We start from the raw sequence: 246,601 nt of genomic DNA, 5'->3' as shown, positions 1-246,601 counted from the left end.
CATCTTCATCCGCTGTTCTGATGTCCAGAAGCTCCTTTCGGTCATAGGAAACGATGGCGGAAACATTATGTACAAAAGAAAGTTACGATCAGAGCAAAAAAAACAAGACAAATAGCAGAATTGGTCAGGAGCCGTCAAATGGCCGCTATACATTCCAGCAATATTCGTATCTTTTAATTTTCAAATTTTTGTCCAAATGCAACAGTGAGATCTTCAAGCTCATTACGAAACACATTGAATATTCATATATGATATCAATGAGTTCTTTCTGAAAAGGTAATATGAGATTAGATGTTGAGCTGGATTGAAAACATGTTCAAAGAGTGGAAGAGAAAGAGACTACTTACTACCCTAAAGATCAGTTCACCAATAAAAACACGTGAGTGCCATTCATGTCCAGTGACTCTACTCTTATGATAACTAGACCTTTTCAGCATCCACAGTGACATTGTTTCCAGTGACACCAGGCACTGCCCTTCCAGTCTCCAAAGTGCCCTTTTCGCTGGTAGAATCATTTCCCCGCCAAAGTATTATTATTTTTAGAAATGTTTGGTCGTTATTGTTCTGAACCCACTGCCCGTAAGTCGTCGTTAAATTCTCATCTATACTTCAGAACCAAAAAGTTGTGCATCTTGATTGTTGACCAATGACCAGTCGTCAGCATTGGCGCGCAAAGGCGGGCGCGCATATCCAGATTAGTGACCAGAAATAACTTGTTTAATTTCCTTCAGTTTCACCTGGTAAAAACAGAGTAGGCCTATGTTTATCATCCATATACAATACAGGATAGCATTCTACTACTGAGTCCTCTTTGACAGAACAATAGGCAACCTGGCAATTTTAATTGATAATTGTCATAATTTCAGATAGGCTTAGTTTGGGTGCCTACTGGCTATATTTCTAAAAAGATAAGCCGCTGTAACATCGCACTGCCTTCAATATTATGGAATGAAGATTATTACGATATTTGTGAGAAAGAACAGGGCTACCCGGCTGGCAACGAGCATCTATGCAGGCAAGGTTCCCTCCCAAATGATGGTGAGGTGTAAACAGAACATCCTTCCATCCGATCCTGCAACCTCCGCTACAAGTAGGCCAAACCAACTTGATCATACTGAGCAAGATCTCAGAATAGTATAACCATCCAAATCAAATCAAATGTTATTGGTCACATACACAAATTTAGCAGATGTTATTGCGGGTGTAGCGAAATGCTTGTGTTCCTAGCTCCAACAGTGCAGTAGTATCTAAAAATTCACAACAATAAACAAATCTAAAAGTAAATGAATGGAATTAAGAAATATATAAATATTAGACCTCACATACACACACATACTGTGTGGCAGAGAGCCAGCCACTTGGTTCCCACTATATGGCCAAGCTGCAAAGCCCAGACCACACACACACACACTAACACCCAATGTGGGAAGTGGAAAACAATGGTTGTTGTGTGGTGGACAAACACATAGCGGCAGCCAAGTAATTATAACCAACAGAGACAGAGTATTTAGAGATACTATATAATACGTGTAAAGAGAGTCAGTCAGTCCAGGAAAGGCTGCTGCTTAGATTCCAGTGGAAGGAGGCGGGGCCTGTTGGATGAGTGAAAGCCCACCTCCCTCCCAGAGTTAAATTAAACCTGGTGGAGAGACATCAATATTTTACATGTAGGGTAGAGGTGCGCAGTGCAGTGGGGGCAGTAAGGGGAGAGGAGTGTGTGTGTGTGTGTGTGTGTGTGTGTGTGAGCAGCAGTGCACAGTCAACAAGATCGCACGGTTTGACTTCGGTATTCAACGTTTTCCCGTGGGGATTTTTTTTTCCGACGGTTCATGTAATTGAGAAGACATAAAGGTGCCATAATGTATTTTTTCGCAAACATCCTTAAAAGTATTTAACAGTAATCCAAGAAGTTATCATCTAGTTTTTCAAAAGTATCTGTAATCTGATGACAATATTTCTGCTGGTAACGTAACTGATTACAGTTACAGTTTTTTTGTAATCAGATTACAGTCAAGGATTAGTCTTGTATCACAGCTGCAGGAGATGTTGTAAGAGCTACAACACACAAAATGCCAGCTGTCGGCCAAATATTGAACACTGCAAAACACAGCAAGCTTTTACTGTATATACTGCAACAAAACACTTGCAGGCTGTTTTATACAGGACATTTACTACGCACATTAAGTGGCTAAAACAACTGCAAGCTATTTTATAGACACAGCACATTTACTGAGCAACTTCAGTTCATATGTTGGCCACAAAATAAGTGCAAGCTATCAACAAATGTGGTAGAACAAAACCTCTGAGCCTTACATGCAGAAACCCATCCCTTAGGGCCATACACCAGGCCTAACTGTATGTATCATCCATTATTTACACCATGTAAACTAGGACAAACAGGGTACACTCAGTCTTCCTTTTCTAGTTCATCAACTCAGTCTCACTCATACTGCATCTCTGATTAACAAATTGCATGTAGCTAGCCTGAGCCGAGCTGCTAGGGGCAACATGGCTAAGGTCATTCTCCTTTTCTAGCTTGTAAACTCCATAGTTCAACAGTCTCCCTCATACTGAATTATGTATCTGATAAACAAATTAGCTACTCAGAGCCGACTTGAGAGGGGGCAAGACTTTGCTGGGGTTGCAGAGTACGGTACGATAGTGATCCTCAGTGGAGAGTAGCAGATTCATTATTTAATTTCTCTCTCCTCACAATAAGAAGGACTGAAGAGGCTCAGGGGAAATGAAAGGGATCCTGCTCCAGAGACAGAGGAGACAGAGGTTACAGGGTCATCCTATTTCCCTATTCTCATAACTGTCCACTACTGTAGCTGTCTGGCTGTCTGTTTCTGACACCGCCCAACTCTTTGACCTCTGAACACGGGTTCCCTCTCGTCAGCCAACGCATGCACACACACACACGCACATCACTGCCGCACTGCATGACTTCATGTTATGAGGAGATTGGGAGGGAGGGAAGGAGGTAGGGTGGAGCAGCCCACACGCATGTAGACTAACTGATCATAGATCAGGGAGAGAGAGAGAGAGAGAGAGAGAGAAGGTGGATTTCAGGAATACCAGCTCAGCTTTATTTAACGCCACCTGCTCCACCTGCCACGCCCCTGCTCCCCTATGACCACACCAAAATGGGTCATCCCGATGAGGGAAACTAGGGTTAGGGTTAGGTTGTAGCTTCTGGAAGACATGATACATCGCGTACTTCATGTAAGTTGTACCTAACTAGGGTAGGGATATTGTTATGCCATTCTAGGGTTAGGGTTAGCTTCATGTCCACACCCGGCTCAACCCTAACCCTAGAATGGTATTACAATGTCCCTACACTAGCTAGGTACAACTTACATGACGTATCAAGTCTTCCAGAAGCTGTAGTACCTGTATTGAGCAGGCCAGCCATGTAGGCAGCCATGTTTTAAAGGGACGTCAGAGTACTGTTGAGCAGTGGAGCATCAGAGTCTCGGTCTCTCTGCTCAGCTTTGTTCCTTTCTCTCTACTCTAGTTTGTCTTTTTTTGTTGTTGCTCTCTCTCCTTTCTCTCCAGCTCGGCTCTGCTCTGCTTTGATAGGATTCCCTTGCCGCCCTCCCTACCCTCCCTTCCCCTCCTCCCTACCCTCCCTTCCCCTCCTCCCTACCCTCCCCCCTCTCCTCCCTCCCCCTACTCCTCCATCTGCTCATCCCCTCCACTGTCCCACGGCGTCCATCCGGGTTAGGCACAAGGGCTTGCGATGCTCTGCATCAACAATCCTACATATGCCTGGAGAGGGGTCCCACACCCAGCAGATGTTGGATCAGATAGGGCTCAGATGGGTCCATCCAAAAACCACACAGATAGCCATAGACTACAGGACAAGAAAGAACCCCAAGGCCCCCGTCATAATCACTGACCAACCAATAACCCTGAGAGATTCTTTCAAATTCCTCTGTACTTACATCAGCGACTCGTTGAAATGGGACATCAACTCCAACCACATCATCAAGAAGGCCCAGCAGACACCGTACTTTTTAAGGCAACTGAAAAGTAGAGTACAGGGTTAAAATGCCACCAACACTGGTTGCGTGGCAATAAAGTGTATTGTATCTTGTAACATAGATGAGTGTCAGTGTCCTTAACTCACTTCTACAATAATAAAACATGTCTGTTGACATCTGACCGCAATATACAAGTGTTTATGACAAGCACAGGCGTACCACACAATCCCGCAGCCCCCGCATATATCTTGCATGGTTTTGTTTTACCTACCAATTGATGGGCCATATGAACATGTAATGAAAATGTAATGAACAATTCATTGCCTCTGACACATACAGTAAATTTGCTTGCACTGCAGAAAGAAGAGCGACTGAAGCTACAGGAAAAGACTGTGAAGCTACATGAAAAGACTGTGAAGCTACAGGAAAAGACTGTGAAGCTACAGGAAAATACTGTGAAACTAAAGGAAAAGACTGAAGCTACAGGAAAAGACTGTGAAGCTACAAGAAAAGACTGTGAAGCTACAGGAAAATACTAGCTACAGGAAAAGACTGTGAACCTACAGGAAAAGACTGTGAAGCTAAAGGAAAAGACTGAAGCTACAGGAAAAGACTGTGAAGCTACAGGAAAAGACTGTGAAGCTACAGGAAAAGACCAAACATACAGTACATATATCCAGTACATCTCAATGTCTGTCATCAGTCTCCAGAGGTGGGAGGGCAAGGAAGTATGTGACTATAAGCGGATGCAGGGTTGGTTGGTGTGAAAAGTTAATGGCCCCCAGGCCTGTGCTCAGGGGGAAACATGAAACCTGGGCCTGGTTGTCAGGGCTGCGGCACACACGCACACACACACAGACTCTCCCCCACCCCCCTCACAAACACAGACTCCCCCCACAGGCTCCCTCCCCAGGCCAGGTTAGGGCAGTGTGTGTAGCCCAGGAGGCTGTGGCCCCAGCTTGATCCTGCCTCCCTGATGAGGCTGCATCCCAGTTGGAGGTGGACCAGCCAGCGGGGCCACAGCAGGGGCCGTCACGTCAATGGACGTCAGGTCAGCACCGTCACACACAGCGTGCTAATCCCCCGATGACAGAGGCAGCGACCGCCGGGGCCAGGTCCCTCACCGCAGGTCCAGGGGCCATGAACTCTGGGGCCTGGGGGATCTACTGTCACACATATGCACACGTACACACACACACACACACACACACACCACACACACTAACAAAGTGGTTCCCAACTGAGGGGTAGGCAGGGGATCGCCCCCCAAAAAAGGAACTCAGGCCTGCTTTCAACTTACTCTTGAAAGTTGTAATAGTAGAATGCAGTTTTCCTCTTGTCATGTCAGTCATGCCAGACCTTAGAGAGCTATTTATAACTTGTCAGAAATGTCCAGATCAACTAGCCCATGTCAGCTAATGTTTTTTAGCTAGTTTTTTTAGCCCATAGATTTTGTTGTAATGTTTAAGTCACTCAAATATCACATGAAATGTATAGAATTGCAAGAAAATGAGCTTTAAAATTGCAAAATGTTCTCTGCACCCCATGACAAAATGTGTAGAATTGCAAGAAATAAGTCTTAAACCTGCAAAATGTTATCTTCGCAAACAAGAGGAGTGTGAACAGTTTGTTATGAACAGTGCTTGTGCCCATAGAAATAGACGTGTATATTCCCTAATGCTGGAAGGGGGGTCTGAGTGAAAAAGTTTGGGAACCCCTGCACTAACATACACACAGGTGCACACGTATGCACACACACGCATATGCATACATACAAGCACACACGCACACAGTATGCCTGCAGTGTTTACCTTCCGCTGCTCATAAGATGCAGTAATCTAAACAAGGGGCAACACATGTCCCCTACTAGCACACGCAAACACTGCTCTGTGGTCAATAGGGAACAATATCTATTATCACCTAAAAGAAGAGGCTGCCAACTCAGGTGGACATTTTCTAAACGAGATAACTGTAATTTACTGGTAATTAAATTGGCCTAATAATTAACCTGCTTTTCATGTTAACGTTCATTCTGAGAAAAGTATAGTTGTCCATCCGGGAGTGATGTTGCTAGGCAACCACTTTGTCAAATATCTTAGAAAGCAGCACTTAAGGGAGGTGAGAGAGAGAAAGAGAGAGAGAGAGAGAGGGAGGGAGAGAGAAATAAATAATATATATATAGAGAGAGAGCGAGAGCGAGAGCGAGAGCGCGAGAGAGAGAATAGAGGTCTCTCATGGATACTCCTGGTTTTGCGGCTAGCTGCTCTGAGAAGCCCAGATAGAAAATGTATATTAATACCTGGCTCAGCTCTATTCTTAGTTCACCTCTGGCTTCACACAGAGATTATATTAGAGCCTGGCTTTTGTTCTCCCAAAACCCACAAACTGTCCATCTGTAGTTAGCTAGCTCATCTCTCCACCATTTCACAGGCCAAAAATCATAAAACACATTTGCTCTGTAGAAGTCTATCCTTTGATTGCTAAGTGTGTATATTTCAGTCTACATGCAAGTCTAAATACTTGTTTGTTTATATTTCATATTGGTTTTATCCATATCACTAACTAGGATAGGGACATTGTAATACCAGTATTGATGGCAGTAGTGAAACTTTGAGGCATCCGTCCAATACTGCTACACTGCAGTGACCCCAGGCAGAGATTAAGCACATTGTACACATGCACGTGCGCACACTCACGCATGTGCCTATTCTCCTGCATGCGCAGGCACGCATGCACACACTATTTTGGCCATTGAGACATTTACTCAAAGGCTGTATGGGGTTCCCAGGAGAGAACATATTGATCAGAAATTCCCTTTCAACACAGTGATGGGATCTGAGCAGTAGGCTATCAGTGACACACAGTAATAGAACCGCTATGGCTGAGCTGGTGCTATGGCTGAGCTCTCTCACACACACACACACACACAGTCTGCTCCTCATGAAGATAAACTGTACAAGGCCATTTCCCTGTTGAACAATTTTGTGAAGACAGTTAATATTACAAGTCCAAGACGACGTCCCTTTGATTGTCACTCAATTACAGTACATAGGGAGCTTTAGAACCAAAGAAAAGAGAGAGGGAGAAGAGGGGGGGAAGAGAGGGGGTGCAGCCTCTGACTGTGGGAATATTTCAGCAGCTTGAAGATTGATTCCATAATTGTGTCAGGACATTGATCATGTTTTATTTAGTGAAGCCTGCAGGCAATGCTCTCTGTGATGGTGAGCACACACACAGACAGCAAATCAATTACTTTGATGACTTTCACAAGGACATCACTTGTTTCGACAGACAGGATCTCAATGTCTTTAATACAGCTTGACACAGAACATCACCATAAAACAGAAAGTAGCTTCTTGTACGCTAGATAAAAGCCCTTGATGTAAGACAGCCTACTGTCAGTGTCAAGGGCAGGTTTAGCTTTTGTGTGATCAAATCTAGTTTATTTTCAGCAGCCAGGATGTGTTGTTGCTGTGATCTGATCATTAGTGTGTTTTTGAGGGGGTAGTAGAAACAGAAAGAGGCTGCCATGGAGTGATCACGAGACAGCGGCCAAGTCCCCCGAGCTGCCCACTCTTTATCCCAGGGTGCCCCTGGCACTTCCAACACAGCACCAACACATGCCAAAACATACTAGGCCCCTCCAGCCCCTCTCTCCATGCAGACCTGGCTCTCTGAGATCACCAACAAGCAAACAGAGGAGGACCAATGTAGAGGAGGGGTGGTGGTGAGTTTCTCCATATATACGATGGGAATTCCCAAGATGGTACACATACAGAACACACCATCTCAATACAAGGCCCTGGTACACACACACCCACAGAAGATCCAGGAATTTATGTATAGCTCTGACATTCCACAAACATCACGATGAGAGGATATTCAGAGCCATATATAGAGTTATACAGTACATTATGACTGTGGATATACCATGGCCCTGTGTGTGACATATTTCAATGTGATTTCATCAGTCTTTCATGACAGATTTCTCCATTCAGGGTAATTGGAACAGACTTCTCTCTTTCTAAGTATCTGTAATGAATGTATTCCAGAGGGTTTGTATGTAGAGCAGCCTATCACTGTGCACCGCTAACCCAGTTCACTACAGTATAGCCATGGAGCAATGTGATTGGACTAGGGTTTTGTTTTGTGTGCCACTGCCACAGTGTGGAACGCTGTGATTGGCTGGCAAACTCACGAGACTGAGCTGTGGTGCACCAGTAAACAGTCCAGGACTACAGGAAATCACTGTGATTGGTTGAGATGTAATGCAGCAGAACGTGGAAGGGCTGTGATTGGTAGGTAAGCAGTTCAGATAGAGAGGTAGTTGGCATGTGCCCAGGTCAGGGACAGATGATGGAGGGAATGATGTGTTTGTGTGTTAGTACGCGTGTGTGCATGCGTACAGTGGGGAAAAAAAGTATTTAGTCAGCCACCAATTGTGCAAGTTCTCCCACTTAAAAAGATGAGAGAGGCCTGTAATTTTCATCATAGGTACACGTCAACTATGACAGACAAATTGAGGAAAAATAATCCAGAAAATCACATTGTAGGATTTTTTATGAATTTATTTGCAAATTATGGTGGAAAATAAGTATTTGGTCACCTACAAACAAGCAAGATTTCTGGCTCTCACAGACCTGTAACGTCTTCTTTAAGAGGCTCCTCTGTCCTCCACTCGTTACCTGTATTAATGGCACCTGTTTGAACTTGTTATCAGTATAAAAGACACCTGTCCACAACCTCAAACAGTCACACTCCAAACTCCACTATGGCCAAGACCAAAGAGCTGTCAAAGGGCACCAGAAACAACATTGTAGACCTGCACCAGGCTGGGAAGACTGAATCTGCAATAGGTAAGCAGCTTGGTTTGAAGAAATCAACTGTGGGAGCAATTATTAGGAAATGGAAGACATACAAGACCACTGATAATCTCCCTCGATCTGGGGCTCCACACAAGATCTCACCCCGTGGGGTCAAAATGATCACAAGAACGGTGAGCAAAAATCCCAGAACCACACGGGGGGACCTAGTGAATGACCTGCAGAGAGCTGGGACCAAAGTAACAAAGCCTACCATCAGTAACACACTACGCCGCCAGGGACTCAAATCCTGCAGTGCAAGACGTGTCCCCCTGCTTAAGCCAGTACATGTCCAGGCCCGTCTGAAGTTTGCTAGAGTGCATTTGGATGATCCAGAAGAGGATTGGGAGAATGTCATATGGTCAGATGATATATGGTCAAAATATAACTTTTTGGTAAAAACTCAACTCGTCGTGTTTGGAGGACAAAGAATGCTGAGTTGCATCCAAAGAACACCATACCTACTGTGAAGCATGGGGGTGGAAACATCATGCTTTGGGGTTGTTTTTCTGCAAAGGGACCAGGACGACTGATCCGTGTAAAGGGAAGAATGAATGGGGCTATGTATCGTGAGATTTTGAGTGAAAACCTCCTTCCAACAGCAAGGGCATTGAAGATGAAACGTGGCTGGGTCTTTCAGCATGACAATGATCCCAAACACACCGCCCGGGCAACGAAGGAGTGGCTTCGTAAGAAGCATTTCAAGGTCCTGGAGTGGCCTAGCCAGTCTCCAGATCTCAACCCCATAGAACATCTTTGGAGGGAGTTGAAAGTCCGTGTTGCCCAGCGACAGCCCCAAAACATCACTGCTCTAGAGGAGATCTGCATGGAGGAATGGGCCAAAATACCAGCAACAGTGTGTGAAAACCTTGTGAAGACTTACAGAAAACGTTTGACCTGTGTCATTGCCAACAAAGGGTATATAACAAAGTATTGAGAAACTTTTGTTATTGACCAAATACTTATTTTCCACCATAATTTGCAAATAAATTAAATAAAAATCCTACAATGTGATTTTCTGGATTTTTTCCCCCTCATTTTGTCTGTCATAGTTGACGTGTACCTATGATGAAAATTACAGGCCTCTCTCATCTTGTTAAGTGGGAGAACTTGCACAATTGGTGGCTGACTAAATACTTTTTTCCCCCACTGTATATGTGTGTGTGCGTGCGTATGTTGCGCATGCGTCCGTGTGTGTAATTGGCTGTGCGGCTGGAGGAGACCGCCATGCCGCATTAGCGCTGGTCCAGCAGGGAGGCAAGGAGTGAAGGAGGCAGGCAGGGAGGGAGGGGGAGAGTGGCAGCTGACAGAAACGGATGAGCTAGCAGAAGTGATGTGGACTGGACTGCAGGGTGGGAAGAGTAGGGGTGTGTGTGTGTTGCGGGGGTGGGGGTCAAGGGGTTGGAGGAGGGTAAGGTCGACGTGTCACTCACCATCCCTAGCAGCAGTGACCTGTGGGGATAGGAGGAGGTGAGCATTAGGGGTGGGGACTGCAGCAGAGCCTCTCATTCAGTCAGTCTCTCTCTCTTTCCTAACCTCTCCCCCCTCCCAGTCACTCTCTTTCTTTTTAACTCTCTCTCTCCTTCCCTGTGTGTTTCTAGGTTGTCCCGTGTAGCTCAGTTGGTAGAGCATGGCGCTTGCAACGCATAAGGTCACTGCACACTACGTCACTACTCTTATTTCCTACTTTCCTTCCTTAGAGAGAAATGAACAGATGAAAAAACAGGAGTGTCCAGCTCAACCACAGCTGCCTGTGTGTCTTCCTTATACCAGCCAGACTACAGCTGATGAGGGAACTATGAGAGACAGAGAAAGAGATCAAGAGAAAGAGAGAGAGCTAGCCAGCTCTGAACTGAACTGCATTCCAACCCTGGTATGTAGAAGAGGGAGATAGAGGAGGAAAAGGTTGAGGACAATAGGAGGAGGGGTGGAGTGGAGGGAGGACTGAGCATTGCTGTGACAGACAGGGACATGGGTGTTTCTTCTCACCTAGCGAGACCAGCCAGTGAGGCGAGGAGACAGACTCGGTGGTGCTAAACTGGGATGCTACTATATGACCTGTCTGTATGGTTGAGGTTCCTGTTGTCTTGAGCCAGAACACTGATTATATTTCAGAGTGTGAGTTGAGATGTCAGGTGACTGGTTTTGAAGTCCTACGTGACTCAGGGCAGATGGTGTATTGCACTTCTCTGTGCGTGTCGCCATCTCAGATTTAGAGCAAACAGCCTGGCGTTGGGGTCTCCCAGGGGCCTTGGCACTGTAATAACGCTGCTGTCCTCACCATCACCGCAGCACTCTCTCTCTCTCTCTTTCAATGTTTTTAATAATTTGCTCAATCACTTCTATAAATGTTCAATTACAGAACACAGCCCCGTCATTCCCCTGAGCAGAGTCGAGCATGGCGGAGAACTCTCATTTTGTTTAAGGCAGGTCTGTTGTGCATTAAATTATCCCCTTCCCTCCCTCCCTCTCCTCCTTTCTCCTTCATTCCTCCCTCCTTTCTCCTGTAATTTATTTTCCTCCTCTGTTGGTGTTTTCTGGATCTGTTTCCACACCTCACTCCTTTATATTTGTTTGAGTTTTGAACTCCTGGAATGCCAATATGTGTTTTTATTTTAAAGAACTTAGAACAAGGTGCACACACACACACACACACACACACAGGCACACACAGAGACACACACAAACCAGCAACAAGGCAGGGAGACCCTGAACTCTTCCAATATTCATGAATTGCGATGAAGCTTCTCTTCCTGAGATGAAAAAGTAGAGAAAAGATGAGGGGAAACTAAAGAAGAGAGAGGGAAGACAAGAAACTCACCCTGCCGTTATCTTCTAACACTATCCCCATTCTGGACTGACTGACTGTTCTTTTCCAGACATTTCTCTTGTCTTTCTAGTAGAGAACAGATTACAGAATGGCTGCCACTATATCCCCCCCACACATAGCCCTAGTCTTCTTACTCCAGCAACACATCACAACACTGAAGCCCTGGAAATGTCTTGCATCACTAGATGTTACTGTATCAATAGAAACAAGTGGTGTAGTGCTTTCTGATGTATTTCAAATGGCAAGGTATTCTGATGATAGAGTGAATTGTGTCGATAGAGTGAATTGTGTCTATTGTCTGATACATACCTGTGTGTCTGACACATACCTAATCACATTACAGTGTATGTGACATTACATGACATTACTGTATTTATTCCAAATCACTTTTTATTGACATCACTATACAGTTTATCCAGTTGTTTCATACAGGGTTGTGTGCTATAGGCCCACAGACAGACGGGCTCTGTCTCAATGCTGCCGTTGGTTGGACCATATTAAACCAGAGGCCTGGGGCATACTGGCCATTCACAAAGGGACATGCCATGCAGGCTCCTATTGTGGTTGCTAGGTAGATCCTGCATTCAGAGAGGTTCTACAGCAGGCTAAAACAATTTTTATAAACTGGGTGGTTCGTGCCCTGAATGCTGATTGGCTGAAAGACGTGGTATATGAGACCGTATACCACGGGTATGACAAAACTTTTATTTTTACTGTTCTAATTACATTTGTAACCAGTTTATAATAGCAATAAGGTACCTCGGGGGTTTGTGGTATATGGCCAATATACTGCGGCTAAGGGCTGTATCCAGGCACTCCGTGTTGCGTCATGCGTAAGAACAGCCCTTAGCCGTGGTATATTGCCCATATACCACACCCCCTCAAGCCTCATTGCTTAAATATATTACCCTATATCTGAACTGAAACAGTAAAATCCTCTCCACTTTATATTTCAAGTACAACCTACTCAAAGATAATAATTAACATGTATATTGCATCTCAGTAACATAATTCACTGTAAACTATAATTTAAATGTAAAATAATACACATCTCATAATTATCAGTCAGAAATAATAATAACAATAATAATAATCTGCACTTGTAATCAAAGATGTGAAAAACAAAAAAACTATATTAATCTTCTTTGTTTTGGACAGAAAGAAAACAGAAATATACAAAACATTAAGTGTTTTAGAATCACCGTTTTTGGCATTCACGTTAGTGAGCTTTTGACCTAACTAACTGATTTAAGGTTACAGTAACTGAAATAACAACTACATCTGATTAAGTTTAGCGAGGAGGAGCTCATTTCAAACATACAGTAGCATCACCCGTTTTTACACTGTTACATTTTGGGATGCAGAGTAAGAGAAAGAGACAAGTGTGTGTGTGTAACTCCTTCCTCACTAACATGTAAACTATAGTTTCACCATAAAATATACATCTTTCAAGTGATAGTGTGTAATTTCTTTAACAGTTTTTCTTCATGAACAAATAACCACTAGCAAATGTACAAACTCACATACAAACAAGTACATATATACACACACATGTGCACAGACACATTGGAGTTGAAAGCTAGGACAAGGTGGGGGGGTCTGGTGATGGCTCCACGGTGGCCAGCCATTGTCCACTGCTCAGCACAACATTGTCTATGTCATCTGGAATGCAAACCTCTGCAACTCTGTCTGTCTGAAAACCCCTCTGCTCTGTCCCTCTCCTCTCCCATCAATCAACAGCCAGAGAAAAGAGAGGGACCAGTGAGTAACCCACCTGTACGGCCAACTCTCCCTCTCTCTCTCTACCCTGACGTCCTTTCAGCATAGTTCTGTTCTCGCAACGCAACACACGGTGGACAAAGTTGCCAGTAACTGCCTGGCAGTGGCTGAAAATGCTTGGGTTACTATAGATGACTTCATTGTTATGATCATGGGGAAAAATAGTACTGCAGCCTCGAGCATAGATCTTATTTCCACCCTGTAGATTTGATAAAGGCAGGAGCGCAGGAGTCACAGTCAGAAACAGCAAGGGATTGTGGCATACGATACGGTGGTCACAGCAGAGACTAGGGGGCGGGGACAGCACAGTGGTGTTGGCATGGCAACAACAGTTATTGTACATTATTGGACTAGATAGAGAGTTCTGTTCTGTCAGTTTGGTTTTTGTCCATTGGTCAGTCCCTCGCTCCCTCCAGCTCATCTAGCTAGGCATATGACTTGGTTCAAGAGAAGAGGGGTGGTTGTCTGATCATATTGGGGTGAAAGAGGTGGGTGCAAGGCATCACAGGGTTGTTGTTGGCGCTGGTTCTGACAGCAAAGAGGCCTGAAGCAGGGGGTGGTAGGAAGAAGGAAAGTTTTTGGCACCCTCACACTGGGGGGGGATAGAGCGGCTTGGTCAGTCGGTGTGGGTGAGGAGTGTATATATATTTATATTTGTGTGTGGCTGATGGATATATGTACAGCATGTGTGGGACTTTGTGTATATACAGTATGTGTGTGTTCTAAAGTCCACACCAGCATACTACTCAGAAAGACGCAATGTATTGGGCATGCATTCTAAGTGGTATGCTAGCAGGGACACTGGAATGTAGCATGTGTGTTTGTTTGTGGGGCATATATCCCAGGTAAGTCAGTGTCTGGCTGGTGTATATACAGTGTGTGTGTGTGTCCGTCTCCCTCCCAGGTCAGAGTTGTCGTGGTATGATGGTGAACGGCAGTATGGGGCTGGAGGCCTCTAGCTCCAGGGCGGTGAGGAAACACTCTGTAGCGGCAATAGTGTTGCCCTGAGCCTGCAGCACCTCCCCCAGACTGTTCCACACGTCGTGGGCCGTGGAGTTCACCTGCACCGCGTCCCGAAGGATCTTCTCTGCCAGGCTGTACCGCTGCAGCTGGTGCAGGATCAGACCCTAGCAGAGAGAGAGAGAAAGAGAGAGTGAGGAAAAGAGAGAGAGAGAGAGAGAGAGAGAGAGAGAGAGAGAGAGAGGGGGAAGAGAGAGAGATGAAGAGAGAGAGTGAAAGCAAAGTCAGAGGAAGATATTTTGAATCGTAGACAGAGAGAGAAGGTGAGGGAGGGGTTGAGAGAGCTTTTCTCAACCCTTCGAGAAAGCCAACAGTATGAATCAGTGTAGGAAGAGGGACAGACAGACATACAGTACATACATACAGACAGACGGATGGAAAGAGAGAAGTGATGGAGTGATCTCAGCTATTACAGAGTGTAGCACTGAGAGAGAGGAGAGAGGAGTCAGTCCAAACCCTTCTGTTTATCACTGACCAGCTGACTCAGTCCTAGTGTTACACACACACACACACTGATAACTGTACACTTCACACACATCACACACTCCATTTGGTCACGTCCTGCACCCATGTTATCTCATCATTTCAATTCACTTCTCAAAGCGGACATCCTTTAAAAACCAGACTGAGTAACTGTTAAATCAACACCATAGGTCAGCCGTTGTTGTGTCATTGCTACAGTAGATAAATAATACTTCACAGGACAACCTTGATTATTTTCCCCCAAGGCTCCATGGAGAGAAATGTGTTTAAACAGATACAGAGACGTACAGATACAGAGACAAAGAGACAGACAGAGACAGAGACAGAGACAGAGACAGAGACAGAGACAGAGAGAGAGAGAGAGAGAGAGAGAGAGAGAGAGAGAGAGAGAGAGAGAGAGAGAGAGAGAGAGAGAGAGAGAGAGAGAGAGAGAGAGAGAGAAAAGATGACATGTAAAGTGTGAAGCGCTCCATATTTATCCTAAACCACATAAATAACAACACTGGACACTATGGAACACAAAGCTTTTACTATCTCATCCTGGAATATACAAGAACTGAGGTAATCTGCCTTTGGCCTAAAGAGCAGGAACACAGACTTCACCAAAGAAATCAGAAATTAAGGCATTGTCATCCTGCAAGAAACATGGTAACCTAGAGGGCACTGGTTGTCCTTTAGGTTCCAGAGAGCTGGTAGTCCCATCCACCAAACCACCAGGTGTTACACAGGGAAGAGACTCAGGGGGTATGCTAATTTGGTGTAACCCACTCCATTAAATTAATCAAAACAGGAACATTTTACATTTGGCTAGAAAATGATATTTTTATTTTATTTATTTATTTCACCTTTATTTAACCAGGTAAGCCAGTTGAGAACAAGTTCTCATTTACAACTGCGACCTGGCCAAGATAAAGCATAGCAGTGCGATAAAAACAACAACACAGAGTTACATATGGAATAAACAAAATGTACAGTCAATAAATAACAATAGAAAATCTATATACAGTGTGTGCAAATGTAGTAAGTTATGGAGGTAAGGCAATAAATAGGCCATAGTGCAAAATAATTACAATTGAGTATTAACACTGGAATGATAGATGTGCAGAAGATGATGTGCAAATAGAGATACTGGGGTGCAAATGAGCAAAATAAATAACAATATGGGGATGAGGTAGTTGGGTGGGCTAATTTCAGATGGGCTGATGTACAGGTGCAGTGATCGGTAAGCTGCTCTGACAACTGATGCTTAAAGTTAGTGAGGGAGATAAGAGTCTCCAGCTTCAGAGATTTTTGCAGTTCGTTCCAGTCATTTGATCTCAACAGAGAAAAATGTCCTCCTGTGTGCTACCTATATCCCCCCACTAGAACCCCCGTCCATTAATGAAGACAGCTTCTCCATCCTAGAGGTAGAGGTCAATCATTTCCAGGCCCAGGGAAACGTACTAGTCTGTGGTAACCTAAATGCCAGAACTGGACAAGAACCTGACATTCTCAGCACACAGGGGGCAAACATCCACCTGGAGGTGACAGCATTCTCTCCCAAATATGACCCCCTAGACACAACTACGACAAAACAACCAACAAAAATGTGTCACAACTCTTGCAGCTCTGTCGCACACTGGGTCTGTACATAGTCAATGGTAGGCTTCGAGGGGACTCCTACGGTAGGTATACCTACAGCTCATCCCTTGGCAGTAGTACTGTAAATTACTTTATCACAGACCTCAACCCATAGTCTCTCAGAGCGTTCACATTCAGCCCAGTGACACCCCTATCAGATCACAGCCTACTTGAACAGAGCAATACTCAATCATGAGGCATCAAAGCCGAACAAACTGCATACTATTAAGAAACGCCATAGATGTCAGGAAAGTAGTGTAGAGACCTACCAAAAAACTATTGGGCAACAACAAATCCAATACCTTTTAGACAACTTCTTGGACAAAACGTTTCACTGCAATAGTGAAGGTATAAACTTGGCAGTAGAAAGCCTAAACTGTATATTTGATCTTTCATCTTCCCTATCAAATCTAAAAATGTCAAGCAAACAACCTAAGAAAATTAACAACAATGACAAATGCTTTGATGAAGAATGCAAAACCCTAAGAAAGAAATTGAGAAACCTATCCAACCAAAAACACAGGGACCCAGAAGACCTGAGCCTATGCATTCACTATGGTGAAACACTAAAACACTAAGAAAAAAGAAGGAACAGCACATCAGAAATCAGCTCAATGTAATTTAAGAATCCATAGAATCTAACCACATCTGGGAAAATTGGAACACACTAAACAAACAACACAAACATTTAGATGTATGGATAAACCACTTCTCAAATCTTTTCAGCTCTATAACAAAGAACAAACAGCAAAAAAATATACATGATCAACTACAAATCTTAGAATCAGCTATTAAAGATTACCAGAACCCACTGGATTCTCCAATTACATTGAAAGAACTACAGGACAAAATACAAACCCTCCAACCCCAAAAGGCATGTGGTGTTGATGGTATCCTAAATGAAATGATAAATCACACCACCAATTCCAATTGGCTATACTTAAACTCTTTAACATCATCCTCAGCTCTGGCATATTCCCCAATATTTGGAACCAAGGACTGATCACTCCAATTCACAAAAAGTGGAGACAAATTTTACCCCAATAATTACAGTGGAATCTGCGTCAACAGCAATCCCTGCACACCCTTATTGATAAACAAACAAAACAAAACAAAAGCAAAGTCTTTTGACTCAATTTGGCATGAGGGTCTGCTACACAAATTGATGGAAAGCGGTGTCGGGGGGGAAAAACATCACATTATAAAATCAATGTACACAAACAACAAGTGTGCAGTTAAAATTGGCAATAAACACACAGATGTCTTTCCTCAGGGCTGTGGGGTGAGACAGGGATGCAGCTTGGGCCCCACCCTCTTCAACATACAGTACTAGTCAAAAGTTTTGACACACCTACTCATTCCAGGGTTTTTCTTTATTTTTACTATTTTCTACATTGTAGAATAATAGTGAAGACATCAAAAATATGAAATAACACATATGGAATCATGTAGTAACCAAAAAAGTGTTAAACAAATCAAAATATATTTTATATTTGAGATTCTTCAAAGTAGCCACCCTTTGCCTTTGACAGCTTTGCACACTCTTGGCATTCTCTCAACCAGCTTCATGAGGTAGTCACCTGGAATGCACTACAATTAACAGGTGTGCCTTGTTAAAAGTTAATTTGTGGAATTTCTTTCCTTCTTAATGCATTTGAGCCAATCAGTTATGTTGTGACAAGGTAGGGGTTGTATACAGAAGATATCCCTATTTGGTAAAAGACCAAGTCCATATTATGGAAAGAACAGCTCAAATAAGCAAAGCGAAACGACAGTCCATCATTACTTTAAGACATGAAGGTCAGTCAATACGGAACATTTCAAGAACTTTGAAAGTTTCTTCAAGTGCAGTCGCAAAAACCATCAAGCACTATGATAAAACTGGCTCTCATGTAGACCACCACAGTGGATAAGTTCATTAGAGTTAACTGCACTTCAGATTGCAGCCCAAATAAATGCTTCACGAGTTCAAGTAAAAGACACATCTCAACATCAACTGTTCAGAGGAGACTGCGTGAATCAAGCCTTCATGGTCGAATTGCTGCAAAGAAACCACTACTAAAGGACACTAATAAGAAGAAGAGACTTGCTTGGGCCAAGAAACACGAGCAATGGACATTCGACCGGTGGAAATCTGTCCTTTGGTCTGATGAGTCCAAATTTGAGATTTTTGGTTCCAACCGCCGTGTCTTTGTGAGACGCAGAGTAGGTGAACGGATGATCTCCGCATGGCTGGTTCCCACCGTGAAGCATGGAGGAGGAGGTGTGATGGTGCTTTGCTGGTGACACTGTCAGTGATGTATTTAGAATTCAAGGCACACTTAACCAGCATGGCTACCACAGCATTCTGCAGCGATACGCCATCCCATCTGGTTTGCGATTAGTGGGACTATCATTTGTTTTTCAACAGGACAATGACCAAAAACAGGCTGTGTAAGGGTTTTTTGATCAAGAAGGAAAGTGATGGAGTGCTGCATCAGATGACCTGGTCTCCACAATCACCCGACCTCAACCCAATTGAGATGGTTTGGGGTGAGTTGGACCGCAGAGTGAAGGAAAAGCATCCAACAAGTGCTCAGCATATGTGGGAACTCCTTCAAGACTGTTGGAAAAGCATTCCTCGTGAAGCTGGTTGAGAGAATGCCAAGAGTGTGCAAAGCTGCCATCAAGGCAAAGGGTGGCTACTTTGAAGAATCTAACATCTAAAATATATTTTGATTTGTTCAACACTTTTTTGGTTACTACATAATTCCATGTGTTATTTCATTGTTTTGATGTCTTCACTATTATTCTACAATGTAGAAAATAGTAAAAATAAAGAAAAACCCTTGAATGAGTAGGTGTGTCCAAACTTTTGACTGGTACTGTATATATATCAATGAATTGGCGAGGGCACTAAAACAGTCTGCAGCACCCGACCTCCCCCTACTGACTCAGAAATAAAATGTCTACTCATTGCAGATGATCTGGTGCTTCTGTCCCCAACCAAGGAGGGCCTACAGCAGCACCTAGATCTTCTGCACAGATCCTGTCACACTTGAGCCCTGACAGTGAATCTCAGTAGACAAAAATAATGGTGTTCCAAAAAAGGTCCAGTAGCTAGGACAACAAGTACAAATTCTATCTAGACACCGTTGCCCTAGAGCACACAAAGAGCTTTACCTACCCCGGCCTAAACATCAACACCACAGGTAACTTCCACAAGCATGTGAAGACACAAGGCCTTCTACACCATCAAAACAAACATAAAAATCGACAACCCAGAATTCACAAAAAACATACTTTGTGTACAACGCAAAATTCCAAACAATGCATGCAGAGCAGAATTAGGACTATACCCGCTAGTTACAATTCTACAACCACCTAAAAAGGAAGCAATGCCCACACATTCCCCAACAAAGCCCTCACCTACAGAGAGATGAACCTCAGACAGCTGGTCCTGGGGCTCTGTTCAAAAACACAAACAGACCCCACAGAGCCCCAGGACAGCAACACAATTAGACCCAACCAAAGTATGAGAAAACAAAAAGATACCGATTTGACACGATAGAAAGAATCAACCAAAAAACAGGAAATTGTTTTCCTAAACAGATAGTACACAGTGGAAGAACACATATGTATCTTCCCCTACTATTCATACTACAACTACACTGAACAAAAATATAAACGCAACATGAAACAATTTCTAAGATTTAACTGAGGTCCAGTTCATATAAGGAAATCAGTCAATTTAAATAAATTCATTAGGACCTAATCTACAGATTTCACATGACTGGGAATACAGATATGCATCTGTTGGTCACAGATACCTTAAAAAAAAGGTAGGGTTGTGGATCAGAAAACCAGTCAGTATCTGGTGAGACCACTATTTGCCTCATGCAGCGTGACACATCTCCTTCGCATAAAGTTGATCAGGCTGTTGATTGTGGCCTGTGGAATGTTGTCATACTCCTCTTCCATGGCTCTGCAATGTTGCTGGAACTTGCCGGGAACTGGAACACGCTGTCGTACACGTCGATCCAGAGCATCCCAAACATGCTCAATGGGTGACATGTCTGTTGAGTATGCAGGCCATGGAAGAACTGGGACATTTTCAGAATCCAGGAATTGTGTACAGATCCTTGCGACATGGGGCCGTGCATTATCTTGCTGGAACATGAGGTGATGACGGAGGATGAATGGCACAACAATGGGCCTTAGGATCTCGTCACGGTATCTCTGTGCATTCAAATTGCCATAGATCAAATGCAATTGTGTTCGTTGTCCGTAGCTTATGCATGCCCATCCCATAACCCCACCCACCATGGGGCACTCTGTTCACAACGTTGACATTAGCAAACCGCTCGCCCACACAACGCCATACAATAAAATAAAAGGCCACTTTTAACATGTGCAGTTTTGTCACAACACAATGCCACAGATGTCTCAAGTTGAGGGAGCGTGTCTGACATCTGCCCGGTACAGTTGAAACCGGGATTCATCCGTGAAGAGCAGACTTCGCCAATGGCACGCTCCCTCAAAACTTGAGACATCTGTGGCATTGTGTTGTGACAAAACTGCACATTTTAATCAGCTTCTTGATATGCCACACCTGCCAGGTGGATGGATTATCTTGGCAAAGGAGAAATGCTCACTAACAGGGACATAAACACATTTGTGCCAATTTATTTAGATAAATACGCTTTTTGTGCGTATGTAAAATGAAACATGGGACCAACACTTTACATGTTGTGTTTATATTTTTGTTCAATGTATTTGCACATTGCTAAAACACTGTACATAGCTGATAATATAACACTTGAAATGTCTATCTATTTGAAACCTTTTTGAATAAAATATTTACTGTTAAATTCATATAGTTTTTTGTTGATGTTGTTTTGTGTCTTCTCACTTTTGTTTATTGTTTAGTTCACTTGCTTTGGCAATGTAAACAAGTTTCCCATTCCAATAAAGCCCCTTTGAATTGAATTGGGAGAGAGAGACCAACAGATACAGAGACAAACAGAGAGAGAGAGAGAGAGAGAGAGAGAGAGTGAGAGAGAGCCCAGTCAGCACAGTTAAGAGGCCAGGGAGGGCCCTCTTCTGTCTGGGGTAAAGGCCCCACCCAGTGCCTCTGCACCCCTCCACAGTGCTCCGATTGATTGACAGAAAGAGGGGTGTGTGTGTGCCCCCCCTGCTCCCCCGTCCCTGAGCTGACAGGCTGATGATGAGATGTGACAAGCCTGCTTATTGCTGGGACAAACAAGACAGACGCCAAAATAAAATAAAAAATCCTAAGCTCAGATACAGCAGAACTGACACAGAGTGATGGTGTGGCTGTGGCACCGGCTACTGTGAGCTGCTACGATGCTTAATTACCCAAAAGTGTGTGTGTGTGTGTGTGTGTGTGTAAAGGAAAGCAGGACTGGCCTTTCACTGCAGCCAGAGACAGACACAGACAGACTGGCAGGGTTACTTTGAGGTGTTGTATAAAGGTTAGACCTACACTCTGATTCATACTGTTGGCTTTCTCTAAGGGTTGAGAAACGGTTAACAATGTATTTATGGAGGAGGAGCCATAGACAAACTGCTCCACGGGAGAAACAGATCAGCATTAGAAAACACTGATTACACTGCTTAGCCATGCAGTCAGTGTGCATACTCATACAAGTATCAGCTTTCACTCAAAGATTGCTTGATCCTAGAGCTGGCCGCCCGGCCAAACTGAGCAATCGGGGGAGAAGGGCCCAAACATTGCATGTTCAAACCCCACATGTGCATATTGTGAACATATATGGTTGTGTTTGTATGATTAAATGCTGCTCAAATGTCCCATGAATGAAATTAAAATGGTGTCTATATCACCTTGTAGTGGGCCTACAACGCCGTCCTCAAATGAATTAACATTAAGTCTGGAGAGCAACATAATGGGGATGTATTCCAATCTGCTTTAAGGAACAACACATTTTCATGCTGAGAATGTTGTGGTAATACTAGGTAAAACTTAAATAGAACATTTTCTAAATGTTATGAGGATATCCAAGAAAAGCTAAAATGAATATTGCGGGAACGTCTATGGAATATTATGTTAAACCTAAAACAAATATGTTTTGATTGTCATAAAAACTGACTGATTTGGAAATTGTGGAACATTATGCACCATTAAGGGAATGTCATGTGCAAAATAACTTAAACATTGTATGAATGTCATTACAAATGAGAATATAGTTGTGTTTGGGGACTGTTCCCACAACCTAATTCAATGTTCTGGGAACATTTAAAGAACTCAGTAAGTGCACACTGATACAAACATTATCTGAATGTCAGCACAACTGGACAATTTTAGTGTTTTGAGAACTTCTCTCTTGTCATATCCCCAAAATGTTCCCACAAACTAAAGAAACATTCTGGGAGCTTTTAAAGAACAGACAAAATGTTTTCTGGGAACGTTCTTGTAACATCAGGTGAATGTTTTTTGCACCCTAAAACATTGTAGAATCATCCGCACAACTGGACAGTTTGTATTTTTGGAACATATCTTTTGTGATGTCCCCACAATGTTCTCACCAGACTGTTCCCATAACCTAATGAAACATTCTGGGAGCTTTTAAAGAACAGACTAAATGTGTTCTGTGAACGTTCTTGCAAGATCAGGTGAATGTTTTATACAAACGTATAATCATCAGCACGCCTAGACAGTTTTTGTGTTATGAGAACATTTGCAGCGACCTAACAAATGTTCTGGAAACTTCCACAGAACCAATTTTGGTATGCTGTGAAAACATTAGGGTCTTTTTCTATAAACTAGGTTACCAGTGAAGATGTCCTACACTGGACAACCTGTTACAGCTGTTGGTAAGTCATTGATAATAATTGGCAATTTTTTTTCATGTCATTACTTTAAGATATAAGGGGGGAACATATTTATATTCAATAAAATTCATGAGTTGTTTAAAGGGATACTTTGGGATTTTGGCAATGAGGCCCTTTATCTACTTCACCAGAGTCAGATGAACTCGTGGATACAATCTTTATGTCTCTGTGTCCAGTATGAAGGAAGTTAGAGATATTTGCGCTAACTAGCATTTGTGCCATGGCTGGAAGTGGTTTCTGCTAGCATGCTAGCTGATACCCATATCCTTCCAGTCATTGTGCTAACGCTAGTTAGCATTGGCTCACAAAACTACAGTGAGGGAAAAAAGTATTTGATCCCCTGCTGATTTTGTATGTTTGCCCACTGACAAAGAAATGATCAGTCTATAATTTTAATGGTAGGTTTATTTGAACAGTGAGAGACAGAATAACAACAAAAAAATCCAGAAAAACGCATGTCAAAAATTTTATAAATTGATTTGCATTTTAATGAGGGAAATAAGTATTTGACCCCCTCTCAATCAGAAAGATTTCTGGCTCCCAGGTGTCTTTTATACAAGTAACGAGCTGAGATTAGGAGCACACTCTTAAAGGGAGTGCTCCTAATCTCAGTTTGTTACCTGTATAAAAGACCTGTCCACAGAAGCAATCAATCAATCAGATTCCAAACTCTCCACCATGGCCAAGACCAAAGAGCTCTCCAAGGATGTCAGGGACAAGATTGTAGACCTACACAAGGCTGGAATGGGCTACAAGACCATCGCCAAGCAGCTTGGTGAGAAGGTGACAACAGTTGGTGCGAATATTCGCAAATGGAAGAAACACAAAATAACTGTCAATCTCCCTCGGCCTGGGGCTCCATGCAAGATCTCACCTCGTGGAGTTGCAATGATCATGAGAATGGTGAGGAATCAGCCCAGAACTACACAGGAGGATCTTGTCAATGATCTCAAGGCAGCTGGGACAATAGTCACCAAGAAAACAATTGGTAACACACTACGCCGTGAAGGACTGAAATCCTGCAGCGCCCGCAAGGTCCCCCTGCTCAAGAAAGCACATATACAGGGCCATCTGAAGTTTGCCAATGAACATCTGAATGATTCAGAGGAGAACTGGGTGAAAGTGTTGTGGTCAGATGAGACCAAAATGGAGCTCTTTGGCATCAACTCAACTCGCCGTGTTTGGAGGAGGAGGAATGCTGCCTATGACCCCAAGAACACCATCCCCACCGTCAAACATGGAGGTGGAAACATTATGCTTTGGGGGTGTTTTTCTGCTAAGGGGACAGGACAACTTCACCGCATCAAAGGGACGATGGACGGGGCCATGTACCGTCAAATCTTGTGTGAGAACCTCCTTCCCTCAGCCAGGGCATTGAAAATGGGTCGTGGATGGGTATTCCAGCATGACAATGACCCAAAACACACGGCCAAGGCAACAAAGGAGTGGCTCAAGAAGAAGCACATTAAGGTCCTAGAGTGGCCTAGCCAGTCTCCAGACCTTAATCCCATAGAAAATCTGTGGAGGGAGCTGAAGGTTCGAGTTGCCAAATGTCAGCTTCGAAACCTTAATGACTTGGAGAAGATCTGCAAAGAGGAGTGGAACAAAATCCCTCCTGAGATGTATGCAAACCTGGTGGCCAACTACCAAAAATGGTATCTAGGAGTTCATCTGACTCTGGGGAAGTAGATAAATGGCATCATTGCCAAAATCCCTAAGTATCCTTTTAACCCTTTCTTATGGTTGGTGTCTTGATGGATTTGTGTGACATAAAACATAACTTTTCTGTCCTTGAATTTATGTCAGGGAAAGTTGTCGTTATATCATATATTATGCATTAATCAGTTAAATTAGACATTGTACGAATCCTCTGCTGGATCTAGCTGTTAGACAGTGTTTTGTATAGAGATCTCAGAAATGCAGTGTAACAACGTAACATTTTGGTCTCCTTATGTTACGGGGTGAAAACAGTTTTTATGGGCACACAAATCCACCAAAAATTTATGCGATTGCAAAATCGAATGCTTGTAACCGAAAGAGTCACATTACCTTGATACTTAAAACCTAAATCGATAGTGTCATTAACGTGGTTCTTCAATAATTATGCATAATACTTGTTGGATGCGCATTTGGTGTTGAGCTGTTTAATTACCCCATGATATTTTCACACATCATCATCTGATCCAGGAAGCTGAAGGAATTTTCTGAATGATAGGTCAAGTGACGAACAGCTGTTGTGATAGCGCATGCGATGGTGTTTCATTCGTTACGCTGGAGAAGACAGTGTTGTGCCTGGAACCACGTTGGATCTAATATCCCTAGCGAATTGATGTTGATCATCTGTTGTTGTCTGCTTGATTTACAGCAGGGTCTCGTTAGATTTAACAGAGAAAGCATCAAGGTAATGAGTTAATGTTTTCATATGTTTTTGTGCCTTGGATTGGACACCGAGTCTACTGTGCGCAATTGTGTAGGATAGACTATTGCGCAACACCCAACGATATTCCTATAAATTATTCTGTATATAATGACAACAAATTACATAGCCTAGTGGGCATATTCACAATATGATCTGGTAACATGTCAAATACTTTTTGGTTTCCATGTTACACCTGCAATTTTAAACAATACAAGGGGGCTTGAAGAAGCCTACTTGAGTTTAAATTTGGAGCTCAGAAATTCAAGTACTGGACTAGGCCTACCTTGAAAACCAGACATTTCCTCAATTTGGTGCTTGAAAAGTTATTGTAATTATTGTAGCCAATTTATACGTTTCCCTGCTCCCTTATAATTATCTGGGATTTCATTTTTGGTCGCTTTCTCATTATAAAAACAGTGATGGTGAGATTGCTTTATTATGTGTGCCTGCTTCGGCCATATAGGCTACAGAAAAATCGTCATGCATACATCCAATTGATTTAGTCAGGTAAGTCCACATGTTTCCAAATGTTATCATCCTAATGTTAGACAAAACCCTAAATAGAAATGAATGGGAATCTTAGCTAATGTTCTGGGAATGTTCCCGGTTTGCTGGGTTAACACAAAAACTGACACAACAAATGAGAGGAGAGGTAAGAAGACGATGCTCAGGCTAATTCTGTTTCACAGCAGAATGTGGTGGGTTCTTCTGGGTTTCTTCCGTCTAAAAGTCAAAGCTGTATCAGTAGAATTCTCTCTCTCTCCTTCCTGCTCTCTCTCTCTGTCCCCTTCTCTCTCTCCCGTCTACTCTCCATCTCTCCCCCCTCTCTCTCCATCCCTTTGTCCATCCATCCCTCTCTCTCCCCATCCCTCTCTCTCCCAGACAGTCAGAGTGGTAGAGTGATGCATGCATGGCCCTCCACTAACTGGCCTATCAGGGCAGAGGGATGGAAGGGTGGAGAAAGAGAGGGGAGCGAGAGAGATGGAGGCCTATAAATCGTGCTGTACAGTGTGCCAGACCCATTACTACTTCCCTTTATCAGCTCTGACAAACAGGCTGACTGACAAACGACACTCTGCATCCCAGACACACGCCAGACCAATCACACCACCCAGCAGCCATCAAACACTACAGCCATCCATCACACCTTTCACAAATTAGTATAGTAACCATCATACCACGCACCAGTCACAACACAATCTAGTATAGTCAGGGACTATTCCACTATTCAGCTCAGTAGAGGCACAAGCACACACACCACACACACACACACACACACACACACACTCTTCTTAACATTCTCTGCTGCTGGAGGACTAATCCTGTTCCTGTCTCAGGCTATAGGAGGTTGGGGGGAGCACTGAGGGAGGAGCAACACCTCATCCTGGAGCAACAAGGACACACACACACACACACACACACACATGCAGACTACGTGCACACTGCACACACACATTGAAAATTCCCCTGCTTGCAGTGCTAACACAGCAGAATGTGATGGGTTCCTCTGTGTTTATTCCATTAGTCAGTTTACCATGCTGTATTCCCCACCAACCAATCACAAGCTCCCACTTACAATTTCCATAATTGAGTTTCTACTATGAGCTCATCAGATAAGCAGATAGAGAGAGAGAGAGAGAGAGAGAGACTCTCTCATGCAGACTTGTCATCCCCAAAGTGTCTCCTTTGTAATAGAAACTATAAAGCAGCAGTAGCAGTGTGTTAATGCAGCAGATAATGGGGCAAGGACTTCTTTCTTTATGCTCTCTCTCACTTCTCTTTCCAGGTCCATGGAGGTTTCCACTGTTACAATAAGCTTCCCCTCTCTGTCTGCACCACTTCACTATATGACCTGAGACTCCCTCTATAGGGCCTATGGGACTGGGAGGCAGTCATCTATTCCAAGTCCAAGTTGAGTCCAAAGGCCCTAGAATTCGAGTCCAAGTCCAAGTCTGAGTCCTTTATACTCGAGTCCCAAGTCCAGTCATGAGTCCCTTGGTAGTGCTAAAAGCTGCGGTTCAGCAATCTTTCAAGCTATATTTCGTAAGGTATAAAGCTAATTAAGGCTAAACTGCTAATAAAGTAGCTATCTAACATTTGCTGTTGTAGCTAACATGTTGAATTATGCAAGGGAGGAAGACTTTCCAAGTCCAAGTCCAAGTGACTGCTGGTCGAGTCATGAGTCAGGAATCGGAATGGTCTTGACGTGGGTTGGGCTGATGGATAGAGAGAGAGATAGAAGAGAAGATGAGAGGGGAACAGAACAGAAGAGAAGAGAGACTCACCAGTCTCTGCATGGTCTTGACGTGGGTGGGGCTGATAGAGAGGGCCTCCTCATACCAGCGTTTGGCCTCGTCCACATTGCCCCGCAGCTCAGCCACCTGTCCCCGCGTGAACAGCACATTGTGGGACATGGGGAACAGGTTGGCAGCCTCCTGTGTACAGGCCGTAGCCTCCGCAGGCTTGCCCATGCCAATGTACACCTCCGCTAGAAAGAGAAAGAGAGCGAGAGACAGAATAGAGAGAGGAGAGAGTAGAGAGTAGAGAGAGAGAGAGAGGAGAGAGAGAGTAGAGAGAGGAGAGAGAGAGCGAAAGAGAAAGAGAGAGTAGAGAGAGGAGAGAGAGAGAGCAAAAGAGAGAGAGAAAGAGAGAGAGAGAGAAAGAAAGAGAGGAGATAAGGACAGGAGGATGACACACTAACACACAGGTACAGGCGGTGCTCTCCTTGTTCCTGCCAATGTACACCTCCACTAGTGAGAGAAAGAGAGAGACAGGGGAGAGGAGGACCTTAAAGTGACACAGACATACAAACAATAAACTAGGACATACACTGACTGACTGACAGTAGACATACGGACACACAGAGACAGTTTCACACAATCAGATAGACACACACACACACTTCCTGTGGTAATGGGAGATGCAGCAGACCAAAGGGGTGATTGCTGTCTTCTTACTTAATGATTTTATTTGATCTGCAGGGAGAGGAAATGAGAGCATCTAGCAGGTGGCAGCCAGACTGATAAACACACACACACACACACCTTATTGCTTTGTCCTTACCTTTCTTAAATAAAGCCCATAGATAATATACAGAGATTTGAGTGACTGTCTTAGTTTTCCAAAGCAATAAAAACTATCCAAAGATCATATCATTTGTTTCATCATCTTCCCTTCGGGTGAAATAGCTAATGATATGAGAAAACATTAACTTAAAGTCATACAATGTTTGTGTGGTGCGCGAGTTTCATTGTGTGAAACTGTCTCTGTGTCTCAGTTCTCCGTGTGTGTGTCTCCAGGCAGGCTGTGCTCTGAGCAGCCAGCTGTGCTGTCCTCATTTGTTGGTCCCAGAGAAAGAAAGGATGTTAAATCTAGGACATCTCCCTATTCTCTGACATTTTGGACAGTTTTCATGGAGCGCCAAAGCTCTGCACGGCCTCCAGCAGTGTGTGTGTGTCAGGTGTGAGTGTGCAGCGGTAGGACGGAGTCAGGCGCAGGACACAGAACTGAGTAACAGACAAACTTTACTCTGAAAGAAACAAATACTAATTCCACGCAGGGAAATAAACCAGCTCACAGCAGTATAAACACCAAACAAAGAACAATCACGCACAAAACCATGAGGGAACCAGAGGGTTAAATAGGGAAATAATCATAACGTGATGGGAACCAGTGTACAATCAAGACAAAACAATTGGAAAAAGAAACGTAGATCGGTGGCAGCTAGAAGACCGGTGACGACGAGCGCCGATAGCCGCCCGCACAAGGAGAGGCACCAACTTCGGCGGAAGTCGTGACAGTGTGTGTGTGTGTGTGTGTGTGTGTTAGGATATTGTTTGGGGTTGGTTCACTAAGCCTCAGTAGCACTACTAGTCAGGCAGGTAGTAGCAGCTGGCTGAGGGAGGGGACCATGCTCTGCTCTAGCCTCTACTCCTGCCATTTCAAGGTCCTGCACTGAGAGCTGGAGTGGATTTTTCTCCCTCTCCCTGCATCCCCCTGCTTCTCTCTCTCTCTTCTTATCTCTACCTGCGAGTATCTATGCAAGGCCGGTGATAAGGATATTGACCCAATAAAGCAGTGTAGATTCCTTCCCACCTATCGCCCTGCCTGGGTTATGGTAATGTCCCACAGTCAGATCACCTCCCAGGAACATATTATTGATTCCATTAAGCTGCTGTCTGCTAGTAGTCCACCACCCTCCACAACCCCACCTCCCCTGAATCAATGGATTACAACTCCCACACACCCTGCCAATCACTAACAACACACACACACACATGCATGAACACAAGTGCACACACACACACACACACACACACACACTACCATAGCTGTGTTATAGTATGAAAAAAGTGTATGCACTCACTAACTGTAAGTCGCTCTGGATAAGAGCGTCTGCTAAATGACTAAAATGTAAATGTAATAGTGGTGTAGTGTACTACTATAGCTGTGTGTTAGTGGTGTAGTGTACTACCATAGCTGTGTGTTAGTGGTGTAGTGTACTACCATAGCTGTGTGTTAGTGGTGTAGTGTACTACCATAGCTGTGTGTTAGTGGTGTAGTGTACTACCATAGCTGTGTGTTAGTGATGTAGAGTCCTACCATACCTGCGTGGAGCCAGATCTGGGCCAGAGTCATCCAAGGATGTAGGGGTCCTTGTTTGGGGGCGCTGCTCTGCATGGAGGAGGCCACCTCTGACAGGGCCTGTTCCACCCGCGATGCCGCCATGGACGTGGCATGGACCGAGCCTGCACACACACACATACGCACGCACGCAGACAGACAGACAGACAGACAGACAGACAGACAGACAGACAGACAGAGACAGAGAGAGGAGAGAGAGAGAGAGAGAGAAGGACATGGGAGGAGAGGGGGTCAGCACAGCAGCACCTCCTCTTGGTAAAGGATGCAACTGCAGGCTAACTTTTCTCCACTCATTCTGCATCCATCGTTCAGGACATAAGCTGCACAAAACTTCACACACAGATGGCTTCATGCCTTGACAAAATGCTTCATATTATACAGGCTATACTTAGTCAGCTTTACTAAGTCAGTACCTATTAACTGTCTATTATCCTTGCAAATCACTGATTCACATATCCATGTATAGATGTACAATAACCTGGCTGTAGCTGTACAAACTAGGCTAACTGCTTTACATTTGAGATTGGAGTTGGTTGGTTGGAGATACTATTTGGAGTGGAAACTACTTTCCCCCACTCTAAAGAGCAAGAGGGCTTTCATTATAGGCCTCAAAGAGGTTTAGATTTAAGGCCAAATGCATCCTATCTTCAAATCCTGTCAAGAAGATCTAGTGAAAGTGCCAGGGCAAAGAAAAGGCCTGTGATGAATTTAGGGGGGGGGAGAGAAAATATCCCTGGCTATAGAGAGATGTTTTTGATAAAGTCTTGCGAGTTGAGAGTAGAGATTTGACTTGCGTTTAAACTGAAATGTGCTAAGAGGATTTAGTGGAATGGGAACAGGGAACAGCCTCTGGGTTCTCTATCTGCATGGCAGGATTTTTGGTGAGGCACACAAGGCCACTTCATACACACGCACGCGCTCGCACGCACGGACACGTCCCATTAAAACATAACAGGCCTGCAGCAGAGGCAGGCAGGGGCGTGCACACACACACGCGCTCACACAAACTTTCTGCGCACGTGATTCTATTAAGCTATAGACCCTTTAACAACCAGTAACATCCATAAAACACCTATAGTGTCCATATCAACCCATTAACAACCTACACTCTTCTCCTCAACACACTTCACTCACCTTTACTAACTGACTGGCTGCCCATAAAACAAAACACTGATCCTGAAATCCCCTTTACGCTACACTATAGACTGGTGTTATACTCTATACTAGCTCTACACAGCACCTCAACACACTAGCCAGCGATGCTGAACATCATCTCAACACTGTAAAGGCTCCTCTTATTACCTCCACAAACTAGTGATGAACACATAATCTGAACCATAAATATATAATCTGATCTAGAGGTTATAACTCTATTTTTATGAACACAGTAGCTCCTCTAAGCACTCTCTCTCCTACCTCTACACATCCTCATCCTTCAATCTCTCTCTCTGAACACCCACACCACTGCACACAGGATTACAGGCAGCCATTTACATCAAACAGCTTCTCTCTTCTCTCTCCTCATATCAGAAATAGAACACTTTGCTTTCTCTCTGGCTCCCTGGTTATTGACACAGTGTGCATCTAAAACCCCCGTCTGCTTCCTATTCTCTATATAGTGCACTACTTTTGACCAGGGCCCATATAGTGCAATTCTTTTGACCAAAGCCCTATGGGCCCTGTCAAAAGTAGTGCACTATAAAGTGACTAGAGTGCCATTTGGGACACAGCCCCTGAGATCGATCCTCTTCCCTCACTCACAGCAGCAGTAACCCTACTGAGTCCCAGCCTCAGCTCCAGCTCCCACATCTAGCATAGCTACAGACCGGAGACACCTGCTCTGTTCAAAAGTATTGACCCATATACAGAATAGGGTGCCATTTAGGGTGCCATTTGGGATGCAGCCAGCATCAACCATGGCACTGTACGGCCATAGACCATGCCAGCCATATTGAGCGTAATGCCGTGGCCTAAAGGGCTTTTCCTGTTCTAGCCATTCTATTTCTATGACCACACCAATATCATATCGCTGAAGAAGGTTTATCGCAGAAGGAAGGAACACCCGATTGAGTGGAGGGATTGATTGTCTTAAAAGGTCCCTGAATAGATAGAGAACGAGCACCAGGAGCTGTACCATCAAGACAGACGGCTGTATCACCAAGCAGGCTGTAGATACTGTTGCTATCCAGTTAAATCGATAAATGGCACACACTGCAGGTGAATGAGTCAAATTAAGCCTGGATTAAACCGGTTTACTCTTTACCTGGATGAGTGAAAATGAAAACACTCTCTCACGCACACACAGCGGCCTAAAAGGTTAGCTAAAAGTGCCTTCATGCAGGGTACAAAGCGCAAGGCACTGATGGAGAGTGATGTGGAGGGTGGGGCTTCAATTCACAGCAGCACAGAAATAATCTTCACGTTCTTAAAGAAACAGTATTCATTTCACCGGAGCTTGAGAGCACAGAGCGGCAGCAGGAATGGGGAAGGTGCATAAAGATGGCGGCCTCCATGCACTTACCACAAATGCTTTGTTGACCATGTTTGCTGTATAGTACATTGCTCTGTTACTCTTTTTTGTATCGTCATTAGCACATGATCCCAATTTAACCTCCAAGACGCAGGCAATTTGAAAAACGGAAAAAGTAGATAGTGCTGATTTATTGGCGTATTGAACCATGTCTTGTGCCGTAGTTTAAAAACTCAATGGATAGTGGTAAAACAATGACGTCATATCTGAATTCAGACATCTTTATGCACATTCGCCATTACTAGAGGCAGTGCTCTGTTTTCCTACTCATCCACTCTTTTTGTTTTGTTTAGTGAAGTCCAAGTGAATGTCAAAGAACACCGTGCTGGCCGCATGAAAAGAAAGTAGCCAGTGTGTGTTTGCTAACAGAGAAGCTCAAAGGAAACCTGTTAATAATCTGTGAAAGCCGAGATGCCCAAGAGCGAAACTGACTGGTCTCCACAACACAACAGCCAGGCGTCAGTAGTCATGGACAACATAGTATTTTTGACTGACAGGCTCCATCCGACAGCCCCATAACTAAGGCAAATAAAACACAAATAAAATTAGAAATGAAAAAACAACAAACAGCTGGTCCATCTGGGACGGGTCTGGCTAATGAGCTCTGTATTGTATGGTCAGGTGGAGGGAGCGTCTACGATAAGGCTGCGTGTCTGGTGAATAGAATAGAGCATCCAGCCGGGGGAAACGATACTGCCTCTTTAATTATGGAGCTGCCTACTCCATAGCTGGCCCAACGAGTCAGGGAGCTCATTGTTTAGCTGTAGCACAAAGGGCCTGATGACAAAAATAAATAAAACAAAAAACAAAACAGAACAAAGGGTGAGCTAGCGAGTAGCGACAGGACAGCCTCTGGTACAGTCCACACATGGTGGGTGACTGACTGACTTTAGGAGCACAGACAGACAGAGAGACAGGCAGGTGGTTGGTGGTGGTGGTGGCAGATGGATACATTCTGACTGTGGAGGAGAGATCAGGCCAAGGCCAGATGGAGTCCAGCGTCTCAGTGGGCAAAGTGAGGGGGCGCGGAGGGAGAAAAGCACTACTTACAAACTGAAAACATGGAGTAAAAACCATGATACTGATGAAAGTTAGCATCTGGAGGGCTGCCTTTAAAATAACAAACCAAGAGCAAACAAACAAAGGAGGATTACTGAAAATAGAAAATAAATTAAAGAGAGGTAATTAAAGAGATACAGCCAGGAGAAAACTTAAAAATCACTTTCACTCAACAACAAAACTGTTGCAGACTTTGGAGTCAAACATTTTAAACGTCATTTTTAACTTCAGCGAACACATCTATTCATGCTATTTACGATATTGTTACTAACTGCTAATGAAATGAGGAAAATAGATCCACATAAATTCACTATCATTGTGCCAATCCAATCCATCCTAAACTGTGCTTCACCCCTGCAGGTTTTTGTGGTTGCCATATTGCCATCCTTGACAAAGGTTGAGGCTGCAAGCTTTTCCTTCCCCTAATCATTAATAATAATAATATTTCTTATTTAAAGATCAAGTACATTATTGTGGCAAACACAAAAACCTAGGGCCTCTACTGCATCTGAAAATACACAGTGGTTATTTGAAGTGCCCCAATCTAACCCTTTATCTAGCAGTAAACCATAATGGTACAACAGAAGGCGGAGGGGGGATAGATTGTGGAACACCAAAGGACAAATGAACAGAGTGATTACTAGAAAGAGAAAGCCAGGGGACAGAGAGGTAGATAAAGGAGAGAATAGCTAGTACTGTGACGTGTGTGTGGAGGGTGATCATTCTTGAGCAAGCGTGGGTGGAAATTCCTTTGTATACTGTACTACCTCAGTCAACCCCAAACAACCTCCATACCAACTGAACTGACATCTTATTTGTCTGACGTTGTCGTTTCATTCTTTTGTCCTCAGTAACAGATAAGATTATAGACATGAACCCGTCTGTTTTAAGACCCAGTCGTTCAGATAGATACAGTTGAAGTCGGAAGTTTATATACACTTAGGTTGGAGTCATTAAAACTCGTTTTTTTTCATCCACTCCACAAATTTCTTGTTAACAAACTATAGTTTTGGCAAGTCGGTTAGGACATCTACTTTGTGCATGACACAAGTCATTTTTCCAACAATTGTTTACAGACAGATTATTTCACTTATAATTCACTGTATCACAATTCCAGTGGGTCAGAAGTTTACATACACTAAGTTGACTGTGCCTTTAAACAGCATGGAAAAAATGACGTCATGGCTTTAGAATCTTCTGATAGGCTAATTGACATCATTCGAGTCAATTGGAGGTGTACCTGTGGATGTATTTCAAGGCCTACCTTCAAACTCAGTGCCTCTTTGCTTGACATCATAGGAAAATCAAAAGAAATCAGCCAAGACCTCAGAAAAAAAATTGTAGACCTCCACAAGTCTGGTTCATCCTTGGGAGCAATTTCCAAACGCCTGAAGGTACCACATTCATCTGTACAAACAATAGTTACGCAAGTATAAACACCATGGAACCACGCAGCCGTCATACCGCTCAGGAAGGAGACGCGTTCTGTCTCCTAGAGATTAACGTACTTTGGTGCGAAAAGTGCAAATTAATCCCAGAACAACAGCAAAGGACCTTGTGAAGAAGCTGGAGGAAACAGGTACAAAAGTATCTATATCCACAGTAAAACGAGTCCTATATCCTATATCGAAATCCGCTCAGCAAGGAAGAAGCCACTGCTCCAAAACCGCCATAAAAAAGCCAGACTACTGTTTGCAACTGCACATGGGGACAAATATCATACTTTTTGGAGAAATGTCCTCTGTTCTGATGTAACAAAAATAGAACTGTTTGGCCATAATGACCATCGTTATGTTTGGAGGAAAAAGGGGGTAGCTTGCAAGCCGAAGAACACCATCCCAACCGTGAAGCACGGGGGTGGCAGCATCATGCTGTGGGGGTGCTTTGCTGCAGGAGGGACTGGTGCACTTCACAAAATAGATGGCATCATGAGGAAGGAAAATGATGTGGATATATTGAAGCAACATCTCAAGACATCAGTCAGGAAGTTAAAGCTTGGTCACAAATGGGTCTTCCAAATGGACAATGACCCCAAGCATACTTCCAAAGTTGTGGCAAAATGGCTTAAGGACAACAAAGTCAAGGTATTGGAGTGGCCATCACAAAGCGCTGACCTCAATCCTATAGAACATTTGTGGGCAGAACTGAAAAAGCATATGTGAGCAAGGAGGCCTTCAAACCTGACTCAGTTACACCAGCTCTGTCAGGAGGAATGGGCCAAAATTCACCCAACTTATTGTGGGAAGCTTGTGGAAGGCTACCCGAAACGTTTGACCCAAGTTAAACAATTTAAAGGCAATGCTACCAAATACTAATTGAGTGTATGTAAACTTCTGACCCACTGGGAATGTGATGAAAGAAAAAAAGCTGAAATGATTCACTCTCTCTAATATTATTCTGACATTTCACATTCTTAAAATAAAGTGGTGATCCTAACTGACATAAGACAGGGAATGTTTACTAGGATTAAATGTCAGGAATTGTGAAAAACTGAGTTCAAATGTATTTGGCTAAGGTGTATGTAAACTTCCAACTTCAACTGTAGATACGATGCCGTTCGTATGCCTCTCTTTCCTTCTCATATCATCAGTGGCTGCTGACTCATTCAGTCTAAACCGGACGGGACGGCCACTCAGGCAGATTAGGGACTTAACGTCACCCTCTCAATGTCTCCGTGGGCCGACCTGATTCATACAGTTAGGCCGACCTGACTCATACTGTTACGCCGACCTGAATCATACAGTTAGGCCGACCTGATTCATACAGTTAGGCCGACCTGACTCATACTGTTACGCCGACCTGAATCATACAGTTAGGCCGACCTGATTCATACAGTTAGGCCGACCTGATTCATACAGTTAGGCCAACCTGATTCATACTGTTACGCCGACCTGATTCATACTGTTAGGCCAACCTGAATCAGACTGTTAGGCCGACCTGAATCATACTGTGCTGCCTGGATATTGTTTTCACCTTGTCCTTTCCAGCATGGTTTTCAGCACTGTTAAGGAACTATACACTGAGTGTACAACACAATAGGCACACCTGCTCTTTCCATGACATAGACTGACCAGGTGAATCCAGGTGAAAGCTATGATCCCTTATTGATGTCACTTGTTAAATCCACTTCAATCAGTGTAGATGAGGGGGAGGAGACAGGTTAAAGGAGGATTTTTAAGCCTTGAAACAATTGAGACATGGATTGTGTATGTGTGCCATTCAGAGGGTGGGCAAGACAAAATATTTAAGTGCCTTTGAATGGGGTATGGTATTTGGTGCCAGGCGCACCGGTTTGAGTGTATCAAGAGCTGCAACGCTGCTGGGTTTTTCACGCTCAACAGTTTCCCGTATGTATCAAGAATGGTCCACCACCAAAAGGACACCCACCCAACTTGACACAACTGTGGGAAGCATTGGAGTCAACATGGGCCAGCATCCCTGTGGAACGCTTTCAACACCTTGTAGAGTCCATGCACTGACAAATTAAGGCTGTTCTGAGGGCAAAAGGGGGTGCAACTCAATATTAGGAAGATGTTCCTAATGTTTTGTACACTCAGCGTATATACAACACACACCACAAAAATGCACACTCAGCAAGCATCGCTGTGATTGGGCAGTGAGTCACGCACACCACACCATGCCATTGGCCGCACGCGGTGGTGGGCGGTGCAGAGGAGCATTACTATTGTTGGACTGTCATTGAAGGATGTGGTGACAGAAAGCATGATGGCCCCCCACCCGGCGAGGAGTGGAGGAGGGTGGAGGGAGGGGCCGGTGTGAAAGAGAGCGAAAGAAGGGGAGGCGGGCTCGGACCCCGAGAGAGAGGAGGAGCCAGAGCCAGAGACTAGAAACAACAGAAAAGTATGCGATGACACAGATATATAGAAAACACAGAACTGCAGTCGTTTCCTTAGCAACGTCTGACTGAAAGAAGAGAAAAATGGCTGACTTAGAGAAACCTTTCAGTTGATCAGTGAGCTAATATAATACTGTATGGGGTAACACAGATATAAAAGCCTTTATTGTGGTAGTAAAGAAAAACTGTTGGACATTGAACACTGCAGTAAAAAAACCTTCAAAGTCTAAAACCAAGGCTCACACTTTGACAGGATGCAACTACAAGGTCTTAACACCTATGACAGGGACGGAAGAGGAAATACAAGATGTGATGGTGTAATGTCTGGACAGACTGCTTACTCAGCATGAAAGTGATGTTTTCTAGCTGCACTGACAGAGACCTACTGTACACCTAATCCTTATGTATGTACAGTATGTATGTACAGTGAGGGAAAAAAGTATTTGATCCCCTGCTGATTTTGTACGTTTGCCCACTGACAAAGAAATGATCAGTCTATAATTTTGATGGTAGGTTTATTTGAACAATGAGAGACAGAATAACAACAAAAAAATCCAGAAAAACACATGTCAAAAATGTTATAAATTGATTTGCATTTTAATGAGGGAAATACGTATTTGACCCTCTCTCAATCAGAAAGATTTCTGGCTCCCAGGTGTCTTTTATACAGGTAACGAGTTTAGATTAGGAGCACACTCTTAAAGGGAGTGCTCCTAATCTCAGTTTGTTACCTGTATAAACGACACCTGTCCACAGAAGCAATCAATCAATCAGATTCCAAACTCTCCACCATGGCCAAGACCAAAGAGCTCTCCAAGGATGTCAGGGACAAGATTGTAGATCTACACAAGGCTGGAATGGGCTACAAGACCATCGCCAAGCAGCTTGGTGAGAAGGTGACAACAGTTGGTGCGATTATTCGCAAATGGAAGAAACACAAAATAACTGTCAATCTCCCTCGGCCTGGGGCTCCATGCAAGATCTCACCTCGTGGAGTTGCAATGATCATGAGAACGGTGAGGAATCAGCCCAAAACTACACGGGAGGATCTTGTCAATGATCTCAAGGCAGCTGGGACCATAGTCACCAAGAAAACAATTGGTAACACACTACGCTGTGAAGGACTGAAATCCTGCAGCGCACGCAAGGTCCCCCTGCTCAAGAAAGCACATATACATGCCCGTCTGAAGTTTGCCAATGAACATCTGAATGATTCAGAGGAGAACTGGGTGAAGGTTTTGTGGTCAGATGAGACCAAAATGGTGCTCTTTGGCATCAACTCAACTCGCCGTGTTTGGAGGAGGAGGAATGCTGCCTATGACCCCAAGAACACCATCCCCACCGTCAAACATGGAGGTGGAGGTGCTTTGGGGGTGTTTTTCTGCTAAGGGGACAGGACAACTTCACCGCATCAAAGGGACGATGGACGGGCCATGTACCGTCAAATCTTGGGTGAGAACCTCCTTCTCTCAGCCAGGGCATTGAAAATGGGTCGTGGATGGGTATTCCAGCATGACAATGACCCAAAACACACGGCCAAGGCAACAAATGAGTGGCTCAAGAAGAAGCACATTAAGGTCCTGGAGTGGCCTAGCCAGTCTCCAGACCTTAATCCCATAGAAAATCTGTGGAGGGAGCTGAAGGTTCGAGTTGCCAAACGTCAGGCTCGAAACCTTAATGACTTGGAGAAGATCTGCAAAGAGGAGTGGGACAAAATCTCTCCTGAGATGTGTGCAAACCTGGTGGCCAAATACAAAAAACGTCTGACCTCTGTGATTGCCAACAAGGGTTTTGCCACCAAGTACTAAGTCATGTTTTGCAGAGGGGTCAAATACTTAATTCCCTCATTAAAATGCAAATCAATTTATAACATTTTTGACATGCGTTTTTCTGGATTTTTTTGTTGTTATTCTGTCTCTCACTGTTCAAATAAACCTACCATTAAAATTATAGACTGATCATTTCTTTGTCAGTGGGAAAACGTACAAAATCAGCAGGGGATCAAATACTTTTTTCCCTCACTGTATGTACAGTACCAGTCAAAAGTTTAGACACACCTATTCATTCCAGTGTTTTTATTTTTTTAAAAAATTCTACATTGTAGAATAATAATGAATTCATCAAAACTATGAAATAAAACATATGGAATCATGTAGTAACCAAAAAAGTGTTAAACAAATCAAAATATATTTTAGATTTTAGATTATTCAAAGTAGCCACCCTTTGCCTTGATGACAGCTTTGCACACTCTTGGCATTCTCTCAACCAGCTTCACCTGGAATGCTTTTCCAACAGTCTTAAAGGAGTTCCCACATCTGCTGAGCACTTGTTGGCTGCTTTTCCTTCACTCTGCGGTCCAACTCATCCCAAACCATCTCAATTTGGTTGAGGTCGGGGGATTGTGGAGGCCAGGTCATCTGATGCTGCACTCCATCACTCTCCTTCTTGCTCAAATCGCCCTTACACAACCTGGAGGTGTGTTGGGTCATTGTCCTGTTGAAAAACAAATGACAGTCCCACTAAGCGCAAACCAGATGGGATGGCGTATCGCTGCAGAATGCTGTGGTAGCCATGCCGGTTAAGTGTGCCTTGAATTCTAAATAAATCAAAGACAGTGTCATCAGCAAAGCACCCCCACACCATCATACCTCCTCCTCCATGCTTCACGGTGGGAACCACACACGCGGAGATCATCCGTTCACCTACTCTGCGTCTTAAAGAGACACGGTGGTTGGAACCAAAAATCTCAAATTTGGACTCATCAGACCAAAGGACAGATTTCCACTGATCTAATGTCCATTGCTCATGTTTCTTGGCCCAAGCATGTCTCTTCTTCTTATTGGTGTCCTTTAGTCGTGGTTTCTTTGCAGCAATTCGACCATGAAGGCCTGATTCACACAGTCTCCTCTGAACAGTTGATGTTGAGGTGTGTCTGTTACTTGAACTCTGTGAAGCATTTATTTGGGCTGCAATCTGCGGTGCAGTTAACTCTAATGAAATTATCCTCTGCAGCAGAGGTAACTCTGGGTCTTCCTTTCCTGTGGCGGTCCTCACGAGAGCCAGTTTCATCATAGCGCTTGATGGTTTTTGCGACTGCGCTTGAATAAACTTTCAAAGTTCTTGAAATGTTCTGGATTGACTCACCTTCAAGTAATGATGGACTGTCATTTCTCTTTGCTTATTTGAGGTGTTCTTGCCATAATATGGACTTGGTCTTTTACCAAATAGGGCTATCTTCTGTATACCACCCCTACCTTGTCACAACACAACTGATTGGCTCAAACGCATTAAGAAGGAAAGAAAATCCACAAATTAACTTTTAACAAGGCACACCTGTTAATTGTAGTGCATTCCAGGTGACTACCTCATGAAGCTGGTTGAGAGAATGCCAAGAGTGTGCAAAGCTGTCATCAAAGCAAAGGGTGGCTACTTTGAAGAATCTCAAACATAAAATACATTTAGATTTGTTTAACACTTTTTTTGGTTACTACATGATTCCATATGTGTTATTTCATAGCTTTGATGTCTTCACTATTATTCTACAACGTAGAAAATAGTAAAAATAAAGAAAAACCCTGGAATGAGTAGATGTGTCCAAACTTTTGACTGGTACTGTATGTATACTGAACAAAAATATAAACGCAACATGTAAAGTGTTTCATGAGCTGAAATAAAAGATCCCCGAAATGTTCCATACGCACAAAAAGCGTATTCCTCTAAAATGTTGTGCATAAATTTGTTAACATCCCTATTAGTGAGCATTTATCCTTTGTCAAGATAATCCATCCACTTGACAGGTGTGGCATATCAAGAAGCTGATTAAACAGCATGATCATTACACAGGTGCACCTTGTGTTGGGGACAATAAAAGGCAACTCTAAAATGTGCAGTTTTGTCACACAACACAATGCCACAGATGTCTCAAGTTTTTAGGGAGTGTGCAATTGGCATGATGACTGCAGGAATGTCCACCAGAGCTGTTGCCAGAGAATGTAATGTTAATTTCTCTACCATAAGCATCCTCAAACGTCGTTTTAGAGAATTTGGCAGTACATCCAACCGGCCTCACAACCGCAGACCACGTGTAACCACGCCAGCCCAGGACCTCCACATCCGGCTTCTTCACCTGCGGAATCATCTGAGACCAGCCACCCAAATAGCAGATGAAACTGAGGAGTATTTCTGTTTGTAATAAAGCCCTATTGTGGGTAAAAACTCATTCTGAGTGGGTGGGCCTATGCCCTCCCAGGCCAACCCATGGCTTCGCCCCTGCCCAGTCATGTGAAATCCATATATTAGGGCCTAATTTAATTTATTTCAATTGGCTGATTTCCTTCTATGATCTGTAACTCAGTAAAACCGTTGAAATTGTTGCATGTTGCATTTATATTTTTGTTCAGTATATGTACAGTGCCTTCGGGAGGTATTCGGACCCCTTGACTTTTTCCACATTTTGTTACGTTACAGCCTTATTCTAAAATGGATTAAATAAAAACAATTCCTCAGCAATCTAAACACAATACCCCATAATGACAAAGCGAAAACAGGTTTTTGGAAATGTTTGCGTTAAAAATTAAAAACAGAAATACCTTATTTACATAAGTATTCAGACCCTTTTCTATGACACTCGAAATTGAGCTCAGGTGCATCCTGTTTCCATTGATCATCCTTGAAATGTTTCTACAACTTGATTGGAGTCCACCTGTGGTAAATTCAATTGATTGGACATGATTTGGAAAGAAACACACCTGTCTATATAAGGTGACAGTGCATGTCAGAGCAGAAACCAAGCCATGAGGTCAAAGGAATCATCCGTAGAGCTTCGAGACAGGATTGTGTTGAGGCACAGATCTGGGGAAGGGTAGCAAAGTGCGGAGAGATCTTTGATGAAAACCTGCTCCAGAGCGCTCAGGACCTCAGACTGGGGCGAAGGTTCACCTTCCAACAGAACAACGACCCTAAGCACAAAGCCAAAACACAGGAGTTGCTTCGGGACAAGTCTCTGAATGTCCTTGAGTGGCCCAGATAGAGGCCGGACTTGAACCCGATCTAACATCTCTGGAGAGACCTGAAAATAGCTGTGCAGCAACGCTCCCCATCCAACCTGACAGAGCTTGAGAGGATCTGCAGAGAAGAATGGGAGAAACACCCCAAATACAGGTGTTCCAAGCTTGTAGTATCATACCCAAGAAGACTCGATGCTGTAATCGCTGCCAAATGTGCTTCAACAAAGTACTGAGTAAAGGGTGTGAATACTTATGTAAATGTGATATTTCCGTTTTTTATTTGTAATAAAATAGCAAAAATTCTAAAAACCTGTTAGGGTTTTATGATGGGGGTTTTGTGTTTAGATTGATGAGAGGGAAAAAAACAATTTAATCAATTTTAGAATAAGCCTATAACCTAACAACATTTTGAAAAAGTCAAGGGGTCTGAATACTTTCCGAAGGCAATGTATGTATGTATGTATGCCTAGAATGTCATTCCTTGGCTGAATCTCCAACCAATGACTTCGACAGCTTTGATCGCTGAGTGGCAGAGTGGTTGGTTAGAGATTCAGCCCTTAACAACAACGACTAGTTTCCTCATTACTTCAGTATGGCCATAAACCCTGTTGCCATGGCGCCAGAGAGAGAGACAGGTATGATACTGTGTTGAGAGAGATATAGGTGTAGCTGTAGTTACTGTAGTCATGTTGAGACAGGACAGGACACACTGTGACTATAGGGGCTTGGACATGGTACTGAGGCTTTATCATTCAAACTATATGTATGTCCCTGGAATATATTGTAATACATTTTCATTACCTGCAGACATCTTCAGTGCTCCTGCTTCTCTTTTTCTGGGATAGACACCATGTTAAATGTCCTGGGGTAAGATAGTGTTTTGCTTTAAGACTCACCTACATGTCTATTATTGTAAGGTACTGGTACAAAGCTATGGTTGGGAGGTACTGGTAGTGAGGTGACACCTACCTGTCTCTGGGTCACTGAAGTCAGGCAGCGTCATGGCATTTAGCGTCCTTCTGTCTGCTATGGCTCTGTCCAACAGGCTGCTGCCTCGACCCGAATCACTGGACACACAGACAGAAAATATGTTAAACACCAACTAGCTAGCTAAGCTTCCGAAAACCCCTCTCAGCCCATCTATTCTCTTAGAATGACAGCTGCTCAGACTAAGAGCTGTGTTCTTGTGTGTCTTAGGTAGATTCACGCTTACTGCATGGTATGGGTGATGAAACCGAGAGCAACGCTCCAAGTTTAGGAGGGGGGTTAGACACACCACCACGCAACACATACAGTGCATTCGGGAAGAAATCAGACCTTGACTTTTTCCACATTTTGTTATGTTACAGCCATTCTAAAATGGATTAAAATGTTTTTTGTTTTTTTCTGAATCTACACACAATACCCCATAATGACAACACAAAAACAGGTTTTTAGAAGATTTTGCAAATGTATTAAAAAGAAAAAACAGAAATATCACATTTACATAAGTATTCAGACCCATTACTCAGTACTTTGTTGAAGCGCCTTTGGGTATGACGCTACAAGCTTGGCACACCTGTATTTGGGGAGTTTCTCCCATTCTTCTCTGCAGATCCTCTCAAGCGGTGTCAGGTTGGATGGGGAGCGTTGCTGCACATCTATTTTTAGACCTCTCCAGAGATGTTATATCGGTTTCAAATCCGGGCTCTGGCTGGGCCACTCAAGGACATTCAGAGACTTGTCCCAAAGCCACTCCTGAGTTGTCTTGGCTGTGTGCTTAGGGTCGTTGTCCTGTTGGAAGGTGAACCTTCGCCCCAGTCTGAGGTCCTGAGCACTCTGGAGCAGGTTTTCATCAAAGATCTCTCTGTACTTTGCTCCGTTCATCTTTTCCTCGATCCTGACTAGTCTCCCAGTCCCTACTGCTAAAAAACATCCCCACAGTTTGGTGGTTTGATGCTGCTACCACCATGCTTCAATGTAGGGATGGTGCCAGGTTTCCTCCAGACGTGGCGCTTGGCATTCAGGCCAAAGAGTTCAATCTTGGTTTCATCAGACCAGAGAATATTTTTGAGAGTCCTTTAGGTGGCTTTTGGCAAACTCCAAGCAGGCTGCAATGTGCCTTTTACTGAGGAGTGGCTTCCGTCTGACCACTCTACTATAAAGGCCTGATTGGTGGAGTGCTGCAGAGATGGTTGTCCTTCTGGAAAATTCTCCCATCTCAACAGAGGAACTCTAGAGCTCTGTCAGAGTGACCATCGGGTTCTTGGTCACCTCCCTGACCAAGGTACTTCTCCCCCGATTGCTCAGTTTGGCCGGGCGGCCAGCTCTAGGAAGAGTCCTGGTGGTTCCAAACTTCTTCCATTTAAGAATGATGGAGGCCACTATGTTCTTGGGGATCTTCAATGCTGCAGAATTTTGTCGTACCCTTCCCCAGATCTGTGCCTCGACACAATCCTGTCTCGGAGCTCTACGGACAATTCCTTCGACCTCGTGGCTTGGTTTTTGCTCTAACATGCACTGTCAACTGTGGGACCTTATATAGACAGGTGTGTTCCTTTCCAAATCATGTCCAATCAATTTCGAGTGTCATCGAAAAGGGTCTGAATACTTATGTAAATAAGGTATTTCTGTTTTTTTAAATGTTATAAATTTGCAAACATTTCTATAAACCTGTTTTCACTTTGTCATTATGGGGTATTGTGTGTAGATTGATGAGGATTTTTATTTATTTAATACATTTTAGAATAAGGCTGTAAAGTAACAACATGTGGAAAAAGAGAAGGGGTCTGTATACTTTACGAATGCACTGTAGCAGGCAGCAAACTGGGTCTGCCTCTGGTACGAACACTTTAATGCAAAATCTACTTGATAAAACAGAGGAACGATGATGGACTGGACAGTCATGGAGTTGGAGAGATCCCCTAGTCAAATGTCACAGTGACAGTTCAACATTATGATGCATTGGTCTGGTGCACTGTGTGGACTACTGGTCCCTGTCAGGACCTACTGCGTCTTTCTCCTCAATCAGTCATATCCAGGAAATCAGAGCCATGAGAGAAACAAGAGTACAGAGTCCAGTTCTTTTCTGTTGTTTGTTCTGGACGGTATATTTTAACTGCATTGACGGGAAAGTGCTACGCACGCTTAGGCAGTAAAACTCAAAACGCGAGACAGACAAACTGCCATAAAACAGAGCTCCTGACTAACTTTAACACGGCAATGTGTCATCTACCGGTATATTTCCCCTCCTGTAGGTTTTGTCTGAAGTAAATGCTATCTCACCTTCTATAATGAGCTGCTCCTGCACCCTGTATAAATTGCAGACAGACTATGCAGTACAGGAATAAGAAGGCTACAGTAGCCTCGGCTCCGGTCTAGTCTCATGCTGTGTGTGTGTGTGTGTGTGTGTGTGTGTGTGTGTGTGTGTTGGTGCTGTGGCTGCAGCAGTGGACTAGGAGGAGAGGAGTCTGGTTACTTGTAATTGGTCTCAGTGGAATAATTCTCCAGTTTAACGAGAGGCTGATATGATGTGAGGGACTGATCTGTCCACACTGACTCTCTCTCTGCTGCATGGCTGCCATTAACTGCAGATGGGCTGCGTTCCAAATGGCACTCTATCCATTTTGTAGTTCACTACCTATGACAGGAGCCCATAGAGGTGTGTAGTGCATTACATAGGGAATAGGGTGCCATTTGGGATGCACAGAGGGAGCCACTGGAGGAACTAGGTTTATGTCTAGATGGGATTCAGCAACAGTAAGGAAGTGAGTCGAGTTATGTAATACATCATTTAGCTCAATCAATCAATCAAGGCAAGTGTTTTTATAAAGCCCTTTTTACAGCAACAGTAATCACAAAGTCCTCTGATCTCAGGCCTGTGATTCTTTATGTACAGTATAGCTTCAGTGGATTCTTTAAAGCATGTTAAAAAGCCATGGATATAATCAGGGAAGCAGTTCTGCTCTCTCTCATCATAGTTAATACCAGCCTTTTGCAGGAGATGTGGCTAAAGTTGGAGCTTAATTTTCACACAGGAAATGGAGATAATGCACATTTGGCCCCAGACTCAGATCAATCTCCCTCACTCCTTCTTCTCTTACATTCCAAAAGACTACATTTTGAGTGTGTGAGGCATAATGATCCTGTTCCTGAAGGTGGTTTGTAATACTGCAGCTTGCAATGGTAGTGTCCAACATTTATTTACTGCCATCTTCTTACACAGTTCAGTTGTATTTAGCGGACAGAGCATGTTGCCAGTGTAATGGGTACTACTCTACTGTACCTGGGGTTGGTGAGGTTGTAACAGGACTTCCAGATCTGTAGCATGTGTTTGCAGGTGAGCAGAGCCTCCTCAGGTCCTTGACACAACGTCTCTAGCTTCACCTTGGTGAATAACAGACTGCAGGCAAACACAGGGGAAACGCACAGTTTAAAACACAGAAGACACAACACATTAACACAGAAGACAACAGTGTGAGGTTGCAGAGAGAGGAAAGCATCTTCAATGAGGAGCACTAGAATTCTATCTCTAGGATGCCTGGAAGGGGGGGTAATGAAAGATTAATGCCAATTTGAGCAGAGAGAGAGAGAGCAGAGAGAGAGAAAGAGAAAAAGAGAGAGAGAGAAGAGCGAATAGGAGAATACAGTTTTCATTTATAGAACCCCCTCATCCACCCTTCTGCTCTCCTCCCTCCCAGCCTATTGCGTTCCTCCCAGCGCAGTGTAGTGAAATAAATGACAATCTATACTGAACAAAAATAAACATGCAACCATTTCAACAATTTTACTGAGTTGCAGTTCAATTGAAATAAATTCATTAGGCCCTAATCTATGGATTTCACATGACTGGGCAGGGGCGCAACCAGGGTGGGCCTGGGAGGGCATAGGCCCACCCACTTGGGAGCCAGGCCTAGCAAATCAGAATGATTTTTTTCCCCCACAAAAGGGCTTTATTTCAGACAGAAATACTCCTCAGTACCCCCCTCTCAGCACTTGATATGCCACACCTGTCAGGTGGATGGATTACTTTGGCAAAGAAGAAATGGTTTCTAACAGGGATGTAAACAAATGTGTGGTCCTCTGTAGCTCAGCTGGTAGACCACGGCGCTTGTAACGCCAAGGTAGTGGGTTCGATCCCCGGGACCACCCATACACAAAAATGTATGCACGCATGACTGTAAGTCGCTTTGGATAAAAGCGTCTGCTAAATGGCATATTATTATTATTATTAAATGTATGCACAACATTTGAGAGAAATATGATTTTTGTGCGTATGGAAAATTGCTGGGATCTTTTATTTCAGCTCATGAAACATAGGACCAACACTTTACATGTTGCGTTTATATTTTAGTTCAGTATAAGTAGTTCCCATTCAAACATCACATTACCGTCACCCTTTCATCACTTTCTCATCCCAACATACAGTACCAGCTACTGAACAGGACTCCTATGTCTGTGTGTGTGCACACACACACACACACACACACACCACTCTCCCCCAGGGAAAGATGATCAAGCTCATGAAAAAAAAAAGTTAAAATCGTGTTATTTTTCAAGTTGTGTAAGTGGCTGAGGCAGAGAGAGAGGCACAGCAGCCAGCACCGTGGTGCCCTGAGGGTACAGCAGGCTAAATCTATTAGAAATGGAGAGATTCAAACACTGGAAACAAACAGAGCAGGGAAAAGGGAGAAAAAAAGGATCTCCGGATTACACAGAGACAGGGGTGTTAGAGGGGAAGTGTTTGTATACAAATTAACCATCAGACACCGGAGAGGAGGAGAGGAGATGGGGAGGGGATGGAGAAGAGGAGAGGAGATGGGGGAGGAGGAGGAGAGGAAAAGAGGAGATGGGAAGGAGGAGAGGAGATGGGGAGGAGGAGAGGAGATGGGGAGGAGGAGGAGAGGAGATGGGGGAGGAGTAGAGGAGATGGGGAGGAGGAGATGGGGAGGAGGAGAGGAGGTGGAGGAGATGGAGAGGAGGAGGAGAGGAGAAGAGGAGATGGGAGGAGGAAAGGAGATGGGGAGGAAGAGATGAGAGAAGGAGAGGAGGAGGAGAGGAGAAGAGGAGATGGGAAGGAGGAGAGGAGATGGGGAGGAGGAGAGGAGATGTGGAGAGGAGATGGGGAGGAGGAGGAGATGGAGAGGAGGAGAGGAGATGGGGAGGAGGAGAGGAGATGGGGAGGAGATGGAGATGAGGAGGAGAGGAGAAGAGGAGATGGGAGAGGAGATGGTCCTCTGTAACTCAATTGGTAGAGCATGGCGCTTGTAACGCCAGTGTAATGGGTTCGATCCCCGGGACCACCCATACGTAAACATGTATGTGCACATGACTGTAAGTCGCTTTGGATAAAAGCGTCTGCTAAATGGCATATTATTATTATAGATGGGGAGGAGGAGAGGAGATGGGGGAGGAGGAGAGGAGATGGAGAGGAGATGGAGAGAAGAAGAGGAGGAGGAGAGGAGAAGAGGAGATGGGAAAGATGGGGAGGAGGAGAGGAGATGTAGAGGAGATGGAGAGGAGGAGAGGAGGAGAGGAGATGGAGTGGAGGAGAGGAGATGGAGTGGAGGAGAGGAGATGGAGTGGAGGAGGATGAGAGGAGGAGAGGAGATGGAGAGGAGATGGGGAGGAGGAGAGGAGATGGAAGGGAGGGAGGAGAGGAGAAGAGGAGATGGGGGAGGAGAGGAGATGGGGGAGGAGGAGAGGAGATGGAGAGAAGAAAAGGAGGAGGAGAGGAGAAGAGGAGGAGGAGAGGAGAAGAGGAGCTGGGGAGGAGGAGAGGAGATGGGGAGGAGTAGAGGAGATGGAGTGGAGGAGAGGAGGTGGAGGAGGAGGAGAGGAGATGGGGGAGGGAGAGAGAGAGGAGATGAGAGGAGATGGAAGAGAGGAGGAGAGGAGGTGGAAGGGAGGAGAGGAGAAGAGGAGATGGGAAGGAGGAGAGGAGATGCAGAGGAGGAGAGGAGATGGAGGAGGGGAGGAGATGGAGTGGAGGAGGAGAGGAGAAGAGGAGATGGGAAGTAGGAGAGGAGATGGGGGAGGAGGACAGGAGAAGTAGAGAAGATTGAGAGGAGATGGAGAGAAGGAGAGGAGTGGGGAGGAGAAGAGGAGATGGGGAGGAGGAGAGGAGATGGGGAGGAGGAGAGGAGAGGAGAGGAGAGGAGGAGAGGAGATGGAGTGGAGGAGAGGAGGTGGAGGAGGGGAGGGGAGGAGATGGAGAGGAGGAGGAGATGGGAGAGGAGATGGGGAGGAGGAGAGGAGATGGGGGAGGAGGAGAGGAGATGGAGAAGAGATGGAGAGAAGGAGAGGAGGAGGAGAGGAGAAGAGGAGATGGGGAGGAGGAGAGGAGATGGGGAAGAGGAGAGGAGATGGGGAGGAGGAGAGGAGATGGGGAGGAGGAGAGGAGATGGGGAGGAGGAGAGGAGAAGGAGTGGAGGAGAGGTGGAGGAGAGGAGATGGAAAGGAGATGGGGGAGGAGGAGAAGAGGATATGGAGAGGAGGAGATGGGGAGGAGGAGAGGAGATGGAGAGGAGGAGATGGGGAGGAGGAGAGGAGATGCAGAGGAGAAGAGGAGATGGGAAGTAGGAGAGGAGATGGGGGAGGAGGACAGGAGAAGTAGAGAAGATTGAGAGGAGATGGAGAGAAGGAGAGGAGTGGGGAGGAGAAGAGGAGATGGGGAGGAGGAGAGGAGATGGGGAGGAGGAGAGGAGATGGAGTGGAGGAGAGGTGGAGGAGAGGAGATGGAAAGGAGATGGGGGAGGAGGAGAAGAGGATATGGAGAGGAGGAGATGGGGAGGAGGAGAGGAGATGGAGAGGAGGAGATGGGGAGGAGGAGAGGAGATGGAGAGGAGATGTGGGAGGAGGAGAGGGAGAGGAGGAGGAGAGGAGAAGAGGAGATGATAGGAGGAGAGAAGATGGGGAGAGGAGATGGAGAGGAGGAGAGGAGATGGGGGGAGGAGAAGAGGAGATGGGGAGGAGGAGGAGAGGAGATGGAGAGGAGAAGAGGAGATGTGGAGGAGGAGAGGAGATGGGGAAGAGGAGAGGAGATGGGGAGGAGGAGAGGAGATGGGGAGGAGGAGGAGAGGAGATGGGGAGGAGGAGAGGAGGAGGAGAGGAGATGGAGTGGAGGAGAGGAGATGGAAAGGAGATGGGGGAGGAGGAGAGGAGGAGGAGAAGAGGATATGGAGAGGAGGAGATGGGGAGGAGGAGAGGAGATGGAGAGGAGATGTGGGAGGAGGAGAGGGAGAGGAGGAGAGGGGGAGGAGAGGAGAAGAGGAGATGATAGGAGGAGAGAAGATGGGGAGAGGAGATGGAGAGAGGAGATGGAGAGGAGGAGAGGAGATGGGGGGAGGAGAAGAGGAGATGGGGAGGAGGAGGAGAGGAGATGGAGAGGAGAAGAGGAGATGGAGAGGAGAAGAGGAGATGTGGAGGAGAGGAGATGGGGCGGAGGAGAGGAGATGGAGAGGAGATGGAGAGGAGTCAGAGGAGTCTGAGAGGAGATGGAGAGGAGGAGAGGAGATGGAGAGGAGAAGAGGAGATGGGGAGGAGGAGAGGAGATGGGGAGGAGGAGAGGAGGAGAGGAGATGGGGAGGAGGAGGAGAGGAGATGGAGAGGAGGAGAGGAGGAGAGGAGATGGGGAGGAGCACTGTGATTTCTATCTGTAACAAAAATACTTGAAAAAAACAATGAATTAGAAATTGCTTTCCCTCTCTGCCGCCAAAATAACCAAGTGGATCTTTGTGTGTGTGTGGTGTGTGTGTATGTGTGTGTGGATGGCTGGCCGGCCGGCATTGAGCAGAGTGGCACACTGACTGATACTTTGGTTAATGTGTTTGTCTACATGCCAACGCCAATGTTGTAGAATGCCTCTGTGATGGCATGCCTGAGAAGTATAAGATAAAACAACACCTCGGCACAACACGGACTGTGAAGAGACACACACACACATTGTAACATTGTTTTGTTGTAATACTGTAAATGTTATATTGTACATTTGTAATGGTGGAGCAGTGTACATTTGTATAGTGCACAGTGTCTTATGTGATGTATTGGACCTCTAAGCCAGTTCCACTGTATTTTGTCATTGTTACCCTCTAATCAGGGACTGATTTAGACCTGTGACACCAGGTGTGCGCAATTAATTATCAGGTAGAACAGAAAACCAGCAGGCTCCGGACCTCATAGGGTAAGAGTTGAATACCCCCGATGTAGACTATTGTTTTCTTGTGATTGTTTTGCTCCTGTTCGGACCCCAGGAAGAGTAGCGGCTGCCTTGGCAACAGCTAATGGGGATCCTAATAAATACAAAATAAAGAGGGTATAAGAGTGAGTCTGTTGTGGAGAAAGGCCAGACTCCAGACTCACATGAAGTTCTCGGGGTACTCGCTGAGGGCCATCTCGATGATGTTGAGAGCGTCGTGGTAGTGTTTCTGAGCCGACAGCAGCAGGGCCAGCAGGTGGAGTGAGTGCACGTCGTCTCCCTGCAGCTGCAGAGCCTGACGCACGTACCCCAGCGCCTCCGGGATCTACAGCACACAGACGACACGGGTCAGATCACCACCAGTCATCCACAGCTAGGGGTGCTGCTATCTGGCCATGCTGGAGGGGACAGAAGTATGGAGGAACCCTAACCTTAACCCCTATTACATTTGAACTCATTATATGGATACAATGTTACGGTAGAAAGCCCTTTCAGACCACAAAAGTAAATTGAATCACTAATCCCTAACCTTTACCCTTGACATTAATTAAAGGCAAATAGCTCATGTACTTGCTCAGTTTTCACTTCATCAGTTTTAATGTATTTTTTCCCCCCATGCATGCCCATCTTGTGCCAACCAATCACAGATATAACAGGGTTATTATATCTATGCTAATGTCTCTCCCAGCTCAGCCAATCACATCTCTGATGGAGTAGATACATGGTCAGACATAAATTACTTGTTAACACCTGCTTAAATCTACCCAGAAAATGACTAATATCAGGTCCTTTTCATTGGTCTACCGCTGCCGGAAATCAATGGTATACACTACATGGCCAAAAGCGTTCAAATTAGTGGATTCGACTATTTCAGCCACACCCATTGCTGACAGGTGTATAAAATCGAGCACACAGCCATGCAATCTCCATAGACAAACATTGGCAGTAGAATGACCCGTACTGAAGAGCTCAGTGACTTTCAACGTGGCACTGTCATAGGAAGCCACCTTTCCAACAAGTCAGTTAGTCAAATATTTGCCCTGCAAGAGCTGCCCCGGTCAACTGTAAGTGCTGTTATTGTGAAGTGGAAATGTCTAGGAGCAACAACGGCTCAGCTGCGAAGTGGTAGGCCACACAAGATCACAGAACGGGACCGCTGAGTGCTGAAGCGCATAGTGCGTAAAAATTATCTGTCCTCGGTTGCAACACTCACTACCGAGTTCCAAACTGCCTCTGGAAGCAACGTCAGCACAATAACTGTTCGTCGGGAGCTTCATGAAATGGGTTTCCATGGCCGGGCAGCCACACACAAGCCTAAGATCACCATGCGCAATGCCAAGCGTCGGCTGGACTGGTGTAAAGCTCGCCACCATTGGACTCTGGAGCAGTGGAAACGCGTTCTTTGGAGTGATGAATCACACTTCACCATCTGGCAGTCCGACGGACGAACCTGGGTTAGAGGATGCCAGGAGAACGCTACCTGCCCAAATGCATAGTACCATCTGTACAGTTTGGTGGAGGAGGAATAATGGTCTGGGGCTGTTTTTCATGGTTCGGGCTAGGCCCCTTAGTTCCAATGAAGGGATATTTTAACGCTACAGCACACAATGACATTCTAGACGATTCTGTGCTTCCAACTTTGTGGCAACAGTTTGGGGAAGGCCCTTTCCTGTTTCAGCATGACAATGCCCCCGTGCACAAAGCGAGGTCCATACAGAGGTGGTTTGTCGAGATAGGTGTGGAAGAACTTGACTTGCCTCCACAGAGCCCTGACCTCAACCCCATCGAACACCTTTGGGATGAATTGGAACGCCGACTGCGAGCCAGGCCTAATCGACCTCACTAATGCTCTTGTGGCTGAATGGAAGCAAGACCCCGCAGCAATGTTCCAACATCTAGTGGAAAGCCTTCCCAGAAGAATGGAGGCTGTTATAGCAGCAAAGGGGGGACCAACTCCATATTAATGCCCCTGAATTTGGAATGAGATGTTTGAAGAGCTGGTGTCCACATACCTTTGGCCATGTAGTGAATGTTAGCGGTGTGTGTTTGTGTGTGTGGTTGTGTGTGTGTGTATCAATACTGGTCAGCAGATTAATCTACTCGGAGACTGTATTTGGTATTAGAGTCACCTGGGAGTTTTATATTACAATGGTTGTTACTGAATATAATTTATAATTCACAATCCCTCTCTCTCCTCTCCTATCCCTCTCCTCCTCAACCTTCCCTTCTCTTTTCTACCACCTCTCCTTCTCCTCTATGCTCCTCACCTCCCCCTCCACTCCTTCTCCTTTCTCCTCCTCCTCCCTACCCTCATCCCTCCCCTCTACTTCTCCACTCCCCTTCCTCTCCCCTCCAGACCTCGCGTCACAAATCCACCCTTGACATTCAATTTCCTTCTCATTGTTTGAAAAACATTTTCTTTCCCCGATGCGTCTCGTCACATTATTTCCCGGCTCCCCGTGTCTCAAATCAACACTTTATGTGTGAGGGTGCTGTGGGTGGTGCAGGGGTTTACTGTTTATTTTTTGGTCATATTTCTTATTTCCCCTGCAAGATTTAGGCTAAGTGATTTATTTTAGTGGTGACATAGCCTTCATTGTTGGGGGAGTTAGTCGCGGAGTGGGGATGGCGTCTCAGGTGGAAAAGCGTCCCTGTCTCTCCGTCATGGTTTCAGGTGTATGCCTGAGCCGAATGTGACGGTGGAGAATGTTCTCCTCGCTGTGTGAGAACAGGTTGGCTATGAAAATCTTTCAACTGCTTCGCAAATGAATAAAGCGGTGGTTGTGTTTCTCAAAGAGGAGCGCCTTATCAACCGGCTGGTTGAGACAGGTGTTACTCGAAATGCTCCCTGGCTATGAGTGTTACTATATCCAATGTGCCACCGTCCATTCCCGATGGTGACCTGATGCTAGAGCTCGCACGCTACTGGAAATTTGCTAGCCCAATGAGAGCAGCCCCGGCCTCCACCCCAGGTCCAGACTCAACCCCAAACATCGGAATTGCAAGATTCCATCATCAATACTGTTGATGTTAATGTTGATGATGTTAATGTTAATGTAGCGGAGGTTGCTGTGGCGGGGAGCTCAGGGGCGGGCTTGATAGTGACTGAGCTCCCGGCAGTGGTTACCGAGGGTAGTGGCAACGCTGACACCGAGGGTAGTGGCAACGCTGACTCCGAGGCTGATACGTCTGTCTCACAGGCAACGCTGTGCTTTGGGCGTGAAAAAATACTATCTGTTCACACAGACATTTCACAGCCAGGAGCCACGGTTTCACTACCCACTCATCCAGACCAGACTGCTGACCTCTGCCAGCTTGCGGGCCAGGCTTGTGAGAGCGGGGTTCACTATGTAGGGTGACCTGCAAGAAGAAGCTGGGTGGAAATCTGCCAGTGACATGGCAGAGGCTTCCTCCATAAATTCAACCAGGCTGCTGCAGCAGGTGGTGGAGGGGGTCCGTGCTGCACTACCGGGCTTGTTCAGAGAGCTGCTGGGGCGTAGGCAGAGACTGGACTGTCTAACCACAAACGACACTGTCCTACCTCATTTCAACATTGCTGCCGCTGCAGGGGAACACCAGGAGGGGGAGGGAATGATCCTATCTTTCAAGACTCCGGAGCTGGGGGCCTGTTGCACAGCCAGCAAAAAGGCTCTGTACACGGTGGCTGTGAAGGTGGCTCAGAGGGGTGTTGGGACCGGCCTCTTCTCTGAGAGGATGTTGGCGCTCCCTGTATAAGCCCCCCATAGAGAAGCGTATTGCTGATCTACAGTGGAGGATTATTCATGGGGCTACCGCTATGAACAGATACGTGTCGTATCTTGATCCATTGGTGGGGAGGGGGTGTCTGTTCTGTGAGGAGGAGGATACAGTACAGCATCTGTTTTTTCTTGTTCCAGTCTGGTAAGGTTACTTTCTGTCCTGGGTCGGTGGTGTACATGCCTAGGGTTGGAGCTGACTCTGGATCAATACGTTGGAGGGCCTAAGTATAGCGTAGCCAACAGGCGATGGGGACTGCCTAGTAAACTACCTGTTGGGGCAGGCAAAAATGCCAATGTGGAAGACCAGGAAACATGAGATGCAGGGGGCGGGGTGTACGGACCCCAGAGCTGTGCTGCTGGGGCTGGTGCGGGCTCGGTTAACACCGGAGCATGTATATGGGGGGCTGGTGAACCGTCTGGGGGATTTTGTAGGGGTGTGGGGCATCAGGGGGTTTTATGTACAGTGGACGAAGAGGGGGGCTTGTTTTTAACTTTCTAGGTAGTTTAAAATGAAATAAAGTTTCTGCTTTTAATGATGTAATTATTGAGCCAATAAAGGTATATTCTTTATAAAATAAAGATCTCTCTCCCTCTCCCTCTCAGCATCCTGACTGGCTGCATCACCACTTGGTATGGCAACTGCTTGGCATCCGACCGCATGGCGCTATAGAGGGTAGTGCGTACGGCCCAGTACATCACTGGGGCCGAGCTCCCTACCATCCAGGACCTCTATACCAGGTGGTGTCAGAGGAAGGCCCTAAAAATTGTCAAAGACTCCAGCCACCCAAGTCATATACTATTCTCTCTGCTACCACATGGCAAGCGGTACCGATGCACCAAGTCTGGAACCAACAGGACCCTGAACAGCTTCTACTCCCAAGCCATAAGACTGCTAAATACTTTTTGAAATAGTTAACCAAATAGCTACCTGGTCTATCAGCATTGACCCTTTTTACACACTCTTTTGACTCATCACATACGCTGCTGCTACTGTTTATTATCTATCCTGTTGCCTAGTCACTTTATCCCTATCTAAATTATATGTATATATCTACCTCAATTACCTCGTACCCCTTCACATCGACTCATTTACATTACATTTTACATTTTAGTCATTTAGCAGACGCTCTTATCCAGAGCGACTTACAGGAGCAATTAGGGTTAAGCGACCTTTCGGTTACTGGCACAACGCTCTTACCCACTAAGCTACCTGCCACCCACGGTACTGGTACCCCTTGTATATAGCCAAGTTATCATTGCTTATTGTGTATTTATTCCTGTTTATGGCTGTTGTGTTTCTGGGATGGGAGGATGGAGGCGAGATTATAGTGAAAGAACAAAGAGAGGAGAAAGAGACCGGGAGGGGGAATATAGGAAGGAGAGTCTGGAGTTGAGAAGGAGACCGGGAGGGGGAATATAGGGAGGAGAGTCTGGAGTTGAGAAGGAGACCGGGAGGGGGAATATAGGGAGGAGAGTCTGGAGTTGAGAAGGAGATGGAGAAGTAAAATAAGGTGAGAGGAGAGGAGAGGAAGAGATGGCAGAGAGAGGGGAGCGGGAGGGATAGAAAGAGAGAGTTTGCGGTGACCTTAGAGTGACCCGTGTGAAAGATGAGCACTGCTACCTCCTAGGGGGTTGGAGCACTGACCACACACACACACACACACACACACACACACACACACACACACACACACACACACACACACACACACCTCTATCTACGGAGAGTATCAGTGCTGCTAGACCAGCTGTGCGTGTGTGTGTCCAGACCTTACCTGCCGTGACACAGCCAGCTGCAGGGCCAGGTAGAAGGCAGCCATGTGATCTGTGGGGGACAAGCTCTGGGCCCTGAAACAGAGAGACGAGGAGAAGTGAGTGGGGAGGTAAAGTGTCCTTCAAATACTATTGATCCACTATTGGTGTTCTGGTTTTTTTCACTTGCATGACTGCTACCGAGAATGCTGCTTGTAGTATCATATCATAAAGCAGGGAAATGAATGCACTCACTATGATTTTTTGAACCACTATCCTACAGAGTGTCAGGTCCTATTACACTGGGACCACCAGGGGACTAACCTAGAGTGAGTGAAGTATCCATCCATCCTACTGAACAAGCCTCGCCCAGCCTTGTCCTGTCCTGTCCTGCTTCAAACCACTTGAGAGACACAGAGGGAGGTTGGCTTACATGGTTCTTCCCAGAGGCTTAAATGGGCTCTTTTACACCACTGCATAGTTAATGTGTCAATAGAGTGGTGTGAGAGTGAGGATGACTCTACCTCCATTAGGGGAGCCAGGAACAGGCAGAGATGCCCCAGAGAGACAGCAGAGACAGGGACAGAGAAAGGGAAGGGGAGACCTAGGGTGGGGGAGGAGGAGGGGGAGGGGACAAGGAGAGTGGTGTGACACGGAAGATGACTCTGCCTCCATTAGGGGAACCAGGGACAGGTGGGCCCCAGGGACGCCAAATTCTTACAAAACTGACTCACCTCTGGAACGCACCCAGGGCCTTCCTCTGATACTCCTCCTGCATCCCCCGTAGGGAAGCTGTAGGGTTAGAGAGAGCGAGAGAGAGACAGGAGGGGGATTGAGCGGTGTGGGAGATGGAGAGGAGATATGAGAGATGAAAGATAAAATGAGAAAAGAAAGAATGGCCAGATGAAGGGAAAGAAAGTAGGTAAAAGAATAGGAGAGAAGAGAGAAGGAAGCATATGCGAGAGCCACAGGTAAATTGAGAGAGCATTTAAGAGCGAGTGAAATGGAGTGTAGAAAAGATGGGAGCAGTGGAAGGAGATTGAGAGAGGGAGAGAATGAGAAATGAGAGGAGTGATTCTGTTCAGGAGGGAGGGAGGGAAGGATGCATACATTATGCTGCATTATGTCATAAATATTCAGCTTGTCTCCACCATATGTTCCAGAGGAGATAAGCAAAATGTGGTAGTGAGAGGAGAGCAATGTACAGTGGGACTGTCATACATCAGAGTTAGTCAGTTTCTGTTAGTGTGTCTGGGTGTGAATGATAACTGTGGGGAGAGAGAGAGGGTAGAATCTAGAGCCAGGAGCTTTCCTGGTCATGTCACATAAAAAGTCCTTGAAAATCCTTCCTCTCCTTACCTCACTCTGATCTAAAAGAACTGAGCAGGTGAAAGCTTTCCTACTGAGATTCCACTATTGTTTTTACCTGTCCAGTCAGGGCAAATGAAAGGGAGGAGACGAGGAGAGGACATGTTTTTAAGCAATTGAGACAGAGCCCTGGCCCAAGGTGCAATACTGTACGAGGTCAGTGGCAGAAAGTGGGAGCTGTCCCTCACCGTCTGTGGCCTTGAGGCTGTACACCAGGCCAATGGCTAGGTAACCTTTAGCTCGGAACTCTGAAGCCTTCTCCCCCATGTCCACCACCATCTTAGCAAATCGCTCTCCTTCCTCCAGCTAGACAGTGAGAGAGAGAGAAAGAAAGAGAGAGAGATAAGTAGAATCTTATAAATGTACAGAAAACTAATCATAAAGGACAAATAATATACTGATTTATATCAGAGATCTCTGAGGGACAATGGCAGGGCGTGTTGCCATTTCTCACCCAATGGAGTGCTCCAATGCACAGCTTGACAGCTAGTAAGGGGATGGTGGGGTCATCCGGCTTCAGACGGATACACTCCTTCAGTACCTTCACCGCCCTGGCTGACTGCGCACACACACACACACACACACAACACAACACACAACACACACACACACACTAGGTGAAGCACAAAGTATCACTGCAGTGTACATTGATAAAATAAGCATGATGTCACAATAATGATCAGTGATGCGCGGGTTGACTCATAACCCGCAGTAACCGTCGTTATATCCGCGGGGCTGGCGGGTTTAGGGTCATGAAATATTGTGTGGATGAATGGCGGGTGGGTGTCTGGCGGGTTAAAGAAAGATAAAACAATAACTTAAAAATCCATAAATGTATAATTCTTGTGCAATTTATATCAACAGTGAGGGAAAAAAGTATTTGATCCCCTGCTGATTTTGTACGTTTGCCCACTGACAAAGACATGATCAGTCTATAATTTTAATGGTAGGTTTATTTGAACAGTGAGAAAGAATAACAACAAAAAAATTCAGAAAAACGCATGTCAAAAATGATAGAAATTGATTTGCATTTTAATGAGGGAAATAAGTATTTGACCCCTCTGCAAAACATGACTTAGTACTTGGTGGCAAAACCCTTGTTGGCAATCACAGCGGTCAGATGTTTCTTGTAGTTACATTTACATTTTACATTTACGTCATTTAGCAGACGCTCTTATCCAGAGCGACTTACAAATTGGTGCATTCACCTTATAGCCAGTGGGATAACCACTTTACAATATGTATATATATATATATATATATATATATATATATATATATATATATATATTTTTATTTTTTTTATTTTTTGGGGGGTGTGGGGTAAGGGGGGGTAGAAGGATTACTTTATCCTATCCCAGGTATTCCTTAAAGAGGTGGGGTTTCAAGTGTCTCCGGAAGGTGGTGAGTGACTCCACTGTCCTGGCGTCGTGAGGGAGCTTGTTCCACCATTGGGGTGCCAGAGCAGCGAACAGTTTTGATTGGGCTGAGAGGGAACTGGGGGGGCCAGCAGGCCAGAGGTGGATGAACGCAATGCCCTCGTTTGGGTGTAGGGACTGATCAGAGCCTGAAGGTACGGAGGTGCCGTTCCCCTCACAGCTCCGTAGGCAAGCACCATGGTCTTGTAGCAGATGCGAGCTTCAACTGGAAGCCAGTGGAGTGTGCGGAGGAGCGGGGTGACGTGAGAGAACTTGGGAAGGTTGAACACCAGACGGGCTGCGGCATTCTGGATGAGTTGTAGGGGTTTAATGGCACAGGCAGGGAGCCCAGCCAACAGCGAGTTGCAGTAATCCAGACGTGAGATGACAAGTGCCTGGATTAGGACCTGTGCCGCTTCCTGTGTAAGGCAGGGTCGTACTCTCCGAATGTTGTAGAGCATGAACCTACAGGATCGGGTCACCGCCTTGATGTTAGCGGAGAACGACAGGGTGTTGTCCAGGGTCACGCCAAGGCTCTTCGCACTCTGGGAGTTGGCCACCAGGTTTGCACACATCTCAGGAGGGATTTTGTCCCACTCCTCTGCAGATCTTCTCCAAGGCATTAAGGTTTCGAGCCTGACGTTTGGCAACTCGAACCTTCAGCTCCCTCCACAGATTTTCTATGGGATTAAGGTCTGGAGACTGGCTAGGCCACTCCAGGACCTTAATGTGCTTCTTCTTGAGCCACTCCTTTGTTGCCTTGGCCGTGTGTTTTGGGTCATTGTCATGCTGGAATACCCATCCACGACCCATTTTCAATGCTCTGGCTGAGGGAAGGAGGTTCTCACCCAAGATTTGACGGTACATGGCCCCGTCCATCGTCCCTTTGATGCGGTGAAGTTGTCCTGTCCCCTTAGCAGAAAAACACCCCCAAAGCATAATGTTTCCACCTCCATGTTTGTTTCCACCTCCATGTTTGACGGTGGGGATGGTGTTCTTGGGGTCATAGGCAGCATTCCTCCTCCTCCAAACACGGCGAGTTGAGTTGATGCCAAAGAGCTCCATTTTGGTCTCATCTGACCACAAAACCTTCACCCAGTTCTCCTCTGAATCATTCAGATGTTCATTGGCAAACTTCAGACGGGCCTGTATATGTGCTTTCTTGAGCAGGGGGACCTTGCGGGCGCTGCAGGATTCCAGTCCTTCACGGCGTAGTGTGTTACCAATTGTTTTCTTGGTGACTATGGTCCCAGCTGCCTTGAGATCATTGACAAGATCCTCCCGTGTAGTTCTGGGCTGATTCCTCACCATTCTCATGATCATTGCAACTCCACGAGGTGAGATCTTGCATGGAGCCCCAGGCCAACGGAGATTGACAGTTATTTTGTGTTTCTTCCATTTGCGAATAATCACACCAACTGTTGTCACCTTCTCACCAAGCTGCTTGGCGATGGTCTTGTAGCCCATTCTTGTCCCTGACATCCCTGGAGAGCTCTTTGGTCTTGGCCATGGTGGAGAGTTTGGAATCTGATTGATTGATTGCTTCTGTGGACAGGTGTCTTTTATACAGGTAACAAGCTGAGATTAGGAGCACTCCCTTTAAGAGTGTGCTCCTAATCTCAGCTCGTTACCTGTATAAAAGACACCTGGGAGCCAGAAATCTTTCTGATTGAGAGGGGGTCAAATACTTATTTCCCTCATTAAAATGCAAATCAATTTATAACATTTTTGACATTTGTTTTTCTGGATTTTTTTGTTGTTATTCTATCTCTCACTGTTCAAATAAACCTACCATTAAAATTATAGACTGATCATTTCTTTGTCAGTGGGCAAACGTACAAAATCAGCAGGGGATCAAATACTTTTTTCCCCCTCACTGTATAGGCTACATTGAGGTTTTCCTTTCATTATTTTAGGCTATCTGGCATTAGTGCATAAGCCTAAACTTTAGGACCTAACTGTACTCGTGCCAAATAGCCTACATGCCAATCACCAACTGCTTTTGGGAACGGGCAGAAAAAGTTACGTCGATCCACAGAGGCAAAAAGGACAATGTCAGAGTTTAATTCAATAAGAGAGAGGTTGTGAAATGGAGAGTTGAAACTAAAGAGAAGGGAGGACCAGAAAAGTAATGTTTGATAAAGATTTGGTGAAGAGGCAAATGAGGATGATAGCAGTGTGTGATGATTGTGAGGTGCTATACAAATTCGACAGTCACAATACAGAGACTTTAAATAGGCTTATGGCACTTCAAGGAAACTGTAGCCTACTGTTCAGATGGGTTAAATGGAAACTGTAATCTGGACACTGTAGCTCTATAACGTCTCACATAGCCTTAATATGAACTCCTACAGAATTAAAAATGTCTTGCAGTAAAATGATACACCAAATGTAGGCACAATTTTGACTCGGGAACAGGAGTGGAGAAATCTTGAGCATCTTGAGAGTATATGAATGCACAGTTAGATACCATCTGTAGAGGTGCTATCTTTATCAGCATCTTAAAAGCTGATAGCATTTCCAAATAAAATATGCATCCAAGCCAAACTGAAATCTTATCAGAAACATGTTGGGTCGTTTTCACAGCTTTCTATTTCCTTACAACCAGTCAGACTGATGTAATTTGGACATTTTACACAGAACATCTTTACCGTTTTTTTGTTGTAGAGTTATTGCTTTTTCTCCCTGGTCCCTAAATGTCTTTGCTCCGCAAAATAATCAAAGATGACAGAGAAAACTTTACCGATGTCAACTAGATTACTGGATTCATTCAATCGATCTATTACATAATTCTGGTGAGCCAGGGTTTATTTAGTCTTCTATGGCAACATATAATGTGTAAAATGAGTGCACTGTGTAAGGTATAGGGATTTGTATCATTTGGGTCGGGAGAGGTTGTGTTTTCTCTAGCAGGAGGTAAGCTTGGCTTCTTATATGGTGTTGAGTAAAGCTTAAACCATGTATTTAGATCGTAGGTAGGTAGTTGTAGTTAGGTATTGTAGGTAGTTTATTTAGGTAGTTATTTAGGCAGTTATTGTAGGTTTCCGTAGGTAATTATTGTAGGTAAGTATTGTTTACGGCGGAGCCCGGCGAAGCACGAGGCTAGCTAGCTAGCGGGTAGCTACTGGTAACGTTTAGCAACGGTGGAGAGTTGTTTCCAATGTTATTTCACGCTTAAGAGTACCTGTAATTAAGCCAGCTAGCTACCTACCATTCAGCCGTTTTTCTAACCTCATTATCTGAGCCATCAACGTTAGGTAGTTAGTAGCTACTGTACTTAACTACACCTACTGATTGCAGAAGACAAATGTTAGCTGGCGTCGGGTAAGTTTGGCGTTATACATAGCTTGGGCTTTGTCGAGTAAGGCTTAATTATGTATTTAGATTGTAGTTAGGTATTGTAGATAGGCCCGCAGCACGAAGCTAGCTAGCTAGCCGTTTTTCAAACAAAGTCAACACAGTAGCCATTGCTAGCTAGCCAACACGACCAGCTAACTGTACTGCAGTAGCTAAATACAATATATTTGTGCTAGCTAGCCAACGTTTAATTTTTGCTGCGTTATGAAATGAACTAGACACGGACACGAATTATCTGTTTAGTGTGTTAACACACTATTGGTAGTTTGTTGTAACCAAGTATTGGTGCTAAACTGTGTGTTATTGGATGCTAGCATGCTAGTTAGCTATGGTGTCATAGTTAGGCATCGTGGGCTGTTGTGGGTAGTTATTGTAGGTTAGCATTGTTTTCGCGGTGCCGGGTGTAGCACGAAGCTAGCTAGCTAGCCGCTTTTCGAACAGAGTCAACACAGTAGCCATTGTGTGCTGTACTGTGGCAGCTAAATACAATGTATTTGTGCTAGCTAGCCAACGTTTAATTATTGCTGCGTTATGAAAGGAACTAGACACGGACACGAATTATCTGTTTAGTGTGTTAACACACTATTGGTGGTTTGTTGTGACCAAGTGTTGGTGCTAAACTGTGTGTTATTGGATGCTAGCATGCTAGTTAGCTATGGTGTCATAGTTAGCTAGCTGAATAAAGTGGGTTGAGTCTATTCCTTGAAACATTGAACCGCTGTGGTTCACAACAATTCTGATTTCTAAAGGTGGAAGTTGGGAGAGTTTTTGTTCGGGTGGTTCAGTGAAACAATTATAGTTTCTGAGGTGGAAGTTTTGGTGAGGGAGGCCCTGCTCTCTCCTCTCCCAGATGTTTAGTTCATTTCATTCCGATCTCCTCTGCATTATTGTAGCCATTTGCTACAGCCTGTCAACTATGCCTCTGCCTATCCCTGTTCTCTCCTCTCTGCACAGGCTACACAAACGCCTCACACCGCGTGGCTAATGCCTCTCTAACCTGGTGGTCCCTGCACGCACCCCACACCTGGAGTTCCAGGTCTCAGGCAGCCTCTGGAACTGCCGTTCTGCTGCCAACAAAGCTGATTTCATCCCAGCCTATGCTAACCTCCAGTCCCTCGACTTCCTGGCGCTGACGGAAACATGGATTACCACTGAAAACACTGCTACTCCTACTGCTCTCTCCTCGTCTGACCATGTGTTCTCGCATACCCCGAGAGCATCTGGTCAGAGGGGTGGTGGCACAGGAATCCTCATCTCTCCCAAGTGGACATTCTCAATTTTTCCCCTAACCCATCTGTCTATCTCCTCATTTGAATTCCATGCTGTCACAGTCACTAGCCCATTTAAGCTTAATATCCTTGTCATCTATCGCCCTCCAGGTTCCCTTGGAGAGTTCATCAATGAGCTTGACGCCTTGATAAGTTCCTTTCCTGAGGATGGCTCACCCCTCACAGTTTTGGGGGATTTCAACCTCCCTACGTCCACATTTGACTCATTTCTCTCTGCCTCCTTCTTTCCACTCCTCTCCTCTTTTGACCTCACCCTCTCACCGTCCCCCCTACTCACAAGGCAGGCAATACGCTTGACCTCATCTTTACTAGATGCTGCTCTTCTACTAATCTCACTGTAACTCCCCTCCATGTCTCCGACCACTACTTTGTTTCCCTTTTCTCTCTCGCTCTCCTCCAACACTACTCACTCTGCCCCTACACAGATGGTAATGCGCCGCCGCAACCTTCGCTCTCTCTCTCCCACTACTCTCTCTTCTTCCATCCTATCATCTCTTCCCTCTGCTCAATCCTTCTCCCTCCAATCTCCTGATTCTGCCTCCTCAACCCTCCTCTCCTCCCTTTCTGCATCCTTTGACTCTCTGTGTCCCCTATCCTCCCGGCCGGCTCGGTCCTCCCCTCCAGCTCCGTGGCTTGATGACTCATTGCGAGCTCACAGAACAGAGCTCCGGGCAGAGGAGCGGAAATGGAAGAAAACTAAACTCCCTGCCGACCTGGCATCTTTTCACTCCCTCCTCTCTACATTTTCCTCATCTGTTTCTGCTGCTAAGGCCACTTTCTACCACTCTAAATTCCAAGCATCTGCCTCTAACCCTAGGAAGCTCTTTGCCACTTTTTCCTCCCTGCTGAATCCTCCCCCCTCCTCTCTCTCTGTGGATGACTTCGTCAACCACTTTGAAAAGAAGGTTGACGACATCCGATCCTCGTTTGTTAAGTCTAATGACACTGCTGGTCCCTACTCACACTGCCCTACCCTATGCTTTGACTTCTTTCTCCCCTCTCTCTCCAGATAAAATCCTGCGACTTGTGACTGCAGGCCGCCCAACAACCTGCCCGCTTGACCCCATCCCCTCCTCTCTTCTCCAGACCATCTCCGGTGACCTTCTCCTCTACCTCACCTTGCTGATCAACTCATCCTTGACCGCTGGCCATGTCCCTTCCGTCTTCAAGAGAGCGAGAGTTGCACCCCTTCTCAAAAAACCAACACTCGATCCCACTGATGTCAACAACTACAGACCAGTATCCCTTCTTTCTTTTCTTTCCAAAACTATTGAGCGTGCCGTCTTTAGCCAACTCTCTTGCTATCTCTCTCAGAATGACCTTCTTGATCCAAACCAGTCAGGTTTCAGGACTGGTCATTCAACTGAGACTGCTCTTCTCTGTGTCACGGAGGCTCTCCGCACTGCTAAAGCTAACTCTCTCTCCTCTGCTCTTGTCCTTCTAGACCTGTCTGCTGCCTTTGATACTGTGAACCATCAGATCCTCCTCTCCACCCTCTCCGAGCTGGGCATCTCCCGGCACGGCTCACTCCTGGATTGCGTCCTACCTGACCGGTCGCTCCTACCAAGTGGCGTGGCGAGAAGCTGTCTCCGCACCACGTGCTCTCACCACTGGTGTCCCCCAGGGCTCAGTTCTAGGCCCTCTCCTATTCTCCCTATACACCAAGTCACTTGGCTCTGTCATATCCTCACATGGCCTCTCCTATCATTGCTACGCTGACGATACACAACTAATCTTCTCCTTTCCCCCTTCTGATAACCAGGTGGCGAATCGCATCTCTGCATGTCTGGCAGACATATCAGTATGGATGACGGATCACCACCTCAAGCTGAACCCTGGCAAGACGGAGCTGCTCTTCCTCCCGGGGAAGGACTGCCCGTTCCATGATCTCGCCATCACGGTTGACAACTCCGTTGTGTCCTCCTCCCAGAGTGCGAAGAGCCTTGGCGTGACCCTGGACAACACCCTGTCGTTCTCCGCTAACATCAAGGCGGTGACCCGATCCTGCAGGTTCATGCTCTACAACATTCGGAGAGTACGACCCTGCCTTACACAGGAAGCGGCACAGGTCCTAATCCAGGCACTTGTCATCTCCCGTCTGGATTACTGCAACTCGCTGTTGGCTGGCCTCCCTTCCTGTGCCATTAAACCCCTACAACTCATCCAGAATGCCGCAGCCCGTCTGGTGTTCAACCTTCCCAAGTTCTCTCACGTCACCCCCCTCCTCCGCACACTCCACTGGCTTCCAGTTGAAGCTCGCATCCGTTACAAGACCATGGTGCTTGCCTATGGAGCAGTGAGGGGAACGGCACCTCCGTACCTTCGGGCTCTGATCAGTCCCTACACCCAAAGCGAGGGCATTGCGTTCATCCACCTCTGGCCTGCTGGCTCCCCTTCCTCTGCGGAAACATAGTTCCCGCTCAGCCCAGTCAAAACTGTTCGCTGCTCTGGCACCCCAATGGTGGAACAAGCTCCCTCACGACGCCAGGACAGCGGAGTCACTCACCACCTTCCCGGGAGACATTTGAAACCCCACCTCTTTAAGGAATACCTGGGATAGGATAAAGTAATCCTTCTACCCCCCAAAAAAAAAAAAAAAAAAAAAGTGTAAAGTGGTTTTCCCACTGGCTATAGGGTGAATGCACCAATTTGTAAGTCGCTCTGGATAAGAGCGTCTGCTAAATGACGTAAATGTGCCCTTGAGCAAGGCACTTAACCCTAATTGCTCCTGTAAGTCGCTCTGGATAAGAGTGTCTGCTAAATGACTAAAATGTAAATGTAAATATAATGACAGAAGAGAAGCTGCATGTAGCTAATTATAGACAAGTTGACTAACAAATAGCCTACTAAAATGTCTGAAATTATAAGCAGAAATATACTGTATCTAAATCAGGTCAAAAATAATCCTGCACCCCGTCAAAAAATAGTTCAGCTGTCTCTGACTGTAGCCTACAGCGCATTTTCTATATTAGCAGGTTAGGGTCGAGTGCGTGCCTCAGATTTTCGCTTTATCACATATAGTCGGGCGGTTGCAGATGGGACATTAGCAATTGCGGGCGGGTACGGGTGAACAAATGGCTGACCCGCGCACCACTAGTAGTGATGTCAAGGTGTCAGACTTACCTTCCCAGCAGCCATCAGTGACAGGGCTAGCTGGTACCAGAGATGGAACTCCTCAAAGGCAAACTTCATGGCCCTCTCTAGACACTGCAGATGCAAGACAAACGTCAGAGGTCAATATGATTCACTTGACATCACATTTAGATGTACATTTAAATAGGGGAATACCTAATTTAAAAACCACAATTTCCTGTTTGGTAAAATAAACGGATGCTTTATTTAAATCACAATGGAAGAGCTGAGAGTTCTTAGTTGTGAGCAGAGCAGACAGCAGAGCAAGACACCAGAATATGCTAAGAAGGAGCAATGCAATCCTTCCTTCCTCAACACGTTGAAAACTCCATCATCTCGAAGAACAAGGCCAAGTGACAGACGGGGAGCCATATTTAGATCAACCCTCAGGAGCCAGCAGATCCAAATCAGTGGCTCACAGCTCCAGCCGAGAACCAATTCCAACGCTCCGCCACTTCCTGCCAACACCTCCCAAGTGAAGTCCTTTCGTCTAATAGGTTGGTCCATAAACTAATAGCTGCAAGAATCCATTGAAATAAAGAGCCTTTCTTTCATGGACATGCTTCTCTATTCACATTGTGGAGATAACAGAGTGTGTGTGTTGTGTGTGCGCGTGTCTGCAGGAGGCTGTAACTGCAGGAGGCGGTGGCTGCAGGAGGCAGTGGCTGCAGGAGGCGGTGGCTGCAGGAAGCGGTGGCTGCAGGAGGCAGTGGCTGAAGGAGGCTGTGGCTGCAGGAGCTGTGGCAGGTTGTGGCAGCAGGAGACTGTGGCTGCATGAGCTGTGGCAGGTTGTGGCAGCAGGAGGCTGTGGCTGCATGAGCTGTGGCAGGTTGTGGCAGCAGGAGGCTGTGGCTGCAGTAGGCTGTGGCTGCAGGAGGCTGTGGCAGGCTGTGGCTGAAGGAGCTGTGGCAGGTTGTGGCAGCAGGAGGCTGTGGCTGCATGGGGCTGTGGCTGCAGTAGGTTGTGGCTGCAGGAGGCTGTGGCGGTAGTAAGCTATTGCTGCAGAAGGCCATGTCTGCAGGAGTGGAGCAGGGAACTTAACTGAGAGGGTTTCCAGGCAGTCGGTGGGGTATTAGGACTAATCACAGACACAGAGTTTACTGGGGACATTTTCATTGAACAATCAAAGGCAGATTAAAAGTAGTGTAATAATACACACACAAAACTCACACACACACACACACAGACACACAACACACAGACACACCGAGGATAGCCTGAGGCAAAAAGAAGACACGCAAGGGAGGAGGAGGGCCTGTATCATGCGCCAAGTGTGTTTCAGTACGGGCAGATGACTGTATGTAAGAGCAGCATTCTTTAGCATTCAATAGTGCATTCGGGAAAAGGATTCAGACCCCTTGACTTTTTCCACATTTTGTTATGTTACAGCCTTATCCTAAAATTGATTAAATAAAAATGTTTCCTCATCAATCTACACAATACCCCATAATGACAAAGCGAAAACAGGTTTTTAGAAATTTGTGCAAATGTATTAAAATTAAATAAACAGAAATACCTTATTTACATAAGTATTCAGACCCTTTGCTATGGCACTCGAAATTGAGCTCAGGTGCATCCTGTTTCCATTGATCATCCTTGAGATGTTTCTACAACTTCATTGGAGTCCACCTGTGGTAAATTCAATTGATTGGACATGATTTGGAAAGGCACACACCTGTCTATATAAGGTCCCACAGTTGACAGTGCATGTCAGAGCCAAAACCAAGCCATGAGGTCGAAGGAATTGTCTATAGAGCTCCGAGACAGGATTGTGTTGAGGCACAGATCTGGGGAAAGGTACCACAACATTTCTGCAGCATTGAAGGTGCCCAAGAACACAGTGGCTTTCATCATTCTTAAATGGAAGCTGGCCGCCCGCCAAACTGAGCAATCGGGGGAGAAGGGCCTTGGTCAGGGAGGTGACTAAGAACCCGATGGTCACTCTGACAGAGCTCCAGAGTTGCTCTGTGGAGATGGGAGAACCTTCCAGAAGGACAACCATCTCTGCAGCACTCCAACAATCAGGCCTTTATGGTAGAGTGGTCAGACGGAAGACACTCCTCAGTAAAAGGCACATGACAGCCCACTTGGAGTTTGCCAAAAGGCACCTAAAGGACTCTCATACCATGAAAAACATGATTCTCTGGTCTGATGAAACCAAGATTGAACTCTTTGGCCTGGATGCCAAGCTTCACATCTGGAGGAAACCTGGCACCATCCCTACGGTGAAGCATGGTGGTGGCAGCATCATGCTGTGGGGATGTTTTTCAGCGGCAGGGACTGGGAGACTAGTCAGGATTGAGGGAAAGATGAACGAAGCAAAGTACAGAGAGATCCTTGATGAAAACCTGCTCCAGAGCGCTCAGGACCTCAGACTGAGGCAAAGGTTCACCTTCAAACAGGACAATGACCCTAAGCACACAGCCAAGACAGCGCAGGAGTGGCTTTGGGATAAGTCTCAATGTCCTCGAGTGGCCCAGCCAGAGCCCGGATTTGAACCCGATCGAGCATCTCTGGAGAGACCTGAATATAGCTGTGCAGCGACGCTCCCCATCCTACCTGACAGAACTTGAGAGGATCTGCAGAGACGAATGGGAGAAACTCCCCAAATGCAGGTGTGCCAAGCTTGTAGCGTCATACCCAAGACGACTCAAGGCTGTAATCGCTGCCAAAGGTGCTTCAACAAAGTACTGAGTAAAGGGTCTGAATACTTATGTAAATGTGATATTTCCGTTTTTAATAAATTAGCGAAATGTTCTAAAAACCTATTTTTGCTTTGTCATTATGGGGTATTGTGTGTAGATTGAAGAGGAAAAAATCAATTTAATCCATTTTAGAATGAGGCTGTAACGTAACAAAATGTGGAAAAAGTCAAGGGGTCTGAATACTTTCTGAATGCACTGTATATCTTAAATCAGCACCACACTACCATTCCACTACTATTCCACTACCTCTCCCACTTTTCATCTCATGTACATCCCCATGTGCATCCTCATGTTCACCTTCCTCAGTGTCTTTCAATATAAAACATATACAGACAAAAGACAACAGACAGACGCACACAAACATCAACGACATCACACCTGCCCACATGTTCCCACCTCATCTATTTCCAGTGCTTGCAAGACTCTATGCCATATGGCCTCAAATTGCGCTATTCTGTTTTTCTCTGTCGCCCACACCTTTTCAATATTGAAATAATAATGCATTTGATTCTTCTACTGTCTTAACGATGGAGATTCATTGGATTTCCAGTTTTTTCAAAATTATTGACGAGAAAATATGGCCCAACCCATTGGGTATCTCACGCACCTTCATATGACATGTCTTGAAATATGCAGATAGATGGATAAAAAGTACATTTACATTGTAACATTTCTGACAGCCAACTTTCTAACTCCGCCCATAACTTTTTGACTATATAGCACTCCCAGAAGGCATGGATTACAGTCATTGCTTATTTTACACTTAAGACATGACTCTGCCGTTGTGCTGTAGAATTTGTGAATTTTTTCTCGTGTAATAAATTCTATACATTAGTTTATACTGGATTAAGCGTACATTTTTGTTAACTGTAATTTCGTTAGTTATGTTCCAACACTCTCTCCATATTGTGCCAATATCAGTTATTTTTAAGTCTTGGTTCCAATTGTTTATATTATTTTCTAAGAGGTTGTCAGTTGGATAGGCTCTCTCCAAGGTTTTGTATATCTTACCTAACATATAAATATCATTTTCTGACTCAAATAGGATTCCCTCAATATTGCTCTAATGTCCAAAATATTTCAGATGGACATTTCGTGATATAAAACTTTTAAGTGAGACAGACAACACAATGCCAAATGTTGATAATTCAAGACCATAGTTTACAGAGCCCTGGCACACAAGACTCCCCCAGGCTGCTTGTTGTATTCACAAGCCCAAACCATTAGCTTTTTCTGCTATCAAAACCAGGATCAACACATTTCTCTCTCTCAAGGAGAAAGACAAGGTATTTTTTTAAGTATTTTGGACTAGTGTTTCTGATGACTGCAGTAACAGTAGCAGTGTCTTGGAGTCTCTGCAGTGACTGAGACTTTGTGCTTTATCTCTTGTTCAGTAAGAGAGAGTGAGCAGTGCTGGGGGATGGAGGGATGAACTTAAGATCTCCAGATCAATGAGATCAGATCCATTCAGCCATCGACCGGACTGCAGGAAGGCTCCCGGCTACTGGCTACAGAGACGGAGAGTGGCAGCTTCGGTTACCGGGGCAACTATAGGCCATGATTGGTCTCCGTGGGCCTTCTCGGGTGTTCCCACGGTTACTGATTGGGCGGTTAGGGGATAGGTGTGTGTAGGTGTGGGCTAAGGTTCTGTGTGTGTGTGTGTACATCCAGTATGTGTACCTTCTTACCTCAGAGAGCATCTCATACTGTCCCCGTCGCCCCAGGGCGATGCTCAGCAAGTCGTAGACCACAGAGGCACTCTGCAGGCTGATGATGCGGTCGCTGTTATGCTCTGGGATCCTGCTCAGCACCGCATCTCTGTTGGCCTGCAGGGAGAACACACACTCATCATCGTCATATCACGCACACGCGCACACAAACACAGACGGAGAAGAGTAGAAAGAGGAGCTTGTGTGTGTGTGTGTGTGTGTGTGTGTGTGTGTGTGTGTGTGTGTGAGTGAGTGAGTGAGTGAGTGAGTGAGTGAGTGAGTGAGTGAGTGAGTGAGTGAGTGAGTGAGTGAGTGAGTGAGTGAGTGAGTGAGTGAGTGTGTGTGTGTGTGTGTGTGGTTAGTTCAGTGGGAGAGTGTTAGCTGAGTAGGTGTGGGAACATTGCAGTGTGTGTGTGGTGAGTGGAAAGAGGAGTGTTGTGTTTGACTGGGCAGAAAACAGGATGATTGGGGGCCCTGATTTTTTTTAAACATTAAAAAGGAAAAAACAAACATAATGGAAATCTAACACCCTTTTAACTAGAAAGAGAAAAAACTAGGACAATCATTACTGGAAGTTCAGAGTCAGAGCTACTAAACATGGACTTCAATGCCTTGCTTTGGAGTGTGAAACTCTACTGGATGAAACAGTTGGTGTGGCTGAGAGAAAAAATCTATTAACTCGTCAACATTAGAACCATGGGAGTTCAGTTGCCGTTATTGTTGAAAAGGTGCACAACCTGAAAGATGAATCTACCTGCCAGTGAAGAATAGAGTGATATTCTTACCATAGATTCACTAATCAGCAACAGGAGCAGAGCCTCCTCTGTGTTCTCCTGTGGACAAAACAGACTGAGGAGAGGGAGAGGGGCAAAGAGAGGGAAAGGGAGAGCGAGAGAGACAAAGATATTGAGGGGGGAGAGAGAGAAAGAGAGATAGAGAGAGATAGAGGTAGAGAGATAGAGAGAGAGAGAAGGGGGCAAGAGGGAAAGAGAGGGCAATAGAGAGAGAGGGAGAGATAGTTACAGTATCAAACGAGTGTAGAGACAGGGCCTGCAAACCACCACAGTCAGCTCAGCTTGATTAAACAGCCAGCGTAGTGGAGTCCCATTGGGGTTCTCATGTGTAGGTAAGCTGCCTAGGAGTGTCAGACTGTGCCAATGTAGATACACACACACACCTCAGGTCTGTACACAGGCAGATACTAGTATTGAGAAAGAGAGAGAGAGAGAGAGAGAGAGAGAGAGAGAGAGAGATATGAGAGAGAGAGAGAGAGAGATAGGAGAGGAAAGAGAGAGAGAGACAGGGAGGAGAGGAAAGAGAGAGAAGATAGAGGAGAGAAGAGAGAGAGAGAAGATAGAGGAGAGAAGAGAGAGAGAGAGAGAGAGAGAGAGAGAGAGAGACTGTACTTCTCTCCGGAGTAGACGCGTGGCCTACGGCTGAGGGCGTAGTCCTTGGTGTAGGGGGCTCCCTGGCGTAGTAGGGGGTCGTCCAGGGGGGACTGGCTAGGAGGGTCCTCCAGAGAAGACCAGTAGCTCTGCTCACACATCCCCCTCAGCAGGATCTCTGCTAGCTGTCTGGCTATGGTCTACAAAGGGACACAGAACACACAAACACTGTGTTACAGTGCAGGTGTGCACGTGCGGGCAAGCACACACTCACACACACGCAGGCAGGCAGGCACGAATACACGCATACACACACACTAGAACCCACCATTCGTAGGTTCTGTGTGGTCCTGGTCTCTACAGCTCGGAGGATCTCCCGGAAGCGGCCCACTCCCCGGGTCAGGTTACTGTGGCAACAACAAATATTATTTTGTCATCATCTGTCTCTAAAGTATGGTGTAAAGTACTGGACATCTGAGGCCACATATTATATATAGTGGAGGATAGTGGATACATATTATATATAGTGGAGGATAGTGGACATATTATATATAGTGGAGGATAGTGGACACGTATTATATATAGTGGAGGATAGTGGATACGTATTATATATAGTGGTGGATACATATTATATATAGTGGTGGATACATATTATATATAGTGGTGGATACATATTATATATAGTGGTGGATACATATTATATATAGTGATGGATAGTGGATACGTATTATATATAGTGGTGGATAGTGGATACATATATATATATATAGAGGTGGATAGTGGATAAATATTATATATAGTGGTGGATACGTATTATATATAGTGGTGGATAGTGGATACATATTATATATAGTGGTGGATACATATTATATATAGTGGTGGATACATATTATATATAGTGGTGGATACATATTATATATAGTGGTGGATAGTGTACATATTATATATAGTGGTGGATACATATTATATATAGTGATGGATAGTGGATACGTATTATATATAGTGGTGGATAGTGGATACATATATATAGAGGTGGATAGTGGATAAATATTATATATAGTGGTGGATACGTATTATATATAGTGGTGGATAGTGGATACATATTATATATAGTGGTGGATAGTGGATACATATTGTATATAGTGGTGGATAGTGGATAAATATTATATATAGTGGTGGATAGTGGATACATATATATAGAGGTGGATAGTGGATAAATATTATATATAGTGGTGGATAGTGGATAAATATTATATATAGTGGTGGATAGTGGATACATATTATATATAGTGGTGGATAGTGGATACATATTATATATAGTAGTGGATAGTAGATACGCATTATATATAGTGGTGAATAGTGGATAAAAATTATATATAGTGGTGGATAGTGGATAAATATTATATATAGTGGTGGATAGTGGATAAATATTATATATAGTGGTGGATAGTGGATAAATATTATATATAGTGGAGGATAGTGGACATATTATATATAGTGGAGGATAGTGGATACGTATTATATATAGTGGAGGATAGTGGATACGTATTATATATAGCGGAGGATAGTGGATACATATTATATATAGTGGTGGATAGTGGATAAATATTATATATAGCGGAGGATAGTGGATACATATTATATATAGTGGTGGATAGTGGACACATATTATATATAGTGGAGGATAGTGGATACGTATTATATATAGTGGTGGATACATATTATATATAGTGGTGGATAGTGGACACATTATATATAGTGGTGGATAGTGGATACATATTATATATAGTGGAGGATACATATTATATATAGTGGTGGATAGTGGACACATTATATATAGTGGAGGATAGTGGATACGTATTATATATAGCGGAGGATAGTGGACATATTATACACTGCTCAAAAAAATAAAGGGAACACTAAAATAACACATCCTATGTCACGCCCTGGCTCTGGGGACTATTAAATGTTGAGCCAGGGTGTGGATTTTCCTTGTTTAGTTTTCTATGTTTTTTGTTCTAGTTCGTGTATTTCTATGTTGGCCAGGGTGGTTCCCAATCAGAGACAGCTGTAGCTCGTTGTCTCTGATTGGGGACCATACTTATGCAGCCTGTTGGCACATGTTTATTGTGGGATCTTGTTCCGGAAGGTTTGTGTATTTAACCTAGGACTTCACGTATCGTTTATTGTTTTGGTTCGTTGTGTGTACACTAATAAAAGTATGTACGCCCATCACGCTGCGCCTTGGTCCGCTTCATCATGTGTCAACGATCGTGACATCCTAGATCTGAATGAATGAAATAATCTTATTAAATACTTTTTTCTTTACATAGTTGAATGTGCTGACAACAAAATCACACAAAAATTATCAATGGAAATCAAATTTATCAACCCATGGAGGTCTGGATTTGGAGTCACCCTCAAAATTAAAGTGGATAACCACACTACAGGCTGATCCAACTTTGATGTAATGTCCTTAAAACAAGTCAAAATGAGGCTCAGTAGTGTGTGTGGCCTCCACGTGCCTGTATGACCTCCCTACAACGCCTGGGCATGCTCCTGATGAGGTGGCGGATGGTCTCCTGAGGGATCTCCTCCCAGACCTGGACTAAAGCATCCGCCAACTCCTGGACAGTCTGTGGTGCAACGTGGCGTTGGTGGATGGAGCGAGACATGTCCCAGATGTGCTCAATTGGATTCAGGTCTGGGGAATGGGCGGTCCATAGCATCAATGCCTTCCTCTTGCAGGAACTGCTGACACACTCCAGCCACATGAGGTCTAGCATCGTCTTGCATTAGGAGGAACCCAGGGCCAACCGCACCAGCATATGGTCTCACAAGGGGTCTGAGGATCTCATCTCGGTACCTAATGGCAGTCAGGCTACTCTGCGAGCACATGGAGGGCTGTCCGCCCCCCAAAGAAAATGCCACCCCACACCATGACTGACCCACCGCCAAACCGGTCATGCTGGAGGATGTTGCAGGCAGCAGAACGTTCTCCACGGCGTCTCCAGACTCTGTCACGTCTGTCACATGTGCTCAGTGTGAACCTGCTTTCATCTGTGAAGAGCACAGGGCGCCAGTGGCGAATTTGCCAATCTTGGTGTTCTCTGGCAAATGCCAAACGTCCTGCACGGTGTTGGGCTGTAAGCACAACCCCCACCTGTGGACATCGGGCCCTCATACCACCCTCATGGATTCTGTTTCTGACCGTTTGAGCAGACACATGCACATTTGTGGCCTGCTGGAGGTCATTTTGCAGGGCTCTGGCAGTGCTCCTCCTGCTCCTCCTTGCACAAAGGCGGAGGTAGCAGTCCTGCTGCTGGGTTGTTGCCCTCCTACGGCCTCCTCCACATCTCCTGATGTACTGGCCTGTCTCCTGATAGCGCCTCCATGCTCTGGACACTACGCTGACAGACACAGCAAACCTTCTCGCCACAGCTCGCATTGATGTGCCATCCTGGATGAACTGCACTACCTGAGCCACTTGTGTGGGTTGTATACTCCATCTCATGCTACCACTAGAGTGAAAGCACCGCCAGCATTAAAAAATGACCAAAACATCAGCCAGGAAGCATAGGAACTGAGAAGTGGTCTGTGGTCACCACCTGCAAAACCAGTCCTTTATTGGGGGTGTCTTGCTAATTGCCTATAATTTCCACCTGTTGTCTATTCCATTTGCACAACAGCATGTGAAATGTATTGTCAATCAGTGTTGCTTCCTAAGTGGACAGTTTGATTTCACAGAAGTGTGATTGACTTGGAGTTACATTGTGTTGTTTAAGTGTTCCCTTTATTTTTTTGAGCAGAGTATATAGTGGTGGATAGTGGATACATATTATATATAGTGGAGGATAGTGGATACATATTATATATAGTGGTGGATAGTGGATACATATTATATATAGTGGAGGATAGTGGATACATATTATATATAGTGGTGGATAGTGGATACATATTATATATAGTGGTGGATAGTGGATACATATTATATATAGTGGAGGATAGTGGACACATTATATATAGTGGTGGATACATATTATATATAGTGGTGGATAGTGGACATATTATATATAGTGGTGGATACACATTATATATAGTGGTGGATAGTGGACATATTATATATAGTGGTGGATAGTGGATACATATTATATATAGTGGTGGATAGTGGATAAATATTATATATAGCGGAGGATAGTGGATACATATTATATATAGTGGAGGATAGTGGATAAATATTATATATAGTGGTGGATAGTGGATAAATATTATATATAGTGGTGGATAGTGGATACATATTATATATAGTGGTGGATAGTGGATACATATTATATATAGTGGTGGATAGTGGACACATTATATATAGTGGTGGATAGTGGACATATTATATATAGTGGTGGATATTTATATTATATACAGTGCATTCGGAAAGTATTCAGACCCCTTGACTTTTTCCACTTTGTTACGTTACAATTCTAAAATGAATTAAATTGTTTTTTCCCGCCTCATCAATCTACACACAATACCCCATAATGACAAAGCAAAAACAGGTTTTTAGAAATTTCTGCACATAATTTTTTTTTTTACATTTACATAAGTATTCAGATCCTTTACTTAGTACATTGTTGAAGCACCTTTGGCAACGATTACAGCCTTGAGTCTTCTTGGGTATGACGCTACAAGCTTGGCACACCTGCATTTAGGGAGTTTCTCCCATTCCCGTTGTGGACTACAGGAAAAAAAAGAGGACTGAGCACGCCCCCATTCTCATCGACGGGGCTATAGCGGAACAGGTTGAGAGCTTCAAGTTCCTTGGTGTCCACATCACCAACAAACTATCATGGTCCAAACACACCAAGACAGTCGTGAAGAGGGCACGAAGGCTTATTCCCCCTCAGGAGACTGAAAATATTTGGCATGTGTCCTCAGATCCTCAAAAGGTTCTACAGCTGCACCATCGAGAGCATCCTGACTGGTTGCATCACCGCCTGGTATGGCAACTGCTCGGCCTCCGACCACAATGCACTACAGAGGGTAGTGCGTAGGGCCAGGACATCACTGGGGCCAAGCTTCCTGCCATCCAGGACCTCTATACCAGGTGGTGTCAGATGAAGGCCCTAAAAATTGTCAAAGACTCCAGCCACCCTAGTCATAGACTGTTCTCTCTGCTACCACACGGAAAGTAGTACCGGAGTGCCAAGTCTAGGTCCAAAAGGCTTCTTAACAGCTTCTACCCCCAAGCCATAAGACTCCCAGACTATTTGCACTGCCCCTCCACCCCACCCCATCCCCCTCTTTTACGCTGCTGCTACTGTTTATTATTTATGCATAGTCACTTTAACTCTACCCACATGTACATATTACCTCGACTAGCCGGTGCCCCCGCACATTGACTCTGTACCGGTACCCCCTGTATATAGCCTCCCTACTGTTCTTTTATTTTACTGTTGCTCTTTAGTTATTTGCTTATATTTTTAACTTATCTATTTTTTACTCAATACTTAATTTTTTTATTCTTTTTTTATTTTTTATTTTAAAAACTGCATTGTTGGTTAAGGGCTTGTAAGTAAGCATTTCACTGTAATGTTTACACCTGTTGTATTCGGCGCATGTGGCAAATAAAATTTTATTTTATTTGATTCTTCTCTGCAGATCCTCTCAAGCTGTTAGGTTGGATGGGGAGTGTCGCTGCACAGCTATTTTTAGGTCTCTCCAGAGATGTTCGATCGGGTTCAAGTCCGGGCTCTGGCTGGGCCACTCAAGGACATTCAGAGACTTGTCCCGAAGCCACAACTGCGTTGTCTTGGCTGTGTGCTTAGGGTCGTTGTCCTGTTGGAAGGTGAACCTTCACCCAAGTCTGAGGACATGAGCGCTCTGGAGCAGGTTTTCATCAAGGATCTCTCTGTACTTTGCTCCGTTCATCTTTGCCTCGATCCTGACTAGTCTCCCAGTCCCTGCCGCTGAAAAACATCCCCACAGCATGATGCTGCTACCACCATGCTTCACCGTAGGGATGGTGCCAGGTTTCCTCCAGATGTGACGCTTGGCATTCAGGCCAAAGAGTTCAATCTTGGTTTCATCAGACCAGAGAATCTTGTTTCTCATGGTCTGAGAGTCCTTTAGGTGTCTTTTGGCCAACTCCAAGCGGGCTGTCATGTGCCTTTTACTGAGGAGTGGCTTCCGTCTGGCCACTCTACCATAAAGGCCTGATTTGTGTTGTGCTGCAGAGATGGTTGTCCTTTTAGAAGGTTCTCCCATCTCCACAGAGCCCCTCTGAAGCTCTGTCAGAGTGACCATCGGGTTCTTGGTCACCAACCTCACCTTAGTGACTGCCATGTCACATCTCTGTAGACCTAACTGACAGCTTGACCTCCGCTCACACAACAACGCGCTAAGCTAGCTTTGGTTTTTGTCGATCCTCTCTCTGTGTCCGTCTGTGTGTGTCTGTCTGTGTGTGTATAACGTTGTGGTGCATATGTGTTTGCAAAGGAGGGTTTCATCAAAGGCTTAATACGCATTTGCTGTTAGGCCTCATTCTCATAAATCAGCTCAAACCGATACAGCACTGACAGTAAGGACATAGGCAGGAAGGAATCTCTGTGTGTGTGTGTGTGTGTGTGTGTGTGTGTATGTGTGTGTGTTGGCAGGGCTACAGTAAATGCAAGACTGCAGCAGGCAGCATTCTAAGACTTGATTTGCTAATGAGAAGTGACCTGGTTTTGCAGATGCCTAACAGCGAGAGGAAGCACAGACCATGTATTCGTCCCAAATGGCAACATATTCCCTATGTAGTGCACTACTTTTGACCAGGGCCCATAGGCCTTTGGTCTAAAGTAGTGCACTATAAAGGGAATAGGGTACTATTTGGGACAAATCCTTTGCATCCATCCAGTTAGTTAGTGTGTACGCTAGACAGACTCTTATCCAACCAACCAAGCCTTTTCCTCTGTAGGAAACCAGTCACTCACTGACCAAGGCCAAGATGCAGACTAACATCAGAGTTAAAAAAAATCTGTTCTATTTAACAAGCCACTTCAATAAAGGCATTATATTAAAGCCATATTATGAAGAATTGCCTTGGTCCTGCTTGTTTTTGTTTTGTAAGATCCATTTCATGCTCAGTACCAAAGGCCTCCTCCTAATACACTGCAACCATGATTGACCACTTTACAAAGGGGGAAAATAATTATAATAAAAAATGCTGGCAGATTTGTTTAGATCTCGACGTTCAACTTTAAATATCTATGAGCAGGGAGAGCAGCACGAGATTCACAGGCAGGCATACTGCTGCATTATTCATGAGTTTAGCAGACACCCTTAGCGATAGATAATTACCGCTACTCACAGCTTACACATTAGCCATGTATGCAGCTGGCTATTTACTGAAGACGTTTCCTTTTTAACGTTGGCATTCTCGAGGATAGAAAAAACACCTTCCCACTGGAAATGCTGTGGGAACTGTGTGTGATTTGTATATAGTGTGTGTTTGTATTAATGTATCTGCACCACTATACCAGTGTGTTTGTGTCCTACTATGTGTTATTAGTGAGAGTGAGTGAGTGAGAGAAAGAGAGAGAGAGGTGTGGAGGGAGGGAGGGAGGATAGGTGTAGGTAAAGATATACAGGTTGACATTAAAGAGACACTGTGTTGCATCATCTATTAACTCCTTTCTTCAGCAGCAGCCTCTTCTCTTCATCTCCTCACTGGTTTTTAAGTGCTTTCATCCATTTTCCACATGAAAAATCCACCTTGCCCTTTAACAGTGGGTCTGTCCCAAATGGCACCCTATTCAATATAGTGCACTACTTTAGACCAGAGCCCTATGGGCCCTTGTCAAAAGTAGTGCACTATATAGGAAATAGGGTGTCATTTGGGACACAGCCCGTGTTTCCCAGGCAGACTGTGGTATGGATGGGTCCCCCCAGGAGAACCAGACAGCACAAAGGGGGTGCTTGAGGAGGATTTATTAGATCAAGCCACTTTCTCATCGACCAAGACACCATAAGTTCAGTATAACCTCCATGAGAGATGAATAATGCATTTATGGGCATTGGGCAATGGCAAAAGGAGCGTTGAGTTTTTTTTCTTAAGCGTGTCACATAGATGTGTACTGTGATAGGTAGAGCAGCCATGTGTCTGTTAACATTACTGTGAGCCCTAATCCTGTCAGTGGTGTGCAACCCAAATTGTGTGGTTGTGAGATGAGCTCTAAGCATGCTGGGATAGTCATAATGTCAGTATGGGGCGGGGTTAAGAGAGGGAGGAGGCTATGATCCATCTTCAGGTCTGATTGAAACACAGCCAGCACACACACACTGGCACACGCACACACACAAAATCACATGCACACTCCGACAGAGCTTTACAACCACACCCCTACCAGGAGCTTACAGAGCATTACTTCCATATCAACACCTATAACTAGCTACTCACACACGCTACTGCTCTAACCTACAGGGGAGCTAGCCGGCAGGTAACAAACTATGGCTAACTAGATCAAAGCACAGCAGCTATGGACATTAGAAGCCATTGGGCCTGCTGAGTCCAATCACTTTTCCACTGGCAGGCTTGAGGCTTGTAGACCAGCCAACCTTGAAGTAGAGTACCACTGACAGCACACGTGTGACATCCACACTGCTCAAATCATAGGAAAATGCACATTTTTTAGCCTAATAATGATGTTGGCAGAAGACTGCCTCAGTAGGAATGGTAGGAATGGTAACTATTGACTGTTAATGTTATGAGTACTTGGTAATTGGCTGTTCTTCAGTAGCTAACTAGAAATACATTTAAATGTACAACTGATTATTATCACATCATTAGCAGCCTACTGTTAACATACAGCTAAGTGAAGAGGACATATCAAGAACTGATTAATGAACATACTAATCTTTAACAGTCTAACATAACTTTCTGTGAAGGAAGGCATTAGCGGAACAGCTCTCTCTGCCATGTCTGTTTCCATCCACGCAGCGACGCACACTGAACTACCGCAACACCGCACGTTTCCTTGCTCATCAATGCGCTCACGCCTACTACCGTTGCGGAGATCAAAGCATGTGCGGGCAATAAAGTGTTCTCGCTTAGTTGACTAAACGCTGTAGCTAACTACCTTTGTCGTAATCATAGTGGTTATGTGCTTTATTAACACATACAATTATGGAAAATGTATTTGGCAAACATTTCATTCTCCATTTTCCCTTTTTCCTCACACATCAGTGGTATCAATGGACAAAGTAGAGAGCTGCCATCCTGCTGGAGGGCAGAGATCTAGAGATATTTCCTCCTCACTCTAGTACTCTGATTGGCTCAGCTTGAACTTCAGACGGTTGAGTCAAAAACCACAATGTGCCAACTACAAGCCTATTTTTGTGTATTTTATGGTCGTTTTTTGTACCAGCGTACTTTGACCTCAAATTGTGTAGATGGTACGCAAAATGCATGCAGGTTGGCAGGTCTGGGCTTGGCATCTTAGCTTTGAGCTGCAAGTCAACCTGAGTCTCTATGGTAATACAAGGGCATTGTTCTCTCTGGGGGGGATTGTAAGCCAAACACAGTGCTATTCTAGGGCAGAGAGGAGTGGAGGAATACCTACTATGTGTTCTGAGACAAACGGACCCTTGGATTGGAAGAAATAGTGACAGTGGAGAGAGGGAAGAGTGACAGTGGAGAGAGGGAAGAGTGACAGTGGAGAGGGAGAAGAGTGACAGTGGAGAGGGAGAAGAGTGACAGTGGAGAGGGAGAAGAGTGACAGTGGAGAGGGAGAAGAGTGACAGTGGAGAGAGGGAAGAGTGACAGTGGAGAGAGGGAAGAGTGACAGTCAAATCAAATCACATTTTATTGGCCACATGCGCCGAATACAACAGGTGCAGACATTACAGTGAAATGCTTACTTACAGCCCTTAACCAACAGTGCATTTCTTTTTAATAAAAAAGTTGAATCAAACAAAAAAGTGTTGAGAAAAAAAGAGCAGAAGTCAAATAAAATAACAGTAGGGAGGCTATATATACAGGGGGGTACCGGTGCAGAGTCAATGTGCGGGGGCACCGGCTAGTTGGAGTAGTTGAAGAACTGTTAGAATTATGTACTAAAGAACAGCTGTTGAAGGTTGCTGAACACTACAAGGTTGAAATTAGTGATAAACGCCTAAAAAATTCTAATAGGTTAATATTGAAGGCCAATTTGATGGAGAGGGTATTCTGAGGTTACCACTGGGGGCAGCTTCTGCTGGGGACATCAACGTTTCTCCCGATATGTTACAAATGACCGCCTCCATCGAGTTATCATAGTGAAGTTTGAACAGCAGAAGGAACTGCTTTGTTACAGGCTGGAGAGCATGAACAAGTTAAAATGGATACATGAACAAGCGAAAATGGAGCATGATCGTGGTGGAAAAATATGAAAGGCGAATTGGAATTTAAACAGGATATGCGGAGCGCAAGCAAATCAAGCTGCAACAAGAGCGACTAGAGTTGGTTAGGGGAAGGAAAGCTCTCAGGGGAGAGTTTGCCTTGGGAAGGGGATCCAGAGTTACCTAGGGCGACCCTCTTTTGGTCGTAATCCACGACACATTTGATATTGTTGGGAATTTACGGTTGTTGCCTCAGTTTAATGAAAAGGACCCGGAGGACATTCTTTTCGTGTTTGAGCTAACATCGCTTTCAGGAGTTGGCCTGATTCTGATCGCACTTTGATGTTGCAGTGTGCTGACTGGTAAAGCGCGAGAAGCATGATTCAGCTCTTAGTGTAGCAGACAGTGTGATAGAGAAGGTAAACGTGTGTTACAGAGTTATGAATTGGTCCCTGAGGCTTTCACCGCCAACGCATTTAGGAACTTTAAAAAGGGATGACCAGCAGACCTATGTTGAGTTTGCGCGAGACATTATCTTACAGTTCAATCAGCTGGTGTTCCCCTTCAGTTATGACTTTCCTGAAGGGCTGTGTGATCTGGATTATGTTAGAACAATTTAAGGACACAATCCCCGGATCGTATAGGATTTACACAATAACGAACGAAACAAATAAAGACTGTCGCTGAAGCTGCGGTTTTTGCAGATGAATATGCGTTGACTTACACAATTTACTTACAGAACCCCCGTATTCGGAGTGAGTGTGGTTGTTAGAGATTTGGGCCCTCGCCGAGAGATACTTCGGTTCCCGGGCAGAGTTTCATTCAACTGGGGTTGAGCCTGGATACCCGCGGTAAAACTGACTTTGGTCAAGAGTGTCAATACTGTCGAGAATTAGGTTGGAAAAATGAATGTCCGATTCCTAGTTAGGGGTAAACAGTACGGTGCTTATGGTGAATCGAGGCCTATAGCGTTAGGCAGCGCTGTTCCTCATCAGTTCACTCTGACGCACTGTCCATGCCCAGAGCTATGTGAAGGGCCATCTTGATCCTAGTATTGACCTTGTTGTTACGGAGGGTTTAGGTGTTATGGTAGGAAGTGCAAGAACCTAGCCTGTAAAGATCCTAAGAGATACAGGTGCCTCTGAATCATTTGTGCTGGAATCTGTGTTACCCTTCTCTGCGGAGACTGATTCGGGAATAGTGTTCTAATTAGGGGAATAGGTTTGGAACACTTGTCGTCTCATTGCATAAACTGATGTTGTGATTGTGGACTGCGTGAAAGGTGAGGATTGCTGAGGGGTTTCTCTTCGCCGTTATTGAGGGTGTTGGACGTGATCCCTTGGAAATAACTTTGCTGGGGAGCGTGTGTGGCCTATTTGACGCATCTTTAGCGGTTTTCTACTAAGCCTTCAATTGTAGGGATTCCTGATGAGAGTGCGCAGAATTTCCCAGAGGTGTTTTCAAGTGAGCTGACGCTTTATGATCCCTGATGATTGGTCACGGGAACTGGCTAACGAGAATACCATTAAAAGAAGTCTGTTACTGCTTTCCTGATATCATCCGTAGATCCCGCCTCCGATTTAATCGAGGCGCAACGGGCTGGGACCCTACATTAGAAGAGCGTGCCGGGACCAAATTGTGCTGTAGAACAGTTGGGGAGATGTCGCACACAGGGCTATTTTCTCTTTCAAGAGGAGGTCCCGATGAGGAAGTGGATGTCTCATGGTAGTTGTTTTCTGGGAGGCGACATTAGTCAGGCAGTGGTACCAGCTAGGCTTCGAGTTGGTGCAAGTGACAACTTCTCACAACGATAACGCGGGGCATATGGGTGTGAGAAAAACCCTACAATCGACACACACATTACTTACTTTTTTGGCCAAGATTAAAGAGGGATGTTTCTGATTTCATCAAAACTGTCACACTGCTCACTGAACTGGTAAACCTAATCAGCTATTGAGCCGGTACCACTGTTCCCTATGGTCCTGTACTCAGTAAACCTTTGAGTATTTTATTACTGACTGTGTTGGTCCCTCTGCCTGCGCTTCTAGAAAGGGTAGTAACTATTTGTTGACTGTGATGTGTCAGACCACCAGGCGTTTGCCCTCCACCCTCTCCGAAGGTCTATCACGACATATAAGGCTGCGCTAAAAGCTTTGACTCAGTTTCTCTCACTGTTTGGAATCCCTAAGGTCATTCAAAGTGATCAAGGATCCAATTTCACCTCTAACTCTTTTGGACAGGTTCTCCAACAACTCCATATTAAAACACATACTTGTAGCGCTTATCATGCCCAAAGTCAAGGAGCACTGGAACGCTTCCACTCGAACACTTAAGTCTTTTTAGAGAGCTTATTGTACTGGGAGATGGATAAGGATTGCGCGGAGGAGGGTGCCTTGGTTACTGTGGGCTGCTAGGAGGTTTCACAGAGACACGGTGGTTTTGAGCCCAAACGACCTCAGTGTTTGGACACATCGGGTGCGTGCTTTTTATCTGTTCTCCAGGATGACTGGGAAGTCTCCGAGCCTCCCTCAGTCCCTGTTATCACATGTGGGGTGATTTTCGAGACGCTTGTATGCCGCTTGGTGAAAAGCTAAAGAGGAGCCACCATCTTCACAGGACAGGATGAAGTGAGTATATTGATCGCCGAGCCGACTTCTCATCACTTTAGGTCCAGTGATCAGGTTCTGGCTCTGCTGCTAATTGCTTGGTTCTCCTTTTCAAGCCAAGTTTCAAGGTATATACAGCGAGGCGCCAGCACACCGAGCAAAATTATCTAGTTGCCACTCCAGAACGGGAGGAAAGCACACTCAACTGGTGCCATGAAATTTGTTAAAACCCTATTATGCACGCTCCTCTGAGACTGAAGCCAGGGGGAGCTCTACAGAGGACGCTAAGGCTGTTCTTTTGGCTGATATTGTTTATTCCTGAGTTCTGGTCATGCTAGGTCTGTGCAGGAGCAGGAGGGATGTTTCTGGTCCCGACGTATTGCATACTGCAGGGTAGATTGAAAAATTCAGAGACACTGGAGATTGTAGATAGCCTTCTTTACTCATCTACCTGTTGGATGAGCGGAAAGAGAGGGCTGGTTTGATTCGAGATTTCCAGGGTTGTTTTCGGATGACACCACACGCACAAAACTTTTAATAGGAACATGATATTGACATTGGAGATGTCTGACCCCATTCGGTCAATCGTGTTCTATGAGTTTCTTCAGAGAAACTGCGCTATCTGGATGCTGGATGGCTAGTGTACATGCTGGAGAGTAAAATAGCAGATCCTTCTTTCTCCAGATGGGCTTCTCCCTAGTTCGGGTTGTAAATCTGGATGGAACAAATAGATTTTGTAATCGACCACCGTATGAGGTAAACGATGACACTGGGCCGGATTCATTTCTCTTTCGGATGGAGGGATTGCCAAGCCGGCAAGCAGCTACGCCAGGAGCAAATTTGACCTTGTTAAAGGGAAGGTATTGGCAGGTGCCACTGGGATGAGTAGGGCACGTGAAATCTCTGCCTTTATTACACCTTTGGTCTGTACTGGACTGGGTTATGAGTTTCGGGACTGCGAATGCGCCTGCCAATCTTTCAGCTTATTTATGAACAGGGTTGTTCTGGTCTGGCCGCTGCGGCTGTTTATCTGGACGAAGGTAGTGATATATGCAGATGCTTGGGAGGGAGCATCTGTCCCGTATTCAGGCCTTCCAGAGCTCGACATCTGCTGCGGGTCGCTCTACGATGAATTTGGCTGAATGTGAGTTTGCTCAGTGCGACTAGTTGTGTACCTTGAAAAGGTGGTTAGAGGCAGGGGTGACGTGGCGCCTGTTCATGAATACTGATGTGACCGACCATTGTTTGATTTTTTGTCATGTTCTTATCTTTCCCTGTTTGTCCCCCCTAGTCTTGTGTAATTTTCTTTTCCTCTTAAAGGCTGCTTCCAGTGTAAAGGTTGTTGAGGTCTGAGAGAGGAGGATGATGGGTAGGGGGCAAGTGGAGGGTTGAACACGTACAATTTGTCGGTTTGGGACGCAGGGGCTGGTACGCTGGTCCGGGGTCCTTGTTGGTCCCGGTCTTATGGGGTGGGAGGTGCTTTACTCCCACTCTGTCTGCCGTATTCTCTTGTTCTTGTTTCCTTGAAGGATGTGCAGTGGGGCGGAGGTTGGGAGTGGTCAGGGCTACATGGGAAACACTGGGCCGGTGGTGTCCCAGGATAAATGGACCTCTCTCCATATCTCACTAGGGAGACTCTCTCCAGGGGGCAGTTACTTTGATCTGGGTTGTGGATATTTTGAGCCTTTTGGGTTGTTTTTGCTTTGGCACTTTTTCAACACTTTTCCATATTGACATTTATGCATGCAAACACTCACGCACACTACTGATTACTGATTACACAGACACCATTGTTATTTGATTTAGTTTTTACTTTAATTAATAAATATATACTTTGAGTACTCCTTGTCCCCACGTGTCTCCTCTTTTTGTTGGCTGAACTTGATGCCGGTCGGAAGTAGTTGAAGTAATATGTACATGTGGGTAGAGTTAAAGTGACTATGCATAAATAATAAACAGAGTAGCAGCAGCGTAAAAGAGGGGGAGGGGAATGGAGGTGGGAGGGCAGTGCAAATAGTCCGGGTAGCCATGATTAGCTGTTCAGGAGTCTTATGGCTTGGGGGTAGAAGCTGTTGAGAAGTCTTTTGGACCTAGACTTGGCACTCCGGTACCGCTTGCCGTGCAGTAGCAGAGAGAACAGTCTATGACTAGGGTGGCTGGAGTCTTTGACAATTTTGAGGGCCTTCCTCTGACAGTGGAGAGAGGAAAGAGTGACAGTGGAGAGAGGGAAGAGTGACAGTGGAGAGGGTGAAGAGTGACAGTGGAGAGGGGGAAGAGTGACAGTGGAGAGAGGGAAGAGTGACAGTGGAGAGGGGGAAGAGTGACAGTGGAGAGAGGGTAGGGTGACAGGGAGTAGCAACACACACAGTGGGTTAGGGATGAATTCATTACCAGCCTGGATGTCAGTGTAGGATTATTCCACACACACGCTCTCACTCTCTCTCACCCGTTTTTGAAGTGGATGACATGTGCCCTCTGAAGTCCAGTCTCCAGGAAGTATCCCAGCTCCTGCTCCTGGGCCCCTGAACCTGGCTTTGGACTGCGGTTCTGCATCCCCGCACTGAGGGCCTGAAACACACAAACAGAGGCTGGAGCATTGGAGCCACCTCTTGCAACACACAGCAGTCAACATACTGGTCTAGTGTTCACATTCTGCATCAACAATAGACTAGTACACTGTATAGGCCTACACATATGCAAATCAGCCAAACGTTTTAATTCAGAAACCACAATATTGTACTTCCAAAACCAGAGCGATAATCAGAGAGATAAGAAAACACAACCAAGATAACATCAGATAATAATAGAACTAGATGAAAGAGATAAGAGGAGAGAGGACGGGAAAGATTGAAGAACCATGGCTGCTACCCTCTTCTCCGCATCCCCCTCTCCTCTCCCTCCTCTCCCTCCTAACCCTCTCCTCCCCTCCTCTCCCTCTCCTCCCCCTCTCCTCACCCTCCTAACCCTCTCCATCAGTCCGACCAGAAGGTCCCCATTGTGTTCCCACTCTCCTCTCTCCGTCTGTCAAAAATATGAGATCATTTCATCCAGCAGCAGGTAGTCAGTGTCATCACAAGTACCTTATGCTGCCTGCCTGGCACATGATACACTGAGAGAGATAGATACCTGGATGTAGTGCTGTTGCCCCATTAATCTCATGGGTATTGTATCAGTGTCTCTCTGTATGCTGTATGGAATCAGTTGCCGGGTCAGTTACAGTGGGGCAGCTCTCTCATGCCCCACTCTGACCCCTATCAACACTATCATCTCCAGACGTGGTGTTCTGGATGTGTGGGTGGGCTGGTAATGTAGGTTGGGAAGGGAAAGGTGTGTGCGTGTGTTGGAAGTGGGGAGGGAGCTATTTGGGGAAGTGCCGCTCCAATGTGAATCAGTTGCACTAGATTAGACTAACAGCTGATACAGAAGAAAGAAAATGCAGGGGGGAAAGCCTGTGGCTATTTGGGGGAGTGAATCGATGGCACTAGATTAGTTTCAATATTGAATTCAAATAGCACATAAAGTTATGACATTTTGGAGCAACAACACAGCTCTATCCGGAGGCTTGGTAACTAAGATGACACCATGAGCCCAAAATGGGCCAAATGAGTCAAGCCTGCATCACTGCTCTTCAACTAAGGACACAGACTAAAAACCACTTAAGGAAGGACACTTCAGGATAGATCCACAAAATAGCAGGTCTGAACACCATTCACTATCTCTACACTGTGAACACCATAACTCAGAGTAGTCACACCAAAGGCCTCAGAGCCAGAATAGCATCAGACAGGCTCCACACTGGGGATGGGAGAGTATTCTTGAGTGAGTCCCCACATGCTAGCATACATATGCATTCAGACTGACTAGGTAGCAGGGCTGCTGAAATGAAACAAATATAAAAAAGGTCACTACACTGTTCTGCAACCCCACTGAGAGGGGCCAGGAAAGACTCCGTGATGGAGAGAGCAGAAAAAGAGAGAGGGGAAGGAAGAAAGAAAGAATGAAAGAAAGAGCGAGCGAGAGAGTGTGAGAGAGAGAGAGAGAGAGAGAGAGAGAGAGAGAGAGAGAGAGAGAGAGAGAGAGAGAGAGAGAGAGATGGAAAGAAGAGAGAGAGAGAGAGAGATGGAAAGAACCGAGAGAGAGAGAGAGATGGAAAGAACCGAGAGAGAGAGAAACAGAGAGCAGACAGAAAGAGAGAGAAAATAAAATGCAAGGGAAAAACCTGTTGTCAGAACAAATCAGAGTGGAGAAAAAAGTTGCTGATTGAAACAGCAGCCAAGGTCAGAAACAGGAACATCAAACCCTGGGCCAGTCTGTCAGTGCTGCATTGATCTGCTGATGGACCTGGCCCCCTTCCACCACTACGGTACTAATAGTACAGACACCAGCATTACAGATGGGGTATAGGCCTACTGCACTGTCTAATACACTAGCACACAGGCAGGACCAACTCCCAAACATTAGCTGATGTGTGGTGAGCATTCTGGCACACAATGGTTGCCTCTTTGAGCACTGGAAAAGCCCTTTATAAATCTAATCAATGAATTAATTAGTTAGTTAATTACAGGCAAATCCAATCCACTTATTGGGGAAACCAAGGAAGGATAGCGATTCATTAAAAGGGCAGGTTGCATGATATATTTCCACAAATCTAACAATGTAGATTGATGATATTCCATCTGAACGGTCTTTATGCAGAAGTTTCTAGAAAATGTTGGTAACACTTCATTTTAAGGGGTCCTTATTACAGTGTATTTACGTAATTACACTGTAACAAGTATTGTAATGAATTGTTATAATTCATAGTTACACTGTAATAACAACATGTAACTGGTGGTAACTGCAGTCTGTAATTACAGGGGTGTAACAACGGATACTTGTTACCATGCTTGTTACAAATGTTAAAAAGTTTCTGATAGCATCCCAACGCACCATATTTCAGCCTTTACAAACCACGTGATACAGCTGAAGTCCACAGGGGCCAGTATGGAAAATGTATGCACTAACTGTAAGTCGCTCTGGATAAGAGCGTCTGCTAAATGACTAAAATGTAAATGTAAAATGTAAGTCGGAAGTTTACATACACTTAGGTTGGAGTCATTAAAACTTGTTTTTCAACCACTCCACAAATGTATTGTTAACAAACTATAGTTTTGGCAAGTCGGTTAGGACATCTACTTTGTGCATGACACAAGTAATTTTACCAACAATTGTTTACAGACAGATTATTTCACTTATAATTCACTGTATCACAATTCCAGTGGGTCAGAAGTTTACATACACTAAGTTGACTGTGCCTTCAAACAGCTTGGAAAATTCCAGAAAATGATGTCATGACTTTAGAAGCTTCTGATAGGCTAATTGACATCATTTGAGTCAATTGGAGGTGTACCTGTGGATATATTTCAAGGCCTACCTTCAAACTCAGTGCCGCTTGACATCATGGAAAAATCAAAAGAAATCAGTCAAGACCTCAGAAAAAGAATTGTAGACCTCCACAAGTCTGGTTCATCCTTGGGAGCAATCAATTTCCAAACGCCTGAAGGTACCACGTTCATCTGTACAAACAATAGTTACGCAAGTATAAACACCATGGGACCACGCAGCCGTCATACCGCTCAGGAAGGAGACTCCTAGAGATGAACGTACTTCAATCAATCCCAGAACAACATCAAAGGACCTTGTGAAGATGCTGGAGGAAACAGATACAAAAGTATCTTTATCCACAGTAAAAACGAGTCCTATATCGACATAACCTGAAAGGCCGCTCAGCAAGGAAGAAGCCACTGCTCCAAAACCACCATAAAAAAGCCAGACTACGTTTGCAACTGCACATGGGGACAAAGATTGTACTTTTTGGAGAAATGTCCTCTGGTCTGATGAAACAAAAATAGAACCGTTTGGCCATAATGACCATCGTTATGTTTGGAGGAAAAAGGGGAACGCTTGCAAGCCGAAGAACACCATCCCAACCGTGAAGCACGGGGGTGGTAGCATCATGCTGTGGGGGTGCTTCGCTGCAGGAGGGACTGGTGCACTTCACAAAGTAGATGGCATCATGAGGAAGGAAGATTATGTGGATATATTGAAGCAACATCTCAAGACATCATTCAGGAAGTTAAAGCTTGGTCGCAAATGGGTCTTCCAAATGATCAATGACCCCAAGCATACTTCCAAAGTTGTGGCAAAATGGCTTAAGGACAACAAGGTCAAGGTATTGGAGTGGCCATCACAGCCCTGACCTCAATCCTATAGAAAATGTGTGGGCAGAACTGAAAAAGCGTGTGCGAGCAAGGAGGCCTACAAACCTGACTCAGTTACACCAGCTCTGTCAGGAGGAATGGGCCAAAATTCACCCATTCACTTGTGGAAGGCTACCCGAAACGTTTGACCCAAGTTAAACAATTTAAAGACAATGCTACCAAATACTAATTGAGTGTATGTAAACTTCTGACCCACTGGGAATGTGATGAAAGAAATAAAAGCTGAAATAAATCATTCTCTCTACTATTATTCTGACATTTCACATTCTTAAAATAAAGTGGTGATCCTAACTGACCTAAGACAGGGACTTTTTACTAGGATTAAATGTCAGGAATTGTGAAAAACTGAGTTTAAATGTATTTGGCTAAGGTGTATGTAAACTTCCGACTTCAACTGTATGTATAATCTCTAGGAACTCTACTTACCAGATGAAAAGTGAAATGTGACCCTCGCTATCAAATAAACGTCTGAATCCAACTGTTGTCTGAACAGCACCATATTCCTGTGGAGTTAGACAGCGGGCTGCCATTAGACCACGCACTTCACGCAAGACGTCCAACCACAAAATCTACCACTGTCTACACAGCAGGAATATGGTGCGGTTCGGACAAAAGTTGGACTCAGACTGTTATTTGATAGCGAGGTCACATTTCACTTTACATCTGGTAAATAGAGTTCCTAGAGATTATCCATATGCCTTTGTTGACAGGAAACCTTTTTTGGGTGAAGCCGGCTATTTGTTGTAGGGTTATTTTCTGTCGCTCGCCACCAGAACGATAAACAACTCAGGGAGTCCAACCAATACACAGACTTCCGATATTGTGTCCCAAAGCTAAGTCAGAGACAGCGTTGTCGATTTCCATTGTTACTTGTAACGTTAAAAAGGGAAGAAAAAGACAATCGCCATTTTTCTATAGGCTACTCACCATACTATAGGCTACAGATGAGTCACCCCTAGAATAGTTATTTTTATGTTATTGCGTAGGTACAATATCTTTGTTTAATCTAATTAATACAATTATTAATCTATCAATACTTATTATTTTCACTTGGTAATGAGTAACAAGTAACTATATAGAAATTGCTCATAGGTAACTGTAAAGTTACACCTCACTTTAAATAGCTAAATCCTGGGTAAGAACTAGCGCCAACCTTATGCAGATATTTATGCAGATATTATTACAGCTATGTACTCTGTAGTGTACTAATGTGTTTATCCTCTCACTTGGATGGAGATTTCTGAAACTGATGATTAGATTGTCAGAATGGGTAAAGTACTTTCTAGGTACACAATAATTACAAGTAAGTACACCTCAAGATACACTTCATTTTAACAAGCTAAATCCTGTGTAACACCTAGTAAATTACATTGTACTTACGCAGATATTACATGTACTCTGTGGTGTACTAATGTGTTTATCCTCCCACTTGGATGGCAAGGAGGTTCAGGTTGTCATAATGGGTAACGTATACATTAATTACAAGTTATTTTTTTATTATAATCTGGGATGACACCCATATGGTAGACCCCAGTCAGTGAGGTTGACGTACACTATATATACAAAAGTATGTGGACACCCCTTCATATTAGTGGATTCGGCTATTTCAGCCACACCCGTTGCTGACCGGTGTATAAAATCGAGGACACAGCAATGCAATTTCCATAGACATACATTGGCAATAGAATGACCTTACTGAAGAGCTCAGTTACTTTCAGCGTGGCACCGTCATAGGATGCCACCTTTCCAACAAGTCAGTTTTTCTGCCCTGCTAGCGCTGCCCAGGTAAATTGTAAGTGCTGTTATTGTGAAGTGGAAACGTCTAGGAGTGGGACCACTGAGTCTGCAACACTCACTACCGAGTTCCAAACTACCTCTGGAAGCAACGTCAGCACAATAACTGTTTGTCGGGAGCTTCTTGAAATGGGTTTCCATGGCCGAGCAGCCGCACACAAGCCTAAGATCACCATGCACAATGCCAAGCGTCGGCTGGAGTGGTGTAAAGCTCGCCGCCATTGGATTCTGGAGCAGTGGAAACGCGTTCTCTAGAGTGATGAATCACGCTTCACCATCTGGCAGTCCGACGTATGAATCTGGGTTTGGCGGATGCCAGGAGAATGCTACCTGTCCCAATGCATAGTGCCAACTGTAAAGTTTGGTGGAGGAGGAATAATGGTCTGGGGCTGTTAATCATGGTTCAGGCGAGGCCCCTTAGTTCCAGTGAAGGAAATCTTAACGCTACAGCATACAATGACATTCTAGACGATTCTGCCCCTGTGCACAAAGCGAGGTCCATACAGAAATGGTTTGTCGAGATCGGTGTGGAAGAACTTGACTGGCCTGCACAGAGCCCTGACCTCAACCCCATGGAACACCTTTGGGATGAATTGGAACGCCGACTGCGAGCCAGGCCTAATCTCCCAATATTACTGCCCGACCTCACTAATGCTCTTGTGGCTGAATGGAAGCAAATCCCTGCAGCAATCTTACAACATCTAGTGGAAAGCCTTCCCAGAAGCAGGTGTCCACATACTCTGTTATTTTAAACTCAACCAAGTTAGCCCAGATGGTACCCTTTTTGTGCTAGCAACAACATTGAATGGAGATTTTGAAGAGTGCACATTCACGGGTAGGTAATTAGAGTCTATTGATCCTCCAACCTTAGTAATCTCGGACACCCAGCACATCTGTCCACAAGAGATTACAACCTTGTGACAGTTATTACTGAATCGGATGCAGTAGAGAAGAAACTAAATACTAAATTGGTGAATTTAGTGGAAACCTGGCTATTTCTAACAAGCATGGTAACAAGCATTTGTTGTTACACTTCTGTAATTACAGACAAAAATTAGCACCAGTTACATGTTGTTATAACTGATAGTTACAGTGTAACTTGAATTATATATATAAAAAACTAAAATACCAATAATACATTGAGACTCAGGTCAAGAAAGGAACGGCCTAGTCGTGGCGGCAGCGCACTACAACCACTATTAACCGGCATGCATTTTTGGCCAAAACGCGAGAAGATAGGAAGAAAGTCGGACCGCTTCGTGAGGATGCGGCGGGCAGACTGGGTCAGGGGAACCCCTGGAGCTTCAGTCATATGCGTGGTTCCCAAGCGAAGCTGAGGCTAAAAAATGGTTCTGCGCCCACAGTCAATGTAGGCTCCAAGTCCACTGACACCACCGGTGTTACTATAGCACAACGACGGGCGGCTTCAGTGATGGAGGTGAATCGGGTAAGTAGGTACTAAAGTGCCCAAAGAGTTTTGTCATGTCATGTTGCTAGTAGATGATAAAACCAAAGATAGCCAGCTAGCGCCTTCAGAAAATATTCATACCCCTTGACTTATTCCACATGTGCTTTTGTTTCAGCCTGAATTCAAAATTGATTAAATTCATTTTTTTCTCACCCATCTACACATACACACATAAGTATTCACACCCCTGAGTCAACAAGTTAGAATCACCTTTAGCAGCGATCACAGCTGTGAGTCTTTCTGGGTAAGTCTCTAAGAATTTTGCAGAACTGGATTGTACAATATTTGCCCATTTATTCTTTTCAAAAATATTCAAACTCTGTCAAATTGGTTGTTGATCATTGCTAGACAACCATCTTCAAGTCTTGCCATAGATTTTCAAGCAGATTTAAGTCAAAACTGTAACTCTGCCACACAGGAACATTCACCGTCTTCTTGGTAACAACTCCAGTGTAGATTTGACCTTGTGTTTTAGGTTATTTTCCTGCTGAAAGGTGAATTCATCTCCTAGTGTCTGGTGTTAAGCAGACTGAACCAGGTTTTCCTCTAGGATTTTGCCTGTTGCTTAGCTCCATTCTGTTTATTTTTTACCCTGAAAAACTCCCCAGGCCTAAACGATTTCAAGCATACCCATAACATGATGCAGCCACCACCATGCTTGAAAATATGGAGAGTGGTACTCAGTAATGTGTTGCATTGGATTTGCCCCAAACATACTGTAAAACTTAGTATTCAGGACAAAAAGTGAATTGCTTTGCCACATTTTTTGCAGTACTACTTTAGTGCCTTGTTGCTTTTCACTCTGTCAATTAGGTTAGTATTGTGGTGTAACTACAATGTTGTTGATCCATCCTCAGTTTTGTCCTATCACAGCCATTAAACTCTGTAACTGTTTTGAAGTCACCATTGGCCTCATGGTGAAATCCCTGAGCGGTTTCCTTTCTCTCCGGCAACTGAGTTAGGAAGGACGCCTGTATCTTTGTAGTGATTTGGTTTATTGATACACCATCCAAAGTGTAATTAATAACTTCACCATGCTCAAAGGGATATTCAATGTCTGTTTTTGTTATTTTTATCCATCTACCAATTGGTGTACTTTGTGAGGTATTGGAAATAATCCCTGGTCTTTGTGGTTGAATCTGTGTTTGAAATTACCTACTTGACTGAGGGACCTTACAGATAATTGTATGTGTGGGGTTGACAGAGGGGTTGATATTGAATGGATGGAGAAATATATTTTTCTCTCAAAGTCTAAAATTCATAAATCATGTTAAACACTATTATTGCGCACAGAGTCCATGTTACTTACTTTGTGACTTGTTAAGCAAATTCTTACTCCTGAACTTATTTAGGCTTGCCATAACAAAGGGGTTGAATACTGATTGACTCAAGCCATTTCAGCTTTGAATATATTTGACATTATGGGATATTGTGTGTAGACCAGTGACAAAAAATCTCAATTTAATCTATTTTAAATTCAGGCTGTAACACAACAACATTTTGAAAAAGTCAAGGGGTGTGAATCCTTTCTGAAGGCACTGTAAGTGCACCTGGCCATGCAAAACAAAATGGCCCACTCACACAGATCTAGCATGGTGTTTGGGGATAGAATAAGCATGTTTTGCTGTAATAAACAGTAAAATACACATCAGATGAATGTCATTGTTTATTTCAAGGTATGTCTTTATTTTTGCTGAACTGCCTGATCGATTTAACTTGCAGGATATCATGGTAGTCAATGTTTGTATTAGCCATTATACCTGGATTTACTGCTGCTAGTAGTAGCACGCAGGTTAGCATGTGGCTAGCTATAGCTACCATCGGCCAACAACAGAGTTTTAGCCAGTTTGGTTATAGACTTTCAATGTCTACTATGATGGTAAAGGTTTATCTTGATTTTGTGTAACAGTACGAGAAATGCTGATGTGCTGAACTGCTAATAAGTGCTGCTAGTGGTTAGCTAAAAGAGGCTATGCTAAAAGCCTGTGAGCTGTAGAAGTGATTATAAAAACGTAGCTGATACAGAATAAAGAAATCATAGGATATGGTCAGATGATAAGTTGGCTATATTCAGAGTGCCAAAATATTTTTTTCTAAAACTTGGTATGATGTGGGACTTTACCGTCTTATGTGGACAGTGCCTTCACTCATGCTCGTGTAGTGCACCTCTTTACGTCACATTTCCGAACGTCGCTTTTCCGACATGACTATTTTATTCTGATAAAATATAAATTTCTCCCAAAATACAAATGTAAAGTGATATGTCATGTTGGGACTTTAGTTGGAATGATGAAACAAATCTGAATGTTTAACAGCAACCTCATTCTGCAATCTTCCCTTTAAAATGTCAAACAGCAACTATCCGAGAACAAAAGTTAAGTTACTGGTGAATGGCCCTTAGTCTTGGCTATTTGGTATTGTAACTTAAAAGTAGACTCAGCGAGATGACGTAGATGCACAAAGTAAACAGCAGTAGTGGGTCAATTTCCGCAACAACTAAGAGTGTTGAAGCTCAAGACTAAACTTCTCCACTGTTTTGGTCCCGTTGCTATCACGTTGCAGTCTTGCATCCCGTTCATCTTAATATCTGCGGTGCTGCTCATGGCAATGTCATCTCGCCAAGTCTACCTTTAACTGAGGGTTCATTATTTTGTTAGTATTAGCCTAGATCACCTGAAAATGATTTGGTTTGGTCACAGTGATTAAAGCATCCCCATCTTCTCCCTCCCATCATCATATTCAGTAGTAAAGCCAATGTCAGCTGATTGCTAGGTTACCTTCTCTACTTCCTGTAGGTAGAGCAGGGCAATGTCTCCAGACTTCTCATAGCAGGTAATCACTTCCTGGTCTCTGTCCACGTTACGATTGGACAGGGACGGAGATGCAGCCGGGACTTTCTCTAGACACAGACCTGGAGAGAGGAAATAAAGAAAGAGGGGAGGATCTTTAAAAACAGAGTTCATTAGGCAGTATACTGTACACACCGTGGCCTTGCCTCTGGTCCGGATAAGACTACACAATGCAGCCCACCAGGGGTTAAGGTTCATGCTCAAGCTTTAGTGTGTGTGTTTGTGTTTTTGTGTGTGTGCGTGCGTGCGTGGATGCACGTGCATAGTGTACAATCATCTCTCCTTTCTAGCTACTTGAAGCCCGTCCTCAGAAGCCATGGAAAAGGTGACACATCCCAGGTCCCTGCTACAGTATGAATCAGTGGGTGATCAAAGCTCCCAGAGAGCCAGCAGAGAGCCCCTGGATATTTTATCACACTCTCTGAGAGGACAAGACACTAATCTGACAGATGTCTGGAGGAGCAACCAGGAACTCAGGGTTAGGTGGCAGTGGAAGTGTCTCGTTGCCCTGTCCTATCTGGGCTGACTGGCTGGGGCCTCTAGGAGCAGTGGAAGTGACTCGTTGCTCTGCTCTGTCTGGCCTGCCTTGTTGGGGCCTCCAAGAGCCAGTGTCTGGGGTCTGTGTCAAGGACAGCCACCAGCCTCACCTCACGTCAGCCAAGGACTGAAGGAGATACCTTATTTTACAGCCTTCCTTTCTTCTATAGATGAGATTAGGACAACAATCATCTTCTACTTCTGGCTGCTGTTTCACAAATGAAGGCTCTCACTCTTTTCCCTCATGTAGGGCCCTGAGTTTCCCTGATTTTGTAACCTGGCAAGGAAAAACTCTGGGCCTTTGATGTAGTCTGTGCCCCTAGTTATAGGCAGTGTTTTTCCATGTAAACTCACGTGGGAAGGAATAACTCGGGGCCCTAAAATGATTCTATGAGAAAAGTATCCCTGTCTGACCTTTGGGTAGACTGTATCTTGTTTTGTGTGGGCCGTGTCTCTGTCAATCACCAGACCATTCTGTTTGTAATAAGACAGTACGGAGGAAAGCACAACACTTCCATCGTGGCTACACACACCTCGTTGTTATGAAACCGAATCTGCCGTTTCCAAAGCCGCCTTTTCAAACAACGCATTAATAATAGATAATAGCCTTAATAACAAATTAATTATAAATAGCTCTAGTCTCTGGAATTACACAAGACTACTCCAACTGTGTGACGCTCAAATAGAACCAGTCACTAAAGGGTCCAAACAATACAAGCCAAATGGTTCATCCATCAACTCCCCATGATTAATTTACACACCCTGAAACCTCCAGTACCATAGAGGTGCAGATGTGTTCTTTTTATAGGACATGACTGGAACATGAATACTGCTGCGAGAGGGAAAGAGAGAGTGGGATGGAGGTAGAGAGAGAGGGGAGGAGAGAGAGAGGTATACATAGATAAAGAAACAGAAAGCCAGAGAAGAGACAAACAGATGGAGAGATTAACATACAGACGGACGGACGCCCACCATGGATGGATGGAGGATGGAGAGATATGGGGAGAGAGAGAGAGAGATCTGCAAAGATGGATGTATGCAGCCAGGCTTGTCTTTGCCTTATAAACATTTCCTGTGGTGGAGGTGCATGTGGGTTAATGACTGGTGCCCGGGGGATTCTCTTGTCATTGTATGGCTCTGCTCTCTCTGCTGCCGTGCCACATTACTTATTCATACCACTGTGGCACTTTCACAGCCTAATGGGCTCCTGTGTCACTCTAAACAGGCCGGCCTGACCTCCTCCTCCCCTCCACTCCTCTCGATTAGGACGCTCATTAAAATTAAAACAGCAGTAATGTCTTACCATTCCCCCCATCGGACAAACAAGATGGCTGGTCCAGACAAAATCACACAAAATGACGAATGAACTCAGGTTATGCTATCTATCAACACTGCCTTGCAAAGCCAATTAAGGGCTATATAAGAAATTATGCTGTTTAACATAAAAGAGAGCTTCATCTGAAGAGACTTCCTTCCATTCTAGATGTTTCCGGCTATAAAGTCAGCTTTTCTACATTCAGGTCAAGCCCTAATGTTTCAATGCTTCACTCCATATACAAAGTATGAGTGCAGGAAATACGGCCCGGAGAGATGTGTGTGTGTGCCTATGTGGGGTGGGGTTGCCTACGCAATGCAGTCGCTCCACAGTGATGTATGCTGTACGGGCGACTGCTCGGCTTGCATCATCGGTCGGTCTGTGTAAACCCTAGGATAGGCTGCTGTATGTATAGAGGGGGGCAGATGTGTGTGTATACTAGGCTGCTGTATTGAGGGGCTCCATACTACGGTAGAGCTTCTTCTATCCCAACTCACAGCCAATGTAATGCTGCTGGTCTGTCAGAACTCTGATCAAAGCTCTGCAGTACTGTCTGACACATTCACTCTGCTCTGCATTGAGAAACTGAGAGAGTGAGAGTGTGTGTTGTGTGTTGTGTGTGTGAGAGGACTTCTCTCTGCATGTTCAAACACAGCATAGTGAACAGTGAACCTCTACTGCTTCCACATGGCCAAACAACACATTGCAGGGGATACTAGCTCAAGCTGAGAGGACTGGTCCTGCTGTGTAATTTTCCTATTTTCAGAGACAATGTATTTTTCCTCCATGTCATGTCCATTTTAAAATACACACTAGATTTAGATACAGCAACTGACTCTATTATAGGACATTTAAATGCCACTACTTATCTATCAAAACCATCTCCATTTTACAGCAGGTCAATCCAACGTCCCCCTGTATTAGTGCAGAATTCTGAGGGAAAGGCCTGAGCAAGCATCCACAGACAGGAGCTGCATAATGAGTTGGTCACATTGTGTTCTCATCAGCTAAGCTAAGCATCCCCCTGGCAAGCATACAGTGACAGAGTTCAGGGGTGCAACGGCAGGGCAGGCACCAGGTCCTGACTCAGACGGACCAGACCAGCAGAGTTAGGTAATACCCCAGGCTCAGCCTCAGCACTTTCTCAATGAATGACTGAGGCAGGGGGAGAACAGAGGGATTCAGCACCACAGATTAGGCTCAACGTCCTTTAGAATAGAATGATGACACAGCCTATCGAGCTAGTCATCAAATTACTAGAATGGAACGTGTAGAGTACTGAAGCAGAGTTAAGTTTGAAGCTGAGATTTGGTAGTAGAATAGAAAGTAGGGTTATGCAGTGTTTCCCCTACCATAGATCTGTTCCCGTGGACAATTTTGTTGTATAGATTTTGAATTGGGAAATACTGGCAGGGTTTTCCTGCACAAGACCTTTTTGGGTAGGCCACCCAAAGGTTTCTTCACGGCCACTGCCACCACCTAAGCCCCTTTTTGAGCCAGGAAAAACCTGGACTTGTGTAATGTGAGGGAATTATACAATTGGCACCCAAGCCTCTTACCTTTGGTAGCGTATGCTTCGGCAATCATGGAGAGACGGTAGACGGGGGCTCCCACCAGCGCCAGCTCGTCCAGGGTCACTTTGCCATACTGGTTGAAGGCCTCACTGTAGTCTTCCTCCACGTAGGACAGCTTGGCCATCAACATACTAGCCTCTTGCATGTAGTCCGGCTAGGCACGAAAGGAAAGAGAAGAGACCGATAGTGTGTAGCCACATGTTTTCTCCTAAACACAAAAATATGTGTAGCTAAATGTTCATGTTTCAGAGAAAAAGGGTGCATAGAAGCAGCACGAGGGAGTGAGGCAGTGATAGGAGGTTATACAATTTAAAGGGGATTCTTTCAGTTTGGGAAAGCTGTGAGTGTAAAGCTAGATCCTGATTAAACCAGTGTTACCCTTTTGCAGTATTATAATACTGTTATAAGACTGGACTATACTGTTATAACACTGTTACAAGACTAAACTAGACTGGACATATGACGGATACTAATGGCTATAGGTGAGGTCTACTGTGTTATATCATTACCATCTACCTTGAGGTTCCCTCGGTCCAGGGCAGCGGTCAGGTGCTTGCGGACCTCCACAAGCCGGGGTCTTGGGCCCCTGGGGCTGGCCCCCTGCTTGATGGGGTTCTCCTTGAGGTACTGCTGGAGCTTGGCCTCCCCCAGCAGCAGCTCCCCCAGGTCATCTGAAACACAAACACAGTTTAGTCTATACCTCCAGCAGTGGAGGCTCCTCAGAGGAGGAAGGGGAGGACCATCCTCCTCAGTGTATTTCATAAAAATAAAAATAGTGAAACATTAAAAGTTATACTTTTTAGATAAAACTATACTAAATATATTCACATCACCAAATCATGTATTAAAACACACTGTTTTGCAATGAAGGTCGCCTCAACAGCACTCTGTAGGGTAGTGCCATGGTGTAGAACAGGGTTCTTCAATTCCGGTCCTGGAGGGCCCAAACACCTCTGTTTTTCATCCTCTCCTTCTAATCAGGGGCTAATTCAGACCTGGGACACCAGGTGAGTGCAATTAACTACCAGGTAGAAATAAAAAACAGAAGTGTTTCGGCCCTCCAGGACCGGAATTGAAGAACCCTGGTGTAGAAGGAGGACAGCTAGTTTCTGACCTCCTCTGGCTACATTGACTTCAATACAAAACCTTGGAGGCTCATGGTTCTCACCCCCTTCCATAGACTTACACAGTAATTATGACAGCTTCCAGAGGACGTCCTCCAACCTATCAGAGCTCTTGCAGCATGAACTGACATGTTGTCCACCCAATCAAAGGATCAGAGAATTGATCTAGCACTGAAAGCATAAGCTACAGCTAGCTAGCACTGCAGTGCATAAAATGTGGTGAGTAGTTGACTCAAAGAGAGAGCAAGACAATAGTTGAAGAGTTTTTAACATGAAGGAGAAGCAAGAGAGAGAGAGAGCTAGCAATATTTTGTTGTATTTTTTTTCCACTTTCACTTAGCTAACGAATGCAGCTAGCTAGTTTAGCTTACTCAAACACCCGCTCAAAAAGAGAGGGATGCTATGTTAGCTAGCTGGCTATGGCTATCCAACACTGGAACTATTCCAAGTCAAGGTAAGCTTTTGATTTGATTAATTTATCGCCACCGGGGCCCGCCGGTGTAACTGCTAAACTGCTTACTGTAGCAGGTTTACTAATGTGTTAGTTCTAGTAGCTATGTTGACTATGATGTTAGCTAGCTAATATAGTGACAACGATGTAGGCTGTGTGTAGCGGTTAGCAGTTATGATATGAAGGTTTGGCTTGCCTGGTCACTGACAGCTGATTTGTTGTGCACTGAAGTCCACAAGCGAAGGAAAAAGGTGAGAGGAGGAGAGCGAGTAGATGCGAGAAGGAATTATACAACAAGCAAAATGATCATGCTGTTTGTATGTGGCTGCTATGAAAGTGAACTGTGTTTGTGTGTGATCAGGGGTGTATTCATTCCGCCGATTCTGTTGAAAAATGTATCTTAAAAGGAAGCAAACGGAAATGAAACAGGGATAAACAAACCTGAATTTGTCCAATAGAAACTCTTGTTTGCAACTGTTGGACTATTGATTACACTCTTGGTCAGCTAGGTGCAGGCAAGAGTGTACAAGGCAGTATTGAATGTGTCACTGTCTGTGCACCTACGTTGTAAACTTTCATTCATAGGCTAGGTTGTAGCAACCTCATGATGGGTATATGGAAAATGTGAGTATCATGTAGTAGCCTAAACTGGGCTGGGTGAATGGAATAAGAATGACATCCAATATGCTGTAATAGAAATAAGGCACTCATAAAAAATAATTGTCCTCCCTCATCCTAAACGTCACTGACCGCCACTGACCTCCAGTATGGTTCATGAATCATGACATGTAACATAGCCTACCCTCCCAGTTCAACAGGGTCGTATTCACTCGGCAACAAACAGAAGGAAACGGTCTGAAAAAGGGAAAGACTACCTGACCTTATCCAATAAAAATAAAACTTGTTTTAGTTTATAAGCACTAATGAATACGACCCAGGCTACAGGCCACTGATTATTTTCCAAATAGGCTCACTACTTTAGTCATATGTGTGATGACAGCACACATCATGTTCCAATAATATATCAGAGGTAAACACAGATCAGCAAACCCTGGCACTAACATGCAGATTCCTTTACGTTCTGTACAATACTCCAGCATCAACAATACTCCAGCATCAGTATTCAGCAACAAATGTACAGTCAAAGTTGATAGGGATAAAAGTGAATGAAGGGAGACCCAAAACTGCTGGCTGGAAATGGGTAGGCCAAACTCTGTCTCCTTGATGCAAAAAGCCAGTCACCACAAATTGAGAAGCCTGGTGTGGTGCAATATGTTTGTAGGGTGTGAAGCAGATTATAGGCCTAAGTCTGTACTACAGACAAAAATACTGGTCAACCAAGATTAGTAGTAATAGTGTTATTCAACACCTCAACGTCTTGCTTTGTTGGATTTTAAAGCGACTTGTAGGCTAATCCAGTTTGTTAACCGTTTGTTAACTGCCCCTATGCTCTGGTCTGACTGACATAAGAAGGCATGTCAGTTTACGTCAACAAAACATGCTTGCATGCCAAAATATGACATTTATGCCGCGTTCAGCACAACTGGGAACTCGGAAAAATACGATGTCAAATCATGACGTCAGTGATCGAGCTCTAGAAAGAGGCGGGAGAGTTCCGAGTTCCCAGTTGTTTTGAACGCGGCATTAAAGGTTAAGTTAAATTACATCAATATTCCAGCAAGGCGACTTCCTGTTACAGACATCACCAGAACTGAAATCTGTTGAGAAAACAATTTCCCCTCTCCTTGAGGCATGCTATTGCGCACAGATTTCAATTTTGTTTATGTTGATTTCAGTAAGCAGGAAGTCGCTCCACTGTGTATGATGAGGTCATTGATATGCAGGACTATTTCTATGAAGTCTACCTATGCAAGTGGTATGATAGCTAGCGAGCTCAGTAAAATAGTTTAGAAATATTTCCTGAGTGAGAACTTTCAACAAGTATGCACAGTGGGAATACTCTCTGCCCAAGTTAGTCAGCTACGGCTAGACTGGGCCCTAAATGACAGAAAAGTGAGTGCGTGCGTGCGTACGATCAAAGGAGTTTTGGGTTTTCGCTAAATATAAACTATACCGGTGTGTTCAAGATCATTATGTCGTTCTTACAGACGCATGACCTCTAGAAATAGCTGGCTAGCTGGAAGCGACTCGCAATGGACATTTCATTCCCGCTGACGTGGTTAGGAAAGCCCGTGGATTCTGTCTCCTGTCCAGGCCCCAAATCGTTAAATGAACGGCAGAGCAAATCTTACCATTTGATATTAGTTTGGCAGAGAGCTGCCGTACAAGCTCTGGTATCTTGTCCCATTGCCCTTCCGAACGGCATCGTTCTATCTCTGTCTCGAGTCGTGACCCAGACTTTCTCGCTGTCATTTTCAGTTCAGACTCTTTAGCAGACTAAAACACAACAGCCACGAAGCGTCAGCTGCGGCACGGGTTGGAAAAGTTCATCCGAAGGGAAACAGCGATACCCACCGGTAGCTGTCACTCTCACATCTGTTAATGTGAAACTATTAATTAATGTTTTTATTCAGGTTTTATTGCCATTTCCAAAAATGCATGCAAGGACATAATCACAGCGATGTAGTTTCACCATGTTTACTTTTTGTTTAGTCAACTTTTTTTTATTTATTTTTTTATGAACAAACAGGCAGTCATGATGAAATCGAAATACTTAATACCACATTCATATTGATACTTTCTCCCAAAGGGCTTTAGTACAAGAACAGACTACTACTCCTTGCTGCAACCTTGCATACAACATCCAAGTCATTTGTTCTGCTTTTGACAACAAAACAGTTCATATTATTTTCACACCAACATTCACATTAGTACATTTCAATACACATTTCAAATATTGATCTTAGTCTTGGCAGTAGAGTTTGGGCAAGTCAAAAAGCTTTTTAATAACAAAAAAGCTTTCAGTAACAAGAAAACACTTTGCTGTTTAGGTAGGAGAAACTGGCTGTGGCAAATTATGGTATTGCAGCAACTTTTATACATGAAACAAGACCGGAATCTCCAAACTGCTCTGTGATTTAGGGGCATATCTTTAGCCCAAGTAAAACAGCTTAAGATATATTTTTTACTGTTGTAGAAATGCGGACATAGATGCTGACCTCAACAAGAACACATGACATGAGATTATGGAAAAGTGTAGAAAAAGTAATGTGCATTTCACTGGATCTTGTCAGAAAATTGCTTGGCCTCTAAATAATCCAGACAAAGTTTAAACATATATTTTCCCCTTTTTTATATAAAACATGCAGGCCCATTTTATTCTGTACATTAAGACAGTGGTTCTGCTCTAGCAAACCCACAGCATCTCAAAGTGAGGTAAGAGTAGGGTTGCAAAGTTCTGGTAACTTTCCCAAAATTCACTGGTTTTCCAGAAATCTAGGGCGGAGGATTGCGGATTTCCTGCTTATTCTCTTCTGATTCTGGGACACTTTCAACCGGGTTTTCTGGAAAACCTGGGAATTCTGGGAACGTTACTACAATTTAAAAACCCTATGTAGGAATGTCATTAAGACAGACAGCAAGAAACAAATGAATACTGCATTGGAAGATGTAAGACATAAGTGTTAAAGTTATACAGACAGTCATCACCGGTACCATACCACTAACATAAAGAATTGATCATAAATTACAAAAAGTACAACTGGCAGAGACGGGTATGGCAAGAGATAATGGATACTTGGCAATGTTACATGAGAGGCTGATATACACTGATGTCCCATGTAACTTTCTATAGATCTTACAGTGTTATTCCATTATACTGTACATTTTCTCATCCGAATGCTTTGAGCTACTGTTAAGGCAAACCTGTAGAAAAAGAGAATATGGAAACTAATTTTCTCCATATCCGTCTTTGTCTTGCCCAATAAAGATGCCATTGGAACATGGTCATATTCACACCTACAGTCACACACGATACTATTTAGAGGACCCACACCCATCTCATCAAAATAACAAAAAAAATGTATTTCATAAAAACTGTATTTTAAGTATAGATAACATTCCATTCAGAATTCATTAGAAAACATAAAACTGGCAGAAGATGGCACCATGGGGATCTTTTAATAACTCCTCAGCTTTGGAGAGGGAGTGGTGCAAGTTGACCTGAGAATTAGGAGTGTTTGATAGTGTATTTGGCTTTCTGGAGCTGAGAGATGTACAGCTTGGATTTGCTGCCGTCAAGTCGTTTGAACCAAACCTCATCGTGGTTGATTGTGGTAATTATGGCTCTTTGGACAGAGGGGGGCAAGACAAGAAGATTAAACATTGAAATTATTAAATGGTTAGATAAAGGACATTATATTTTTGGAAGCAAAGTATTTTTATTTTCCAAGGATGCCAGTATTTTCACCTTGTGGGAACTTCATCTTTCTTGTCGATGCATATCGTCTGTCCACGGCAGTACCATTCTCCGTCATAATACAACTTTCCCTCTTCTGATCGAGCGTTATGCTGATACTTTTCATTTTTATTGGTGGAGACTGGAATTTAATGTTTGATGGAAACAAAAAAAGATTTAGTCACAAAGGTACACACTTCAAATTGGTATAGTAACTTCTTATAACATATCATTTCAACTTACTAACATTAAATAGTGTTTATTTATGTATGGTGTTCATTCATAGTTTGGTTCAGAAAACCAAAAAGGGACGAGGGACAGGATCTCAGACAGTAACAGAATAGAGTGATGAAACATTACAGCACAATTCTTTACTTCAAAATTGATGTTGAGTCTTACCATCAGTCTTACCTCTGTGAGGTCCCAAAGTAGCAACAGCCTTTAATATATTAAAATTGTTAGAATATGATCATAATCATCATATAAATCCAAAACATACTAATATAATAATAATAAATGACATTTAGCAGACGCTTTTATCCTAAGCGACTTAGTCACACTTGCATACGTTTTTATTTATGTATGGGTGGTCCCGGGAATCGAACACACTATCCTGGCATTACAAGCGCCAGGCTCTACCAACTGAGCTACAGAGGACCATACTATGCATATACGAGGCAAGGTACCTTTCTGATTGCTGTCCAGTCCTCCAGTATATCCAAGTCTTGTAACATGTAGACAATATATGGTCGTACGAATGTTAAGGAAATACTGGTATGTAAAGGCAGTGTGTGTGTGTGTGTGTGTGTGTGTATGTGTATGTGTGTGGGGGGGGCAAGTACACACATAACACAGACCAAGATTGTAAAAATAAAAATAAACTTCTGTTGAGACTCAGATGATGAAAGAGGATATCTGACACAACAACTGGCTTCTTATTTTTGTCTGGACTAAATGGATCTTTCCTCTTGTTCTTCCTTGACTGCAGCTCATCATTCCAGAGCTCTGTGAGAAAAGAAGGGTCAATGAGGAGAGGAAATATTAAGACATGGCATTATCGGACAGTTTCCTGGACACAGACTAAGCCTAGTCCTGGACTAAAAGGCATGCTCCATTAAATAGCTTTTAAGTCCAGGACTAGGCTTGCAACTGTCTGGTGAACTAGCCATATGAGAGCTGGGTTATGCATGCTTAATGACTTGATGATACCTGAGGTTATATCTATACTGTGCCTGTCCTCCTCCAGTCGCCTGATCTTTTCCACAAGTTCACTCTGCACTGTATCAAACAATAGCAGCTTCTCACTCTGCGACAAACAAAGACAAATCAATGGTTTCAAATTATCATAAATTAAGACAGTATACAAATAAATTAATTCGACATCAGAGGTTTGAAGATGGACATGGGTAGAGCTATGAAATGTGGACTTCCCAACATCAATGTGGACTTCCCAACATCAATGCTCACCTCCCAGTGCTGGAAAGCTGCTTGGATTTCACAGTCATACTTGTTTTTTACAGACTCTATACAGAGCTCCCGGTAGATCCCTGAGAAGGAAAACAATTTGACAGTGAGACATGCCAGCATACTGTTCATTCAATCAGATTTACTTTGTCAACTTCTGGATGACAATTAGGAAACATTAATTTATTAATCAGGTGTTCAATGCCACAGCAATTTGTGAAATCAGTTTAAAGCTATATAAATAATGTAATCCAAAGATTAGCTTGCAACAGACTTACCAGCAACCTTTGTTCTGATCTGCATGTTCTCCTGCAGATTTGCCAGGGGGTCCAGGTACTCTGAAGCCTTGCCTGCAATCACCTCCTTGAGTTTGGCATCCACCTGACTCAACCTCTCCTTGTACAACCTGAACAAAAACAGCACCTTAGCTACATTCATCTGTTTGACACACTGATGGAATTGAGACATATTTATAAGGTAAATCCAATCAGTAAATGCAATCAGTGACTTACTGGTCTTTCAGGTCTCCAAATTGTTTCTCCAGATTTGTCATTTCATCAAGGCACTCCACCCTTCTCCTTTCACAGTCCTCATCATCCATCTCTACAATGCATGCATGATGTCCAAAAAAATCAATGAAACACATTAGATGCTTTTATGTAACATGTGTAGCAAATCACTTGTAGCTTACAAACAAACTGGGTTGGTAAAACAATTCTTACCCGAGCTGTCCCCATCCTCTGACACGGACGAGCTCTCAGTGTCATCCTCATCTGAACTGCTCCCGTCTTGTTCGGGATAGTCGACTTCCATCTCCTCATGATTACTTTCTTTCTTTTCTCGAGAATGTACCGGCATGTTGTCTTCCTTGCCTGGCTTTTAATCAGAATGGTTGTATCACAATGCCAAATATATGAACTAGTCATAATAATGTTGACTAAAGTTAGCTAGTTCAAAGCTTGAACTTACCTTCAACTACTAACGTTAACAGAGTAATTTTATTTTGTACTTCCAACAAAAGAGATTGGTATCTACATTAGCAATAGCTACCAAAATCGTTGTAAAGCTAACGTTAGTTAGTTAGCGAATAAAACAACAACAAAAAAACACCGGAAATTAAGATAGCTCGCTTGCTAGCTAGCTAGCAAGTGAAGCTAGCTTTCGAAAACTACACAGGACAGGAGTTTATCGGATGACATTAATATATCGGTAAGATTAGTATATATTTTTTTTTAGCAATAGTACAATAAAGAAACAGAAAGATAAATAATAAATAATCTCGTTTTATGTCCGATTAAATAAGCGGTAAGCACTGATGGAAAGCTAGCTAACGTTAGCTAGCTAGCCAGCAAGCGTCCAAGCTAAAAACAAACGATAAATCGCAGCGGTTCACTGGCGCGTAATTGACGTAGATTTTGATGCTAGGGAATTGTAGTTGTTTTACAACAATTTCACCATGTTGTAATCGTACAAAAGGGGAAAAGTCAAACTACATTCCCCAGGGTTTGACAAAGCAGCACACCATCTCGTTAGACCATACAAATCAAATCAAGAAAAGTTGAGAATGAGAACGTTGTCTCGAATTTTCAATTAATATCCTGCTAATTAACGCATGCGTAAACCTTATGTAAGTCAGTATGTAGTTACAGTAGTACTGTAACTGTCTCGAATGTTCAATTAATATGCTGGTAATTAAAGCATGCGTGAAACCTTATGTAAGTCAATATGTAGTTACTCTGTAACTAGATATTTCAGTAAATACTGTCAGTATTTCACACATCTAGATCTCAACTGAAATCACAGAACAGGGGAAAGCAATGTGGTGCCTGGCTTTAGGTAATGTGCTGTTACATGTCCAGTTCCAATCAAATCAGTGCATTTGGAGGAAGGGAGACAGGCACAGTCGCGGGAAGTAGGGGTGCTGAAGCACCCCTGGAAATTCAGAATAAAACAAACATATTATTTAAAAAAATAATGATGATTTATTTTCTCCCACAAAAGTAGCCTTACCGTTACCCTAACCCTTACCTGCACTGGGCCTTTACTAGTCCTGTATTAGCAGACTGATATAGCCGTCTGTAGCGGTGCAACCAATTGCTTTTCTTTATTGGCATGGAAACTTGTTTACATTGCTTAAGCAAGTGAAATAAACAATAAACATAACAATAATGACAAAAACCAAAAAAGCAAATTAAACAAAACAAAGACAAAAACAATCAGAGTGTAAACATTACACACGCACAACGACAGTCACGGAACACAGTATGATAAATGTAGACTAATGCACTTTCACTTTTCCATATAATGTGAAGCTTTTGCTTTTTTATTACATGGTGCACCCACAAGTAGTGGTCTTTGAAATTAAAATTCCAGATTGCTTTCTTGCTTGGGATACACTATGCCATTCATTAGGATCTGACTGTCATCTAACATGTTTAAATGAATCAAACCAGACACTACATTAAAATATGATTTATGTATTTATTCTACCGGAGTGCAGCGTTGAATTGCTCTGATTTCCATTAACTTGTTTTTCATATCTCAAGCTCCGCCATGTTTTGAGATTTTGGGGAGAGGTGTGTTGGTTGGGCTGCTGGGTTGGTAGCAACATTTTACATAAGCTCTTTTCTGCAAAATGCACACCTCTCACCGACTTTTATCTATTTGTATACATGTTATCGTCCTTGAAGGCTGTTAGGTCGCAGTACATCATCAAATGATAACGGACCCACAGCTCTCTTGTAGTTAGCAATCTTTTGAAGATTAACAGGGGCTTGCTCCCTCCTACAGATTTGTTTTTCTCCTGCTTTCGGAATGTTCTCCAAAAAGCCTCATGGGGACGTCAAAAAATCAACACCGAAAGTGTTGGATCCCAAAAAAGATGTACTGACACGCCTAAAACACCTGCGGATCGTTATAGGTAAGTCGAAATTAGACATTTTGTCGGCTATCTTGCTGGGCTAGCTATAGCTTGATGCTACAGCTAAACCAAAGCTATCCTAGCTGAAGTGAGCTCGCGACTATTATCTGTTTTTGATGCGGAGTAGCTAGCTAACGTGCCTAATTGTTGCTACTCTCCATCATTGGACGGATTGGAAGCATACAGTTGTTGCTAGGCATTATAAAATGTTGTGTGTAATTGTAATGCTTAAAATGAATTTGATGTGCTGGTTACATACTGATTGTAATCACATTGGCTCAAGCTGGTCCATATCTATTTTATTCTAAAGAATTCGAGATGTCAACCATGTTTTGATTTGATCAGTGTTATCCGGGGTCTTTGGGACGTCCTTAACCCCTACCCTTACCTAACCTTAACCATTTTACATTTCAACTTCAATGGGGTAGGGACATCCCAAGGATGCTGTATAGCGCGGATCGTTTTGATATACAGTCCCGTTTGTCATTATATGTCTTCATTAATTTGTCTCTGTCTTGCCCCTTGCCTTCTGCACAATTTGTGGACTAAAGATGCGACATATACTAGAACCAGATTTGAGATGTCAGGCAATTAGCTAATTGAGGGAGTTCATCAAGAACTACCTGCAAGACAGACTATGTCTGGAGGATGGGCTTGGGTCTGTGAGCAGCACTGGGTGAACCCTGTGAAAAAATAGCAGACATAAACCGTGGCTTCCTTTGGTATTTGTCAGGAAAGTCAGTCCTAGAGAGAGCAGAGTCCTACTGTTTCACCAAAGGGTCCTGAGTTTAAAGCCAAAAGCCCCCTTGTTGCATGGTCTGTTCCAAGGCTTTTAAAAATATGATATTGAGAGGAAATGGACTAGATGTTTAAATTGTGTTGTATTTGTAGAAGCTATGGACAAAGATGAAAACTTCATGGCATTGTGACTTGTGAGTGAAACATTGCTGCTCCATCTCATGAACCTATTTCCCCTATTGTGTTCAATGCACATACCAGGTTTCCAGTTTCCAATGTCCCCCAGTACAGCAACTGGAGTAGGAACACAGACTGTCATCATGCCATTGTGCGGATGTGCCAGTAGCTGATGGCGCATTCAATACAACTGGAAACAAAACAAACAACGCAAATCATGACATCAGTGGTCTTCAGGTTGGAAAGTCGGAGCTCTAGAAGGATGCCTGAGTTTCCGACTTGGAATTCTGAATTGGATGACTGTTCAAAACCAATTTTTCCCAGTCGGACCTCATTTTTTAGAGTTCCCAGCTGTCTTGAACGCACTGTATGAAGTCGGAGATTTCCGAGTTCCCAGTTGTTTTCGATGCGGCATGAGGTTGGAGAGGTGTGTGTGCTACTGAGAAACAGCATAGCCACATACTGTGTAATAATAATGTAATGTGTTTAAATGAGATGTGTTAGGCCTAGCGTTTCGTTAAGAAAAAATAATCTAGGCTAATTCATGTAAAACTATAGGCTAATAATATCATAACTTTAGTATAGCAAAAAATAGGCTAATTTTGACAGTGTAAAAACATTATTTTAGGGCTGTGCCTTAGCTAACTGTAGAAGCTACTTTTATTTCAAAAGTGCTGCATACACAGTGTATACCTAGAGTGGATTCAGTTTGCCAAGGAGAAGGGAGTAGGTTAGGAACTGTACTCTGTGTAAATTGGATGTGTGTGCCATGGCCAGCTCTCTCTCCATGGGGAATTTCAGGCCCAGATAACAATCACACAATCATGTTGGGGATATAGGCTTGGCCTAGTAGAGAGAAGTGTGGCTGTGGTGCGGCACTGCCTGACCATAATGGCAGCTGAGCAACGGAGGACAAGCTTCAGGCATGACGCCACACAGGATGTGTAGCCTAAGCTCAGTCAGTGTTTCCCATAGCTTAATCAACATCCAGGGCTTCTTTAAACATAATCTTCGATAGAAAAAATCAAATAAAAAAAGGACCTTGAATATATTGTTGTTTGACATGACAACAAATGAATAAGCCATGGATGAATTATTGACAGGGTAAGAACCAAAGTGTTGGTCAGTGTTTCCAGGTGAAACATTACATGTTGTTTTACCTTATGTAGCTATCTAGCGAGCTTACGTATTCATGCGCGCATGGAACTAGATCATGCTGCAGGCAGCATAAAGAAGACGAATACCTCCCGAGTGGCGCAGTGGTCTAAGGCACTGCATCTCAGTGCTAGCTGTGCCACTAGAGATCCTGGTTCGAGTCCAGGCTCTGTCGCAGACGGCCGCGACCGGGAGACCCATGGGGCGGCGCACAATTGGCCCAGCGTCGTCCAGGTTAGGGGAGGGTTTGGCCCATCGCGCACTAGCGACTCCTGTGGTGGGCCGGGTGCAGTGCACGCTGACACGGTCGCCAGGTTTACGGCGTTGCCTCCGACACATTGGTGCGGCTGGCTTCCCCGGTTAAACGGGCATTGTGTCAAGAAGCAGTGCGGCTCGGTTGGGTTGAATTTCGGAGGACGCGCGGCTCTCGACCTTCGCCTCTCCTGTGTCCGTACGGGAGTTGCAGTGGTGGGACAATACATGTTTAGAACTGATAATTGATCGCATGGTGAATGAATGAAATTAATTGATTATTGAATATTATGATGGACACATCTTTGTAGAACTAAAACATACACACAGCCTTTGCTTAATGGACAAAAAAAAAAAGAACCGTTTGGGTCCTGCAGTTCGCGAACGATATTGTGCTTATCACCCTCACGGCAGTCAAGCGATGCATTCCGCCAAGAGTAGTTCACAATTAATCTAGTCCGGTTGTGGCCACAACTAGAGGTTCAATTACGTATATAAGGTTTTAAAAAGTGAAAAAAATTGATACACTTTTTATGTTCCCTTGAGTTTTACCTATGCACTTTCAGGGTTTGTCACAAAAAATAGTTGTTAAAAATTTGTTTTTTTATGCGATTGTTAAATTGACCTCCTAAAAAAATGTCATTCGGTGCGACCATAAAATAATACAAAAATAAAAAAGGTTTTTGGACCATTATTTCAAGCAAAGAAGGGTAAAATATGAATATATGCATGGTCTCAAATATACAACATTAAAGAAGTTATAAGTTACAGTATAATAAATATCTTTTTTTTCCCTCACTTTTCACTGGACAAACCATTTTGAATGACTGTCAACTACAACTTCTGTTAAATAAATGAAAACCATACAACATTTTATAGAAATGCATTTTTCTCTTATAGATTGAGCTTCTCTCTGCATTTTTGAGACAATAACATAATTGAATTGTTTTTTTAACATTAAAAACACTGGTTGTACCAAATGATCATTGCTGGTCATTTGTTATGGTGTAATTTTTTTGGCAGATCTCTCTCTCTGTTTCCCTCTTAATCAAACACACACACATTAAGAGTAAACATGGTTTCTTATTCAACAACAATGAAGCCTTTAATGCTTAATAAAATACAACAAATGTGCCTGAAATGATTATCACACAAAAACATTTCATCATGAACTTCTAAAAACAGGATTACAATTATGCATGGTGATGTGTTTTTTTTAACAACGTTAAAATAATTCAACATTCAAACGTAAAAATATAAAATGCATAAAAAAACAGTGTTTTTCTACATTACATGACAATTTTAAGAAAAAGTAAGATGTTTCTGTGCAATGTCTTTTAAAAACATTAAAATCTCCACATTGCGTGCACAATAAAGTTGCTCTAATTCTAATATTAAAACATCAACAGATGTGATTAAGTTTGTGCAGAACATTGCAAGATTAAAATTGAGAATTAAAAGTTTAATTGTGCAAACAATCCATGAGATTCAAACATTAAAGACAAATAAATTATCAGTTTGTAGCTTAAGTTGTAACACAAACTCATTTGAAGTTGACAATAATCAAACTTGCATCTTAAAACAGTTTTATTTATTTTTTATTTTGGGGGGGTAGATCAGCTTAATATTGCAGATAGATTGTAACTTCCATCTGCATCACTTCCAATCCCCCATGTTTATATATATATATATATATACACACATATATACACACACATACAGTGGGGAGAACAAGTATTTGATACACTGCCGATTTTGCAAGTTTTCCTACTTACAAAGCATGTAGAGGTCTGTAATTTTTATCATAGGTACACTTCAACTGTGAGAGACGGAATCTAAAACAAAAATCCAGAAAATCTCATTGTATGATTTTTAAGTAATTCATTTGCATTTTATTGCATGACATAAGTATTTGATCACCTACCAACCAGTAAGAATTCCGGCTCTCACAGACCTGTTAGTTTTTCTTTAAAAAGCCCTCCTGTTCTCCACTCATTACCTGTATTAACTGCACCTGTTTGAACTCGTTACCTGTATAAAAGACACCTGTCCACACACTCAATCAAACAGACTCCAACCTCTCCACAATGGCCAAGACCAGAGAGCTGTGTAAGGACATCAGGGATAAAATTGTATACCTGCACAAGGCTGGGATGGGCTACAGGACAATAGGCAAGCAGCTTGGTGAGAAGGCAGCAACTGTTGGCGCAATTATTAGAACATGGAAGAAGTTCAAGATGACGGTCAATCACCCTCGGTTTGGGGCTCCATGCAAGATCTCACCTCGTGGGGCATCAATGATCATGAGGAAGGTGAGGGATCAGCCCAGAACTACACGGCAGGACCTGGTCAATGACCTGAAGAGAGCTGGGACCACAGTCTCAAAGAAAACCATTAGTAACACACTACGCCGTCATGGATTAAAATCCTGCAGCGCACGCAAGGTCCCCCTGCTCAAGCCAGCGCATGTCCAGGCCCGTCTGAAGTTTGCCAATGACCATCTGGATGATCCAGAGGAGGAATGGGAGAAGATCATGTGGTCTGATGAGACAAAAATAGAGCTTTTTGGTCTAAACTCCACTCGCCGTGTTTGGAGGAAGAAGAAGGATGAGTACAACCCCAAGAACACCATCCCAACCATGAAGCATGGAGGTGGAAACATCATTCTTTGGGGATGCTTTTCTGCAAAGGGGACAGGACGACTGCACCGTATTGAGGGGAGGATGGATGGGGCCATGTATCGCGAGATCTTGGCCAACAACCTCCTTCCCTCAGTAAGAGCATTGAAGATGGGTCGTGGCTGGGTCTTCCAGCATGACAACGACCCGAAACACACAGCCAGGGCAACTAAGGAGTGGCTCCGTAAGAAGCATCTCAAGGTCCTGGAGTGGCCTAGCCAGTCTCCAGACCTGAACCCAATAGAAAATCTTTGGAGGGAGCTGAAAGTCCGTATTGCCCAGCGACAGCCCCGAAACCTGAAGGATCTGGAGAAGGTCTGTATGGAGGAGTGGGCCAAAATCCCTGCTGCAGTGTGTGCAAACCTGGTCAAGACCTACAGGAAACGTATGATCTCTGTAGTCTCTCACAGTTGAAGTGTACCTATGATAAAAATTACAGACCTCTACATGCTTTGTAAGTAGAAAAACCTGCAAAATCGGCAGTGTATCAAATACTTGTTCTCCCCACTGTACATACATACATACACATACATATCCTTTAAAAATATATATATATTACTTTCAACCCCTCCACCCTTTCCCCACTTGGAGTAAACTAGTGAACAACAACGCCTAGGCCTCTACTTCCAGCCCATACCCACGATCTACATTTTATGGACACAGTCAATTTTACAGTAATTACATTTTGTTTGTTCTTTCTCCTGAACTTCTTCTACTCTCAACCTCTCCGATCATTTTCATGATGTCCATCCGGTTTGCTTCTATATGCCATATCTTTCTAACTGTGCTCCTTCACAAAAGCTCCCAACCTACAACCCATACACTTATTATGGACACAGCGTGCCTAAATTATTAGTTATCTTGTTATTGTTTGTTGTTAGTTGTTATTAGTCCCATCCTTCAATTCCATTCAACACCTCCCATCTATCTTTTAACACCATCCATATAGGATTTCTATTTGCCATATATATTTCAACTGTACTGTGATGTCTCACAAAAGTTCTGAACCTTTCTATTCTCATTGTTTCTACAGATTGTGAATTGAAAATAAACATTTTTGCTAATAGTATTATTATTTTATTGATCGATTGACTATGACTTTTCAGATCACCCAGTAGTGCTATCTGCAGGGTTAGTTCCAGGTAAATATTGCAATCCTTTAGCCATTCCTGGACCTGTGTCCAAAAACAAGCTACAAATGGACAGTACCACCAGCAAAATCTGCAGAGCTGGGAAGATTGTATCCCCCATATAAATAACATTATATTGGTAGCAATAATTTGATATAATAATTTAAATTGAAAGATTCTAAGTTTTGAATCCGGTGTCGTTTTGCGTATCAGTTCATAAACACTATGCCATGGGATCGGTACGTAAAAAATGTCTTCCCAACTATTTTGCAATCTATATGGGACGGCTGTCAATCCTTTGGTCCTTAAATGAAACTGATATACCTTTTATTTATCACAGTTTTCCTTAACCAATTATGTTATTTAATGCAAGGCCGACAGACAAGTTCCTTACTTTCTCCTCCTTCCACTTTCCTCTTCCATTTTTGCGGTAAGGCTGCAATTATTTGGTTGTAATTTTGGGTAGAGCAGACATTTCCATATGTTTTTGTTAGCTGCATGTGCGACATAACTCCACCAGTCCTACCGATGATATCATTTACAAAGATTATACCTTTTTTAACATTTTGTCAAAAAAAAAGTTTTTTTGTCAATTAGTATATTTTAGTTTAACCACAATATTTGTTGCATTATTTGTTCTGTCGTTTCTGGAGGATTAAATTGAAATTGCAACCAACTTTCTATGGCTTGTTTTAGAAATGATATCTGGGAGATGATTTCCTTTTCAAATAACTGAAAATGAGCGGTTGTAATCTGAATAAAGGGAAAAAGGCCATTCTTGAACATTGGGTGAGACAATCTTACTAATTTGCTAGAGAACCAGTTCGGATTTAAGTATAACTTTTGTATGACTGAAGCTTTTAGTGATAGGTCTAATGCTTTAATATTTAATAATTTCTGTCCTCCGAATTCATATTCATTATATAAATAGGCCCGTTTAATTTTGTCTGGCTTGCCGTTCCAAATAAAATTGAATATTTTTTTCTCATATAATTAAAAAAACTGTTCACTAGGTGTAGGCAAGACCATAAGCAAATAGGTAAACTGGGATAATACTAAAGAGTTAATCAGGGTGATTTTTCCACAAATTGACAGGCACCCACCTTTCCATGGTAGCAAGATCTTATCTATTTTTGCTAATTTTCTATTATAATTTATTGAAGTGAGATCATTTATTTCCTTTGGGATATGTATTCCGAGTATATCCACATCACCATCAGACCATTTTATTGGCAATGTAAAAGTTGTATTTTCTATTGATCCAATACGTAATATAGTACATTTGTCATAATTTGGTTGTAATCCAGAGAGGTTAGAAAATGTATCTAGATCCTCTATGAGGCTGTGGAGTGATTCTAGTTGTGGATTTAAAAGAAAACATGAATCATCAGCGTACAATGACACCTTTGTTTTTAAGCCCTGGATTTCTAATCCCCTGATATTATTGTTGGATCTGATTTTAATGGCTAACATCTCGATGGCCACAATAAATAGATATGCCGATAGTGGACAACCTTGTTTCAAGAGAAATAGCCATTATTTACTATTTTACACCTAGGGTTTCTATACATGATTTTGACCCATTTTATAAGAGATTCACCAAAATTGAAATGCTCCAGGCATTTTTTATATAAACCCCAGTCGTACTTTATCAAATGCCTTTTCGAAGTCTGCTATGAATAGCAGGCCTGGTTTCTCCGATTTTCCATAATGTTCTATTGTTTCCAATACTTGCCTTATACACTGCTCAAAAAATAAAGGGAACACTTAAACAACACAATGTAACTCCAAGTCAATCACACTTCTGTGAAATCAAACTGTCCACTTAGGAAGCAACACTGATTGACAATAAATTTCACATGCTGTTGTGCAAATGGAATAGACAACAGGTGGAAATTATAGGCAATTAGCAAGACACCCCCAATAAAGGACTGGTTTTGCAGGTGGTGACCACAGACCACTTCTCAGTTCCTATGCTTCCTGGCTGATGTTTTGGGCATTTTTGAATGCTGGCGGTGCTTTCACTCTAGTGGTAGCATGAGACGGAGTCTACAACCCACACAAGTGGCTCAGGTAGTGCAGCTCATCCAGGATGGCACATCAATGCGAGCTGTGGCGAGAAGGTTTGCTGTGTCTGTCAGCGTAGTGTCCAGAGCATGGAGGCGCTACCAGGAGACAGGCCAGTACATCAGGAGACGTGGAGGAGGCCGTAGGAGGGCAACAACCCAGCAGCAGGACTGCTACCTCCACCTTTGTGCAAGGAGGAGCAGGAGGAGCACTGCCAGAGCCCTGCAAAATGACCTCCAGCAGGCCACAAATGTGCATGTGTCTGCTCAAACGGTCAGAAACAGACTCCATGAGGGTGGTATGAGGGGCCCGACGTCCACAGGTGGGGGTTGTGCTTACAGCCCAACACCGTGCAGGACGTTTGGCATTTGCCAGAGAACACCAAGATTGGCAAATTCGCCACTGGCGCCCTGTGCTCTTCACAAATGAAAGCAGGTTCACACTGAGCACATGTGACAGACGTGACAGAGTCTGGAGACGCCGTGGAGAACGTTCTGCTGCCTGCAACATCCTCCAGCATGACTGGTTTGGCGGTGGGTCAGTCATGGTGTGGGGTGGCATTTCTTTGGGGGACCGCACAGCCCTCCATGTGCTCGCCAGAGGTAGCCTGACTGCCATTAGGTACCGAGATGAGATCCTCAGACCCCTTGTGAGACTATATGCTGGTGCGGTTGGCCCTGGGTTCCTCCTAATGCAAGACAATGCTAGAACTCATGTGGCTGGAGTGTGTCAGCAGTTCCTGCAAGAGGAAGGCATTGATGCTATGGACTGGCCCGCCCGTTCCCCAGACCTGAATCCAATTGAGCACATCTGGGACATCATGTCTCGCTCCATCCACCAACGCCACGTTGCACCACAGACTGTCCGAGTTGGCGGATGCTTTAGTCCAGGTCTGGGAGGAGATCCCTCAAGAGACCATCCGCCACCTCATCAGGAGCATGCCCAGGCGTTATAGGGAGGTCATACAGGCACGTGGAGGCCACACACACTACTGAGCCTCATTTTGACTTGTTTTAAGGACATTACATCAAAGTTGGATCAGCCTGTAGTGTGGTTTTCCACTTTAATTTTTTAGGGTGACTCCAAATCCAGACCTCCATGTGTTGATAAATTTGATTTCCATTGATCATTTTTGTGTGATTTTGTTGTCAGCACATTCAACTATGTAAAGAAAAAAGTATTTAATAAGATTATTTCATTCATTCAGATCTAGGATGTGTTATTTTAGTGTTCCCTTTATTTTTTTAAGCAGTGTATTTTCTCCAATGTATCTTCCTTGTAAAAATCCTGTCTTATTAGAATGAATAATATCTGACAATACCTTTTTAATTCTATGCGCTATACATTTTGCTAGAATTTTTGCATCACAACACTGAAGTGTAAGGGGCCTCCAATTTTTTTAAATGGACTGGATCTTTATATTTTCCACTTGTATCCTGTTTCAGTAATAATGACATCAGACCTTCTTCTTGAGTGTCAGATAATCTACCATGTCCATAGGAGTGGTTAAAACATGCTAATAGCGGTCCTCTTAGTATATCAAAAAAGGTTTGGTATACTTCGACTGGTATGCCATCCAACCCTGGAGTTTTCCCAGACTTAGTCTTTAATTGCATCCAGAAGTTCCTCCTCTGTAATTTCACCTTCACATGAGTCTTTCTGTTTGGCTGTTAATTTTACATTATCAATAGAAAAAAATTCTCTACAATTAGCTTCAGTTAGAGGAGATGGAGGCGACTGAAATGAAAACATATGCTTAAAGTACCTTGTTTCCTCCTTCAAAATATCATTTGGTGAATCATGGGTTACTCCGTCAATAGTAACCAATTTCATTAAACTCTTTTTGGTAGCATTCCAATGTTGAAGCTTTAAAAATAATTTGGTGCATTTTTCCCCATATTCCATCCAGTTTGCTTTATTTTTATAATATATTACACTTGATCTTTCTTTAATAAGTTTCTCCATTTCTTTTTGTTTTTCCTCTAATTTATTCTGAGCCTCTATGTTACAGTTTTTATTGCCATCTATCTGTTCTGTTAGACTTTCTATTTCCTTTGTTAGTATAAACTCTTTTGACCTAAATAGCTTTTGTTTTCGAGATGAGTACTGAAATTCATGGCCTCTAAAGGCACCTTTAAAGGTGTCCCATACAATAAGGGGATTTGCTGTACCTATGTTATGTCGGAAAAAGTCAGTTATAAATTCCTTTGTCCTAGTTAAAAATAAATTATCATCTAATAGGCTTTGATTAAATTTCAATATCCTCGCCCACGTGGAAATTCAGGAAGAGTAATGTATATGCCAATTATATGATGGTCCGACCGCATTCTGTCCCCTATCAACACTTTTTAAACTTTTGGTGCCAACGAGAATGAGATAAGAAAGAAGTCAAGACGACTAGCTTGATTGAGTCTCCGCCATGTATATCTCACTAGATCAGGGTATTTAAGCCTCCATATATCTACTACCGTATTTTCCGCACTATAAGGCGCACCGGAGTATAAGCCGCAGCAGCTAAATTGAATGATATTGAATGATGTGTACATATATAAGCCGCACTGGACTATAAGCCGCAGGTGTTTTAATGTTTAATTACCATATGTAAGGGTTCGTGCACAGAGGGGATTGTCGGGAAAGAGATGGCTGCTTGAGGAAGCTCCCATTTATTAACATTTCAACAAACAAGTTGCATATTTGCATAACGTATTCAAGTGTTACCATTTAGTGCAATAGTAGCTACAGAACATTTACTGTGCTGTGTAAACTGTACTGTATCACATAGCGTTTCAGACACACAAACTTTTCAACTTTCAAACTTAACGGTGCGCTCCCAGCGCTATACACGGCAGTGATCTACAGCAGTGGTTTTCAACCAGTGGTCCTTGAGGGAGTGCTAGGGGTTCCCCAGCAAAATTAGTTAATAGCGTCACAATCATTTAACCACTTAACTTTGGTTATTTTTGAAAAACCTTGAAAAAGTGTGCACATCTTTGAATATTTATCTACATTATAGCCTACAGTAGTACCATAACAAAAAACAAAGCTTACGGCGCTTGACGAGGCAATATCAATGGCTAAATTAAATGTGTTTTTTTGAAAGTGCAAAATAAAGTGCCTGTAACACGACAGTAAGCGCGTAAGCCTAAAGTTGCAGCAACACGGCTGCTTAAAATATACGGTAATCAGCCTACCAGAAAAGTCATTAATCCTCGTCTTCATCTTTTAGGCAAAGGTGCAGTACACGGCTGTAACCAGAAAAGTCAAGTCATTAATCCTCATCTCCGTCTTCTTCCTGCGTACTAAAACCACCAAAGTCCTCATCTTCAGTGTCGGAAACGAACAGGCTCAGGGTGGCTTCGTCAGCCACTCTCCTCTCTCCTTCGTTGTCGCTCTCAAAACCAACGAACTCCTCTTCGTCACTGTCGGAATCGAACAGCCTCTGAAGGGCCTCAGCTGTGGCGGCGTCCTCCTCTTCATCACGCAGCAGTCCAGCCTTTCGGAACCCGTTAATGATCGTGGATGTTTTGACAGCCAGATTGACTGCCTTTAACTTAAAAGCTGCATCATATGCATTTCTACGTTTGTTTTCCATAATGAGGGTTTGTGCATGAAAACTTCCTTTGCACAAACTGTCTCGCTCTCGTAATGTCTGTCTGTCTGTCTTGCTCTCGTTCTGTCTCTCGTTCTGTCTCTCGTACCACTCTCGGTTCCACTTTTACTTTTGCGCGCTACCTGTCTCACTCTTTTCCGGCCTCCAGCTTTTCCTGCTGGAGCCCGCCGCTTAAAGGTGGGGGGCGCGGACCGGTCATAGAGCCCATAGACTTAAAGTTGGTGGACTGTAACCTGTAAAATCCATAGATTTAGGAGGTCTTCTAGTGGCCGTTAGCTGTAAAAATCCATAGATTAGCCGCATCGTTATATAAGCCGCAGGGTCCAAAAATTGGAAAAAAGGCGCGGCTTATAGTCCGAAAATTACGGTAGTTCTAATGTATCCATGACATTCACGATTTCCTTAAGAGCATGTGGGTGATTGTTTGTGGTGTGATTTCCTTTACGGTCCATTGAGCTATTTAAAACAGTATTATAATCCCCCACCATAATAATATTGTCTTGAATTGCTTGCAGGGTTAATTTATTATATATATTGTCAAAGAAGTGTGGATCATCATTATTTGGTCCGTAAATGTTAATGAGACATATCTGTTTATTGTCCAATAACATATTTAAAATAATCTATCTACCTTGCGTATCTATTTGGACAATTTGCACATTCGGATCGAAATTACTATTAATTAATATCATCACCCCTTTTGAATTTCTTTGCCCATGGGAGAAGTATATTTCACCCCCCCCATTCCTTTTTCCACGCAACTTCATCTACAATTGTTGAATGAGTTTCCTGTAAACAATAGATATTATATTCCTTCTCTTTGAGCCATGTAAATATTGTTCTTCTTTTGTTATCAGCTAAGCCATTACAATTATAACTGGCTATACTTATTTCACCATACACCATAATGAGATACAAGTTTCAAGTCTTTATCATTATATATGTTTGTAAATTTACCATAAAAAAAAAAAACGGATTTAGTGTCCATATAGCTGTACCATGATATTTGCATTGCTACTAAGTATCCCTTCAATTGTTCTCCACTAATTCCCCCGCTAAAGCCCCTCCCCATTCCAAGTTGAGCCGTCATCCCAGTGATCGGCATCCCACCCACATCCCTCCGGATCCCTAGGGCCACGAGAGGCCAGGACCCATCCATCTAAAACAGCACACAGTGCCACGCACAAAACAGAAGCAGATTAACCGCCAAAAGCATTTCCAATGCTGTCACCTCTATATATAACTATTTAAAAATATATATCTATTCAAATATCTTGCATATCTTATTTTCCATCATGATCAATTAATATGCGTAATAATGTCGGCAGTTCTTACGTAGGATTTTAACATATATCCCGGATTGCCATTGTATTACATTTAATTTATTGACAAGCAATTATTATCCTAGCAAATAATTACCGTGGTCCAAACAACTTTGTAAATCTTAAAACAGTGTTTGTTGTTGCACTAGTGTTGTTGCACTAGTGTGACAAGAAAGCAGCCCAGTCTGTGTCGGACAGCCCGGTATGCTCTTGAGCTGAAGGGCTCGGGCTCACTGATCATTGACTTCACATCTCCTTCATAGTAGAACGTAATGTCTGGCTCAGAGGGCCAGACAAAAACATTCCTCACTCCATGCTGCTGCATACAAGTGATCTGCACTTTCTCCCCAATCACCTTCAGCACCTGGCCTACAAAGGGGCAATCTTCGTAGCTGACAATGACAAAACTGCCTAGACTTTCAGCAAGTGTTGACTTGGTCACAGCTGCAGCTTCATCTTGCTGTTCCTCAGTGATGGTGTTCTCCTGATGGTGTTCTTCATTGAAGTTCACTTCCACAGTACTGCTTGGTCTGCTGCAGAAGCAAGACACTTCATGGTGTTTTATTTTCCCTTCTACTGTGGAGGTGACCTGGTGCAATTTCATGGTTCCTTTGACTCCAGCAAGGTTGGTTGGCACAGCTTCATCGTGCTTAGTGACATATGTAATCCAAAAGAACTTGATGCTCGATCCACTCTTCTCGAGTAGTTCGAAGAGCTACTTGGGAGTCTGCACATTCTGCCCCCATTGAATGTGTTTGTCTGCACAACGTTTCACAGCCCCACCCACGCCATCTGGTGCCCCCTTCCCGTGGGCCTTTTCAGAGAGGTTCCAGGTGATTTATTTGAATCCGTAGATATATGGCAGAGTGCTGAGTAGGTAGATGTTCTTCTTGTTTCTGTATTGGGTGACGGGACCATCGGTCATCATGTGGAGTGTCATGATTTGTGCATTGTTGTTCTTGACATCTCTTAGGACAGGCTCCAGGTGAGCCCATACTGCTCTCTCATCATGTCTAAGGGAGTCAGATATGGTGGCGTAGGACTGGCTTCCCTCTGATGTGTACACAACACTTGTATGGATCGTAGCCTGCTGTCTACTCCCCCAAGTGGAACGCCTGGATTTCTGTGGTCAATTTGCAACTGAGTCAGCAGTAATCTGTGTCCTGACGATAAAGGCATCTTCAAATTGACTCTCAATTAATATAGATAGATAGATAGGATAGTAGTTATTTACATAAACTTATTTTTAGTATTAGCTGCTTGATGTGCTATACTATAAAAAAAGCAAAAACTGACATAAAACACCCTTAACCTACAAAAACGTGTGTTTTTACTTAAAAGGAGATATTATGTATTTGTGTGTACAAAAAATATATATAGATAACCTAATATAAAGACAAACATATTGACATCATTCAGTACAACCGTTTAGTTATATGGTGTAACAGGAATTTCTGGTGACTCCAAATGATCATTTTGGTTACACCGTATTACTTTTCTCACATAAACATGTTTGAAAGACAACTGCTTATGCACCCATGTGAACACTTGACTTTGACATCAAGTATGTATCTTCAGTATCGAAATAAAATAGAAGCTTTTCAGATAATTCAACATTTTAATTGGTTTTTGGGGTAAAACCTGACAGGGAGTGGAAATGTAAACATATCAAAGATTTACGAGAGACTTGCTAACCTTTATTCTTAACCAATGGGTATCTCACAGGCATCTTAATTATGTCACATCCTGTCACATGAGTACCATCATGTGATTTGATCCAAAATGGTGACTTTATGTCGGTCGCACCGAATGATAATCATGAAGGCAATTTTTCTGGACAAAAGTATTTAAGGTATTTAAAACCTTTCTGCCTAAACTGTCTTACCCATACAGACATATAGTGCAATAGACCCTTGATAAATCATGCCAGAATAAGCGTTTGACCGTTTTGTTATGATTTGAGATATTTTATTAACATTTATATAGATTGCTTTTGTCTTCGGACAGTATGACTTTTTTGAACTTTAGAGCACCGAAAGTGACTTATTTTTCACATTTAAGCATTAACTATTTTAGGACTCAATAAAAGAGAAAGGGCATAGTTACATAACATAAAATGTGTATAAATTGGTTGTTGATTTTGGAAAATATTTCATTTGGACACCAAAATATGCACGTCACGTCATTGATCCTAGACCTAGTTTCATATGTGTCAAGAAATAATCTTATTTGTATGCCTAGCAATCAACACATGTACATTGTTTAAAGCACACTTTTACAAGTCTGTCAAATGACAGTTACAATATGCCCCTTATGGCAAAGATCTGTATATACAGTGGTATAAAGTACTTAAGTAAAAATATTTTGAAGTACTACTTAAGTCATTTTTTGGGGTATCTGTACTTTACTATTTATATTTTTGACAACTTTTACTTCACTACATTCCTTAAGAAAATATTGTACTTTTTACTCCATACATTTTCACTGACACCCAAAAGTACTCATTACAGTTTGAATGCTTAGCAGGACAGGAAAATGGTCAAATTCACACACTTATCAAGAGAACTTCCCTTGTCATCCATACTACCTCTGATCTGGCGGACTCACTAAACACAAACGCTTAATTTGTAAATGATGTCTGAGTGTTGGAGATAGCCCCTGGCTATCCGTAAATAAAAAAATAAAAATGGTGCCGTCTGGCTAGCTTAATATAAGGAATTAGAAATTATTTATACTTTTACTTTTGATACTTAAATATATTTCAAACCAAATACTTTTAGACTTTTACTCAAATAGTATTTTACTGTCCTAGAACCCCCCAGCAACAACAGTTAGCATTAACTAGCTAGATAAGGTTAGCAGGATAGCAAGCTAGCTAGATACACTGACAGCTGTCAGTGCCCTATTTGTTGTTGTTCATCAGCTCCACATGGAAATTCCCACACCCAGTTCGTGAACATGTATAAGTAGCCTTTGTCATTCTTCGGAGGTGGAACCTAAACGTGCATTTCCTCTCTAGGACAGGAAATTACATTGAAATAGTGGCGGCAACATTAAATGGCCCATGGGACCAGTGCCATCACCATGTCAAAAGAACAAACTCAGACAGACAATGTGTATGGTTGGACCCAGTCAGTGTTCCTAATCACAGTAGTGGGATCATGTGCTGTAGACAAGACTTGGCAGAATTCAGTGTTGTTGACTACAGTCTTCATGTAAACATGACCAAAGAGAGAAGGGCCAGCCTCTCCACACACTAAGAGTGCTTCCCAAATGTCACCCTATTCTCTATGTAGTGCACTACTTTTGGCCAAAGATTTGGGTTAAAAAGTAGGGCCAGTTTCACAGTATGTTTTCCATAGCAAAAATGAAAACACAAATCAAATCAAATTGTATTGGTCACATACACATATTTAGCAGATGTTATTGCGGGTGTAGCGAAATGCTTGTGTTCCTAGCACCAACAGTGCAGTAGTATCTAACAATTCACAACAATACACACAAATCTAAAAGTAAAAGAATGGAATTAAGAAATATATAAATATTAGATTGAGCAATGTCGGGGTGGCATTGACTAAAATACAGTAGAATAGAATACAATATATACAAATGAGATGAGTAAAGCAGTATGTAAACATGATTAAAGTGACTAGTGTTCCATTATTAAAGTGGCCAGTGATTCCAAGTCTATGTATATAGGGCAGCAGCCTCTAAGGTGCAGGGTTGCGTAAACGGGTGGAAGCAGGCTAGTGATGGCTATTTAACAGTCTGATGGCCTTGAGATAGAAGCTGTTTTTCAGTCTCTCGGTCCCAGCTTTGATGCACTTGTACTGACCTCGTCTTCTGGATGATAGCGGTCTCAGGATATGTGGTTTCCAGTATGCATAAAGTCCAGTGTAGTTATTTGAGGGCCGTCGTGGTATCGACTTGAGGGGGAATATACTACACGGCTGTGACTATAACCGAAGATAATTCTCTTGGTAGGTAATACGGTCGGCATTTGATTGTGAGGTATTCTAGGTCGGATGAACAAAAGGACTTGAGTTTCTGTATGTTATCACAATCACACCATGAGAAGTTAATCATGAAACATTCACTCCCGCCTTTCTTCTTCTCTGAGAGTTCTTTATTCCTATCTGTGCGATGTACTGAGAACCCAGCTGGCTGTATGGACAGGGACAGTATATCCTGTGAGAGCCATGTTTCCGTGAAACAGAGTATGTTACAATCCCTGATGTCTCTCTTGAAGGAGATCCTCGCCCTGAGCTCGTCTACTTTATTATCCAGAGACTGATCATTAGCGAGTAATATACTCAGAAGCGGTGGATGGTGTGCATGCCTCCTGAGTCGGACTAGAAGTCCACTCCAAATACCTCTTCTCCGCCGGCTGTGTTTTGGAGCAGCCTTTGGAATAAGTTAAATTGCCCTGGGTGGTACGAACAAATGATCCAATTTGGGAAAGTCGTATTCGTGGTCATAATGCTGGTGAGTTACCGCCACTCAGATATTGAAAAGTTATTTCCGGCTGTTTGTAATAACACAAAACAAATTCTGGGCTAATAGTGTAAGAAATAACACACAAAAAAAACAAAATACTGCAATGTTGCTTAGGAGCTAGAAGCAGAGCTGCCATATCTGTCGGCGCCATCTAGGGCTGACCCCATTTAGTCGACTGGTCGATAGGCTGTTGGTCGACCGAGATTTATTTTAGTCGAGCAGTTGCAAATAGATACAAAAAATGTCATGGCATATGAGACGGCTGTCTGATTCGCGCCTGTCTCAGTGGATTAAACCATTGAGGAGGCCGCGGGGATGCCACAGTCCAAGAAGGGTAGTGTGGCTAAGATGCACATCTCTCTCCAGAATGCGCTCTCTCCCTCCATTTTACGGTATTTCTGTTAATGCATTCAATATATTATTATTACAGTCGTGTACCGTTCTCATTGTCGGAGTGGACACATTGTTTGCAGAGCTCACAACCTATGCTACATTTGTGAGAAATAAGTTTAGGTTTATTTCCTTCCATTTACGAGTTTTGACAATTTATTCATTGTCTTTTGTTTGGAGCGCATCGTTCAATGTTGAGTAAGGACGTGCTACCTGACCTGTGTGCAAATGTAGGCCTATAAATGAGCCCATTTGGGGATGTCTGGTAGTATTTCTGATTGTCTTAATTCACCACAACTAATGAGCTGTGGGGCTTCTAATAAAACAAATAAAAATAAATATATATATATATATATATATATAATATTCACCTCAAACAGAAAGTAAACAAATTCTGTTTATAGAACCCATTGAGAATGACAATAGTTACTCATTGTATTTGACAATTAATTCCAGCTCTCTTCCTTTCGATAACCACTCGGTATGAAAGGGAAAAATTTAATGCTCTAATCCAGTGGAAATGTCATAAAATACCTGATTACTTCTTATCCCTTGCTCAAATAGCCTACAGCTGTATTTTATACAATGTTGCAAGTTTGCTAGCTGGAGCTTCGAGCCAGATACAGTTAATAGTTGATACAATGTTTAAGGTTGGTTGCAGACAGACATGCGTAGCCAATGTGATTTATAGGATATTTCATTTTATCAGGATATTTTCTACCTGCAGGCTGCAATGTTTTTATTTGCTGTCTTTATGTATGATATTTTTATGTAGTTGGCAATGGCAATAGAAGTTACTTTTAGATTTGTATAATTTTATTTTAGATGTAATTTATATTAACCACATGACAATGATTTTGAGTTACAAAGACTATTATAAATTAAATTAAACTGTTCCACAAAAATGTGCATATGCAAATCATAACTGATACGCAGATCGGTAGAAATGGTAAGATAAATTGGCACTCCAAATGGAAAAGGTTGCCGACGCCTGGTGTTGCCTATTACCGGCAACTTCAGGAGTGTAACGGCAGGATCTGCGAAGGCCAGCAGCAGCGGGAGGAGGAGAGTTGGGAACAGGTATCTTTCTTCTAGTTAGGCTATCTTGATCTCTGGCTCCCTCTTGAGTCATTTGTGTGTCTTAATTATTTAATCAAACAGCGTGCTTAAAGTGTCAGACAAGCTCAGTACATATAGTTGATTTTATTAAAACACAGGGTGTGTCTATATATGGAAAAATACACATTTTAAAATGTTGGTTTTCGCCAGGCATAATGGGACCCTTGTCGTCCAAAAAGGTATACTTTTGACTCATCTGTCCATAGAACATTATTCCAAGAGTCTTGATGATCATCCAGGTGCTTCCAGGTGCTTTTTGGCAAACTTGACTAAACTTTTTGGACGAGATGGGTCTCATTTTATGTCTGGCGAAAACCAAACACTGCATTCCACAGTAAGAACCTTATACCAATGGTCCAGCATGGTGGTGGTAGTGTGATGGTTTTGGGATGCTTTGCTGCCTCAGGACCTGGACGACTTGCCTTAATAGAAGGAACCATGAATTCTGCTCTGTATCAGAGAATTCTACAGGAGAACGTCAGGCCATCTGTCTGTGAGCTGAAGCCGAAGCGCAGCTGGGTCATGAAACAAGACAATGATCCAAAACACACAATCAAGTCTACATGAAAATGGTTAATAAGCAAAACATTTGAAGTTTTGAAATGGCCTAGTCAAAGTCCAGACCTAATCCCCATTGAGATGTTGTGGCAGGACTTGAAACAAGCAGGTCATGCTTTAAACCCACAAATGTCGCTGAGTTAAAGCAGTTATGCATGCAAGAGTGGGCCAAAATTCCTCCACAGCGATGTGAGAGACTGATCAACAAGTACAGGAAGCATTTGGTTGCAGTCATTGCAGTTGAAGGTGGCACAACCAGTTATTGAGTGTAAGGGGGCAATTACTTTTTCACACAGGGGAATTGGGTGTTGCATAACTTTGTTAATTACATAAATAAAATAAGTATCAATTTGTTTTGTTATTTGTAAACTCAGGTTCCCTTGATCTAATATTAGGTTTTGGTTGAAGATCTGATAACATTCAGTATCAAAAATATGCAAAAATAGAGAAAATCAGAAAGGGGGCAAATACTTTTTCACAGCTCTGTATATAGGGAATAGGGTGCCATTTCAGACGCATGCTACCTCTTTCTGATAAAGAGACTCTTCTCTTCCGAGTGTTCTATTTTGGAACTGGAATACTGCTGCTTGGCTTGCTGCTATCTCAGCAGAGCAAGTCAACAAGAACATGCCCCCATTCCCCAAGCTAGGCTGGCCCTCAACTGGGCAAACTGAGGAAGCTGGATTATGAAAGAGGTTTTCTGTTTTAGGATTCTTTGGATCTGTGTGTACAGTTTGGTAGATAGGAATATTACCTGTCGACAAGTGAAGTTCTTCAGCCAAGCCATGTCAAAATTTGTTAGGATTAGTTAGGACCTTTGGCCCAATTTCTTTTTTCTTCATATTGGTTTGGTTGGATATGTCACGTGCTGAGCTGAGAGGTGTTGCAGTGATGGAGATGGACTGTCATAGAGAGGACAGTGTTGTTAAGGAGAGGTGTTTGAGCTTTGTGTAATGGTACTGGGCAATTCCACAGTAACAGAATGATGCTGAGACTCAGGTTGTTCACTTTAAAATGCAAGTCAAACAAAAAACAAAAAACTATGATTGCACTTGAAGAACAGTGCAGATGCAAAGTTTGGGAACAGAATGACGCACAAACAGCACAAACCGTTGTTCTGTTACCAAACCTTGCATCTACACTGTTCTTCAAATAAATGTGTTTTTGTAAAAGTTTCTGTGGAAATTGTTCAATGTTGTCCTTGTGCATGGAGTAGTAGGGTTTGTTTAACTTTGCAGTCATTGTTTTTTGTTTGGCATACATTTTAAAGTGAAAAATCAGAGTCTCAGAATTGTGTTTCTTGGCTGCAGTTCACTGAGTCTCTTTCATCAGTTATTTGAGATATGCTCCGTAGCACCGAGAGGTCAGAGAAGTATGTGTGTCTGTGTGTGGCACCTGTGTGTCTGTGTGTGTTCTTGTGTGTCTGTGTGTGGCACCTGTGTGTCTGTGTGTGGCACCTGTGTGTCTGTGTGTGGCACCTGTGTGTCTGTGTGTGGCACCTATGTGTGTGTGTGTGTGGCACCTGTGAGAGAGAGTTTTCTTAAATGGTTCCTCCTGAGTTGCTGCTTTAGGCCAAGTATTTTTTTTGTGATTCAGACGAGAAAAAAAATAACTTTTGGAAGTATCTTACTTTGCTGAATCACACAACCTCTCTTCCTGTCTCTCCCATGACTTCTCCATCTCTCCTCTCTAGCTCTGTTCAGGATTACAGGGGTAGCCTAAATGATGTCACAGGGGATTTAAAAGCCTCTTCCCTGAGATTCTCCAGGCTTCAGGGAGATTGGACAAGACAGGAGGACATGCATGCTTCCATGTGCCTCTCTTTTCCTGTTCTGTTTTCCCTCTGGCTGGCTTATCAACACTATCCTGGCGGTGTCCTTCACAAGACCCTCCCTGGCTGATTAGTGTGTAAATGAAGTTAGTAAGGCTCTGGGCAGCAGACCCTCAAGGCTAATTCAACTATTTTTTCCAGCAGCGGTAGCAAAGTTAGCGTAATATTTTTTATGTTGTTGCTGTTTTAATCCCCTAGAGTTGATATCAGTGCCCCTGTGGAAATCTAATTAGCATAATGATAAAAAAGTCCCCATATAAATCAGTTTAAAGGCTGCTACAACCTCCACTCCGTGCGAGCTTACCAAGCAAAAGGGGCCGAGGCACTCTTTTTGACTCTAGATAGTGACAACATTTGAACTTCCGATCCGGTATTATGCCTGTTTACAAATACTAGCTAGCTAGCTACATGCCAGCCTAGTCTGGTGTTATGTGCTTTACAACACTACTTTTTAGCCACAGAAGCAGAAGCAAACATGTCTCTTTTTGAATTGCAATTGCTACAAAATGGGCAGCAATCTCCAGAGATTTTGGGGATCGTTTGAAATATCAGTTTTGTGCAGGAGCTGTCGACAGAAAACATTATTGGATCCGAGCTCCGGCAAACTCGGGCAGCTAGTACTACAACTACAAGGGCTTTTTCTCAAATGGTCCTGACGGCAGTCTGCGATGCAAGGTACCACTTCACTGTGATCGACGTGGGCGCATATGGTCAGGAGGGAGATGCGGTAATCTTCTCAACGAAGCAAGTTCGGCTCCCAACTCATTGCAGGCCAGCTGCCGCTACCAAGGCCAGAGTGCTTGCTGGGGACCCAAACACCGAGCCCATATGTCTTCATGGGATACGAGGCATTCCCTCTGAGGGTAAACCTGACACGACCATATCCAGGTAAGATACGCTAAATACATGTGACTATATACATATGATATGAAAATTATACCAATATAGACATTGTAATGATATGCATAAAAGTGAACAGGCATCTTAGTAAGAGAATAGGGTCCAAAGCAGTAAACATTTCATAACCTTCATGTTCCTGTTCAATACTAATGGAAATGCTTATTTTATTCAAAAGTTCTTCTGGCCTTCGATGACACTAAGAAGATCTACAACTACCGCCACTCAAGAGCCATAAGAATTTCAGAGAACTGCTTTGGGATCCTTGCTGCAAGATGGAGGATCCTAGGAAGAGCCCTTGAGCTTGCCCCAGAGACCATTGTGAAGGCCTGCATGGCCCTCCACAATTAGCTTTGCACCACAGACACTAGTCATTGACAACACAGTCATCAACACGGTACATCCACCCCACGTTTGTTGACCACTCCACAACCACTGAGGACCTGCGTCCAGGAGAGTGGAGACTTGCAGGACCCAAGAAACATGTAAACGTTGGAGTGTGCTTTGGAAAACATGTACGCATGTACGTTCTCTTCTTCTGGTCGATGTCTGTTTATGACATGTGGGCCTACACGCTTGGTTTTGCTGTTTGGATTTAGCTGTCTTTCTTATTCACGCTTTACAAATCACAATAAAGACTAACATAATGACAGTCACTTCATCCTTGTTTTAATTTTTCATATTTGTTTGGAGGCTAGACCCTCAAGACATTTACCTAACCTTGTGTCATGTGTAGTGGCCTTTCATCAAATACTTTCCTTTTATGGTACATGGGTGAGAATGGCTGTCCAGCTGTAGACAATAAGGACAGACCCTCGAGACATTAACCTCATCTACATAACAGGGTTGTGCATGGTGATGTGTTGTGGCCTTTCAATGGAGACCTTCCTGCCATGGTACATGGGTTAGTGTCCAGCTGTAGACAATAAAGACCCCCAAGACATTAACATCATCTACATAGCTCATGTGCAAAGCAGTACACGTTTACTGAGTGACTGATTGAAAACAGTAATATTTTCTGCCACAAGTACAAATAACCAGGCTAATACATTTGCGTACCTTTTTAGATGTTTATTTACTATCACGAGGAAAATAGTGATATGTAAAACAATGTAATACACAGGTGAAAGTGTGATGAAAGGGGAAATAAGAGAAAAGACACAAAGTAAATGCCAGTAACATGTGAATGAGGAAATAAGTCAATATATAAAAAACACAGTGAATAACAAAAGAAAAGCACACAACACCAGTTTCTGGGGTGAGACTCTGTCTCCCTCGAGAGTGGACAGAGCGGACACAGTACTGATCCATGGTCCAGTGAAAGTACATCATCATGTCCCTGAGAAATGGGAGACATTGATCAGCAGGAATAGACACCATCCATTGTACCGTGACGTCATAGACGGCCTTTGCTTCCGTTTCTGTAACTCTGTTTCTTTAAGTCATCAATCTGCTGCATAATGTCACTGTCCAAAGGATCCTCAGCTGTCTTCCTCTTCCGGCCATTGGACCTGGGTCGGGGAGATGGGGCGCAGGTTGATGGAGTTGCAGGGCAGAGGGCAACGGTGCGCCTGGTCGGTACATTGGGTTTTGGTGAGAAGGGGCGTTGGGGAAAGGGGCACGGGAGGTGATGAACCAGGCCGGGGAGATGATGAATCAAGGGGCTATGAACCACCTGTAGATGGGCCCTCAGGGCTCTGCTCTGTCTCTGAGCTGTCCAAAACACCACTCTCGAAATAAAAGCAGAAAAAAGGAAGCTTGCAAAAAACTCACTCAATACTGCCCCTCAGTCTTCGCAAGGAATGACATGTCGGGTCTCAATTTACAGGTCGAATGACTGGGCGGATTACACTTTTGTGACGAAAAACGACATTGCAACACTGCGCTACGCTCTGTCGGCCCTGTTTGCGTATTGTCTGTAGACCAATTAAGCTAGTGATATCGGTTTTTAGCATGGGCTGCATATCAATCCACCGCATCCGCCGATGTCGGCCTTCCACAGGTGGCAGAGCTACAGCTGTGTTTGTCAGACCAGGAGACATCCCGAAAACCGGTCTTCTCGTGAAAACGTCTGTAGTGTCCGAACCGTTCGGCAAACAATTATGACCCCTCTATGGAAAGGTGAGATTCTCACGAACACGTACATGTCGGTTTTGCTCTAGGACGCCCACAAGCCTCACAAGACTCGTCTGAAGGTAGCCCGGTACCAGTTAAAAAAAAAAAGGTGGAAGTAGTTTAGTGGCAAAAAAAGGGGTTAAATATGGTCAAAAAGTATATAAATAATTTCCTGATCTTTCTTATATCTCTCAGATATCGGACAGACACTTCAAAACAAACTTCCTTTTGATGTATTTTTTGACTGTTTTTCCTTGTATGAATCTGTTATTCAATGCGTTTCTATGTGCTAATAGCAATAAGACCAAATTCAATGTTTCATCCCAAAAAAAATTATATATATTTTTTTTTATACTTAAAGGTGTCCTAAAATTCAAAATAAAATGTCTACATGATCCTTGGTATGACCATCATAAAACAATTTCCTGCAATTTGACACATTTTACCATGGGGAGGAGAGAGAATTTTACAGTTTTAAAGATTTGACTGTGTTACAGTTCATATAAGGAAATCCGTCAATTGAAATACATTCATTAGGCCCTAATCTATGGATTTCACATGACTGGGAATACAGATATGCATCTATTGGTCACAGATACCTTAAAAAAATAAAAAGTAGGGGCGTGGATCAGAAAACCACTCAGTATCTGGTGTGACAAACATTTGCCTCATGCAGCGCAACACATCTCCTTCGCATAGAGTTGATCAGGCTGTTGATTGTGGCCTGTGGAATGTTGTCACACTCCTCTTCAATGGCTGTACAAAGTTTGCATTGCTGTGTGATTAACAGTACATCTTTCTCCTCTCCCCTATTTCTCTCTCCCTCTCCTCCTCTCTCTTTCTCTCCTCTCTCTTTCTCTCCTCTATCTCTCTCTTTCTCTTTCTTTCTCTCTCTTTCTTTCGCTCTCTCTTTCTTTCTTTCTTTCTTTCGCTCTTTCCTTCTTTCTTTCGCTCTCTTTCTTTCTTTCTTTCTTTCTTTCGCTCTTTCTTTCTTTCGCTCTTTCTTTCTTTCTTTCGCTCTTTCTTTCTTTCTTTCTCTCTTTCTCTCTCTCATTCTGTCTCTCTCGCTCTGCAGAAAATGCAGAGTCGGGGGACCTGAAGCATTTCTTTGACCAGTACTACTCTCACATCTACTATGTGTTCTTTGAGAACTTAGTCATCATTGAAGTCAGTCTCAAACAAAAAGGTGAGAATACAAGTTCGAGAATAGTCTGGTTTGTTGGCCTGAATGTTATATTCACATTATTATTACTGGATGTTTTACAGTCGCTAGTCATGGTGTCACAGGTATTGTTTCGGACACTTCCTCACATTCACTTCTCTTTTGCAGGTCACAAATCACAAAGGGAAGAACTTGACTCCATTCTTTTCATATTCGAGGTAAGACAGTTACTTCTGCAATATTGAGGGGTTGTTTTAAATGAGTGTCACAATTATTTTGAGAGGGATGGATTCTGACTTGATTGGTCAACAATATACAGAATGCATAGAAAGCAGGTTAATGTGTAGGCTACTGTAAATCAGAAATTAGAGTGCTTCTTTCTAAGTGTTTTCTAAAGTTGGCTTGATAACTCCTCAATCCCCATGTGTGAAATATCCCCCAGACCTTGAGTGTTGGGTCATGGAAAGTCCACACGCACACACACACACACACACACACACATACAGGCGTGTGCCTGGTGACCACCCACAGGATATTATTAGAATGGACTGGAGGCCAAGCTCAGTGAGGCCTGAAGGCCATAGCAAGATGTTCCATTTAGATTTCAAGATTCAAAATGATCACACACACACACACACACACACACCTGTAGGCATTGTCTTGTCTTGTGTGATATTTATAGACCCAGTGAGCTGAGAGGCAGATTTTTGGTCTAAACAAAATGGGTGTCTGTTTACCAAACAGCTAGTGGCCTTTTTATCAGTGTGAATGAGTAATGTGGCACTACATCTTCATAGTCTCCTTACAGGGAGGGCCTAGTCTTCCTGCTGCAGTTGATCTCACATCTAAGGCCAGTGATATTTAAAAAGTTTCCCTGAGAGAACTGCCTTTCCTCTCCATGAGAGTGTCAGACTAGGTGACTGGGATTAAGTAGTTGCAGGTGTTGAAATGTGTGAGATTAGCCAAACTAGTCTCCCTAGTCTCCCTTTCAAAGATTTCCCTGGAAAGGTGTCTTCACCTCACCTCTCCCAGGTTGCCTCATGGTCTTCTTCATATTGAGTCAGAGATGTCTACCGCTTGGCTGAATTACCTCATCCACAACAGAGAGGCGAGGCAACTAACGTTCTTTGGACAATTGCCATTATATTCTCCAATGAAGATGGATTAATTTGTTTCAAACGCGGTAGTAAAACTGACACTAGCCTTCATACCATTCCTGACTGTTGTATTCTATGTTCTGTTAACAGAAAATTCTGCAACTCCTACCAGAGCGAATACAAGGACGATGGCAGTTCCACAGCATAGGTACATTTGTACTAGGCCCTTGTACATGTTGTGCTGCCATTGATTGAGTGTGGACGTCTTTATTGGATGAGCCTGCACGTGTTTTGGGAAAGTGGGTTTTTTGCTCTAGATCAGGGATGAGAAAAACTTTAATGGGGGTGAACTCATCATGAGGGGCTGCAGTGGCTCGCGGGTCTGTGTACCCACATACATATCCACACATGCAGTCAGAGCCGACCCTAGCGTTTTGGGGGCCCTAAGTGAAATGTTGTGGCCCACACACTCCTCCCTTACCAATGTCTGTATTAGTACTGACTGTAGCTACATGATTTGTAACATGCATTTGGAGTGAGAGTGAATGAGAGTAGTACCCTGCACTGCACTGCCCTCTCCTCACCCCTCCACTAGGTGGTCTCTCCTTTTCCACTGCACTGAGACCACTGTGCAGTTGGATTCAAAGGCCACCCAGAGAAAGCCAGAGAATGCCAAGGACCTGGGGATGAGGGTCTACCAGGTCTGACCGAGAACTCTGACATGTGCTGTAGTATTGGGGGCGGGGCTGTTCTGGGGCTGGGTGGATATGGTAAGGGCTGGGGTAGTGGCTGGCTGGTTGTTGATATTCCGTGTAATGTGTTTTGTTGTCTCCTCACAGGCCTCATTCTGAAGAAGCTGTTGCACACTGGGAACTCTTTAAAGGTACATCAGAGTGGTCCTTCATTCGTCAGTAGCATCTCCAGTAGCCAACCTGCCTCTCTACATGTAGTACTTCTGTTTTTGCTGTTATCTTCCTCTTTCGCAATGGTGTTGACTGCTATGGGTATTTGGTAATAGTATGCTCCTAGAAATAGAAAGGCTAGATTATATTTCTATTAGTATGTTCCTGACTGTGTCTCTCAACCCCTGTAGATCCGAAGGGAGGGTGTGCGTCTGTTCCTGCTATGGATGCAGGCCTTGCAGGGCAACGCACTGAGAGAGCAGCTATGGATCTTTGCCTGCCTGATCCCTGGCTTCCCATCTCCCCAGTCAGAGCTGGGCCCTCGAACCCTGGCCAACCTGGTCAACCCCCCTCACAGCCTCCAGGAGAGTTAGTATCTCTACACCTATCACCTTGCTAGTGACTGTAGTTATTAGGAAATATCTTGAGGTTGACTGTTATGCAGCGTAAACATATCTCAGATTCAAACTCATATGGCCAATGTCAAACCTAATTATCATTCAAGCCCATGGGGCTGATGTTCCCATGGGGCTGATGTTCCCATGGGGCTGATGTTCCCATGGGGCTGATGTTCCCATGGGGCTGATTCTTGTGCTTTTCATTCTTTTTATCTCCTCGTTTATTTATTTAGCTTCTTCTTCCATTCCTTCAGCTCAAGTGACTCCAGAAGAGATCAGTCCCCTGGTCCCTCCTCAGTCAGGGGATAAAGCCCAGGAAGACCTCACAGGATACTTTCTGGAGGCTCTTCTGAAATACATGGTAAACCAGGTACTCTTCCCTTAATTACTAACACTGTAAACATGCATGGGATGCAATATTACCTACTACCTACCAGCGAGCCTTTTGAGATGGGCATCTGTCTGTCTGCATGCTGAGATTGGCAAATGCAAATGACCGTAATCCCCTGAAAAGTTGCTTACATCATGTTAAATCACCCAAAATGGACACAAGCAGTACTTCAGTTCAAAATGTAACGGGATCAACAACATAGCTCATATGTTTAGCTCATACACATTATTAACGCTGAGTTGCATCTGCATGCTTTTGCTGCAGTGTACTGTATGCTCACACACACACACACACACACACACACACACACACACACTGAGTTAACGGCTGCGCTGCTCTCTCCCTCCCTGTCTCTGGTCCTGTCTCTGGTCCTGTTTCTGTAATGCTCTTTGTTAACATTGGTCTCTTGTTGTTGTCTTTCCCCCTGCAGGCCAAAAGTCTGGAGTGGAAGTGTAAAGACAACCACGAGAAGGGCTTTGCATTCCTGTTTGGAAACTTCAAGAAGTATTACCTGCCACACATATTCCCCAACTTCTCCAAGGAGACCAGTTTGTACCATCCCATACTGGGTGAGGAGACTAATTTGAATCAGTATGAGCTAAAGAAACAGATAGTTATTTGTTTAGATACATTGTAAAGCTGATTCTTAGCTTTGCATTTTACTATAGTGGTGCAGTGTGCATAGAAGTACATTGATACCCTTTGATACTACTGAGCCGAGCTGAGCTGGCCTGGTTATACATCAACCATATACTTGAACCACGCTGGAAAGGAAACATCAAAGCCAGCACAGTACGGGTTGGGTCAACACAATGGTGTGAAAAGGGGAATAGCGATACATCTGCATTCTCTATTCAACCTCTCTCCGTCTGTCCCCCCTCCAGAGGTTCCTTCGATGAGACCAAAGCCTTACTACAGTGTGGTGAAGAGAGACCCCGAGACCAACGACGCAGTGTACTGTACCAAGGAGAGCCTCCTCAACGCCCGCGTTATCTTCATCCGCTGGCTGGTGTCCTTCTGGCTGGAGCCACGCTCCAACACTGGAACACACATCCCCGGGGTGGACGGAGAGAGGGAGATTGTTCCAAAGAACATCCAGGTAATCACCGTATACACACCTGAAGGGAAAGTTTGCCAGGGTTAGCACAACGTATATATTATATCTAGGAATCATATAGAGAGCGTGCCAAAAAACATCCAGGTTGGCCATGCAGGCAGAGTTATGCAGGGTTAGCATAACTATATCTTTACATTAAACACTGCCTCTGGGACAGCTTTTGAGTTGTGATACAGTTGAAGTCGGAAGTTTATATACACCGTAGCCAAATACATTTAATCTCAGTTTTTCACAATTCCTGACATTTAATCCTAGTAAAAATTCCCTGTTTTAGGTCAGTTAGGATCACCACTTTATTTTAAGAATGTGAAATGTCAGAATAATAGTAGAGAGTGATTTATTTCAGCTTTTATTTCTTTCATCACATTCCCAGTGGGTCAGAAGTTTACATACACTCAATTAGTATTTGGTAGCATTGCCTTTAAATTGTTTAACTTGGGTCAAACGTTTCGGGTAGCCTTCCACAAGCTTCCCACAATAAGTTGGGTGAATTTTGGCCCATTCCTCCTGACAGAGCTGGTGTAACTGAGTCAGGTTTGTAGGCCTCCTTGCTCGCACACGCTTTTTCAGTTCTCCCCACAAATGTTCTATAGGATTGAGGTCAGGGCTTTGTGATGGCCACTCCCAACACCTTGACTTTGTTGTCCTTAGGCCATTTTGCCACAACTTTGGAAGTACGCAAGGGGTCATTGTTCATTTGGAAGACCCATTTGCGACCAAGCTTTAACTTCCTGACTGATGTCTTGAGATGTTGCTTCAATATATCCACATAATTGTCCTTCCTCATGATGCCATCTATTTTGTGAAGTGCACCAGTCCCTCCTGCAGCAAAGCACCCCCACAGCATGATGCTGCCACCCCCGTGCTTCACGGTTGTGATGGTGTTCTTTGGCTTGCAAGCACCCCCTTTTTCCTCCAAACACAACGATGGTCATTATGGCCAAACAGTTCTATTTTTGTTTCATCAGACCAGAGGACATTTCTCCAAAAAGTAAGATCTTTGTCCCCATGTGCAGTTGCAAACCGTAGTCTGGCTTTTTTATGGCGGTTTTGGAGCAGTGGCTTCTTCCTTGCTGAGCGGCCTTTCAGGTTATGTCGATATAGGACTCGTTTTACTGTGGATATAGATACTTTTGTATCTGTTTCCTCCAGCATCTTCATAAGGTCCTTTGCTGTTGTTCTGGGATTGATTTGCACTTTTCGCACCAAAGTACGTTCATTTCTAGGAGATAGAACGCGTCTCCTTCCTCAGCGGTATGACGGCTGCGTGGTTCCATGGTGTTTATACTTGCGTACTATTATTTGTACAGATTAATGTGGTACCTTCAGGCGTTTGGAAATTGCTCCCAAGGATGAACCAGACTTGTGGAGGTCTACAATTTTTTTTCTGAGGTCTTGGCTGATTTCTTTTGATTTTCCCATGATGTCAAGCAAAGAGGCACTGAGTTTGAAGGTAGGCCTTGAAATACATCCACAGGTACACCTAAAATGATGTCAATTAGCCTATCAGAAGCTTCTAAGCCATGACATCATTTTCTGGAATTTTCCAAGCTGTTTAAAGGCACAGTCAACTTCTGACCCACTAGAATTGTGATACAGTGAAATAATATGTCTTGTGACGTCACGAGAGGCTACACAGCTTTCAGCGGGATTGCTCAAGTAGTGCAAGGAGACAAGGTTCAAACAAAACAAGGATTTTATTATAGGTCTTGGGAAATTAACGAAAATATAACAAAATTCTGTTCTCTTGTGGCTCTTTAAGGGTTAACAGTTCAGGGATGTCTCTTCCACATCCAAAATCATAATTCTCACTCGCTCAGATAACTTTTCCCCAGCCTTACTGTAGTCCACGTTGCAGCTAGTGGCCAACCCAGCAAAAAGTCCTTCCAAATGTCTCTCACGTATTTCCACAGGTGCATATATCCAAAGGTGAGTATTTCCCAAAGGTAAGTATCTCCAAATCCTTATATTCCCTCATGGAAGTGGACGTGCAGCACTCTTGTCCTCCAGAGAGCCCAGGTTGGAGACTGTGTCTCTTCCCTTCCCCAACCTTCAGCTCATCAGCTCCTCATTTGTTTCAGCTGCGTGGGAAGATTGGCCATGAGGGGTGGAGTTCCCGACCATACCAGCAGATGGAGCCATAGCTGTCTGGGTTTGCAGCCACCTCAGGGGATGTAACGTCCCTCCAGGACACAGCCTCTCGTGACATCACACATCCCCCTCCTCGGGACCGACGTCCTCGTCGGGGTAAAGGCAGCGAAGAAGGCATCACGCCGGGAGAGGGCGTCCGCATTGCCGTGGTGCTTGCCAGACTGCTCTCTCTTCAACTCCTCCAACTCTAGGACCAGGGACTCAGCCTCCTGTTGTCTCTCCTTGAGTTTCTTACTGAACGCATCAGCCTTGGTTTTAGCAGAGTTTAGCTTCTGTTGAGCAGCTTTCAGTTCCTTCTCTCTCTCTGCCTCCGCCTTCTTCATCTTGTTCTCCAACACCTTGTACTTCTTCTCTGCCTTCTTCTGGACCTCCTTACTACTGCGCAGGGTCTCCTCTACACTCCTCGATGGTCCCGCAGCCTCTCCAGCTCCTCCTGTTGCTTAGGAAGGAGCTCTGTTGGAGTTTAGCCTGGAGGATATCTAACTCTTCTGTCTTCATGTCTAACTGTTGCTTTAACAAACGATACCTCTCAGCGGTCCCCTTCAGACCAGACAGTTCTTTGTCCAGATTCTGTAGCTCCGTCTCTGTGTCGGTCTGGGCACCTGCCATCCCTATCAGAGCCCGGGCGGGAGTGAGTAATTCGGAGGATTGCACCGGAGCCTTCCCAGGATGAGTCTTGCCTCTCCGTTTCCGAGGTACTCGGGTTATCCTCTCCTGAGACTCTCTCCAGAGTGGGTAAAAGGCTGGGCAGTCTCGTCCAATTAGGACAGGGACGGGAGGGGAATCAACCACCCCCCGCCGTCGTGTGTATGGTTCCCCGTGTGCTGGTCATTGTAAGTTCAGTAATGGGTATTCTCTGGTGTCCCCATGGACACAGGAAACTGGGAGGACTTTCCCCGGGGTCAGACACGTTGGGCCCACCAAATCCTTACGCACCAGGGTGGCCCGGCTACCAGAATCCAGTAAGGCCTCCACATCATGGTGATTCACAGTTACCGGGCAGGTGGGGGGTCGATCTGGGCCGCCATCTACGACTCCCAAGAGCGAGGGCAAAACGGTGTGTGGGTGCTGAGCTGGAGGACTCCGCAGTGGGCATAGGTTCATCGGCTGGTTTCCCACACTGCCAGGAGATATGTCCCATCTCCCCACACCGGTAACACTGTCGAAGTTTCCCCTCCTGGTGTACTCTTCTTGGACCCGCCTGGTTTCTGGCTCCCCCTGGAGCCGGGATAAGTCCTGACGTGGGCTGGGTTCGAGACCTTGGGGGTCCTTTGGACGGGTTCTTCCCATTTGTGGTGGGGCCGCACTCCTGGGGTCTTTTCGAAGCATTCAGCATCTCCGCGGTGGCCTGGTACTTTTCCACAGCTTCCACGGTCAGATCAGCCGTGGTCAAGGCCTGTTGACTGATGAACCGCTTTTGCCTCATAAGGCAGGGCGCGTAGGTAACGATCCACCACAACGGCCTCCACCACCGCCGCTGCTGTATTCCTCTGCGGATCCAGCCATTTCCTTGCGATTCGGACAAGTTCATGCATCTGCGCCCGAGGAGGTTGGTCTGGTTGGAAGGTCCAGCTGTGAAAGCGCTGGGCCATACCAAACTTTGTGAGTCCATATCTGCTGAGGATCTCAGACTTCAGGGCATCATAGTCAGTAACCTGGTCAGGGCCCAGGTCCCGGACAGCATTCAGCGATTCCCCGGTTAGAAAGGGGGGCTAACAGACCAACCCACTGTTGCTTGGGCCAGGCTTCCCTAGTGGCCGTGGCCTCAAATGCATGCAGGTATGCCTCAATGTCATCGGTAGCTCTCATCTTAGATATAAAGTCACTTGCCTTTATTGGGCGGGTATTTTGGACCACCCTCTGTCTCTGCAACTGCAATTCCTCTGCCTTCAGAAGGTTGGCTTTCTTTTGCTCCTCCAAGAGAGCCACGTTTGCTTGCATCTGGGCTTGCTGGCCAGCAACAAGGGCTTTCAATATGTCCTCCATTTCCAGTCGGCGGGGAGCCTACGGCCAACTTGGAAAACTGGGTGATCAAACCTTCGGTATCCTCCTCTGACATGCACTATTAACGGCTTGAGCGTGCCCGTATTCTCCACCATCTGTGACGTCACGAGAGGCTACACAGCTTTCAGCGGGATTGCTCAAGTAGTGCAAGGAGACAAGGTTCAAACAAAACAAGGATTTTATTATAGGTCTTGGGAAATTAACGAAAATATAACAAAATTCTGTTCTCTTGTGGCTCTTTAAGGGTTAACAGTTCAGGGATGTCTCTTCCACATCCAAAATCATAATTCTCACTCGCTCAGATAACTTTTCCCCAGCCTTACTGTAGTCCACGTTGCAGCTAGTGGCCAACCCAGCAAAAAGTCCTTCCAAATGTCTCTCACGTATTTCCACAGGTGCATATATCCAAAGGTGAGTATTTCCCAAAGGTAAGTATCTCCAAATCCTTATATTCCTCATGGAAGTGGACGTGCAGCACTCTTGTCCTCCAGAGAGCCCAGGTTGGAGACTGTGTCTCTTCCCTTCCCCAACCTTCAGCTCATCAGCTCCTCATTTGTTTCAGCTGCGTGGGAAGATTGGCCATAGAGGGGTGGAGTTCCCGACCATACCAGCAGATGGAGCCATAGCTGTCTGGGTTTGCAGCCACCTCAGGGGGATGTAACGTCCCTCCAGGACACAGCCTCTCGTGACATCACAGTCTGTAAACAATTGTTTGAAAAATTACTTGTCATGCACAAGGTAGATGTCCTAACCGACTTGCCAAAACTAGTTGGTTAACAAGAAATGTTGTGGAGTGATTGAAAAACAAGTTTTAATGGCTCCAACCTAAGTGTATGTAAACTTCAGACTTCTCTGTGGGATATACTAGTGAACCTCCAACTCATGCATTGTGTTACATACATTTCCAGGCCTTATGGAAGCTATAATGGTGGTTGTGTTTCTCTGGTTGTGTTCCAGAGGGCAGCAGCAGGGCTGGCAGCGCGGGGACATGGCCTGGGGGAGGACCTGGGCCCCAGTGCAGACAGCCTGGACAGAGGGATGGGGTGTGAGCAGGAGCAGTCCCACTCCAACACCTCCACCCTGACGGAGAGGGAGCCCAGCTCCTCCAGCCTGTGTAGTATGGACGAGGAGCACCTCACTGACATGGAGGTGGTGAGACGAGTCCTCTGTTCCTCCAGGACCAACGTCAACTTCATCACCGAGATCTTCCGACAGGTACAGCACACTTACTCACACGCACAGTACATTGTGTATTGCTGGTTTCCCTTTTGGATCAATAAAGTTCTATTACTACTATGTTCTAAATACCCCTGTAAAAGTCTGGTATTGTGTGGCTGTATGCTCCACAGAGAGCAAAGAAGATAGCATTGATGTATTGTCCTCTCTTCTCAGGCCTTCCTGTTGCCGATGTGTGAGGCTGCAGCCATGAGGAAGGTGGTGCGGGTGTACCAGGAATGGTTCGCCCAGGAGGACAAGCCTGTGTTTATGAGGGTGCCGGAGGAAGAGAGGTTCTTTCCCATGGCTGGAGGGGTCAACCTAGAGCCTGTACCCCAGCAGGACACTGAGAAGGAGGAGGAGGTGAGAGCTGGGGCTCTGGGTGGGGGAGGATAGAAGCTCCAGGGTCCACTAAGGAAAACATTTAGCAATGGAAACGAAAATGACTCCAGGTATTCACTCCTTGTTTCAGTCTGTTTTCTTACGTTTGGTATCTAATGAACACAACCCTCAACAAAGATAAGTAAGTACACATGATGGAGCCTGTCTTCATGGTCTCTCAGTCTAACACTTGTTGTGTATGTCTTTCTGTGTCCTCAGGGGGTGAATAAAGTGTCTGAGAAAGAGCTGCTGGAGTACAGTGTGCATGCCGGTGTTCAGCCCACTCTACAGGTATTTTCTATTGGCCAACACATACACACACACACACACACATTATGCTAAATAGGCAACCACATAAATTCTGGAATGATCACTAACTTCCATCCGATACTGTCTAGTTCTTCACCACTGCCATCTCCCCCTCTCTCTTCCACCCCAGGTGTTTGTCACCAACTCGGCCAATGTTTTTCTGCTGGAGCCGGCCAACGAGCTCAAGATGTTGCTGGAGGAACATGTTGACATGTGCAAGAGAGTCCTCAACATCTACCGCAGCCTGGTCATGCATGAAACCATGGACCAGAAGACATGGTACAGCACCACAATACTACTTGCTAACACTGAGCAGCGTATTTGTTCTAATGGGGAAGCATAGCATACATTTATGGCCAGACCCAATTTGCCCCCTACCACTCCCATTACCCCTAACCCTTCAATGTTCGCAGATCTGAAGGGTCTGGTTAGGTCTACATGACCAAAAGTATGTGAACACCTGCTCGTTGAACATCTCATTCCAAAATCATGGGCGTTAATATGGAGTTGGTCCCGCTTTGCTGCTATAACAGCCTCCACTCCTCTGGGAAGGTTTTCCACTAGATGTTGGAACATTGCTGCGGGGACTTGCTTCCATTCAGCCACAAGAGCATTCATGAGGTCGGTTACTGATGTTGGGCGATTAGGCCTGGCTCGCAGTCGGTGTTCCAATTTATCCCAAAGGTGTTCGATGGGGTTGAGGTCAGGGCTCTGTGCAGGCCAGTCAATTTCTTCCACACCGATCTCGACAAACCATTTCTGTATGGACCTCACTTTGTGCACGGGGGCATTGTCATGCTGAAACAGGAAAGGGCCTTCCCCAAACTGTTGCCACAAAGTTGGAAGCACAGAATTGTCTAGAATATCATTGTATGCTGTAGCGCTAAGATTTCCCTTCACTGGAACTAAGGAGCCTAGCCCGAACCATGAAAAACAGCCCTAGACCATTATTCCTCCTCCACCAAACTTTACAGTTGGCACTATGCTTTCGGGCAGGTAGCGTTCTCCTGGCATCCGCCAAACCCAGATTTGTCCGTCGGACTGCCAGATGGTGAAGTGTGATTAATTACTCCAGAGAACGCGTTTCCACCTCTCCAGAGTCCAATGGCGGCGAGCTTTACACCACTCCAGCCGATGCTTGGCATTGCGCATAGTGATCTTAGGCTTGTGTGTGGCTTCTCGGCCATGGAAACCCATTTCATAAAGCTCCGACAAACAGTTATTGTGGTAAAGTTGCTTCCAGAGGCAGTTTGGAACTCGGTACTGAGTGTTGCAACCGAGGACAGGCTATTTTTACGCGCTTCAGCACTCGGCGGTCCCATTCTGTGAGCTTGTGTGGCCTACCACTTCGCGGCTGAGCCGTTGTTGCTCCTAGACGTTTCCAGTTCACAATAACAGCACTTACAGTTGACCGGGGCAGCTCTAGCAGGGCAGAAATTCGACAAACTGACTTGTTGGAAAGGTGGCATCCTATGATGGTGCCACAATGAAAGTCAATGAGCTCTTCAGTAAGGCCATTCTACTGCCAAAGTGTGTCTATGGAGATTGCATGGCTGTGTGCGCGATTTTATACACCTGTCAGCAACGGGTGTGGCTGAAAGAGCCGAATCCACTAATTTGATGGTGTCCACATACTTGTGTATTTATTGTGTATAAGCAGTGTAGTGGGGGAGCTTACACTTTTGCTTTACACCTGCAGAAAGGCCTCCTCAGCAGGGTTGGAATAAACCGTAAACATCCAATTTTCAGGGATACAGTATCTTCAAACTAGCTTCCTTTTCCCCTGAAAACTGGATTCAGGGACACCGCTCAGGCGTTTCTTTTACGCCTGCTATGTTAGGTTAGGGCAGTCCTTCTCAAATAGTGGGGCGCGCCCCCCTGGTGGGGCTCGGAGCGATACGTGTGACCCCGGGGAACATGCTTTTTTTTGCTGCAGGGAGTAGGTTTTTTTTGCACCGAACAAGAGCACAGAGCAGGAGATATGAAGTGCAGATAAGAAACCCTTAAGAGACACCATGGAAACATATTTAACAGGGATGATAAGAAAGGCGTCACAGACATTACACCCCAATCACGCTGATAAGCCGCTTGAGTTTTTTCAGCGAAAACGTGCCGAATATTGCCAACAATCGTCCCGCTTTGTGAATGCTACTTCAGTAAACCAGCGAGCACTGTTAGCATCATATAAGGTGGCGTACCAAATTGCTCAGTGCAAAAAACCCCACTCCATAGCAGAGGAGCTGATACTGCCTGCAGCATTAGACATGGTCTCTGTCATGCTGGATGACGCAAGTGCTGCAAAAATAAAAACTATCCCTCTGTCCAATGACACTGTCGCCAGACGTATAAATGACATTGCTAACGATCTTAAAGAACAGCTGGTAGATAAACTCAAAGACAAATGTTTTGCCTTACAGTTCGATGAAGCAACTGACAGCAACAAAGACTGTTTGTTTATCGCTTATGTACGTTTTGACATGACAAACTCCCTGTGTGAGGATCTACTTTTTTGTAAATATGTCAGAGACAGAGCCATAGCTGAAGAGCTATTCAAAATGCTGGACTGCTTCCTGACTGAGAATGGGCTAAAGTGGGAGAACTGCATTGGTGTTTGCAGTGATGGTGCACAGACCATGGCAGGGATGAGAAAAGGACTTCGGGCACTCATCAAGAAGGCCTCACCTAATGCTGAGTGGACACACTGTGTTATACACAGAGAAGCACTGGCATCAAGGCACCTTTCCTCTGAATTAAGTGAGGTTATGACTGACATTGTAGGTGTAGTCAATTTTATAAAGACCAGACCACTAAAAACAAGAGTCTTCTCTGCTATCTGTGAGGAGATGGGAGCTGAACATCAAGCTGTGCTGTTTCACAGTGAAGCAAGGTGGCTGTCACAAGGAAAAGTCTTGTCCACAGTTTTTGAGCTCAGAGAGCAGATAAGAATGTTTTCGGAGCAGGAGCACAAGTATGACCTCGCAGAAAAATTTAGTGATGAGAACTTCCTGGCAAAACTGGCCTACCTGAGTGACATATTTGGAAAGCTAAATGAACTAAATCTACAGCTTCAAGGGAAAGATAAACACCTCCCTCAGGTCACAGACAAGATCAGCTCTTTCACTCGAAAGCTTGCAATGTGAGGCAGGCGACTTGATGAAGGAAATACTGATTCATTCGAGAACCTGCATGAATTTGTTGACACTACTGACTATGATGCCACCTCAGTGATTCCATATATTAAGGAGCATATTTCATCACTGATGGGATTCTTTAAACAGTACTTCCCTGAAAACAGTTCCCAATATGACTGGGTGAGAGATCCTTTCAATGCACCAGCTCCAACTGGTTTCAGCTCTGCAGAGGAGGACCAGTTCATTGATATGACGTCTGACTCCACATTGAGACTGAGGTTCACATCACATACACTGAGTGAATTCTGGCTGAGTGTAGAGAGGGAGTATCCACTCTTAGGGCAGAGGGCCATGGGCATTCTTCTTCCTTTTGCAACATCTTATCTTTGTGAGACTGGCTTCTCTGCTGTTGCTGCACTGAAGACCAAGTACAGGTCCCAGCTAAACATTGAGCAGGAGCTGAGAGTTGCAGTATCATGCTTCAAACCCTGCTTTGAAAAGCTGTGCACTGCAAAATGTGCTCATTGTAGCCATTAATCCTGACTTCCTCATTTTGATAAAAAAAAATCAGCACAAATTGTTTTATTCATTTTTGTTTTATAGGTCAAAGTGTTTCATATATTGTGCTCCTGAGTTAATGTTGCTGATCAATTTGAATTTATTATTATTTATTGATTATATTTAATTAATTTTTCAGTATCAAATGGTCAAAAAATGTTTACAGTTTAAATAAGGTTGTTGTAAGTTGATCTATATTTATTTCTTTTTTCTTTTTTTGTTTTCTTTAATGTTAATAAGGATACAATGTTATGCAGAGGTGTACTTATAACAATTTTATAGACAAATTATACTATTTACAGTCGCGGCGGAGAGTTGGGGGGCGCGAAATGTTTACTTCTTCCTAGGGGGGGCGTAACAGAAAATAATTGAGAAGCACTGGGTTAGGGCCAAGGTGGAGGGGTAGGGACTTTCCACTCTTTGTGGAACATGAGGTATCCCTATGTGACCACTACTCTTCTAGTGTCTGTCTGTGCGTCTGCAGGGAGCAGATCTTGTTGGTGCTGCTGAGGGTGACCGAGTGTGTGATGAAGAGACCTCCCTCCATCATGCCCCACGGCAAGAAGATCATGACCCTCTCTGGGAGGCTGGCCGGGGCCGTCTTTCAGGTACCCAGCGTAGCACTCACAACATACAGTGGTTGTGTCCCAAATGGCACCCTGTTCCCTATATGGTGCACTACTTTGGATCAGGGCCCATGTGTCAAAGTACTGTGCTATATAGGGAAAGGATGCCATTTGGGACATATACTGTGACTAACCACAAGGGCTCTTTCTTAATAGTATTTTCTTGATTCCTCATGTCCTCTCCTTGAATCCTCTCCTCGCTTCCCACTGACATTTTGAAAATAAGTTTGGGAGAGTACAGAAGAGGACACAAGGAATCGAGCAAAGACTTTTGAGAGAGCCATGGTAACCTTCCTCCGCATGAGACCGAACAAAGGGAAGTTTCTACTTGTCATGCTACTCTATCTGTCTCTGACTCTCCTCCTCCTCTGGTAGACCTTGATAGTGGCGTGGATCAAAGGGAACCTGAACGTGTACATCTCCAGGGAGCTGTGGGACGACCTGCTGGCCGTGCTGTCCTCGCTCACCTGCTGGGAGGAGTTGGTCACAGAGTGGTCCCTTACCATGGAAACGCTCACCAAGGTTCTGGCCCGCAACCTGTACAGGTAACGACAGGAGAGAATGTGCTAAACACACATACTGTGGAAGGCACAAGCCCAAGCATTTTGTTAAGACATGTTGTAAAGAAAATACAGTAAAACTTCAATTAATAGCCCGGGCAGTTATTTGATAAAATCACTAAACACAATAGGTGCTTATTAGAGACCGGCTTCTATTTGAGCCAGGAGTCCATTTCTTTAATGCACACAGCTTTGGTTCATTTTCATAGTTAATTGTTTAATTCCAGCATTCACTTCCAGCATTTTAATCAATTTCTTCATTTCCTGCACTAGTGTTATCTGTTATGCACTGTCACGTTTATTTTGTCTTAGTATGCCTCTATTATATAAAATAACTTACAGAAAATAATCCTTGACAGAATAATTATTCAACTCTTTGACTGCATGTTCGGCAGTTCTTACTTTCACCAATAGAGGGCGATCAGACGATTTCTGGGGGTCTATACTTTTGAAGTTGTTGATTGTTTTTGTGCTTGCCAGTTAGCTAGCAGTTCTCAGCTGTTAGCAGCCAATGGCTAGCAGTTTCTTACTGGCGATAAAAACGGATGATTGCCATCATTTTTTCAAGTCATTGCTGAATTATTTAATGTTTATTTATTTAATTAACAAATCAAACATTAAACCTCGTAAACAATTAATGGTAGTTCACGATAGCCTTGTAAACAATTCATTTAGACCAAGCGTTTATTTGAAACAGGCATTTATTTGCTAAAATGTTTTATTTTCTTCCATAACCTGTACAGTCTGGACCTCAACGAGCTGCCCCTGGACAAGCTGAGCGAACAGAAACAGAAGAAACACAAGGGAAAAGGTACAACTCTCACTGATTTACTCAATCTGATGGACACACACTGCTTCCTCTCTCCATCACTCTCTCCCAGTGGTGTACTGGAGGGTATACGCAGGTATACGCCGTATACCCACTTATATTTCCGTGGGCATTGCGTATACTCACTTCTTAATACCCACTGATTGGTAACAAAGTAGTGTAGTGGAGGAATACGCCAATTCAGTTAATAAGGCTGATGGAACAGATCAGAATGTTTAGCTTATAATTTTGATAAACTATTATTTCTCCACATTTAGGCGCAGCAATGTACCGACGGCGGTAGGCCTTTGCGTGAATGTTCCAAAATGAAATTGGCGGGAAACCGCTGTTCTAAAATGTGCACCTCACATACGAGCGGTTTCATGGACAGAGATGGAAATATCTGTTAGAAATTTAGAAAGGGGGGATTTAAATATGCAAAAACCATCATGGATTGCTAATATGACTACGATAATGCATTTGGCTGCTAGACAATGAAAGAAAGTTGACAGAAAGTCAATAGAACAGGAGAAAGCATATGACTAAGTCTATATACGTTTCTATGGTGGGATTTTGGCTATAGGCTACTTTCAAGTAAGGTAAGAATATGAAGTAAAACAGCCAGGTTTCAAACAATGCAGTACCCATTTATTTTGGGAACTGCAATTTGTGTGCTACAGAAACAATGCTAACCAAACAACAGTGCTAGGTGCCTGCACACTTCCACCATCACTCTCTCCATCACTCACTCCATCACCCATCACTATCTCCATCACTCTCTCCAGCGCTCTCTCCGCCTGTCTCTGCCTGTCTAGGCCTGTCTCTCTCGTTCCCTCTCCCTCCCTCCCTTTCTATTTTTTAACACCACAGAGACGTTCCAACCTGTACCCTATCTTTGCCTCTCTGTGTTGGTCGCTAGGGGGCGCTCACGAGGGCCAGAAGATGGCTGTGGACCATTCGTTCTCTAAGGGCTGGAGCAGGGACCAGCCTGGGAGCGGTCAGGCAGCAGCCATGAGGCAGCGCAGTGCCACCACCGCTGGCTCCCCAGGCATGGAGAAGGCCAGGAACATCATACGCCAGAAGACTGTGGGTTAGTGTCACAGCCATCATATTTATCAGAGGAAACTACATGTCTACATATTGTCTTAACCTCTTTAAGATATATTTTCATGGATTATTTAAAATGCTGTATGTAATGGTTTCAGTAGATCTATGTACGTGGCACATTTGACTAAGGTTTTGGTGTAATGGTCAATGCTGCTATAATGCTGCTATACTGCTATTAACTGTCATCAAATGTATCTAGGCAAGTTATTCTTATTTTAGCCATTTATACATAATAATTGAAATGGGAAATCAGTACCGTGTTGGAGTCCTCCAGTGAAGACTGTTTCAACTGAGCTTGTGGGTTGTGTAGGTACATGGAGGGCTCTGTGACCTGGCTCCTGAGGTACAGACAGACAGCAGCTTTGCCTTTTCCTAGTCCTCCTCTCTCTGAAGGTCACTGCTCTCTGCCTTGCGCTCACTGTCCTCAATTTCTCCTCTCACTTTCTCACCTTCCTCCTCTCTCTCCCCTTTTTACCTTCCTCATCTTTCTAAACTCCTTATTTTCTATCCATTTCCTCTCTGTCTCTATTCCATGACCCCTACCCTTCTTTATTTTCTCTTCCCTCTCTCCTCTTCTTTCCCCCTTCCTTCTTTTACCTCCCCTTCCTCCTTTCTCTCCTTCTTCTTCTCCTCCCTTCTCTCTCCTCTCTGTGTGGCGTCCGTCCGTCCCTCAGCCCTGCGTAGCTGCTCTACGGGTGACAGCCTCCTGTCCCAAGCCTTTATCCGCAGCGCTAAAAGTGCCCCTGTCCTGATCCATCCTCTCCACCCTCTCCTGTCTGACTCTGTCCTCACTTCCCTAGCTGACGAGCTGGCAGGTAGAGCCCACTACTCTATGCCTGTACCTGTGCCTCCATCTCTAGCTGTCCCTGTGTATCTACCTGTATCCCCCCTCCACCCACTTCACTTCTTCACTCACTATCTGTATGTTCTTGTCTGTCTTTGCATATTGTTTGTGTGCTTGCCTTTGCTTGTGACTCCACACAGCCTGCTTGTCTTGGTGTGTTTTTGAGCTCTTGTTTGCTTCTTTCATAAAATCAATATTTCTCTCAGGCCTAGACTCTGGGGGTGTGTTGTTGTTGTTGTTGTTGTTTCTGAATCACTATTTAATATCCTTCTCAGATCCAAACAGTTTTCCCTGCATGTGGTTTGGTGTGCATCTCTAGACCCTATCAATTTATGATTTTGATGGCTTCTGCTAAAAAATGACAGTTATTGTCAACCCATTTTTTGGATGAATTCTCATTTGTTCTTATTGATGTATTTTAATTTGTCTGTTTCCTCTGCTGCAGCTGTTTTGGCTTTAATGATATGGAAATGATTGGATGCAACTTAAATATGATTCTATTAACCATGAAAAGGAATGCAGTTTTTGCCATGTTTTGTCTGCCATGTTATTGCATGGACTTGGTTGGTGCTCTTGGGTACAGCGATATTGTGTTAGAGTGATATTGTGTTAGAGTAAACCATTAATACAAACTTGCCTATTGGGCCGACTAAATTCAACCACCTGCTCATTTAATCCTTTACACAGATGTACAGTGGATTCACAAAGTATTCAGACCCCTTCCCCTTTTCAACATTTTGTTACGTTACAGCCTTATTCTAAAATGGATTAAATAGATTTTTTCCTTATCAATCTACACACAATACCCCATAATGACGAAGCAGGAATATTTGCAAATTTATTAAAAATAAAAAACAGAAATTCCTTATTTACATAAGCATTCAGACCCTTTGCTAGGAGACTCGAAATTTAGCTCAGGTGCATCCTGTTTCCATTGATCATCCTTGATGTTTCTCCAACTTGATTGGAGTCCGCCTGTGGTAAATTCAACTGATTGGACATGATTTGGAAAGGCGCACACCTGTCTATATAAGGTCCCACAGTTGACAGTGCATGTCAGAGCCAAAACCAAGCCATGAGGTCGAAGGAATTGTCCGTAGAGCTCTGAGACAGAATTGTGTGGAGGCACAGATCTGTGGAAGGGTACCAAAACATTTCTGCAGCATTGAAGGTCCCCAAGAACACAGTGGCCTCCATCATTCTTAAATGGAAGAAGTTTGGAACCACCAAGACTCTTCCTAGAGCTGGCCGCCTGGCCAAACTGAGCAATCGGGGTAGAAGGGCCTTGGTCTGGGAGGTGACCAAGAACCCGATGGTCACACTGACAGAGCTTCAGAGTTCCTCTGTGGAGATGGCCTTCCAGAAGGACAACCATCTCTGCAGCACTCCACCAATCAGGCCTTTATGGTAGAGTGGCCAGACGGAAGCCACTCCTCAGTAAAAGGCACATGACAGCCCGCTTGGAGTTTGCCGAAAGGCACCTAAAGGACTCTCAGACCATGAGAAAGAAGATTTTCTGGTCTGATGAAACCAAGATTGAACTCTTTGGCCTGAATGCCAAGTGTCACGTCTGGACAACGACCCTAAGCACACAGCCAAGACAACGCAGGAGTGGCTTCGGGACAAGTGTCTGAATGTTCTTTAGTGGCCCAGCCAGAGCCAGGACTTGAACCCGATCGAACATCTCTGGAGAGACCTGAAAATAGTTGTGCAGCGATGCTCCCCATCCAACCTGACAGAGCTTGAGAGGATCTACAGAGAAGAATGGGAGAAACTCCCCAAATACAGGTGTGCCAAGCTTGTAGCGTCATACCCAAGAAGACTCAAGGCTGTGATATTTCAGTTTTTTATTTTTAATAAATGTCACATTTCAAAAAAACCTGTTTTCGCTTTATGGGGTAGATTTATGAGGGAAAAAAACAATTTAATCAATTTTAGAATAAGGCTGTAACGAAACAAAATGTGGAAAAAGTCGAGGGGTCTGAATACTTTCCAAATGCACTGTATAAGCAGTTATAGACATGCAATGCCCACAGAAGATGGTTATGAACGCAAGTCTGCCAACTATATGTGATCATATTGCTGGACCACGGTGTGGTGAATGTTACTGATCCATTTCCTTCGCTGTGTTTTCCTGTACGTAGAGTTGGTAGGACCCCTCTCAAGTGAGCTGTGCCCTGTGTGTCCCCTCTCTGTCCAGATACGGAGGACCCCCCCATCGCCATGGCCTCTCGGGCCCCCAGGATCCGCCACTGCTCCCAGAGTGAGAATAACCCAGCCTCGGACGTGTTCTCAGCATCCAGTGACCTGGAACCCCAGGGGCCCCCGCTCCCCCGCAGCAGCAGCGCTTCCGACATCATGGAGCCCTTCATCGCTGAGAGGGTCAAAGGTGCACTTCCTGTCCCCGACAGTCCCCCCTCTCACCCCACCACCACCGCTGTCTTTGCCCACCGCCACCACGCCTACCACCCCCCTTGCTCCTCCCGGAGCCACTCCTTGCACCCCCCCACAGCCCCAGGTAGCAGGGTGGCCTCTCTGGAGGTGGGGGATAGCATCTATGACCACCTGTGGCAGATGATAGGCCCCCGCCCCCCTGCCCCTGACTGGACGTGTGGTGGAGCCCCCTTCTCCTCCACCCTCACCCAGTCCTCTGAGAGAGAGGATGAGGGGGAGATGGAGGGGGAGGAGGACCTACTTAGCTCTCTCAGGGAGTACCTGATGCACATAACCCTGGAGGAGGGAGGTGGAGGGGGGGAGAGGGGTGGCCCTAGTGAGGCTGTGGAGGGTAGCGCTGTGGCGGTACAGTCAGGGTCACAGCAGGTCAGGAGACAGGTCCAGGTAAGGCAGCAGAGCAGCTTAAACTTAGCAGAAGAGGACAGTACAGAGGCAGAGCAGCAGCCTGCTGAGAGGAGCATCTATGAGTATTTGGAACAGAGTGATGACTGGGAGCTGACCAGCAGGGGGAGCTCTAGCCTAGACCAGCAGGTAACTACTCAGGGCACAGAGAATAGGGAAGAGCCCCAGTTGGTCAGGCAAGATGCCACAGAGTGTGAGTATAATAACGAGACAGGAGGTTCAGGCCAACAGGCCCCTCAGCCCCAGCAGCAGTCCCACTCCCTCAACCTCCACCACTCCCTCAAGCCCAGGCTGGTCCGGGGTAGGCCCAAAAAGCGCCATGGGGACGGGGGAGGGGTGCACGTCAGCTTCCGGCCCTCCACAGAGTCTGTCCAGTTCCACAACCCTCTAGACTCCAAGGAGGCCCACTGGAGGACCAGGTTGCGCCGCCTCAGCCACTTCAGTAGCCACTCTGTAGGAGGGGTGGGGTCTGGAGGGGCTGGGGCAGGGGTGGGGGAATCAAAGGGCAAAGTGAGGTCAGGAGGGGAGGGGGCGTGCAGAAGCAGGGAGCAGCCGGAGCGGGAGGCCAGTGGAGTGGGGGGTCATGTGACAGGGCCAGGGCGTGTCCGTCTGGGGCGCTCCTCCCTTCGGCTCCGCGGGACCCGTTCCAGGTCCCAGGATGTGGAGTCAGGGATCAGTCCTTCTCGGCAGCAGCAGGGGGCTCTGTTGGGCGGTGTGTATAAATCTGTGGTCCATGCTCTCTCCAAGCCCAAGGCCCACGCCTCCGGCTCCGCGTCCCCACAGCAGCACAGCAAAGCCCCCGGCGGGGCCACAGAGGCGCCCCTGAGGGACCTGTACACTCATGTATTGGGCTATTTTGGAAAGAAAGCACCAGGTGAGAGACTTGAGGAGCGTCGCTGTGCTCCAAGGCACTTCCACAACATGGAAAACAAAACTACAAAATAAAAATAAAACACAAATCACCACCGTTCTATCTCCTCCATCTTTTTCAGTTTTTTAATTAACTGTTTGATTTTTTGCTGAATGCGGATTGAAATGAAGCTTTTTTTTTTGTCTTTCCTGTTTTAAAGTAGCAGACACGATCCCAAAAAAGAACCAAAGCCCGGCCGAAGGCCCCCCCTCCCCTCCTCCTGGGACGGCTCTCCCCTCCTCCTCCTCCTCGTCCTACAGCTTCTTGGACTAAATCTCTGCTGCCCCTCCTCTTTATTCCCTGAATGCTGCATGTGGCCTCACACCTCCCCCTCAGCCTTCTCTTTCAGAGCAACACAACACCATACAGGACCACACATTCACTGCACACACTGAGGCCAAATCTACAGGCAGAACAAGCTATCTAACTCATTTACATTTGATAAATTCACACAGAATACATACAGTGTAGCATTATAATGTCCTCTGAAGTCCATTGCTTCCATATATACATGAAACTGGGAAATGTGTCTGTGTCCTCAAGTCTTCGCTGATGCTCTAACAACAACACGTCAATATACCTCCAAACAGTTGGGGGCAGTATAAACGTTCTGATGGAGAATAGGATTTCAGCACCACGCATTGAGCTGGACCCTCTTGAGTCACCTCAATGACAACGCTACCACAAAGTCCAATGTCTCTTTTCTTTTTTCTTCCACTAAATTTCACTGTAGTAGCTAGATAGTATTTTAACATTGACTGTTGACACAGCTTGCCATAATTTTGTGTTAGCAGAACATGTAGTAGTGGCTTCTTAGGGCAGTAGAAACACACGTTTTTAATGGCAGCTCACTAGTTTAGAACTAAAACACAGTTGAAAGTTCAGACTAACCAGAGAAATGTTAAGCCACGTGGGCGGGATGGGGACATACTCTATGCCCTCTGCTTCTCTCTGACAATCCAGCCCAACATATAAGTGAATATAATAGCTGTTTATTCATGTATCATGGCCTTCATATGTATGCTGCCTCATCTTTCAGTGTCCCTCGTCTACCCAGTTAACACACTCACCGACTGGCCGCTCCCTCACCTAACCACAGTGCAGTTTACATAGCTAGACTAATCTCTGTTCTGTGGTGTGCTGTACTCATGGCCTGGACAAAACAAGGTTCTCTCTCTCTCTCGCTCTCTCTCTCGGTCTCTCTCTCTCTCTCTGTCTCTGTCTCTCGGTCTCTCTCTCTCTCTCTGTCTCTGTCTCGGACTGCATGCATGTGAGTAACTCCTGCATCGCTTTACTGGTTGGACTCAGTTGTGTTGGTTGGATTTTCTTTAAGGTTGTTCCGTTGAGCATTGTGCAGCAGTTACCTTCATTCTTAATCTCTATATAACAGCACATACAACACCACAGTTACCTTACTTTATTGACTGATACTGTTACACAGGCATACATTTATGAACTTAACATTCTCCACAGCCTACAGGAATGACATGCATTCAAGATTTTAGTCCAATGGTCTTGTATTGTGTTGAGGAGATCTGTATGATAGGAATGTGAAGAGGCTTGTAGTTGTGTGTGTCAGTGCTGTGTGTGTCAGTATCTACTGACAGTGGGGTGAAGTGTATGTATTTTGCTCTCTGCCTGAACACAGCCAACAAAGAGGACCCTTGTCAGACGATGCGGGCTGTGTCCAGTGATAACGGCAACCAAAACTTTGGAGACATGATGGACGAATTTATCCAAGAGCGTCTGCGAGCGAGAGGCTCCTCTGTAAGTCACCCTTCTATTTTCTTTCTTTCTTTTTCATTTCTCACACACACACACACAATTTATGAGCTGAGTGAATAAGTGAATGTTCTCAGCTCATGCTCCCTAAATGTTTAGTCCAAACATCAGAGTACGAACTTCTCCTTTATACCTCTCACTCTCTCTCCCCTCTCTACCGCTCTCTGCAGGGCATGACCAGGCGTGGCAGTAGCCCCGGTAGTGTGGAGATCCCCAAAGACCTGCCGGAGCTCCTGAACCGTCAGAACGCCACACGGCCCGTGGACGACCCCGGCGTGCCCTCCGAGTGGACCTCCCCCGCCAGCGCCAGCAGCAGCGACGTCATCAGCTCCGACAGCCAATCAGACTCCTTCAACGCCTTCCAGTACGCCAACTGCAAGTTTGAAAGTAAGTGACGTCACCACAGCTGACGTCACATCTTGTTAAATCAGTGACTCGTGTTTGAAATGTTTTTGAGGATAACACAAGTTATAAATCATGATTATATCAGTTAGCTCACGCTTGCGTTGCCTGCATAAAAAAACCTGGTGCTGTTAACTAAGTAACATAGTAGTGGAGTGGATTGTAGATTGCGCTTGACATGCTGGAGGAGTACTCATCGTTCTGACCACTGGGTGGCGCTATGCTGTGTTAGATTTCAGCTCTGGTCTGGATGTTTGTGGTGCGGGGTCGTTAGACCAGGATAACGCTAGCCTTGGAGGAGTGCCCCAGACTGCAGAGGAACAGGAGCTGTCCAGCCTCACCACCCTGCACATAGACTCAGAGACCAGCAGTCTGAGCCAGCATGGCCTGTCTGCAGACACCATCACCATCACAGGTCAGAGCTGCAGAGTCACAAATCAGAACACATCGGCTTTCAATGTCCACATCACTCATCCTTTTATACATCTTAGTGACTTTCCCACTTACATTTAAAGAACTTTGATCATCTGGAAAAGCGCATAGAAATCCATGATAAAATATGGATTAAATCCAATCAATTATTATTATTCAATGTCTACCTAATTCATTACATGAATATCTGTGTTCCTCCCTCCAGGTTCAGAGAGTGCGTCCCCGATGCATTCCCTGGCTGGTTCCCGCTCCCAGACCCCGTCTCCAGCCACCCTGACCGCTGAACATGTCGGGCTGCAGCACAAGGACCTGCAGCTGGATGAGAAACTACATCACTCTGTACTACACACTCCTGATGACCTGGGTAATACACACGCACAGATGTGAGCGCGCACACACACACTGCTCTCCATAGTAACTCGCTTATCTAGTCACTACCCAAACTTAAACGGCCCCTCACCTATCACACAACACAAACACACTACACACTGAGCCTTGCAGACACACTAACAGTGTACTCAAACGTGTCGGTCTTCTTCTCCCTCTCTCAGAAACTAGTGAGTTTCCTACAGAGGACTGCAGTGTGATAGCCGGTGGCTCCCTGACCGGTTGGCACGCTGATGTTGCCACGGTGATGTGGCGGAGGATGCTAGGCATTCTCGGAGATGTGAACACCATTAAGGACCCAGAGATCCACGCGCAGGTCTTTGACTACCTCTGTGAGCTGTGGCAGAACCTGGCCAAGGTGAGGAACCATACGGGAATCAATCAGACTGTGTACTCAATACAAGAATGGAAGTTACTGGATCAATGTATGTAAGACACCCACTCACGACATTCACTCACACTTTCTGTCTTTCTCGCACTCTCTCTCGCTCTCTCATCTTTCTTTCTCTCTCCTATTTCTTTCTCTCTCTTTCTCTCTCTCTCCCTTCTTTCTCCCTCTCTCATCAGATCAGAGATAATCTGGGCATCTCTCTGGACAACCAGTCATCTCCTCCTCCCCCTGTCCTCATCCCTCCCCTCCGGATCCTCACTCCCTGGCTCTTCAAAGTAAGTATTACCCCTTACTGTTCCATTACATTAGTCCTGGAAAAGACAGGTACTTTGAGGGTAACATATATACAGATACAGGCAAGCATTCTTTTTAACATTACACTGAAGTGAATAACATAACACTTCTACTCCTGTATCTGTGACTGTGCCACTGACTGCTTGTCCCCTGTACAGGCGACCATGCTGGCAGAGAGGTACAAACAGGGGAAGCTACACGCCTACAAGCTCATCTGTAAGATCATGAAGAGGAGGCAGGATGTATCGCCCAACTCAGACTTCCTCACACACTTCTACAACATCATGCACTGTGGCCTCATGCACATCGACCAGGTGTGTGTGTGTGTGTTTGCGTGCGCATGTGTGCATCTGAGAGAGCGAGACGGAGAGGAAGACTGAGAGAGTGTGTTGGCTGCAGGTATCACTACCCTCTGTTAAATACTGTTCCCTATATGTGTTCCTCAGGACATAGTGAACACCATCATTAAGCACTGTTCTCCTCGGTTCTTCTCCATCGGGCTGCCTGGAGCCACCATGCTTATCCTGGATTTCATCATCGCAGCAAGCAGAGTCACGGCCTGCTCCTCCCTCAATGTGAGAACAACACCACCGCAATTCACCTTCTCTCTGATTATGATAGTAATGCACTGGAATAGCTGTCTGTTAGGACTGACTGACTTATTGGCTGGCTGGCTGACTGACTGACTTAAGTTTCTTCTCTTAAGTGCAGATTCACTTTACATTTTGATGTGTTTTAAATCTCCCCTCATTTTGAATCAGAACACTTGCTTCACCATACTGTACACACACTTCTGGATACACCACACAACACCTACCCCCAGTACAGTTCAATGATCTGGATGCACCCCCCCCATATGTCTCTCTATCAGGCCCCACGGGTGGAGGCTCAGATCCTGCTGGGTTCTCTGGTGTGTTTCCCTAACCTATATGAGGAGCTGCCCGCCCTACACCCCACCACCGCTGACGTGGTCATGACCAAGTTCAGAGACGTTAAGGTAACTGTCCTCATGTGGGGTGGTTGGTTAACTCTATATTTTCAACCTGCTTTACTCTTGCTTCAGCCTATAGGAACCGGTCCCCGGTTGATTATTGAAAATGGATTGATTATTCCTATTGCATCATGATTGTTTTATTCTTTTTTAAAGACGTGGTAGTTTGTATGATTTTATTGAACAGATGGTCAGAGAGAGGGGTATATTGGAAAGATAGGAGGGGGACACAGTGTGTCAAATGGCAGTGGGCTTTGAGATTATTACCCACATGACACCGGTATTAAGGTACTGGAGGTGGCGGCACCAACCACTAGACCACTAGTAACCATTAGACCACCCAAGCCACCTATTGTTACACCTATGTTGTATCAAACCCACATTAAATCCAATGACCTTTTTATTTCTTCCGCCTGTGGTACTGAGGGAGCAGCAGCCACCTCTCTAGTGGGTGATTAGCTATGTCACAGGCGCCCATTCACAGGACCTTGTTGTTATTGTGCCGCATGTTGTTGTTGATTTCTGGTTAAAGACCTCATTTCATGCATGAGAGTGTTTCATATTTGGACAGAGAATTTCACACGATGGCATCTGATAGCCTGGGTCTGGCTGTGAATGACAAAGCGCTGGTTAATTCAGCCAGTAGGGAGTCTGTTTTGTGTGTGTGTGTGTGTGTGCGCGTGCGTGCATGTGTGATTTAGCAGGAGATCTGTTGTTCAATGGATAATGAAACAGGCTGATGGGTGCATTAATCTCTCAATCAGTTAATTATTGATTGATTGATCCTTTATTGATAGACCCTGTCATTCGTTTCAGGAACACATCATCAAACACATCCTGAGTTCAGCCATAGATGAGCCTTCAGCCCCAGCCAGGTATGAAGACCAACCAACCACCCCCACCAACCAACCAACCACCCCCACCAACCAACCAACCAACCCCCCCACCAACCAACCAACTTTTTATTTTTTTATTTTTTTTTTATTTCACCTTTATTTAACCAGGTAAACCAGTTGAGAACAAGTTCTCATTTACAACTGCGACCTGGCCAAGATAAAGCATAGCAGTGCGATAAAAACAACAACACAGAGTTACATATGGGGTAAAACAAAACAAAAATCAAAAAATACAACAGAAATACAATTAATATACAGTGTGCAAATTTAGCAAGTTATGGAGGTAAGGCAATAAAATAGGCTATAGTGCAAAATAATTACAATTTAGTATTAACACTGGAATGATGTGCAAGAGATGATGTGCAAATAGAGATACTGGGGTACAGATGAGCAAAATAAATAACAATATAGGGATGAGGTAGTTGGGCGGGCTAATTTCAGATGGGCTGTGTACAGGTGCAGTGATCGGTAAGGTGCTCTGACAACTGATGCCTAAAGTTAGTGAGGGAGATAAGCGTCTCCAGCTTCAGAGATTTTTGCAGTTTGTTCCAGTCATTGGCAGCAGAGAACTGGAAGGAATTGCGGCCAAAGGAGGTGTTGGCTTTGGGGATGACCAGTGAGATATACCCGCTGGAGCGCAGACTACGGGTGGGTGTTGCTATGGTGACCAATGAGCTAAGATAAGGCGGGATTTGCCTAGCAGTGATTTATAGATGGCCTGGAGCCAGTGGGTTTGGCGACGAATATGTAGTGAGGACCAGCCAACAAGAGCGTACAGGTCACAGTGGTGGGTATTATATGGGGCTTTGGAGACAAAACGGATGGCACTGTGATAGACAACATCCAATTTGCTGAGTAGAGTGTTGGAGGCTATTTTGTAAATGACATCGCCGAAGTCAAGGATCGGTAGGATAGTCAGTTTTACAAGGGCATGTTTGGCAGCATGAGTGAAGGAGGCTTTGTTGCGAAATAGGAAACCGATTCTAGATTTAACTTTGGATTGGAGATTCTTAATGTGAGTCTGGAAGGAGAGTTTACAGTCTAACCAGACACCTAGATATTTGTAGTTGTCCACGTACTCTAGGTCAGACCCGTCTAGAGTAGTGATTCTAGTCGGGTGGGCGGGTGCAAGCAGCGTTCGGTTGAAGAGCATGCATTTTGTTTTACTAGTGTTTAAGAGCAGTTGGAGGCTACTGAAGGAGTGTTGTATGGAATTGAAGCTCGTTTGGAGGTTTGTTAACACAGTGTCCAATGAAGGGCCAGATGTATACAAAATGGTGTCGTCTGCGTAGAGGTGGATCTGAGAGTCACCAGCAGCAAGAGCGACGTCATTGATATACACAGAGAAAAGAGTTGGCCCAAGAATTGAACCCTGTGGCACCCCCATAGAGACTGCCATAGGTCCAGACAACAGGCCCTCCGATTTGACACATTGAACTCTATCTGAGAAGTAGTTGGTGAACCAGGCGAGGCAGTCATTAGAGAAACCAAGGCTATTTAGTCTGCCAATAAGAATGCGGTGGTTGACAGAGTCGAAAGCCTTGGCCAGGTCAATGAAAACGGCTGCACAGTACTGTCTATTATCGATCGCGGTTATAATATCATTTAGGACCTTGAGCGTGGCTGAAGTGCACCCATGACCAGCTCGAAACCGGATTGCATAGCAGAGAAGGTACGGTGGGATTCGAAATGGTTGGTGATCTGTTTGTTGACTTGGCTTTCAAAAACTTTTGAAAGGCAGGGCAGGATGGATATGGGTCTGTAACAGTTTGGATCTAGAGTGTCACCCCCTTTGAAGAGGGGGATGACCGCGGCAGCTTTCCAATCTCTGGGGATCTCAGACGTTACGAAAGAGAGGTTGAACAGGCTAGTAATAGGGGGTTGCGACAATTTCGGCGGCTAGTTTTAGAAAGAAAGGGTCCAGATTGTCTAGTCCAGATGATTTGTAGGGGTCCAGATTTTGCAGCTCTTTTAGAACATCAGCTGTCTGGATTTGTGTGAAGGAGAAGCGGGGGGCATGGGCAAGTTGCAGCGGAGGGTGCAGAGCTGGTGGCCGGGGTAGTGGTAGCCAGGTGGAAAGCATGGCCAGCCGTAGCAAAATGCTTGTTGAAATTCTCGATTATTGTAGATTTATCGGTGGTGATAGTGTTTCCTAGCCTCAGTGCAGTGGGCAGCTGGGAGGAAGTGCTCTTATTTTCCATGGACTTTACAGTGTCCCAAAACTTTTTGGAGTTAGTGCTACAGGATGCAAATTTCTGTTTGAAAAAGTTAGCCTTTGCTTTCCTAACTGCTTGTGTATATTGGTTCCTAACTTCCCTGAAAAGTTGCATATCACGGGGGCTATTTGATGCTAATGCAGTACGCCACAGGATGTTTTTGTGCTGGTCAAGGGCAGTCAAGTCTGAGGAGAACCAGGGGCTGTATCTGTTCTTAGTTCTGTATTTTTGAATGGGGCATGTCTATTTAAGATTGAGAGGAAATTACTTTTAAAGAACAACCAGGCATCCTCTACTGACGGAATGAGATCTATATCCATCCAGGATACCTGGGCCAGGTCAATTAGGAAGGCCTGCTCGCTGAAGTGTTTTTGGGAGCGTTTGACAGTGATGAGGGGTGGTCGTTTGACCGCGGACCCGTTACGGACGCAGGCAATAAGGCAGTGATCGCTGAGATCCTGGTTGAAGACAGCGGAGGTGTATTTAGAGGGTAAGTTAGTCAGGATGATATCTATGAGGGTACCCATGTTTACGGATTTAGGGTTGTACCTGGTAGGTTCGTTGATAATTTGCGTGAGGTTGAGGGCATCTAGCTTGGATTGTAGGATGGCTGGGGTATTAAGCATATCCCAATTTAGGTCACCAAGCAGTACGAACTCTGAGGATAGATGGGGGGCAATCAGTTCACATATGGTGTCCAGGGCACAGCTGGGGGCTGAGGGGGGTCTGTAGCAAGCGGCAACAGTGAGAGATTTATTTCTGGAAACTACCCCAACCAACCAACTACCCCCACCAACCAACCAACCAACCAACCAACCAACTACCCCCACCAACCAACCAACCAACCAACTACCCAACCAACTACCACCACCAACCAACCAACCAACTACCCCACCAACCAACCACCCCCACCAACCAACCAACCAACTACCCCCACCAACCAACCAACCAACTACCCCCACCAACCAACCAACCAACTACCCCACCAACCAACCAACCAACTACCCCCACCAACCAACCAACTACCCCCACCAACCAACCAACTACCCCCACCAACCAACCAACCAACTGCCCCCACCAACCAACCAACCAACTGCCCCCACCAACCAACAAACCCACCAACCAACCAACCAATTACCCCCACCAACCAACCAACCAATTACCCCCACCAACCAACCAACCAACTGCCCCCACCAACCAACCCACCAACCAACTGCCCCCACCAACCAACTGCCCCCACCAACCAACCAACCAACCACCTCCACCAACCAACCAACTGCCCCCGCCAACCAACCAACTGCCCCCACCAACCAACCAACCAACCAACCAACTGCCCCCACCAACCAATCAACCAACCAACCAACTGCCCCCACCAACCAACCAACCAACTGCCCCCACCAACCAACTGCCCCCACCAACCAACCAACCAACTGCCCCCACCAACCAACCAAGCAACCAACTACCCCCACCAACCACCCATCCCCACCAACCAACCACAACCACGAAATGGTAACCTATTCCCTACATAGTGCACTACTTCTGACCAGAGCCCTATATAGAGATAAGGGTACCATTAAGGACACAGTCTTTGCCTGTCCCTGACCTGTGGAAGACAAGCAGCAGATTATTGTAATAATAATGAGGCGAGGGAATGGAGAGGAGGGTGTCACTGGATGGGCTGTGGTGACTAATAGAAACTGGCCTTGGTTATACTTTAGTCTACCCTGTGTATTGTCCCTGTTAGTCTCATTCAAGGTCACGCTGACATTGATATTGCCAGTTGATTATGCATTTATGTACGTGTATTTATGTGTTTATTAGTTACCAACTTTAACATGTGACTCAAAATATTAAAGCTATTTATAATGGGCTAATGTGTGTCATTTGGAAAATGAACGGGAGTTGTGTTATGTTGTGTTTGGCCCCGTCAGGTGTGTGGCCCTGTGCAGTCTAGGTATCTGGCTGTGTGAGGAGTTGGTCCACGGCACCCAGCACCCTCAGATCAAAGAAGCCCTCAATGTCATCTGTGTCACGCTAAAGGTAACTAACTATAAATGATATAATAATATGCCACTTACTTCTGCTAAATGGATATATATTATTAGCAACGCTCATGCCCCGCCCACATGAGGATCTCATTTTCAGCCATCTATTTCCTGTGTTTGAGGGGTGCAAAATCCACTTAAAGCTCACTGGATTGATTGCTTTCATTTTGCTCATGCGACTCTTTCATCCTCTTCATTGTGCCTGTTGTTTTTTCCCCGTTAACATTACAACCACAACATTTTTTGTAAATAACCTGTCAAACACACTCCGGTAATGGCTGAATTGGGCTCAATGGAATACATTGTCTTTCTGTTGCACCTATAAGAACGCTAAAGCTTAGTCTGGGATTTAACACATCGCCTTGACACGCCTTGACAGAAGAAAGATAACTTTATTTTGATGGGTGTTCATTTTTTGGGGAATTGAAAAAAGTAATAGTTTAATACAGTTGAAATGATTACAAATGAAAGCAACTTCCGAAAATGAACACTCAGATTAATAGTGATATTATGTCTGATCTTGCAAACAATGTATAGATAAGTGCACATATCATTTTCTTTATTTTAAAACAATTATTTTACAAAATACTTGATAACATTAGAAAATGTATATATGACTGCATTCTAAGAAAAAAAAAAGTGACATTTTACTATAAATTCAATACCTGAATTCCCTCCAAGGTCCTTGAACTCCACTCCACTTTATTTGTCCATGCCAGTAAAGTTATTTTTGTGCTAAAATTTAGTAAATATCTGATGGATTTTAAAAATTCTAAAAGTTTTGGGTACCTTCATCCAATGGTTACATCTATTATAATTGTTTTGAAAACAATTTTTTACAATATGTTTTACCCCCTTTTTCTCCCAATTTCAAATACGATCTTGTCTCATCGCTGCAACTCCCCAACAGGCTCGGGAGAGGCGTAGGTCGAGTCATGCGTCCTCCGAAACATGACCCGCCAAACCGCACTCCTTAACACCCGCCCGCTTAACCCGGAAGCCAGCGGCACCAATGTGTCGGAGGAAACACTGTTCAACTGACGACTGAAGTCAGCCTGCAGGTGCCCGGCCCGCCACAAGGAGACGCAAGAGCGCGATGAGCCAAGTAAAGCCCCCCCTCCGGCCAAACCCTCCCTTAACCCGGACGACGCTAGGCCAATTGTGCGCCGACCTATGGGACTCCCGGTCACGGCCGGTTGTGACACAGCCTGGGATCGAACCCGGGTCTGTAGTGACGCCTCAAGCACTGCGATGCAGTGCCTTAGACCGCTGTGCCACTCGGGAGGCCCTTTTAAAACCTTTTAACAATTTTGATGACCATTGCTAATATTATTATTATTGTTATTATAAATGTTTTTATCCAAAGTGTCTGTGAGAGTGAGTGTATACATTTCTAGTATGTGTATGTGATCCTTACGGGAATTGAACCCACAACCCTGGTGTTATTGACACTATTGGAGTAATCTGCCATGCACAGTGATTAGAATGTTGAAATGTGTTGCCTTGCCTTCGTCCCTTGCCATGTGAAGTGTACTATAGCAGTCCCTGGTTAGCAGTAGCACAGCAGCAGTCTCTCCCTGTGGCCTGCCCTTGTCTACGGTAGGGTCAGTCTGCCTGGAGTGGGAGAAAGATGTTCTGCACTGAGTAGCCAGAAGAAGCTTACAGACAGTACTGACTGGTTTGGTCTGGCTCAACACACACACACAACTCCAACCCAGCTAAATCTGGCCTGACTGTCAACATGTTTGGCTTCTCTGTGCGCGCCACTCTGCTCAGACAGAAGGCGAAGGCTAATCCCATGAAGAATACATGCTTCACCCACCTCAAGGAATTGTTATATTTCTGTCGTCTGAAATGAGGACACTCGCCAACTGCCCCCCCTTCTCTACCTCCTCCTCCTCTCCATATTGGTATCCAATCAAATGGGTTGGCTGGTGATCCGGACCATTGTTTTGTGTGGGCCTTGGCCCTGGCTTGCTGCTCTGGAGAAGCACTCTGCACTCTTCCTGAGCCAGGGTCACGAGGAGGGAGGGAGGGAGGAGGTGGTGGTGGGTCGTCTCCCTGAGCCCCTTTTCTCAGTTGCGTGCGTGTTTGTCTTTTTGTTTTTCAGTTTCCAAATAAAACTGTTGCGCTGGTGGCCTCCGACATTCTGCACTTGCTCATAAACTATGTTGATGACCTTCAGAAATTCCCCCCAGACACTCCAAAGAAAATAGTTGAGGTAAATTGGCATGTCCATTTTTTTATGTAATAAAGTATGTGAACTAGTCTTGGAGCTTTTGAAGAGTATCCTTTTTGAATGACAAAAAAATCAAATGTATCTTTTTGCTTTCAGTAACTTTTTAACTCTTGTTTCAGATCCTCATAGCGACCATCACTCACCTGCTTCCCACTACAGAATCCTCCCCTCATGAACTGGACAAGAGGGTATGTCACCTCTCCTCACACACAACTCTCCTAGTCACATGGAGAGCTAGTAATAATACAAGATCACAACTGTTGGTTTTCTATTTACAGTATACTGGCCTGAAATGGTTTTTACAGAAGCTCAATTAAGACATTTTCCCTCATCATAACACAGTATTTTGTTCTCTGATTTATTGATGAAATCAAACTGTGTTTTTGCTTCCCTGGCCCTAGTTGGTGGTGTCTCTGCTGTTGTGCCTGCTGGACTGGGTGATGGCTCTGCCTCCTAAGACTCTGCTGCAGCCTGTCCAAACCCTCAGCCCTGACAAGGAGAAGCCAGACAAGTCTGTCCTCAGCTGTATCTACAAGGTATGCCCAGTCCCAAATAGAACCCTTGCCCATACTTTCTAATGAGCTTTATTTATTGATTTACTTCAAGGCAATATTTGATGCCGACATATCCGTCTTTACTTTTGTTAGCATTGACCACAGCATACAGTGCCTTGCAAAAGTATTTATCCCCCTTGGTGTTTTTCCTAATTTGTTGCATTACAACCTGTAATTTAAATGGATTTCAATTTGGATTTCATGTAATGGACATACACAAAATGGATGGGTTATCCGAAACTTTGAACATCCCAAGGAGCACCATTAAATCTATTATTTAAAAATGCCAAACCTGCCAAGAGAGGGCCGCCCACCAAAACTCACAGACCAGGCAAGGAGGGCATTAATCAGAGAGGCAACAAAGAGACCAAAGATGTACATTTTACATTTTAGTAATTTAGCAGACGCTCTTATCCAGAGCGACTTACAGTTAGTGAGTGCATACATTTTTCAGATAACCCTGAAGGAGCTGCAAAGCTCCAGAGCGGAGATTGGAGAATCTGTCCATAGGACCACTTTAAGCCGTACACTCCACAGAGCTGGGCTTTACGGAAGAGTTGCCAGAAAAAAGCCATTGCTTAAAGAAAAAAATAAGCAAACAAGTTTGGTGTTCGCCAAAAGGCATGTGGGAGACTCCCCAAACATATGGAAGAAGGTACTCTGGTCAGATGAGACAAAAATTTAGCTTTTTGGCCATCAAGGAAAACGCTATGTCTGGCGCAAACCCAACACCTCTCATCACCCCGAGAACACCATCCCCACATGGTGGTGGCAGCATCATGCTGTGGGGATGTTTTTCGTCGGCAGGGACTGGGAAACTGGTCAGAATTGAAGGAATGATGGATGGCGCTAAATACAGGGAAATTCTTGAGGGAAACCTGTTTCAGTCTTCCAGAGATTTGAGACTGGGACGGAGGATCACCTTCCAGCAGGACAATGACCCTAAGCATACTGCTAACGCAACACTTGAGTGGTTTAAGGGGAAACATTTAAATGTCTTGGAATGGCCTAGTCAAAGCCCAGACCTCAATCCAATTGAGAAAAGTGTGGTATGACTTAAAGATTGCTGTACACCAGCGGAACCCATCCAACTTGAAGGGGGGTGAATTGTTATGCACGCTCAAGTTGTCTGTTTTTTGTCTTATTTCTTGTTTGTTTCACAATAAAAAAGATGTTGCATCTTCATAGTGGTAGGCATGTTGTGTAAATCAAATGATATTTAAAAAAATCTATGTTAATTCCAGGTTGTAAGGCAACAAAATAGGACAAATGCCAAGGGGGGTGAATACTTTTGCAAGCCACTGTGCAGTGGAGTGTCAAACCTGAACCATGGAGTAGCACTTCTTTGTGTTTAGTGTTCTTTCATTTCCTAATGGAGCTATTAGGGGAGGGTTTCTGTGGCTGGGTGTCTGTCTGCCTCTCTCGTAAGTCATTATTTGTGGAATAGTTCAGGACTGCTGCGTTACAGCTTTAATACAGACTTGGGGGCCTCCTTCCTAATGCATGCTACAGCTGGCACCGAGCACACCCAGACTCACTCCTCAGTAGTCAGCACTCAATCACACCATCCTCTTTTCTCATTACCACCCACTCTCTCTCTCTCTCTCTCTCTCTCTCTCTCTCTCTCTCTGTGTCTCTGTCTCCATGGAAACACACTGCGACGGGATCAGCAGATAATTTAATTACTTATTTCCGATAAGGATTCCTCCTCTCAAGTTTCTTTCCCTCTTTTTCTCTCTCTCTCATTCTTTCTCTCTCGCTTTCTCTGTGAAATAGTGCAGTAGTGTTCATTGATTACTCCTCTCTCTCCCTCTTCTCCCCCCAGGTGCTGCATGGCTGTGTGTATGGGGCCCAGAACTTCAACAGCCCTAGGTATTTCCCTATGAACCTGTCAGACCTGACCAGTCCAGACTACGACCCCTTCTTGCTACTGGAGATTCTGAAGGAACCAGAGCCCCTCCACTCCCCTGACTCAGAACGCTCCTCCAAACTACAGCCTGTCACTGAGGGTAAGAACACAACACCTTCTTCTCCTCCTCCTCCTCTGTGTTAATCTCTACCTCTCCCATACTCTGATTCCTTCTCCTAAGGACCGGATGTGATGTGAATGCAGCTAGGCTCCTATGTGTCCTGTGTTAGATTCAGAGCAGCAGGGGACACCTGCAGCTTTTTCCTGCAAGAGACAATGACTAATCATTGGAGCACTTTGTGAGGCATGCTTCCTTCCTTAGCAACTAACATCCCTTTTCCCTCCGGTCCTCGATCTATCCATTTATTAGTTAATTTCATTCCTTTCCTTTTCTTTTGGGGTGTCGGAGGAAAGATAGATGGATGGAGGGAGAGATGTTACCTTTTTATTTAACCTTTATTTACATAGGTTCGTCTCATTGAGATAAAAATCGCTTTTGCAAGAAAGATCTGTGCCTTAAAGGCCCCCCTAGATTTTATTGGAGAGAGAGATGAACCTGTCCTCCTGTCCTGTCGATAGCCACATTATTTTTCCCTGTAATGTCTCACACAGGGTTTATGTAGCTCTGTGTGGCTGTGATTATGCTTATTGGAAAGTGATGGTTGGTAGCACACTGAGTGTGATGGCATTGGCTTGTTCTATGCATGGTGCCACCCAGAAATGTAAAGAGATTCTACATTGGAACCATTGAGGTATCTAGCGTTGTTACTGGTATCTAGCGTTGTTACTGGTATGTAGCGTTGTTACTGGTATCTAGCGTTGTTACTGGTATCTAGCGTTGTAACTGGTGTTTAGTGGTGTAACTGGTGTCTAGCGTTGCAACTGGTGTCTAGCGTTGCAACTGGTGTCTAGTGTTGCAACTGGTGTCTAGTGTTGCAACTGGTGTCTAGCGTTGCAACTGGTGTCTAGCGTTGTTACTGGTTTAACTGGTATCTAGCGTTGTAACTGGTATCTAGCATTTTACTACACAGACCCTGCTTTCTTCATCATACATTTAAATGATTTTTGATTGGCTAGATTCCATCATCCCTCTACACTCTGTTGGAGATGAACTCTAACACTAGGAATACCTTGTCCCACTGGGTTGAGCTGATACCTACATGTTATCAGCTGACTGGCTGGCTTTTTCTATATTTTCTCCTGTTTATTGAGACTGGTCTTGAGAAATGCTGCAACGTCAACATTAAACAGTTTCCATTATATTTACATTTACGTCATTTAGCAGACGCTCTTATCCAGAGCGACTTACAAATAGGTGCATTCACCTTATAGCCAATGGGATAACCACTTTACAATGTTTTTCTTTTTTTTTGGGGGGGGTTGGGTAGAAGGATTACTTTATCCTATCCCAGGTATTCCTTAAAGAGGTGGGGTTTCAAATGTCTCCGGAAGGTGGTGAGTGACTCCGCTGTCCTGGCGTCGTGAGGGAGCTTGTTCCACCATTGGGGTGCCAGAGCAGCGAACAGTTTTGACTGGGCTGAGCGGGAACTATGCTTCCGCAGAGGTAGGGGAGCCAGCAGGCCAGAGGTGGATGAACGCAGTGCCCTCGTTTGGGTGTAGGGACTGATCAGAGCCTGAAGGTACGGAGGTGCTCTTCATCTCTTTGTTATCTCCTTATTCTTTCTATCTTCCTCTTCCCCTGCAGTGCGGCGCCGTATCCAGCACGGTCTGATCTCCATCGCGGCCAGGACAGTCATCACCCACCTGGTCAACCACCTTGGCCACTACCCCATGTCTGGAGGCCCTGCCACCCTGACCAGCCAGGTGTGTGAGAACATGGACAACCCCTACAGCGAGAGCCCTGACCTGGCCCCAGAGCTCTTCGACGGGCCCAACCTACAGTTCTTTGTCCTGAACGGCACCACCCTCCTATCCTGTCTACAGATCCGGGCTGAGGACGGTGTGCCTGGAGGAGGAATGTCTGCAGGCCTCACCACCACCAGTGCCTGTGTGAGGGTTATCGTCCGAGACATCTCCGGCAAACACTCGTGGGATTCGGCTGTGCTGTACGGGCCACCTCACTGTGGTGCTCCCAATCAGCCCCTGCACCTCTACAGTAACAGACCAACGGAGAGAATGACAGAGAGAAGGACTACAGAGGGGGAGAAGGAGAAGAACTGGGTTGGAGACCCTGTAGAGAAGGAAGAAGAGGAGAGGGAAGAGGGGGCAGCACTGGAGGAAGAGGAGGTGGTGGTGGTGGTGGTGGTGCTGGGAGAGGAGGAGGTGCTTGGAGAGGAGGAGGAGGGGGAGGCTGTGGAGGAGGAAGGAGAGGAAGAAGAGGAGGAAGAGGAAGGTGTGTTGGCGCTCATGGCCCCGCAAGCTAAGCGTGTGTGTCGCGAGGCGGTCCCGTACTGGGACTCCCTGCGAGAAGAAGAAGATGTTCTAGATGAGATGCTGCAGTACCTGGGTTACTCCAGCCCCGAGTGCCTTCAGCGGGCCGGAGCCCCCCTTAACATCCACGCCCCACCGCCTGTCTGCGTGTCAGAGAAGCAGGAGAACGACGTGATCAACGCCATCCTGAAGCAGTGTGCAGAGGAGAGGGACTTTGCGGTGCACAGGGGGAATGGGCTGAACATGAGGGCCGTGGAGCAGGGGGAGCCGGGGCCTCAGAGGCCCCAGTCAGCCTTCTACTACTGCAGGCTGCTACTCAACATCCTGGGCTTGAACTCCTGGGAGAAGAGGTGAGAGAGACACGCCACACCACAAACCAGGGTCCTGTTCAGTGGGGCACAAAACAGGAGAAAACATTTTGAAACTGGGAAGTACAGTGCCTTCAGAAAGTATACATACCCCTTGACTTATTCCATATGTTGTTGTGTTACAGCCTGAATTCAAAATTGATTAAATAGATTGTTTTTCACCCATCTAAACACAATGCCTCATAATGACAAAGTGAAAACATGTTTTTAGAAATGTTAGGACATTTTACACCACTGAGTCAATACATGTTAGAATCAACTTTGGCAGTGATTACAGCTGTGAGTCTTTCTTGGTAAGTCTAAGAGCTTTCCACACCTGGATTGTGCAACATTTGCCCATTTATTGTTTTCAGAATTCTTCAAGGTCTGTCAAGTTGGTTGTCAATCATTGCCATAGATTTTCAAGCCGATTTAATTCAAAACTGTAACTGGGCCGCTCAGGAACATTCAATGTCGTCTTGGTAAGAAACTCCAGTGTATATTTGGCCTTGTGTTTTAGGTTATTGTCCTGCTGAAAGGTGATTTTGTCTCCCAGTGTCTGTTGGAAAGCAGACTGAACCAGGGTTTCCTCCAGGATTTTGCCCGTGCTTAGCTCTATTATGTTTATTTTTATCCAAAAAAAAACTCCTTAGTCCTTGCCGATGACGAGCAGATCCATAACATGATGCAGCCACCACCGTGCTTGAAAATATGAAGAGTGGTGCTCAGTGATGTGTTGTATTGGATTTGCCACAAACATAACACTTTGTATTCAGGACATACATTTAATTTATTTTTTGCAGTTTTACTTTAGTGCCAGGATGCATGTTTTGGAATATTTTTCTTCTGTACAGGCTTCCTTCTTTTCACTCTGTCATTTAGGTTAGTGTTGTGGAGTAACTACAATGTTGTTGATCCATCCTCAGTTTTCTCCTATCACAGCCATTAAACTCTGTAACTGTTTTAAAGTCACCATTGCCTCATGGTGAAATCCCTGAGCGGTTTCCTTCCTCTCCGGCATCTAAGTTAGGAAGGACGCCTGTATACAGTGCATTCGGAAAGGATTCAGACCCCTTCCCTTTTTCCAAATGTTGTTACATTACAGCCTTATTCTAAAATGGATTACATCTTCTCGTCAATCTACACACAATACCCCATAATGACAAAGCGAAAACAGGTTTTTAGAAATTTATGCAAATGTATTAAAAATAAAAAACAGATTAAAAAAAGTATTCAGACCCTTTGCTATGAGACTTGAAATTGAGCTCAGGTGCGTCCTGTTTCCATTGATCATCCTTGAGATGTTTCTACAACTTGATTGGAGTCCACCTGTGGTAAATTCAATTGATTGGACATGATTTGGAAAGGAACACACCTGTCTATATAAGGTCCCACAGTTGACAGTGCATGTCAGAGCAAAAACCATGCCATGGGGTCAAAGGAATTGTCTGTGGAGCTCCGAGACAGGATTGTGTGGAGGCACAGATCTGGGGAAGGGTACCAAAACATTTCTGCAGCATTGAAGGTCCCTAAGAACACAGTGATCTCCATCATTCTTAAATGGAAGAAGTTTGGAACCATCAAGACTCTTCCTATGGCTGGCCGCCCGGCCAAACTGAGCAATCGGGGGAGAAGGGCCTTGGTCAGGGAGGTGACCAAGAACCCGATGGTCACTCTGACAGAGCTCCAGAGTTCCTCTGTGGAGATGGGAGAACCTTCCATAAGGACAACCATCTCTGCAGCACTCTTTATGGTAGAAAGGCCAGACAGAAGCCACTCCTCAGTAAAAGGCACATGACAGCCCGCTTGGAGTTTGCCAAAAGGCACCTAAAGGACTCTCAGACCATGAGAAACAAGATTCTCTGTTCTGATGAAACCAAGATTGAACTCTGTGGCCTGAATGCCAAGCGTCACGTCTGGAGGAAACCTGGCACCATCCCTACGGTGAAGCATGGTGGAGGCAGCGTCATACTGTCGGGATGTTTTTCAGCGGCAGGGACTGGGAGACTAGTCAGGATCGAGGGAAAGATGAATGGAGCAAAGTACAGAGAGATCCTTGATGAAAACCTGCTCCAGAGCGCTCAGGACCTCAGACTGGGGCGAAGGTTCACCTTCCAGCAGGACAACGACCCTAAGCACACAGCCAAGACAACGCAGGAGTGGCTTCAGGACAAGTCTCTGAATGTCCTTGAGTGGCCCAGCCAGAGCCCGGACTTGAACCCGATCGAACATCTCTGGATAGACCTGAAAATAGCTGTACAGCGACGCTCCCCATCCAACCTGACAGAGCTTGAGAGGATCTGCAGAGAAGAATGGGAGAAACTCCCCAAATACAGGCGTGCCAAGCTTGTAGCGTCATACCCAAGAAGACTCGAGGCTGTAATCGCTGCCAAAGGTGCTTGAACAAAGTACTGAGTAAAGGGTCTGAGTACTTATGTAAATGTGATATTTCAGAAAACATTTCTAAAAACCAGTTTTTGCTTTTTCATTATGGGGTATTATCTCATATTGTGTGTAGATTGATGAGGGGGAAAAAAACGATTTAATCAATTTTAGTATAAGGCTGTAACTTAGAAAATGTGGAAAAAGTCAAGGGGTCTGAATACTTTCCGAATGGACTGTAACTTTGTAGTCACTGGGTGTATTAATACACCATTCAAAGTGTAATTAATAACTTTAATATGCTAAACGTGATATTCAATGTCTGCTTTTTAAAAATGTTATCTATCTGCAAATAGGTAGCCCTTTTTGCGAGGCATTGGAAAACCTCCCTGGTCTTTGTGGTTGAATCTGTGTTTGAAATTCACTGCTCGACTGAGGGACCTAACAGATAATTGTGTGTGTGTGATATCATGTTAAACACTATTATTGCACACAGAGTGAGTAAAAACATAATTCCACTTTGACATTATGGGGTATTGTGTATCTGCCAGTGACACAAATCTCAATTTAATCAATTTTAAATTCAGGCTGTAACACAACAAAATGTGGAAAAAGTAGAGGGGTTTGAATACTTTCTGAAGGCAACGTATTAACCAAACTTGTTCAATATGAAAAGCCCATTTTCAGTTTGGAAACGCTTTGTTACGGTGTGCCCTACTGAACATGACCAAAATCATAGTCTACGGTTTTTATGGAAAAATAGCTAATTCTGCAGGTAGCCTATTGTTCACAGAACTGGCACATTTGAAGAGATCCAGTAGACTCTTGTAGAAAATGGGTATGTGATGATTTAACTTCAGCTTGTTCTTGGTGCTGTGCTATATTCAAATGGTGGGGGGGATGCACCATGTGTCACTGCTACCGCCAGCCTTGTTTGTCTCTCAGCCCGTCAGTGAGATTTAGTATAATCAGCTTAGAGTAGCTAGTCCGTCCGCATCTCTTTCTCTCTCTATTTCTTTCTTTCTCTCTCACTCACTCACTCACTCATTCACTCACTCACTCACTCACTCACTCATATGGTCATCTCATCCACCTCATTATCACCACACTTCACTTATATTACTTTGCGTAAATCCATTTCCTGAAGCAGCTATTTCTGGTGGCTTTTTTCATTGATGTCTTTGAAGTATTATCTAATTGTATTACTAGAGATGGAGGCTGGAACTTTAATGATGAGAATTAATTGGGCTAAATGGAAACTGCGTATCACATCCTACAGCTATTGTATACAGTACTCATATGCCTATGAACCAGAGTAATACTGTTAGCACTGAGGTGTTGTGCCCTAGTAGGAAGTCCACTGTGTGCAGCTCACCCAGCACTACTAAAAATAGCCCGAGTATGTCTACCTCTGCTTAGCTTCCCAGTAAAGCAAGAAAAAGAATCAAGCATCCCAGAAAAGTGTTAAAAATAGCCCATGTTAACATATGTAGCTTAAGAAACAAGGTTCATTAAATCAATAAATTGCTAGTAACAGATGACATTCATATTGTGACAATCTCTGAAACTCACTTAGATAATACCTTTGATGATACTGTGGTAGCAATATGAGGTTATAACATTTACAGAAAAGACAGAAATGCCAATTGGGGCGGTGTTGTGGTCTACATTCAGAACCACATTCCTGTAAAGCTTAGAGAGGATCTCATGTTAAATACTGTTGAAGTAATATGGCTACAGGTTCACCTGCCTCACCTAAAGCCCATTCTGGTGGGAAGCTGCTATAGACCACCAAGTGCTAACAGTCACTATCTGGATAACATGTGAAATGCTTGATAATACACTGCTCAAAAAAATAAAGGGAACACTTAAACAACACAATGTAACTCCAAGTCAATCACACTTCTGTGAAATCAATCTGTCCACTTAGGAAGCAACACTGATTGACAATAAATGTCACATGCTGTTGTGCAAATGAAATAGACAACAGGTGGAAATTATAGGCAATTAGCAAGACACCCCCAATAAAGGACTGGCTTTGCAGGTGGTGACCACAGACCACTTCTCAGTTCCTATGCTTCCTGGCTGATGTTTTGGTCACTTTTGAATGCTGGCGGTGCTTTCACTCTAGTGGTAGCATGAGACGGAGTCTACAACCCACACAAGTGGCTCAGGTAGTGCAGCTCATCCAGGATGGCACATCAATGCGAGCTGTGGCAAGAAGGTTTGCTGTGTCTGTCAGCGTAGTGTCCAGAGCATGGAGGCGCTACCAGGAGACAGGCCAGTACATCAGGAGACGTGGAGGAGGCCGTAGGAGGGCAACAACCCAGCAGCAGGACTGCTACCTCCGCCTTTGTGCAAGGAGGAGCAGGAGGAGCACTGTCAGAGCCCTGCAAAATGACCTTCAGCAGGCCACAAATGTGCATGTGTCTGCTCAAATGGTCAGAAACAGACTCCATGAGGGTGGTATGAGTGCCCGACGTCCACAGGTGGGGGTTGTGCTTACAGCCCAACACCGTGCAGGACGTTTGGCATTTGCCAGAGAACAACAAGATTGGCAAATTCGCCACTGGTGCCCTGTGCTCTTCACAGATGAAAGCAGGTTCACACTGAGCACATGTGACAGACGTGACAGAGTCTGGAGACGCCGTGGAGAACGTTCTGCTGCCTGCAACATCCTCCAGCATGACCGGTTTGGCGGTGGGTCAGTCATGGTGTGGGGTGGCATTTCTTTGGGGGGCCGCACAGCCCTCCATGTGCTTGCCAGAGGTAGCCTGACTGCCATTAGGTACCGAGATGAGATCCTCAGACCCCTTGTGAGACTATATGCTGGTGCGGTTGGCCCTGGGTTCCTCCTAATGCAAGACAATGCTAGACCTCATGTGGCTGGAGTGTGTCAGCAGTTCCTGCAAGATGAAGGCATTGATGCTATGGACTGGCCCGCCCGTTCCCCAGACCTGAATCCAATTGAGCACATCTGGGACATCATGTCTCGCTCCATCCACCAACGCCACGTTGCACCACAGACTGTCCAGGAGTTGGCGGATGCTTTAGTCCAGGTCTGGGAGGAGATCCCTCAGGAGATCATCCGCCACCTCATCAGGAGCATGCCCAGGCGTTATAGGGAGGTCATACAGGCACGTGGAGGCCACACACACTACTGAGCCTCATTTTGACTTGTTTTAAGGACATTACATCAAAGTTGGATCAGCCTGTAGTGTGGTTTTCCACTTTAATTTTGAGGGTGACTCCAAATCCAGACCTCCATGGGTTGATAAATTTGATTTCCATTGATAATTTTTGTGTGATTTTGTTGTCAGCACATTCAACTATGTAAAGAAAAAAGTATTTAATAAGATTATTTCATTCATTCAGATCTAGGATGTGTTATTTTAGTGTTCCCTTAATTTTTTTGAGCAGTGTATATGTGATATCAATAGCGAGGTATACTTTCTGGGTGATTTAAATATTGACTGGCTTTCTTCAGGCTGCCCACTCAAGAGAAAGCTTCAAACTGTAACTGGTGCCTGTAACCTGGTTCAGGTTATCAATCAACCTACCAGGGTAGTCACAAACAGTACAGAAATTAAATCATCAAGATGTATTGATCATATCTTTACTAATGCTGCAGAAATTTGTTTGAAAGCAGTATCCAAATCCATTGGATGTAGTGATCACAATATAGTAGCCATATCTAGGAAAACCAAAGTTCCAAAGGCTGGGCCTAATATTGTGTATAAGAGGTCATACAATACATTTTGTAGTGATTCCTATGTTGTTGATGTGAATAATATTTGTTGGTCTGTGGTGTGTAATGACGAGCAACCAGACGCTGCACTTGACACATTTATGAAATTGCTTATCCCAGTTACTAATAAGCATGCACCCATTAAGAAAATGACTGTAAAAACTGTTAAATCCCTGTGGATATTTGTGAGAGGTATTGACATGTTGAATGCACTGAGCTGTCTGTTCGAACTACTGGCACACAGCTCGGACACCTATGCATACCCCAGAAGATATGCCACCAGAGGTCTCTTCACAGTCCCCAAGTCAAGAACAGACTATGGGAGGCGCACAGTACTACATAGAGCCATGACTACATGGAACTCTATTCCACATCAAGTAACTCAAGCAGTAAAATTAGATTTAAAAAACAGATACAAATACACCTTATGGAACAGCGGGGACTGTGAAGCAACACAAACATAGACACTTGCATGCAAACACATGATAACATACGCACTATACACACATGTACACATGGATTTTGTGTTATAGATATGTGGTAGTTGAGTAGAGGCCTGAGGGCACACACTTAATATGTTGTGAAATCTGCTATGAATGTATTGTAATGTTTTTAAAATGTATAACTGCCTTAAACGTCGCTTTAGAGAATTTGGCAGTACGTCCAACCGGCCTCACAACCTCAGACCACGTGTATGGCGTTGTGTGGGCGAGTGGTTTGCTGATGTCAACGTTGTGAACAGAGTGCCTCATGGTGGTGGTGGGTTATGGTATGGGCAGGCATAAGCTACGACATCGAACACAATTGCATTTTATCGATGGCAATTTGAATGCACAGAGATACCGTGACGAGCTCCTGAGGCCCATTGTGTTGCCATTCATCTGCCGCCATCACCTCATGTTTCAGCATGATAATGCACTTTCCCGTGTCGCAAGGATCTGTACACAATTCCTGTAAGCTGAAAATGTCCCTGTTCTTCCATTGCCTGCATATTCTCCAGACATGTCACCCATTGAGCATGTTTGGGATGCTCTGGATCGACGTGTACGACAGCGTGTTCCAGTTCCCGCCAATATCCAGCAACTTCAGCTCACCCCTACCTTTTAAAAAAGTTATCTGTATTCCCAGTCATGTGAAATCCATAGACTAGGGTCTAATGAATTAATTTCAATTGACAGATTTTCTTATATGAACTGTAACTCAGTAAAATATTTGAAATTGTTGCATGTTGCATTGTATATTTTTGTTCAGTATATTCGCCTACTCACATCATGCAAAGAAAGAATAAAAGGACACAAACACAAACACAGAGAGACTTTTCAAAGCCCTGCCGCTGTAGCGTTGGTACAGTTGACATTTTCAGTCCCTCCAGGATTCCGAATTCTGTGATCGCAGGGCTTGCAAATTTGACCAGTCACCGCAACATTTCCACATAAAACTGTCAAATCATCGCAATATTATCGCATAAAACTGACCCATCACAGCAGTACAAAATGAGGGCTTGCCATTTCAACCAATCACTGCACATTATACCGCATAATATGGTTAAATCAAGCCATAGGTCAAGAAATGTCTTGCCTCATCAGCGCATTTTTGCGACAAATTGGACAGAATCATCGCATATTGCCATGCAAAATGTCAGAATTGCCACAGCAAAATCAAGCATTTTTTGTGGACAAATGTATATATAAAAAAGAAAATCAAAAAAGAATCCCAGTGAAACCCTGGAGGGACTGCATTTTACATTTTAGTCATTTAGCAGATGCTCTTATCCAGAGCGACTAACCATTAGTGCTTTCATCTTAAGATAGCTAGGTGACACAACCACATATCACAGTCGTAGTAAGTACATTTTCCTCCATTACTGAGGGAGCAGAAAGGAGTCAGGAGGATAGCCTTTAATGAGCCATTGTCCTGCTTCGCTCTTTCTTTTTCTCTTTATTTCTCTTTCTCTCGTTCTCTCTTGCTCGCTCTCCTTCTTCTGACATTCATACCGCATGTATTATTTGTCAGAGACTAAGGCATTGCAATTCGCTCGGTGTCCGTGGGCGAGCGTGTGTGCACTGAGTAATATTGGCCTTTAATGCTGTTCCCGCTTGCTGCCTTTTGAAATGGCTCTTTCAATGGAGAAAATTAAGACCGTTACATTGTAACAAGCTAATAAAGAGGGCCATACTCAAATGGTGAGAGGGAGGAGGAAAAACACCATGAAACACATTTTTTTTTTTAAAGTAGTCGTGGCTTTTACATGAGTCGTCGTCGTCCCCTCTGTTCGAACTTGACGAGGCCTAAGCGGCTAATGTTCAAACTCCAGATTGGGGAAAATAAGGCAACGTTTTAAAGGTTCAGATCTTTCATGTCGTTACACCGGGGCGGTAACTAACATATAAGCTTATTTATTTCTCAGGATATTATGATTGCATCTCTATCTGTCCATCGCTTGCTATAAAGTTGCAGTGTATTCGTGTTTTTAGCTAAATCCTGTGAGTGATGATTTTGTATTTATTTCCCAGAGTTCCTGCCACCACTGCATGCCATCTTGTTTGGCTGTGGTTTGACTCGATTGGTCTAATGTTCCAGGAAATGCTGTGACAAAAACAAAGAGGTGGCCAATTAGGCATGTGGGCCTGCTAATGATGGAGAGGTAGTCTGCGGCAGGCGGAGGGAGAAGTCTGCGGGCTACTTAGTGAATATCTGTGCAGTATAGACCTAATCACCTGATCACTGCCAGGGAGTGAGGACAGGCCTGGGTAATGTTGTTGTTGTTGTGAATATAATACAATTTATACTTTATTGTCCATTCTCAGTGTCTTGTTGCAGTCAAGCTTCCGAATACTTTAGAATATTTTCCAAGACATCACTGTGTTGTAAATAGAATCTGTAGGCTATGTAGAATCTATGTCACAATTCTTTATGCCAGTGGCTTATACACTTGTTGTTGTTTTCTGTTATAGGAGCAACTTCCATCTCCTGAAGAAGAACGAGAAGCTGCTTAGAGAGCTGAAGAACCTCGACTCCAGGCAGTGGTATGTTAGTGGTTCTTATTCCTCAGACTGTTTTACTTATAGAACAACAAAAATGTGTCCTTATATTTCTCATCTTGTTCCTTATCTTTTCTCTCATTCCCCATCTTTTCCTCTAGTCGAGAGACACACAAAATAGCTGTGTTTTACGTGGCGGAAGGGCAGGAGGACAAGCACTCTATCCTGTGTAACACCAGGGGGAGTCAGGCTTACGAGGACTTTGTCTCTGGGCTGGGCTGGGAGGTAAGACGGACTCCTCTCTCTCCAATACAACTTTCAGCATCTCTGTACACTGAGTGTACAAAACATTAGGAACACCTTCCTAATATTAAGTTGCACCCCCCTTTTGCCCTCAGAACAGTCTCAATTCGTCGGGTCATGGACTCTACAAGGTGTCGAAAGCATTCCACAGGGATGCTGGCCCATATTGACTCCAATGCTTCCCACAGTTGTGTCAAGTTGGCTGGATGTCCTTTGGGTGGTGGACCATTCTTGATACACACAGGAAACTGTTGAGTGTGAAAAACCCAGCAGCATTGCAGGTCTTGACACAAACCGGTGCGCCCGTCACCTACTACCATACCCCGTTCAAAGGCACTTAAATCTTTTGTCTTGCCCATTCACCCTCATTTCTCAATTGTCTCAAGGCTTAAAAATCCTTCTTTAATCTGTCTCCTCCCCTTCATCTACACTGATTTGAAGTGGATTTAACAGGTGACATCAATAAGGGATCATAGCTTTCACCTGGATTCACCTGGTCAGTCTATGTCATGGAAAGAGCAGGTGTTCTTAATGTTTTGTATACTCAGTGTATATACACAACACATACTCTTACTGATAAGCCTTATGTGGTTACCTGGTTTATTTAGTCAAGTATTCATTAGTGAGTTATTGTTGAGTTATATTAGTATTGAGTTATAAACTCAGCAAAAAATGAAACGTCCTCTCACTGTCAACTGCGTTTATTTTCAGCAAACTTAACATGTGTAAATATTTGTATGAACATAACAAGATTCAACAACTGAGACATAAATTGAACAAGTTCCACAACATGTGACTAACAGAAATTGAATAATGTGTCCCTGAACAAAGGGGGGGGGGGTAACAGTAACAGTCAGTATCTGGTGTGGCTACCAGCTGCATTAAGTACTGCAGTGCATCTCCTCCTCATGGACTGCACCAGATTTGCCAGTTCTTGCTGTGAGATGTTACCCCACTCTTCCACCAATGCACCTGCAAGTTCCCGGACATTTCTGGGGGGAATGGCCCTAGCTGTCACCCTCCGATCTAACAGGTCCCAGACGTGCTGAATGGGATTGAGATCCGGGCTCTTCGCTGGCCATGGCAGAACACTGACATTCCTGTCTTGCAGGAAATCACTCACAGAACAAGCAGTATGGCTGGTGGCATTGTCATGCTGGAGGTCATGTCAGGATGAGCCTGCAGGAAGGGTACCGCATGTAACGCACAGCGTTGAGATTGCCTGCAATGACAACAAGCTCAGTCCGATGATGCTGTGACACACCACCCCAGACCATGACGGACCCTCCACCTCCAAATCGATCCCGCTCCAGAGTACAGGCCTTGGTGTAACGCTCATTCCTTCAGCGATAAACGCGAATCCGACCATCACCCCTGGTGAGACAAAACTGTGACTCGTCAGTGAGGAGCACTTTTTGCCAGTCCTGTCTGGTCCAGCGATGGTGGGTTTGTGCCCATAGGCGGCGTTGTTGCCGGTGAGGTCTGGTGAGGACCTGCCTTACAACAGGCCTACAAGCCCTCAGTCCAGCCTCTCTCAGCCTATTGAGGACAGTCTGAGCACTGATGGCGGGATTGTGCATTCCTGGTGTAACTCGGGCAGTTGTTGTTGCCATCCTGTACCTGTCCTGCAGGTGTGATGTTCGGATGTACCGATCCTGTGCAGGTGTTGTTACACGTGGTCTGCCACTGCGAGGACGATCAGCTGTCCGTCCTGTCTCCCTGTAGCGCTGTCTTAGGCGTCTCACAGTACGGACATTGCAATTTATTGCCCTGGCAGTCCTCATGCCTCCTTGCAGCATGCCTAAGGCACGTTCACGCAGATGAGCAGGGACCCTGGGCATCTTTCTTTTGGTGTTTTTCAGTCAGTAGAAAGGCCTACGTTTTCATAACTGTTACCTTAATTGCCTTCCGTCTGTAAGCTGTTAGTGTCTTAACGACCGTTCCACAGGTGCATGTTCATTAATTGTTTATGGTTCATTGAACAAGCATGGGAAACAGTGTTTAAACCCTTTACAATGAAGATCTGTGAAGTTATTTTGATTTTTACGAATTATCTTTGAAAGACAGGGTCCTTAAAAAGGGAGTTTATTTTTTCTGTGCCTGATTTAGAACACTGAAAACACTTTGTTGGCCCACTCCTTGAATTGGTGTATCTTATGTAAGTTTGATGATCCATTTTCCTATATTCCAGGTGAACTTGACCAGTCACTGTGGCTTCATGGGAGGTCTTCAGAGGAACAAGAGCACTGGTCTGACCACGCCTTACTTCGCCACCTCCACCGTCGAGGTCATGTACCACGTCTCCACACGGATGCCCCCCGACTCAGACGACTCACTCACCAAAAAGGTATGTTGTGGTGTTCTAGGAACGGCAGTTGGTGTCTGTGTGAAAAAAGTAATGTCTTGACTGCAACCCTGTTATGCTCTTTTATTGAGATACACACACCATGTATGTCTGTGTCCCTCTCACTCCCTTTCATCCAGTCAGCAGGGGGTAGGTTATTCTGTGTTGCCTTTTTAGATGACCACTGCTCCCCTGGAGAGAGAGACCCAATGTCTGCTCTCTCTCTCTCACACATACACACCACTCTGTAGTGATTCTCTGTACCCCTCAACTCATACAATGCGGAACAAAAATACACTCTGACCTTTCTGTTCAGTCCACTACTAAACCATTATGTCCAGCTCTCTCAGGTGGGTCACATTTCTACCTGCAGAGAGCTGTTTTTGTGTGGACTTGAGCCCCACAGAGAAACATGCCATGTTTTGCTAATGTAGACGAGAGGAGCTTCCATCTCCCTCCAGCTACAGGGGCAATGGGTTGCTACAGGAGACGAGAGGAGCTTCCATCTCCCCCCAGCTACAGGGGCAATGGGTTGCTACAGAAGATGAGAGGAGCTTCCATCTCCCCCCAGCTACAGGGGCAATGGGTTGCTACAGAAGACGAGAGGAGCTTCCATCTCCCCCCAGCTACAGGGACAATGGGTTGCTACAGAAGACGAGAGGAGCTTCCATCTCCCCCCAGCTACAGGGGCAATGGGTTGCTACAGAAGACGAGAGGAGCTTCCATCTCCCCCCAGCTACAGGGGCAATGGGTTGCTACAGAAGATGAGAGGAGCTTCCATCTCCCCCCAGCTACAGGGGCAATGGGTTGCTACAGAAGATGAGAGGAGCTTCCATCTCCCCCCAGCTACAGGGGCAATGGGTTGCTACAGAAGACGAGAGGAGCTTCCATCTCCCTCCATCTACAGGGGCAATGTGGGAGAAAATATATTCTCACCTTGAATGGTTCCCTTTATCCCTCTCTCTCATGAAGCCCTTTCTCCTTCTATCTCTTCTTTATTTATCTCACCTCATTCTGCCCCCTCTCTCTTTCCCTTTGGAACATGTTAGCATCTCTCTCTCTTTCCCTTTGGAACATGTTAGCATCTCTCTCTCTTTCCCTTTGGAACATGCTAGCATCTCTCTCTTTCCCCCTACCTCTCTCTGTCACTCTTAACCTAAAATAGACATCACCTCTCTCCCTTGTTTTTCTCCTCTTCTACAAATGTCCATCTGTCTTGGTATTATTTTTAAGCAGGCAGAAATGTAATAAGAGAACAGAGGGCATTAGCTGTAATGAGTTTGGCTGTGAGGCCGGGGTGGCCCGTGATACAGGGGGCCTGTAGCCATAGATCGCCACGGTGATGCAGGATGAACAATGAAGTATCATTAGAGCTGTCCCCTCACTTCCCCTGGCATACATCTTCAACAGGGGCGATACACACATACACAGCCATGACCAGATGCTAAGGTGCTGCTAATACTAATAACATACTCATTAATGAATGCAGACAGACAGGAGGGGAATATTGAGGTGGCCGGTTGTGTGATGGCCAATAATACACACACAGCTTCTTAGTCGGCCGATAGCTGCAGTAGTCATTTCGTTGTAACATTAGAGTAGTAGAGGACGGGATTGTGATATGTGGTTGTCTCACCCAGGATATCGATGGTCCCACCTAGCTATCCTAAGATGAATGCACCAACTGTAAGTCGCTTGGGTGAGAGGGCTAGAGAGAGGAGGTGTCTTTCTACCCCTAAGCCATAAGACTGCTGAACAATTAATCAAATGACCACCTGGACTATTTACATTGACCCCCCCCATTTGTTTTTACACGGCTAATACTTACCTTGACTAACCTGGACCCCCACACATTGAGCCTTTTATATAGCCTCGGTATTGTTATTTTATTGTGTTACATTTTTATTATTTTTTACTTTCGTTTATTTGGTAAATATTTTCTTAACTCTTTCTTGAACTGCATTGTTGGTTAAGGGCTTGTAAGTAAGCATTTCACGGTAAGGTCTACACCTGTTGTATTCGGCGCATGTGACAAATTAAGTTTGATTTGATTTTATCGCAGTCTGATTTGAGGGGTTTAATAACAAGAGCTGAAACGCCACTGATAGCTTGCTTGTGGTTACTCACTCACTCACACTGCTGATAATGTGAACTAACATGCATCCAATCCATCAGATGACCTCTAAGATATGACTGTAAGATAAATAATAATTCTAACCACTGTATTTCACATAACCGCCTCCCATCTCATGTCTGAAATCTCTCATTCATCCCTCCAGACCCCCGAAATGCCTTTCTGTCTTCATGTTCTGCATCTGCGCTCACCGCTCATAATTCATTGCTACAATTTAGTTGTGTATGTATGGCAGCAAAGCCATGTTTGTGCGTGCGGGTGTTGGTGGCCTCCCCAAATCGCACCCTATTCCCTATATAGTGCACTACCTTTGACCAGAGCTCAGTAGTGCACTATATAGGGAATAGGGTGCCATTTGGGACGCATCACCCTGTCTGTCGTAGTGAGAGGCCTGGAGCGTTGCTCCCGCTCCCCCTTCACTCAGCGGTCCGCGCTGCACATGGCCATAATGTAGCCAAATTAGATCTGGCTGTGGCTGTCCCCCTGGTTAAAGTTCTACCATGACTCCTCAGCAACTGATTGGATTTGGAGAGGCTGGAGGAGCTCTATCCATCAGAGCGATCTGCAGATAGACACTAAACCATGTTAACCAGACACTAAAGCGTGTCAGCTCAGCCAGCGAGAGCAGCCAGCAGGCACACGGACACACACTCACACACACACACACACACACACATACACACACAAGGAAGCACGTGCACACACAGAGTCACTCTCACACACACATACACACCCTGCATATTTATTTGTTTGTTGTTTTCCCCATCTCCCCTCAGCCCACCTAGTAACGGACAGTGACAGGCGCACTGAAGGTTGAAGGCTGTGAATACGTCCACACCCTCTGGGTCTTATGGGCCAAGGATTTATGAATGAGGGCTGCTGATGTGAAATGTTAAAGGAAAGATGGCTCAAGCAGCAGCTAGCAGCTATCTGCTCGGCAATGGATGAGGATTCGAATTTGTGATTGGCTGCGAGGAAAGAATGAGAGTTTCCTATTGGTTGAGAGCGGAGGATGAGAACGAGGTGCTATACAGGCAAGGGTCATGTTCATTAGGGCACACAACAGGAAAAGTAAATCCAGTCCAGGTAGTCCCTCCTGTTTCAGTACGTTTTTTTTTCAGTTTTGTACCGAATGAACACAACCCAGGCCAGGACAGTGTGATGTGGCCTCTGTGGGACTGCCTGTGACAGCCTGGCTCTCTGTGGCCCTCGGAGTGATTGAGTGAAGATGGAGAGAACAATAGAAAGATGGAGTGAGTTTGAGAAGATGGAGTTTGCTGTGGAAGATAGATTGATGGGTGCTGTGGTCTGAGGCAGCGTGTGGCGGTGGCGGCTCCTCTCGCATGTCACTCTTCAAGGTTAATGACACTGTGCTGAATGGCCCTGGATGGAGGAGTCCTAGACAGCCAACTCGCGCTACATGCCCCACACAGGACACTGTGACAGTGTTAGATAGCCCTGGATGAATGGATGAGCCCTGGACAGTGTATTCACATTGAGTCTCAGAGAAGTAGTGCTGATATAGGATCAGTTTTGCTTTTTAGATCACAATGACAAAGATTATATGGACGGGAGGATCCTAGATCAGCACTCCTTCTCGGATACTTTTTAAAAAAATACAGGCCCTGAGAGAATGAGAATCCGCCCAAGACAGCCTGAGTTTTGACAGTGAATTTGCATCAGGGACACCAATCTCAAGGCTCTCACTTAAAGTAACTGTCCAGTGAAAATCTCACTTTTAAAAGTTTATATTCTGTTACTCATATCCAAATAAAGTTGTTGACTCGTCCTATAATCATACACTATATATACAAAAGTATGTGGACACCCCTTCAAATGAGTGGATTCAGCTATTTCAGCCACACCCGTTGCTGACAGGTGTATAAAATCGAGCACACAGCCATGCAATCTCCATAGACAAACATTGGCAGTAGAATGGCCTTACTGAAGAGCTCAGTGACTTTCAACGTGGCACTGTCATAGGATGCCACCTTTCCAAGAAGTCAGTTCGTCAAATTTCTGACCTGCTAGAGCTGCCCCGGTCAACTGTAAGTGCTGTTATTTTGAAGTGGAAACGTCTAGGAGCAATAACTGCTCAGCCACGAAGTGGCCCCATGCACAAAGCGAGGTCCATACAGAAATGGTTTGTCGAGATCGGTGTGGAATAACTTGACTGGCCTGCACAGAGCCCTGACCTCAACCCCATCGAACACCTTTGGGATGAATTGGAATGCCGACTGCGAGCCAGGCCTAATCGCTCAATATCAGTGCCCGACCTCACTAATGCTCTTGTGGCTGAATGGAAGCAAGTCCCCGCAGCAATGTTCCAACACATAGTGGAAAGCCTTCCCAGAAGAGTGGAGGCTGTTATAGCAGCAAAGGGGGGACCAACTCCATATTAATGCCCATGATTTTGGAATGTGTTCGACGAGCAGCTGTCCACATACTTTTGGTCATGTAGTGTATTTGTGGCCAAAGCATAAATTGGAGAAAAAACTAGTCAAAAACTTGTATCTCAAATAGACCGTTTCAGAAATGTTTGCTATTTCCTCATAGAACATGCATCTCCCTGAAGTGTAGGGGGTGATGAGCTGGCCAATCACTGGTCTACTTGCATACTTTCAATGACCACGCCCACACAATTCTGTTGTTTGCGTATGCCAACACCATTCCAACACAGAAAAGCTGCTTTTTAACATACTTCGTTTTCCGTTCCAAATGTTTTACATTATTACACTCATATTGTTAGTAATTATAGGTCATATTTCATAGAAATCTGGAAACACTGGGCAGTTACTTTAATGTGTGACTATGTTCAATCATCCTCTGCCATGTGAATTAATTACATTAACTAGAATTTTTAAACACAATAAAAAAAGTCAACATTTACTACTGGACAGGTACACTCACCCTCTTGCTCTCTTGCTCTTTCCTCTTCTCCCCTCCCACCTCCTCTCCTCCCGCACCTCTGTCCCTCTAGCTAAGGCATCTTGGGAATGACGAGGTGCACATCGTGTGGTCGGAGCACTCGCGGGACTACAGGAGAGGCATCATCCCTACGGAGTTCGGAGACGTCCTCATCATCATCTACCCCATGAAGAACCACATGTACAGCATCCAGATCCTCAAGAAGCCAGAGGTGGGTTCACCCATCGGTTTTAATCATACGTTGACATTAAGGTATCCTAGATTCCATTTCCTGCCGTTGTGCCCTTGAGCAAGGCACAAACTGCACCAGGGGCACCGCACCGTGGCTGACCCTGGCTTCCAACCCCTCGGGATATTTTTGTGAGTTTATTAAAAGCTAAAAATACAAATTTCTGTGTTTTTTGAAAAATTACAATTGACAATATCACAGCTATACCTGCTGCAGTGTTATATTTTTATATATAAACAAAATCAAAACAAATGTCTCGCGGCACTCCTGCTTCCTGCTCAGTTATGTCCGGACTAATCGGATCAACAGGATTCTTAGAATTCAATTGTGGTATGGATATGGCTAGAAGATGGGTCTGTCCCTTCAGAGTCTGGGGAAATGTTGAAAGATGGTCAGATAAGGACAGAAAAGAGGTCTGGCTTTTATGAAAGTCAATTATGGCACTGAAACGATAGTGTTTTTGTTATTTTATAAAATTAACAAACATTGCATTGAACATTGCGTTCACTGGGATCTGATAGACGAAAACCACTTGTCACTGTTATACTTGTATAAAGTTTCTTATTGTTCTGGCTTTATTTAATCAATAGTAACTTACAGAGTTGTTTTCTCTCTCTATCCTCCTCCTCTCTCCTTCTAGGTCCCGTTTTTCGGGCCCCTGTTCGATGGAGCCATAGTGGATGAGAAGATCCTTCCCACCATGGTCCGGGCCACGGCCCTCAATGCCAGCAGGGCTCTTAAATCCCTCATCCCCCTCTACCAGAACTTGTATCCTTCTCCATCTCCCTGCCATGGCCTGGCAGTACTCTATAAACCACAGCCCTGCCCAGCACCCTGCCTGTAGGGGGGAAGATAAAACCACAACACACTTGGTAACTGTGATCTGTTATGCCTCTCCTCACTTATGGCCATGGCTGTCACGTTAACGTGTTGTTGGGCTTGTTATTTTGCACTAGCAAGGGAGATCAGTAGAAGTGTATGAAAGAGTGAGTGTGTGTATCACCCTGCTGTGGAGACAGGCGAAGGCATGTAGGATGAATCAGGCTTTAGCTCCTGTCGTGTTGACTTGCTCCTGTCCTCCTGACTGTTTTGAGGAGTGCGATAGATTGCCACACAGACCAACTCCTCACTGCACTGCAGGCTCACAAGGCGTAATGGTAGAACAGCGTCCCTCTCGCTCGATAATTATCGATGTCTCATCCCCTCCCGCACTCATTTTCTCAACATGTAGAGCATCACATTCTGCTCGGTGCAAAGTGGTGACAGCATTTTTCTCCAGCAGACCGCAGGAGTCTCACGGTGATCATTGCCAATCGTCTCCTAACAGTGATTCAGAGCGATTTGCTTCAGTAGCGATTAATCTCTCGCCTCACTTGGGTGACTCACACCATCGCCAATAGCATGGCTTTTGAACTCTGTCTAGCACTAATGTTAATCATTTTGAATAGTAAAATCATTAAGTATCTTTATTTTTGCCAAATTGTTTCAGTATTGTCCAATACATTTACATTTACATTTTAGTCATTTAGCAGACGCTCTTATCCAGAGCGACTTACATATATATATATATATATATATTTTTTATACTGGCCCCCTGTGGGAATCGAACCCACAACCCTGGCGTTGCAAACGCCATGCTCTATCAACTGAGCTACATCCCTGCCGGCCATTCCCTCCCCTACCCTGGACGACGCTGGGCCAATTGTGCGCCGCCCATGAGTCTCCCGGTCGCGGCCGGCTGCGACAGAGCCTGGATTCGAACCAGGATCTCTAGTGACACAGTTAGCACTGCGATGCAGTGCCTTAGACCACTGCGCCACTCAGGAGACACAATGATAATAATGCAGTTTGTAACGATGTTACAAAGTTACAAAGTTACAAAGTGAACATAATGTTAATATGAATGTTAATGCTTCAGTATTTTATGCCTGAAGTCAGTAGAAAACCATCCATCAGTTTCTATGCTATGTAGAAATCAAATCAAATCTGTACAAAAGCACCACTTTTCCCTCCAGTCCAGTTTGCTTCTAGCTAATGATTTGTAATTTCACCTATACTTTTCTCTCCATTTCAGTCATTATTATTTTATATCTTCCTGGAAAGTGAGACTCTGGTGACCACTCAAGCTCACATGCTCCAAATCCCCACCTCTAAATACTCTATCTACCCTCTAAATACTCTATCTACCCTCTAAATACTCTATCTACCCTCTAAATACTCTATCTACCCTCTAAATACTCTATCTACCCTCTAAATACTCTATCTACCCTCTAAATACTATATCTACCCTCTAAATACTCTATCTACCCTCTAACCCCTGTTTTCAAAAATATATATAATACTGCTTGAAAAAAAAGCAAAAAATAGGGGGGTGAAAACCGATTCTCATCTGCCATGTCCAATCTCATGTGTATGTGTGTGCGCGGAGCAGAGCGGGGTTCGATACTGGACTGAGCTATTGATTGGCGTGAGTTGCACCGGTCGATGGGCCTGACAGCCAGAATTACAGTAATCTGTCATTATCGACGGATGTCTTTCCAGACTCCATCTCTCTCTATCTGCCTCTCCGTCTCCATCCCCCTCTCCTTTTGTTTCTTTCTTTTCTTTTACTTCAGAGATAGAGAAGTCTTGTCTAGTCTTCCAGCTGGCAGCTAATTGAAGCCTCTTTAAGGAATGATTCATAGCAAGGTTTTAAGCCAGTGTGTGCATGCATGGGTCCATGCATGTTAAAGGAGAAGTTCACTAATTTACAACTTGATGTTAGATGGTTCCTCACCCTGAATATAGTCTATGGGCCAGGAGAAACTGTAATCCATGGTTCAGTTTTCTTTAAACAGCCATTACAAACTTCAGTTAACTTTAGCCACTGCTAGCTAAAAATCAATGGATGTGATGGGGGCATGTGAGCATGTTATTTATTTTTTTATGATGTCAAAATCACCTGTGAGTGGACTTATTCCAGGTAGTTCTTGCCTAGAGAGAACTGTGAAATCAGGTCAAACTGCTGGAGTCAGTCAACAGTTACAGCAGCAAACTGGAGCGTGTGGAGAGGGAGTGATGTAGGTTAGTTCCCTCACAATCGCCCTGGAGCGCAGCAGGGCCGAACCCCGGAGCAGCTAAGTGATCCTGATCACAAAGTAGAAGAACACTAGGGTCTTTCTCTCCTCCAGAGTCTGCCTGCCTGCCCTCCTGCCTTCTCGCCTGTGTGCCTGCCTGCCTGCCTGCCTAACTACCTGCCTGCCTGCCTGCCTGCCTGCCTGCCTGCCTGCCTGCCTGCCTACCTACCTAACTACCTGCCTGCCTGCCTGCCTGCCACCACCCCTGTACCTCTATCTCTCTGTCCAACCTGTCTCTCTCTCTTTGTCCACCCTGTACCTCTCTCTCTCAATTCAATTTCAATTCAATTTAAGGGCTTTACTGGCATGGGAAACATATGTTAACATTGCCAAAGCAAGTGAAGTAGATAGTAAACAAAAGTGAAATAAACAATATAAATTAACAGTAAACATTACACTCAGAAGTTATAATAAAGACATTTCAAATGTCATATTATGTATATATACAGTGTTGTAAGAATGTGCAAATAGTTAAAGTACAAATGGGAAAATAAATAAACATAAATATGGGTTGTTTACAATGGTGTTTGTTCTTCACTGGTTGCCCTTTTCTTGTGGCAACAGGTCACAAATCTTGCTGCTGTGATGGCACACTGGTATTTCACCCAGTAGACAAGGAAGTTTATCAAAATTGGGTTTGTTTTTGAATTATTTGTGGATCTGTGTAATCTGAGGGAAATATGTGTCTCTAATATGGTCATACATTTGGCAGGATGTTAGGAAGTGTAGCTCAGTTTCCACCTCATTTTGTGGGCAGTGTGCACATAGCCTGTCTTCTCTTGAGAGCCAGGTCTGCCTATGGTGGCCTTTCTCAATAGCAAGGGTATGCTCATTGAGTCTGTACATAGTCAAAGCTTTCCATAAGTTTGGGTCAGTCACCTTGGTCAGGTATTCTGCCACTGTGTACTCTCTGTTTAGGGCCAAATAGCATTCTAGTTTGCTCTGTTTTTTTGTGTCAAGTAATTCTCTTTTTGTTTTCTCATGATTTGGTTGGGTCTAATTGTGTTGTTGTCCTGGGGCTCTGTGGGGTCTGTTTGTGTTTGTGAACAGAGCCCCAGGACCAGCTTGCTTAGGGGACTCTTCTCCAAGTTCATCTCTCTGTAGGTGATGGCTTTGTTATGGAAGGTTTGGGAATCGCTTCCTTTTAAGTGGTTATAGAATTTAACGTCTCTTTTCTGAATTTGGATAATTAGCGGGTATCGGCCTAATTCTGCTCTGCATGCATTATTTGGTGTTTATCGTTATACGCTGAGGATATTTTTGCAGAATTCTGCATGCAGTCTCAATTTGGTGTTTGTCCCATTTTGTGAATTCTTGGTTGGTGAGCGGACCCCAGACCTCACAACCATAAAGGGCAATGGGTTCTATAACTGATTCAAGTATTTTTAGCCAGATCCTAATTGGTATGTTGAATTGTATGTTCCTTTTGATGGCATAGAAGGCCCTTCTTGCCTTGTCTCAGATCGTTCACAGCTTTGTCGGAAGTTACCTGTGGCACTGATGTTTAGGCCGAGGTATGTATAGTTTTTTGTGTGCTCTAGGGCAACGGTGTCTAGATGGATTTTGTATTTGTGGTCCTGGCAACTGGACCTTTTTTGGAACACCATTATTTTTGTCTTACTGAGATTTACTGTCAAGGCTCAGGTCGGACAGAATCTGTTCAGGAGATCTAGGTGCTGCTGTAGGCCCTCCTTGATTGGTGACAGAAGCACCAGATCATCAGCAAACAGTAGACATTTGACTTCAGATTCTAGTAGGGTGAGGCCGGTTGCTGCAGACTGTTCTAGTGCCCTCGCCAATTCGTTAATATATTTGTTGGTAGAGGGTGGGGCTTAAACTGAATCCCTGTCTCACCCCACTGCCCTGTGGAAAGAAATGTATGTGTTTTTTTGCCAATTTTAAGTGCACACTTGTTGTTTGTGTACATGGATTTTATCATGTCGTATGTTTTCCCCCCAACACATCTTTCCATCAATTTGTATAGCAGACCCTCATGCCAAATTGAGTCAAAAGCTTTTTTTGAAATCAACAAAGAATGAGAAGACTTTGCCTTTGTTTTGGTTTGTTTGTTTGTTTGTCAATTAGGCTGTGCAGGGTGAATATGTGGTCTGTCGTATGGTAATTTGGTAAAAAGCCAATTTGACATTTGCTCAGTATATTGTTTTCACTGAGGAAATGAACTAGTCTGATGTTAATGAGAATGCAGAGGATTTTCCCAAGATTGCTGTTGACGCATATCCCACGGTAGTTATTGGGGTCAAATTTGTCTCCACTTTTGTGGATTGGGTGATCAGTCCTTGTTTCCAAATATTAGGGAAGATGCCAGAGCTAAGGATGATGTTAAAGAGTTTAAGTATAGCCAATTGGAATTTGTGGTCTGTATATTTTATAATTTCATTGAGGATACCATCAACACCACAGGCCTTTTTGGGTTGGAGGGTTTGTATTTTGTCCTGTAGTTCATTCAATGTAATTGGAGAATCCAGTGGGTTCTGGTAGTCTTTAATAGTTGATTCTAAGATTTGCATTTGATTATGTATATTTTTTTGCTGTTTGTTCTTTGTAATACGGCCAAAAAGATTGGAGAAGTGGTTTACCCATACATCTCCATTTTGGATAGATAGCTCTTCATGTTATTGTTTGTTTAGTGTGTTCCAATTTTCCCAGAAGTTCAGTGCATTCAGAAAGTATTGAGACCCCTTGACTTTTTCCACATTTTGTTACGTTACAGCCTTATTCTAAAATTGATGAAATAAATGTTTTTCCTCATCAATCTACACACAATACCCCATAATACCCCATTTGCAAATATATTACAAATAAAAAACAGAAATGCCTTATTTACATAAGTGTTCAGACCCTTTGCTATCAGACTCGAAATTGAGCTCAGGTGCATCCTGTTTCCATTGATCATCGTTGAGATGTTTCTGCAACTTGATTGGAGTCCACCTGTGGTAAATTCAATTGATTGGACATGATTTGGAAAGGCACACACCTGTCTATATAAGGTCCCACAGTTGACAGTGTATGTCAGAGCAAAAACCAAGCTATCAGGTCAAAGGAATTGTCCATGGAGCTCCGAGACAGGATTGTGTCAAGTCACAGATTTGGGGAAGGGTACCAAAAAATGTCTGCAGCATTCAAGGTCCCCAAGAACACAGTGGCCTCCATCATTCTTAAATGGAAGAAGTTTGGAACAACTTAGTCTCTTCCTAGAGCTGGCCACCCAGCCAAACTGAGCAATCGGGGGAGAAGGGCCTTGGTCAGGGAGGTGACCAAGAACCCGATGGTCACTCTGATAGAGCTCCAGAGTTCCTCTGTGGAGATGGGAGAATGTTCCAGAAGGACAACTATCTCTGCAGCACTCCACCAATCAGCCCTTTATGGTAGAGTGGCCAAACGGAAACCATTACTCAGTAAAAGGCACATGACAGCCCGCTTGGAGTTTGACAAAACGCACCTAAAGGACTCTTAGACCATGAGAAAGAAGATTCTCTGGTCTGATGAAACCAAGATTGAACTCTTTGGCCTGAATGCCAAGTGTCACATCTGGAGGAAACATGGCACCATCCCTACGGTGAAACATGGTGGTGGCAGCATCATGCTGTGGGGATGTTTTTTAGCGGCAGGGACTGGGAGACTAGTCAGGATTGAGGGAAAGATGAACGGAGCAAAGTACAGAGAGATCCTTGATGAAAACCTGGTCCAGAGCGCTCAGGACCTCAGACTGGGGCGAAGGTTCACCTTCCAACAGGACAACGACCCTAAGCACACAGGCAAGACACCGAAGGAGTGGCTTCGGGACAAGTCTCTGAATGTCCTTGAGTGGCCAGGCCAGAGCCCGGACTTGAACCCGATCGAACATCTCTGGAGAGACCTGAAAATAGCTGTGCAGCGACGCTCCCCATCCAACCTGACAGAGCTTGAGAGGATCTGCAGAGAAGAATGGGAGAAACTCCCCAAATACAGGTCTGCCAAGCTTGTAGCGTCATACCCAAGAAAACTTGAGGCTATAATCGCTGCCAAAGGTGCTTCAACAAAGTACTGAGTTAAGGGTCTGAGTACTTATGTAAATGTGATTGTTTTTTATTTTTAATAAATGTGCAATGATTTTGAAAAACCTGTTTTTGCTTTTTCAGTATGTAGATTGATGAGCGTAAAAAAACGATTTAATCAATTTTAGAATAAGGCTGTAACGTAAGAAAATGTTGAAAAAGTCAAGGGGTCTGAATCCGCTCCGAATGCACTGTAGTTAGATTGTATGGATTCTTCAATTACATTGAGCTGATTTATGAATTGCTGTTCCTTCTGTATTGCTGTATTTCTGTATTGTTTTAGTGATTCACCATAGTGAATGCGTAGGCTCAGGTTTTCTGGGTCTCTATGTTTTTGGTTGGATAGGTTTCTAAATGTCTTTCTTAGGTTTTTGCGTTCTTCATCAAACCATTTGTCATTGTTGTATATTTTCTTAGGTTGTCTGCCTGACATTTTTAGACTTGATAAGGAAGCTGAGAGGTCCAATATACTGTTTAGGTTTTCTACTGCCAAGTTTACACGTTCACTGTTACAGTGAAATGTTTTGTCCAGGAAGTTGTCTAAAAGGGATTGAATTGGTTGTTGCCTAATTGTTTTTTGGTTGGTTTCCACACTACTTTCCTTCCCTCTAGCATGTCTTAATATTATTCAGTTCCTTTGGCTTTGATGAGTATTGCCCTGTTCAAGTAGACTGATTTTGCTTTGATCTGATAGGGGTGTCAGTGGGCTGACTGTGAACTCTCTGAGAGACTGGGTTGAGGTCAGTGATAAAGTAGTCTACAGTACTACTGCCAAGAGATGAGCTATAGGTGTACCTACTGTAGGAGTCCCCTCGAAGCCTACCATTGACTATGTACATACCCAGCATGTGACAGAGCTGCAGGAGTTGTGACCCGTTTTTGTTGGTTATGTTGTCGTAGTTGTGTCTAGGGGGGCATATGGGGGAGGGAATGCTGTCACCTCCAGGGAGGTGTTTGTCACACTGTGTGCTGAGGTTGTCAGGTTCTTGTCCAGTTCTGGCATTTAGGTCGCCACAGACTAGTACATGTCCCTGGGCCTGGAAATTATTGATCTCCCCCTCTAAGATGGAGATGCTGTCTTCATTAAAGTATGGGGATTCTAGTGGAGGGATATAGGTAGCACCCAGGAGGACATTTTTCTCTGTAGAGATCATTTCCTTTTGAATTTCTAGCCAAATGTAAAATGTTACTGTTTTGATTAATTTAATGGAGTGAGTTAGGTCTGCAGGTCTGGGAGAGTGTCTCGCTGGTCTGGGCGGGGTGTCTGTTGATCTGTTGCTCCTGTTTGAGGTGTTGGGGCTGCGGTTGAGGGCGATGTCCTTTAGGGTCCTGGCAAAGGTGGGCACTGCTGCCTTGTATAGGTCGACCTGGTCGTAAAGTCCAGGGTGGAGTGGTGGGCCAGGTAAACATTTGGTTTTGAGGCACAGTCACGGGAAATACTTGCGTTTACCCGCTGTATGGTAGCAGGGTTGAAGTCTTTTCGTGGTGGCAGGGTGGCGATAACCACTTGTGCGTTGGGGAAAGTAGAAGAAGATTTTTTAATCACTTGAGTGCTGTGGCCACCCTTATCTGCTGTGCTCTCAGGTCGTTTGTGCCTGTGTGTATTATTATGTGGCTGGGTGACCCTAGTTGGTCCTCAGACAGAAGGTCTAGGGCGCGCTGTGTGTTTGGACACGAGTTTAGACACTGTGTTTGGGAAAACGTTTATTTTCCTGTATATATTTCCCATTTGAGTCCATAAGGAGTACAATCTATGGCTTGTGTGTGTCCTTAGTGGGTGTGGGGGGGTTGTCAGGAGGGCTGTCAGGGGGGCTGCCAGGGGGGGTGCTAGGAGGGCGTGGGGTCCCTTGGGCTTGGGGTTCTCCATGTATCTGTCCTGCTGTGATGTCGAGGCTATGGTCAGGTTCTGGTGTGGACTGTTCTGCTGTGGTGTCGAGACTTTGGTCAGGATCTGAGGTGGGCTGTTCTGCTGGCTTCTCTGCGGGGGTTGCCAGCTCTCTAATGGGTTGCTCTCTGTCACACGTCATCTTTCTCACCTTCACCTCCAGCACTCTCAAATCAAATCAAATCAAATCAAATTTTATTGGTCACATGCGCCGAATACAACAGGTGCAGACATTACAGTGAAATGCTTACTTACAGCCCTTAACCAACAGTGCATTTATTTTAAACAAAAAAAGTAAGAATAAAACAACAACAAAAAAGTGTTGAGAAAAAAAGAGCAGAAGTAAAATAAAGTGACAGTAGGGAGGCTATATATACAGTAAAATAAAGTGACAGTAGGGAGGCTATATATACAGGGGGTACCGTTGCAGTAGTCAATGTGCGGGGGCACCGGCTAGTTGAGGTAGTTGAGGTAATATGTACATGTGGGTAGAGTTAAAGTGACTATGCATAAATACTTAACAGAGTAGCAGCAGCGTAAAAGATGGGGTGGGGGGCAGTGCAAATATTCCGGGTAGCCATGATTAGCTGTTCAGGAGTCTTATGGCTTGGGGGTAGAAGCTGTTGAGAAGTCTTTTGGACCTAGACTTGGCACTCCGGTACCGCTTGCCGTGCGGTAGCAGAGAGAACAGTCTATGACTAGGGTGGCTGGAGTCTTTGACAATTTTGAGGGCCTTCCTCTGACACCGCCTGGTATAGAGGTCCTGGATGGCAGGGAGCTTTGCCCCAGTGATGTACTGGGCCGTACGCACTACCCTCTGTAGTGCCTTGCGGTCAGAGGCCAAGCAGTTGCCATACCAGGCGGTGATGCAACCAGTCAGGATGCTCTCGATGGTGCAGCTGTAGAATTTTTTGAGGATCTGAGGACCCATGCCAAATCTTTTTAGTCTCCTGAGGGGGAATAGGCTTTGTCGTGCCCTCTTCACGACTGTCTTGGTGTGTTTGGACCATGATAGTTCGTTGGTGATGTGGACACCAAGGAACTTGAAGCTCTCAACCTGTTCCACTACAGCCCTGTCGATGAGAATGGGGGCGTGCTCAGTCCTCTTTTTTTTCCTGTAGTCCACAATCATCTCCTTTGTCTTGGTCACGTTGAGGGAGAGGTTGTTGTCCTGGCACCACACGGCCAGATCTCTGACCTCCTCCCTATAGGCTGTCTCATCGTTGTCGGTGATCAGGCCTACCACTGTTGTGTCGTCGGCAAACTTAATGATGGTAGCTCTAGTGCTCTCATCTTCTCCTGCCGCTGGGCCTCCTTCTTCGGCTCCTGCTCTTTCTCCTGTTGAAGTTGTCTCACCACATTCCAGAGTGCAGACATGTCTCTATCCCCCTCCAGCTCTCCGGGTCTGGTTGAGGGGATGTTGTTGTGTTGGACTGTTGTCTTGGTCTGTGCTGACTGGAGTGTAATAACCTGCTGTTCCAGCTCCACCTGCCTTACCTCCAGCTGGGTGAATTTATCCTTCATTTCAGTGAGGGAGTAGTGCTCTGTGCTGGGAGGTTGACTTTCCGCTCTGGGTTGCTTGTCTGTGGGGTTGTTTAAGGAAGAGGTCTGGTCTGACTCGCTCAAGGTGGGGGAGTCTTCCTCAAGAGAGTGCTTCTCCTGCTGCGCTCCCTCTTTGATTCATTGGAAGTCCAACTGAAACTGTTTGGGGTTTCCAGACTTGTACAGGTTGACATTAGCTGACTCAAAGTCCTCGTTGTCTAGTATCCTGAGTTTCCACCCATTTCTAACCCCCCTCCCTTGACAGAGGGGTAGTGTGTTAATGTAGCACTGCGACATGCCAGGGGATGATCTGTATGGAAGATTAAGTTGCTTACATTCCCATATTTGTAGCAGTCAGCAAAAAATGTCTCTGGCTTGTCCATGAGGAGCTACTTTTTGTACTCTTTCAGTGCCTTCTCATTTTTTACGTCCAAGGGGTACTGTATTGTGATAACCTCTGCACAGAGGGAAGCCATTGAGCAGGGGTCCTCAAAGGACTCTGCATTTGGGTGGGGGAGGCTGTGAAACTCTCCTGCCATTGTTGGGCTCAAGGGCTTTGACACCTCTCACTTCACACCTCAGTGCTAATTGAAGTTGCAGCTGGATCTGTTCTGTCCTAGCAAGCTTGGTAGCCTTAACTTAGCATTCAGCCCTTATAAAGTAAATTACATTTTTACATTTTAGTCATTTAGCAGACACTCTTATCCAGAGCGACTTACAGTTAGTGAGTGCATACATTTTCATACTGGCCCCCCGTGGGAAACGAACCCACAACCCTGGCATTGCAAGTGCCATGCTCTACCAACTGAGCTACAGGGGATAATCTATTTTATGTTTCTTCTTGGCTTTAAAAGTAGCTTCAGGCTAAACATTACTCACTCAGTTCCAGGTTGGGTGGTATTTTCAGGTTTCTGTTGTACGTCTTTTGCTGCTCGTTGGTTTGCCAGAGCATTTGCTGTATAGTCCTTGGGAATAAGAATCTAATTTGATCCAAAATCAGGTTGTAGGTTTGGAGTTTTGATTTGGAGTGAAGGTTATGTTGTGGAGAGTAGTATCCTGTATATGTCCTTATGAAAAAATCAAAGTTTATCCAACTCTAAATCTATCTTTTTATAAAAACATTCTGAAAAATTCAGGAGCTCATCTGCTCATGACCTCTCTCTCTCTCTCTCTCTCTCTCTCTCTCTCTCTCTATCTCTCTCACTCTCTCTCTCTGTCCACCATCCACCCTGTACCTCTCTCTCCCTCTCTGTCCACCATCCAGCCTGTACCTCTCTCTCATTCTCTCTCTCTCTGTCCACCATCCACCCTGTACCTCTCTCTCCCTCTCTGTCCACCATCCAGCCTGTACCTCTCTCTCATTCTCTCTCTCTCTGTCCACCATCCACCCTGTACTTCTCTCCTCTTCTCCCCTCCTCCTGCACGTGCCCGTCGACCCCTCTCTCTTCTCCACACTAAATTCCTCCTCTTGGCCCCGGGGCTCGTCCATCTGCCTCCTCCACTCACTGATCCCTCATTTTCCATGACTGTGAAATCAGTGCTTGGAAGGGAGAAAAGAGCCCCCCTTTTCTGCTGCTGGTCTTAATGTCTGGTGGACTCAAATGGCAGAAAGCTGCTACAGAACCTGACATCAGGCAGTGCTACGAATCATGGCAGATTATGGAGCAGTGCTACGAATCATGGCAGATTATGGAGCAATTTACATTTACATTTTAGTCATTTAGCAGACACTCTTATCCAGAGCGACTTACAGTTAGTGAGTGCATACATTATTATAAAAAAAATAATAATAATCATACTGGCCCCCCGTGGGAAACGAACCCACAACCCTGGCGTTGCAAACGCCATGCTCTACTAACTGAGCTACACCCCTGCCGGCCATTCCCTCCCCTACCCTGGACGACGCTGGGCCAATTGTGCGCCGCCCCATGGGTCTGTGCTATGAAGCAATGCTATGAATCATGGCAGATTATGGAGCAGTGCTACGAATCATGGCAGATTATGGAGCAGTGCTACGAATCATGGCAGATTATGGAGCTGCTGGGCAAACACAGCCAGAGAGGAAGAAAGAGGGCGAGAGAGCCTCAGGGTAACACACAGGCAGCACAGACCAGGCCTCTATCCTATCCCAGATATCAGGCTTTAGTTGCTACAGCGCTAAGAGTAATCAAAGGGACGTATAAACATCCATTTAAATACAGTGCATTCAGAAAGTTTTTCCACATTTTGTTACGTTACAGCCTTATTCTAAAATTGATTAAATAAATAAAAATTCATCAATCTAAAAACAATACCCCATAATGACAAAGTGAAACAGGTTTTTAGAAATGTTTGCAAATATATTAAAAATAAAAAACAGAAATACCTTATTTACATAAGTATTCAGACCCTTTGCTATGAGACTCGAAATTGAGCTCAGGTGCATCCTGTTTCCATTGATCATCCTTGAGATGTTTCTACAACTTGATTGGAGTCCACCTGTGGTAAATTCAATTGATTGGACATGATTTGGAAAGGCACACAGCTGTCTATATAAGGTCCCACAGTTGGAAGACGTGTGGAACCACCAAGATTCTTCCTAGAGCTTGACGCCCGACCAAACTGAGCAATTGGGTGAGAAGGGCCTTGGTCAGGGAGGTGACCAAGAACCCGATGGTCACTCTGACAGAGCTCCAGAGTTCCTCTATGGAGATAGGACAACCATCTCTGCAGCACTCCACAAATCAGGCCTTTATGGTAGAGTGGCCAGACGGAAGCCACTCCTCAGTAAAAGGCACATGACAGCCTGCTTGGAGTTTGCCAAAAGGCACCTAAAGGACTCTCAGACCATGAGAAACAAGATTCTCTGTTCTGATGAAACCAAGATTAAACTCTTTGGCCTGAATGCCAAGTGTCAATTCTGGAGGAAACCAGGTGCCGCTCATCACCTGGCCAATACCATCCCTATGGTGAAGCATGGTGGTGGCAGCATCATGCTGTGGGGATGTTTTTCAGCGGCAGAGACTGGGGGACTAGTCAGGATCGAGGGAGATTAATGGGACAAAGTACAGAGAGATCCTTGATGAAAACCTGCTCCAGGGCGCTCAGGATCTCAGACTGGGGTTAAGGTTCACCTTCCAAAATGACAATGACCCTAAGCACACAACTAAGACAACGGAGGAGTGGCTTCAGGACAAGTCTCTGAATGTCCTTGAGTGGCCCAGCCAGAGCCCGGACTTGAACCCGATCTAACATCTCTGGAGAGACAAAAATAGCTGTGCAGCGGCGCTCTCCATCCAACCCGACAGAGCTTAAGAGGATCTGCAGAGAAGAATGGGAGAATCCCCCCAAATACAGATGTGCGAAGCTTGTAGCGTCATACCCAAGAAGACTCGAGGCTGTAATCGTTGCCAAAGGTGCTTCAACAAAGTACTGAGTAAAGGGTCTGAATACTTATGTGAATGTGATATTTCCGGGTTTTTGTTTATCTACAGTGGGGAGAACACGTATTTGATACACTGCCGATTTTTCAGGTTTTCCTACTTACAAAGCATGTAGAGGTCTGTAATTTTTATCATAGGTACACTTCAACTGTGAGAGACGGAATCTAAAACAAAAATCCAGAAAATCACATTGTAAGATTTTTAAGTAATTAATTTGCATTTTATTGCATGACATAAGTATTTGATACATCAGAAAAGCAGAACTTAATATTTGGTACAGAAACCTTTGTTTGCAATTACAGAGATCATACGTTTCCTGTAGGTCTTGACCACGTTTTCACACACTGCAGCAGGGATTTTGGCCCACTCCTCCATACAGACCTTCTCCAGATCCTTCAGGTTTCGGGGCTGTCGCTGGGCAATACAGACTTTCAGCTCCCTCCAAAGATTTTCTATTGGGTTCAGGTCTGGAGACTGGCTAGGCCACTCCAGGACCTTGAGATGCTTCTTACGGAGCCACTCCTTAGTTGCCCTGGCTGTGTGTTTCGGGTCGTTGTCATGCTGGAAGACCCAGCCACGACCCATCTTCAATGCTCTTACTGAGGGAAGGAGGTTGTTGGCCAAGATCTCGCGATACATGGCCCCATCCATCCTCCCCTCAATACGGTACAGTCGTCCTGTCCCCTTTGCAGAAAAGCATACCCAAAGAATGATGTTTCCACCTCCATGCTTCACGTTGGGATGGTGTTCTTGGGGTTGTACTCATCCTTCTTCTTCCTCCAAACACGGCGAGTGGAGTTTAGACCAAAAAGCTCTATTTTTGTCTCACCAGACCACATGACCTCCCATTCCTCCTCTGGATCATCCAGATGGTCATTGGCAAACTTCAGACGGGCCTGGACATGCGCTGGCTTGAGCAGGGGGACCTTGCGTGCGCTGCAGGATTTTAATCCATGACGGCGTAGTGTGTTACTAATGGTTTTCTTTGAGACTGTGGTCCCAGCTCTCTTCAGGTCATTGACCAGGTCCTGCCGTGTAGTTCTGGGCTGATCCCTCACCTTCCTCATGATCATTGATGCCCCACGAGGTGAGATCTTGCATGGAGCCCCAGACCGAGGGTGATTGACCGTCATCTTGAACTTCTTCCATTTTCTAATAATTGCGCCAACAGTTGTTGCCTTCTCACCAAGCTGCTTGCTTATTGTCCTGTAGCCCATCCCAGCCTTGTGCAGGTCTACAATTGTATCCCTGATGTCCTTACACAGCTCTCTGGTCTTGGCCATTGTGGCGAGGTTGGAGTCTGTTTGATTGAGTGTGTGGACAGGTGTCTTTTATACAGGTAACGAGTTCAAACAGGTGCAGTTAATACAGGTAATGAGTGGAGAACAGGAGGGCTTCTTAAAGAAAAACTAACAAGTCTGTGAGAGCCGGAATTCTTACTGGTTGGTAGGTGATCAAATAGTTATGTCATGCAATAAAATGCAAATTAATTACTTAAAAATCATACAATGTGATTTTATGGATTTTTGTTTTAGATTCCTTCTCTCACAGTTGAAGTGTACCTATGATAAAAAATTACAGACCTCTACATGCTTTGTAAGTAGGAAAACCTGCAAAATCGGCAGTGTATCAAATACTTGTTCTCCCCACTGTATATACATTTGCTAAAATTTCTAAAAACCAGTTTTTGCTTTGTCATTATGGGATATTGTGTATTTGTATTTATTAGGCATCCCCATTAGCTGCTGCCTTCTCTTGCTGGGGTCCAAACACAGATTGATGAGGGGAAAAAAACAATTTAATCAATTTTAGAATAAGGCTGTAACGTAAGAACATTTGGAAAAAGTGAAGGGGTCTGATTACTTTCTGAATGCACTGTAGCTACTTCCCAAAGCCTGTGTGTGTGCGTCAGGGTTTCCATTAGCCTTCAATTGCCGGCTTTTGGCAGAATAAAAAATAAATAATGAAAATCCGATAAAACTGTTGCCGGCCAAAATGAACAGGAGAAAATAAATCCCATTGCAAAATAATGCCTTTTATTCATTAATGGAAATCCCAGTCAATGTAAATACATTTGACCGTCAAGCTACTATTTTTATTTCTCAACTGGTAATTGAATCGCTCCTCCCATTCTCACCATTCAACTGCAGGCAACAGGCTATCAGCGCGTCACCCACCACTTTACAATGTGAGCTGGAGGCAGTGTGCATTTTGAAAACATACTTGATTGTTTGAAACCTGAATCTTTTATTTCATATTATGAGGCATGTCTTACCTCATAGGCGGTGCGTGAGTTTCAAGTTTGGGGAAGCTTACAATTTATTCTACCATTTCTACCGTTCTGCGTGCCGTTTATGATTTTCATATGCGCATTTTCAATAATGTTTTCGTTTCTCAAAATCATTGTCACCTGGTTAATCATAAAAATCTGAATTAAAATGATAAACATCTAAAAGTTAAAAGTCAACTAATGTGAAATCACCAGCCTCTGCCATATGGACACATTGATACACCGTGATCCAATGGCGGCTAAAGAAATGAGTTCATGAAATTCATAGCCAATATGCCAATGCAGCAGTAGGCCTATAACTTCCATTGCTCTTTCACAACGAGGGGGTTGGTGATTATCGAAGGGGAGATTGTTGGAAAGATCTTTCAAATAGCTTACTGTGAGGAACTATAGTTTTAATATATTATCATTCCCAATGGATGTTAAACACTTTTCTACATTTCCTTACAGGACAGAGAAACCAAACACATGCTCATTGCTCACATGGAGCACTCCAAACAAAAGACATAGAAAAAATGTACAAATCTCGTAAATGATAGTTATGAAATAAACCAAACTTATTTCCACTCAGAGATTGAGAATGGTAAATGCCTGCTCTTTCCATGACAGACTGACCAGGTGAAAGCTATGATCCCTTAGTGATGTCACTTGTTAAATCCACTTCAATCAGTGTAGATGAAGGTTAAATAAGTATTTTTAAGCCTTGAGACAATTGAGACATGGATTGTGTATGTGTGCCATTCATATGGTGAATGGACAAGACAAAAGATTTAAGTGCCTTTGAATGGAGTGTGGTAGTAGGTGCCAGGCGCACCGGTTTGTCAAGTACTGGAACAGTTTCATTTGGGTTTTTCACGCTCAACAGTTTCCCGTTTGTATTAAGAATGGTCCACCACCCAAAATACATCCAGCCAACATGACACAACTATGGGAAGCATTGGAGTCAACGTGGGCCAGCATCCTTGTGGAATGCTTTTGAAACCATTCCCTGACGAATTGAGGCTGTTCTGAGGGCACTAGGGGTGCAACTCAATATTAGGAAGGTGTTCCTACTGTTTTCTACACACAGTGGACATGCATTAACCAAAGTAAATGTAACCAAATGACTGGGATTAACAGTACATTTACTACTGGTGACATATTTAATGGGGAATTTATACAAAATAAAATAAAAAGGGCAAATAATTCACACAATGAAACAATGAGCTGAGCCATTCTAGAGTGACTCGCCTTTATCTTCACCACACACCCCTCCCCTTCTTCTTGTCTGTACATTTTAAATTCTACTCAAGACACATTATCTTCACACATATTTTAGATGCTTTTTACTGACAGCCGCAACTCCATAATCAGCTAGGCCTATTGCCACGCACGCTGCCCAAATTGCGGGATTCCCAAATATGCTTAGGCCTACGAACTTGTGATTTGAAACAATACGTAGCTTAAAAAAAAAAAAAAAGTAATTATCCTTGATTCCTCTGTGGCTAAATCATGCTTTCTGGTGAAGTATTTTGATTTGATTTAATGTATTTCTGTACAGACAGGAGTAATTATATAGTTTTGGCAAATGTATTTCAATTTACTTCCCTATTGGACCCACCTCTATGCCATTTCTCTCCTGTTCTATTGGTTTTCAAATCAACTTTCTTTCATTGTCCGGAAGCCAAAAGCACAATCCTAGTCATATTAGTAACCCGTCCTAGTTGTTGCATCTTTAGATTTCCCCTCTTTCTAAGTTTCTAGCAGAGATCTTCATCTGTCACATATGGAACCACTATCAGGTGCACTGTTTGGAATGGTGTTTTCCCGCGAATTGCATTTTGGCAAATGTTTGAAAAATGATGTTTTATTGGCTGCCTCCATAATATAAATGCAATTTCTGTCATTCTGAGCACCGTGGGTGGACGCCCTAATGGGTTATGCACCCAATGCAAATGGGTCCAGTAAATTTCTCAAATGGCCGGTAAATTAAAATCTTCCCGGTCACGTTGTCCGGCGCCACATTTTCGTAACGGAAACCCTGGTGTGTGTGTGCGCGTGCATTCACACCAACCAGCCAGTTTGGGGATCTGTTCTGCGGCAGTCACACACACACACACGCACACCCTCCAGATCCTCAGCCCTCTTTCCCAGTGCCTCCCAGTGAATTTGGGGGCTGTGTGATGAAATGTTTTTAGTGTAGTGAAGGTCGCGGCTGGGGGCAAGATGTTTGCTAGATCAGCACAGGACAGGTTAGCCATATGCCTGAGCGGTGCGGCTAACGGCGTGACCACACTGTTTAGTTAGTGTTAGAATGTTTGGGGGTAATTAGAGCTAGGTTTACCTCTCTGGCCTTGGGGCCAGGGGCTCGACCATCCACCCCCTCTACAGCTGTTGGACCATGTGGTCCATCCGAGCTGAGGCCCCCTGATAACATTCAGCAACCTCCGGTCACACTCGCCCCCCTCACACACACACACACTTCTCCCTCTATTTTGCCCATCTGATCTGTCTGGCTTGGGGCAGGGGATGAGAGACTGTGTGTGTGTGTGTGTGTGTCTCGGGGTGGGCTCTCAAGCTGTTTGGAAGGCTGGAAGGCAGAGTAAAATGTAACCGTGAGCCACGGCCACCTTCTATCTGTCAGTGGCCGATTGTGGAGCCGGAGACAAAATGTTGGTTGAGGAGGATGAAGGGGAGAGAGAGAGGAGAGTCGCTAAGCGATTTCACCGTTGGCCCTGCCAGTCCAGTGGTGAGCCAGTAAGAGACTGGCAGTAGGGGAAGCCTCTCTCTCTCTCACACACACACACACTCTGGCTTCTAATTGGCAGCGATAACTGCCCTGCTGCTGGGGTCAGCTTATGGTGGAGTGTGATAGCGGGGGGAGGGAGGCAGGGAGGGAGGCAGGGGGAGGGAGAGAGTGGAGGGAGGGAGGCAGGGGGAGGGAGAGAGTGGAGGGAGGGAGGCAGGTGGAGGGAGAGAGTGGAGGGAGGGAGGCAGGTGGAGGGAGAGAGTGGAGGGAGGGAGGGAGGCAGGTGGAGGGAGGCAGGTGGAGGGAGGCAGGTGGAGGGAGGGAGGGAGGCAGGGGAGAGAGTGGAGGGAGGGAGGGAGGGAGGGAGGCAGGGGAGAGAGTGGAAGTGATTCCCAAACCTTCCATAACAAAGCCATCACCTACAGAGAGATGAACTTGGAGAAGAGTCCCCTAAGTAAGCTTGTCCTGGGCCTCTGTTCACAAACACAACACAATTAGACCCAACCAAATCATGAGAAAACAAAAAGAGAATTACTTGACACATTGGAAAGAACAAACAAAAAAACAGAGCAAACTAGAATGCTATTTGGCCCTAAACAGAGAGTACACAGTGGCAGAATACCTGACCACTGTGACTGACCCAAACTTAAGGAAAGCTTTGACTATGTACAGACTCAGTGAGCATAGCCTTGCTATTGAGAAAGGCCGCCGTAGGCAGACCTGGCTCTCAAGAGAAGACAGGCTATGTGCACACTGCCCACAAAATGAGGTGGAAACTGAGCTGCACTTCCTAACCTCCTGCCAAATGTATGACCATATTAGAGACACATACAGTGGGGAAAAAAAGTATTTAGTCAGCCACCAATTGTGCAAGTTCTCCCACTTAAAAAGATGAGAGAGGCCTGTAATTTTCATCATAGGTACACGTCAACTATGACAGACAAATTGAGAAAAAAAAATCCAGAAAATCCCATTGTAGGATTTTTAATGAATTTATTTGCAAATTATGGTGGAAAATAAGTATTTGGTCACCTACAAACAAGCAAGATTTCTGGCTCTCACAGACCTGTAACTTCTTCTTTAAGAGGCTCCTCTGTCCTCCACTCGGTACCTGTATTAATGGCACCTGTTTGAACTTGTTATCAGTATAAAAGACACCTGTCCACAACCTCAAACAGTCACACTCCAAACTCCACTATGGCCAAGACCAAAGAGCTGTCAAAGGACACCAGAAACAAAATTGTAGACCTGCACCAGGCTGGGAAGACTGAATCTGCAATAGGTAAGCAGCTTGGTTTGAAGAAATCAACTGTGGGAGCAATTATTAGGAAATGGAAGACATACAAGACCACTGATAATCTCCCTCGATCTGGGGCTCCACGCAAGATCTCACCCCGTGGGTCAAAATGATCACAAGAACGGTGAGCAAAAATCCCAGAACCACACGGGGGACCTAGTGAATGACCTGCAGAGAGCTGGGACCAAAGTAACAAAGCCTACCATCAGTAACACACTACGCCACCAGGGACTCAAATCCTGCAGTGCCAGACGTGTCCCCCTGCTTAAGCCAGTACATGTCCAGGCCCGTCTGAAGTGCATTTGGATGATCCAGAAGAGGATTGGGAGAATGTCATATGGTCAGATGAAACGAAAATATAACTTTTTGGTAAAAACTCAACTCGTTATGTTTGGAGGACAAAGAATGCTGAGTTGCATCCAAAGAACACCATACCTACTGTGAAGCATGGGGTTGGAAACATCATGCTTTGGGGCTGTTTTTCTGCAAAGGGACCAGGACGACTGATCCGTGTAAAGGAAAGAATGAATGGGGCCATGTATCGTGAGATTTTGAGTGAAACCCTCCTTCCATCAGCAAGGGCATTGAAGATGAAACGTGGCTGGGTCTTTCAGCATGACAATGATCCCAAACACACCGCCCGGGCAACGAAGGAGTGGCTTCGTAAGAAGCATTTCAAGGTCCTGGAGTGGCCTAGCCAGTCTCCAGATCTCAACCCCATAGAAAATCTTTGGAGGGAGTTGAAAGTCTGTGTTGCCCAGCGACAGCCCCAAAACATCACTGCTCTAGAGGAGATCTGCATGGAGGAATGGGCCAAAATACCAGCAACAGTGTGTGAAAACCTTGTGAAGACTTACAGAAAACGTTTGACCTGTGTCATTGCCAACAAAGGGTATATAACAAAAGTATTGAGAAACTTTTGTTATTGACCAAATACTTATTTTCCACCATCATATGCAAATAAATTCATAAAAAATCCTACAATGTGATTTTCTGGATTTTTTTTTCTCATTTTGTCTGTCATAGTTGACGTGTACCTATGATGAAAATTACAGGCCTCTCTCATCTTTTTAAGTGGGAGAACTTGCACAATTGGTGGCTGACTAAATACTTTTTTTCCCCACTGTATTTCCCTCAGATTACAGCGATCCACAAAGAATTCGAAAACAAACCCAATTTTGATAAACTCCCTTATCTACTAGGTGAAAAACCACAGTGTGCCATCACAGCTGCAAGATTTGTGACCTGTTGCCACAAGAAAAGGGCAACCAGTGAAGAACAAACACCATTGTAAATACAACCCATATTTATGTTTATTTATTTTCCCATTTGTACTTTAACTATTTGCACATTGTTACAACACGGTATATATACATAATATGACATCATATCACTATCATATCACTTTTGTTTACTATCTACTTCACTTACTTTGGCAATGTTAACACACGTTTCCCATGCCAATAAAGCCCTTAAATTGAAATTGAAATTGAATTGAGTGGAGGGAGGCAGGTGGAGGGAGGGAGGGAGGGAGGGAGGCAGGGAGGGAGGCAGGTGGAGGGAGGGAGGGAGGGAGGCAGGTGGAGGGAGGGAGGGAGGGAGGCAGGGGGAGGGAGAGAGAGAGAGAGTGTTGGGTCAGTGCCTTCCTCCCTCTGCTTTGACTCTGCCTTTTCCAAAGGTAACTGAGCTGATTAAAGGTTTGGGCATGGGCTCCTTTTGTCCCTCCACTCTCCCCCTCACACACACACACACACACACACACACACACACACACACACATAGCCAGGCGCAGCCAAACGCCTAACAGGCAGCATAGCCACACACTGCCAGCTCCCACAATGGGCCCCATTGTGTTCCAGTACCGCTGCAGTCTGCTGAGCTCTGTGTGTGTGTGTGTGTGTGTGTGTGTGTGTGTGTGTGTGTGTGTGTGACAGAGAGGGGGGGTGCTTAGCTAATTGTTTCCTGTCAAAGTAGGGGGGGGTAAAGAAAGAAAAGGGGAGGCGGGGTCACAACTAATCTCTTTCTCCCACTCTTCTTCTCTCTGTTTGTTGACTGGCTCTGACCCTAGCTGCTCTGTCCTCCTGACCACTGTGATGCTGATGATGACTCAGATGTATTTCTTTAGCACAGACAACATAATCTGTACACTAATTCAGATATATCTCTACTGCCGTGCTCTCTCGTAAAGCAGTCAATTTAATTTAGTTAAAAAATCTTAGATCTAGTTATCAATCTAATTGTGTTCTAACGTAAAATGAAATCAAGACGCATTGACGAGCACATTCTTTTCATATGCATAATTATTTTCCTAATGCCATATGTATGCCTATTTATACAGCTGATAACAGTTAGTGTTTATGTAACGTCTTCACTTGTTGATTCATCTCCAAAGTAATTATTGTGAAGTTTTCCAACTATGTTGTTGTATTGCCCCCTCTGTGCCTCAGCGTCAGAGCTGATTGGGTCAGCTATAGGCTCTGAGATGAGCTGTGTGTGTGTCCAGCGGGTTGGTTGCATGCTGTATGCTCAGTGATGAGCTGTCTGACTAGGAGGCTGCAGACTGAATCAATGTAAACTACCTGTGACCCGTCCAGGCCAACGACCACCAGCCGCCTGGATAAACACACTAGAACCACATCCGAACAGAACCAGTCCTCACCCAGTACCTGTTGTTGTTATAGAGCTGACTGTCCTACATCATTATAAAGACCCATTTTTTAAAGATCTCCCTCTTAGTTCCTTTCAGTGTTACACAATGCTATACGTTAGGAGAGATGCAATGGATACAATCATTGCCCGAAAATATATAATTCAAGCGGTTAATGTGATGGTGTTAACACCTCACTGTTGCATCCTTCTTTATAATGTGTTTTTAAACCAATGGAGAACTGCACTACAATAAGGAAATGTGTGGATGTATGGTTAAAATGAATGTATGCTCTGAATACATGTGAATACATGTATTGGCTATATAAACAGATTATTTATAACAGATTCTCCTACATACAGAGCACAGTTCAGAGAAAACTATTGACATACAGTGGGGAGAACAAGTATTTGATACACTGCCGATTTTGCAGGTTTTCCTACTTACAAAGCATGTAGAGGTCTGTAATTTTTATCATAAGTACACTTCAACTGTGAGAGACGGAATCTAAAACAAAAATCCAGAGAATCACATTGTATGATTTTTAAGTAATTAATTTGCATTTTATTGCATGACATAAGTATTTGATCACCTACCAACCAGTAAGAATTCCGGCTCTCACAGACCTGTTAGTTTTTCTTTAAGAAGCCCTCCTGTTCTCCACTCATTACCTGTATAAAAGACACCTGTCCACACACTCAATCAAACAGACTCCAACCTCTCCACAATGGCCAAGACCAGAGAGCTGTGTAAGGACATCAGGGATAAAATTGTAGACCTGCACAAGGCTGGGATGGGCTACAGGACAATAGGCAAGCAGCTTGGTGAGAAGGAAACAACTGTTGGCGCAATTATTAGAAAATGGAAGAAGTTCAAGATGACGGTCAATCACCCTCGGTCTGGGGCTCCATGCAAGATCTCACCTCGTGGGGCATCAATGATCATGAGGAAGGTGAGGGATCAGCCCAGAACTACATGGCCGGACCTGGTCAATGACCTGAAGAGAGCTGGGACCACAGTCTCAAAGAACAGCATTAGTAACACACTACGCCGTCATGGATTAAAATCCTGCAGCGCACGCAAGGTCCCCCTGCTCAAGCCAGCGCATATCCAGGCCCGTCTGAAGTTTGCCAATGACCATCTGGATGATCCAGAGGAGGAATGGGAGAAGGTCATGTGGTCTGATGTGACAAAAATAGAGCTTTTTGGTCTAAACTCCACTCGCCGTGTTTGGAGGAAGAAGAAGGATGAGTACAACCCCAAGAACACCATCCCAACCGTGAAGCATGGAGGTGGAAACATCATTCTTTGGGGATGCTTTTCTGCAAAGGGGACAGGACGACTGCACCTTATTGAGGGGAGGATGGATGGGGCCATGTATCGCGAGATCTTGGCCAACAACCTCCTTCCCTCAGTAAGAGCATTGAAGATAGGTCGTGGCTGGGTCTTCCAGCATAACAACGACCCGAAACACACAGCCAGGGCAACTAAGGAGTGGCTCCGTAAGAAGCATCTCAAGGTTCTGGAGTGGCCTAGCCAGTCTTCAGACCTGAACCCAATAGAAAATCTTTGGAGGGAGCTGAAAGTCTGTATTGCCCAGCGACAGCCCCGAAACCTGAAGGATCTGGAGAAGGTCTGTATGGAGGAGTGGGCCAAAATCCCTGCTGCAGTGTGTGCAAACCTGGTCAAGACCTACAGGAAACGTATGATCTCTGTAATTGCAAACAAAGGTTTCTGTACCAAATATTAAGTTCTGCTTTTCTGATGTATCAAATACTTATGTCATGCAATAAAATGCAAATTAATTACTTAAAAATCATACAATGTGATTTTCTGGATTTTTGTTTTAGATTCTGTCTCTCACAGTTGAAGTGTACCTATGATAAAAATTACAGACCTCTACATGCTTTGTAAGTAGGAAAACCTGCAAAATCGGCAGTGTATCAAATACTTGTTCTCCCCACTGTACATGGATGCATGTAAACTGCCCTCCTCTAATTCATGAATCATTATTCCCATGTACATGTATGCGTTTCCTCCTGCCCGTGATAACATTAGCACTCCGTCCGCTTCGCCTTTAAACATTAAATAAAGGTTGAATTTGCATCAGCAGGCAGTGTGAGCAGTGGGCACCATCTCACCATCCCCTGGGTGGGGGTGGAAGAGAGAGAGAGAGAGAGAGGCATAATAGGTGAGAGATAAATCAGGACTTTAGGTCCGGGAGCCATATTTCACAGGCAGGCCAGGCCTCCAATTGGGTTTGGTAGGAGATTAATAGGAGTGGATCTGACTCCAGAGGGCCCCAGATCTGTGACTGTGTGGCCCCAGGCGGAGGAGCATTAGCTGGGCTATCTCTCCTCCCATCTGGGTGCTAGGGATGGAGGGAGCGAGGGGGACATTGACTGTAATGACAAGGAGGGCTATGGCAGTCAGCCGCAGCTCCCTCCGTCCTCCTCACAGTAATAAAATCACTGTTAGAGCCTCGATATCACAGCCATCAGGTGGGGGAATAAACCGATTACCCTGCACTTCAGGGCACACATAGATTTCTGTAATCATAGTCTGTAAAACTCGTCAAATTCAATTATTTATGTGATGTTTTTTCTCCCTCTCTTTCTTTCTCTCTCTGTTCTGTTCTCTCTCCCATTGCCCTGTGGTGCAGAATAAAGCAGGTAGCTGTACAAATGCTGCCAGTCAGAATCACTGATATTGGGTCCATTTCTGCTGCCCCATATTTTCATCAAAATTCTATTTGATAATTCTTGTGCTGTGAGATGAGCTATGTGGAGCCCTGGTATTCTTGTAGTCACTGGTCCGATGACTGATGTTAGTCATGCGTCTGATCTGGGGTTATTTCAAAGGACAGGAGAAATGTAGTGTCAAAACCCCTGACCTTCACCTAAAGGCCCACTCTGTGAGGTACAGCTGTTTATGATCATTTTAAATTAACAATATACCCATTGATTCTTGAAGAATATCAGTTATAAATGCCTCGGGTGCTTCAGTGGATCGGCCTAATTGTCAGGAGATGTTGAATGTAATGTGTATTCTCCCGTTCTAACTGGGTTGATGATCGTGTCCATATTGGCTCTCTGTTTGGTAGTGGGGCCTGACTGGCAGATTGCAGAGCTGTGTTGAGGCAGTGTAGAGGGACAGTTACTGAGACGTGTCCCCGCTCTGCTTTCGTCTCACATTTACATTTACGTCATTTAGCAGACGCTCTTATCCAGAGCGACTTACAAATAGGTGCATTCACATTAGAACAGTCGGCTCTCCCGGGCTCTCCACATTCTTACTGGGTTTTCTTTTTGAAGATGCCAGCAATGCAACACCCCACAGAGGACTGTTGGGTTAGAATAATAGAAATCGATGTGAAGTGGGAAGGGGAATGAGCAAGTGTACAATAAACAAAACTAGTCTCAGCGGGGGGAGGGGGATGTGTGTGACATCCTGTAGGTGTCAGTTTGGTCCCCTAGCTAGGTGTACACCTCTCCCCTCTCATTTACAGTTGTAATTACCAGGAGGCCATACTGTTTTCAATAGTGCCGTGTTTAAAAAAGGAAATGCTATTTGACTCACTGGGCACAAAAGCCTGATATGTGCTCTCTGTACAGTACATTCATATTGTCTGCTTTATCTCACAGTCATTTCTTCCTCCTTTCCTGTTGTCATCCTTGTCCTCATACATGTCATTGTGTGTGAACTCTGAAGTGGACAGGTCGATGTTGGGCCTGTGTTCTCTCTGTGAGCTCTGCTCAGTGGAGAGATGCACTTGGTCCTGAATCTCCTCCAAATGGAGAGGAGAGCAACGTCTTGTTTAGAGCAACACAGCGCTCGCTCCCTCGTCCTCTGGAGAGGCCTGGCAGCTCTCTCCTTCTCCTGGCACACTCACTCCTTCAGCACAGGGAGGGAGGGAGGGCACAGGGAAAAGAAAAGAGAAAAGGCATGATCAATTTGGAGGCAATCAGCAGCAGTATGTTCTGTGTGCTGAATTAACACGACGCCAGGGAACTGTTCCTGTAGCCCACCATGGTCCCCTACACACCCACACACACACACAGACAGACAGACAGACACCATCCAATACACACACACACAGACAGACACCATCCAACACACACACACACACACACAGCCTCCACCACACACACAAACACACACCCTCCACCACCCATAATGTGCTAACAAGCTCACTTCTGGTGTCTCTTCACTGGCAATTTGTCCTCTTACCTCCGAGAGCCGGGAGTCGAGCACAGTGACAATGAAAAGCTCGGTTGGGGGGGGGGGGAGCTTTTTGCCTTTCATCCGCAGGGAAAATGAGTTTCTGGTAATATACAAAAGACCCCTCTGCTTTCTCCCCTCTCCTTTCCCCTCTCTCCCCTCTCCTTCCCCCTCTCTCCACTCTCTCCTTTCTCCTCTCTCCTTCCCCCTCTCTCCTCTCTCCTTCCCCACTCTCCTCTCTCCTACTCTACTGCTCCTATCCCCACTCGAGAGGCTGTAAGGCTGGAGAGAGAAACCTAAAGACACTTTTCTTCTTTAACAAGCTGTTAAAAGAAATACCCATAAAAAATTCAATTACAGTATATTAGTAGCCGGAGCTGCGGCCGGGGCCTATTTGATGGTCTAATTTTATTTATTTATTTTTTTACCTCGTGTTTTTGCGGACACACAAAAGAGCATCTCAAGTCAACAGTGCGCAGGATTAGTTGTCGTGGTGACATGGTGGCATTAGCAACGCATCACGCAGTGCAGGGGGAGGGGGAGAGAGCGAACAAGATGGAGGAGACGGGATAAGTAGGCTGAAATGATGATTACCATTAAATAACACAGCAGTGGAGCTGCTCCTCCTCACTGCTCCTCTCTGCTCCTCACTGCTCCTCTCAAAGCTGATGTCAGGCGCAGCTGCCCTGGTCTGACCAGGTATATGTCTGTCTACCTACCTAGAGGTCCGCCAAACACGGCACCTCACACAGTGACTTACATGGGTGCAGGGAATAAGGCTGATATCCAGTACTGATAATGTACACCTATCGGTCCCTAACAAACACTGCCAGGCTCTACTCTTGGGTTGGAACCTCACACAGTAACATGGGTGTAGTGAAAGGCTGAGATACTGATATCAAGACTCAATAGACGCATGTTCTTGTGAGATGTTTGATTTAAATGGAGAAGGTAAACAGTAGAAAACATGTTCGCTTGATGAGGCACTCATTGACTCTTCCTCCATCTCAAACATCCATCAAGAAAGGTGATTGGTTTTGGTTGTGTTGTTGTTGTTGTTTTCCTCCCAGTGTTAGTGCCCTAGTGTCAGTGTGACGTTGTCTCTCTGTGTCGGAGGCGTGTGGGGCATCTTTTTTCTCTGCAAGTGGCATGAAATGGGAGAGGTGTTGAGTCTTATCTGGTGCCTGCTGACTGACATGCATTAACTTGTTCAATCATTATTACTGTGACACACACACAGTTACTCTCTCACACAGAACACACACACTCCCTGCTTCTCACAGCGCTCGCCCTGCCTGAGCAGCATCTTTGATAGCTCTAACAACAAGCAGGAAGTGGGGTGCTGGGAAACAGGAAAAGGCTGGCGGCAGATCCACTGGAGTGCTGTTCTCCCCCCGCTGTGCAACCTCTTACAGTTCCGTGTGTGTTTGTGAGAGAGGCTGTTTGGTTGTTGTTCCTCGTGTCAGCTCACGCCAAGCAGCTCCTCTCCCATAGATACACAGCACACAGGGCTGCTCCCAAAATATCCTCTTCCCTTCCTCACCACAGCAGGAGATGAGCCTCACCCTTTCTCTCTCTCCATTGCGTGTTCTCTCTCTCCCATGCTTTCTCTCACTTTCTCCTATACTCTCTGCTTCTCTGTTCCTCTCTCTCTCTCTCTCCGCTTCACTCTCTCCTCTCTGCCTGCCGTATTCATGTAGAAAACCCATATGCAACATCCCAACTCTAATCCAATCCAATCCATTAACAGAATCCCACCATTTTAAACCCATATGCAACATCCCAACTCTAATCCAATCCAATCCATTAATAGAATTCCACCATTTTAAACCCATATGCAACATCCCAACTCTAATCCAATCCACTCCCATTAAGAGAATACCATCATTTCTACTTAACTGGATAATCGAGACAGTAAAAAGGCCATCGTTGCCAAATGTCATGATATTCAAAAGCCAATGATAGGTTCCTAATACACTTTTGATATGATGGGTCGGACGGAGACGGTTGTGTGTCTTTCGTCTCTTTTTACCTAGGAGCTCCTAATGGCAGTGGATGGTTGTCATTATGACCAGAGAGTCTCTGATTAGGGAGACTTATTTGGTTCACAGAGAAAAGAGAGAGAGAGACGGGGGGGGTAAATGAGAGGCTGAGATTTGAGTAGGTAGGTGGGTACAGTGCTGCACCAGGTAATGCTGTCCCAAAGGCCGTTGTTTTCGCCTCCCAGTCTCTAATTTCTACTAGATTTTTATCTCCCTTTGAAAGAGGTCCTGTGATCTTTATGTGAATGACCCTTGACATTTGGGCCAGCTACGAGGAGAGAGCGCGTTACCTGGAGACCATCGTCCAGCACCACCTGGAGCCAACCACCTTCGAGGACTATGCAGCGAGAGTCTTCTGCCCCGCCCCCTACCACCACCTCTCCTCAGACCCAGGTAAGATCACTGTCTACTCAGTCTGTCTGTCTCTAGCCATTCACAGCCAGTCCATCTCACAGCTCTCATATACTGCAACCCTGAGAGGCACCTGTCACACCCCACTGGACAGTTCTCAGTGCTGGACCAGCTTTACAAACAACGCATGTCCACAATGGGGTACTGGTTCTGGAGAGCAGAAAATACTAGGATTTAACTAGGATTTCTTGCCATATCTGTAGTGCAATTTTGTAGCATTAGTTGGTGGTAGAGAAGTTTGGCCTAATTGGAAAATTATCCCAAAGTTTCTCCAAATTCTTCTGTGTTTTTAGTTAGGAGGTATTGGCCTCTAAAACCTCCTTCACTTGCCATAATAACCTTAACCACACTAGTTGCCATAATAACATTAACCACACTAGTTGCCATAATAACATTAACCACACTAGTTGCCATAATAACATTAACCACACTAGTTGCCATAATAACATTAACCACACTAGTTGCCATAATAACATTAACCACACTAGTTGCCATAATAACCTTAGCCACACTAGTTGCCATAATAACATTAACCACACTAGTTGCCATAATAACATTAACCACACTAGTTGCCATAATAACCTTAACCACACTAGTTGCCATAATAACATTAACCACACTAGTTGCCATAATAACCTTAACCACACTAGTTGCCATAATAACCTTAACCACACTAGTTGCCATAATAACATTAACCACACTAGTTGCCATAATAACCTTAACCACACTAGTTGCCATAATAACATTAACCACACTAGTTGCCATAATAACCTTAACCACACTAGTTGCCATAATACAGTGGGGAAAAAAAGTATTTAGTCAGCCACCAATTGTGCAAGTTCTCCCACTTAAAAAGATGAGAGAGGCCTGTAATTTTCATCATAGGTACACGTCAACTATGACAGACAAATTGAGAAAAAAAATCCAGAAAATCACATTGTAGGATTTTTAATGAATTTATTTGCAAATTATGGTGGAAAATAAGTATTTGGTCACCTACAAACAAGCAAGATTTCTGGCTCTCACAGACCTGTAACTTCTTCTTTAAGAGGCTCCTCTGTCCTCCACTCGTTACCTGTATTAATGGCACCTGTTTGAACTTGTTATCAGTATAAAAGACACCTGTCCACAACCTCAAACAGTCACACTCCAAACTCCACTATGGCCAAGACCAAAGAGCTGTCAAAGGACACCAGAAACAAAATTGTAGACCTGCACCAGGCTGGGAAGACTGAATCTGCAATAGGTAAGCAGCTTGGTTTGAAGAAATCAACTGTGGGAGCAATTATTAGGAAATGGAAGACATACAAGACCACTGATAATCTCCCTCGATCTGAGGCTCCACGCAAGATCTCACCCTGTGGGGTCAAAATGATCACAAGAACGGTGAGCAAATATCCCAGAACCACACGGGGGGACCTAGTGAATGACCTGCAGAGAGCTGGGACCAAAGTAACAAAGCCTACCATCAGTAAAACACCACGCCGCCAGGGACTCAAATCCTGCAGTGCCAGACGTGTCCCCCTGCTTAAGCCAGTACATGTCCAGGCCCGTCTGAAGTTTGCTAGAGTGCATTTGGATGATCCAGAAGAGGATTGGGAGAATGTCATATGGTCAGATGAATCCAAAATATAACTTTTTTGGTAAAAACTCAACTCGTCGTGTTTGGAGGACAAAGAATGCTGAGTTGCATCCAAAGAACACCATACCTACTGTGAAGCATGGGGGTGGAAACATCATGCTTTGGGGCTGTTTTTCTGCTAAGGGACCAGGACGACTGATCCGTGTAAAGGAAAGAATGAATGGGGCCATGTATCGTGAGATTTTGAGTGAAAACCTCCTTCCATCAGCAAGGGCATTGAAGATGAAACGTGGCTGGGTCTTTCAGCATGACAATGATCCCAAACACACCGCCCGGGCAACGAAGGAGTGGCTTCGTAAGAAGCATTTCAAGGTCCTGGAGTGGCCTAGCCAGTCTCCAGATCTCAACCCCATAGAAAATCTTTGGAGGGAGTTGAAAGTCTGTGTTGCCCAGCGACAGCCCCAAAACATCACTGCTCTAGAGGAGATCTGCATGGAGGAATGGGCTAAAATACCAGCAACAGTGTGTGAAAACCTTGTTAAGACTTACAGAAAACGTTTGACCTGTGTCATTGCCAACAAAGGGTATATAACAAAGTATTGAGAAACTTTTGTTATTGACCAAATACTTATTTTCCACCATAATTTGCAAATAAATTCATAAAAAATCCTACAATGTGATTTTCTGGAGAAAAAAAAAATCTCATTTTGTCTGTCATAGTTGACGTGTACCTATGATGAAAATTACAGACCTCTCTCATCTTTTTAAGTGGGAGAACTTGCACAATTGGTGGCTGACTAAATACTTTTTTCCCCCACTGTAACATTAACCACACTAGTTGCCATAATAACCTTAACCACACTAGTTGCCATAATAACCTTAACCACACTAGTTGCCATAATAACATTAACCACACTAGTTGCCATAATAACGTTAACCACAATAGTTCTGTCTTCTATACACCTCCACAGTCTTTTTAAAGTATTGTAAAATACACACTGAATGCAGTGTTTCCCCTAGATAGAACTCCCTCCCTCCCTCACACACACACACACACACACACACACACACACACACACAGAACAGTTAGCCACGTATCTCCCCCTCCCCTCCACAGAGTAGGGCCTTCTCCCCAGCTAGGGCCTCTCTCTCCTGGGGTGATACGTGCTCTGCCAGGCCCTGGGCTTTTTTGTTCTTCCCATGGTTTCACATCACATTGATTCTCTCTCCAGCCTCATTGTCTCTGCTTGGTGGCTACAGGCTACAGTACACGCATGCAGAAAATGAAAGGGTCACCCAGCCAGAAGACTTGTCAATCCAATCTTAAAGGTGATTACTGTACTGTGACACAGAGCTGTTCTCTCTCTGTTCTCTCCTTTCTAATGTTAGTCACAGATGGAAGAAGATGTGTGCTCATAAAGCAGTAAATTACAGTAAGAGAATAAAATAAATACAATCTTTAAAAAATATGTGTATATATATCTACAAAGATTTGGAATCTGTCAATTTCTTGCACTGTACCCAATGATTTATGAAAACTTACTTGATAGGTCGATGTCCTCATTGTGGTTTTACAGACGTGTTGAATACGTTTTATGTACACACTTTATTAGAATACTTATGAAATACACATTGTTGTATTTGGTAACACATGTTTATTTTCCCTCGACTCCAACCCCATTCGATGCATTGAACGGATGTGGGTGGAGCAATGTTTACAAAAAGGTGCAAATTAAAAACACTCACAAAAGCTCTGACGAAGGCCTTGAGGCCGATTTATGTAAAGAGCAGCGATACTAGCAAGAGCAGTGTGCGGATTTCTTATTTTTTCTCATCTTATTCAACTGTTACCATGCACCTGCAACAAAGATAGCTCAGATGTGCGAGTGCCTTTTGAATTTTGAATCTGTCCATCAGACGTTGCTTTTTGACACCGTTTCAATTTGCGACCCTTTCATTTATAAAAAGATGCATGCCTGTGCACTGTGCATGTTCTTTTCTCCAGGTAATGAGAGAAATAAACATGTTTTGTGACTGAAAAATACCCCATACTATTATGGTAATATTTTTATAGTAGCACTGACCTGTGCTTTACCAAACATTAGTTATCCTAGTACAGAATGAAATGATTAGTATTTTTCAGCCCCAAAACCTTGCCTTGATTAATTATTGCCCTTGTGTTGATAACACCAGTCCACCCCAGACTCTCTGCTCCTCCAAACCCCAAATGATCATATTTCTGTTTTGTTTCTTTGTTGTTATTTTCATTTTATTTCCCTTTCTTTTTTTGGTTTGACATTTTAAAATCATTTCATTTCATTTTTTGTTTTGTTTTCCTTTATCTTATGTTTCCCCCTTTAGATCATAATATATCACTTGTGTATATCTAAAGGTAAGATTCCTGGAAACCCCGCAACTAACAAACTGAGGTTGCCTCTGCTGCTGCTTCCTTCTGATTTACTTGTAACAATGTTAGGAGCACTCTACTTCTCACAATACCTCTCTGTGTCTCTCTGTATCTCTCTCTCTCCACTGACCAAATCTGCTTCTCTCACTCCTTCCCTGTTTCTTGTTTCTTCTCCATCATGTTGTCAGATGGGTGTCTATCTAACATTGACATGAACCTCAGTCCTTGCATGCTTCCACCATAGCAGGTCAGACAGACCCAAGCCTTAACACTAACACAATTATTTGGTTTGTTCTAACCAGAATCTTCCTTCTTTGTGTTCCTGAGCATGGACTTATTGTAACACAGCTTCTTTACCTACTTGGTGTGTTCAGTACATCTGGAATGTTCATTAGATTTTTTGTCAGTTAAGTCTTTTATGAGTCCAGTCAGAGCACTGTACAATACAGTTGCACTCTTTATTCATGGATGACATAGACACACAAGGTACGTAACTATAGATGATAGCTATGGCCCTGAAGATCAATATTTAAAGTAACAGTCTAAACGTTGGTAAGTAAGTGGAATCATTGCATTAATGTGCCAGTCAGCATTTGTGCACAAAGGTGTGTGTCTGCGTGTTTGTTTGTGTGTGTGACCGGACTGTTAAGTGTGTGTGTGTGATGATGTGTTTAGATGGTGCTTCTGTCTGTTCTGTGTGCACCTTCTATTGACTCCCTCTCAGCCTTGTCACTGCTCACACCTCTACTCTCTCCTCCCCTTTTCTCTCTCCTGTTGTCTTTGTCTTTTTTATTTTTTCCAATTGTTTCCTTGCTGGCTTTACCCCGCTGTACCGCTCCTTCCCTGCCTATTCCTTCATTACTTCCTCTTCCTCTTCTCTCCTGTCCCATTTTCCTTCTTCTGCTCTACTGACCTCCTTTGTCCTGTTGTCTCCTCTTCTTCTTCCTCTCCTCCCCTCTTCTTCCTCTCCTCTCCTCCACTCTTCTCCTCTCCTTCCCTCTCCTCCCCTCCATTATCCTCCCTTCTCTTCCCCTCTCTTCTCCTCTCCTCCTACCTTCCCCTCTTCCCCAACCCTCTCTTCCTCTCCTCCCCCCTCTCCTCCCCCTCTTCCCCAACCCTCTCTTCCTCTCCTCCCCCCTTTTCTCCTCTCTTCCTCTCCTCCCCTCTCTATCACCTGTGGCTTTGTGGCTTGTCTTCACCTTTCCCACCAAAGAGAGCTCGATATTTCAGCTCCTTCCCAAAACTCCACTAGAAAACATTGGGCTCAGCAAGGTAAAGGGCAAAGGCTTGAAAAGGAAGGTCTTTCACGCTAGCTGTGAATGGTATGCTAAAACATTAACATGCCAAAGTACCTTTTTTTCTCTCTGTTCCTTCTTATCCTGTTTCCTCCTCCTTTAGTTTCCTGTTTATTCTTCTCTGACGGTCTAGGTTTCATTTGTGTTTTATAGTACCACCAACATCATACCTTTTGGGATTAGTTGTTTAGATTTATTTCATGAACATTGATGCTTTGATTCGTTACAGCTAAAGAAAGCTACTGGCTAACTATACTAAAATTAGTCAACATTTATTATAATACAGTCAATAATGACTTTCAGAGAGATGCAACACCTTTACCACTGCAGTACAAATCAAAGTGCATGTACTGACCTTCCCCTTCCGTTCCATAAAGACTAATATTAGCTGGGGACTAACCTCAGGAAGGCAGGTTGTAGACTGGAGGAGTAGGACCCAGTAGACTGTCTGTAGTGGGGGGGCAGCTAGTCCTACCTTCTACATTACTGTTTACCATTGGCTGTCACAGTAGTGGGCTGGGCAGGCAACAGGGGGGCTCTCACGCCTGGGCTCTCCTTCCCTCCCTCCTTCCACAGGCTCATGCCTCGAGAGTCAGCAGGGAGAAAGTCCAGCAGCAGCGCATCTAGACGGGGCCGACCAGTTAGCCTCGCCAATGTCCCCTCGTACTAGCAAGAGCCGTATGTCCATGAAGCTCCGACGCTCCTCCGGCTCGGCCAACAAGACCTGATCAGACTTTCCCTCCGCTGACCCTCCTCCGCGCCACACCCAGCGAGAGTTCACAGCCTTCAGACAAACAGACTGACTCTCTCTCTCTCTGTACCGTACAACTAGGACTGCAGTGCACTGCAGCTACCAGCATTTACCTGCTAACAGCGCTGCACTGCACTGCACGTTATGTACTCCCACTACATGGACATGGACACACCTGCCCTGCCCTGCACGGTCAGACTCTGCATCTCCTCTACTGTACCACCCTTCCAAGATGCAGGATTAGGCCCTTGAACAGAGCCAGGCCCTCAGGGGCCAGCCCAGGCCCCCCCAGGACTGAGCTTGTGCTAGCAGAGCTCCAACAGAATGAACATGTCTCCTGGGCAAGGTTTGCTAACTATGCTCACCACCACAAACGTTGCACTCCAGAGAAATGTGGAAAGACAGCAAAAGGTAATATAGTACCAGTCAAAAGTTTGGACACACCTACTCATCGCAGGGTTTTTCTTTATTTTTACTATTTTCTACATTGTAGAATAATAGGGAAGACATCAAAACTATGAAATAACACATATGGAATCATATAGTAACCAAAAAAGTGTTAAACAAATCAAAATATATTTTATATTTGAGATTCTTCTAATAGCCACCCTTTGCTTTGATGACAGCATTGCACACGCTTGGCATTCTCTCAACCAGCTTCATGAGGTAGTCACCTGGAATGCATTTAAATTAACAGGTGTACCTTCTTAATAGTTAATTTGTGGAATTTCTTTCTTTCTTTTACATTATTTACATTTTAGTCATTTAGCAGACGCTCTTATCCAGAGCGACTTACAGTTAGTGAGTGCATACATTTTTTCATACTGGCCCCCCGTGGGAATCGAACCCAGAACCCACAACCCTGGCATTGCAAGCGCCATGCTCTACCAACTGAGCTACACAGGACTTCTTAATGTGTTTGAGCCAATCAGTTGTGTTGTGACAAGGTAGGGGGGGGGGTATACAGAAGATAGCCCTATTTGGTAAAAGACCAAGTCCATATTATGGCAAGAACAGCTCAAATAAGCAAAGAGAAACGACAGTCCATCATTACTTTAAGACATGAAGGTCAGTCAATACGGAACATTTCAAGAACTTTGAAAGTTTCATCAAGTGTAGTCGCAAAAAACATCAAGCACTATGATTTAACTGGCTATAAGGACCGCCACAGGAATAGAAGACCCAGATTCTTCAAAGTAGCCACCCTTTGCCTTGATGACAGCTTTGCACACGCTTGGCATTCTCTCAACCAGTTCACCTGGAATGCTTTTCCAACAGTCTTCAAGGAGTTCCCACATATGCTGAGCACTTGTTGGCTGCTTTTCCTTCACTCTGCGGTCCGACTCATCCCAAACCATCTCAATTGGGTTGAGGTCGGGTGATTGCGGAGGCCAGGTCATCTGATGCAGCACGCCATCACTCTCCTTCTTGGTCAAATAGCCCTTACACAGCCTGGAGGTGTGTTGGGTCATTGTCCTGTTGAAAAGCAAATGATAGTCCCACTAAGCGCAAACCAGATGGGATGGTGTATCGCTGCAGAATGCTGTGGTAGCCATGCTGGTTAAGTGTGCCTTGAATTCTAAATAAGTCACTGACACTGTCACCAGCAAAGCATCCCCACACCATCACACCTCCTCCTCCATGCTTCACTGTGGGAACCACACATGCACAGATAATCTGTTCACCTACACTGCGTCTCACAAAGACACAGCGGTTGGAACCAAAAATCTCAAATTTGGACTCATCAGATGAAAGGACAGATTTCCACCTGTCTAATGTCCATTGATCGTGTTTCTTGGCCCAAGCAAGTCTCTTTTTATTATTGGTGTCCTTTAGTAGTGGTTTCTTTGCAGCAATTTGACCATGAAGACCTGATTTCACGCAGTCTCCTCTGAACAGTTGATGTTGAGATGTGTCTTTTACTTGAACTCTGTGAAGCATTTATTTGGGCTGCAATTTCTGAGGCTGGTAACTCTAATGAATGTATCCTCTGCAGCAGAGGTAACTCTGGGTCTTCCTGTGGCGGTCCTCATGAGAGACAGTTTCATCACCGCGCTTGATGGTTTTTGCGACTGCACATGGAGAAACTTTCAAAGTTCTTGAAATGTTCCGTATTGACTGACCTTCATGTCTTAAAGTAATGATGGACTGTCGTTTCTCTTTGCTTATTTGAGCTGTTCTTGCCATAATATGGACTTGGTCTTTTACCAAATAGAGCTATCTTCTGTATACCCCCCCTATCTTGTCACAACACAACTGATAGGCTCAAACGCATTAAGAAGGAAAGAAATTCCACAAATTAACTTTTAACAAGGCACACCTGTTAATTGAAATGCATTCCAGGTGACTACCTCATGAAGCTGGTTGAGAGAATGCCAAGAGTGTGCAAAGCTGTCATCAAGGCAAAGGGTAGCTACTTTGAAGAATCTAAAATATAACATATATTTGTTTAACACTTTTTTGGTTACTACATGATTCCATATGTGTTATTTTATCGTTTTGATATCTTCACTATTATTCTACAATGTAGAAAATAGTACAAATAAAGAAAAACCCTTGAATGAGTATGTGTGTCCAAACTTTTGACTGGTACTGTATATAAGAAGCAGCATCGGTTCCGTTGTGTACAGAAAGCATAAAGGCAACATGACCGATGTGTATTTTCAATTAGAATTGTTGATGGTTGAAATCACTTGATATTTGACTGAGATGAGGATCTAGAGTGTTGTCTCTGCTGTGGTTGTAGCTGTTGTTGTCCCTGAGCAGAGTGACCAATATCTAGTATCCCGTACCCCTGGCTCTCTGGGCCTCTGACCCTCTGCAACCACTATGAAAGGGATTGTAAGAACTTGAAAGAGTTTGTAAGAAAGAACAAAGAAACACAAAGTAAGAAAAAGCTTATTTTTCATATTTAGTCACTGTGTCCACTGTGAGACATTTATATATTTGTACTATACTCTGTATATACAGGAGAGTTGACACTTTCTTTATGCTTGGACTGAAGTAATGTTGGCCAGTGTTTGATGATGAGGAGATAAACGTTTCGAGGTTGAAATAAGTTTGTTTATAGATCTGTAAGATGGAAATTGTTTGGTTAAGGTGAAGCATTTCTTGTTACATTACATTTTGTTTTGATTTTCACACTAAACGTGGAACTGATTGACTTTCTGAGTATAATATTCACTACTTTTAGTCTTTTTAGGGGTTATTATTATTTTAATTACGATTGTAAAATTGGTTTTCACCTGATAAAGAATGTTACTGATTATTTCGTTTTGTTAATATACAATGTGTTGTATTGAACCACCCCTTTTTTCACTCATGATGAATATATTATATGTAAGGGATAAACGCAAACGTTATGTACGTTACCTTGGAAATAATGGGCCGCGGAGTTCATTTTTCCAAGGTAATGTACTCATACCACAGTTGCCAAAGAAAACAATACTAAAGCACACATTTACCGGTAGAAAGAACATGTTTTTGTTTATATTTTCATTTTTATAAGTTAATTCATACTTTCTCATCTTTTGGTTCGCAGAGACGCGACCCAGTCGTTCGTTCGATCACTATGCAGGCTGGCAACGTTCTTCACGCGTCATGTAGCCTAGCTAGCTTATCCCGTGATTGCACATGTGGGACTATTTGACAGCACGGTTTGTAGGCTAAAAAGGCTATAAGGTTTAGCTATATATTTAATGGCTTAAAAATATATATTTCATCAATAAAAGGGCAATGTGCTGATTTCTTTCCTTTGAAGTTAGTGCATTGTTTCCAACACAACAAAATAACTCAGATGTGCAAGTGCTTTTTGCATTTTTCAATATAATAATGGCATCAAAAAACACTAATCAATATGAAACTTTTTTTTAAAGAAACATGAAGACAGCCTGAGTAAAACATTTATTTTTTAAATAAATAATAATAATAATAATAAATAAAATAATGTAATAAGTTGTTTTGATGTCAGGGGTTAACCAGCTTGTTAGGTTCTTTGGAGCTAGCTGTCTTGCCAGCTACTTGTTAACATTTAATGGATGCTGCCATTAATGGTGAAGTGGGACATCTTCAAGCCGCGGGGTAAGTCGAATGACTCACTTGCTTGGTACCATTTCCATCTGTTTGTATTGTTGTTGCTGCTGCTGCTTGTTGTGGGGCTTTGTGGGCTCTCTACCTCGGATGAGAGGAGGTGACTCCACCACTTCCTCTCTGTCACTGAAGGCGCCCAGTAGCTCCTCAAACTGCTCTCGCACCTGTGCCTGGTTACACTCATAATTTGTCTGTACTCCAGACCGGCATTTGATAGCAGCTTCACGGCTGTGCTACGGAGGCTGTGGTTCATGTAGCGCATTGACAACCCGGCCTCTTCGCTGAGACGAGGTAACAGATAGTGTACCCCCATCGGCTCTTAGAGTAGCCTACCAAATGTACCTCTTTGTTCAACTCAGCATGTGGGGACCGTAGTGGTTGGCGGTAGAGGGATGTAGCATCCAGGGGACACTTGAGAGGTATTTTTTCAAACTTGCCAGTGGGCGGTTTGGGTTGCCGGGCAAAGAAAATATTAACCCTTTGTGGTTCCGGTCGTTCGCCTGTTTGTGTGTGTGTGGGGGGGTGTTGACGACCTTCCCCGCTCTCCTATACCTCTTCACAAGGTACTTGAAGACGTCGTTGCTTGTTTTGAAGCTGTCATCGGTCATGATGTTGTGCTGCATTGCACGACGCAAAATTAGGTACCGAGTACTCCTGTCCATTTGTTGCACAGACAGAAGTTGTTTAGCTCTTCTGGCCCGTAGCTGTCAGTCTTCGTTTTCCTTATTCTCCAATCCTTTACTGTTTTAACTGCCCATTTTGGCATTGATTGTTTTTCTTCATGTCGCTCCTCTTCAATTTTGATGAGCGTCACGTCCGTAACTGTCCGCTCTCTGTGCGTTTTCTTTTTAGATTGATAACGGGACTTTATATCCACCATTCGGGCTTAGGATAACTGTTCGGCTTGCTAAAAAATAAAATGTGATAATTCCTCCATCTTTTCTCAATGTTTTAGGCTTGTAGCTAGCTGTAGGCCAATCGTTGTGAAGTAGGTACTTTGTTTCACTGTCCGTTGTAAATATAATATTGGCTCGTTTTACTAGTCTAGGTCACGTGATGTTTTCCTTCATAAATTGTTTTCATTCATAAATGTGTAGTGATTTAGAACGTAATAAGGCGCATATTGTGTCATGATTGAAAGGTGCCAGATATCTTTTCCAACTGTCCCGTTATCTAGTTTTAATGCCCATTCAAGAATGCCCTTCTAGCCAATCAGAAATGAGTATTCAACAACGCTGTGGTATAAATATAGTGTTGAGGACAATATCTGAACTGTGTACATATTTGAATATAGCTGCCCAAAAAAACTAAACGTATATTAACCTCAATCCACGCAGACCAACAGTTGAAGGTGTGATCAAATCTTCTGCTTGTGTTTCATATGAGAGGTCTGCTACTTCGGTCCTCATCACAAAGCTATCCTGCTGAAGTTGGCCAATACAAACAACGCTGTACTGTAGCTTTGTCCACAGCTAGAGCGAACTCATTGCTGTTAAGGTTCAGTGTCTGTCTGTGCAACAACACAAATGAGGATGGAAAGACAGGAGCATCAAGCAGGTCTTCACTCCAGTTGCCAACTCTGTGTCCATCTATATGACGCACTAGCACAGAGCAAACGCAGCATTTTTATTTGTATCTTTTTAAATTATGCTTTTCTCTTATATGATGTATTATTTTGTTACAAAATCATTATTTGCTTTCATCTATAGGTTCTCTACCAGAGAGGAAAGGGACTGTAAATGCCTGTTTTGGACCTTTCGGTTGAACTGTTATATCTTTTAAAAACGGCTGCCATGTCTAAGGTCAAATCAATGTTATTTTTGTGTTATGTTTGAATATATGAGTGAGGTCAGTTCCGATAGAACATAAACAAAACAAAAATATGTAAATGGAAGAGGATGAGAACTAAAAACTTGCCAGAGAGAGCGAGAATATCATGCTGCATCCTTAGTTGAGGCTGAGGACATTGGTTAGCTCTCTCCCTGCACTCAGAAGTGACTGAAACCTGTGCATACTGTAAAGTGAGTTTATACTGTATGTTACTACTGACCAAATGCTGCATGTGTTGATATAACAGCTACACAACACACACAATTAAAATAGTATTGTCAGACTTGTAGTATCTACACATTTGTAATGGCTGTTCCAGAAGGAGAGTGGCTGTGCAATGGAATTTGACAATAAAACATTCTTACCACCAGCTTGTTCTTTGAATATCTCTGCGACAATATTTGGATTGGGCGGTATACCGGGGTATTTGGAAATCGCCACAGGATTCTTTTTCAATATCTTTGAAACTATTTATTTGAAGTTGTTCAATACATTTTAATACTGTATTTGTAGCTAATTTTTACGTAAATACCTGCAGTCAACTTGTGCAATACGTTAGGAGATAAAGCAGAAAGCATTCTTCATTTCACCTGTCACATTTTACATTATGAAGCTTACAGTAGTTCCCCAGAACAGTTGCACCAGTAACGTGTTTGTTTGGAAATAGCACAACGGGAGAAAGCGGGAGCTGGTGAGTCCAGCTGTGTATTTGGTTTAACTTGCTAGTTAGCTAAGTAAGTGGCTGAATTAATAAGGAGATGGGGCATCATATAGTGTTAGCTTTCTGCTGTGTTTGAGAAGTCAAAGCGCTTTGGATGAGTTATCTGTCCAGCTGACACTGCTATCCTGATTTCCTTGCGTTTCTTCTCCTCTCAGTTAAGGCTTCATTTAGTCTGCTCCTCACCTCTCTTCTCCAAGCAGAGCAGGCAGGCCTGTTGCCATAGCTACTCCAGACTCCACACAGACACAGCCTGTACACATGCTGTTCCAGAGCCAGTACTGTTCTTTCTTCAGACAAGCATGCATCCAAACTTTGTTAATTTGCACAATGTCTCTCATTCACATTTGCTTGTAAATATCCAAACTCAACAAAAAGGACATTCGGTAGCTACTACCTATATATGTATAACTTTCTGAGCTGGATTGCCTGTCTTTGCAATTAGTTTATTTTCGTTTGCGATTTTTAGCATATTTAGCTAGCAACCTCTATGGAATTTTTCTATTACTTGTGCTAATTTTGTTAGCATTCAGATATTATGCCCAATTGGCTTTTTTGCGTTTTTAGTGCCCCCATTGTGTATTAAACCGTAATACTGTAAATCTCAGGATAAGAGAAGATATGATGATATGAAAATCTGGATACTGCCCAGCCCTAGACAATATTGTCAAAAACCAGTGGCCATCACTGGTATGGACATACTTGTGTTTATTGACAATCAATGTAAATGTTTTCCCATGTTCACTACATATCAAAATACAACATCATAATTGTAACACCATCATCATCATGAAGGCCTTTTTTTAGCAAGTACATTTCATAGAACAAATACATTTTTAACCTCAAACAGTTTTATACTCTTAACAGGTAAGCTTGATTTTCTTTATGAAAATACATCTTGATAGCCTTGCTGGTTTAGAAATCAATTCCACAACTATACTGAATAAGCACATTCAATTTCCATAGGAACTACATTAAGATAAAGGCAGTGAGGTCTGATATTCTTGTAATATTCACAGGGTGACCCTCTTATTTTCATTACATGCTTAAAATGACAGCTCTTGAATATTTGAAACATTTTATGTGCCCATTTTTACTGTTAAATGTTTTAACAATCTTAACACTGTAAATCAATCAATAATGTACATTAGTGAATATAGGCCAAAAGCAAGTGTTATGATGTGGCCCTTTTCAGCTATTAGTGTGCTGTAATCTGTCATTCCAAAAAACCTTTCTCTTGTCATGAAAATAGATAATGCTATTATTGTTTTTGACCTGATCAGGTAGCATAATAAGTTACAATACAATCGCACATGTAGTACAAAGAAAACACATTCATACTTTCATATGTATTTAATGAATCCACTTGTTTTACAGGGGTTCCAGAAAGTCTCTGTCAGTAGCCTAGACCAGGGTTTCCCTGACTCGGTCCTGCCCCCCCCCCCCTGGGTGCACGTTTAGTTTTTTGCCCTAGCACTACACAGCTGATTCAAATAACCAACTCATCACGTTTCGATTATTTGAATCAGCTGTGTAGTGCTAGGTCAAAAAACAAAACGTGCCCCAAGGACCGAGTTTGGGAAACCCTGGCCTAAACTTGCCTACATCAGCCTAGACTAGGCTACTAGCAGTCGGGCCGGACTGCCATCTGTAGAAGCATCACCTGCTGGTTCTCTGTGGGGTGAGACTTATTGATATGCCTGGTAAGCCCGGGAGAACTGAAGAAGGTAGATGGGCAGTGCTTACAGGTGAATATCTGTTGATCTCCCTGTGTGAGGTCTGGTCTTATTAAGTCTGGTATTATCAAGTCTGGTCTACCCACACTCTTCCCTGGATTCATTAGAAGGTCGTCTCTCATTGCATGCCAAACTCTGTGCTTGTCCCGAATTTCAGTGGATGGGAAATGGGCACCGCACAAGTGACAGGGAAACGTGATTTGTCCGCTCTCTATCTGGTTATAGGGCGAGGCTTTGATTGTCTCGTGCGCCGCAAGATGTTTCCTCAGATAGGCTTGTCTTCGGAACTTCTTGCTGCAATAGTGACATTCGTAAATCTCCTCTACTGTCCCGGAGGTCTTTAAGAAGGAAGAGGTGGGCAGTGCCACGTCGGTGGTCTCCAGACAATGCATTATGCGTGGGCTTTCACCCGCTCTCATGTGCAGGTCCATACTTTTATCTGGGTCACGGTAGCGGGGATCGAAGGGCGGCGGGCTCTCTTGTGCCCTCCTGCGCAGCTGCTCTTGTCTGTGGGAGCTGTCCACGGTGACCGCCCGCTGACACGCGGAGCTGTCCAGAGAGACAAGGTGCTGATTGTTAACTCTCAACTCGCTCGCGTTCTCTTTCCCTTCCACGAATGTCCTCTCATGCAGCCGTGCCTCCGGTTGTGACTTTTTGGCGCTCTGTGCCTCTCCGTTGTTTACCGGACGAGGCTTATGCCACCTGCGATGAGAGGCCAGGTTGGCAGGACAGCTGAAAACTTTGTCGCACTCGGGACAGCGGTACTCTACGCGCACAATTCTGGAGCACTTGTGTTGTGCGAGGGAGAACGGGTCAGGGTATTCCTCCTTGCAGAGCTGGCAGATGAATTCTCCCAGCGGTTTCTTATTAGCAGAAGATGCTGTTGCTGCTTTAAATTCGGGGGTCTCCTTCTTAATTCTCAGCCCAAGCACGGGTGAGGTGGAGATTTCGTCCTCGAAGCTGAGTTTCCGGATCACTTTAGGCTTTTTGGCTGCTGGCTTTGTCTTGCGCTCCTGCTCCATGTATGTGCGTTTCATAGCATGATGGAAAGACTGGTAGAGGTGCACAGGTGGGTCGAATTTCATTTCAGAGTGTCCAAATGGCGCGTGATTTAGAAGAAGTCTCTCTACTGAGGACACGGGCGTGTTCATTGGGTACGGCTCTGTCACTGTTGGTGAACTCATACACCGGTCAATGGACGATTTTTCCAGTTCGGTGCCAACTGGTTTTATCGGGCTATAGGAGAGGTCAGCCCGGCCCGGAGACCCGTCATGGACCGGTTCAGTGGGAGGATGGTTTGGTGGGTATTCCTCTCTGATCTCCACCTTGTCTGCGCTCTCTGGCAGCTGCGCCTGGTCCGATTCTGCCGGGGCACTGGTCCATGGCTCTCTAAATCTACCGTCCTCGGATAACGGCACAATTGGGCACGCAGTTGGCACACCGGTTGGCCACTCCGGTGCCTTCACAGGCAGGTCCGCTTTTGGCAGTAAGTTGTCGTCGTTACGCGTTCTGTAAGAAGCCGCTGAGCCACGTTTGTTCCTCTTCACTAAAAATCCTCTAGGCATCTTTACGCCGGAATGGAACGGTTCCCGAGTCCACTTTAAAGTGCCCGAGCGCTCGTGGTCCCTTTCAGATAAATGGCGCACGGGCGAGGTGACTACTGACAGGAGAGAGGGACGGAGGACACTGTCACTTCAATGAGCGTGCCTTGTTTTTTTATCTTTGGGGTCGCCTTCAGTTTTTTTTGTGAAGTCACAGTTTGTGGCCAAGCCCTGTCCAATCAGCACCGACAGTGGAGAGGTGGGGTGAAGCGCGAGCGTTAATGAGGCTATCCAGTTCCAAAGTCATTACTAATGTGGAGTTAATTATTATGAATCGCTCACACACTTTACATGTTATCATCCCATCCTTTATAGCCGATCGTTAGACTACATCTAGCCTAGTGATTTAGGATTTGCAAAAACGGATCAGAAGATGTCCTAAAACTTGTCATTATCCATCCATATTACATTGACTTATGTATAACAAAAAAAAAACACTGACCATGCAATTAAGGTATATGGTTTGTGATTTTTTCAATACGTTTTCTCTGTGATAACGAGATGCCAGAACTCTCTCGTAGACTGTTGCTGCAAATAAAATGACTGTCCTTTAGGAACATGACGTGTTTAATAAACTAGCCAAAAGCAAGGAAAAGCACATTGACCTCCAGGTTAGGCTACTTACCCTTGTGGATGTAGGCTACATAATTTGATCAAATATTGTTGAAAATGGCAAGGTAAGTAATTTCCCATAACATTTTTGCTTAATCTTAATAATGTCATTGTATACGAATATGCTATAAATACAACAGGGATAGGTCGTTATTGTAAATCATGTTTATTAGAACAGAGTGACTCCCTGTGCAAGCAGAGTTGCAAAGCGCAACTCGTAATTAATTAATTATTTGCCTCCCAACACCTAACCTTTCTGGGAATCCTTTATTCGGATTTTAATTATCCTTCTGTTTTTAAACAGGATTCTTTTGGCGTTCTGTTCTGTTGGCATGTCACGTAATTTAGCATAAGAAGGCTGTTGCCTTAATCTGTCAATTTGATGCACTTTACCTTCTCTCTCATTTGTTTTGTGGGGCTGCAAGCTGTGCGCGCAGTAATGAATTTTAACCGCGCGATTAAGCTGTTTAATTTGAGAGGCAGCTCTTCTTCCTTTCAACCGCCAATTAGTCACCACGTAACGTGTCGCGCCAATGTTTCACCAACTCCATTAGAATAGGCGTATGAAGGCTCCCCTTGAGTATAAGACTCCTTATCAGAAATCGTAATTATTTTACAATTTGTGATTAAAAAAACAACAATTTTGTCAATTAAACTGGTTACAGTGACTCGGATTGGGAAAAAACTGACCCATTATCTAGCGCGCATTATCTACAAGAAAACACAATTGTGGCCTCTCCACACCTCTTATGTTTGAATCCTATAATTTCAAAACAATTTGTGTTCATTAGTCCAGGTTTTATCAAAAAATATCCCCTTATCCGAATGATATGGCTAGGTGAGGTAGGCCAATCCCTACTTAATTTATTCAGCCTTTAAAGGCCTACTGTACTTTAACAAAAGGCCATAATTTGTCAACATTTAGAATCAGACCATATCATTCTGTAGGCTACCTTGTCAGTTAAGGTCATAAGATAATGAGAGAGATACTATTGCTTTTTTCATTAGGGATGCAGGACCCTATCTCCACTGGCTATCTGTTCCTCTCGGTCTTTGACGCGCAAACGATGGGAATATCTCAGTGTCCGTTTTCCCTGGTGAGACCAGCGCGCTATCTCCGCGGCAGAAGGGCGGTGATGCTCACTGCATTGAGAAGAGACGAGAGTTGGAGGCGGAGACACAACCCGCCCATAGCGGGAAAGAGGGGGTTCCTCTGCCCTCCACGCGAAGCTGGGAACGCTGATAAGAGATTAGAGAAGCGAATCACTTTTATCCCTGGGGAAGAGTATCGCGCTGGTCGTGCGGAGTTGGTTCGTGGTTTGGGGAGCGTCCCTAGAAACGAATCAAAGCGGCTTAGCGTGAGAACTGGCGCGTCCTTTTGATGCGCGCTTGACAAGGGCCACCTTGGGAATTAAGAGGTGTCTGTGCAGAGAGTGTTAACAGCCCGAGCCAAATTGAGTCACAGTTATGCTATTTATCAATCAGTTTTGTATTTTAAAACACCTCAAATATTTTTTATTTTAGGCCTACGTTTGTAGTATTTATTCTAGACTACATAGCCTATTAGTAGGCTAGGCTAGGCCAAGCCTTTGTTTGATGAAATGGATCTCATCATTATTAGGGTAACATTTTTATAATGGTAAAAAACAACAAATTAGGCATAGGCTACTTAGTTCAGACATTTAACTTTAGAAAGAGGTTTTCACTGTTAAAATGTGTCCACAAACTGTTAAAATGTGGCCTATTTTAAATATTTAAAATGCTTTGACAAGGTTAGCCTACCCCGAAATCAGATTACCGAGATGTTACAGTTTTGATCAATGCCCTCCTCTAATCCCACAGACTACTGAAAATGAATTCATTGATCTTTCTTTTTCATCCGTTTTAAAGTATTACGTCGAGAGGCCCAAGCAACTTGGACGTTGGAATTCACACAGTGCCCTAATCGCTTAAGCTTTATAGTAGCCTAATTTGCCTGTTTTCTGATGCTCTTGGTTCTTGTTTATTCGCCGTTGGGGACCTCGGATGATTAAGCATTATATGATAATTAAGTGTGTTGGATTCAGGGTTGGCTCTCTTCTTAATGCGCCCTGCGGTGCTGTTTCAGCACGGCGGGAGGCGGACGTCTCAGCTCCAGCCCAGCACCCTGGTAGATCTGGCAGCTCCGTGGCCGACAGCTTGCTCAATCATGAAATTTAGATTGTTGTTAATTAGCACTCTGCCCGTTAGAAAGAAGACATGGACAGTCTGTGTTTATGTTTAGGACTATACAGTTATTTTCCCTTGTCTTTCTTTCTCCCTGTCTCTATGTATCTAGCTAGACTAGAGCATATAGGCGTACTGCTGTAGGTCAAGGTCGACTGGTGAATCAAAAAGTATTTAGAACATGCAGTAGACTTTATTTTTTATTTGTTTTCCTCTGTCGCCATCTTCTGGTGTCTTGTGATTAGTGTGTGCATATGCTGTAATATGGGTACTACATGCACACTACATTTTTCAGTGTATTTCAGAATGTCCGAGTCTTATAGAGCTGCCAACTCTCACGCGTTGGCCGTGAGACACACGCATTGACCCTCTTCTCACGCTCACACCGCACACCTCTTATATCTCACGCATTGAAAAGTACTACTTTTATTTTTCTAATTCGTCCATTGTATAGTCAGCGCGTTAACTTTTCAACTGAGCTCCAAATGGTTTTGAAATCGGAACAGCTGCGCCTGCAATTTAACATCACGAGCGGAACCTCTATCGTGAGTGCTGCCACAGCCCTGTGAACCGCGGCACATTGAAGCAAATTATTTGTCTGGTTACGTAAGGGATCAAGGGGATTGGATGCATGTTTTAAAGAAACGCCCCTCAAGATTAGAGTGGCGCTGAATGGAGAGCGAGAACGTTCTCCGCTGAGTTTATAAAACTGTAAAAATAGTATTATGTGCAATGTTGTCAACAAAATTAGGTTGCTTTTACTCCCGTCCTTATTGCAGAATGCAGCCTTTTGGCACAGCATGTACTAATACCGATTTAATCCACACTTCTATTAGTCCCCTCGTTTGACGATTGGCATTTAGGCTGTGACAACGAAAAGGCAGCAGACATACCTACAATATGTTTTAGCAGGGAAGTTTGGTTTAGGTGACCTGATTGTAACTATGAAAATAATTTTGTCAAACAGATTGTGAACCCAAAAGTGTACGTTTGATTCTAGAGGGGGCACAATAACTAGAAACATAATTTGGTTAGGGTGTAGGGGCAGATTTAAGTCATCTTGTCTTCAGGAGATGTTATCTATTTACTTTATTTAGTCTGATCAGTGGAACAATTCTGAATAAGTTATACAAATAAGCATAGGATATTAAATGCTCCAGGAATCAAATATAATTTTTGCCATTTTAGTATTGTGCACATGCTAGGCAACTCAAAAAGGCATCATACTTCAACTAGTAGGCATAAACCACCTGAATATTGATATTCATTAGATTTTTCTTGAAGTTTTGGTAATTTTGAGAAATGGATTGTTATAGCAAGAACATTTTCAAACACCCAGAACTTGGGAAACAGATCAGGGGTGGCCAACCCCCCTGGAGAGCAAGCAGGAGTTTCTTCTTCTTTTTAAAGAGAGAGTTTACCCAAATGACAAAATACTAAATGTTTGTGTCCTTACCTTGAATGCAGTCTATGGACTGCATTCTATGATTTGGTTACCCACTACCATCAACCATTCATATTTCCTGTGCAGAGCCTTGGTGTAGTGGTAACACCCCCTGGCACATGTGGCATACAACTTTCCACCTGAGAACAGGGATCAATCCCTGCTTCCAACCTTTCACACTGTTTTTAGTATTTATCTGTCTCCGTATCTCATTTCATTACTGTCTGAATAAAGTGTCAAACCAGCAAAAAATATGAGCATCCTTTAAATTTCATCCCCCCAAAATCGCAAAGTATAACAAAGTCTTCCAATTTTGAGTGTTCATTTAATGTTCAAAGCATACTGAATACACCTGACCTGTGTTTTTATTTTTTAAATCCACCCTGGTCATAGGCCTAATGTCAAAATACCAAGAATTGCAGTAAATGAGCTTTAAAACAGTACAATGACATTTACTTTATACAATGTTATATTTACATTCACTTTTGTGGATAAATGAGTGTCATTTTAGCTGAAGGATCTATAAATACACCTCTTATACCATCTGCCAACCCTTTATCTTCTATGAACAAGAAACTGAAAGGAAACTGCATTCCACACATTCTTCAAATGTTCCCTAAACCTTGGGATGGAGCGTGATCTTTCTATTTCTCTCACAGACACAGAAACAGAAACACACCTGACTCACCTCACCTGTCATGCTTTACTCATGAACTCACTGGGAAGTCCGGAGGAATCCAAAGAAAGGAGTCATGATGATTCATACCGTCACCTTGCCTGGACAAGATGTCACAAAGCAATGCAATCTGTAAAGACAAAGTTGCACACAAAATACACAATGTCATCAATTTCATTAACACACACTACTGTTTTATATTGGGTTGTATTTGTTAATGTTTGACAAGGCAGCACACTCATCACCACTGTACATTTACATTTTTATTCAGTGATTCACTAGTATTAATTATGAGTCACCATCATTGTATTGTACATGTACATTATTGTCTGCTCATGCCCATTGCTCAGTGTTTGTGTTTCAGAAACTCCTGCCATGTGGAGTTTTAGGGATTCCCATACATGCCCTCCCTCCACCCTGTCGTCCTCCCTTCCCCCAGTAAGATGCATATTATGGGGTTTTATAAGGTTTTGTTTCCCCTGAAACTCCCATCTACCCATCAGACATAATTTAACTGCAGCACTAGTGTTGTGAAAAGTGTTTCTATTCCAATGTTATGAGACATGTTCTCTTATTTGCAGAGGATAGTCCATGGAGATTTGCTGTTCTCTTTGTTGTGAAAATTAATATACTCTCAGGCTGCAACCGGTATGTGTGTCTTTCTGCACACACACTCAATAATCATTGTTTTAGTGCAGATAACCCAGGGTTGTGTAATAAGTCTCCCATCCTTCCTTGTAAACACACACAGACGTTGCTGTTCCTCAAAGTACTTCATGTGCCAGGAGTTTCCTACCACGTCCGGTCCACTCAGTCATGTGAATCAATAGAACATCTCAAGAGAACATGCCATATAAGGACTATCATAACATGAGATAAAACAAAGTAATGACCTTGCATACCTAGACTTGAATTAAAGTCAGATTAATCATACGGTCTTGTGCCACAGTGGAATAAACATTTCAGGAAATACCTGCCACCGGCCTTGTCAAATGATTAGTTGTCTTGTTATACAGGTTATTGATCAGATCATGGTTCACCCATACAGACAGACAGAGACTCAGAATGGCAACAAACTGGTCTTCTTTTTTTCAAGTTCAATTGGGTCGTATCAGAGGTGTCAGTCATTAGTCATGTTCTTTCAGTAAGGTCAGATTAACAGCGGTTACCACCACTAGTGTGTATGTTCCTGTCAGTGTGGTCTGGTAACACATGGAGATAGTTGCTATGTTTCTTTTGCTTTAATTTGAAGAGAAATGTACCTTGGTGTGTGTTATTGTGTTTCTTCCCCTGTGTTGTGCAAATAGAAAGACCCCTAGATTTCACTGTGTTGTTCACACCACACAGATTAAACAATAGTCGATTGGCATCCAGGATAAATACAGTGCATTCGGAAAGTATTCAGACCCTTTCCTTTCTTCCACATTTTGTTACGTTACAGCCTTATTCTAAAATTGATTAAATTATTTTTTCCCCTCATCAGTCTTAACACTATAGCCCATAATGACAAAGCGAAAACAGGTTTTTAGAAATATTTGCAAATGT

General features: G+C 44.3%; 4 protein-coding genes across 9 annotated transcripts; 1 reads left to right on the top strand and 3 right to left on the bottom strand.

Annotated features, from left to right (window-relative positions):
* Positions 1–12,492: 12,492 nt before the first annotated feature.
* Positions 12,493–106,768, bottom strand: LOC121544750 (tetratricopeptide repeat protein 7B). Of its 4 annotated transcripts, none has more exons than XM_041854869.2 (20): positions 106,578–106,768; positions 103,267–103,421; positions 102,736–102,904; positions 99,253–99,386; positions 89,400–89,521; positions 74,323–74,401; positions 74,016–74,194; positions 73,395–73,458; positions 72,589–72,726; positions 68,187–68,270; positions 59,454–59,558; positions 59,188–59,305; positions 58,366–58,423; positions 57,655–57,727; positions 52,286–52,446; positions 47,211–47,327; positions 43,916–44,013; positions 30,459–30,599; positions 28,137–28,339; positions 12,493–14,584 (listed from the first exon to the last, which is right to left on the bottom strand). In XM_041854869.2, the coding sequence occupies exons 1-20, from the start codon at positions 106,696–106,698 to the stop codon at positions 14,363–14,365; spliced, it is 2,541 nt and encodes an 846-aa protein (XP_041710803.1). In that variant the 5' UTR covers positions 106,699–106,768; the 3' UTR covers positions 12,493–14,362. The 4 variants fall into 4 exon arrangements, with proteins under 4 accessions (XP_041710803.1, XP_045065046.1, XP_045065047.1 ...); XM_045209110.1 differs by lacking the exon at positions 12,493–14,584 and adding an exon at positions 43,748–43,808 and having other exon boundaries at positions 28,143–28,339; XM_045209111.1 differs by lacking the exon at positions 106,578–106,768 and having other exon boundaries at positions 103,260–103,343.
* A 154-nt stretch (positions 106,769–106,922) lies between these two features.
* On the bottom strand, positions 106,923–111,561 carry LOC121544749 (breast cancer metastasis-suppressor 1-like protein-A). Of its 3 annotated transcripts, none has more exons than XM_041854868.2 (11): positions 111,116–111,561; positions 110,869–111,022; positions 110,659–110,749; positions 110,425–110,552; positions 110,150–110,229; positions 109,892–109,988; positions 109,598–109,687; positions 109,369–109,433; positions 109,094–109,121; positions 108,695–108,824; positions 106,923–108,572 (listed from the first exon to the last, which is right to left on the bottom strand). In XM_041854868.2, the coding sequence occupies exons 2-11, from the start codon at positions 111,002–111,004 to the stop codon at positions 108,455–108,457; spliced, it is 963 nt and encodes a 320-aa protein (XP_041710802.1). In that variant the 5' UTR covers positions 111,005–111,022; positions 111,116–111,561; the 3' UTR covers positions 106,923–108,454. The 3 variants fall into 3 exon arrangements, with proteins under 3 accessions (XP_041710802.1, XP_041710800.1, XP_041710801.1); XM_041854866.2 differs by having other exon boundaries at positions 109,082–109,121; positions 111,116–111,559; XM_041854867.2 differs by having other exon boundaries at positions 109,082–109,121; positions 110,869–111,018; positions 111,116–111,559.
* A 1,151-nt stretch (positions 111,562–112,712) lies between these two features.
* On the top strand, positions 112,713–230,607 carry LOC121544748 (ral GTPase-activating protein subunit alpha-1-like). The gene is made up of 42 exons (XM_045209109.1): positions 112,713–113,066; positions 138,678–138,788; positions 138,933–138,982; positions 140,012–140,069; positions 140,701–140,744; positions 140,955–141,132; positions 141,416–141,531; positions 141,983–142,121; positions 142,437–142,651; positions 147,782–148,039; positions 148,217–148,402; positions 148,640–148,711; positions 148,860–149,008; positions 152,903–153,026; positions 153,420–153,589; positions 154,348–154,415; positions 155,332–155,502; positions 158,564–158,752; positions 161,778–161,896; positions 162,082–162,298; positions 162,546–162,728; positions 162,951–163,109; positions 163,297–163,490; positions 163,700–163,798; positions 163,976–164,131; positions 164,264–164,392; positions 164,689–164,814; positions 165,625–165,683; positions 169,852–169,960; positions 172,076–172,186; positions 172,324–172,392; positions 172,606–172,740; positions 174,584–174,767; positions 176,373–176,914; positions 176,948–177,408; positions 186,490–186,561; positions 186,678–186,801; positions 189,011–189,166; positions 194,278–194,436; positions 195,095–195,222; positions 223,968–224,092; positions 229,971–230,607. The coding sequence occupies exons 1-42, from the start codon at positions 112,961–112,963 to the stop codon at positions 230,120–230,122; spliced, it is 6,372 nt and encodes a 2,123-aa protein (XP_045065044.1). The 5' UTR covers positions 112,713–112,960; the 3' UTR covers positions 230,123–230,607.
* A 7,703-nt stretch (positions 230,608–238,310) lies between these two features.
* LOC121544747 (insulinoma-associated protein 2-like) lies at positions 238,311–244,187 on the bottom strand. Its single transcript, XM_041854864.2, has one exon. It carries the CDS (start codon positions 240,081–240,083, stop codon positions 238,407–238,409), a length of 1,677 nt encoding a protein of 558 aa, XP_041710798.1. The 5' UTR covers positions 240,084–244,187; the 3' UTR covers positions 238,311–238,406.
* Between the last annotated feature and the right edge of the window lie 2,414 nt (positions 244,188–246,601).

Source organism: Coregonus clupeaformis, chromosome 29 (genome assembly GCF_020615455.1).
Source record: "Coregonus clupeaformis isolate EN_2021a chromosome 29, ASM2061545v1, whole genome shotgun sequence".
NCBI classification, from domain to species: domain Eukaryota; kingdom Metazoa; phylum Chordata; class Actinopteri; order Salmoniformes; family Salmonidae; genus Coregonus; species Coregonus clupeaformis.
Note: the sequence above shows the minus strand (reverse complement) of the source record. Positions and strands in the feature narration are given on the sequence as shown.

Bases quoted from the DNA above. Each gene is read 5' to 3' on its own strand.
- LOC121544750 (XM_041854869.2), bottom strand. From the start codon at position 106,698: ATGACAGCGAGAAAGTCTGGGTCACGACTCGAGACAGAGATAGAACGA. The intron at 74,195-74,322 runs GTGGGTTCTAGT...GTCCCTTTGTAG, and splicing joins CCACACAGAACCTACGAATG to ACCATAGCCAGACAGCTAGC. The intron at 59,306-59,453 runs GTGAGAAATGGC...CTCACTGTCTAG, and splicing joins GCATTGGAGCACTCCATTGG to CTGGAGGAAGGAGAGCGATT.
- LOC121544749 (XM_041854866.2), bottom strand. From the start codon at position 111,004: ATGCCGGTACATTCTCGAGAAAAGAAAGAAAGTAATCATGAGGAGATG. The intron at 109,989-110,149 runs GTGAGCATTGAT...TGTTTGTCGCAG, and splicing joins CAGCTTTCCAGCACTGGGAG to AGTGAGAAGCTGCTATTGTT. The intron at 109,688-109,891 runs GTATCATCAAGT...CTTTTCTCACAG, and splicing joins CAGTATAGATATAACCTCAG to AGCTCTGGAATGATGAGCTG.
- LOC121544748 (XM_045209109.1), top strand. From the start codon at position 112,961: ATGTTCTCCAAAAAGCCTCATGGGGACGTCAAAAAATCAACACCGAAA. The intron at 140,070-140,700 runs GTACATTTGTAC...GTCTCCTCACAG, and splicing joins ATGGCAGTTCCACAGCATAG to GCCTCATTCTGAAGAAGCTG. The intron at 142,122-142,436 runs GTGAGGAGACTA...TCCCCCCTCCAG, and splicing joins TTTGTACCATCCCATACTGG to AGGTTCCTTCGATGAGACCA.
- LOC121544747 (XM_041854864.2), bottom strand. From the start codon at position 240,083: ATGCCTAGAGGATTTTTAGTGAAGAGGAACAAACGTGGCTCAGCGGCT.